Genomic DNA, 277371 nt, shown 5'->3' with positions numbered 1-277371 from the left:
GAACTTCTAGCATATGACAACAAAGCCTTAACTAAAGGACAAGCATTAGAAAATCTACAGTCTGTATACAAAAAAAATCATGCTTTCATATAAACGGACAGCAACTGATAGCAAAAACTGGCAATAAGCCATTAGTAACAATTGCAAAATGAGTGTCAGCAGACTTGAGTTGCCAATGTTAATTCTTTTAGTTGCAGTTGCATCCCTTACAACACACATGTAAATCTGGAAGAGACTCCAGGCTGGAGCTTTGAATAAAACCGAGACAGAGAAAACACCAAAGTATGATGTTGTAACTGAAAATACTTAATTCACTTCAGACAACTTATAGTATGTTAGTGCAGATGCCTTTAAACAAGAAGTAATTTAGGTGGCTTATTTGCTGCATACCTAGTCTTTAAAACAACTCTGAAATAGGATTTCTTATTCATTGTCATTTTTATTCAAAAGTACTAAACAAGTTGTACCTAAAATCTCAAGGATGGCTAAACTAGATACTTTAAAAATATCCACATGTGAAAAAATACACAAGACAAATTAGAATTGCACTGTTTGCCTCAGATGAGTGAAGATACAAAAATAATAAAAATATGAAATATATACCCCACTATTTGTAAACAAATAAAGCCTGTGATTGTAATTAAAGAAACTTTAACTTACAGCTAAAAATTGGCATAGCTTTATCTGTGTGTGCAGAAAAAATAACTTATTGGATTTGAATTATTATCTCTGATATCCAGAAATGATGTTATTTGAAAATACAGCTGCTAGTAACTTATCCCATGTCATCTATATTTGCTAAACTTGGCATATCAAATGTGGGAACGACAGATAATGGACCAAATGAATGTAGTTCTTTTACAAAATACTGTAATTTTATAAATTTTTGTTTGAACATGGCATATCCACTGTGTAATGATGAGCTGAAAATGGTATTGAGCTCTTTTAATGTTTCAGAAAGATGAAGATTCATGTTCAGAATCAAATTCTTCTTCCTTAAGCATCCCTTTAAAAAATTCTTAATGGAAGAGCTGAACCCAGGAAACCAGGGCTAACACCTGCTGAAATGCTGTTCAGTAGGAGGCTTAAGACTACCCAAATTTATAGACACCACAGTGAAAAAGAGTTATATAAACTCTTATGACAGAAAGAAAAAATAAAATATTATCTCCTCAATGAAAAGGCATTTCATGATCCTTTGTAGGTATAAGACTGTGTATATAAATACAATGGCAAAATATGGGTGAAAAAAACCCCAAGTTTCTTAGGAAATTACCTTCTACTAGTGAGGGTACATTTCTAGTGTCTACAAATAAGGACTGACCTACAGGAGACAATTCTTGCTTCTCTTGGAATAAGAGGAAGCAAAACACAGTGGATTCTGAGTTTCCATATTCTGAAAAGAGCAGGCTATGAATGAGCCAATGCATGAAATAGTGGGAAAAACTGAATAGAGCAGTCAAGAAACTATAAACCATAAAATGTTTCAGGTTTCTACCAGACAAAGGTAACCAATTCAGAAATTGATTGCAAACAATTGGTGTGTATGTTGCATTATCAATACTGAAATTTCTTTTCCTTTGGAAGAGGAAGAGGTGACAGCGGGTAACTTTTTATGAGACCTAGGCTGAAATACAATAATGCTTAGAAGATTATATTTCAAATTTGTCATTATTTCTTCATGTGCGCCAGCAAACTGTCTCAGGCTAGATCTAAGCTTGAACTGAGTGTTCTCTTTTATCATAATCTAAAACCATAGAATGTTATACTGGAAATGAGACAATATAGCAATATACTCCAGAGTTTATTACAGTAATGTCTTCTCTATGCCATGAGGCATTATAGACATCAAACAAGGGCATGGCACTTCTGAAGAAGAGGGAGAGGGCTGAAAAAGTGAAGATGCTGGAATCAGTGTGTGTGAGGGAAGAGCTGACCACAGCCTTTTCCTCTGACAAGACTTTTTCTTCATCAGTTAGAAAACTACCCTTCCCTGACCTTCCCTTATAGATTGTACAGATACTTGAATCAACTGTCCATGAAAAAAATCTCTGTTTTGCTTTGTTTGCAGGTGGCATGCCACTTACTTTGAATTTGTGCCATTGACTGTAATCAGACTCCAGGGCTGAAAACAAGTGGAAAGCAATTAGACAGATTTTACAGCCAGGTAGGTGAACAATGGTCATATTCTAAAAATTCTGAATTCTTTATAATCTACTTCATATATTCTATTCATTTTGTCAGGGAAAAATATTATACTGCATCTTGAAATTAAACACGTCCTGAGGTACACTACTGGAATATGGTTAGAGGACACAAAGCTTTCTAGAATTAAACTCTTAAGTGAGTAAAGCATATTTTCACAAATTGATTATGTAATCTGGTGTATTAATATTGCTACAGAATTCTTCATCCTCTAGATTTAATGCTTAAATACTGCAGTCAGATTACTTCTGTGTTGTTTACAAAATCAGGCTTTTTCCACTCTGCTTGTTCCAGTGGGTAGTTCCAGATAAAATGCATTCTAACTGCAACTATGGCTAAGAGAATATTAGTAGATCACTGAGCAAAGGAACAAAGTAATTGGTGACACACAAGATGACTGGTGAAGCAACCTTTCTAAATGTGTCCAAGGAATGTTTCTGCCTTGACACAATGAAGATCCAAAGTGACAGTCCATAAACTCTTTAGAACTTCATTTGATTGACAAGATTTGTGGCTTTTCAAATACCACAGCAGCGTGTTTGGTAATTTATGTAAACAATGTTGGGTATCTTCAGGTGCTTTTTGGGTTCTTGCAGCTAGATGAAGCTTCGACCACATGCCAGTTTCCAATTAGATAAAAAACAGCACAGAGACTTATGTGGAAATCAAAAGGTGGCCTATCACAGTTTTAGTGTGTCCAATCTGCTTCATACAATGTGTTTTTAGCAGCAACTGGCAAATGTGAATTTGGAAATAATTGCTTGCCACTATATCTTTCTCCAGTTACATGAAATCTCTCATCCAAGAATCACAATGTTCCTGAGTCTCCCTGATTTCTTTCTGAGGAAAGTAAATACGGATGATGTTTCTTTCTAGGTTATGGACATTTAGGCAAAGGCAGATTAAATGCAAAACATCACTGAGAAAAAGATCAGAGAGAAAACAGAAGCTGGTAGATTCTAGTCCCAGTCACCTGACTTTAAGTATACTTGCTTACCTAGGGAGATAAACTGGACACTGTAATGATAATTGTGATCCAGATTATTTCTAGAGTTTTCACTGATTAAGAGAAACACATACAATGTTGAATGGACACCCCCTTTTGCTCCCAATGTGACTTAGCCATGTTATCTAACAGAGCTATCCAGTTTATCACAGAATTTCTCTATTGACCTATCATGGACATGCCAGGCTTTGATGATATGATCATGAATGTATGGATGTTTTCTCTCTGCATGCCACCCTCTATTCTGTTCATGGCTGCATAGAATTTCACATAGCATTACATGGCTGTTTTGAAGCCTAAATGGAGAGCCCTGCTTACCTCATCTCTCTCTCATGAGAAGAATCTGAAGCTTGATGAAACAGCCCAGAGCAGCCTGGAGGAATGTTAAAATGGCTGTTAAGGAAAGCCATGAAGATGAGGTACCTCTTAGTCTCCACAGAGACATACTTCAGTGGTCAGTAACAAAAATGCTGTTGTGCATCATGAACAACAAGAAAAGCTGTGGTTAGTTTCAACCCATACATACTGGTACACTTTTAAAGTATTCTTAGTGAATTGTAAACTAAATATGTAAATATTTATAAAATTGTGTGTGAAAGTATAGGTTTTACTTTGGATTTAAAAGTTCTGGTAAATTATTTTACAGTCAATAATTATGTAGTGGGATATTAGCTCTCATGACACTGAAACCTCATGCTGGCAATGCTTTGCTGAATTCATTGCTATAATGAACAATACAGTACTTTATGATCTTTTTCGGTAGATATGAAGCTGGTACAGTACTCAAAACTGCTGTTGGATCATTGGATTTTTGGGATCAATATCAAATTGAATTATGCACATGCATATGCACACACATATATAGTCATATATAGGCCAGAGTGTTTATTGGCCTATTACTGGCTCTAAATACTTTGTGCAGGCTTGAGTTCCCTTTTAATGACATGCAATATCATTGGAGCTCCGATGAGGGTTCATGTTCTTTTTTGTCATCCTTGAAACCAGCATGGCATCCCTGAAAAGCCACACAAAGAGACCAGTTTTGAGAGCACAAGTAATCCCACAGAGAAATGCATCTAACATTAAAACAGGAGTGAGTCTAAAATCCACCCCGCTCCTTTTCCAGTCTGAAGCACTTCACTCAAGACTTCAGGATTCAGGAACCCTCTCTTCAGCATACATCTGCACACACAGGCACATATGTGCACATTCTATAAAATCATCATCTTAAAAGCCATCAACATCTACTAAAAAAGGTTTGAGTAATTAAATATTAATGTCCACTCAATCCTGAAAGTGGGAGGTAGGGAGCAGCAGATACCTACAAGTATCAGGTTTGACCTAACAAAACTGTCATAGGAATGAATGTGCTAGCTCTGCATAAAATAACCATGAAGACTCAAGATGATACAGGATGCAACAATGAAGGTCTGCATGTTTTATGCAGGTAGCCACATATTTTTCTATCCTTTCTACTGAAAAGACATTTCAAGTTCATATTCCCATATTTTTTGCAGTCACTGCAGATAAGCAGATAGCATCCAAGTAAGCAATCTGGAGCTTGATGAAATCTCATGGGAATGACGAGTACAATTTACAAATGAATGATGCATTTCAGGCCTTTCCTTCAATCCAGTGAATGTCCTGAAAAAAATCTTAGTCCATAGTCAGCTGAAAAACTTGAAAACATAAAGAACTGGCAAAAATAATTGTTTTGTTTGGGTTTTGAAAGAAAATATTGTGCTAGGTGCTATGCAAACATGCAAGAAGACACAGACCCTCTAATAATGGTGTTCCTAAGGACAAAAAATGTGTTGTATTTTATACAAAGCTTTTTATTATTTGAGATATTAATTACAGCAAATAAAATATTTTAGGTTCTATATTAAAGACTTTGCCCCAGAAAGAAAGTCCTTTAAATTAAAACTTCTAGGTACAAGACTTATTGAAGATTAACTCGGTAGTTAAATACTTTGACCTGAAGTATCTTCAAGATACTCTCTTAATCTATTTGTACATATATTTATATTATTTTCTAAAGGGATAATACTTTTTCTGTATTTTCCCTGCTTTATTTAATCCATCCTTTTCACTAAATTATTAGCCAGTTTATTAATAGCTGTCAAAATCAAATACTTGAATTAATAGTTTTCTTTTACAGAACTTAAAAGACAGTTTAAATACATGCATTTTCTTTGCATTATATGTATATTTTAAATCCGTCTTCTGTGACCAGTAATTTTCTCAAAACTCTTTTTTCTTCTTGGACCTTCCTGAAATATCACTACTAACATGAAATTCTTATAGTAATTCTCATAATATAGTCCATCAAGAAGTCTACACCCGATATCCATTTTGAGCATCCATCACTTTCTGTTCTGCTTTTTACTTCATTGTTTTCTGTGGTTGGATTTGACAATGTAGTCTGAGAAAATGCACTTTATGCTAAGATGTATGGGTCTTCTCAGTCTTTAAGTTATTTGCTTTTGTTTCTCTATGTGGAGCCAGTGAGATTCAAAAGAAGAAAAGATTGGCTTTTGGCTCTAGAGATCATCACCCTAGCCTTTTCTACTATGAACTTCAATAGAGGAGGGTGTTATTATTAACTGTAGTGGTAGTTTCAGTGAATTACATTATATTAGTCAGTATGTCTCTTTTAGATCTTCCTTGCTGACATGCATATTTCTCCTCTCTCACAAAGCTACACAGACTAGCTCAATTTAATTTTTTCTTGTTAAACCCTTTAGTTCTCTGCTTAGCCTCTGCTGAAATCTATTCCTAGGCTGCATCTCTCCCTCCATATGAAATTCACACTCCTCATCTTAATTTTCTAGACTTTTTGTAGAAGCCCTAGATCCCCACTTTTGTGCACCGCACAATGTCATTTTAATCTATGGAATTTGGGCTAAGATATGAACAAATCAAAATTTGCTTAGCTTGCACTGTGCATAAATGACAATACAGAATGCTGAGTAGTGAAGGACCTAACTCTGTATTTCTGCCCTCATTTTCTGCTACCCTTTTTTACATTGTGATCTCCCTATCTCATAAGATAGATCAGCGAAGGTGAGAAGTAACCAATTGTGTGTTTGGCTATTCATCACTTGCCTAAGGAAGTCACTTAATTTTCCGTGCTTCAGAGTCCTTATTAAAATGGTCATCCCTATAGAGTCCTGCCCCTAACTTGTCTTTTTCTGTGGTAACCCCTATGTTAGGAACAGGCTTTCCTCCACTAGCCAGATAACTTTCCTCCTCTTGTCTCCTTTGCCCTCTTCTTACTGCCCTCTACCAAACCAATTGACTGTTTTTCAATATTTAAGAAAAGACAACAGTGTCTTTTTGAAATTGTCAATACAATTGAACAGTGTCAATATTTAAGAAAAGACACAAAAAAGCAGAATCTATAAGAAGCAGCCCAAACCTACACTATCCTACTGCAAACTGTTCCTTCCCTCTCTGTAAGTTGTCTAATTCTGCATGACCTCAAGATTGTAAACTGTTTGGATAAGGACCATATTCTTTCATTAATTCTTATGCACATTTATCATCCTGTAGCAGTAACAATGGGCTTCATAGTTTTACAGTGATCCTACAAATGCATCTTCAAAAAAACAGAATAACGTAAAGGAAGGATTCTGAGCCATCATCCCTAGCAGCCTTGTGAAATTAGATAGAAGAATAATTTAGGTGATTACTGCATTAGTTTTCCCAAGAGTAGTGCCCTGTCTCCTCTCTCATACACTGGGAAACTCCTTTAAAAGGAGTCTCTGCATATCTCTGGTAATACAAATGACCTGAAAAACAAAGGCACGGTCAGAAGCTAATAGGAAATAGGGCATACTAATGTGCAAACAGATGCTGAGGCAATAGTAGCATCCTAGGCCCCCAAACCTCTTTGTACCTGAGAGATCTATAAACATTTGTGAGAGTATACATTTACCAAGGTGCACAGAGGAGATGGCTTGAGCTAACAGTTTGGTTTTGTTCCGTGCTAGCATCTGTGCTGTAACTATAGGAACGGACTCTATAAATAGCCCAACCTAGTTACCTTTTTCAGAACTTCAGGGATGGCTAATCCCCAAAATAGATTAATTACATAACTCTGTTCTCTAAACATACTAGTTCACTCTGCAAATTGGGTTCTTTGCGCACCACTGTAAAATCAGTGCATCTCTCTACCTTACATTCAATACTCACCGGAGCAGTTGTTCAGTTGACATAGTTGTACAAACTCAAAGGAGCAATGCTAATTTTCATCATCTGAGGATCTGGACTTCGCTGCAGTTATTTGTTAAAGTGCCTTTAAAAGAAGAGCAGATCTGAAATATCAGACTATAATTGATTCTGAAGTTAAATTAGGTAGGTTCAAAAAGGCATATTTTTGACGCACTAGGCTGATGCACATGGCTGAGTTATATGAGGGGGAGCAAATATTCAAACTGAATCATGCACATTTGCAAGACTGTCCTTGAACTTAAGGTTAAACAGAAGCCAGAGAAGTGTTTCTTCCTCTGGAAAACAATAGTATTTAAGAAGCAGCGTATACTAAAGGGAAGATCTCCTTCCTTATGAGATCTCCATTTTCATGTCCTTAAAGGAACAACTGTACACAAATCTGGACCCAGTGGATTATAAGTGGAAATGCCATTCTTGGATCAAATGCTAACTCTCCAAAACTCAAAGGGCCTTTTACAGTGAAGTTTTACAGTGAAGTATTTGCAAAGAGAATACCACAGGAGTCCTTATGCATGCAATTTCATGTCCAATTTTACTGCCTTCTCAAGCTGAGCAATCACATACGTCACTGCTATGGTGGCCTAGCAGCCTAATAATGTAAAGAGAGGACACTGCATTGGAATGGGCAGATCTGAAGACACACACATGTTCAAATATGACCTCATCACATTAAGGATATACTTAGAGGAATAGTGTCCTTCCAGGAAAGAGTGCTCTACAGCTGTGTTATCACTGATGCCTGAACAGGTCTCTTGCTCATGGTAATCTCATGCCATCTTTGAGGGAAGAGTTACTTCGCGTGTTTTACAGATGAGCAAACAGCAATAGGAAAAACTATGTCCACAAATGTCGAAGCTGAAATCTACCTAGAATGATAGGAAGTATCACCAAAAGGCCCCTGCATCACTGCATGTAAGTGAAGATACTTTCTCATAAAAGTGGTCCACACTGTGTAACATTATGGTTGCAGAGACCAAAAGCTGAACTTCTTTGGTATGTGAAGTCCTGCATTCCAGGCAGCAGTGGAGACCACAGGACTGCGAGTCTGTTACTGCTCTATTATGTAATATTGACAGGCTCTTTGCCACAAGTGATCTAACACCTGCAAGAGGCACATATTTCCCACTCTACTAGGGTTGCAATCTCATCTTTTCTTCCCCAGATTGATCTTCACAGAGGAATTATACAAAATCTGCAGACTCTTTTTTTTAAGCTTTACTAGATTTTCACTCTATATGTGTCTCATGTTTTGTGCCCTCCAGACATACTTATTTTCTTTTTATCAGCCTTCACTATTTTATCCACCTCTGTTGTGGTTCTCTCCTGGGTTTTTATTCCTAATTTATAATCAGTCATATGGCATGCTACCTACCATATTTCTGAAGAAATACAAATACATATTGTTCTGCTTAATTATAGCTCTGCTTTTTTGAAGCATGAAGTAAAAGCTCTTTGCAAAAATATGAACACTGAATGGCATGATTGTCATTTTTTGGATTGCTGGGGAGCCTCACACTGACAACTGTTATTGCTGGTGCCAATCCCACCTCCATGTAATAAAACACTTCTCTGTATTATCTCACTGCACAAGTATGATAAATACTTTGTTCCAGGCATTTACTTACATCCTAGTCCTTCTGTGATGGTGAAACACAGGTGTTAACAAGTCACTCAGCTTCTGTGGCTGCATTGTAAATAGCATTAGACTAACCAGGTGATGATATCACATTGATATTTTGCATTTCCAAAGAAATATCTTGCATTTTTATTTTTTGAAACAATTTGAAAAAATACAAAGGGCTTTTCAAATTTCTCAATGTTCAGAAGAGACTGCTGACCATATAACATTTTTAAAAGAAGAGGCTTTCAACTATCTCCTGTTTCACAGAATCATTTAGATTCTCAGAGGTCCTGTAGTCCAACTGCCTGCTCAAAGCAGGGTCAACAATGAATTCAGACCAGGTTGCTCAGGGCTTTATCCAGATGGATCTTCAAAATCGGCAAAGACAAAAATCGCAGAAGCTTTCTGGGCAGCCTGTTTCAGTGTTTAATTACTTTTAAGGGGAAATTTTCTTTCCTTCATCAGAATCTCACATATTTCAATTTGTGGCCATTGTCTCTCATTCTCTCACAATGCATCTTGATAAAAAGCCTGGCTCCGTCTTCTTGGTAACCTCCTCTTAGGGACAGAAAGGCTGCTATTAGGTCCTCCTAAGCCTTTTCCAAGTTGTATAAGCTTTTCTCAGCTTCTCTTCATAGGGCAACTGCTTCAAGTCCCTGACCATCGTGGTGGTCCTCTGCTGGATTTGCTCAACTTACTCATCTTTTCTGTACTGGGGACCCCAAAACTGGACACAGTTTTCCAGGTGCAGCCTCGTGTGTGCTGAATAACAGGGGATAATCACTTCTGTCAGTTTGCTGGCTGTGCTGCTGTTGATAGAGCCCAGTATGCTGTTAGCCTTCATTGCTGCCAGGGCATACTGCTGAATCATGTTTAGCTCACTGTCCACAAGGACCCTGAGGTCGTTTTCAGCAGTGTTCTCTGTAGCCAGTCAGTTCCCAGCCTTTACTATTGCAAGGAATTAGTCCATCCCAGGTGCAGGACTTTTAGCAGTTGTTCCTGCTGAATTTCATGAGGTTTCTGTAAATCCTTTCCTCTGATCTAATGCTAGGTCCTTCTGAATGGCAAGCCTGCTTTTGAGCTATGAACTGCACCCCCCAGGCTGGTGTCACTGACAGGTTTGCAGAAGATACATTCTGTCTAATCCTCTGGGTCATTGATAAAGTTATGAAAAAAGATAGGTCCCAGAGTAGACCCCTGAGGAACTCCACTTGTAATTGTCTGCCAGGTGAAGTACAAACCATTAACCACTGTTCTTTGAGCTTGATGATCCAGACAGTTTTTCATCCATCTAGTAGTCCCTCTGTCTAGATTGAGTCCCATCTTGGTACAAGAATACTGTGGAAGATTGTGTCAAAAGCTTTGCTAAAGTCAAAGTAGACAATATCCACTGTTCTCTCCTCATCCCACAGTCACTTCATTATAGAAGGCAATCAGGTTGGTCAATGCCATGGTGGGTATTCCCTGTCACTTTTCTCCTTATGTGCCCAAAAATGGCTTCCAAGACTCATACTCTGATTGTACAGGAACAAAACTGAGGCTCATTGACCTGTAGTTCCCAGGATCATCCTTACTGAAACAAAGGAAAAAATATGCAAGATATGCAGACAAGTTAGATCACAGTTTCCACCATGTCTCTGCAGCAATTTTTTTTTCTTTAAAAAAAAGGATTCTAGGCTGAGGTATTTACATAGCAGTTTCATATGCAAAATAAAAAGCAAGGAAAAAAAGACAATATGTTACATTTAAAGATACATAACAAGAGGTTGATTGAAAATAATGTCATTTTAGCTGTACAAAAAGGAAGCTGAACTAGGCATTTCAAATGTCATTAATTTACGAGGAAAGTGATATAGTAACTAGAGAAAGAAACAAGTTATGCAAGGTAGTTAAAGGATCTTCAGTATTTAGCTTTGTTTACACTAAGCAAAACATTCAACAGAAATAGCCTCTGTTCCAGAGGACAGTGAACCAGTTGTATCAGTCTTTGAAAAAGGCTCTTGGGGTGATCTAGTGTGTTATACAATAGTAAGCTTTATTTAGGTACATTGGTTGCCTTAATAATTAAAATGGAATAACAAAACATTGCAAGATTAACCATAATGAAGAAAGAAGATCATGCCTCACTTATCTCTCAGAATTATTTGAATATGCTAATAAAGTAGTAGATAAAGAAGACAAAACGGACCTTGAGTATGACCTGATTTAGTAATTTCTGTATTCCTAAGAATATCATGTGTCAAGAAATGTCATCCACTGGAGCATGAGTTTTCCACAAGGATTTTGTCCCCTCACTTTCTGTTTCCATCAGAAAAAGAATCCAGATACTGAAAAAGTATTTATGTGAAAGGAAAGAGTACTTGTGCATTTAATTATTTTTAATCAATGTGTTCTACCTCATTTAGGATTTTTATCATACAATATTTTGGCTACAAGTTAGCTTTGGCATGTTTCATAGAAAATTATTGCCTCTCAAGGGGGTTCAGCAAGGACTGACAAAACATTCAAATACAAAAGCTTTCGAAAATCCGATGCATTTGCAACATCTCAACAATAAGTGCTCCATTATAATTAAAGCTATACCATTAGTCATGAATATTTGTAATCAAGGGTGGATCTGCTGAGATGGATGTATCACAAAGGTCATTCTTTGCCTAGCATGCATTTTCCTTGGTTCACATTATCGTTACATCTGTACAGCTAATTGATTTCTTAAGATATCTTTCTTAGAACCAGAAAAACAAATCAAAGGTACAAAATGTTATGTGGGAGGAGGTGTCATTTGAACTAATCATACTGTCTAAATCACACATGCAACAAGGAGAAGCAGTGCTTTATAATGGTTTTCTGTTCGCTTAGTGTATGCACACAGAGTATAATATATTTGATATTTTTGTTTTCTGACCCAAAAGAACTCTGACAACACTTTCAGGAGTTCAGTGGCAGGGGCTTCCTTCAGTGTAAATTAGATGGACCAAATTTTCTTAAGTGGCCCTTGAAACCAGACTGCCAGGATATTTCTTTTTTTTGTTGGTACAGTTTCACAAACACAGAATGTATGTTCCCTCAGAGAGCACTGCTCTTAACAAGCCTAACATTTTCACTGGGAAAACTCCCTTCACTTGTGCCTGCGATCCTAAAAGGAGAATTTGGCCTACAGATCAAATTCTCTAGCTCCCACCTTTCCGTTCTGAAAGGCAACTGGGCATTCATTAACAAAGACAGTTCTTTTACCATCGTAAAGGTAGGGATGCACAGCAGGAGGCCTAGTCCCAGAGAAGTCATTAATTTTGTATGAAATTCTGATATATGTCAGTTTATTGATGTCATCAATGGACTCACCTTTTATTGAAAAACATGCAAGTTTAAATTAAAAAAAGGTCTGTAAATTGTGCGCCTGCAGAGCTGGTGAAATTTTAGGGAGGCCATGGGTTTCTAAGAGACTCCCTCCAACTCCTAACATAGGGATAAGTTCTGGAACTTAGAGTGTAACTGATGTTTGACCTGGGGACCTTCTTTCCTATGGCAGTTTCCTTTGATGACATCCACAGTAGAAGATTCAAGTGTCCCATGTACCACCAGCAAGGACAGGAGTTTACTTGCTGGAGAAATGAGTAAAAATGGCAAAAAGCTTAGGAGGAAAATTGCTTATCATCTTTACATGAATATTCTTCAATTCCTGCATATATTACAAAGCTGAACAAGGTCACTTTGTATATCAGGGCCTAATTAGTATGCTATCAAACATGTCTTTTTCCAGATTTTAGTGCTAGAGGGGACATGGTAGGTTGTAAAATGCCTATAGAGAGAAAGCATTTTCCCCTGTATTTTAGTTTAAAGTTGTTTCTCTATTACACCCACAAAAGTTCCAGAACAAATAGTTATGTGAAATCTAAAACAGCATCCGAGCGCAGGCACAGGGCTGCGGCTGAGCATGGCGTTAGCAACGCTGCCCTCTCCTGGAGAGAAGGGAAAGGGTTTCTTTAACTGAACTGTGTGGCCATTCAATTATCAGCAAGAACACAGCAAATGGGTCTGCTTTTGCTACTGAAACTAAAAATATGGGATGCCTTATTTGTATTACTAAGGAACAAATCTCTCACGTATGTGAGAAGAAAACAGATAGCCAAAAGGCCTACTCCTAAGAAAAAATATCTGAACAATTTGCTGTGCAAATAATACAGAATATGACAGAACTTTTCCATGGTCACTCCTGTATTAACAAAGGTTGGATATTAGGAAAAATTTCTTCACCAAAAGGGTTGTCAAGCATTGGAACAGGCTGACCAGGGAAGTGGTAGAGTCACCATCCCTGGAGGTATTTAAAATACGTGTAGATATGGTGCTCAGGGACATGGTTTAGTGGTGGACTTGGCAGTGCTAGGTTAACGGTTGGACTTGATGATCTTAAAGGTCTTTTCCAACCAAAATGATCCTATGGTTCTATGATTCTGTGATTCTAAGTTAACCCTGCAGTAATTATGATGAAGTCAATGAACTGTGGTTGTGCAGAGGTTGAATTTGGACTGTGATGTAGCTAGGTTCTGTGTTCAATGTAGGTGTTGACAAATGAACCCTTACAGCTTTAGAACAATGCTTTAGGACGTTACCACCTTACCTGTTGACTCCTCCCAGCTAGATGTCACTGCCACAAATAATGAGCTGCATGAATTAGGCGTATGAGCATTTCTAATCAGCTGCAGAGCAAAGACTGTCAGATTTCTAGCTAGAATAAACCAAGAGAAACCAGGTCTATATGAACAAAATTTGTAGATATTTGAGATAAATCAGGTATAAGTAACAAGTAGATGTAGTAATAGTGATTCACACAATATCTTATTCACACAATTGCACTTACATCAGTATTCTGATGCAGTAATACAATCTTAACCTCCAAAATTATGTATCTTCAAAGATCTGTTCATTATGAAAACAGACTGTGTTAAACTGTTCCTTATTCATAACTATCACATGTTTTTCATGGAAATAGAACTTCAAATACTTTAAAAACATGTAATTAAGAAGCTTTTGAAAATATTTTTCTTTCACTTTTTTAGGACTTGGGCTATATCATGTGATCCAACAAATAAGAATTGAGAACCACTGATCTATGTTAAATTAATTTTCCTACTCTCTACCTAGTTCCTCCAGTACAAAAAAAAACACACCAAAACCCAGAACATACAGAAATCAAATACCCTGACAGTTTCTTATTTTCCAGTGAGAATAAAATTTCACTTGTATATCTTTTATGTTGATTTTCCTATGGAGATTCACCTATATCCTCAAGGATATCACACAGAATCACAGAATGGTTAAGGGTTGGAAGGGACCTCAGGAGATATAATTTGATCCTTAGAATATCCTTGGTTTCGTTTATCTTCTGATATCATTACACTTGGAATTATCCTTCAAGTAGATTTCAACTGCGATCCCAGAAAATTCTTAACTCTCCTCCAACTTTCAAAGCCAGCTTTGTCCTCTGCTAGACTTACAAGGAACGGACACAACTGCATTTTGTGACATTTTGTCAAGCGACGTTTGTTCCTAGCACTGTGCTGCTAGACTGACAGTTCAGGTGCTCACCCTAACAAAGAAGGGAATGGCATTACAAATCAATACTGTAAAAGCTGATTCCTAGTGCCTCTCCCATCTTTGAAGGTGAAATTGCAAAGAAGTCACATCTCTGTGGAAAGGGTGTTCAGATCAGTGTCTTCCATTTTGAGTGGGCTCATGTAATTTAACAGAAAGCTAAATCCCATCAAGATGCAGAGGATGCTGTGTGTGCTGTGTGTAACATACGCTACATTTTCAGCCCCCTGCAGGTCCTGTGTGCAGGCCCATGATTTCGATCGAGACATACACCTAAAAGAAAAAAAGTAATCTCTGACCTCTCAGATTTTATTCTTTTTAGCAAACACTAAGGAAGCACTAAATGTGCAAAGTGTAAGAAGTATTTTAATAATAAAATGAAGACTTTATCTACCCTAGGAAACTTCATGTGACAGGAAAGGAGATAGTGACATCCCAGAGAAAGAAAGAAAAAGGCTGAATATTTGAAAGAATTTTTTCACTAAAAGGTCATTAATTTTTTTTTAGCTCCTGTTTAACCACTGCAACCAGTGAATCAACTGGAGAAGGAAATAGTTGTTTGAGATTTGTCATCTCACTGCCCATGTGTACAGTGCATGATCAAGAAAAGGGGACACGCCTGTTTCCAGGAGGAGATTGAGCAAGACCTGACAAGGTTGGTAAAATTAAGTGAGGGGAGAGGGAGGAACGTGGGAGGAGAAAGAAACTCTTTCACTTGAAAAAAAAAAAAGGCCTTTTGTTTTTCCTTTAGCCAATGTAAAGAAATAAAAAAGAACAATTGCATTTTTTAGGAAGTCCTTTGCTGGACTTACCCCTTATTATGTATGGAGAGATATAGGAGGGAATAGAGTTAGAAGTGGAAAGTAAAAGGGCTCCAGAGTCAGGGGGCTGCATTACCCTGGTTTGGAGGAATCCTCATAACCAGTGAGTATTGCTGTGGTATCAAGTGGGACTACATCATTGAATTTATGAAGTAGAATGCAATGCTGTAATATCTCTATCATCTAGAACACATCTGCATAGCTAGGTGAAGTTGCAAAAGCAATGTGGATAGGCACATTCAGGCTACTTATAATCCAGCTTCTTAAATAGCAAGCATAATGAAGGCCTGGTGGCACAAGCTTCACCACGGTGTGGCAACCCAAAACCAAGCTCTCTGAAAATGTTATCATTGATGTTAGTGTGGCTTGAGCTAACTACAATATAGCTGATGTGGATGTACCTGTCAGGCTAAAATGACACTTCCTCTGGGCTGGATAGGCATAGGTAATTGGTTCACTGCAAATCTCATACAATAATGTGATTTTCTGAGCGTGTGTGTTAATTTGGGAATGTTTATTAAAAGCATATTGAACATGACTCTGGAAGCACCTAGAATAGAATTCTGAAAGAAAAAAATAATTACCTAAGGAATTGGTACGTAGTTATACTTAAGCAAACTATGTATTATTAACCAACAGCTATTTTCTGAGGATTTTTTCAGGTGTTTTAATGATATCTGAGCTTTATGCATTTTCTCCACACCTAAAGAACAGTAGCTTTGTGAAAATACAGGTCTAGAATGCAGAACTGAATTCAAACATGGTTTTCCATGACAGAGATGTAGTTATACTTTGTGATACTACACAGCCCATAGTAACTTAGGAATCTGGTCATCCTTCTGATGCATTCAGAAACCACATAGTTAGTATTACTGCCCATGTCTAATCGGTCTTTCCATACTGTGCATACTTTGAATTACTTCAGAATCTTATGGATTCGTCCGACAGTTGTTAAGACAGTAGGCTCATTGTCTATCACATAAAACAAAAGCATATAGACACAATTTTCCACTCATACGTATTGTAGTGTCTTGTGTTTCTTTTCACAAGGTGCAGATTACCCAAGATGTCTCACAGTGAAAAATCAAAATCCTCTAAGGGGTCATAAACATGTCCAGTCTTCCTAAACACAAAGTTCTGGACACAGGGGGTTTGCTCTATTTCTCATTCATTGCAGTTTATACCCAAGGTACTCTACAATTTCAGTGGGATTACAACTCGTTTGCCTATGCAAAAGAGCTGTCAAGCCATGTAATACCTAGCAACTCAAATAATCTTCTGTCAGATATTAACCATATAAAGCACAACTTCACAACTGATCAAATAGAAGCAAGTGGTTTTTACTGCATGTGAAAGGATGTTTAAATGCACTCAGGTGGATGCTATTGGTGGAGTACTCTACTATGGACTGTAGCTTGAAGAAATCTTTGTGTTAACACCTGTCTCAGACTGGGACACACAAATATCATATGTTTTCAGCATACAGAGCAACTGTAATCAGGCTTTCAGAAAACTGGAATAAAGACTGCATCATTTTTCAACTATGGGTGTCAATGTTTATACTTTTTTGTTGATTTCTCACATATTTTCTGGAGATTTCACACCAGTTTATTCCATTTCATAACAACAAACAGTGTAGGAGAAAAAAATAGCCCTTAATACAAAGTTTGAGATTTTCTCAAAGCATTCTCAAATTACATTCAAAAGCAATTTGTCAGTTTATTGTGATCTTGGGCACACTTAGCCTGGTACAGGACATGCTATTTGCCTCTAGATGGTGCTCTCATGTTGAGATCAAAGGCTTCCATTCTCTTTTTCATTAAAATTTTCATAATTCTCTCAAAATCAAAATAAACCATCTCAAAAGAGCAAGAAAAAACCTTGCTAGAATGCATATGAGTGGATCATACGTTGGTTTCAGATCCCCAGATTGTATAAGGGAATTGATTTGAATTCTAGGAAAATCAGCACTGAAACCACGTAATACTCTAATATAAAGGTGCAAATTTTATAAAACGTTAGTCCATGTAATGAGCATTAGTTAAATAATACCTTCATGGTTAAATCATATCAGTTCCAGACAGGTAATAGTCCTGCATTACAAACTGGAAAACAAAGACAAAGGGATTATTTGTTTTGCTCAAAGCCTTGAAAATTGTGCTCGAGAGTTTGTGTATGTAGGTGATTTAACACTTACTCTTTTGAATAGAGACCACAGCTGTTGATTTCCATGTTGCTAAAGTGTCCTTGATGTCCTTCTAGGGAGGAAGTATGAGTAGGCTCTGCTTTGGAGTGTAAGAGCACAGACAAGGGCCTTCCAGTTGAGAAGCTGTATTTTTCCTGGGGAAGTAGAAGAGCTAAATATTGTCACAGCAATACCAGCTTGTAGAGCTGTGCAACATGTTCACATTTCACTCTCTTTGTGTCTACAACTGCTCTGGTACTGGAATTGCTCTCTTGCAATTACCACCACTACTGGCTGCACAAGTGTGATCTTTGAGTGTCTCAAACTACTGCAAGACTCAGGTCATAACTTTGGAATTTTAGCAATGAAGCTCAATACTTTCTTCTAAGAATGAATTCCACTGTTGGCTGTGTGGTTTGTGTGGATCTATACTTGCATATTTCTACTCAGCATTCTCCTTCACATTGGTGCAGATATTATGGCAGAAAGTAGGTGTGATTCATGTGTCTCGGAGATTTCTGAGAATGTCCGTTGTCTTTAAGCAGAAGGCAAGTTTTTACATAACTTATAAATGCTGTGCATTCTTTTGGGTTGTTTTTGATTTTCAACACGAACTCATCTTACTCTTGCATGTTCCTTCCCAGAGAGAGCTCTAACTGAGGTGGCATTCATCAGTAAGAGGCTCTCTTGGTCCCACCATTCTCTTTGTATTTCTTCTGCTACATGCAGCTGTGATACACAGGAACATTTTGTTTAAAAATGAAACAAAAGAAGATTTTGGAGGCCAGCACTATCTTGCTGATAAGTCTGAAGTTTAGGTTTACTCTTAGGGAATGAATAGCTTTGCCTACTTTTTATTGTAACTTAATATCCATCCTAAACTTTTTTCTGCCCTCTCTCCTATGTAGTGACAACTATGCAGGGTCCATCTTGTTCCTTTCATTGTAGGCTCAAATTAGAGTAAGCCCTATTGTGACATGTCATTCTTTATCCTTTCCCTTCCTTTCCTTGAGGCTAAGTCTGTTCATACAAGCTGTTCCAGTTCTAGGTAAAGTGGAACACCCACTTCATGATGAAGATCAGGATGTCAAATTCTTTTTTGGCAGAGTCAGTGTTCCCACACATAAACAGTCTATTTATTTTCAGATAGCACAAGATCAGAGCTGTAAGTTATCTGAAACTGGCATTTAGTGTGCCCTTTACCTTCAACATAAAAATGCATTGAACAAAACCAACCAAGACTCTAGTTTGTGCTAACCCCAGTTAACAAAGAAAAGAAAGCTGAAACTTGGAGATTGCAACATGAGACATTCTATAAAATCATTGAGAGAATCTATAAAAGCATTGTTTCATGACAGGAGTGACTCAACAGCTGCTTTTCTAACCTTAAGGTGACACTGTTAGTGAATAAAGCTATACAGAGAGAATTCTCAAGTATATTTATTCACCGTGATTCTAGTATTGAATTTTTTTTTTTCCTGTAAGACCTGATATTGGGAGTAACTTAGCTTCTGTTCTCTAGGATCTGCTCCATTAGCCACTTTTAAAACAGATCACATTTGCTCTAAGTTTTTCTGCCTGTACTAACTTAAAATACTAAATTATTTAAACACAGTAAAATTGTAAAAGCATTCCCAGCAAAGTCCCAGACAAAGTTACTGGTGCATTATAAAGTGTATGCTTCTTATGAGCATGATAGACATCTCCTTAACTCAACATAAACAAATCTTTTTCATCTTTCAGGATTCAAACACATCAGGAAATCAGTGCACACAGAATTGTGAAAGTCTATGCTCCAATACTAATATTTCCTCCAGCAGTGACTTTGATGTCAGAGGAGCTATTACCCTGAATTCTTTGTTTGAAAAGAAAAATCAAATGGAAGGTACAAATCTACTGAAGTATTTCCACCTCTCATAGTTTTATCTGTAGAATTACAGATTTAATTAACCAATAAGGTTTTTTTAGAAGACTTCATTAAGAATAAGGAGTACAGATTAAATTATTTTTAACAGTAATGTCTTTAGCATGACATCAGTCTCTTGCGGTATCCTCCATAACAGTAATGATATTAATCATCTTCCAGAAATGCTTTCATAGTTTTCTCTACATGAAAAACTAAGATGGCAGATACCACTTATATGACTGAAATGCTGATGCCACTTCCTTACCTTGCTGCTTCACAGATTTGCTTCTAAATTGCTCCTCAGAGTATTATCCCAGGGTATACACTGGCATAGCTGTTCTTGCGTTCCAGGGTGGCGTTTGTCCAACATTATGGCTTCTCTAATGGTGGTTTCTGTTTTATTAACTCCACTATTTTCTCTGTCCTCATGTGCTCTCTGTCCTCTCTGTCCTAGCTGCAGCAGAGAATCACACAGATGTCATGGGGTGAAAGGGTTAAATGTCAGTCACATATTCCTAATCTAGCAAGTAGACTGTGAGCAGAGGGAGCAAGTAGGAAGAAATGGAGTAGAGGTGAGAGTGAAATGACACTAGAAGACTGACTGTACAGCTGCACTTGCATTCACCATCAGAATTGGTAGGCCAGAGCCCATCATACAGCAGCTGTAATCTATTTCCCCAGCTGGGAAAGAGCACAGGCCTGAAGGCTGATAAAGCCTAGTATAGGCTTTATATGTAAAGTATAAAGCTTATATAAGTATAAAGCTTATATAAGCCAGATGGACAGAAGCAAATTAATGACTTAAAGGTTTAAATTACAGTAAACACAGACTCCTTGCGTTTCTCTGCCTACGTATGGACATAACTCATTGATATGTAGACTTCACGCTAGAGTTGCTCGTCTAGCTTCTTGCCTTAAGGTATCACATTGTGCAAAATATATACACTTATCTAGGTAAAGGCAGCGTGGTTCATGTTGTCAGTGGCAGTTTCTTGCAGTTAACTGCTGTTAGGCTAACAAGGTGATTTAAAGTCAGTGGGAAAGAAGGTGCTGAGGCCTATAAACCATGTTAAGGGTTGTATGAACATGCTTTATGATATGCATAGCCATTTTCTGAGTCATCTTTGTGAATGGAAAGATGTTTCTTTTCTCCCTTCTAAGAATGAGGTTCATAATTTCCTTGAGAAAGATAACATTAGTACTCAGTATTTAGCATGACTCATACAGATATTCAGGTAACTATTTCATTGGATTCTATTTTCCTATGATCCATACATAGTACAGAGCATCTTTTATTGTCGTTAGTATTGAGTTTTTTCATCAGTAACAATCCACAATATACACTTTGCTCTACTTGTGACTAGCCCATTCTTGAATGTGACTTACAGTATTCCTTTATGTGGATGGCTTTATCAGGTATACAGCTTCTTATCAATGATAAATTGGACAGAGCAAAGTGAATTAAAGAAAACTGACATTCCAGGTACTTTTCCGCTCTCTGGACAAAACCTGCCCAGCACTCTCACTGTTTGCTGGGAGAAAGCAAATGTTTTCAAAAAGAATCACCTTTCATACTAGAGTATGGAGTCTCACTGAAACTACAGTCACTGCATGCAGAATTTACTTTCATGCAGAATGGATGAGTTAATAGAATACAATTTATAGCCCTGTTTACGTGTCATTCTTTTCGTAACACCAAATTCCCCAAGTTCCTTTTTTTCGTAATGCCTAGAAGAAATATTTCATCCTTGTATAAACATTCACAATGAAATTGGTTTGTTTAGATATCCACAATGAAACCAATGTTTGCAATGTGTGCATACCAACACACTCTAAAAAGGAATCTCATGCTGTTTCCCATAGGTACTATTTAATGAGTAGAGATTGCAAGTGTGATTATACATGGACACAAACACACACATATATCTGTGACTGTGGCCTTGTTTGTATTAGCAAGTGCCCTGTCTCAGCAGGAATGGATCTGTCAGGTGTAACAGTTGATTCTGTGGGCCTGATTTCACTCTGTATGTGTCTTGGGAGGGGGTTACTCCAGACTAACTCTAGTGCGGTCAACTGAATTAGTTGTTGAGGCACATTAGGAGGGCTCCCAGGGTAAATTTCTAGTTTCGGGTTGCTCCACTGCATGAATCAAAGCATGATAACTGGAGAGGATCAGGAGATTTACTTTGGAAGTGCATGCCTACTCTGAAGTAAAATGCTAATGTAGCTGCACCCTACATCATCACAACTCTTACTGCTTCTAAATGAACATCTGAAGGCTGAGCTGAACAAGATTTGTTTTGATCTACACTCCCCAGAGGAAACCTAAATGTCACATGTCATTGTCCTTTGAGTTATGACATTATGCCCCCAGCTCTTAATAAGAAAATAACTTTTCAGATATCAGAAAGGTAAGTAAGTGCTGAGTTCTAGCATACAATAAGCAAATCTTACTCAGTAGAGTTCCAAATATGCAGTTGGCTTTCTCTGTTATCTTCAGTTTGGACCCTGGAACATGGCTTTGGATATGGCATATAGGATCCTTTCTGAATGAGTTTGGATATTTATTTTTTTTCCTCCTGGCAGAAGTAGTCAGCTTACTCTTATTTTCTTACATTTTGAGCCTGTCAGGAAATACAAAAATCTGAGTCCTCCCTAACTTTGTCACTTCTTCCATCACAGAAAACTTTAAACAACTTTAGCTAAAGAGGAAACATTCTAGGAACCAAAAACCTCCTTATGCTCATGCAACAACTTGAATACTTAAGAAAATAACAAGTTTCAGCAACTTTCTAGGCTCTTTTATTGTTTGGAGCTTCCTGTATCAATTGTTCTCCCCAGGGTACTCTGTGCCAAAGTTACATGTGTATAACTTCCTTTTGGACCTGGCAACACTGAGAATTTCTCTGTGAGGGGGGAAGTTTTCTTCCTTTCACCTAGAATCAGCCTTAACTTCTTTATAGTTCGCTCAGTGTGGACTATGCCAATTCCATCACAGCCATGAGCAAGAAAATATATACTGACCCATGACATTTTTCTGACTTTCCTTAATGAAAAGCTCCATAGATTTTACCAAAAAAATCAGATCAAATGTTTTATTGAGCCATTTTTGATCCTTCTAGAGAACTCCGTTCAGCAGCGATGAATCTTTTTTCTGTTTTATGATATATTTCTATAAGCAATTACTGGTTTCACCCAAGATGATGTCTTTAATATTTACCAAAAGTGTGGCAAGGAACGGCTTTCTGAGAGATCTGTCACACTCAAAGGACAATATCCTCTGTTTCAAGGGAGAAGTGCTTTATTTAAAATGAACAGCCATCTGAAGGATTTCAACAATACTCATATATTTTCAAATCAAATTATCATTATCACAATCATTTTCAAAACACAGCATTTTCTGTTGTCATGTTCATTTCACACAAGTGAGCCATCACTGTGAAAGTTGTAAAAGCCATCAGATTAAATATGATCCAGATACGAGTTTTCTAAGCACAAGCTTTAACAAATGGGAAGTCAGTATAAATGCTTCTTTACTGTGTTTTAAAATGTCAGTGGGAACAAATTAATATTTTATTAATTGAAAGATGAACTATTCAGCATTCAACTGGGATTATATAACTTTAAATTGCATCTGAGCACGTGTCTTCCACCACTGTTTAGGCAGCAGAAATAGCCTAACTTGGGAATAAAAAAGACAGGCCCTGAATCCCAGAAGCACTGTATTGCCTGTCACAAGGAAACCACAATCAAAAAGGGTTCTGGAGCTGCAAATGAAGTGGCTTTATAAACAATGAAGTATTCTGGAGAAAGCTCCAGGATATGGTAAATATGTCTGAAGAACTAGAGGAGTATGTCTGGAATAATCAGCATGTGGCACTTATTAAAAGAAAGTATGTAAGAAACTATGAAATTCAGACAGAAAGACACAACTCCTAAATAATATAACATCGCAGAGAAACTGAAGATAGCAGCTCAGGAAAGGACAGAGGGTGCTAATGCATATGGCAAGATTCCTCCAGAAACTGGAGTAAATGAAGGTGTAAGGGTTGGTAATTTGGGTAATCTGGTAAATTTTGCAAAGTGAGGCTGACCCTCTACTAAAGGATAAGGCTGAACAAATCAAATACGGTAGCCTTGACTACACTGAGAACTGCAGTATAAAAAGCTAGCCACTAATGCAGCAGGGGCTAACAAAAAGGGTTATTGCAGCTAGGACAAGCAAAGCAGTCCTTGTAAAATGAATGCCCTGCTATAGGATAAATCCTTGCAGAACACCAAAACCAGATGCATTTGATGAAGAATTAGGATATGGCCTCAGACATAAATTATAAGCAAGATTAGCCTGCCAAAAAGGAACATAAAAACAAGCAGTAGCACCTTTGACTGGAGGGAGACAACACTCATGCTGTGATGACTGGGACAAAGAGTAACTGTGAGTTGCCCCAGAAGATTACAGATGTAGATGAAAGAGAAGGTGGGTGAAACTGTATGTTGCATCTGACATGTGAAAGCCAAACTGAAAAAAAAAATCCATTTCTCAGCCTGGAAAAGCTGAATCCTTGTAACAGAAACTCGGAGTCTTTTGTGTTAGAGTAGGGCTAAAAATAAGTTCTTTCATATTGAAAAGATGGTCCCATATGTATAAACAAGGGAAGAAGAATAAAAGCAGATTTTCCCGTTACATCTTTGGACAATTGTGGGGGCATGAAGACTGGAAATAGGCTTTCATAACTATTCTGGAAAACTGGAAATTAGTGAAAAAATCTAGAAAGGAGCTTCTCTATAGGAAGAAAAACTTTACCAGAAATGTGAGGGGAAAGCCATGGAGACTGTTTTGGAAGTCTATATTGAAGATGTGCACTGTGGTGGACCTCAGAGTCTCTGTCCCCTGACTGCACAGATACAGAAGGTAACAAGTGCTGCAGCCTCTTTCTAATGCACAGCCCCTGATTTTATTCCCATGTAAACCAAGGCATAAGAGAAAAGGACAGAAATGATGGTGTATAGTCAAGTCACATCCTGATGTGGAATCAGGATAGAGCTAGAGCTCATCTGTATTTGTGAGGCCAAAGGCATTGCCAGACCATCAATCTACACATAGAAAGACTGAGAATGAGTCAAACCTTCTGTATGTCCAGAAGGCAGCAAGTTTGATCAGTGGGGAAAACCTAGCACCGTTCCTTAGTTCCAGTATGACTAAATGGCTAACTCTGTCACCTAGTTTTTTTCTAGATCCTGTCATATTGAAGAGAATATGTGACTTTATCCAGAGCATAGGCTTTTGGGAGTACAACTCTTGATTACTTCTGCTGCAGCATTTACATTTAAAAGATGGCCAAAAGTGTTAAGCTTTTTTCAGACTTTCAGATAAAAGGTACTCCTTTGACTGAGTAAAAAATTGTGAAGGGAGATAATTAGGCCAGTGTCCCTTATAAGGTAACTATATGTGTGTCTATTCCAGACTACTGAGGTATCAGATAGCCCAGCTGGCTGTGCTAACCTCAGAACTGGAATCAGTATCACTGCATCCTCATGGCACTGCACTCAAACTAATTAGCTGGGCAATGAGAGATAGGGCTTTTTCAGCTGGCCATGTGGTTTATATTATAGCTTAAGCTAAATGTCTCCACTCTGCTTGCTTCTGGGCCATGTGTTTCTGTTAGCCTGCTGGGAGTTTGCTTAGGGGTCTTTGCACGCTGCCTCCTGCGAGGTGCAGTCAGGCCCTGAGCAGACAATCCTAGATGATTGGATAGGGCCTTAGAATGGGAAAAGGCCTCTAAGAGGGAGTGCAAGAAGAGCACAAGGTTGCCTGTGCCTTCAACTGGAGACACAGCTCCATTTATTGACATTTTTAAGGGGAAGAAGTAGTTATTGATCTGCTGGTAGCTCTCAGCACAGCTGACTACTAGTCTCCTAACTCACTGACAAGCATCTGATCCTGGTAAAAAAGCCACCAGGTCAGTGCTGTTGCTATGCTTTAGGAACTGCCTGCATCCTTATCTTCCCCCCATCAGGGATGTAACAGAAAGGCAGCAGCATTTCATGCTACTACATGAAATTTAACAGACATCACAAACCCTAAAATGTCTTTACCTGCCACTCCCATAATTTCTGCCTGGTATCACCACTGAGTGCTAGAGCTGCAATGCTCTATCCTGACATAGTTTGATTTTCTTTTCAAGGTAACCTTTGTTCTGAACTTTCTTGTTTTGTAACACTTGGATTGAGTATTAATTTCAAGATCCCTGTAGTGTATTTTGTCCTAAATTACTGCTGAGTGCACATACCTGCATTGTAATTTAGGGTTTGGAAATTACAGACCGCTACAGTGGTGTGGTTGTATGTGATCATTTGTACACAGACTCACAGCAGAACTACCACCTACATACTACAAAGAACAAAATGGAACACCCAAGCACTATGCTTATAGTGTGTCTACGTTAATTCCAAAACAACTACAGCTCCTTTATCATGAATAAGCATTTATAGAAACAATAAAGATAAGAAGAGTATAAATTAGAGTAACAGAAGGAGGGGGGTTGCAGCCAGAGCAGGCAGATTTATCTTTGAAGTTGGTCAAGCCTTGGAGTTGGCTCTGTTTTGAGTAGGGGGTCGGACCAGATGAGGTCCCTTCCAACTAAAATTTTTCTGTGATTCTGTGATTCTAAGAGATTCCAAGAGATTGTAGCACCCAGTCTAGTAAGGCGAGGAGGAGGTAAGGGAGTGAGGAAGTAAGAATGCGAAATGGAGGAAATGAAATAAAACATTAGCCTTTTTACGATAATATGGAGGCTTGATTTAGTTCAAACTCTATCTGCCAAATGGATTGCTATACTTCAGGCAAAATTAATGGAAGCAAGTGCTAAAGTTTTCATTCCCATGAAATACCAAGGAACGTGAAGGTGTTTAGCTAACAGAAACAGTTAAGCTAAATGCAGTTGATATAATATCTGGGAAACCAGGATTCGACAGAACAAACTCACAGTACAAAATAATATTTTATGCCATCATAGTTGTGGCAAAAACCTGTCCTGCATTAAGCAGGAGGAAAAAAAAGAAAAAAATACTTGAATTCCATCTGTGCCCCGAATGTCAGATCCCGAGTATGGCCAAAGACCGGAGACCCTGACCCATTGTTGAATAAGAGCAGCTCTTAAAATGTCTCACAGAAGAAAAATACTCAGTTTGACGACTTCTACTTTTGACCCTCAAAGATCACCAAATCAATCTGAATAAGGTTTGCAAAGGTGTTTGACTTTTAGGCATCTGACTGCTTCAGCTCCTGATTGGAAACCCTGGAAACCATGGTCTAAGCAATGCATTCAAGTCTAATCCCCTTCGTTGGTCCTGCCAAGAACAGAGATAAATGTAATTTACACCCCAAATGACAGAAAGCTGCTTCTCTCCTTAGGAGAGTGGGATGAGTTTTCCCCCTTAGGAAGATCCTAGTTGGGAGGAGGGGTGTATTTTCTAATCCACATCCTGTCTCTCATCCACATCTGTGTTCTGAAGAATTTATTGTATAAAGCGATACAGTGCAAGTAAGAGATTCCAGAAGACTGACACCCAGAGTGTAGGCAGCGTGCTGTCAAGGTCACTCTCATGGACCATGGGAGAAAGAATTAACACTAAAGTTGCTAATCAAGTAGAGCAAGGACTGAAATCAGTTCTGTCAACACCAGTGTAGGTGCCTTAGTCATCAGATATCTGGATCTTTAGACTTCTCTGAAATGAGATCAGCTTAGAATTACTTCTGAGTCCTTAGGTGGGAGTAAGGACTATTGCATTTAGACTGATACTCTTAGGTTGGGGCTCTTTTGCCTCTGCCTGGATAGAAGTATATATCCATCTATTTAGTGCTTACACAGTGAGCCTGACACATTCAGGCTGCAGTAGACCACCTCTACATATTCTTCATGGGCAAACAAGGCATTTTCTCTTAACTCTAACACACATGGAGTTTGCTGGATTTGTTGTGCATTTGCAAACCATTGCTACAGTACATGCACATTAGATCTGAATCTTCTGGGAAGTGCCATAACTACTGTGTGTTTGTTACAGTGTTTGGGATTTCTGAACATCCCACTGTCTGCTTAGGGCTGAACGGTGGGACAACCAGAAACCCTTGACAAATGTCCAATATCCTTAAATTCTACCCAGTCAAAATATCTGTAGAATCTGAAAAAAAAAGGCTGTATGCTTGGGAACCTGAAGACCTGATTACTCTGCTTTAAGAATCAAGACCTGTTGGAGATTGCAGCAATATTATAGCAATATTACAGCTGCAATTAAAACTTAAAGCATAGACTATAAACTAAAGTGTCTTTAAAAGAAATTACTTCATGACAACAGTGCATTTAGTGGAGTTCATGTTTACTGTGTTGCCAAGATTATAATCTAATGGCCTAATATGGCTAATGTTAAGGTGAAGATTAAGCAGTTCTCTAGTATGTGGCTCAACTGACTGTAACTTATCTGAACCAAGCATTTTTCAGTGTTACAATTCATATAGTTCATTGCTTGATGAGAAATTAATCTTAACAGAGTTGTCCCAGCATCAGTGTCATCTTGCAACCATGCATCATAAACTTAAATTACATTCCTCAATGGCTGTAAATCTGCTCAGTGAATATGAGTGAAGATAATGACTGCCAAACTGAGCCGATATTGTCTTTTCTCAATGTTACCCTAAGTATGGCCAGTAGCAGACACCTAAGGCAACAGAGTGTAAGAAACAAAGGTAGGGTGTTGCTTTCCTTGATATGCAACTTCTGTCTTCCAGTGCTACTTAAATGTCATAAATAAATTATCAGAAAACTGCATGTGGCATTGTGGTGATGGCTTTAAATCAGTGTCAAGTATTATATTAGAATCACAGTAGCATCTTAAACCATATATGGTCCCTGGTCTCTACAACTGATAACGTGAAGTAAAATTCAGACAAAAGAATATGCCACAGATGAGTTAATTGCAAACACTAGTCTTGCACTCACTGTTCATGGGCCCTCACTATCTTTTTTTGCTATTGCTGACTTGTCGCTCTATATAAATAAATTAGTTCATTACAGGAAGTTCCACAGTTTCTGAATGTGATATCTCTCCTACTGCTACCACTATTTTTCTAATTTTTAATTTCTAATCACTTTCCAGGTCATATCACTCAATGACTCACATTCTAGAGTCAGACTTAGGCAGGTGGAAATAAAGTAAAAGTCTCAGAATGGGTACTGGGACTGTGCCTAAGAGCCAGAAGATGAGCACATACCAGATTGAGCCTTTCTTCTTTGTGCTGCAGTATCATTTAGGGACAGTTTGCAGGCTCTGGCCAGAGATGCTGGCAGAGTAACCATTTGTGCTGGTTTTGGCTGGGGTAGAGTTAATTTTCTTCATAGTAGCTAGTACAGGGCTGTGTTTTGGATTTGTGCTGGAAACAGTGTTGATAATACAGAGATGTTTTCGTTATTGCTGAGCAGCGCTCACACAGAGCCAAGGCCTTTTCTGCTTCTCACGCCACCCCACCAGTGAGCAGGCTGAAGGTGCACAAGACGTTGGGAGGGGAAACAGCTGGGACAGCTGACCCCAACAGACCAAAGGGATATTCCAGACTGTATGGTGTCATGCTCAGCATATAAAGCTGGGGGAAGAAGAAGGAAGGGGAGGACATTTGGAGTGATGGCGTTTGTCTTCCCAAGTAGCTGTTACGCATGACGGAGCCCTGCTTTCCTGGAGATGGTTGGACACCTGCTGCCGGTAGGAAGTAGTGAATGAATCCCTTGGTTTGCTTTGCTTGTGTGCATGGCTTTTGCTTTACCTATTAAACTGTCTTATCTCAGCCCATGAGTTTTCTCACTTTTACTCTTCCGATTCTCTGCACTGCGGGGAAGCGAGTGAGCGGCTGTGTGGTCCTTAGTTGCTGGCTGGGGTTAAACCACGACACCATTTCACAATAACAATAGGAATCATGTCAACATAACATTTGCTTCATCACGATGCAGTCTCCTAAGGTAGGATTTGCATTTGTCCATACTTTAATGTGTGTTACAACCTGGTATCTTCAGTAGGGTTCTTGTTCTCATTCATCTGTTGAAGCTGTAATTTCCCATGAGTCTGAGTCTGTTCTTATGGGCTATTTGTGTTATGCCAGCCTGAAAACCTTGATGAAGAATAACAAAACTTTGCTTAATAGCATGCCTACATCACATGAATGCTGACAGTGCAGCTGTGAGATAAGACTTTTTTTCCTCATCTCATTCAAGAATTCACAAAGTTTCCATGATTCTTCATTTCTATGTCTGGTGGCTTTTCTGGACACCTTTCCGTACCTTCACTGTCTGAAAAGTCAATGGCACATCACAAATCCATTCAAGATTCAAGTGTCATGTCAACAACTCCATTTGCTGTTGATGGCCAGTCTTCAGCTCTTCCTCATCCATCTACACGTCTTCATGTTTGAAATCCTTTTTCCTGCCCTACTTTCTGTTGCCATTCCCCTCCTTGCTGATGCCTTTCTTTCTTTTATTACTTTTCCTTTTTTTGCTCTTTATCTACTTGCTTCTGCCATGTCAACAGCTATCTTTCCAAGTTTAGAGGCATTTCAGAGAGGTGCAACCAGGACCTTTAAGAAAATGACATTTCTTGTGAATCTGTGTCAAGAGAAAGCTACAAATTTCTTGGGTAGCAGCATTACCTCATGGCAGTATCAGAGGCACACACCCCATGTGTGCTAACCTCACAACAACTGCTGGGTTTGAGAGGACTGTTGCCTGAATAAATTTGAATGAACAAAGGCAGTGTTCTTAAAGACCAAGAATGATAACTACACTTTGGGGCCACACAACAGATGCAGCAATGACAGAGCTTGAGGGTGGTGAGACACTGGAACAGGTTGCCCAAAGAAGCTGTGGATGCCCCCTCCCTGTTCAAGGCCAGGTTGGATGGGACTTTGAGCAACCTGGTCTAGTGGAAGGTGTCCCTGCCCATTGCAGGGGGGGGTGGAACTAGATGATCTTTAAGGTCCCTTCCAACCCAAACCATTCTATGATTCTGTGATCCTCTGGTGGGAACACCCTACTGAGCTGGCAGGTCATCTGGGCTTCTGCACCCTCAGTCCCATGGTCACTGCACAGGAAAATGTGGAAGAGTGTGTACCTTCCAGCATTGCTCTGGGTATCCAGTTCCTAATCCCACAGAAAACTCTGCAAGGGACATGTCTTTAACTTTCTCCTCACCACAACCAGCATCAGCAGCTACTTTTATCAGCACACCTGATTAAAACCAAAATAATCTTAATACTTTTTTAACACGTCTCTAGGGTGGAAAGCATGGGGCTTCTGGTGGAATGACGGCAATTAGCTCAGAGCTGTGGAGAAGTAATATACGTTGCTGATCTCATCACAAGACCATAGTTCTCTGTGCTATCCCAGCAGCACAAAGTTTGCACAGGCAGTAGCATTGTATGAGCAAACTGATGGCCAGCAGTCACAATATACCTTGTCTGTACTCGAAGGCCTCACCTGGTAACTACCCCTGGGGTCAACTGAACAAGCAGGAGGTTTTTGACTCACTGTTCATTCAGTGCAGGCTACAAAAAAAACCCCAAGAGATCCCAATTCTCTGCTCTCTTTCTCCTTCTTTGCAGATGCCTTTTACCATTCTGCATTGCCCTGCTACAGGCATCCACAGGAGACTTCACAGGAGACAGTCTCTTAGGTCACCATGCTGGAAATGGCATCGAGGTAACATCACTACTAGATGGATCATCACCTTCAGAACTTGACTTCACCCATCGCTCTCATCAGATAGTCAAGGCAGAAATAGCTCCATTCCATTTCTTCCAATACTGAAACCTGTTCTTGAGAACCTGGGCGCTGTGGGGACAGAGACCATAGGCAACAGAACAGTGCCCTGTATTCGACAGGCTTGCTTTTCTCACCTCTGCATATTCCTTTGATGGAGAGAGGCCTCAGCACCAATTGCTTGAATCTTCTGTTCTGCCCGTCACGCCAAGTTGCAATGAATATAATGCAACATTATCAATCAAAGGATAAAAGATCCAATAAACACCAACAAACTGCAAACTTTTGAAACAGTGATTATGTGACTGAGGAAGATAAACTATTTCACAGCTGAAAGCATAAAATGGCTTATTTTGGACAGAGTAAATGTTCCCAGAGTAAACATGGGAAATACGTTAATTATTTTGAACCTACAAAATCAGAAACAGTAAGCTAAAAATTGGAGAAAATACCAGTAAGGCAGGATCTTCTGCTTGTATTAAAGGATATTATTAAACTGCTTAATAGAACAACAGAAAAAATGATGAAGTAATCATTGAGAGCAATAAGGCAAGAGCTTGTGTAGTTTACATAATTGCACAGATAGATAGAGAAATGAGTGTTCTTGTTTATGTGAGCTACGTGTTGATTTGTGTGTAATCAGTCCTTGAGGACGAATTATGAAGCTTATGCAAGAAAAGGGTAACTAGAACAGAAATAGAAGGGAGAACTGACCATGAATTCAAAGGTATAAAATCTCAGGGTATGTTATGTAATTACTAAGCAAAAGAAGTAAGCAGATTTCAACATTTTGATAAGGAAAACTAATAAATAAGATAAAGAGGAAAAGTGAAGCATGAAATGACCTGACACAAAGGGAAATGGCTACAAGTAATGCTGACGTGTGGATACATGCTAAATAAATCCACTGATAAAGTGAAGAAACATCATAAACACAAATAATTAATAATTACCAATTAGAATTAATATTAAAAGAGCCTAGAGCCTAGATGTATAGAAATGAGAAGATATTTCATTCATATAGAAACATGTAGTTTTGTGCTTGGGAACAAATAACAACACTATGTGCTAGAACCTCAACAGTTTGACGTGACAGAAGAGGAAACCAAAATATACTTATCAAAGTCACACTTTTTATGAATTGCTGACATGAGGTACTTATGAGAAAGACAAATATAAGCCTAAGCGGCCATCAAGAGATCTGTTTTCAGTAGAGGCATGAAAATATTTTTGCTTTGTAAGATCTCAGTGAAACTTCATCTGGAATATTGTATAAAATTATGAATTGAATCTGAAAAAGATGTGAAGATGGGCTCCTGGAATGATTAAGAGATTCTCTACACAAGAAAAAGCTTACAGAACATGGCTATTCTAGCCCAATAAAATGAAAGCTGAAATGGGATAATATTGCTCTCTACAAATGTATCATTCTGGGAATGGATTATTGGATGAAAAGGCAAGTGCTGGCAGAGAAACAAAGTTGTATATTGGTAAATGCATTTAGACTGCAAATTAAAGGACAATTAAAAGAAGGTTAGAAGAAGCAAAGTACAACTGTGTTAAAAATGGAACATAATTTTACGAAGGGACTTCTGTGACCCAGTGGCTGTCTGCTGGGCACCAGAACCATGAGCCCACTAGACTCCCTTTAATCCTATGTTTGTAACTGGGCTACCTGTTGTATAAACTTTTTTCAGCCAGTCTGCTGTTCCTAATTGCGCTACAACTTTCACACCTTTAATATCTGGTTCCTTTCAACAAGTCTATCCTGTACAACATTTGTTCTTCATTGAGCTGTTGTATTTTAGTCATATGATCCAGATAGCCACATTTCTTATGTGGTGTGATGACCTAAGCCCCACATGATCAAGTTGTAACTAAGCCTCCATCCTTCCTCTTAAAGGATCAGTTCACCCTACAGCACTCCTCACAGATGGGAGCCATTCCTAGTCACTGTTCCTACCACCCACAGGTTTATCGGTATACTCAATGTACTAAAATGCAATTAAATTTATTGATATGCCACAATGCAATTACATCAGAAAATTTCAATAACAAAGAAGAGAGAAAATATCAAACACAAATATCACTAATACTAAGCTGACAGGAGTCAGCACAGTAGCCAGTACAGTTAAGAGGTGTTTTAATCATTTTTTTCAAAATAAAGAACATGAAATTAAGTTTCATACTTTGGATCCCATGACAAGTATTTCTGCTGCTTTTAAGTGATGCAGCAACAATGCAAAAGGAGAAACTATGTTTGTGTGTAGTCATGCAGCAAAAGGTAGGAATCACCTGACAGGAACCTTATAAAGTTCAACAAAGGGAAATGCAAAGCCCTGCACCTGGGGAGGAGTAAGCCAATGCACCAGTACGGACTGGGGACCAACCAGGTGGAAAGCAGCTTTGCAGAAAAGGCCCTGGGGTTCTGGGTGGACAGCACATTGACCATGAGCCAGCAATGTGCCCTTGTGGCAAAGACCAACAGCCTCCTGGACTGCATCAGGAAGAGCATAGCCAGCAGGTCAAGGGAGTTGATCCTTCCCCTCACCACTGATGAGATTTCTGGGGTCCCAGTACAGGAGAGACCAGGACACACTGGAGTGAGTCCGGCGAAGAGTCATGAAGGTGATCAAGTCACTGGAGTATCTGTTGTGCAAGGACAGGCTGAGAGAGCTGGGACTGTTCACCCTGGAGAAGAGAAGGCTCAGGGGGATCTTGTCCATGTGTGTAAGTACCTGGTCAGGGGAGTGAAGAAGACGGAGCCAGACTCTTCTCAGTGGTGTCCAGTGACAGGCAAAGAGGCTACAAACAGAAATACTGGAAATTCCATCTAAACAAAGGAAAAAACTTTTTTTTTATTTTAATTGGGAAGGTGGTCAAACACTGGCACAGGTTGCCCAGAAAGGCTGTGGAGTCTCTGTCCTTCGACACTCAAAACCCAACTGGACACGGCCCTTATGAACCTGCTCTAAGTGGGCCTGCTTTGAGCAGGGGAGGTGGACTAGACAATCTCCGGAGGTCCCTTCCATTCTGTGTTCTGGTGATTCAGCAACCTTTGCTGAATATATATTGTAATCCTAACAGTTGCTACCAAAACCAAGAGAATTAGCGCATTAGTACAGAAAACATACAGAAGGTAGCAGAGTGCATTCAATTGCAAATAATATATTCGTTACCCATCCAGTTTGTACACTGATACCTAATATGTGTTAAATATATTGAGGATTAAATTTTAAAAACACCTGGAACACTAAATAAGCATGCTCAATCTGTTAATTCATTAGTAAAAGACAAAAGCAGCACTTGACCAAAAACTGTGTTACTTCTTTGGAGAGTACAATTGTAAGTTTCCTCTCATGAGGTGCTGCTCTGTTTTGAATCCAAAGATATCTTTATTCTGACTAGCTTTAACACACAGATGAAAATAAGTTCCTAGGCTTTTCCTAAACTGGTTTAACTAGTTTTGATCAGACCCTTATCTTTGAACCATGGTACCTCAAATTAGAAAACAAATAGTTTTAACTGTATTAGTTACTTCTCATAGAAAGCCCTGATTTTGACCTCCTCTAGAACTGTATCTTCCGTACCACATCACATACAGAAGTAAGTTTGCAAATTCCAGCCTATATTACTATGACTGGAATGCACTGTAGCTCAAGGATAAGAGCTGTTAATGCTCCTAATATCGTAAATACACCCTTTATAAACACCTTCTATAGGCATGGCTGTTAACTCCTATCAGTGTGAGCACAAATGAAACATTACAAAAGTGTAAGTTTGCTGAACAGAAACTGCCTGTGCACATACTTTTGGCAGCACACAAAATAGTTTTTTGTTGACTAATCCTTTCACTAAATGGGTTGCATTTACCAAGAAAGAGAAGTGAACATCCATACAGCCCTCACAAGTAGCTAGCTTGTGGTAAATACATGCCTTAGTTTATGCAAAAAAACCCCACTCTTCGTATGTCCACAGCCTACTGAAATAGATACATGACTATTTGCATAAAAATGGTTCTGTTCCTGAGGTATATAGTGACAAAAGTTATGCACAGTGAAAAGAAGTTTCTATATGAACACTGTGCTCCTGTAGCATGGCTGTCATTTCTAGTGGTACTTCATGCTTTTGGTCTGGCACTTGTCCTCTCTCACTTCTGACAGTGACACGTTTTTCAGTTTCCAAAGCAGGGAGACTGGGGAACCTAGTCCAGGCAGTGGATGCAAAATTAAAGATCTCTATAAGTTGGTCAACAAATGGCACAAAGTTTTTCCAACCGTTGGCCTTGCTTAAAATTGGAGAGACGCAATGAAATAATCTCTGGAAGATTCTTGTGAATGAAATAACTTGCTAGTATTGCTTAAAAACATATACTGCTTTAAAGACATGAACTGGATCTTTTTTTTTTTTTTTTGTCTTTTTTTCTGACTGTGAGTATGTTTCATACGCTCACGGATAACAAACCAAGATTTGGCCTTGCAGGCACTTGCCGTTATTTACCTATAGATTTCTATAACCTTGTGTCACACTACCTCTTTGTGTTGGGTAACAGAGTTTCAAATACTTTTTTTTTAATGTTAGCTAATGCAAGTCTATGTTGTTTTTTTTTTTTTATAATTTATTCAGTATTCCCAGACTAGAGCACGTTTGTGTTGATATCTTCTCAGCTTTTCCTCTGATGAAGAATTCACAATGCTACTTTGAATAACCTGTTTGGTAGAAGCAATTGAGAAGCAATCGTATGTTACTACATCAAAATGCAAACGCATCGTGATACTATGTCACCATGCTGTTTTCTTGCCAATAAATAATTTAGGAGGGATAAATTAGTTGTGACTTTGAAAGAGTAATCTGGTAAAAAATCAGACTATTATGCCTCACAGTATCCCCACAATTTCTGAGGCTCTTGAGATCCTGAAGAAGTTTTACAGCATTGTGAACTCACGCTGTATCATTGCGATACTCTGCTTTATCACAATATTTTGTCCTAGTGCAGTATAAGACTGATTCAGACAGATAATAATACGTTGCAACAAGTTACTATTTTGAGTTCACTGAAGAGAACTGTATACTGCACCAGTGATCAACACAAAGTGACAACAGTGTGGTCTGAATACTCTGTATTTATTTTATGTTCTGATGGCATCTGAAATAATTTTGTCATACTGTGCTCTGCTGTGTTGCAGCTTGTGGTAATGCACGTATTTGATGTATGATGACGGCACGGTGATTTTGTCATCAGAGGTATGGAGGTCATAGAACCCACAAAAATGAAGAAAATGTGACTTTCATGCTGTACTTTGCCACTCAGTTAGAGACCACACTGATTAGGTATTTTCAGCCTACAGAATACATGCTTGATAACTTTTACATGCATTTTTCTGGTTTTCCCCTATTCTTCCAAGAAATTGGGTTAAAATTCTGATACCAAAATTGCTTAATTATTATTATAAATGACAGTTTATATTGAGTGCATCAGTTAATGCACTGTCACTGCATTATAACTTATCATTAATGAGCTATGACAATCATCAGATGATACAGTATTTATTATAGAAAAAGTTTAAAGCCCCACCATTTTTTGCTGTTTTCAAAAATGAGACTGGACAAAATAATACTGCTGTGCTCACATTGAGATATTACTAGTATCTTCCCCATTACTTCCATTTGGTGTCACAAACACATTTTACAAAGTGACTTCTGAGAACTGCACCCAAATTTAACTTCTGTAGTAATCTGAGAAACTTTAAGTTGCATATACCAAATAGAGATGTTTGAAAAATAAATTTTCTGAAGAGTTCATGTGCACTGACTGCAGTTCTGCGTCTGCATCTCTCTGCTGCAATGGACTCTTCCATACTGGGGAATCTGAAATGAACGAGCTTCACACCTATACTTGGTAAGGCTGCCTACCATACCTCAGGATTTCACAAGAACAAAAAAAGGAAACATTGGTACCATAATAGCATACAACAAAGTAGCAAAATCTTTCAGCGGGAATGTGGGAGATTTGAACTCAAATCTTTGCACTGCCTGAGTTGGTTTTCCTATATGGCAGGTGATCAGATAACGCTTCAGCTTCCATGAGCAGGTATTTTCTGAGGAATAGTCTTTGAAAAACTGCCCACTAACAGTTACGATAAAGAGTTTAGAGTTATGTGATTCTATATACTCTGTCAAGAAATACTTAGGTACTAGGTTTAACTAGTATGGAGTAGATAAATCATGAGAGCACACATCTAACAAGAAGGATCAAATTGTTATTGAATCGCTGCAGATTATGTGAGCACAGCTCACATTCTCATGGCCTGGATCAGGCAGAAGCCATTCTGAAAAAGCAACGTGTAGTTGCATAAGCAAAGACTCTGTTTACAACAATTCTCATAGAATACTTTATATGCAATGTAATATGAATTAATATGGGTTGTGCAAGCTTATATAGGGTGTTTCCCATCTTTTGAATGCTTGATTTTTTTAATCCGATGCATGTCCATCTGTGCAATATTTAGTTGTGAAACAAATGGCATATGATGACAGGGCACGGCATAATACCATGTATTTTGTAGCTTAGCGGTGTTTGGTAACAAATGGTGAGATGAGTGCAATGTAGCACAGATACAATGTGTATCAATGATACCCTGATAATATTGCCATTGTGCATGCACTGGGTCCTCGGGCCTTTGGCTTGCAGGTGCAAGCTGCTACGAATTTCTCCATCGCTGCTGCTGTGGAAATGGCAGCTTAGTGGGAACGGTCCACCTCTGCCCATGGTGTTGTCCAACCCCCCTAACAACTGGGTTCACTCTTGTGGAGGCCGTGGTTGCTTTGTAAACCCTCAGTCAGTTTTGGACTCAGTTGTTTTTTGATTTCAACCAGAATTGACTTGGTATCTCAGTATTCGAAGTTTTAGAAATTTAACAGAAACGAGTGCAATCACTGTGGCAAGTGATGAGTCGTTGGGTGTCTCTCTCAGGTGTCAGCACAAAGCAGCCATAGCCACACACCCTCGCGGCAGCGCGACGGGCCCGCGTTGCGCTCGCGTGCGGCGCGAAGCGCGGCCTCGAGCAGCCAGGGCGGGCTCCTCCGGCGGTGGCCTGCGGCGGGACAGCGACCGGCCACCGCGCTGCCACGGTGCCGCGGCGCAGGCCTGGGGACCGCGGGGGAGCGGTTTCACAGCGCGGCGGGGACGGAGGCCGCCGCAGGACGGTTTGGCGCCTCCTGCGCCGCCCCCACAGCGGCCTGGCGGCGGCGGCGGCCGTCACCGGGGAGCGCCCCCGACACTCCACGCGGCGCGCAGGGGGGCGAGCGGGTCGCGCGCGTGTTTGAGGCGGCGGCAGCGCAACTCCCCGCCGCTCCCCCCGCCCTTCCCGCGCCTGGAGCCCCCGCACGCGACCAGCCGCCCCACCCGCCGGGCCGCGGCACTGGGTGGGGCTCCTGGAAGCCGCCAACCCCCGGCGTCCTCGTCCCTCCGAGCGGCGGAGCGAGGAGCCAATCGGCGGGCGGGTAGCGATTGTGCAGCGGCCAACGAGAGCGCCTCTTCTAGGACCGCTGTCCGAGCCCCTCAGAGCAGTGGGGGATAGCGCGGGCTGTGGGGTAGCGGCGTGCGGCGGGGGACGCCGCTCGGAGCAGGTAGCGGCCGCCCGAGCTGCGGTGGGAAGTCGGGGCGAGCCGGCGCGGCTGGGGGCCGCGGGCTGAGCCGCTCCATCTTCTCCTGCGGTCCGTGAGGGGGGCGCGGAGGGAGCCGGCCTCCACAGCGCGTTTCCGGGAGGGCTCTGAGGAGGGAGGGCGGGCAGGCGGGGGGGAGCGGGAGGAAGGCAGGCGGGCGCTGGGGACAGGGAGCTCTGAGGGGCGTCGTGGTGGCGGGCAGGCGGCCAGGCCGGAGGCGCGTTACAGGCGGGGAGCTCCGTTGCCGGAATCGATGCTTAGAAAAGGGAGCCCCAAACGCCTCTCCGGGCGGCCGTCTCGGCACGGCCGGGCTGCGCTCTCGCGTGGGCGAGGCCGAAAGCCCTGCAGTCCGTGGCGGCCCGCTCCACCTGCCGCTGGGCCCGCAGCCGGAGGGTACCACGCATCTCCCCGCTCCCTTCTTCGCCCGCCCGCCTCTCCATCTGCCCTGTCCTCCCGTCGCTGGATGGGCCTCTCGCGGGCAGCGGCGCGCCGGCTCTTCCTGCGAAGCAGCTCCGGCTTCCCCCAGCTCGCTCGTACTGTCACGGTAGTTCCCCTTTCTCAGAGCCCACGTAGTTGCGGCGAGTGCAAAGAATAGACTTACAGGAAAAGGCCACGAGTTTATCTCCGGCTTAGAAGAATGTACGGGGAAGGGAACCGAAATGGTCCGTTTCTTCAAATAGGAGTCCCGGTTCGACGGGTCCGTGCGTCAGGAAACAGTAGATTGAGAGCTGTGATAGCTCGTAGTTTGTGCAGCACCCCCTCACTCTGGGTAGGGGCTTGGAGTCCTTGGGGAGCAGGAGCTGTGTGGGTCTACAGAAAGACTTTATTGAGTGAAGTTTAAAATGTGGCTAATTGCAGAGATAATACTGATTGGTAGCAAACTTGTAATTGAAACCAGCTTGAGTCCCATGGAAACAGAAACCTTTAATTTTATTTAACCTATTTCACAGCTTTAGCAACTGAAAGTTTGTGATGTTAATAACTGTTTCAATAGTAATTAAATCAGGAGTGGAGCATGTAGGAGTTTTACTATCTGTGGCATCCCTCTATACTGTAGCAGGCTACAACTTCTTGATCTCCAATTTGTGTATCATGTCTGTGCTTTGTAACTGAGATACCATTATTTCAGCAATTTGGAGCTTATGTATGAGGTATATATTTCTAGGGTCTCTGTTCAGCTTTTCTACCCTATTTTTGTACCCTTCCCTTAAATATAAATGGTTTAAAAATCACACCTGACTACTAAAAATGTCCTCCTGTTAACTATAAACCAAAGGGTCCTTTCTCATCTTCCTGAGTTCTAGCTCTTGTAGGAATCACAGAATCAATCAGGTTGGAAGAGACCTCAGGGATCATCGAGTCCAACCATTGCCGTGACACCACCATGTCAACTAGACCATGGCACTAAGTGCCATGTTCAGTCTTTTCTTAAACACATCCAGAGATGGTGACTCCACCACCTCCCTGGGCAGCCCGTTCCAATGTCTAATGACCCTTTCCGAGAAGAAATGCTTCCTAATGTCCAACCTGAACCTCCCCTGGCGAAACTTGAGGCTATGTCCTCTTGTCCTATCGCTAGTTGCCTGGGAGAAGAGGCCGACTCCCACTCCACTACAACCTCCCTTCAGGTAGTTGTAGACTGCAATAAGGTCACCTCTGAGCCCCCTCTTCTCCAGGCTAAACAACCCCAGCTCCCTCAGCCGTTCCTCATAGGTCAGACCCTCCAGACCCTTCACCAGCTTGGTCGCCCTCCTCTGGACTCGCTCCAACATCTCAACATCTTTCTTGAAGTGCGGGGCCCAGAACTGGACACAGTATTCAAGGTGCAGCCTCACCAGTGCCAAGTACAGAGGGACAATCACTTTCCTAGACTGGCTTGCTACACTATTCTTAATAGAGGCCAGGATGCCATTGGCATCCTTACTTTCTACCCTCCCTTTAAAAGCAGTCCTAAACCCTGTGAAGAATAACTAATGCGTCTCAAGAACAAAGCTGCCTAGAAAAGCACCATCTCACAAAAACTCACTAGTGGTTACCCATGTTCCTATTTTTTATATGTTCACCTAGGCATTCTCTAGTTTTCAGCAGCATAAAAAAAGATTTATCCATTAAGAACAGAAGGTAAAGCATATATACATATATGAGGGAGAGTGGGGCAGAAAGTCAGGCACAGCCCTGACTTCAAAGTATCTTACTTTTCACAAGGGTGTCTTCAACTGGCAAATGGAATAGTTTGTGGGTTGGGCTGAATTCTCCTAATAAATTATTGGGTCATCATGGGTTAGTTAGTCCAAATTCACTGTCTTCCTAAATCAATTTACTAATGCTCCTTACCTTGAATGTGTGTACTGCCAGAGGTAGTATTATATCCAAGAGGAACGTAACTTGAGGAACATACAGTCCAGGAAAAACTTTCAGTATCTAGTATATTTCTGTGGTTAGGAATAGTGAGGAGAATTTTTTTTTTTTTTTAAACCAAGTCTACTTTATTTGTGGACGTAAGGCTGTATGCTTAGTTATGTAAACTTTGACCTAACTGTGTTAGTTACTATAAGTGGTATAGTGTAGCAATAGATAAATGATTTAACGTAGACAAATATCTTCATTGGTAGTAGGTTAGTCTCTTTGAACATCTTCAAGATTGAAGACTATAACTAGTTTGAAACATCAATATTGTTTTTCAGAAGTTCTCTAATATACTGAGTGTCAGCCACAAGTTTGCTGTATTCCACATACAGCTTTGGGTCTTCTGGTGGCATTTATAATGCAGTTATGATGACTTGGATATAATGTTTCAGATTGATTTAGTTTTGTTTTTCGCTTGTTTGTAGAGATCATCAATAAAGGTGCATTGGTATACATGAGAGAACTTAGTACTGCACTGACAGCACTCCAGTTACTTGTCTAGAAAGTGCAGTGAGACACTTACCATCTGGCATACTACCAGGCATAAGGCAAAGACTGGCTAGCTAATGTTGAATTAATGGACCCATTTTGACAGTTCTTCAAAACTTTGTTGATCTAATTAGCCTCCAAACCTGGCAATGTGTTTCCCAGCTCCTGGAGATGTGTTAAATTTTCTTGGCAGGTTTATTCTGCAGGGGACTGTGGCTTACAGCTAGTAAAGAAAATGACCTTGCAGAGAGTAGATAAGAATGTTGATGAAGTCTAAAACATGTATAAGCTTGTCTTTCTGCTAGCTGTGTGAAGAATCACACATTTTCTACGTGATTGTGACGTTTGGAATAGGTATGCTTTAAGGTTAACTTACACCAAAAGCAGTTTATAGCAGGAAATACTCTCTTCCGTCATTTCAGTCTCTACTCATCTTCTAAAACAGTATCTTTCATAGATAAGGTTTCTCAATGGGTATAACCTTGGACCGTGAAGACAAACAAACTGTCATCCTTTGGTGATACGCTAGATAGGTATTGTCCAAATAGGGCAGATCATTGACCCTTGTGGTTGTTGAAAATGTGGACATTCTGCTGATAGCATTCATTGATGTACTTTTGTGGAAACAAGGCACCAACTGAAATGACACATGATATCATGATATGACCCAGACTTGTCTTTCTGGCAGTAACCTTGTTTAGATGAGTTAAATATTACTTCCTTTTGTTGTCTGAATCTCTCTAGTTCTTAATTTTTTTTTTTTTTTTTGGCTTGTTATGGTCTCCTTGCAATGTGGCAGCTGAAGCTCTAAATGAGGGACTTCTGTAATGATTTTTGTCTGATGTGGATGCATGTGTGTGTGGTGGTTAAAAATATTTGGTGCATTCAGATTTGATGTCTAGATGGACTTTATCTCCTGAATATACATAAATAAAATGTTTCTTCCACCTTACTTCTAGACCTTTTTTCTCTTGTACTGCTGCTAGTACTAGGTTCAAGCTGTTGGAGGAAAAGGGGGAAATTAGTTTGTCAGGCTGTATTTTTGCAGAACTTTGTAGCTTGCTGCTGATGCTTGAGAGGTTGGGAAATACATGTTTTCTGTTTCCTGTGAGTGATAATCTCAATACAATTGAATTTGGAGGGAGCATGTTGTTGACCTAATGGTCTGTTTTCTAGTTTATCGGTGACAAACATTTAATCTCTGACAAGGATTTAACATGCACACTCTTTCCAGTTGCTGGATTTAGCATTTAAACATTCAGTGGAACTGCAGCTGACATTCCTGGCACTTGGAAAGCAGATCTTTAAGCATCTTGATCTGTGTTTGGACAAATCTGCGAACTGATCTTTTTCCTGTTAAAAACAGAATTGTCTTTTTTTTTAAAGTCATAGAGACCTCTGAAGCAATGAGTTAAATATTGCTGCAGTAGCTCTGAAGACAAACAGAGCTGCTGTTGTTTGCTCCATAATAGCACTTGCTCAGCCTTGGACACTAGAATTTTTTACAAGATGGGGAATGTTGGCGAGGATCCTGGAGTGTGGGCTTTTTTTGCTGAAGTGCTTAGAAGCTCTTGATTTATCGAAGGCCAGCACCCTTCAAATAAGCAGTATTTTCAAAGTGTCACTGTTGGTTTAGCCCTGAACCTGTAAATTTAGAAGTATCCTAGCATCAGTTTCTCTGTAGCAGCTTAACAGAAGCTGCTTCTACCAAAGGCTGTTTATCCCTACAAGTCATCTGGTAATTTTGATCATCCCTGTTCTATAGCAAGAATTCTTTACAGAACTCACATTAATCCTTTCAACAGTCATATTTCTTTTTTCTAGACTGTTATTACTTATTAGCTCAAAAAAGTAGCTGTGATACAGGGATTCAGATATTCCAAAGTGTGCATTAGACCATTTTGTGTTTGATAGGAGTTATCTGTCTGCATGTTTGAAGAGGTAGCTATTAACAAGTCATTGGACAACTGGAAAATATGTATTGCTGGTTAATAGGTACAATTCAGCTATTGCAACCATGCAAGTTGCGCTCTAAAACTATATAAAATGATTGCTGACACTTAAATATCAACCTTAAAATGCTAAATTTGGCTTTGCTATGTTGTCTTGCAAGGTAGGTATCCTTTTCTGGACCTGCTCCAGCCTGTTATGTGTTAGAGGTCAAACTGAATTTCCACTGGGAACTACATCTACTTCTTAACTTTTTTTTTTTTTTTAAACACAATTATGATGTAGTTCTTCAGTAATTTGCTGCCATAAATAACTTTAAAAGGTAACACAGGTAATACATTATACCTGTGAGGTAAGTCCCTGCTGAGCTTGAAATTAGGAGTTGTCAGCAATGCTGTGCTAATTGGCATGTGGAGGTGCATTCTCAGGGAAGGCAGGGCAAGGTAGGTGGACAATGGGAACATTCTTTCCCTGTCCTGCAGTTGATAAACCTTTCTTTCTAGTAGGGCAAAAAATAGGTTGTTTATTTCGGTCTTTCTTCATTCACATGTAGATTCCATGCGTGGTTTTCACCCGTAATTCAGATTTGGTGCTTATAGGCAGTTCCCTCACAATCCCAGTTTTTATTGCTGTAACTTTGGCAGCAATGTATACTTCTGAAAAGGTCACCAATTCTGTTTTCTAGCTGGAATCTTCTAGAGGAATGTAAGTAGAAGACAAACTTAGTGTGGAAAACTGCTATGAATAAAGTCTACCAGAGGCTAGCTGTTGGAGAGCAGGGTAAAAGGCAACTGTGTTGAGAGTTTCTCAAAGGAAACAATTCTGTCAATACGTAAGAAAAAAAAAATTAGCTTGCAAACAGAGGTGTTGCTGCCTCAGAAGTGTGAATGTGAGTCTTTAGGTATGTTTTTTTTGGGGTTTTTTTTTTTTTTAGGTGAACCCATTTTATCATTGTACTTAATCATAGCTTTGGATCTGGGTGTTTTGTAGGTCTGGTATTCTGTAAGAGTTTCAAGAGAAAAATATAATTATTTTTGATCTGATATCGACCTCGTACTCAAAGGAGTATGGTCAGAAATAACCGAGGCAGGAAACTTTCAGATCTATTCTGGGTTCTAGTTTTCTTTACATCTTATCACCCTAAATATTGTCAGATTTTTCCAGTTAGCTAAAAAGCTGGACCATAGCAACACTGACATTTCTACTGGCAGCAGAACTTTTTTTGTTGTTTCAGCTTTTAGAAACAGATGTTGGACCATAGCCCATGTGCTGGGTGTTGTAGCAAGGTTCCTATGTTTGCGTAGCCAAAGACTGTCTCTGCCCGTGTGTGCAGGTTTGCAGACTGAGGATATGGCATTATGTCAGAAGTCGTATTAAGCCTTCCTTTGAGGAAGGGCTAGTGAACTGATAGTATTACAGTACTGTCATAGAGTCTTAAGGGGTAAAAGATACGAATTATGGCTGAGCAGGTAAATTAGTAACAAGATTATGTAGGAACCATAACAAAACTGAATCTTGGTGACAGAATTGGTATGGTATGACTGCATGATTCCTCTTCCTTCTTTGAGAGAACAGCAGTCTTACCCTGTATATGGGAGCAAGCATGCAGATTTTTAGGAGGAAGTGGAGTTGAATGGTGTATGCAAAGACCAGGAAAATGAAAGCTATGGGGAGGACATACTTGAATAGCAGGAGCCACAGTGAAGACAACAGGACAGTATCTTATATCGAACAGGAAAAAATGACTCATAAGCATGCTGTGTCTTGCTCTCCATGCTTTACTGCAGGAGGTGTGCTTTGAAATTTGCACTGAAGTCTCTTAAGTATGTGGCAAAAGTGCTTTAATGTAAATAGCTTTTTCCTTCCATCCACCTCTTCCAGTCTCATCAGCCTTTAAAGAAACAATTTTGGATGATGTACTGTGGCCAATGGAAATAGTAGTGCTTCTTCTGTTCTAAGCTTGCTACTGTATCCCACCATCAGTTCTTTAGATGTTTCACTAATAAGTGCAGCAGCTAACCTTGTCAAAGAAGGGAGTCAAAATAAGATTTGGAGTGCTGGATGATAAGACATAAGACTTTGTATCCAGACTGCTGAAACTGGGGCTTGTGCAGGCGTAACTCATTTCTGGCAAGTAATTGTTTGGAGCTTGTTCAGAGGCTTTGTCGTGATACGAACACATGAAAAGCACTGCACAGTTGCTTTAACAGGACAGGTACCTGAGATGTTGATGAGTGTTCCAAAAATATGTACTTAGTTTTCAGGCACAAAGTGCAAATTAAGTCTGTAGTTGTTCACTCCTAACGTACAGGAAGTTCCTGCTCGCAGTAGCCTGGTGTTTCAAAAGAACTAAGCACGTTTAGAAGTCGCATTCCTTTATTTTTGGGTGGTAGGTGAAGAAAGGCTGTCATCCTGTTTAGGTATTCAGTGTTGTAATTCTTGCTTAAGAAACGCTGTTCACCTGTGTTTGAGGAGACTCATTTTTGTTGGGTTTTTTTAGTTCTATGGTTTTATGGAACCTGTCCCTTTTGGTAGTGTTTTGGTTGTAATGGTTTGTGTGTGGATCTGCTATAGGAGGCTACAACTAGTCTTTCACTACATCAGCTTTGTTATTTTTATAAGTCTTATTAAAAAGATTGGTACAACATAGTGGAAGTGTATCCATATGCTGCTTTCTTCTACAGTAAAAGTAAGCTGTTTAAGGGTTACAGTAAAGGTCTTGGTGTATCAGACTTAACAGAATGGCTTGAAGTTAGTCTGAGGCAGAGGTTGAGTTCTAAAGGTCACAAAGGTCATGGTCCAAAGACCACATTAGTGTAAAATTAGCAGTATATTTGTCCTTAGAAAGTCTTTCAGTTTCCGGTATGTAGAATTAGACATAATCTCCAAGTGGTTGGTGAAGGGAAGGGAAAGAAATTATAATTTTCATAGTTAACTTCCTAACTGAAGCAAAACCTTTTGAGCTTTGTGCTGGATTTGAGTAACAATCCCTTGCCCTTTGTTTCATTAGGAGGTGTATTTGTGGCTAACTCAAATCTTTAGTTTGTCTGAGAATTCTAATCACTTATTTAGGAAAAAAAATACTTAATTGATTAAAAGGTTGGAAACCTGTATCATCTGTGAAACTGTATGGGGTTTTTTTTGTGATCAATGTAAAACCAGCAGGTCTCATACCCAGAAACTAACTATATCTTCTCTCTGGCCTAGCAGCATTTGTAGGAAGGCTCAGCCTAACACTGTCAGGGGACTTTGCTGACACAGGCAAAATACCAGTGCCAGCAATTGGCAGATGCCTGGCTCCCTGTCTTCTGTCAACGTATTTGAAGTATCTACTTGTGATTATATTTTAATGATATGACCTTTAATTTACATGGAACAGCCACTTAAGAGTGGTAAAGGACCATGCACGTAGAGGTAAAAATAGACTGAAGTTGAGCTATTTTCCTAGACTGAGTGTCTAATTCCTTAAGACACTGTTAACAGGGGCAGTTTAGAGGAAGATCTGGGACGACTATAGTGACCCTCTGGGACTCTTTTGGAATGTGGTGGAAGAAAGACATCTTTAAGTACTGGTTATAGGTAAAAAAAAAAGGGCTGTTAAGCATTTCTTTCAGGTATGAGGTTGAATGTTTGCATCTGTGCCATTTATTTATATCTTCTGTACATCTGAGCTCCTAGAAGTTCTTTAATATACTTTCGTCTTTAACTTTTGTTAAGGTCATAATGGTTTCCATCCCTGAGTACTATGAAGGAAAGAACGTCCTCCTGACAGGAGCTACAGGCTTCATGGGAAAAGTGCTTCTGGAAAAGCTGCTCAGATCTTGTCCTAAAGTGAAAGCAGTGTATGTACTGGTAAGACACAAAGCAGGGCAAACACCTGAAGCACGGATAGAAGAAATTACCAGTTGTAAGGTATGTGTCATATCTTCACAAAGTACATTTTCGTCCTTCTTTATAATACTCCCATTTCATTTTCAGAACAACTTTGGTTTGTCTAAAGCAAAACAGTGTCATTAAATGTTTTTTGTTGCAACAGAAATACAAAATCCAAGACCTGGCAGTGCTTCTATGGCTGGTTTTCAAGCTGTTAGTCCCTAGCAAAGCCAGTAGTGGAAAATTATCCTGTATTTAATTCAGGAGGAGGATATTCAGCTGTAATGCAGAATTTAGAAGTAAACCACCTGAGTTAAAACTTGTTAAGAGAATGTATAATCAAGTGCAAGAGATGATGTGGACTGGGAGTTGTAAGATGGGATTGAGTCTCTTCTTTAAATCTCAAGCAAGTCAAGTCACCCTTTTTCTTGTGCCTTGTGTGTTCTTATTTTCTTTTCTGTAAGATGAGTCTTGGTACTTCCTTTTTCTTGAACGTGCTGTTGGATCTACCAGTAAGCAAGAATATGTGATCTAATGGATTGTTTCAATAGTTTGTTTGTAAACAGGACAGAAATGTTTGGCTTAATAGATTCTATTGCAGATTTCTGTTAGTCGTACGGATTACTATAAACCTGTGACGGCAAAGGAAAGGCACTGAAATTCTGTGCTGTGGAAGTATCAAAGTGGTTATCTAAAAGACTTTCTGTGCATGCTGGATGGGATACTTTCCTCCTGAAAAGACTCATTACCTTAGTATTCTGGTTAGCTAGGCTGGGCATTCTTACTATATGCAGAACCATCCATCAGTGTTGCCCATCTCTCTAATACAGAGTACCCCATTTATGATGAGAAGGACGAACAGAAAAGGGAGAGATTTCTAGCATGAACTTTACTAAAGCAGAGTGTATTTCTATGCAGGTCTTTCTCTTATTGGACATGGGAGTTGGCAGTTTAATTTTTCAGGCTTAGGAAATACGTTGAGATGCACTGTAGTCTCTATGACACGTGTGCTTAGAAAGTACTTAAAGGGAATCAATAAGAAAGTACGAATGCATTTAGGCTAGAAGGGGTAAGTTGTTTAAAGTAGAAATTCATTGCCTTATGACTGACTAGTTAAGATTACAGCAGGCATGAGGATGGCTGTGTCCCTAGTAAATTATTTTTTGTAACCATGTCAAAACTCTATCTCATTGCTCAAAAGCATCTGCTTGTAGTCCTGTGCAATGTCGCAGAATACGACAGAATGAGTTACAGAGAGGTTCTGTCTTAAAATGGAGTCACAAATTCTCTCTACATAAACCCCTCAGTTTGTCACTTCTTGAAACAAGGAAGAGATCTCCAGACTAAGCTCTGAGATGAGAAAGGAAAAGTTTCTCAATCCCCTTTTTGTATACGCTATTACCCAAATAAAAAGTGCGGAATACTCTGGCGGGGGGAGAGTAGGAGTAATGTGGGATGACTTAAACTGCAGTAAGAGTTGAGCATCAGTATAGCTTTTGGGAAATTCACATGTTGTAAAAGGCTTTTAAATTTGAATCCAAATCTTCTGCTTGTAGCCTGTTAGTAGGATTGGTAGAATCTGATGTGTTTTATGAGTCTCGGTGAGTACTTATTGCTGGAACGGGTTCACAACAGAAGTCCTGGTAAGCAGGACTACTTCTTGAGGTAGTCCTACATCTTAGTCCCTAGAGTGAGAGCATAAAGGGATGGTGTTGCACATCTATGGAGAGATGTAGATAGGGCCAGATAGTTGTTTTGTCTTCATCACATGGTGAGGCAAATTAGATTGAAACCATATTGTTTAACTGGCATTAATGTAATCAAGATTCCTCCAAAAGACTATGAAAATTTTTAATAGGATATGTTGTCTTAAGTTGTCTGTTTGTAAGGGCCCTACCAGTAATTTTTCACACTTTGGATGGACTCATTAAGTGTTCTACAGATGCTTGGACATTCTATTTCTTGAAGAGTTTAAAATCTAAATGAGTGAATGTGATAATTAAACTGAGCTGCAAATAGCCAAAAATGTTGAGGCTTCTGCTTCCTTTGGACTTCAAATGTTTGATTCCTCTATTAATTTGCCCTGCGTATTGCATGTGCTCTAGGTGTTTGCTCTTGTTCCTCTTTGTACTGGTGTCAGTGCTAGTATGAGGTATGTAAGAATAATGTATGGCTGTGGATGTGAAAAGGGGCAGAACAGATATAACGTACAAACTAAAAGTACCAAACCAGTTCATTAAGTGCTTATCCATGGGACTGCTTTTCTTATAATGCACACCACACATTAATATGATTAAAAGGTAGTTGCTTCAGTTCCCCGGAGGCAGGCACCATAGTTCTGACTAAAAAGATAGCCGGTTAATTTTCAAAATGACAAGACTTCCTGCCTTTAGGTAAGCAGTGTTTGCTGTGCTGTGTGAACTAAGAATTACAGAGCCTTTAAATGCTGTCTTGACAGCTTTGTCCTTTAGGGTAAAGCTTCATGTTTGGGAAGTCAGCTCAAGACCTCTATTGATGGAGATGTCCCATATTCTCACTATAGCGTTACCACTACTACTTTAGGTGGCCACACAGTGAGCTGCATTAGCTCACAGTTGAGCTGAAAAAATATCTACAAAAAACCTATTTTTTCAGCTGGACCAGCAAGCTAGTATGCTGACACAGCCATCGTGTTGCTTGCTATTGCCAGTGCAGGAGAAGCAACATGGAAATGAAGAACTTAAGAGAAGGACCAATCTGTTTGGTAGCAGTACAAACTTGTATTGCATTGAGAGTCACGAAGCTGCACCTTTAGGTGACTTCATTTATAGTTGAAAATGAGTTGACTTCATTCGCTTCATTCTGTAAGGAAATGTCTTTTAACTATTTGCATTCAGTATAATTGTATGCTTGGAGGGGGGGAAAAATACTGATGTGGTTTTAATACATTTTAATTGACTTGTGTTGAAGCAGTTGCTGATATTTGCCCCTGTACAACTAAGAGGAGGGGTCTGCTGTGGTGAAACTTCCAAGTGTGTTTTATTCCCACAGTACTATTTTGCTCGGGAAAACTTGCGTGTTAATGAGTATAAATAAGATGAGGCAAGAATTTTTATCTGTGTGCATTAAGCTGCATGGTTAGAACCCAGTTAATCATGAGGAGAATATATGATGGAATATGGATGAGATTTTTTTTCAGTGGGAGTAGCTGAATACCAATTTGATAATATTTGATTACGGTACACAGCCTTTAACCCTACCTTTTTCTTTTAACTAGCCAGAGAAACAATTTTTTTTTAATCTGGAAGTTCCCCAAAACTGGCATCATTCCAGGATAACAGTTCTTGAATCACTGGAAATTTTTAAAGCTTGATGAAAGCTTTCTAAACCTAAAAAACAGCACAACTTACACAAGTCTACAAGAATTTGAATAGTTGTTATTAAGCTTGGGAAGTGGACATACTTTTCCCTTTCCTTCTGGTGAAAGAAAAGAGATTTCAGTATTTAGACTGTTACTTAAAATTTCTTTGAGTCCTGGTGTATAATAGAGACTATTCTTTCTTTCTTCTGATATTGGTAGAGATTTGGTTAGGGATAGGGATGAGTATTAAAAAAAAAAATGCAATTTGAAGTCTTACTACCTTCAATACAACACATGCAATACTGCTTTCACTTTCTGGGATAAAGTGTGCACAACTTTATCGCTGAATATGTTCATGGGAAGTCAGTAACCTGTTGTAATCCTAACACACTTTTCTAACTTACTGATGATCTTGAGAGGTAAGGACGTATAACTCTGTATAGGCAGAAGATGTGAGGCTTTTCTTCATGTAAATGAAACATGTATTTCTTGTCTTCACTGGCTATTAGTGTGAATTTTTAGTCCTTTTTTTTTTTTTTTTGACAGCTCTTTGACAGATTGAGAGATGAGCAGCCAGACTTCAGAGCAAAAATAATAGTAATTACGAGTGAACTTACACAGCCTGAGCTGGACCTTAGTGAACCAATCAAGCAAAAACTTATAGGATGCATTAATATTATATTTCATTGTGCTGCTACAGTCAGATTCAATGAAACACTAAGGTAAGTCTAAAATTCTGTACACTGTGGTCTGGTAAACCAATTACTCGAAGGGAGGGGGTAAATCAGGTGTCTGCACGATTTTGCAAATATTCAGCCTGTCACGCTAGGAATGTTCTCTGACATTTGTGTGCTTGGTCAATTTCATGATGCCCCTTAAGGTAATAATCCTTTACCCCAAACTTATCTTAAGCTGTTGGGTTTTCACTTGCTCTTCTTACAAAGATGGAGGTATATTATTTAAACCTGCTTTGCCAGAGGTTAGAATTACACTATTCAACATGGAAAAGTTTGTATCTTTTTAAAGCTTTAGGCAAAGAGACAAATCCATTATTAACACTTAGAAACTAAATAAATTGGTTTTGTACTTTTGTTATAGGCCCCTCAGGTTTTGTGTGTTTTGTTTGTCTTTTTTTTTTTTTTTTTTTTAAAGTAAATCCCCTGAATATCAAAGTCTTTTTGAAGGGAAGCTGTTGAAGAGACTAGAGAACATGTTGCTATTCCAAGTCTTCCTAACACCATGTGTTGCTCTGATCTCTGGGATGGGTAGAAAGGATACAAATAAGCTGTAGCTATATGTACTGTGCTCACTAGTAATGTTAGAGCTTTTTTTCCTAGTGTGCAGAAGGGAACATAAACTATTCCTTTAGCCTTCCTTGTTAGAAGGGGAATGCACAGGATAACTTTCTGGCAAAACTGTATGTGGAGGAAGTTCTAGCACTTGGTCTTTGCCTGATGAGCAAACAGGAGATTAAATACTCCTCAGCTTTCTCCATGTCTTCAGAAAGTCCTTCATTAAGAAGAATAGAGGTTTGCATTGGAGGGGATAGGGAGAAACAGATGCATAGGGAAAAAGGTGAAAACTAAAAGTTGAAAACTTCCATGTTGTTGTACACAAAAATCTACTAAGGAAATACTAGAGAAAGGAGTACCAGAAGCAAGAAAAGATTATATTTGCCTTTTGGCAAACAATTACTTGATTTAGTGTTGAAACACTTGAATAAATATCCAATTTGGGTAAATGACTTTGAGGAATAGCTCCCTTTTTTTTGGGGGGTGCAGGGGGGTGGGGGGGTGGGTGTGTGCGAAGTAAAGCAACTTTGAGATAGAACACTTCTCAACTCAGGTTTTCTTTGAGTTGTTACAAAGTTTAGCATTCTCTAAGTATGCTATACTGTATGATGAAATGTCATAGGGTAGACCATGTTTATCACTGTTTCATGGTCTTGAAATGTTAAAGAACTGCCAACCTGACGGAAGCCCAGAGGGACTTTAAAACAATTTGAAAGACTGTTGGAATGGAGTCTTGGTACAAAAACCCTCTGGCAGTTTCTGCTTTCTTGACAGGCCCAGCATGTTGTTTAGCAAAATAGAAAATGGAAGCATTTCTTAGGTGCTCTGGCCTCAACTCTTTCTTAACAGATGTGCTGGAATGGTTGGAGAACCTTACTTAGAGCAGCCTTCATCAGATGTTTAACAGTAATAACTAATGTAAAGTTCAAAATACTTGGCTTGGGGACAGTGGTAGGAGTAAAGTCAAGAAAACAAAATACTTGGGCTTATTGTGGAACTTTTCCTAATTTGTATTTGCTGTACACTTCTATATCTTAAAATGATGCATACAGCTCTGATTATGAACTCCTTCCTTTGACTTCTGGAAAGAGGCAGTGAAGACTGAGAATAATACTTTTATCTAAAAAAAAAAAATAATTTATTGAGAAGTAACATTTTCCATTGATGTTAATTGCTTTGGGATAGTGGTCTTCCCTCTTGTCCCCCCAACACTTAAGACTGCTTTATCACACATTATTACTTAAACTTAGTGCTTATTTGGAGGGGACCAAGATTTTTTTTTGTTAATGTAACACTTCATTGTAAAGACTGATAAAACTTTATTCATCTGTATTCTTGCAACTTAATTGATTAGTACACTGTGTACAAGAAAACTAGTGCCCGTAGTAAGTTTTATAGGCTGGAGAGAATATCTGAATTGTATAAAATAATCATAGTAGTTGGTCAGTCAGCTGTGTTCTGGTGGGAATTGTAGAGATATACCTACTCTCCTACAGTGTCCTTAAGGACTCTATTTTAATAAGAAGCAGTGAAGCTGGAAGATGAAAGTGTGGTTCTTGGTGGTTTTCCTTTTTCCCCCCCCCCCCCTTCTTTCCTTTCTGTAAGCCTGTTATGCTATTGAGCCATGTGCTGTCCTACAAGAAGATGCCAGTGTCCAGCTTACTAGCTCTCTGAGCCTTCAGTCTTGAGTTGTTGACCTAACTCAACTTGAACTAGGAAGTTCGGAGATGCTGTTAACTGTCATGCATCTCATGTGGCAGCTAGATGTTGTGTTATTTCCTTCACATTTTATTAAAAATGTAGGATTGGGATTTAGCTTGAGGAGATCAAAGGTATGCTGACTTTCCCACTCTAGTAATGGAGCATGAGGATGACAATAAGAACAGAGTAAAACTTAGGAAAATGATCCTGAACATTCAGAGATGTTCTAGATTAAAACTGCAGCATATTGTCCTAAGCAGAAAGTTAGGACACTGTCAATGATGCTGTTTTGGGGAGAGTGGGGTATTTAGTATTACTTTATATACCCATCACTGAGGCATTTAGGAGTGAGTTGACTAGTTATTTCCTTTTGCTTGTTTTTGTCTTGCTTTCTGCTAATCAAATTTCTGTTTAATCAACAGAGATGCTGTTCAGTTAAACGTGACTGCCACGCAACAGCTCCTCTTCTTGGCACAGAGAATGAAGAATCTGGAAGTGTTCATGCACGTTTCAACTGCCTATGCATATTGTAATCGAAAACAGATTGAGGAAATAGTTTATCCACCTCCTGTTGATCCCAGGAAACTGATAGATTCTCTTGAGTATGTGTTCTGTTTTATGAAGCTACTTCAGTAATCTGTAACCACCTCGTTTCCTAGTAATGAAGTACCAAAAAATAGTTATGAACTTGAAAGATGGAGAAATTAGCTTATGCTGTCCTGTAGGTCTGACAGCATGGCTGACACTTCTCTTTTCTGTAAAGGAGATGGACTATGGCTTTATGGTCACTTTCAGCTGAGGTAGGTGTGGAGTGGTACTGAAGGAGGGGGATGCTCATATCTGTTCATGTTCCTCCTGTACGCTGAGTGGCAGTTTTTCAGCTGTATGATGAGCTGAATCAGGAGCTATTAAAACCAAAAACGCTGTGCTGTTACAAGTATGCTAGCGCTGGCATCGTGAAGGGATAAAAACAAGACAGTCCCCTTTAACAGCACCCTCCACTATGTCTACCTAAACGCTATCGCAAGATCAGTCTGAGATACTGAAATAATGTTACTTAACTGCTCAGAAACACAACTGTAGAAGTAGTTCTGTTAGGTATTTGGTGAGCACAAACATTAAAAATCTGTTTCTGTAGCTTTTTAGTCTTGAATTGGGCATTACTGGCGGGGAGGAATTACTCATTCTATGTTTTCTTTTCTGTGTGTATCAGCTGTCCTGAGGTCTTACTTAGTAGCTGTCAAACCCTAACTGAAACAGGTGGCAAATACAGGATAAGTCCAGTGTAATGTAATAAATAATTATCTCATCTCTAAATCAGTCTCTTCCTTCTTGCCAGTCATACAAAATACCACCCCTTATAAGAGAAGGATGAAACTTTTAACAACAAAAGAAAAAAGAATTTGGTATTTAATGAAGTTCATAAATGTACTTACTTTCTACAGTACACACCATATGAAATAGTTCCAAAACACTTTCGGAACTGGGCACATGTTCTAGCGAAAGATTTTTTTGTTGTTGTTGTTCTTGGCATTTACTCTCAAATGTTTAGGTTTTATGGTTTAATGAACATGAAGTGAGTAAGTTGGTAGTAACGTCGTTAAACAAACCAGCCTAACTATACTGCTGCTGTAGGATGTCAAATATAACATTCTTCCTTAAGATCCTTTTCAGAAGGGTTCTACATATGCAGTTGCCTCCTTAATTTAAATAGTAGTGTGTAATCAAAATGAGTAATAGACAGGCTCTATTAAACCTGATTTTTCTGGCCTCTGGGATTGGCCTTCAGTTTAAATAAGCAAAAAACCCTAACTCTTATATTTTGATGAATGGTATTTTAGGAGACTACGTGGTTTTAAAGTTAAGTGCAGTATAAGCTGTCAGCAGATGCTTATTGTTTGATATGCAAATGCTTATGGAAATGCTTTACAACTACCAGCTGTTTAAAGTAGAAAGAAGTATGTGACACGCTAACTTCAGTGGGAACTGGTGTTAAATTCTGAAAATCAAGCTGAAATTTAAAGTGTACTAGTTTAGTGTTAGATACTGGGGTTGTTGCAAAAACATGAAATACAGAACTGAGTTTTTAATTATTGCCTAAATTTCCTCATAGAATTTCTTGTTCCTCTGTGCTTATGCAGCTTCTAGGGGAATGCTAATGCTTTGGTGGTTTTGGTGTGGGTTTTTTGTTGAGTGGTTTTTTTGCCTTGGGTGGTGTTTTGAAGAAGAAATTGGATTTTAATTTTACTTTTCCAAAGTATTTTTGATTTACCTGGTTATCCTTTTTACATATTGCTTTTGCCTCTGTGCGTTCTTACCGGGTGAAGCAGCATGCAGTAATTTACACTTGCCTCTTATTTTGTTTCTTTAGGTGGATGGACGATGGCCTAGTGAATGATATTACTCCTAAACTGATAGGCGACAGACCTAATACTTACACGTATACAAAAGCCTTAGCCGAATATGTAGTACAACAAGAAGGTGCAAAATTAAACACAGCCATTATAAGGCCATCTATTGTTGGTGCTAGCTGGAAGGAGCCCTTTCCTGTAAGTCACTGAGTTTTTACCTGACCATCTTGCCTGTAAACTGTAGTACATACCGACAGCCTGTTTATCTAGTGACCCTTGTAGAGGAAAACCTTTTAGACTATGAAGTTGTGGCTTAGTTGCTTCTGGATAACAGTTCTGAGACAAAAGCTGCCAAAAACAGTGTTCTTATGTGGAAAATTTAGGGGTAAATTACTTCTGATCATAGAACAATACACTTCCATCACAATGGGAGACACTGTTTCACACATGAAATAAATTGTCAGCTTTTTACTTCATGATTCTGTGTATATTCATCTGTTTTTCCCTCTGTAAGATGCTTTGATATGTCAGTAGCTGCAAAGGATGACTAAGAAAACTGGGGGCTGTAGTACATAAAGATGTTTTGGCTCCACTGCTTTTAGTCAAACCATGTAAGCTTTGCAGGGGATGGCATAAGTTCCATGTACTGCATGCTATATTGATATATAGCATATATGCTATATACTTCCTCCTATATGGCAGACTGGTGTTGGAAGAGCTTCTCCAGTTCAAGACTGAGTGTCTCTCAAGCCCTTAAAATCCATATAATTGATATTGCATACCTTTTTGAGTATGTACAATATACATATCAAACCAATAAATATATAGTAGCTAAGTGCTGTCATTAAAGATAAGCAAGAATGTCTTCTGTTTGAAAAATTAAAAAAACCTAATAATCAATAGCAAAACTGCTTATCTGTTTTCTCTGGGTTGCTAGAAGCTTGTCTAAAAATACTTGTAAACTTGAATACTTACAACATAAACCTATTTATACAGACAGTGCCCTGCAGTTTATTGACTAAGAAATAAACAAGCTGGCATCTCACTTTGGAGGACCAGTGAATCTACAGGTAGATCTTTTGTCTGAGTCACAGCAACTTGTTGCATCACCAGATTTTGCTATGGAAGAACTTCATTTAGGGACATAGGAATTAAAAACTTTCTCCTCTCTATTATTTCCCTCCACCCCTTACACTTGTAGAAACTTCCCAAATTTTTACTTGAAACTGCTGGCTTCACTATACTCTAACTAAATCCTTTCCTTCCCCCTCTGTTCATAATAGGGATGGATTGATAACTTCAATGGACCTAGTGGTCTCTTCATTGCTGTAAGTAATGAATGTACTTATTTTCCTCCTTTTGGAAAGCAACAAAGCTTCATATGTTTCACTGGTGGGTCTTCTGTCTCTCTTTTTTGTTGTTTTGTTCTTTAAGGCAGGAAAAGGAATTCTGCGAACAATGAGAGCTTCCAACAGTGCAGTAGCAGATCTTGTTCCAGTAGATGTTGTTGTCAATACGACACTGGCTGCAGCCTGGTATTCTGGAGTTAATAGGTATAACAGGTGACAATAGAGAGTACTAAGTATTCTGAGATTGCAGTGTGTATTTTAATAAATCAGTCTTCTATTGAACTTGTAATAGATGTCCTGCTATTCCCTGAGGACAAAGGAATCTAAGGTTCTAACAGCATTAATCCCTCGAAGTGTAACTTCCTTATGCCAAAGAGGAAGACATTACCTGCTGATACTGTTGTACAAGCTATGCCTGAAAATTATTTCCTGGGCCTTGTTGTAATCAATACAATCTACAGTAATGTAGGTGATGCCTTCTTTGAAAGAAAAGAAATGTGATAGTTAAAGGAGGAGAAAAATACTGGAAGACAATATAGGAAGCAAAAAATCGAATGTAGGACTGATGCTTTCTGCTTTATGTAAATGATGCTGTTGAGGGAAAGGATAACTTTGAGTAAGTCATTTGTCTGTGTTTTTAAAAGGTTGTTTGTCTTCTAACTTGCTCTCTTGTCTTTTTTCCCCCCAGACCAAGAAATGTCATGGTATATAACTGTACAACAGGTGGCACCAATCCTTTCCACTGGGGTGAAGTTGGTATGCCATGTTTCTCTTTTTTCATAAGCTTTATTAGAAAAATAAGGTCAAATAGTAAAAGCACAGGCTTTAATCAGTAGGCCATATTGCATTTTTATTGTTGAAACTAGTATAATAGCCATACCTCTCAATTTTGCAGTGTATTGTGCTTTTTCATTATCTTCCATTGTTAATTCTCTCCCCTTGTGGTATTATCAGTGTTTCATTTTGTTCTTGTTCTTGTTTTGTGGTTTTTTTTTTTTATTCCGTTATAACTTAAACTATGGGAAAAATGATTTTTCTCTTTGCTGCCATGCCCTAATCTTCAGAGTGTGGGTAATATGCAGAGAAAGGAATTGCTCAGAGGAGCAGTAGTGATGTTGGGTTTAATGCCAGCTTTACTAAATACATAGGGATAAACAGCCCACAATTAGATGATTTGTACATCTGCATTATTGAGAGGTATAATAATAGTTTTACACTTGTGTAGCTGTTTTGTTTGGCTGAAGTTAATTGTTGGTTGAAGTGGCTTTTTTAATCTTCAGATAGCTACATGTGCAGGGAAAAGTAACCTTTAAGAAAGTATGGCCACCTATTTTCTACTCTTAGATATCCTGACTAGAATGTGGCTGACATGCCAAAAGCTTTGTAATAGTTTTTGTTATAAATAGCAACACAAGCCGACTGGCATGGTGAAGCTGTTCATTAGCTTTCAATTTTTAGAAATAGAGTTCTTAAGCTCAGATTATTTTTTTTTTCTTTTCAGTTAATTTACTTAAATCTATTTTATTTCTCTTGACTACTTTCTTCATGCTTTTTACTTGCTTTTCCCCATTTTATATGTATCTGTATTTATAAACCTTACTGCTTCAGCCAAACTTGGAAAATTGCTGACTTCATTTATATCCCAATTTGAATTGGAGTATTTAAACACTGTCTATAACAACAGTATAAAGTTAGAAGAGGTAATTACAAAGATTAAGTGAATTTCAACATAACTTCTTAAGACACTCACTGATCCTGCATATCTGTCATGTACAGAATTTTCAGGTGTCAGCAGGAGTTTCTCATGGAGTCCCCTCCTAATTGCTTTTTTCTTAATTCTTAAATATGGATAAGTTGTGTAAAAACATCATTTGAAATGCACTTCAGATGCTTGCAAAGTCCTCCGTCTGTTTTTAAGTTATTCTTCACACAGGAGATTAGAGTAGTCTTCTTCATGAAATATAGATGACTATTTAAATAGCTTTACAATGCTGTGTAAACTGAAATTGCTGTGAATTTCTGAAATCAACAACTTTTAAGGTATGGAAGAGGAACAGAAAGAGAGAAGCTACAATAAAATGATGCTGGAGATATGAAGGCATAAAAGACCTTGATTATAATAAGAACCAGTTTAACAGTAATTTAGGTTAAAAGCTTATGACTTTGTTGTGATGTTTTTAGTTTCTGTGGATTGTGGAAGAGTTAGGGTGGCTATTTAAATAACATATTGAAGTAAATATTGTACACTGTAATGTACTTTGAAAACCATTAAATTTACATGGTTATTACCAAAGCTGTTACGCAACTTTTCTTTCTCAGAATACCATGTAATTTCTACTTTCAAGAGGAATCCTCTCGAACAGGCCTTCAGACGGCCCAATGTAAATCTAACTTCCAATCACCTTTTGTATCATTACTGGATTGCTGTAAGCCATAAGGCCCCAGCATTCCTGTATGATATCTACCTCAGGATTACTGGAAGAAGCCCAAGGTAATGGTGACTAGCTCTGTCTTGTCTGTTCCTCTGACTTTTAAACAAAGCTATGCTTACACTATGATGTATATTGAGTATTTTTTAATTTTTTTTTTTCCCGTGAATGCTTTATGACTAAAACTCAGCCTTTTTTTCCTGAGAACAGGTCCTTGAATTCAAAGTGGCTTTGAACTTTCTAGCAAAAATGCAGATGTTTTTGTTGGATAGTTTGTGGGTTTGAGTAGTGAAGGTAAACAGAATTACAAGATACAGCAAGTGATGTTTGTTCTTGAATAATAAATATTCAAAATATGTTGATCCTTATTTTTTCCTACAGGATACCACATTAATTTGAATTTCAAGATAAATCCATTAGAAAATGCAGTAAGGCACCCTAACCTTAGTTTACAATCCAACCCCCTCTTGTGTCAATATTGGACTGCAGTCAGCCATACAGTGCCTGCATTTTTGCACGATCTTTTGCTCAGATTGAGAGGTCATAAACCATGGTAAGAAGGACAGGGCTAAAAATATCTTTCTGGTAAGGTGGTGAAGACTTGTGAAGAAGACATGGCATGGGCACTATCTAGATTTACTAACTATAAGCAATAACAGTCCGGTGGTGCCGTTTCTAAGAGATTAATGACTGGCTCAACAATGTTGTCCAAAATATCTCTCAGATCAGAATCCTAGTCAGTCATTAAACTCTAGGAAGTGGCTTGCATTAAGATTGTTGTTGCTGTTATAAACTGAAAATGGAACGGGAGACGGAGTTAATAATTGCGGGTTATTCCTGTAGATGATACAACTTGATCTGGTATGTTGGTTTGTATCATCTCAACATTCCATTCAGTTTATAATATTTGCACCGGTATCTGGCTAACTTCTTAAGTGGTGAAAATTGGCATAGCTCTGCTAAATAGGCTAAACTAAATTATGTAGAAGGAATATAAGATGTCACTTCAATTTGTTTCAGATTTGCCAAGCCATATGATCTTAACTCATTGCATATATTATGTTTTCAAAAGTATTTGTCTTCAGACTCTATAAAGTCTCCACTGGTGACAGTGTGTTAACACACGTGAGTATTTGTTCATTGTCCTGTAGTCTAGATCTGTCTTGCAAGGTAACAGGCTTGGCAATGGATCAGTAGAAGGAAGCCATGTAAGTGGTTTGTAGGAGAGAACTTCTAAACTGCCTTGGGTTCTGTTGTTCCAAGCCTACTCAACAGTGTAATAATCAGAGCAACAGTAGTGGAGGAGGCTGTATCTGTATAGGAATCTTCCCACAGTAAAAAGATGTAAGCCCTTCAGATCAAAAGAAGGTATTGAACGTGCAAGTTCCTAGCTTTTAGGTTCTTTTGCAATTTTAAGTTATTCTTAAATTCCTGACAGATGTGAAAACTTCATCACTCACTAAAAATAGCTACGCTATAAATACCACCCTACCGTGTTTCAAATGGTTAGGAATTATTACTGCCAGAATCTTGTCAGTCTTCAAAAGGCATCTAGTCTTCTAAGTATTTGACCAGTGGGAGTAAAACAAGGCTGTGAGTACTCATGTTATTTCGAACACTCTTAGCAGTTTTATCTTATAACACTTGGAATATTTACTCATTTTTGCTTTTCCTGGGGTTCTTACTTGATGTCCAAAGATGAAATTTAGAACTTAATCAGTACTAGTACAATTGGTGACATTAAGTAGTATTTTCTAGCCTGTGAAGTATTACTGATACAAGTATTCCTAATTGGTTTAATATAACAGTGGGTGGGTGAGTTTCCTGTCATGCACAAGATTTCCAGTTTGCAGGGAAGATGGGAGATTCAACTAAAACAAGGTATTGTTCAGTCACTAAGGTTACTCAAATGCACTTGAAAGAAAAGCTTTTAAATTTGATACCCAGCCCACATACAGGAATATAGCTTTCATTATATAGTGCTCCTTTGGGTTTTTTTAAGCATTTAAAAAATGGGAGCCTGCAATGGGAGCAGTAGAAGCAAATAAATATATATATGCAAGCAAGACATGCAGTGTTAAATCCTAATGGGCTTCATGTATTGTTTTAAAATAGAAAAAAATTTGAGGCAGATCTTTACTCTTCGACTTTTTTCTAGTCTTCTGGCTCAAAGTACTTTGAAAGCTGCTTTAACTGATGGGCTGGAGACAGTCGTGGTATAGGGGATGTACTACTGTTGTTGTGGTCATTCTGTCCAGTTGACAAAATGGTTTTAATTACCAGGTAGCATGTACTAGGAAACTTCTAAAGCCTTGGAAATGTTATGGAGATTCTTAAACTCAATATAATGCTGTTTTGAGTGAAGAAGGGCTGTCTTAATCTAAAATGTGACCTTTTCGATCATGGTTTAGCAGAAAAACTTGAGCAGTATAGTAAAAATGTAGTAAAATCGCCACAAGAAAATTCAAATACTGTGCTAACTTGACTTCACATGGTCAATAGCCTTCCCTCTGTGCAGAGTCTGAATACGCTTCTGACGTATTTATTGCGTACAATGTAGGAAAAATTCTAAGCAATGCAGTTACTGTGTAGGTTTAACTGCACTGTCATACTGTCAGGATATTGTACTGCAACTGAATGAGAAATTTTTAAGAAGTGGAAGAAATAGATCAGGCCTATGACCCTTCAGAACTAAAGGATTATGTTCATAATAATGATTAAAAAAAACTCTTCCTGTTCAGGGTTTTTTGAAGACTTTTCTGTTAAAATCTTTCTGCAATATGAAAAAATTTTTTTGCACCTCACTTGTGGAAGCAGTGCTTTCAGTGAGATGGAAATCTTTACTGTTTTTGCATCTAGTTGAAGGTTCTTGAATTTAACAATTTCCTGATAATATTAACAGTTAAGGAAAGGGAAGGAAGAAATATAACATTTAGAAGAAATGTTATAGAAAGAACTTGTGCAATAAGGATTGGCATAATGACGATTTAATATTTTACTAAATATTAAATTTACTAAATATTTAAGACTTAATTATTAATTAAACACTTAATTAAAGATTACTAAATACTTATAGCATTGTGCAATTACATAAATAGTGGTGATAATCCTTAGCATCCAAGTTCAAGGATAGTGTTGTCAGTAGCTTGCCATATATACTTAGTTGCATAGCAAAGCTTATTAATTGTCTAATTTAATATAAGGCATTGTTCTCTCTTGTAACTTTGCATAGTGCTTAGCACAACAGAACCATATGTTATTGAAAAACAATTCAGTATATTTGAAATCTTAAAGCCTTTAAAAATATACACCCAGCAGATCTGTCCAATTACTCTGGAAGAACAGAATGTGGCATGAAATATTTAAAGTTTTAATTCAGGGATTTCTTCAGCAGTTCATTTTCTGCTACTGCTTCTTAGAAAGCTGATGGGAAGATGTGGTTGATGTATGTAGGGAGCTGTAAAGGACATTAATTTCATACCTATCATTTCAATTTAAAGCTTCTTAAAACTTAACATGAAGCACCTTTCACATAGTTATTGTCTTACAAACCAGAAATGACTAAAGACTACACTCTTATTGAATAGATTAATATGGTTTTTCCTCTTGGAAGCACTTTTGTTGTGTGCTTAGAGGAACCATAGAGCTGCTGGAAAGGTAAGAATTCCAGTAGTATGTCTCACACTTCAAAATTTACAGCCAAATGAAAATCTGAACAAAGACTAATGTGAAAGCTTGTTTTATGTATTTTAGAGGAATTTTTTTTTTTTTTAAATACAATTAACTCTGTCATGCTTATGCAGAGACTCGCAGGTTGGCATCCTGTAGATCCACTGAAGTATCAGTCTGTATTTAGCATCAGAACTTTTTTTTAGCCTGGAGTCAGTAGGTTGTGTGCAAGACTTTAAAATGCAGTCGTAGCCTTAAACCAGGTTGCTTCCGATTGTCTGGTCTAGAAACATGCCCACCTAACTTATGGGTAATTGAATTAACTATTGCTTAAAACTTAATTCCTGCAATGTGCTTCTCAAACTGTTGTAATGTATTTTGTGTTAATGTTAGTAGGGACTGCCTAGTAGAGGCAAAATTCTACTTAGTATCTAGGTGAAGGTCTTACATGCTGTCACACTGACTCGCTGACTGCCACCAATGTTCAGTTCTTTATGATGGTCAGCAGGTCTGACTTTTTCCTGTCTTCAGCTTATGAAGGTGTGATTCAATGCTTGATATTATGCTGGCTATATATATGGCTCTGATGTTTATGACTTGTATCCAATGGCTGTCTCTGGAACAACCTGTGAAGTGTATATTTCAAAACTTCAGGTTGAGAGATAAAGTTCCATGATGTGTATTCATGCTCTTTTTTGAGTCATGTGTGTATTCCCATTTGCAGGAGGAATATGGTGCCATTGAAGTTATAAAACTTAGTCTGTCAGAGCTACACAAATGTCCACTAAATGACACTCATTGCCGACATCTCTGAATTTGAGAGGCTGTTGCTATACTACTTTTTCTTCTCAAAAAAAAAAGTGTACTTTCATGTTGATTTTAATGCAAACTAATAAGCTCGCACCAAGAAAGTTGGTCCTCTTCTGCCAGCTTTATCTAGCAGATAGATCTAATAGATCTAGCAGTTGAGAGACTAACACTACAAAGAAAAAAATAGTTTTCCACTGATGAATTGAATCAGCTGGTTCTATGGCTGGTCACTAAATCCAATTTGAGTTGGAGGGAGGGGAAAAAATCTGCAGCTGAGGTAGAACAACTCTTTTTAGCCACTTTTTTTTTTTTAAATCAGCTTAGTTGTGCTCTAAAACCATATCCATAAGCACAGACTGCAGGATTCCCAGCAGAGGTTAGTCTTTACCGTAGTTTAAATTTAGGTTTTGGGGGTTTTTTGGTTTTGTTTTGGTTTTTTTTGTTTTGTTTTGTTTTTGTTTTTTCTAACAGAAAAGAGTGAAAACCAATGTCAGTAGCCAGTAACAAGCTCAAAATCTACACTTGTCTAATCAGATATTCATTTGTACTATTTAATATTTTGCAGGGGCACAAGTTCTCTTAAACTCTAGCAGTCTAAGCACTCTAACTAAAAACTCAGCTGCTCTTCCAGCTTAGCATAAGAACACAAATTGGGGAGGCACAAAAGGGCAAGTTGACTAAGTTAAATAAGACTGTCATTGGACAGACCTCTGGAAAAAGTCTAAGCACTTAGCCACTGTGTCCTGTTTGCCACTATTTTTAGCCAGGCCATTTTGCTATGAGGTATTTCTGGCTTATCTGACCAGTGAGATCTTTTCTTTCCAAGTTTCGAGTTCTTTTCTGAATTTTTTGACTTAATAATCATGCTTTTTTTATGTTCAGTTCAGTCTTGTTAGCACAGGATATGTTTTGGATGCACAGTCTATATTCCTAATTATTTTTGTGTCAGAGGAACTCTGGTTCAGCTCATCTCCCACTGTTGCCACATTGCCCAGCTGGTGAAACTAGAAACAGGTGTTTCAAAGCATCTAGAAATGTCTATTAATAAAGTTAGCTGGTAGTCTAAAATTTGAATACAACTCTGAATTTGTGCCCTGTAGATAGGTTCCTGCGGGTTTAAGGAAAAATATTTGTGTTTTTTGTGCTTCAGAGATACTCTACTTTTTTCAGTGGTCTCTGCAATTTGTATTACTTTCATGAGAAGAAAAAGAGGCGATTTTGATATTCCCTTAGATACTGAGATGCCAGCCATTAGTGACAGTAGGGGACACTAATGTGATGCAAAATACTTTCTTTGGAAGAGTTTCCGGGACAATGTGCTGTATCCCTTCTACAAGTATGAATGCATCAAGGCAGCTTTCAGAGATGAATCAGTGTTTTTTATTGCTTCTATGAACTTTGAACAAAACTTACCTTCAGAAAGGCATTCCCTGTTAGTGCTGGGTTGTTCTGCTTTCTTCACCTCCCACTGTCCCCACTCCGTGCTTAAAATGACCAGCGTGTCCTGCTATAAGGATCAAATTGGAAGCAGTTCTGCAAAATGGAAATACCTCAAGCACCAAAAGCAGGAATTTAGTAGCATTAGGTTATCTGGTACTAGTTAGTACTTATTAAAATTGAGTGACCATCTCTAGCACTGTAACACTTGAAACAATTTTGTTGTCGTAAATGTGGGAACTTTGCATCTGAGAGACTGGATGACTCACATTTTTAGGGTTCACTTCAGATAGTCTGATCAAAGAGAAACTTTGCCCAAATTGATCCTTATAACATAATTTCTCTGTACTCCAAATGATGGTTTGTAGAGTTGCTTCCTCTGTATAATAAGGGATGATGGAAGGTATTTCTGCATATTTTGAAGTAGCATAGAACTGATCACCTAACTAGCAGAATCTACTATTGTCTGTCTGTGCCCTTAAATAGTTTCCTGCCCTTTGCTGTAGAAGCAGTAGAGTTAAGGGGCTAAGCCATATTTCTGGTGGTTTTAAGCCTTGATCTATTAGTGGCTATAATAAAACAATTTTGTTTTGTTACACAGATCTGGTCTTGCACAGTGTGCAGGAAGATCAGGGAAACATACTCCCTTGCTTGAAGTCGTCACATACACATGTTTTGCACTGTGCTATTTCACTTCTCCATCAAGTCAAATTGTTCAGTACAGCTAGATATTCCAGTATGCTAAAGTGAAAAGTGTTCTGTGTCTGTGTCCTAAAATCAGAGTTGCCAACAGAAGACAACATTTTACCATTTCTTCTCTTTTTAGGGAAGAAACTTACTTTTGCACTGGGAAGTAGGATTAGGAAAAAAGGACTGTCCTATAATTTCTGATTCTATATAAAGATTGGACAGCCAAAGTCCACTTCAATAATATGCAGAAATATCCTGTTGATCTAATAGAACATGCTTTGGGTACAGAGCAAGATGGGATGTGTTAACATAGGGGTGTGGGGTTGGAAGGTAAAAAGTTTACAATCTTACTGTCTGTTTTTCTTGTTTGAACTTACCTTTACTACTGTAACATGTACATTCCATGCCTTGGACTGTAGGATGATGAAAACAATAACACGTCTTCATAAGGCCATGATGCTATTAGAATACTTTACAAGTAATTCTTGGATCTGGAATACTGAAAATATGACTATGCTAATGAACCAGCTAAACCCCCAAGACAAAAAGGCAAGTAGCTGTGTGATGTGGGCGTGGGGACTGAAAGTGAAATATAAGCTCATTGATTTAAAGATTGAATAAGGACATGAACTGGTGATGCTGCTTACTGTAATGTAGAGCTAACCCTAGTACTAACTTGGTGCTAGAGATTCCTGTCACATCCTTTCAGTTGTGCCAGGGCTGTGTTATGAGGTAGATCAGAGATGAGGAAGGGCAGGACCCTTTTGAAGAAGGCCTGATATAAAAGATGGTGGTCTTTGGAGTGGCCTGGTCATGTGATCTGGTGTTGCCCGTATATCAACCAAGTGGCCAAGCTGTTAAGGTTTTACCTACATCATGAATAAAGTAAGGCTTTATTTCTTGACCACTTTCTCTTTTCTGAGGAAGGAGGTGGGTTTTGAGGGACTTTTTTGCTTGTTTTTAAACTAGTAACAACTTTTATATACCCTTTTCATGCTTTGGCAAGAGAGCCCATGTATTCAAAGAAATGTAAGTGTAAATTCTCTCACTTCTTTCTGAAGCACACTCTTGCTGTGTGACTAAAACTGCCCCATGCAGGGGGAAAAAGTGTAACAGAAGAGTCCTGAAGGTTGTTGAGGAAGAAATAAAACTGTTGTTGAGTGCAGGATCTGAGTAAAAGGGAATGAAAGAGCTCAAAGGAAAAGTCTTAGTCTTCCCACTGTGTGTGGTGATTGACCCTCTATGCGAGTCTCTCTTTGTGCTATGTTTACCAATCTCAAACTAACAGAAACGCCTGGATGTGGCTAGCTGGTTCATCCTGGTGACTAGTATTGACCAAAGCTACCTTCCTTTTCTGCATGCGTGCCTGTGCTGCCAGATTCACACCTCTGTGCCCCTCATATGGCCGGGAAAAGTTATGCAAATCTTACTGGATTCATTCTACGTTATTCAAAATAATTTGTGCAATAGTGAAGCTGTAATGGAATGGAGTTGTTGTTCCCTTCCCTTCTCCCTCCCAATATGTCTCAGAGGAAGATACATGTATGTGTTAAAATTAAGTAGTATTGCGGCTGAGATCAATTTCTGCTCCCCCTCCCACTTAACTGAGTTTGAACTTCCTTTCTGATATCATTTTGTTGGTTAATATTCAGCAGGATAAAAATAATCAGTTACAGTTTTAAAGGCTCGATTTCCCTTATGTGTTTGGGAAACAGTTTGGTCATCTTTAAGATGTCTTTCCTATTCAAGTGTTTTCCAAAATCTAGTTCTATAGCTAAGTTGAAGAAAACCTGCCAAACTTCTAAATTAACTGTCTAAAAGTAGGAAATAGAATAGCTTTTGGTGATTCTTGTGTGGAGAGGATTTCCACTGCTTCCCCCCTCTCACCTCCCCCCAGCAACCTGAGTTCAGGAAAAGTTTAAAAAACAAAACCAAAATAACCCCAGAGCTTTTGACTGTTAGTATTTTCAGTTAGCTGAATCTTCAATAAGCTGTGCATACAGCAATAAAGAACTAGTTGAAATAACAGTTGAAACTTTACTTTCTTTACTTTTACATTCTTGCTATGATGATATATTATATATTATGGAAAACAGAGTTTAATTGAGAGATTGTGATAACTTACCAGTACTAGAAGGCTGTTTAGCATGTATATATTATATCATGACTAGAACTACGTGCTGACCTTTAACTTACAAACAATGCTAAATTACAAAGACTCCCTGTGAGGGATTGTCTTCAGAACTGTAATGGGTTTATTTTTCATCATACCTTATAACACACCTGCCATGCTGTTAAGCAGCTTATTTGGAAGCATGGACTTGGGGATTTAGTGTATGTATAACAACTTCTAAAGCTGAATACAGTTTCGCTGCACAAAACTGTTTAGTTGTCTCTTGTTCGTATAATGATCTTGCTTGTTCTTTTACCTGAAACAAAATTGGCAGAGTTAAAAACCTGCTAGGAAGATCTTGGTATTTATTTGGACTTAAATGGCTGTTATTGTAGAACCATGAGATGAGGAAATCAATACATCAGTGAAAAACTAGAGTTGCGAATTTACTGTAGTAAATACTATAGTATCTTCCTCTCCTGAGGAAGATACTCACATGGTTCTTTTTGAAATATAGCTGTACAACTATAAGCACAGCTAAAAGAACTCTGCGTTTATCAAACAGTGAACTTGGGACAGAGCCGTGCTTATTCTATAGCATATTAGAATTCTTTTGTTGCTTAAGAGGAAACAACATAATAGGAAATAGTTATTTCTGGAGTGGAGTTCCTTACAGACAGATGAAAACGGAAGGCAGTGCACTTGGAAGTGGAGGGAAGAATGTTACTGCTGAGGAGGAAAAATAAGGCATGAAATGGTTGAAATCTGGAAAAGATGATATAAGAAGCTGGTGGTTGGGTCAGAAATGGGATCTAAATCTGTATCTTGTATTAAGGACAAGATAACTTTCTTGCATGAAAGACAAATTCGAATTATCTGGTATAAAGGCATTTATTCTTTTCCATTAAATTATTGTATATAGCAAGTGAATTTTTAGGCAACTAACAGTGAAAGCTTTCATTTTATGCAGACGTTTAATTTTGATGTTCGACAACTACATTGGGCAGAATACATGGAAAATTACTGCATGGGAACGAAGAAGTATGTGTTGAACGAAGAAATGTCTGGCCTCCCTGCAGCTAGGAAACACTTGAATAAGTAAGTATAACTTTTTATTTTCCTCTGTTTATATTTTCTGTGTTTTCCTGCCCTTGTCAAGTTTTGCTTTTCCATGTTATGACTTAATTGGTGTATTAGAAGGGGTGTGGTTAGCAGGTCAAGAGAGGTTTTCCTCCCCCTCTACTCTGCCCTGGTGAGGCCGCATCTGGAATATTGTGTCCAGTTCTGGGCCCCTCAGTTCAAGAAGGACAGGGAACTGCTAGAGAGAGTCCAGCGCAGAGCCACGAAGATGATGAAGGGGGTGGAACATCTCCCTTATGAGGAGAGGCTGAGGGAGCTGGGTCTCTTTAGCTTAGAGAAGAGGAGACTGAGGGGTGACCTCATTAATGTTTATAAATATGTAAAGGGCAAGTGTCATGAGGATGGAGCCAAGCTCTTCTCAGTGACATCCCTTGACAGGACAAGGGGCAATGGGTGCAAACTGGAACACGGGAGGTTCCGCATAAATATGAGGAAAAACTTCTTTACGGTGAGGGTGACCGAACACTGGAACAGGCTGCCCAGAGAGGTTGTGGAGTCTCCTTCTCTGGAGACATTCAAAACCCGCCTGGACGCGTTCCTGTGTGATATGATCTAGGTAATCCTGCTCCGGCAGGGGGATTGGACTAGATGATCTTTCGAGGTCCCTTCCAATCCCTATCATTCTGTGATTCTGTGAATTGTTCTTTATAGCACCTGTTTAGGTCCTCCAGAATTATTGTGTTTCGATCCAGTGGTCTGAAGTGTTTTCTAAACAAGTCAGATGTTGTCTTTCTTGTTCTATTTGTTGCTCCTCAGTTGCTCTCAGTATTAATAGTTACAGTATTAGTCTGGGATTATGGTAGTAGCTCTGATCACTAGTGTATACTGTAATCCAGATTTCTGATTTTACCCAGGTATCTTTTGGAAGGTAAAAGGTACACAGTAACACAAGGTCAGAATGGCTTGTTCAGTTAGGGAGGTTTAATAGAACAATAGTTGTCTCTTCTGGGAGTGTGATCTTCTGAAGCAGGCGAGTAAACAGGCATGGACTTCCACCTCAGAGCAGGAAACTTTGGTGCTTTAAGATGACTTCTCTTATCCTTTCATCTGTGGCTTAACTCCTCCAATTTGAATTCATTGTTACTGCAGAATTTTACTGGCACAGTTGCTCTTGTGTTGTTCTTGGCTGATTCATAATGACAGCTGTAGACATTTTGATTTGTCTCTTTAATCACTTTTATTTCATTCTTTAATCTTGTTCTGTGATACTATTTCACATCTGCTATCCTGATAGCACATAGAGAGGTGGTCTAGGTCATTACTTGTGTCGTTCATCTAAAGACAAGGATTTGCAGTTGTGGAGTGGATTGGCATGATATGTTACAATGAAATATACTTTTGAAAGGTGGTAATCTTTGATAATGGCAATCTTATCAAAGATGAGGAGGTGTCCCCTTCTGACTTTTTTTGGTTTAGATGCTGTTTAAAAAATGCGTAGGAGTTATCATACGGTTGCCATTCTTTGTACGAAATATTGTACCAAAAATAACATGAGAAGTAGTCTTGTATTGGAACAGCATCTGGTTGCCCGCAGATCTCTCTTTATAAGGGGATTATTTTGCAAGAGGTTTAGATTCTAATATATATTTACTCTGAGCTATTAAGTTAGTCTCTTCTGTTACCATCTAGCTCTTGACTCTTAACTAATCTGAACTTGGAGTCCATTGCTTCAATATTAACCAGATGTGGCAGCCTAGGGTACCTGGCTTCTCTAGAAAACTACTGAGTAGAATTTTTCTTCAAATAGAAAAATGTGCTTTACTTTTGTAATATAGGAATTTAGACTGTTTTTTTTCTACAAATAAGGTATGTAGAGGAAGGTTTCGCTATAGTAGCACCTAGCATACCTGTAAAACAAGATAAGAGCAGTGAGTATTTCCTTAAGAAGAGCTGCCTTTAAAATACAAATTGTCCTGATCTACTGAACCAAAGAGATTGCTCTGTTTCTAAGAAATCTGAGCAAATTCTGGTTGCTGTTTGACTTGAAGCTTCTATCTTTACATGCAAGAAGATTGCTAAAAGTCACAAGTGTCCTTTTAGAGCAAATAAGTTTCTCCTAATCTTTAAATATAGTTCCTTGAGAAGGAATGAGTTTAAAATTGCAGTGAAGACTCCAGGCTCTGTGGGTCGAAAATCCTATGATGTAGGTTGTTTTTTTTGTCAGTGGAAGTTGGAGTTACTTCTACATATATATGAAGTTTTAAATACATGGAGGGGAGGAGGGGAGTTCAGTGTTAAATATTTCCTTGCTTTGCGGGTGGATGGCAGCCTTCTTATAGGTAGGTTACTGTGTGTGTGACCTTGGCTTTAAGAGGTTTTTATAAAAAAAAAACAACTCTTTTTTTCTATAGCTATAGCATTGTCTCTGTTCCTTAGTTTTCATGTGTTCTGCTTTTCAGCAGTGAACCATGGAAAGACCTTCTCTATTTGGTCCTTCACTTATCAGCTTACTTCTGTCATTCACTTAATACCACTCGTAATGTGTCTTGAGATGAATAGATGAACAAACTAAATTCTACATTAGAAATTAATTTTTAGAGTGTTTTTTTTTCCTGTAAGGCTTGGTACCTTGGCTTTTAATTATTTCTTTTGTTTTCCCTTAGGTTAAGGAATATACGCTATGGCTTCAATACAGTTCTTGTGATCCTGATCTGGCGTATCTTTATTGCAAGATCACAAATGGCAAGAAATATCTGGTACTTTGTGGTTAGTCTGTGTTACAAGTTCCTCTCCTACTTCAGAGCCTCCAGTACTATGAGATACTGAAGAAGAGAGTTTAGCATTAGGACATCTATGCATATGGTGGTCTAACTGCACAAAGCCTGTAACATGTAGTCATCTCACATTTTGTAAAAGCATAATTTCATCTTAAATTGGAGTGCGAAATATACGGTATGGTATTTGTAATGTTAGTTGTGTATCTTCCTGGAAACAGAGAAAATAAAATGGTCAAGTGCCAGGTTGAATTGGCATTAGACAAGCATTTAAATAACTTTAACTCTTTAACCTGGGGAAAACATTTTAGACCACTGACCAACGTAACTGTGCAATTTGGAACGTGCTTGATAGAAATCTGCCTTAACATGAATTTTTTCTTTTTACTCCACGTTGAGCAAGATAAATATTGACTTAGTAGTTGCTAGTTGCTGTAGACCTATTTATTTGAAATTCATCTGAATTACAAAGGGTTTTACAAGTTGCAGAAGTGTATAAATGATGGCGGATCTCCTGAAAAAAAACTATTTGAGGACTTTAGTAATTTGTCTTTACTGTTTGCCACTTCTTCCCTTCTCAAAGTAGGGATGCAACAATGGTGCCTACTTTGCTTTAAAAGGAGGAAAGAAAAAACAAACCAAAAACCCCCAGCCTTCCTTAATTACTGAAAGGCCTTTTGTCTAATCTGGTCTTCAGAATGCACTTAGTGATTCAGTTCTGTGCTTGAAACTGGCTGCATCCAACTTGCATTTATATCAGCATCAACAGCTTGCTTCTCTGAAAGCAGAATTGATCCCATCATTGAGTGGATAAAAGGAAATGTAACCCTGAGGGGGACAAAAAAAAGTCATTGACCGTCCTCTTTTTTTAATGATTTTTATTGAGAACACAGAGCCAGCACTTGATTGTTACACTTCTGACTTCAAAAGGTAAATGTATTTGAAAGGAATTTATTATGCTTAGTTGCTATTTATATTACTGGTAATAGAGGTTGGACAAACTATAGGCTTTCATTAAGAGATATACCTGTTTTTAAATTCTAAGCAATGTTAGCAAATACTTCATGATTAATTTTTTAAATCTCTGAGCTATGAATATTGATGCATGGCCCACACCAATGCATAAGCACACTTTCTCATCCCTGCCCCAATAAAACCTCTCATTTCACTGGGCAAGCAGGGCAAGCATTTTGAAGCCTTGCTTCAAAATGAAAGTATGTTAACAATTCTTCCATCTGTCTTTTAACTTATATTATTAGGTGTAAATCTGGAGAAATCTGTTTTTTCTGCATGTTACTTTGTTTCAGTAGGGAAAACATTTGTAAAAATAGCAAGTTGTAAGAAAAGATTGAATCCTTGTTTAAGGCAATACATGAAGATCTCTTTAAATTTTGGTTGCACAGAATTCTGTCCAAGAACACTGTAATGTTTGTCTAATTGATGCACTGATCAGCACCCTTGCCTGGTGTTTGTTCATTAAAATAAGTTTATACTGGTGCATATGTTCTTGAATCTGCTTGGAAAGGCAAATAATGACTTAATCACACAAGAGCTACATTATACTTGCCCTTGGTACTTTTTTGTCCTATTTGAATTAAATATGTAAAGAACTTATTTTGCTATTCTTGTGAAAACTCTTTATTTTAAAGAGAACACCTTTCGTGCAGGTGTATATCTCATTTTGAAAAGATAATGGCTTCCTTGCTGAAGCTACATATTCTGTAGTAAGTAAAGTAGTTAAGCTGTAATTCCTTTTTAAAATTACCTGTGTATATATAAAGCTAGTGATGAAAAGCCTAGATGGTCTAGGACCACACCTTGTGTGAGAGACCTCTGACTGTGGCTGAAAATAAGTTTGGCTTCTGTGATTGAAGATGTTACACTTTAACAATACATTAGGTGTATTACATTTTTAGTTGCCTCCCAAAGTGTCTTACTAGACCTGAAAGTATGCTTAAGCATTCCTGCATTGTAGACTTTTTTCAAAGGTGCCTACTATCCAGTGACGCCCCTTGTTCCATGTTGGCATGTGGCTGAAGTTTGCAAAAGACAAATACATCATATTCTGAAAATGATTCTGTGAAGCAATTCACTTAGGAATTTTGCTTGTTTATTATACAGTATACTTTTAATGTTGATTTGTTAATACTGAGAACTATGAAGCCAATAACTGATTATTTCTGGTTCAAAACACTGCTTAGAAATCTATTCTTTTGAATAAATAACGAAGAAAAGGATTACTTTAAACACAAGGATATTTAACCTCTACTCTTTAAAAACTTGCCAATTTAGAAACCCAAATTTTTTCCCTCTGTGGAGACTGTGGTTCTGTGCACTATTGGTATCCTAGACAAATTCATCAGTCGTCCTATTTAACTGACAATAGAGTCAGTGTCACATTTATCACATTTGTTTTGTCACTTCCTGTGGTCAGTCTGTGAAATTCTATCTGAAACTACTGGGGTTTCTTCCATATCAGAACCCTGTTCTCTTGCAGTTCTTCATACTAGTGTTTGCACATAACAGATGTTGATCAGAAGTACACCGGAACTATATTTTGATGCAGTAAGCTAGACTCACTGTATTGACTAGCAAGTTACAACAGGTATTCCAGTTGGTTAAACAGGAAGAAGAGCAGTCTGAAACAACATGATCACTTAATAGTTACTGGTATTTAAATTTGGGACCAGGAAAAAAACCTTAGATTTTCCTGTAATGTTTCTCTCTGCTGTAGGAACAGATGTTTGGAAACAAATGCTAAATCCGTGAGCTTTTATAAGACATAAACAGAAATATTGGGTGCCTTTGTTTGTAAACCAAAAATAAACAAATCCCTTGAAAGTGTTGTTACAGTGTTTATTGTATTTTTGGATGGTTTTAGTCTAACTCATGGAAAATAACTGGATAGTGTAAATGCCATCTTAATATACATGTACATGCTTTTTCCTTTGTGAGGAACTTTGAAAACCAAGTTAGTGACTAATACTGCATTTTAGAAAAACAAAATGGAAGAACCTTCACAATCGCAAAACAAAAAAAAAAACAACAAACAAACCCCCCACAATCTTGAACCTTCATGGTGTGATATCAGAACAAATGGTGAGGAACGGTTGGTCATGGTGACTCTTGTATGTCAGCTAGTTTTCTCCTCACTGTCATTGCTTGTTCATTTCTAGTATTAATTTCAAATTTACTTAAATAGATGGGTGCTTTTTCATATGGTTTAAAAGGGTACTGAGGTTTTGCAGTAGCTTTTGGATTAACATTTCAAGGAATTGCAAACAACTACAGCTATTTTGTAGCATCTACATTTTGTGGTGAGAGAGGAAAGGGTAGCATTAAGCTAGTGCATCACCAAAATGGCTTGTTTTTTTTGTCTTTTAACCTTAATTTCTGGAATCTTCAGATTTCATGGATTCCTCCTCCTTTTATCAAGAGCACAGTTCTAGAGATCATGCACGATCTGTAAGCTGTGGTTTGGGGTCTATGAGCTTTAAAGCATAACCTTTCTTCTACTTGACTTTAAGATTTAAACTACCAAGTATAGATGGTTTTTGTTGGTCTCTTTATTTGGTTCAAAATTGGAAGCAAGGAACATAAAGTTTTAAGATGTTATCGCTTATGTATCTTGTGCTGTTAAACATTTTGCCCTTTCTTCGTAGTACAGTATTACATCGTACGTCGCTCAGAAACAAAGAACAGGTTTATAGAGGTAACTTAGATCTGAGAAGTACCCTGCACAGAGCTGGGAAGTATAACTTTTCATAATATTTTTACATATTTCATAATCTGAGCAGACTTTAAAGCAGAAATGAAGTCACCAAAGAATGGCTGCTCTGGAGAAATGTAAGTGAATTGCTTTAAAGTGTATTCTTGCTGTTTGTCAATCTTTTTGTGCTGAAGTATGTACAATTTATTTTGTCTAGCCTGGTGACGTTCACTGTGTGTTTGAGTAAATCTCCAGAAACTGAAAAACGGTTCCAGTGGAGCTGATATGAATTGTCTGCTCTTATTTTTAATCTGTGCTGTACCATCATAAATTTAGAAGTCAAGCTTGACAGGCTATCACCACTGTAAATTGTAGCTTTTCTTGCTCTCTATTCTAGAGTATTCTTCAGAGCTTCTTCTGACAACTCTGTTCTCCTTTCTGTCTGCAGATGACTGCAAGTTAAAGGTTACTTAATCAAACTGTGAGCTGCTTCTCTGCCATCTCGAACTAAATTTAACCCTGCTTCCACTTTCAAGATATTTATAAATGCTTTCCTCCTTAATTTTATCTTCGTACTTTTCTTCAGTGCAGAGTTGACATTCACTTTGGCTTTCCCTGCTCTGCAACAAATATGACTCACTGATAGATAATTAGTAATTATGCAGCTGTCTTTTCTGGAATCTGGAACAATGACAGTTTTGAGCAGCTTTTATTCTTACTATGAGAAGCAGGAGAAACCGTGACTAATTGGTGAAAGCAGAAGTTCCAACACATTAATGCACTGAATAAAACTGGAATGCTTAGAGCCATGGGCTCTAGGTAGGGTGAATGGGACTTTTTTACTCTTGATTCAGTTATATCCATTAACTGCAAGTGTAGTGATTATTACCAGAAGCCTTTAATTTCATTTTAATTAAATTGCTGTACCTTTCAGAATGGTAATTCTGGAGCCACTATCACTTCTGAAAAAGTAGTATCCTGACATACAGAAGCAAGGCCTCTTTTGCTTTTTTATGAGCATATGAAAAAAATAAAGTATGAACTTACCATAAGACTCTTCAAAATGAAAAAAAATTAAACCACCACTTGGTTAAAATTTTCTGGGATGTAGAGTGAACATTAAATCTTAAATTGCCCTTGCCTCATATGGTAGGAGTTTCTGCTACATCCTCTGTGTATGCCCCGTCGCTACTGCAGAAACAGTGATTCAGTCTACCACCAGGAGTGTCAGAAAGTAGTTGTGTTATTCTTGTTTTAACAAACCTCTGATTTACCACTTAAGTGAAAATGATTCAGTACTTAGCCAGTATTAACTTTTATGTATCATGTCAGCCTTAATCCAGATTCAAGACAGCATAATTTAGTTGAGTATTTTTATCCTTATCAAACTTTATCTCATCTTTTCCTTCATTCCTGATGAAATTATCCCAGCACTGGATGTCTAGGGATGCAAATAGTTACACTTGCTGTTTTAGGCACCTAACTTGGATAGAATTCAAGAATATAAAATTAGGAGGCTTCATTTCTTCTGTTATACAGTTTTCTCAGTATGATTCAGAATCATAAGGCAAATGCTTAAAATAAGCAGAGACTTCTCAAAAGCAGTCACGTTGTGGGGTGGGGAGAGAAAGACCTGTGGAAATGAAAGGAAATGGTTAAATTATGGGAGCAGGCTGAATATTGTTAATATTTGTTATTATGTTAGTATGTATTGAGACTGTATTGTGTCATGTGGCTCATGATCTGCCTGTATATAAAGCTTGCGGTTCAAACACAAATCAGGGAGGTTAACTCTGAGCCTAAGTGAGCAAATCTGTCATCTGGCACTTCTCAATTAAGGTACTCTTCTAGGACAGTGCTTATTCTACTTAAAGATTCAGATTCAGTTTGGAGAGCGACAGGAGCTAAAGAGGTGTTTGGAATATTGCTGACAGTGTGTGAAAGTTTGTAGAGTTTGTGGAAGACGAGGTTTTCTTTGCAATTTACAGGATAGAAGTCTTGCAAGTTAAGTTGTTTACATGGCATAAAGCACAGCAGTATGTCCCACAAATACAAGTTAATTACTCCCATGATTAGACTCCCATGAACAGATGCCCAGTCTGTTCAAATAGGCGTTAAAAAAATTTCTTGTACTTCAAGGAGGTAATTAATTCTGAACAAATTGCATAGGCTAGAACAAGAGGGACTTAATAGCTACTGTAAGTCCTCAGCAGAAAGAATGGAAACTTCCTGATCCACTTGCTGTGCTGTACAATTTCTTGCTTCGTGTTCCTTCAAGGACTTTTTATTTAATATGCTTATTTTTTAAGTTGTACTTAATAGTTAAGTATAATTCTCCAATTGTGTGAAGTTACTTATACTTTGAGAGAGACTAGTTGTTTTTTGGTTGCGTGTATCTTTCAAATCCATCTTACCTTTCCTGTTTCATAAAGACTCTTCCAGTTTGGGTCAGAGACCTGCGATTTGTTGCATAAAGCACACAGCACATATTTTCACAATCTTGTGCCTAGTAACTAGGGTAAGGATTCAAGTGTACTTCAGGCCGGAACAGCACAATCCCCCTGAAGCTGTTGAGCTTTCACTGAGTAACTGTGAATTAACAGCATATGCTATTCTGACTGTTAATGCAAGCTTCTCCAAGCCTGCAAGTGAAAGAGCTCTCTGCCAAATACAACAGTGGAGGACCCATAAACTGATTTCCCCCAGCATTCAGTTTCTTTGCTGACAGAGCACTTGTCTATAATCAGCTACTTAATGTGATCTAATGTAGGACTCATAATAATCACCTTTCTCCTCTGTATCATGTTGCCAGTGTGACAATCTAGTAGGCGGCTTCCATGTTTGGGTCTTGGGTTTAATCTCTCCTTGCTGAAGGGGCTTTTTAAAAGGAAGACCAGAGCTCTGGATTTAACTGTGCTTCACTAAGATCAAGTATGTTTGGAGTATTTTATGGTGGGTTAGTTTGCACTGAGCAAACTCTTAAAAAACTGTTGGCTCCTCTGTTTTCCTCCCTGACCCAGATGCTACCATTGGTTCCTCTGCTCTTGCCACCCGCTCAGCTGACTGTAGTTGTAGTGCTAGGCCTCTGGAGATGAAAAGATTGTATGCTTTTGGTTGTAAACACTTTATTAATGCCAGGCACTGTAATATTCTTAAAAAACAAAGTGGCCATTTCCCTGATACCTAAATTCAGACTCTTGTAAACAAAGGAAAGGCTTCTAATTCTTCCGTGACAAGTATCAGTCTAAATTATGCACTTGTAAGGTTACTTAGTGAGCGGAGTATGTCTCACTACTTTTTCAATCTATGTGTGTGGTTTTAAGCCACAACTAATCTTTCCTTGTCAGTGACACCTGTGGTTTTCCTCTGTTAAATATTTGATTTGGAAAGAAAAACATGCAAGGTAGCTTCTGCTCTTTGTGACTCTAATTTAAAACCAAGTTTATCCATTTTTAATAGGAATGTGCTGCACTTAGCCTAGTAAGTCACCTTCTGGATGAATTAGCTACTTCTGTGCTGGTTTCTGCATTCCATGTGGTTTCTGCATTTCAGAGCCAGTTGGTGCTTAGCACCTATATAGGAGTTCAGAGAGCATGAAATGTGACTTGAAATTCTACAGAACATTAGGTGGCTGAAGGTATTTTAGGGACTTACACTCCAATAGTATTCTGTGAAGGCTTTCCTTGTAGTGATCCTCTCTTGTCAGAGCGAGGCAGAAAACAGTTCCATTTTTGTAAATGTTCAGTGATCTCACTGTTATATCAGTCTCCACTGTTACTGTAGAGAAAGAGGAAATTACTGATATGAGTTAAACCACTGGTAGGAAATACTAGCTATGTCTGAATTAATGAGCTAAAATATTTTTAGTCAGACTTGATAGAAAAGTATTGGAAAGACTCAGAGCTACAGAATATAGAAGCAGTTGGTGCTTTTCTCTTTAAAGGTTGTGCTAATACCTATCAAATAACCTTGCTTCTAATCAGAACTTTACTGTAACTTTTGTAAGCAAAAAATGTGAAGACCAGAAAGCAAATGCAAAAAAAAAAAAAAGCAGCCAGTTCTTCTTGGCACTTCTTTCTTTCTTTCTTTGTTTTAGCATTAAATGCAATCTTGTCGCTGTAGTCATTCTGTTGGAAACTATGGGGTTTTGTGCTTCTTGTTTGGCTTTTGTTGAAATGTCAGGAGTTACTACCCTGGGTGCCAGCAGTGATCAGTGTAGCTGGCATAGAAGCTGAACGAGGAATCTGGAAACAGACGCTCCCTTCACTCATGCTAGCTTTACAGGTGCTTGGTGTGCAGGTTTAGTAATTAACCTTTTTGTGTCAGGCATCTTTTAGGGTAAGTTGGATATGTGGTGGCATGGTAAGATAGCTTGCCTGAAAGGACTGTCTCTTTGGGCACTTAAAAAAAAAACCCACAAAAACAAACAAACAAAAAACCCCCCAAAACACAAAAAACCCCACACAACAACAAAAACCAAAAAAGAAACCAACCCCAAAAACAACAAGAAAAAAATCCAGAAAAACCATGCTAAGTGGAAAGCCAATGTCACCTGCATACTTCGAGTAATACCCTTTCTAAATCCTGAGGCGTTGTCACCACATCAGAATGGGTTTTGCATTTTTTGTTAGAAAGCTACTAAAACATGACAAGTAAAGATGATGACTTGCATCTTGATGAATGATTATAATCTTTAAAGCATGAAATCTGCTTACAGGTTATCTTTGTCTTAGCTCCTCTTCCCACCTGTGAAACATTGGGTGGCTCCTATTTTAAGATCAGGTTCTTAGAGACCCAGGTGGGAGAGTTTAGAACAGGTAGTGTTTTGCAGCACTATTAACACATAGTGCTGCAAAAAGGCACAGGTGCTGCACGTTTACTGCTTGGGGCTTTGAAACAGGAGAACAACAAGCTCACGCGGGCCTCAAGTGATGGTGAAAGAATGGGCTGCCACCAATTTAAACTTGAGAGCAGCGGCTGTTAGTCTTCCTGCCCAGTTTGCCTCCTGTTCCTTTCCTGGGATCTTCAGAGTTGGTTGCTGCATCTTCTTGATCACTCTTCTGGAAGCTTTTGCTTGCTCTCTTCATCAGCAGCAGTTTCACTGGATTCCTTAGGAAGTTGGTCAGGAGATGGACACAGGCTTCAGGTTAAGAGAGAAGCACAAATGAGCAGTTTCCATAAGGAGAGAACAAAGAGGCTCAGAGGTTCCTCTGAATAGCGGCTTGTTTGAACTGACCCACAGTGAACTTGCTGCTCTACTTGTTCATCTTTTCTGCATCATCCATGTGCCCCTCTATGCTGACTTCTAAATGCTTGCTTCCAGAGGGACTCCTTGCTTCCTCCGCTTCACTGCATTTAATTAAAGCATTTGTCCTCAACTGCAAGTTTTTTGCAGCTGTGGTTCTTTTGATCTCGGGCAGCAATTTTTCTTTTATGTCTTGAAGCATATATAGTGTGTTAGCAGGTGTTCAATGTTTCACCTGGGTTTTGTAGAACTTCTTGAATGTCCTCCTAAATACAGTGCAAATGGCTTCCTTTGTGTTATGCTTTATGTCTTCTCAGTACCTCAGTATCCTTAGCCTGGGTAGCTTGGGGGGCTAGTGCAGATTCCTAGACATAGCTCACCAGGAAAGCACTGATGTGATTTCATGTGCACACAGTCAGCACTCTAACTTGTAAGGTAAAAAAGTAATTTTTTTAATGTAATGTGTGAAGTGAAAGAAACTACTGGTGTTTTTACCTTTTTTTTTCCTTCCAGCTATCTGTAGTACTATGCTGTCTGTTAATTGTTGGATTTTATAGGACTTCTCAAACTATATATACAATGCACATGGCTTCTGTGGTCCAGCCTTCTGGTTTATTGCTTGTTTTGTGTTCCCTGGAACTAGTGTTTGTTGACAGAATTCTATTTAGAGCAGGTATATCCACAGCAGATTTGAGTCCTCATGTTTCTTTGAAGTATTACTCAGCGTTAATCACATTGTGAACATACATAGTAATTTGCAAGCATTGTGTAATAATTTGAAAAATTTCTGAAATGTTTAATGTGTCTCATAATCTCCATAAGCATGTACATATGTATAAAGAGCAATATATATTGCCAGTTTTTCCTCTTTGGTTTTTGTTCATGACTTCTGATTTGCTGTTCTATTTGTGGCTCCTGTTGGAACTAGGGAGGAAACACTTAACCATTACTATTTTCAAAGTATAACTACGTTACAAGAAGGCTAAATATAGAATGCCTGTACTGACTTGTGTCATCTGTTGGGTGCTTGGCTTGTGTCAAAACTGCACTAGTCCACTGCCGCCTTAAGTCCTTTTGCTGTGTTAATGCCATTGTCTTCATGCTGGCTGTATGAAAGAACACAGTTTGGTCTGAGGAGAAGACATGAAGCTAGTATGGATATGGTGTTATTTGAAATTCTTTGGGGCTGCTGACTGATGCTATGCTATAGAATTAAATACTCTTGTGTCCACTGGTGAGCTTCTAAAGGAGGCTTTTGAAGGATACACCAGTGACAGATGCTAAAATGTTGATAGATTTAACAAGCTTATGATTTATCAGGGGCACAAGAACTGAAGTGGGGAAGCATGGGTTGTCACCAGTATCTCAACATGGATGTGGAAGACGGGAAGAAACATTTCATCCTTATTGCAGAAATTACTTCTTGAGACTTGTCTAAAGCCTTCTGCCTTGCTGCCTTTTGAAAGCAAGAAGTATGTGTACATAAACAAAATGGAAAAGTGGTAAAAAAAGTGTCAAATTTTATACAACTGGATTAAATAAAACTTGCATAGCTTGTGGTAGTATTTGCAATTGTCTGAAAGAGAAGTGGAAAATGAGAGTTAAAATGGAAGGTGGATGATGAATCACTGCTCTTAAATTATTTCTACTGTTGTCCTTTTCTTTAGGGTGGAAAATACAACGGCGTTAGAGATTGTGTTATGAAAGTAAACACTCTTACTAAGATTGCAAACACTGATTTTTGCTCCTGCAGGAATTGGTTATAGTTTATTAATAAAATTGCTGTAGGATGATGTCTCTCAGGCTGTTGAATTCTGTTCTGCCAAAATGAAGTATCTGAGGAAATGAAAAGGTACAAAGGCTGTAATTGAACTGTTGATTGTATTGCAGGTTTTGAACAACAGACTCCTGGCCACTGGTTGGGATGTCTTGGAGCTAAAGTAATTTGAATACATGTGATGTTAATTGGTAACCTCTGCTTAGATTTAACTGCAGTTATTACTTTGAACTGTGTGCATTAGTAAGCTTACTAGAAAAGCAATATTCAGTGTTCTGAAGCAGTGACAGTTACTCTCTGTGTACTCTGTGTAACGTTATTGTAGCAGATTTTCTGACACTCCTTTCACCTCTTTTTTTCTTTAGAAAAGAATGACTGAAGATTAGTTGTTTGTTGGAAACTAAGAAACTCAGAGCCCAGATCTCTCTTACTTGGTAATTAACTTATTTAGGAAAGAGGCTTGACTCGGGAGACTGTAAGTGGTGCATGTCTACCAATATAGCATTTTAAAAAAGTACCGAAGTAAATAATCTATACAGTCAATACTCTTCAAATCAATTGAAGTTTAATGCTGTACAGACAATACCTGCTATATTGTGATATGTAGGCAGACGGTTCTAATTGTAATAGAATTAAACTTATTTTCCATGTCATTATTGACTAGAAGATTAAAATCCTAGCCTCAGTTATTTTCAAATAAAAATAATCCTCTCTAAATTACAATTTGCATATTTTTTGTGTAAACTCTACAGGCATATATGTGTGTGTACACACATATATATGTATGGCTTATAAATGAATGGCTTTTCAATTTCAATCTTTGTAGCAAAAGCTGAAATGCTTGCAGTGCAAGGTGTGCGAGAGGATTTTCACCACTTTACAGAACTAAAAGGTTTATCATCTCCATTTCATCATTATAGGTATATTAAATGCAGTATGCAGTTTGGAGCCTTACAGTTCTATTTTTGTTAAGTTAGTTACTGCACATAGAGAAGCTGGTGCATGTGTTGTTGATAAGTTCTGCTCCAGAACAGCTGAGTTTTGAATAGAAAGGATTCATAAAGAGACTGAAAAATTAAAAACTGTCATAAGAATTATTTTTGTGACTGTATTAAGATTTGTAGGCTCTAGTTTTATTGGTGGGTTTGAAAGCTTCACGACTGGTAAATGAACTTGCAGAGAGATGGTATCGGAGTCTTAAAAACACTCCATACGTGCTTGAGCAGGTAGCAATAAATGGAAGGGTGAGAGAAGAGGAGCGAGTTCAGTTGCATTCCATGAAGGGCACTTTCTTCCTGCCAGTTGATGAAAGTAATCTGGGAGCTTGTAACTGCATACACTGGGGGGGAAAAAAAATCATGTTAAGTTTACTTTTTCTCCGGCTCTGTAGGAGCTGTATTCTAGAGTTAATTTTTAGAGCAAACTTGAATGCACAGCTAAGCAGTGGTTGAGTGAAAGTGTTGATACACCATTAATAACGATATTGCAGATGCTGTTGCTTCAGTGAGTTTATGGACTGGCAATTCATTTGAACAGAGAGTGCAAGCCAAAAGATGAGGCTTTAAAACAGGGATCATACAATGGACTATTGTTGCATGTAGACTGTTAGGTAAGCATTGATAAATAAATGAGTGCATGTTGATGGCAATTATTGTGTGCTCTGTTTTGAAAACTTAATTGTGCCTTCTGACAAATACAGCGTTACTGTTGCAGGAGCTGCTGTTAGCCTGTTGTCTAACTTCACTTGTGTAATATAATTGCGGTTAGATGCCTTGAGACAGATACCTAATCTTTTGTTTCGCACACCTATTTATCTTTCTTGTTACTCCATAATACTGCACACTGTCACTGTTGGCGCTGCTCGGAATGCTCTGCCTGCACGGATAGGAAATAAAGGAAATTCTGATGACCAGCTCCAGGTTGCTCGCATTCCTGCAGCATCGCTCAGAGCCCCTGTTGTCTGCAGCCTGAACCCCTTCAGGGTGGAACTTGGCAAACAGGCCAGGTCTCATTTTGCTGCCTTGATCTCAACTGCAGGTTTGCAAACTGAAAGAGTGAAGTGAGTCTTCTGCGGGGTTTGAAACAGATATCGCATCAAAGATACTTTGCATGGCAAAACCAACTCTTCCCAAGGATTCTTGCATGTGCATGCACGCGCGTGCGCATACACACACTTTTTGTTGGAGAAGAGGATCGTGCTGATGAAAAGGAATTTTCCTGAGAGGAAAAAATGACTAAACAGGCAAACAACCCAACTCAGATGCTGTTTGACATTGGCCAATTAAAACTACACTGCAGCAGATGATTTGATACCCAGCAAAGTTTAATTCTAAAAGCAGTGGTTTTTTACTTCCAAGAATTGTAAGCTCTCTTATAGTAGAGAGCTTTACACTAGCGAAGAATGCAATGCTTGCTGGGAAGTTTGGGTGCCAATAGGAATCTAGCTATGGCAAAATGGAGCTTCCTCTGAGCTCAGTTGTTCTGCCAAGAAGTCGAGTTCCACTGAGGCTAATAAACTTAAGGAGTTTCAGATAGTGAAGTTTCTGGGTGTCTGAATGGTGTAAAATACGCAACAGAGCAGTGGCACTACAGAGGTTCTGAATTGATTTTGTTTTTTTCTTCTGTTTTTAAGTTAATTTAGCCATTCTGCTATTCTGACTTTTGCAGTGGCCACTCATGCAATGTTAACTGAGATATGAAATTCTGGTTTGGTTTATTGTATCACTTAATAATAGACTCTTGTACAGCAAACTAGGTATTTCAGAGTGAGGAATGAATGAGGGTAACTAAAAAAAAAAGATAATTTTAAGAAGTTTTAAGCCAAAGTGTGCCCAAATTTTGTTGCAAGGTTTTTCCACATTTATGAAGTCTAGACAGTTGCTTTGGTGTGTCAACTTAATCTAGGAAGTAGGAGAAACTTGGCTAAACACAGCTCACAAGTGATAAAGGCTGTGAAAGCACAGGAAATCTGAATGTGACCAGAAGCTTATTGTGCTCTGTGTGTTGAATCCAGGTCCACAGGATAGGCTTTATGGTAGTGCAGTGTTAAACTCTAATTTTTCAGGTGTTTGAACATGACTCACCCTCAACACACCTACTAAGTAACCAATAGTTTCTTGCATGATTCTTTCCTGCCTGTAACAATGAAATATTGGAGACTACTTGAATTATTAACTCTTAGTAGTCCTAAATCTGGCATCCTAACTGCAAGGTGAGAGAGGGTCTGAAGCTGCAGAAACCTTTTGGTTTGCTTTTTTGCTATCTGGGAACAGTTCTGGATTCCAAAGACTATACTAGGCCCATGAAGGACCTCTAACATTACAGGTAGAAATACAGTGCAGAGAGAAAATGGCTCTGTTCATCTTGGTGGAGAAAAGCAGTGTAGAAAAGCATGTGAAAGATGCAGAAGCTGCCAAACTGAAGGAGTTGCCTGTTTGTAAGGTCTTCTTGAATGTCAGTGACAGTGTTTCCATTGCCTGGCTTGTGATGTTAGTCCACAGCCCTGTTATGTGTCCTGTCTCAGCACCACACATGACTTCAGCCTCCAGAAGCTTTTTTTTTTTTTTTTGTTGTTGTTGCTGTTCCCATAGGTTACTCTGCAGGTTAAGATGTGCCTCGCTGAAGTTTGCTGTACTTGGTTTGCAGACTTATCTATCCTACCCCATTTCCTTTCATCCGCCTGTCCATACACACATGTACTATTCAAGCTTTGTATGTTGAGGCTTTTTTTTTTTTTTGCATTAAAAGACATCAAAAACTACAATTTACCCCTGATCTCTGCTCTAGAGAAGGTAGAGAGTTCCTAAACCATGAATTAGTGATGCAACCCCATGCATATTGCATTAGGGCAAGGAACAGTGCAGCAAGTGATGTGTAGTAATTCAATATAAACTAGCACAGAGTGGCACAAAACTACAGTATTCTGCAGTATTTCTGAGCTGCAGTGTCCAGAGGGCTTGACATGGCACTTTCCTACATAAAAAGGGTTGCATTGTGCACAAAGTTGTGATAGAAACACTGCTATTCAGTGTATTTCAGTTGTTTATCTGTAGGGAGTTAGTATTTGCTGTCTCATTTTTGTTTTGTTTGTTGTGTGTTTTTCTTTTTTTTTTTTTTTTTTAAACTGGCTGGAGTTGTTGCATGATCAGCACAGTGCTGCTCACAAATATGCAGCCTGACCCCCATGGCAATGCAGACTTAAGTCAAGCATGTACAGAATTTGTATGTGGTTTAGTTCTATCTCCCATTCACATCAACTTAAAAATACAGCTTGTTTGTTTTAATTTAACACTGTCTGTATTGGTTGAATTCATTTGTCTTTTTGAGCCACAAATAAACGTACTGACCAGTCTCCTAGTGCCACGTACCACTATGTTAGAAATAACTGCGTCTTGAAGAAAGAGAGCTGATGTTAAAACTCGCCTGCTTGGCTTCGGTGGACTGTATTGCAGTTGTTCTGAGTGGAAGGAATTGAGCAGCTTCAACTAATGCTGAGTGTGCAGAATATCGTGCATCTGCTGCGGGAAGGCAAATGTAGTGTTGTATGACGTTCATTAAAGGCCTCCAATTTTTTACTGTATTGCTGCAAGAGAATTAACCAGTGGCATAGTTCAGTTTTCTACCTACTGAAGTTTCACATTGGCCCTGGAACTCCTCCTAATTAATTTTTTTAAGCTATTAAGACTTCCGTGATCATTTTGTTGCAATGTGCTGCTTGGAGCTTGCTCTGGACTGTTATTGCAGAGGTGATAGTAGTAACCTAAACCCTCAAACTCTGGCAACTTTGCCAAATCTTCCCGAGGCAGTTGAAATTTATCCCTTCCAAAGCAGACGTGTGACAGAAGGGCTGTACATCTGTATCTCTTCTTCACAGTATGCGTGATCATGTTACTTATGTACAATAATGTTGGGGTTTTTAGTAGCTCCATTATTTAGCTGTTTTGCTTTGGCTCTTTTGGCCTCTTCGCCACAATTACTTTTGCAAAGACTTAAGTTATGTTTGCACTTTCAAAGTGCAGAATATTTTTGTAAGGCAACTTCTCATTTCCTACTCAGTATTTAGAGCTTCCCTTCTTTCATCCTACTGTGTGGTATTTACTGTAGCACAATGTGTGTTGCATCTTTCCCTAAAGGAGAGAATGAATAGTTTCATTGTTGGCTGGTAATAGCTAAGCAGCGAGTCCCCTGTGGCAGCAGATATTGCAGGTGGTTGCATTGATACAAGCTGCTTGCTAAGCCTTCACTGCTTGGAAGCAGGAGGCTAGTTATGGAAGTGAGAAAATAGGCATATTAATTCAACTTGAGAATTCTAACCTAGCTAATGATTTTGTATCAGTGCATATACCTGTACTAGGATGAATCCTACTTAGGTTTGCTGTGGGGCAGAAAGGGTTTGCAGATTACTGTCCTTGTACACTCAACACTGAGAATGTGATACAACCCTGGAAAAGCCATACAAAAGTCATGCAGCAAGATCTGTGCTGACTGTATGTCACCATTACTCGTAATGTTCCTTATTCTGATAACATTTCAGATTTCTTGGTTTTCCCTTAAGCTTTCTCTGCAATCATAAAAACAGTTTAAAATTTGTTTCTGCAAAGTCTGTTAAGAGGGTTATGAACTAGACTTTCTGATATGACTTTAGATATCTCACTGGATTTGAATAAGGCTTGTCTTGCAGTACAGAGGGGAAACAACTACATTTCTACAGCTACTTCCGTGGCTGCATGTTTACTATACCAGGCAATATCAAACTGTCAGGTGTAGATCAGCTACCTCCATGACAGAAATGGTGTTGCTCTGCCATCTTATGGCAGAGCTGAAAACAGAACGCACCACTTCCTACTTCAGTTGCAATGAAGATTACTGTATGCATGTTAATGTGGGGCAGCTGGAAGAATGAATATGAATGCAGTTGATTCTGCTATTGGCTGTTATTTTAGTTATAAATAAAGGAAATATCCCATCATTGTTCAGTAATCCTGTTTGGCTTAGCTTTCCCTGTCTCTCTGAAATTGCTTTCTCTTTGGGCTTGGCCTTTGTGCTTTCTGCACTCTTACATTACTCTGGTAGGATAATATAGTAGACAGAACACTAAGTTCTGGTTTTAACTTGGTTGCAAACTTATTCTCTGGCTCTCTTTTTCTCTGTGTCTCCTTTTCCATATTTAAAGGTGGGGACCATGAATCTTGCAATTTTTCACAAAGAAACCCAAAACCTACTACCCAGATTTCAGCCTGGAAAGTACCCCCAAAGATTTTCAAATCCACCTTTCTGCAGTTCTGGCACAATATAAATAGCTCTCTGAGCAAGCGACTTTGTCACTGCTCTCCTCTTTTCTGGCTTGACCTCTCAGTCTAAACCAGTAGTTGAGGGCTGTGAACCTGCTCTCTGGTTCTCCCTCTGCTGACTGCATTTTCCCCTGGATCCTGAAAATAAGTTACCTAGCCATGGAGACCAACCCTGGCCAAGAGCAAACAGACCATGGTTCTGTGCCAGTTTTCTGCAAGAGTGGAAGCTGGTCTCTGTTGACTGATCAAGAAGCAAATACATGGATTATTTTTGGACTTCCTTCTCCTGGACTTTTAAGCTAGTTTGACAAATCATTCATCTCTGATTGCCTACCATTTGGACTCAGTTCTGTCTCCTTGTAAGGCAGAGGTGCCCTCTGTGAAATAGGCTGTGCAATGATACCAGGAGTTCTGGACTTCCAGTGCTGAACTTAGTAGGCACCTGGAGTGCTGTGCTTTTATGTCCTGTTCTTGATGTGATGTACAGACACTGCACTGGCAGCATAGCCATGCTAATGTAATACATTATCTTCAGTATGTTTCTGAAAAAGCGTGCAAGGATTCATCTCACCATTGTTTGCCTGAGATGGCATATTTATGTATTTTGAGCGTATTCTTTAAGCACTGTAATACTGTAAATGTTTTTCCCACGTTGAAATCAGACACTGAAATGTATTCACTGTGCTCTCCAAAAATGAAGTAATTTGTTATATTTATTTTGGACCATGTGTCATGCATCAATTTAATAAGAGAGGTGCAGTTGATTCAATGTAATTATTATGAATGTCTTCTACGTAGCAGACAAATTCTCCTTTTATACCTTGCTCTGCTATGATGCTTTGAACCTTGTTGGAAGATAGTATATTAGAGCTTGCTGGCAAATGTGTATCTGTCCCTAAAGTTGAGGAGGGGAGACAGGCTGGGACTGTAGTCTCACTCATACTTGTTTCACACCAATGACAGGGAAGAGGTTGTATGGCCCCTTCTCCTACCTGAGGTTACTGTTGCATGTCACTTATCAGTATATGCCTCATGTATAGTGTCAGGTATAAAAAAATAATGCAGTTGTCAAAAGGCTATACGAGAAGTGGTTCTTTATGTCCAGGAGTTGTTTCTGTTTCATGATAAAATGCTGAAGCCATTGTAGAAATACTTAATCAGAATGGACGTTCAGATGCTGAAAACCTAGCATGCCCAGTAACAATTTCCTAGTGTCAGGCCCAAAGATGAGAAAAGCAGTAAGCAAAGCACGAGCTGATACTCGTGTAGGTGAGCTGGAGATTTATTCCTACGAGATGGTCAATATAAATATATCAGTATGATTCCTGTCAAGAGGATGGTGAAGGGGACAAATGATAAATTTTAGTAGGTGTATATATTTTTTTTAAGTGGCTTAAATAGTTACACTGGAAAGCATTCTGTTCTTTGTCATTGGTCAGGCTGAGAGAAGAAATTACATTCTTGGGAAAAAAAAATTCTCTCTCTTAATCTACAAAGCCTGCTGGATGAACATTTGTTCAGCCGAATCATGCCAGATTGCACTAGCATCATTTCAGCTGTCCTTGTCCAAGTGTGGTATGATATAAAAATGTTCTTGTTGGTTGGCGTACTTGTCTTGCAGCAGTTAGCTGTATGAGGCATCCTTAGGGCTCTTCTCTGTGCACGCAGTGCTGACAGTGGAGGGAGATTGAGGAGGGATGGATAGACTCTGTTGTCTGTGCACAAAGCAGAGCAGAACAGCTGGGACAGCTGGCAGCAATGGAGGGCCTATTTCTCCAGTGCCTTACATCTCACATCGTCGAGGTGCCTGCTGAGTGAGGAGAGCCAGGAGCTCACACCCTTTGTGCTCGTAGTAACTTCTCTGTGGTACAATGGCTCGTGAGCTCAGGTTTGTTGCATTTCAGGCTTTATTCTTCTGTATGCGAGAGAGTGCTAAAGATAGGGTCTAGATACCCACAGAACAAAACCAGTAATTGCTAGTATGTTAGCATAAAATAGTACAGTTACATGAAATTAATGCTTTAGTGTTCCTCTATTTTTTATTTATGTTTACACTGCGGAGCTGTCGTTGTGCTAAAGACTGTGCATTTCATTAGCAACAAAACATTCCTGAGGAGATGCTATATGTTTGGGAGCTAAGCCACCAGCGTACTTCTGGCTGTCATTGATTTGCTTAATCTGTATGCCAGATTTTCCTTAGATGAAAAGCATTAGTATCGATCTTTCCTTACAAAGCATTTTGAGATATTCACACCAAATACTTGAGCTAAGCACAGTTTTGTTCCCTTTCTCTTCCTTCATTTGTCCTTTCCCAATTAATCAGTTATGCCGTAGATGTAAGGCTGGACTCTATCCAGGGGAAGCTTTGGTCTGTATCTTAACACGTTATGCTTTTCACAGCCTGCAGTATTTTTGCATTTGTTGGTGTTGTTCATCTTGTTTGGTTTTGGTCTTTTTTAGTTTGCAAGGTAAAATCTCTGTCCATGAGAAGACTTAGGTACAAAAGGAATATGTATGTCATAGCATTACTCATCGCAGATCCAAGTAACTGAGCCTGTATCTACAGTTCTCATATATTGGTGAGCTCTGAAAGCAGGAAAAATGGAGCTGTTGTGAAAAGTGGGAAAAGGCCAGCAGGTGTTGTTTCTTTTAGTTCTTGGTTACCAGTTACTTTTGGCTAATATAGCAACTATTGCGCTTTGCTTTGCGTAATGAAAAAGAGCTTAGTGCATTTTCCTCTAAAGTTGTGCTCCTTTTTTTGCACAGGAGACTCAAATAGATCTTGATGCGTATCCAAAAGCCTGAATTAAAGACCAAATATTCTGGGAAACAGTGTCTTGGGGGGTTTCTGTGGGTTCTTATTCCACCCAGTACTCTCTTGAACATTCTTGCTATTGTATACTTTGTTCTGTGCCCTGACAGGTCAACTGAAGAATTTAGGAGGATGTAGCAAGTTGAAGTAAAAACATTATCGAAAGCCAACCTTTCTTGTTTTACTGCTCCCTCTGAGTCCTTACTTTAGTTAATTAGAAGCAATAAAACATAACTAAATGTCTCTCTGTGGGGCAAGAACACTGGCCCTTTCAGTTATGCGGAGGGCTGTAATGGGAACACAGTGGTAGCAGGGAGGGGAAATGTTAAAAGCACAAAGTCTCAGAAAGTAGTCTGCATACAAGGGAATCTAATATAATAGGCTGACTAATACTTGGGAGGATGTGGAGTGGACGTAAATTGTGCCGGGGTGATAGCAACTTTCCTATTTGAACTACAGAGTTACTAGGTGACTGCATCTTTTAACTTCTGCTATGCTGCTAAAAGTCTATAAAGATACTTTACTCTTTCAGGGATCTTCACACCATAAGAAAAGGGACTTCATAATCCCCAGAGTGTGATAGTTGATACTTAAATATTGCAGAACATTCAGCTGAGACACGTTTACTAACCAGAACCAGGCAGGAGGTCGTAACAAAGCTTGGAACCGAACTGAAAACTCGGGGTCTGTTTTTAGGACAATACTGTGTCTAAAACCCAGTCTGGCCGAAGTTTCATGATTGCTTTAGATATTTTAAATTGTAAGTGGGGGCTGCAATCAAAAGGAACGGACTGATCTGTTTAGTGCATGCATTCATTCCTCCTCCTTCGCATTGGCACTAGCATTCAATTTTTGAGTAACAGCTTTGATCAAGAAACCAATCCAGCTATAAAAGCAAGTCCAGCTACATAAAAAAGAAGAGCATTCAGCTCTCCACACAGCCTGACCAGAGCTGAGGCTAGCACAAGGGGAATGGCTGCAATAGGCGCTTTCATGGAAGATGGGGCACAACTGCCTTCTTGGTAGCAGCCTAAACTTGCCTTGGTTTAAAGCTACTGTGAACCTACAAGCACTGTGGGAACATACATCAGTTTTTTTGATCACTTGTGAAGCACTTGTCTTCTGTGTTTTGAACAGTTACTGTTTGTCCTTGGTATAGTAGCAATCAATCGTCAGCACTGTTTTTATTAATAGATGGAAATCAAACAGGTTCAAAATCATAATGACTTAAAACTTTTGTCTCTGACCTTTTTATAAATATTTATTAGCTTAATTTTCAGGCAAACATTTTGCTTCCCAAAAAATGTCCCAGCAACTGAAAAATCATGGATATGAATCTTTCTGGAAAATGAATTGATAGCATTGTGAGCATTATTACTGCAAAATTTTAGTTTGCAGATCTTTTTTGCAGTGTTTACCCAAACCTAGCTATAATCCTAAACTATAAAACTAGCTTAAGCAGGATTCATGTGGGAATGTTGAGGTGAAATTCTGTGGTTTGTCTTTTGCAGGAGGTCAAGCAAATTTATCAATGATCTCTGCTGGTCTAAAAAAGTACACGAATCCCGATCACATGAATCCTAACTGAAGGCATAACATGGCAGAATGGCATGGTTCTGCTCTGAAATGAGACTGTATTTGTAGAGAGGGAGAGGAAGAAACATGTTTGTGAGTTGAAGAGTTATTTCATGTTTTAATTCTAGGAACTGAGAATTTCAAGGATGTAATTCCCTCAGCTTTTCAATACATTGATCTTTGAAGTAACATGAAGGGTTTGGCTGAAAACAGTGAATGAAAGGTTAACTTCTCTCAATATGTGGGGGGTGGTGGTGGGTTTTTAAGCATATTAAAATCGAAGTGAGTTTTGTGCTGGTGCTATTCAGGGTCTTTTATATGCCTCTTAATGTCTTCATTTTGGGGAAATGGTAGGCAATAATGGGCATATCTTGAGAATTCAACTTGATTTTCTTGTTACATCAAACTTGGGCATAATTTGAATCAAGTAATTGGAATTACAATACGCTAAAACTGGTGAAAAAAAGTTTGTTGGAAAACCAAAATTCATGCATAACCATCAAAACATAAATACATTTAATCCGTATTAAAACTAAATCTGTTTTCAGTTAAGAACTACTGGATTCGTAAGTGTAATACATGAATGATAAGATTTATGAAGTTTAATATTTCAAGACATTATATTTTGTTTAAAATATGAAACTGTTAATTTTATTGAGCTAATAGGTTTTCCGGACCTTGCAAACTGTTTCAATGTCATCAGGGACCCTTGAAAACACAGCTCATTGTGCTTAAAAAAACAAAACAAAACAAACAAAAAAAACCCCAAAAAACAAACCCACAACCAAACCCAAAAAAAAACAGTCCCATTTAAATGTGTCTTTTCTACTGATCTTCTAACAGGTTAATTACTAACCAGCATTTGCTGCTTGTTTTACCCTCCCCACCTTCTGTCCTTCACTCCTCGTTCCCTCTTCTCTTAAACTTCACATTGTCACTAGGTGAATAAATTTTCCACCTTTCTTCCTTCTCGGACAGGAGGAGCAACATGAAGCAAGTTTTCTAGCGAGAACAGAAAGTGGGTTTTTATGTCTTGCAGTCTGGCCATCTCAGTGGTCCACTCACCTTCACTGAAAAGCAGCCTGCCTTCCCTTCCACCAGCCCTTGACCCCCTTTAAAAACTCCTCAAACCCAGAAGAATAGAGCAACCATCCTGGAAGGTTCTGATGTTTATTATTGTCTGTATTCTTTGCTTTCTCTTGGTCTTAAACTTATTTTTATGTGTGCGTGTTTATTTTTTTAATAACCTCATAGGAAGGAGCAGATATATACATTTCTGCAGCATCAAGCATACTTTGATTTACAACCATTTTATTCTCCAAGTGCACAGCAAATGGAGGGACAGGCCAGACTGACGAGTATCAATTAGCATCATTATTTTGGGGCTAGGGACTGGCTCTACCTGCTAAAACATGGATCAGGCCTTTTTGGACAGTTAGTGATTTAATGGTTTTGTTTTTCTTACTACAAAGGTGCAGGACACTAACAGGATACAAAGCCAGCTCTGCACTGAGATTCAGAGCACATGCGTGGATGGAGATCAAGTTGTAGGACGTGACCTTTGCCTGCCTTTGAGGAATGATGCTGGCTGCGCTGCCTGCCAAAGCTGCGAGTTTTGGGAGCAATAGCAGCTATCCAGTGAGGGAAGCAGGGAAAGTCATTAGTGCCTCTGGCTGCACAGAAGATAAAGATAACGGCTTTAGGAGAAAGATAAATAGGTAGCAAAAGAGGAGAACAAAGTATAGCAGGAGAAGAAAGCTGCACTTCTGTTTTGCCATCCCAGATAAGGAGCAGGTTGTACAGAACGTGCCCCTCTGTGCTTTTTCTTTCTGACCTCTTTGGCTGCTGCACAGTAAGTGTTGCCTCTCTCATAAATTTGAAATGAGCTGATTTTTTTCTGCATTTGCCAGTGGGCCGGGTGTGTCTGTTTCTCATCAGTAATGTGACAGATGTAGTTTGCACAGCATCACTTGTAACTGCAGAGATTGTTTATTCTTGTTTTTATATCATCCTGTTGGATGGCATCATTCCAAAGGATGTCAGTGTGGTGGCTGATCAGAGAGCTCTACCGTACGTGGAACTGATTTTGGGAGTTTGGAGCTTTTGTTTTGTCTCTGCAAAATACAGATTAATCAATGAAGGAGTCTTCAAAGTTTTTGATTAGAGCTGGAATGATATTGGTGATGCAGGTTTCAGAAGTTGCAGAATTAGGGATTTCCACAGGACCGGTAGGAAAACTGCAGTCTTAAGAAGTTCTGTAGTTTTATAACAGCAAAAACAACTGCAACTCAGACTTTCTAGGACAGGGTTTGTATTCAGTTGTTTGTTACAAAATTGCATATTCAGGGTAAAAGCTGTTTTTTTAATCCTCTGACTGGCAAAGGAAAAGAACAACAAAAACCTAGACTTGAATAAATATATAAATGATTGTTGGGATGTTGACTGGTGGTGGATTGGGGGGGTATTGTGAAATCCTTGGCCAAAGAATAGAACATACTCAATGGACTGGGGCTAATGAATCAAGTGTAAGATTGTTTTCTTTGGGAGCCTGAGCAGAATTAAAAGCCATGAGTCTTGTCCATTGTGATGGTAACTACAAAAAGAGAAGCTGTTTAATTACTGTTGCAACTTATTTTAAAATAATAATATCTATTTTGCATTTACCTGTTGGCATCTTGAAAAATGTAATTTTGGTAAGTTAGGACTATGAAGGTGTTCAAGACTGAAATTTTTATTAACAAGCGTGTATTGTTTACCCCATGTTTCTGTCTTCAAAGTTTGATACATTTCCCAGGTGAAAATTATGGGGTTTGTGGGAATATTGAAGGTGGAAATACTGAATTATTTTTTACAAAGAAAGGGGAAGCTGAGGATCTCAACCACTTAAAAAAACACAAACAAACTTTTTCCCTGTCTTGTGTAAATATTTCTTTGTTCCCAGGTATAAATATCTGTTGCCCTTCCTGGTACAAATGAGACTCGTGGCTTCTGTCATCCAGAGTAAATCTATTGCTTCTCTTGATGATGTAAGATGTTAGCATCTTACTTGGTGCTTATATATTTCATATCAATTTAAGATAGGTCAGATAGTATTTTAATTGTATTTACCACTTTATTCAGTCATTTCCAAGTCAGGCAATACTTGCTAAAACCGATTGAGATGAAAGTTTTAAGTGGCGAATTTGCAGGGTAATTTAACTTAATGCTTTCTGTTTTGTGAAATCTTTTAGTTTAGCTGCTGTTGTGTTCCTTATGTAGGATTTGAATAGCCTTCTAAGAGACTTGCACTTAAATTGCTATTAAAAGTGGAGCTTAGCCATCAAAGTGACTCGCAACTGGTGCTGCTGATTGCAGCAATACTGAAATATTTTTATAAAGCTGAGCCCTGTCCTCCTTAGTTGCCTTTCAAAAATGGAATGTAAACACTGCTCTTTGGAAAAAATGACACTGATGCAGAGAGCTGTCTTTGTCTTGTACTACAGTGAGCATGGTGCCAACAAAATGATGAACTTTTGGTATGTTGCTCAGGTCTGTAAAATTGGCTAAATATAAAGTGTGCAGGAAATATAAAGTATTACCTTTTCAAAAGCTGTAGATATTGTAGGGGCAAATAGCAACTGACACTTCTGTTCATGTGTGTTCTACTTCGATGTGTAGATCAGCCTGGGTAAGTGTTGCTAGCAAAGCAAGCAATGGTAACTTTATTTTGTCATTTTGGCTGAAAAAAATAGCTTTAGGGAGGATTTTAGGTAGTATTTTACAGCAAAGACTTCAGTAACGGCGTATAAAAGAATCATGGTCCGTTAAATTTGGAAAACTTCTTTGTGCAGGTAAGTGCTTTATGGCTGGATTAATGAGTAACTTCTGCTTCAATTAGTTGCTGTTCTCCTGCAGTGTAGTATTTGGGTTTCTTTTTCCTTATAAAAACTCCTCTTCTTTTCACTCAGTCATTTAGCACCCCAAGATGCGCATTGCCCCCAATAAGCTGCAGTTACTTCTGACGGGTCTGGTTTGTATTACAGAGTTTCATGCTGTACCATCCGCTCTTCAGAAAGGTAGGATGAAAACTTCACGTCTAGCTTTTACAGTTTTCTGAGTACTAACAGTTTTGTTCTTAGGCAGTGAGAAGCGTGGGAGTCAGTGCTGAAATAAAGAAGCTGCACTAGTTTCACCCCTTAAGTCTTTATCTCTGAGAGCTCGCAGACGTAGACACAAGGTAGCATTAGAATAATTGGTCTAGTTTTCATTCTTCACTTTTGTTCCAATCCAAGTCTGTAACTGAAAGTGATCTTTTAATAAGTAATTCTTACGAAACTTTTGTCCGATTCCTTGATGATTCAGAATTAATAACATTAAATAACTCTCAAGATTTGCAGCGAGTTAATGAGGGTGATGGTTTAGCATGTACCCATGGGCTGCAAAGAAAATACAGTGAGTTCTCTCTTCCATTGTCTTACATCTTAAAATCCAGAGTATTCATTTTTTGGAACAAATAATGACTGCAATTGTTCCTATTTCCTTCATGAAAATTTACCGATTTATAGCAAACTGGAATGGAAATCACATCTTGGCTGTTAGCGTAACCATTTTGCTTCTGTTTTAAATTTGCAGTGGTAAAAAAAGGGAAATTTACAGCTTGATTTCCTAAATTCTGCAAATCACTTGTTTTCATTGTAGAAACTCTATTTTGGCTGTCAAAACAGGTGTAGCATCTAAATCATCATCATAAGTTGCTCACTTAAGCAGTCCAAAGCATAGTATTCTGTAGAATGGTCTTGTCTTGTTTCAGCATCCTGCCATGCAGACAGATGTGATGCAGCTTACATAGAAATCTCTCATCTGACCAGTGAACAACATTGGTCCTGAAGCAGTCTGTAAAGCAGTCAGGAATCTCTTGGGCTTACAAATGTCACGGTGCCGAAGGTTAATTTAGAGTTTTTTGAAATCTAGATAACATAAGTTTAGGATAATATTAATATAAATATTAACTTGTAACTTTTAAGCTAATCTTGCATATATTAGGAGAAGAGACTTATTCAATGCTGAAAGAAAAAAAGGAAAGTTTTAGTTTGTGAATCTGATTTTTAAAATTTTATTTATTTTGCCCATTTCCCCAGTACCAAATCCCTTTTGGTGAAACCTAAATCCTATTTTTAAAAATTTTGTCTGTTTCCTCTTTCCTCTTCCCTCACTGTATCTTTGCACATGGGGAAAAGGTGGGTGCAGTGAGAATTAGGAAAGGATGACAAAAAATCAGATAAACGAACTGGATCATTTCTATATCAAGCTTTTTTTTATTTAAAAGCTACGGTAAGTAGCATTGTGTCAGTATTACTGTGACACTGTAATCACTTGCATCAGCCATGGTTATCCTGAGGGTGATTGCAAACCCCCTTTTATAGGTGTTGTAAGCTGCATTTTATGGTTTGGAGGATTCCAAGTTTTCCAGACAGTGTATACAAGTATTGGTCCTCCATCCTTTGAATACAGCCACCTATCTGCCAGAACAACAACAAATTATTCCAAGTTTATGGACGTTAAATTTTTCCCAGTGTAGTGTTTAACAGGATTTGTCGTAAAATGTATTAGGGATGTGTTTGGCTTCATTGAATTTTCATACAGCTTTAAGAAAAAAATAATTATGCTGGATTTGGGAAGCGCACTACAAAGAATTCCTTTGTAATGATGTGCTGCTTGGCAGAATTGGTTGCTTTGCTTCTGTCTTTCTTAAAATGCTACCAAATCGGTAGTTATCACCACAAATATTTGTTTCTATAAATATACTCCTTTACAAATACATAGATATTATCAGCTTTACTTAACTATAGTAGATGATAGCAATAGTGAGTTAAGAAGAAATAAAGTTGGCCCAGCAGTAGATTTTCTGGAGAAATTCGGCCACTGTTGTTGGTCATCAAGGTCTGTATGTTGTGCATTTTGACCCCATTTGTCCAAAATATTTTAAGTACAAATGCTGGGTGTAAAGAGATTGCTGAAAGCAATAATGAAACAGTGATTTAGTCCCAAAATAATTCCAAAACTTGCTTGAAAGAGAATGTTGATATTCAGAAAGTTCAAGTAAGCATGGACCTAATGAGAACATTAATATGTATGTATCCACACACACACACACACGCACACTTGCTCATGGAAGGCAAAATTTAATATTTGTGATAAAACTAAACCAAAAAGTGCTCACTTGGAGAAATTCTGCAAAATAAGGTACATTGCCTTTTTCTTAGCCCAATTTAGCCTTAGCCTGGGCAGTTTGTATTGGGAATAATAAGAAGGTTCCTGTCATGGCAGAGAGATTGCACTGGCCTCTGTGCCAGGCCAAGCCTTCCAATTCTATGTTACTAAAAAGTAGAAAAATTAAAATCCAGTCTAAATCTTTCCCCCTTTTACTCCTCAGATCCTAAGTGTGGGCAGAAAGTTCAAGAGACAAAACCATGGAGTTACCTTAACCTTTTCACTCGGATCGTTGGGGGAAACCAGGTGAAACAAGGCTCGCATCCATGGCAGGTTTGCACCAGCAAATGTGGGTTTATCTTCAAAAAAAAAGTCCTGACTTTTCATAGAAATGACAAAAGAAGAAAACAGGTATCTTTTGTGCTTACAGACACTTACAGTGTATTGTTGAGCTCCACTCTGCTTTTAAGAAAAGCAGTGAAGCAGGCGGAGAGGACGTGGAACCTGTCCTGCTCTCTGCGAAACCTTTGCTTATCATTTATTATTTTGTTTGTCATTCTTTCTGAAAGAGATTAGTCTATGGTAAAGAGGCATGGATGAAACTGCTCAAAAATAGGACACCATCCCCAGCCTACAACTATTGTCAGGCATCATGGATTTGCAGTGATCCCAGTGAGCTGCAAAGGAAAAATTCTCAACTAACTAATAACCTTTACAGTGTGCCGTGTATGTCAGTGTCTTGGCATTTATTACATGTATGTTGCTTTTATCCAGGTACCAAGACACAGCTGAGGGGAACAGCAAGGTTTAGGTTCTCTTAGATTCAAGGACCATAAGAATGCCATGAAAATGTGTTTGCTTGAAATGCAGCATGTACTTTAGCGATGTGAATCTTCAGAGTGTACCTGCATGTACTCTCTCCTTCCTTCCTCAAATGCAATCAGAGCAGATATAAAGACTTTCTTTAGTTGACATGCCTTTTTTTTTTTTTTTTTTTTTTTAAATGTGGTGCAGGTTTCCTTGAAACGAAGACAAAAGCATTTTTGTGGAGGCACCATTGTTTCTGCTCAGTGGGTGGTCACAGCAGCTCACTGCATCTTAGACAGGTATGGATGTGATATTTCAGGAGCAGGCTGCAGGTGCAGAAGAACATTGATTGTAAAAGTGTGTGTGTGCTGTAGCTTCTTTTTGTGGCAATTACTTACAGGTGCTACCCTTTCATTTGTAACCAGTATTTTCCATGTTTTAACAGAAAGAGACAAAAAACAAAACCTTTGAATGTCTCAAAAATAATAAGAATAAAATAAACTTACAGGGATTGGTGGAGACTGATTTTGGCAGTGTAGGTAAAAATCTGTACATAACTACAATTACCAGGTGACTGCAACTTTTTTTTTTCCCAGAGCTAGCAACGGGCAGAGTATATGCAATGAAATGGTGAATGGGTATAGTACTGACCTCTTGCATGCTGATGATTTATAGCCTTAGTGCTTAAAAAAAAAAAAAAGGTTTGTGAATGTTGTATGGAAGGTTTCAGTCCTGATTCTGTGGTGGCTTCACTAAGATTCTATTTCACTTATAGTTAATATTGAATCTTTGTACTAATGAGTCACCTGGAATTATAAATTTGATCTGTATCTGGCATTGTATGTGATCAGATCTTGGTCAAATTAGCCAATAACTGCAGAGTTATATATATATTAACTACAGAAGGACAGGCAATAGCTAAATCAGCATAAAGCCTCCTGACGCAAAAGTAATGCTTCAAGTCTGGTGAATAAATTTGAAGCAGAATAAAAAGTTTATAGTGATTGCTTTTGCATTTCCTTGCTGCACATCTGATCTGCTACTTGGAGCCCTAAAGCAGGATTCACTATGTTCTTAAGGTATAAACTGAGAATGCTAGAGAAGGGGGTCTTATTTTTTCTGCACTTTCCTATGTCCAAATCTTCCCTCCTTCTTCAAAAAGCAGTGTGACTGAACAGTTTTAAACAAACACAGTAAGAGGACTTGGTTCTATAGTGGACCACCAAACCACAGTGGGAGTGTAGCTAAATCATCTTTCTTCCCAGTCATTTTCATCGCCCAGTTTCTACCGTGGGGCATACTCAGCTCTTGCTGACTGTACGTATTAAGTGCTCTAAAATCTGAGGATGAAAGGCGTTTAGCTATCAGTAGTAGTAACTTTTTTCTGTTTAAGAAAACCCTTTATTTTTTCCCTTCATTTTGAAGATTCTGTAGCTGAACTTTTATTTTTCTATTCTACAGGAACCTGCTCCAGTACTTGAACGTCACTGCAGGAGAGCATGATTTGAGGATCAGGGAGAATGGCGAGCAGACACTCTCTGTTAAATATGCCATTAAGCATCCAAACTTTGACCCCAGAAGGCCGATGAACTATGACATTGCCCTTCTGAAGCTGGATGGAGCCTTCAACTTCAGTAAGGCCATAGTTATCTGTGACCTTTTTCAGTGGGGATGGTAAGGCCTTTTTCTCCCACATGCTGTGAAAAGTCTTGAAACTCAGCTTAATCCCATTTCACAGCTGTCAGATTATACCACTAAAAATCTCCAGAGTATTTTGCAACTGAAGTATTTAAAATACCCGAAGTAAGTCAGAAAAATGTATCAGTTGAATTAAATAGTCTTCTTCAGACTTAATACTCCTTTAAAGAAAAAGGTATCGTTCTTTGTATGCAGGAGATTAAAATTTGACCAAATATGTGTTTTTATTTTTTATCCAAGGTGTAGGTGGAGATTTCTGCCGCTGGTGAACAGTAAAACTAGTCAAAGGCAGACCAGAGCTCAGAGCATACCGCAGTACTGTCTGTACCTTACTTGCACCCCCTCTGCTATTTGCCCTCTTTTTCCTTCCTGCAGATTGCAGAAAGGAGCAAGGGATTATCTTTAGTAGTGGCAGCATGGTCCGTCTGGGGGCTATAAGGGAACGGCAAAGGTGAGGGGAGGACAGCTGTTAAGCTTGTGGTGCTTCTGGCTTTCTTTTTCCATTCCAAAACACTGCAAAGTGGAGAGGCACAGATAAATTGTCAAATGCCACATTAATTTTTCAGATGCCACATAAATAACAATACTTCTTAGTTTTAAAAAAACTGAGAAAGGAAGCTTTTTGTTGTTATTCTTTCAAGTACTTATCAATAAAATTCATGTCCATGTGTGGCAGGTTCATCAGTTTTGCCAGCGTGTCTTCCTGATCCAGGTGAAAAGTTTGAACCAGGATATATTTGCACTGCTTGTGGTTGGGGCCGTTTAAATGAGAGTAAGCCACTTGAATTGTTCTTTGACATTCAGGTTTCTCAGTGTCTTATTGCTGAAGCTAAGAGCTTGATTGCATAGGTCATCAACTGGTCATAAGATTGGTAATCTCAAAATGGGATCTTTGCTAGCTTCTGTGCCTACCTGTGAATTATCTCAAAATGGGTCGCTACAATATATAGACCTGTATTTCAGTTTTGAAACATTTATTCAAGTAAAGCTGCTTATGTACATAAAACTAGATGTTTATGTAACCATAATATGGCTTGGAGCAAGTTTACAATTCTTTTTCTTTTATTATTTTTTTTTTTATAGAATCATAGAATGGTTTGAGTTGGAAGGGACCTTAAAGATCATCTAGTTCCAACCCCCCTGCCACAGGCAGGGACATCTTTTCTCTAGACCAGGTTGCTCAAAGCCTCATCCAACCTGGCCTTAAACACTGCCAGGGAGGGGGGAGCCACAACTTCTCTGGGCAACCTGTTCCAGTGTCTCACCACCCTCACAGTAAAGAATTTCTTCCTAATATCTAATCTAAATCTACCCCCTTTCAGTTTAAAACCGTTACCCCTCATCCTATCACTACATGCCCTTGTGAAAAGTCCCTCTCCCGCTTTCCTGTAGGCCCCCTTCAGGTACTGGAAGGCTGCTAAAAGGTCTCCCCGGAGCCTTCTCTTCTCCAGGCTGAAGAGCCCCAACTCTCTCAGCCTGTCTTCATAGGAGAGGTGCTCCAGCCCTCTGATCATCTTCATGGCCCTCCTCTGGACTTGCTCCAACAGCTCTATGTCCTTCTTATGTTGGGGGCCCCAGAGCTGAACGCAGCACTCCAGGTGGGGTCTCATGAGAGCAGAGTGAAGGGGCAGAATCACCTCCCTCGACCCGCTGGCCACACTGCTTTTGATGCAGCCCAGGATGCGGTTGGCCTTCTGGGCTGCAAGCACGCACTGCTGGCTCTTGTTGAGCTTCTCATCAACCATCACCCCCAAGTCCTTCTCCTCAAGGCTGCTCTCAATCCATTCTCCACCCAGCCTGTATTTGTGCTTGGGATTGCTCTGACCCACATGCAGGACCTTGCACTTGGCCGTGTTGAACTTCATGCGGTTTGCACAGGCCCAGCTCACAAGCCTGTCAAGGTCCCTCTGGGTGGCATCCCTTCCCTCCAGCGTGTCGACCACACCGCACAGCTTGGTGTCATTGGCAAACTTTCTGAGGGCGCACTCAATCCCACTGTCCATGTCACCGACAAAGATGTTAAACAGCACTGGTCCCAATATTGACCGCTGAAGGAACGCCACTCGTCACTGGTGTCCACTTGGACATTGAGCCTTTGACCGTAACTCTTTGAGTGCAACCATCCAGCCAATTCTTTATCCACCATTCTTTATCCAATTCTTTATTTTTTTGTATTAGTAGTGATGTTAAGTTCACCTTTCAGCATTTCTTATGAACAGATTTTTTTGTATTTCAGATGGAGTACTCCCTCAGGTCTTATATGAAGTCAATCTGCCAATCCTAAACAGTAAGGAGTGTTCAAGAGCATTATCAACTTTAAAGAAACCCATCCAAGATGACACTATAATGTGTGCTGGATTTCCAGATGGAGGAAAAGATGCCTGCCAGGTCAGCTGAACAGAGAGCCTTGTGTGCCTACGAGTGGTTCTCGGAAGCTCAAGGCTCTGTGTGCCTAAGTGAATACATACACTGTAAAATGCAATATTTAGAGTGTATTTATTTTGATATGTGAATTCTTTCAAAGGTTCTGTATGGGGCAATGCACTTAATTACATGACTCCACTTTAATTATCATTATGAGTTGTATGACAGGTTCCTGAAAGCAATTTTGCAATTGTGCTTATAGTTAATACTGAATCTTTGTACTAATGAGTCACCTGGAATTATAAATTAGATCTGTATCTGGCATTGCTTGCCGGAATGGCAGGTTCCTGAGAGCAATAAGCAATAATGCTTAGGGCTTTCTAGCTTCAGAACACTTGATAAATTAATTAGTTAATGTTGCTAAGAGCATAAGGAGGAAAGTAGAAACTATTGCCTTAGATTACAGGAAGGAAAGGAAATGAGGTAAAGGTTAAGTGATTGTTCCTTGTCATGAGGGTAAAAAAAAATCTCGCTCCTTTTTACATGCTAAAACACAACAGAGGTGCACCCATGAGGGAATTAGTCTCTCTCTCACTCTTGACAATCCTGACTAAACACAATAAAAAATAAAGTGTCTTTTGTCACAGTTTTTAAAAAAATTACTATTCCCTGTGTTGCAGGTTTGTTAGTGTGGCACAAAAGAGAACTCAATAAACTCTTTAAGGCTTGCTCAGGGGTATGTACACACTTCTGTAAGCTATGGGTTGTGGGCTTTTACTTGTTTTTTACAGGGAGACTCTGGAGGCCCTCTTTTGTGCCGACGTAAGCATGGTGCCTGGACTCTCGCTGGTGTCATCTCCTGGGGGATGGGATGTGCTCGTGGCTGGATCAGTAATGAGAAGAAGAAACATTACAACAGAGGATCTCCGGGAATATTCACAGACCTCAGTGCGGTGCTTTCCTGGATTCAAGAGAACATGAGTGCTGGTATTAAGTCTCCACAGTAATGTGTCCCTCACTTCTGACGACTCTTCTGTCTCATAGTAATATTTAATTGAATTTTATCTTTTTCAAGATATAGCACTTATATTTTCCACATTTTCCTGGCAAAGCACTATAGCATTTCACAATGCCTTTAAGTATATGATACGGATTGGAAGTTGCCAAAAACAAATGGAGAGCATTGTAAACGTTTGCTTCTCTTCTACTTTGACTACTACTTGGACTATATGTGTGTGTGTATACATATATATATTTATTTTTAAGAATGGTCCTTTTATCCAGCTAGCCAGTTAGCATGGTATTTTTGTTTTTAAGTGGAAATTCACCAGTTGAAAGTGTCTGAAATTCCATACGCACCTCTTTGAAGTCACTTTTCATTTTTCTCAGCTAAAATGTGTTGGATCAGACATTTGAGTACGTAGGGAAAAGTCATGCTCTCAGAAGTGTTTTTGCTTACTCTGCCCAAAAGGCTACGTATGCCCTCTGTGCAGGGGAACAGCATGAAAATTATCCATCACTTTCAAAGTCATGGAACTGGAGATATAAATGACAGTCTGTCCAGGGGTGAACTTCACGCAGAGCATTAAGAAACTGAATTAATATTTTCTTCCACTTTGGGCTATTTTCATTAAAAGGTATTGGAGATTGTGTTAAAATTTACACAGAGAACTGAAAAACTGAGGAGTGGTGTTTAAGAGGTTTTGCTAGTCAATGATAAGAAAAAAAATCGTAAGAGAAAAAAAAAAAGCTTTCCCATTAGAAACCAGTTTCAACTGGTGATTGAAAAAAGAAACCCTCATAACGTCGGAGAAAAACAAAAAAGATTTAGCTTCTGAAAAAAATTTTGGTTTTCATTAAAAAAAAAAAAAAAGAAAAGAGAGAGGCAGGGTCTTTTTATTAAAAATTTACTAGTTGGCCCATTTTATTATCAGGAAAAAAAAATATGATTAGTTATTGTGGTAGTTAAAGTGTGTTGGCTCCAGTGAACAGAAAAAGCGATTTGGTAGGTAAAGTGAAAACCCAGTTCTCAATTGCATTGCACTAGGTTTTCATTCCTCGCTCTTTTATACTTTCACATTGGTGCAAAAGGTCTTAACTGTACTTGCCGTCAGGCGTAATGTCTCTGTGTCCCTGATGTGATGCTAGCAGTTGGATTCTGCTACCCTTACCTGAAATGTATAGTATTTACTAAATAAGTACGTAGAAAGAGAGTACTGTGCTGCTCAGACCGAGCAGTGGCCTATCAATGTATGATTAATTCTAGAAATGGCTACTCCAGAATTGTTTATTCAGCAGTGCCTGAACTTGCAATTTTGTTTTAATTGTAAGCCTAGTTTATTGTAGGCACTGTGTCCCCAAGAAGCATTTGCATTTGCCTCAGTGCTAGCTGTATAAAATTACCATTTCACAGAGATAAAAATAAAGCCTACATTGTGAATGTGAAATTACAGTAATTTATTCTTTTTCCACCCCCTTCCCTATCTCTCCTTTATTAGATCTGAAAATGAAAAGCTCCCCAGGTGAGTACAGTGTATTTTTCAGTATCTTCTATCTGTGTAAGAGCATAAAAAGACCCCCAAAATAGTCTGATATATAATCTACGAAGGAAGAAATGTGAAGAAGCTTGACTCATCAAAGCACTTTTAAATGTATACTTTAAATATATATTTTTTTTACTCCTGGTTCTGTAAAAAAAAATTACTTATGTAGGGTTATATTTATGTACTGGTGCCTTCAAAAAAGAATTTTCCTTAAGACAGCTACATATATAAAGCCATTTTTTTACTGAAGTGCAAATAAAATGAATGGGAAAAATGTAGAACAGAACCTCAAGCAATGCATGAAATCTAGTTAGTGAAGTTGATTCTGTATAAGAATAAAGATTCTAAATAGAAAGTATGAGGGAAATTAGTAGTATTTTTGCGCATTCTATGATGAATCTATCTACTTGTCTGGTGTCTATTTCTATGAATAAAATGCAAAAAAAAACCAAAACCTGAATGTAACATGTTTTAAAATTGAAGTTTTACTTTGATTCTGCCATGTTTATGTTCTTGTTGGACACTTTGTTCATCTAGGTGCAAGTTCACGTAAAGATACCAGAAACAATTCTTGTGAACTAGATCTTAAAATTTTAATTTTAGTAATCTAGAGTGAAATTTTTCAGACGATAAATGAGCTTGGGCACACAGTCAGTTTGCATAGACTTGCTGTCGCCAATGAGAGTTGGGTATTTAAGTGCTGTTTGTGTCTTTTTGAAATCTTTTACTGGTCTTCCTAGGACGCTTCAGGTAAGATAATCATACAAGTACGTGACTCCTTAAATTTGTTTTCATATACGTAGTTGTTGATAAATGTCTTGCTGGCTTACCTTGCAAGGAGAAGGAAAGGCAAGCGGAGATAATTTTTGTGAGTAATTGTGTTTCTAGTGACGCTTATCTGGAGAGGAAAGCTTCTGCTTCTTCTATTAAAGTGTCTTTAATACCATATTGTACTGTTGCAAAAGTCTCCTGCTGTAATGTAGCTAAGAATGTTATTACAAATGGGCTGCAATGAACACTTTTCTTATGCCGAGGTATGCGTTTTTCCTCCCTGAAAAATATTTGTACTGAAATCCTCATTTAACAAATAATTTCTTTAGGGTAAAAAGCAAGCATTGCCATTTTTACAATAAAATAGGATAGCGCATTGGCAGTGCTTCATTTTTGCTTCCAAGTTATGTGTTTTAAAACTGACTTACCATAATTCCAAATAAAAGAGAGAAGACCCAGCATCAGTGTGCCAGCGGAAACAAGGTACAGTTGAGCAATCTTGAGGTCTCACAGTGTTCTCTAGGTGTTTGAGCTTTTTGATGGAACAGATGATTGCATATGTGTCAAACCTGATTCCTTCTATTTTGTTTTAACTCTACAATGCAGCATTTTGTAGCATTCAAGATGGCAAACTCCCTGACAGTGAAGGAGAATTAAATTTTCCTGGAAGTCCTAAACAGTTCTATCAAAACCACCAGTAAGTGACAAAACACAGTCTTTCCCCAGAAACTATTCCCCTTACCGGTGTAGTCGTTTTTTTTGTTGCAGTTTTGTGAATGGGAACTAATTTGTTGTTCCAGATTGTGTGTATGGACTCTGTTTGTACCAGAAGGGAATTATATATTGCTTCGTTTTTCCCACTTTGATATAGAGCCAGAAACATTTTGTGACTATGATTCTTTATCAGTCTATTCAAAAGACGACAGACTTGTTGGTGAGTTGCCATCCCCTTATTCTTTGAAATAATCTGTCAGTGTACTCTCATTCTAACAGCAAGTACACCCAATGAGGACATTGCAGTTGATTATGGTTTACTTATGTTTTCATGACGAATACATTGTGATATATGATCTAAAATAAAAGACAGAGTGTGGGAGGAGAAAGGAATGGAAAATGCCTGGTAGGGAACTGTGTCAGCATATGACTTTCTCGTGTCAAGGATTTTCAGTTTTTAATAGTGTGCATCTATTTGGGCTTATGGATTAATAGGGAATGTAGAGGAATGAATAGGCAATTTCCTTTTCATCCTAAAATTTTTATAGCTAAGTACTAAAAATGGTACATGCAAGTTTTCTCAAGTGACTAAACAGTGATTATTCTCTAATATTATATTTCAGGGAAATTCTGTGGAGGAGATCTTCCATTACCTATTTTGATTGGCTCCAATAGTGTAAGGCTGAAATTTGTTTCTGACAACAAGGATTATGGAACTGGTTTTTCCATGACCTACAAAGTGGTCATACCAGATATTCTTCCTAGTAAGTCTAAGACAAGTAATATACCTATCTGCACTCTTGGGTGGTGGCCTGAAAAAAAAATTTCAGGAGAGAATAAATTAGAGGAAGCTTCTATGATATTTCTACGTGGATGATGTTATGAACCAAAAGTGTGGTTAGGCTGCTGTGTGACATTATGGAGAAACTGGGATGCCTGAAAGAGATAGAATAGGTGCTGTTGAGAGAAGCCCTCCTTTAACTTTGCCTCCTCTCCATCCACTTTATACAAGATCTCATTTCCCTCCCTACTTCCAGAATGTTTTAAAACTCAATTAAAAGGATTAGTCAAATGAGCAGAATTTCCAGATGAAAGCTGCTTTGCTAGTCCCAAGCATGCTTTCACGGAGCGGCCCTGAGGGAGGCAGCTGATGCTAATATATATGTCGTGGAGAATGGCTTTCGGTTTTGCTGAGCAGAGTGGTTCACCATCACTAAGGAGCAGGCCCAAGGGCCATCTGCTGAGTCTAGACAATCCAGTTACAGACAGACAGACACCTGTTGTTCCTGTTTCTGCTGCTTTTCCAGCTAGTTTCTTTCCTTTGCAGAGTGTAAGGGCAGAGTGTAGGGAGGAATGCCCTCTGAGAGGCCTTGCCACTGCTTAGCCCATCAGGAAGACATGTCCTCTGGTTGTGTTTTATGTCTCCACTTTTCTCTCCAAAGCAAGCTGGCAAATGTTCTTCTGACATGCCCATGTCCTGCTCTTCTGTCACCCCACACAGGTACCTGTGCCTGCAGTGCCCTGCCTGGGGCCAAAGGGGAATGCTACAGTCATGGGTTGAAGTGCTCTTCTGCCTGGGAACAGATTAAAAATTTTCTTTGCATCTTTTTCAAACAGAAGGATTTGGATTGCTGCTCTTGTCCTGTTCTCTTTTTCAGCTGTGTGAAAGCACCATATGAATTTTTCTGGATTTATTTTTTTTTTGGTGAATGATTTAATAGGAAATCGCAGTGCCTCCATTTTTGTTTTCCTGGATTTCCAGATTCTGGCTGTGAGTCCTTAGCTGTCCTTTTTGAAGAAGGAGTGTTACAAAGTATGCACTATCCAGAGAACTACAGCAACATGGCAGACTGTCAATGGATTATTTGTGCACCAGAGGACCATGTAGTCAAGGTACAATGTGAGCCCTTTTTGTGTCTACAGAATGAAAGTGGGCACCGTTGAGTTAAAAAGAAATTATGCAGCTAAGGACAAGCAAGATCAAGCAACACAAGCTTGAATAATGCTGCTGGATGCAGTTAAGAGAAATCACTTTCCATCCTAAAAGCCAGATAGGTTTTGACTTTTCTGTTAGGTTATAGTAAAACAGGATTCCTGGTTTAAATTTTATCATGACAGATTCTTCTAGCGAATGTAATACGCTAGGTATCACCTGTGAGAGGTCTGAATGTCACAGAAACCAAACCCTAAAGGAATCAATGAGAATCCTAAAGATTGTGTTATAGATCTTTGAATTTTTTCTGTGTGAATTTAACAACGTTCACTTTTTCATTCTTTATTTAAAGCTTACGTACCAGTCTTTTGAAGTAGAAGAGAGTGAAGATTGCTCTTATGATGCTGTGACTGTGTATGAAGATGTGGGAAAAGAGGAGGAAATTGGTTTGACTTTTGATTTTTGACATGTTTTGGGGATGACCTATTTCTTTTATGACTTTCACTAGCCCTGTTCTACAGTCTAAAATCAACTTCGCCTCTAGAATCTCAGGTGATGTTATAGGTACTAGTTTCAGTACCTTGAAAAATACTTGCAGGTATTGCTACTTCTGTTCCACTTACAGAGGCAAAACCACATTGAACAGAACAGTTTTGTGTATTTAAATTCTATACAAAATGCGGTTCCACATTCATGTAAATAAAGAAAAGGGCATAACACAATAATTTGTTTTTATACTAACGATCAGACACAGAAAGCACTCAAGAGGTCTCCTTTTCAGAGTCCAGTTGTTCTTCACTCCAGATGAGCATTCATGTCATTCTTGCCATCTTGCTGGAGATTCCCCTGGCTTACACTGAACGAGAGGAAGACCTGTCCCAATCAACTGATTTCAGCACTTGCTTGATGCTAGTCTGAAACACTAACAAGGGGAAATCGAGTTTCCAGTGTGTTCTCTATGTAATGACAACCTGTGAGTGTGAGTGCTGCAATAGACTCTTGTGAAATAATGCAAGAATCTCCTTGTTCTTATGAGATAAATACTGAACAAGGACAGACTGTCAGGAATAATAGAACAGTCTTTCAGCCTCAGTCCGCTTATCTGTACTCCTCTCTTGTGCATAGTTACCTTTTTACCCTCCTGTGTGAGAGCTGGAATACACTGAATATTGGGTACCCACTGTTGAAAGAGAGAAGGATGAAAAAGTACATGTTAACCTGCAGTGAACCTTTGCTTTCTCGTCTTTAGCTAAATCGTGTGGATTTGCCCTACCAGCACCTCTTCTAAGCTCCTCTGCCATCATGTTGGTTGTCTTTCACTCTGATGAAACAGAGACCTTTGGAGGATTCAGAGCTACAATCTCTTTTGTTCATGTAACAGGTAATAGGGGTAACTTGGGAAACTGCCTCTTTGGGGCAGCACAAAGAGCTCTTCAGTGAATCTGACTATTCAGAATCATGTTGATCTAGGAGATTGTCATCTAACGAATTGTTTCAGTGAAAAAAATGGTATTGTGAACCTATTGAGGCATTAAAAAAAGGGCTTATTGAGTGGGTGAAGAGAAACAATAAATCTACCCAAAACTTCAGAGTTTTGTTTTGTGTAAGAGTATTTTGGTGCATTTTAAATGGCACTTTACTACCATGTGAAGATGTAATAGCACAGATCCCTACTGTAGAAATCTATTCTTCCTACAAAAATTATAAAAAAGGAAATAAAAGTGATTGTGTAGTAAAAGTATCACTCAAGGCAGTCTGCTAACACATTTGCTGTTTTCATTTGCTAGATTTGGATACTCTGGATTCAACTAGTGAAGAAGAATTTGAAGATATGGATATGACTGAAGAAGAAATACAGGTTACAACAGGTAAGCCAACCCGAGTTATATTCTCTTCATGGAAACAGGGAATACCTTCTGGACTATAATTTAAATGGTGTTTTCTCCAAATATTTAATGGATGCAGTTGTCCCAGAATTTTTCATTAAGAGATTTTGAGGAAATAGAGATTAATAGTAACACTTCTATGCTTCGGCTTTAGAATAGCAGAACATAATTTTTGTTGTTTCCTTCATCTTGTTATTTACAGCAATGCAATGACATTATTTCCACTTGTATGTCAGTTTTTACACCTACATTCTTTGGTGAAAATAATTGCAAAGAGTACAGGGTAGTTGAAAATAATAACCGGCATTTTAGAACTTCCCTTTTTCCCCTCCAGTACTTTATGGAGAATGGGATGAATCCATATTCATTGTAGGTTTGAGGCTAAAACTTTTGAAGGTAAGCAGTTGCTTTCATCTTGGTGAAGCTCTGCTTTTGCTAAGATCATCTCCTCATGCTATCTCTAAACACTTGGATCCTTTAAAATGAGGGAAGCTGAAAGATTTAGCAAAAAAGGGAAGGGGGGGGGGAAGCTTGAGCAGCTGTGGGGTAGCTCTTAAATGGACTGTTCTTTGCTTCTCCAAATCTTAACCTCTAAAAACTTCTTGAGACATCAGTGCTTTCTGTTTCAGGTGATATTTGTGGAATGCCTTCAAATCAGCCCAGGTTCATCTTCAGTAGGATAATTGGAGGTGAAGAAGCTGTACCATACTCATGGCCTTGGCAGGTCAGTGTACAAATTTCAGATGAGCATATCTGTGGAGGAGCAGTTCTTGCCAAAGAATGGGTTGTCACAGCTGCTCACTGCTTTAATTCTAAGTAAGTACACTGGGATAAACCTTTCCCTGGGAAAGTCTGTAATTGCACAGTGCGTCTCTGCAGCACGGTGGTTCTGCCCAGAGTGGCTGGCACAGTTTCAATTACCACCTACTTACAGCTCACACTGGCGCTGGATTCTTTTGTTCCACACACATGTTCTAGGATCATAGTGGCTACTAAGGAAGTAAGTAGCCTGCTTCTGCAGGCTTGGTTTTCATTCAAATCAGTTTTCAGAAGAGACGACAAGATACTAAGTCCCTTGTCATCCATCACTTACTCTTAGGTAACTTGTTTGTGGTTGGGTCATTTACAGAGCATGTTTTCATCCAGGTAGAATCAACCTATCCACAAATTTTAAAATTACTGAATTTGTGTAGGTTTTGGAGGACATACAGGAGGCTTTTGTGCACAGGGTTGATGCCATTCCCTTAAGAACCTATCAATCTGTTAAATCATATTACACAGAAATCTTTCTGTCTTTATTGAGAGGAGACAAAAGGATAGTCTGGCGACTTTCAGACTCTTTAAAATACTTTCTAAACTGCAGTTTGTTTATTCATCTCTTAGGCTGAACACTGCCTGTTTTGAAGTTCAAATTAATCACGAGTACATTAATTTAAAATTCACATACATTGGATCATTAAAATATTTTTTAAAAATCCTCCCAGTATTACTGATATTTAGGCATTCTAGCCTGTTTACAAATAAAGTTGCCATTACGTGAAAATGAGGATAAGCTTTCAAAAGCCCCGAATGCCAAAGATGCTCAGACATCTATATTCTCCATTTCTTTGATTCTCTTCCCCACTCCCACAAAACTGAGGATCTGAAATGCAAGTGCTGTTTTGAATTTTGGACTTTGGCTTTTAAGTTTCTAAATAATTAGTTTGCAAAATTTTCTGTCAGCAGCATTGCCGCACTGTGTTGAAGGTACTGCTTTAAGAGCTGTATTAAGGAGGAATTCTCTATTGCACGTTGCCATCAAATCAGAATTTGCATATGTGGCTTAACGATTTTACACTCCCTAATTTTATCAGGGAGTTATGATGGGTTTTCAGACAGTGAGAGGGTTTGGTTAAGAAACCAAAGGGCGAAATGTTTCTGTTGTGTTTCTTTATATCATTTGATAGGTAGTAATGTTTTAGGGGTCATCCATTTTTTCATTAAGAAGGTAGGGACCAGCACTGTGCCTGGATGTTGTGGACCACGGATGCAGGCCTTGTGTTCTGCATCAGACACCCCCAGTCCTTATAAAAGTGACCTTTCTCTCAGTTTGCTGTGTGTTTGAGAGATCCTACTGCCTCATCATGAGAATATTTCCTGCTCCCTAGAAGTCAGTGGGACGATTTCCATAGATTTGTCTGGGAGTATGGGCCTTAGGGGTTGTTGGCCCAGGATTATGTAGTGCTCTAGTATCTATTTTGGGTGGGGAAAGTTTTAAGATTCACAGGTTTCAAGAATGCTGTCATACCAGCCTGAGAATGTACTTAGGCTTTTTTTTTTTTTTTTTTAGGGATCTATACAGAGACTTATGGATGGTGGTAACAGGACTTCATGATCTTACAGAGCAAGAACACAGACAGGTACTATAAGTTCTGCTTAATAATAAAATAGAAATCAATCTTGCAAAATAGTTTTTACTGTAAATGCATCTCCAAAATTGTTCATGGTGCAGCAATCTAACAGCCTGCATGCTGACCTTAATCTGCATTTACACAACAGCTTTTGTGTCAAAGAAATTGTATCAACACAGATCTGTGCCTTCACCAGTAATGAACTCCGAAGCTCAGTGTCCTGGAGGATGTGTGAGTGAGGAGTGTATTGTCTCTAAATTCCCTGGTGACTATTACCAAGACAGAAATAATTGGGGCACAACTTCCCACTTTGCTCGGATTGGACAAACAGTTTTCCAAGACCCTCTTCCTACACTTGCTGGATGGAGTTTCCTGCATGTTCCCCAATCCATGTCCAAGAGGCATATTCTTGACTTGTTAAGATAAGAAAGCTGGTGGCTTCAGCAGCTGCTTTTAAATGTTTCCTCCTCTTAAGGCATCTTGTATATGGCCTGAAAATTTATAAAACCAAAGCTACTTAAAGACTCAAATTCGCAAGTCATTCAGCAAATGTCAATGTCCTTGCTTTCCTAGAAAAGGTCAGTAAAGCAGTATATTATACATCCAAGTTTTAACAAGACCACTATGGACTCTGATATCGCCTTACTGCAACTGGCTGAGCCCTTAGAATTCAACCACTACGTGCGCCCAGTGTGCCTCCCTGCCAAGGAGGAGGCGGTTCAGCCCTCGAGGGTGTGCGTTGTCACAGGATGGGGTGCACATGAAGAAGGTATGCAGTCTTTGCCATTTCGAAGGTTGAGCATGCTGTAGCTGTGTTTAAAATACTAATTCATGCCTCTGCTGGTTTCTGAGATGTCTTTTACTTCAAGACAGAGAAAAGGGGAAAAAACTGCATCAGCTGGAAGTCCCCATCCTGGTGCTTGACACATGCCAGAGCTATTATGTGAATCTTCCCAGTAAAGTGACCCAGAGGATGATCTGTGCTGGATTCCCTCTGGAAGAAGGCAAGGACTCATGCACAGTAAGTCGACCACATCACCTTTGCCTTCTGACACTTGGGTATGGCCAGATGGGTTCTGAAAAGAGGAGTGTTAACACCTCATGGAGAGCTATTTTCTTGCAAACAGACTGTAGGTGATTTACAGTGAAAGACTCCTTAATAGTAGGATTTTAATTACTCATATTGCAAAAAGAGGTACGTCCCTTGAACAAAGGTTATTTCTTTCTCTGTCTTTTAAAAACAGAAACCCCCAAACACATGAGCAGGTGGGACCTCTCATAGCTGAACTGGTGTTTTAAAAACATAAGGAGTGATGTTAGCTCATAACGAGATTCCTTTATCCTTGTGCAGGGTGATTCTGGTGGCCCATTAGTTTGTCCTTCAGAAGATAACTCAGGATTTTACACCCTTCATGGAATCACTAGCTGGGGCTTCGGATGTGGAAGGAAGAGCTACCCAGGAGTATACACAAATGTTGGTGTTTTTGTTGACTGGATAAAGGAGAGTGTTAATAGTAGTGGTACGTATGAAAAAAACAATTGAATGAATCCTTTTGCTATTGCTAGATGCTTAATTTGAGGTCTTTTCCAGGATGCCATTTTTATATTTGGGTGTCCAGCACTTCCCGAAATCTTGGCTGTTTAAAATACCCCTCGCTGAATGCCCAGAAACAGACGAATCTAAATCAGTAGACACTTCTGAAAATCTTATTTCTTCTGGATGTTTTATTATTCCCCTCTCTGTTGCATTTCTCATGTTGATGAATAGGTTTTCCTTACTGCTGCTTTGCTGCTCTGTTTCTTAGGGTTGGGAGGAGGTAGGGAGGCATGAACTGACACATGATGACAGCGGAGTCCACTCAGACAAGTTTACAGCCTGCCTTTGTTGATGATCTTTGCAAAGTTTACCCTGTTTTATTTTTTTCCTTTTTGTAGATCTCCCCATTTTCATGGTGTGACTGTCAAAAGAGCAGTTCTGATGGAGCACATCGTAAAACACTTCCAAAGCACAAACGTCTTTGAAAGCAAAATTTGGTGAGAATGTGTTAGTTCACAATTGGTGAACAGATTCCAAAGTAGCTGATACCTACCCTGGTGAATTTACTACTGGTTTACCTGAATTGAGACTGGCTTTACACGCGTGTGCTTGGAGCAGACACAAGTTACTTGCAGGCTTCTGACACTCTTGTTAATCTACCTTAGAAGGAAAGAGAGGGAAAATAAGCTACCATATGCCAAGCATGTCCTTGAATGTAGGACTGGAGAGCATAAAAATACTTCAGAAATGAGATTAAATAAGTGCCTGTGTAAAACAACTGAAGGAGCAGTCAGTCATCCTTCCAATGAGAGTGTTACCTCTGGCTCCGAGAAGACCTAGGCAGTGGCAGTAGTCGTGCATCACTGAGGAGCAGAACAACATTGTCTAGTCATTAGTGATATGAATCAATCCAGTTGCTGGGAAAATATATTTTTAATTCAGTTCCTTTTTTAACAAATATTGTGCTGTTTAAACAGATACAAGTGTTTGAAAAGACAGGTGTTACAGGCCAAGGGCCTTCGGCACGATGCAAGAACTGACAGCTATCCTAATTAATTTGTACATGTAATTAAAGAGGTACTGTGTAATCCACACACTGCAAACTGAGCACATTTACTTGTAAATAGCAGTTTAATGCCCAAATGGCTGCTTACACGAGAAATTGTGGTGACAGGCTCCAGTTAGCTTTGCAGGCTGTTCTGTGCACACTCTTGGTGTTTAGATCGGTATGACAGTAAATTAGGTAACACAAGTATAATCTTCCTTTGACTCAATGGTCCAGAAAATAACTAGAAAGTAAGAAAGATATTTTGTTTCTGTTGATACTAATGGCAAAAATCTTTAGAGATGTGATCTTTAGAAAGAGATCTAGAGAAAGATGTTTAGATCTTTCCCATACATGCATTTGATGCCAGTAACCCTACTTTTTTTGATGACATTAGTTTAGAACTTCTGATTTTTTTGAAGATCTAGTTTTATTCTGTAGCTGGGGAAAAAAAATAATCTCTCTACCTTTATTCCCAAATGAATATGGTAAACATTTTTTTACCAGTTTCTTCTCTTCACTGTAAAGTTTTAGGCAAAAGCCCACAAAATAATGTGGAGTGTGAGCTTTCTGTGAAACTATGAAAATACTTCATGGTGGAAGGACTATGGACAAATTCAGATTAAGTGTAAGGCAGAGCTGTATTACATTATTGATAGAATATGCTTGTTCTATCTTTGATAAACTCTTTGAAGAGGTCTTTGGAGAGCAATGGAGGGAAAATATCCTTTGTCATTTTTCATTAGAGAAGTCAGTTAATGTTCAGTTATGGTGGAAGTTGCTATTAGCTGACTATCTCAGTTTATGCTGGGAGCAGATGTGTCTAATCACTTGGTTGCTATTCTGTTTTGCTTAACAGGAGCAAGATGACTTAAAATACCTGTAAAGTTTTTATCGTCTTATTAATCTAAGACAAGGATATCAAGTGGGAGTGTTCAGAAAAATAAAAAGGTGGGGGGAGAGCTACAGGTGGTACCAGCTGTGGTAGCCCTATTGAATGCAGCGGTTATATGCTGATAAATTGATATCTCTTAAAAAAAATCCTTTCATATATTTGGAATGCGATCTTAAATTATTTATATTTTATTTGATTGTTAGGGTACTTTTTGCCTGACTGCATGATGTTGACCTTTTGTGTTTCTCCTAGTATGGTTTTACAAGTAGTCTAGTTTTGCTTTTGTTTGTTGTACCTTTTTAGTCTGTTGTAAGCTGCCAGTATCTTTTAGCAAAAATGTGAACTGTTTTGTGATGCAAATGAAATCTGATTTTAAAAAAATAAAAAAATTTACTTTCAATGGAGTTCACGTAATGGAATTGTATTTTAGTTTTTACAAAATTTATATGAAGTCCACTTTAATTCTTGACACTTATACGAGGCTTTCCTGAACCCTAGAGTTGAAAGGTAGGATACTAGTAGCCTACCTGAGTACTGAGGTAGGCTCGGGTTCCCTGCGCGCTTAAAATCTGGAGATAAACCTTCTTCTGTTGGCATGTAAGTAAAAATATCTTCTTTGTAACGTTATATGGAAGCAAGTGAAGGCTCATTGCATTGTTCATTGGCACTGTGCTAAATATTTAGAATAAAAGTATGTCCAAAAATATCTCGTTCTGACCTTTGGTTAACATGAGCATCTTTGACCTTAAGTCTTCGTGCTTGGCTCTGAGATGGTAGTTCTGCTCTGTACGTGTGCGTGGGCACGCATGCTGGGAGCCCATCCATCTTGCCAGTGATGCACCAGGTAGCCTTCGCAGAGTGGGTATTGAGCATTTTTGTAATGTTTGTTGGAAAGGGGGAATCTTAATCAGAATATAGAAAGTATATGTCCGTTGTTAAAGCATGTCTGGCAGTAGTACAGAACAGGAAGCAATTGTCTGAAATCTGGATTCTGGCTACATAGCCTGACAAAGGATGTTAAAAACATTGTCGATCTCTGGCTCTATAGCATTACCTCTGTGAATTCTTGGTTCATAATTCTTTTGCTTTGCCGTCTCCTCCTTTTCCAGCGTAGGACAGTGTAGTGGCTTACTGCACCCTACTGTTCTAGGTTGCTTGCACTCCTGTGACCTCCCTGATGATGAAGCCAGAGGACTTGATAGCACAGCAGCGTCAGATCCTTCCTTAGATGTACTCTGCCTGGAGGTATGCATGCCATGTATTTCCTGACTCTTTCCAGAATGAGTCTGCCCAAAAGGATCTGACAGTCATAGTGTTTAGATGGTACTGTAGAACTACATTCTCATGTGGTCTTCCCAGTTTTCTCCTCTTTTTCCCTAGCCTTTTTTCCATTGTACTTTTTGAGGACAAGTGGCACAAGGGCAGTTTTTTCTCATTTAGGAATCTGTTTACTGTCATGTCTTGGATGCACAGAAAGACTGTTGTTTCTTCAGCTGAAGTGACTAGACTTGGTTCTTTGCATGCTTTCAAAAGAGTGAACTGAGCAGTAACACCAGAGGAACTGTAGATGTTATGTCTGTGTAAGACACGTTAACAAGAGGAAAGAATTAGGCTTGGTACTTTGAAGAAAAAAGAGTTTTATATAGACCAAACCCCTGCCTTTGACTCAAAAGAAAGGAAAAGAATCAGCAAAAACTGAAGGGAGCATTAGGAATAGTTAACACAGAAAATAAGAAATATCTCTAAATGTTTCTCAAGCTCTGCAAAACCCCTTGCTTGCCTTTGTCTTACTAAAGGCAAGGAAAGAGTCCTGTTCTTGAGGGAAGATTAATGCTTCCTATCAATAGTGCAATTCAGAGAACCACTGGTAATTGCATAGCTGTGCAATTATTAGTCATAGTAAAGTAGACAGAAAGTCCTGTCTGGAAAATAAAAAAAAAAAAAAGGATAAATTCCTTTTTATCCTTCCCTTATTCCTATTTATCCTTCAGGATAAATTCTGACTGAGATCTCTGAATGTTTCTTGTCTCTGTTATTTTTGTTCTGCTTTGTTTTCCTTGAGTTTCAGAGCCTTTTGCCACATGGATAATATGGTAGATCATTGATGAAAGCAAAATATGTAAAAGTTACAAGCTGTACCGTAACCACTTTGTCAGAAAATACGAAGTCACAGCACCTCAGTGGGAGAATCTAGCTTCTTCAGTCATGGAGAATGGGTCATTCAGCCTGGAGGTCCTGGGCTTGGTTACGATGCTCTTGAGGACAGTGGCTCTGTGTGACACTGACCCAAGGAGTTAATTTACTGCAGAAACGGAGCTGTAATATGTAGCTCTGAGCCTCTCTCTGTTTTTAGCAGCCTGTGTAATAGAGTGTTGAGTTATATTTTAGTAGTGGTTCCCCTGCTGTTGAAGTCAGAGGAGGAAAGCTAATGTTAACAAAAAATTTAAAGAGAGTGTGTGGGGGGTATTAATGCTCTGGTCTTTCATAGTCAGTACTTCAGTAGCACAGGACACTGAATGTATTTTTCTTTCAGTCTTTTTATAAGTCACATAAAATACAAGCGTTACAAAACCTAATAAATCAGATTTATTATCTTCTCCTTATATCACCAGCTACAGCTTGGCACACTGTGACATTATTCCTGACATTCCTTCCTTCCCCTTAGGTTTGATCAGTTCGTTTTCTTTCTCCTGACAAAGACACGTCTGTGTGATATGGGCATGCTTTATTTTAAATAAACTATTTTGAACCTTGTGGCATGGGCTTGGACTTCAAAGTCTTGTATTTTCTTTTAACTGACTTTTGTGTCTGTCACTAACTTGTGTGCTCCAGTCCTACGCTCTTTAAAGGAAATAACGATATTTAGTCTCTTGGGTTTTTTTTAAAGGAATTTGTAGGCCATGAATACTAAATACTTTGTTAGTGCTGCTTGTCACAAAGTCAAATTTTGGCCCATGGGTTAGGGAAGAAAGTAGGAAATCCATTTCTACTCCCCCAGTCACACTAGCTGAACCCCGGCTTTCTTGCCCCCCCCTTTCCCTGATTGATTAATTGGTTGTTTGCCAGTAGTTTGCAACACAGACTGTGGCTGTACATGCCGTCTGCAGACAAGGTCCCAAATGCAAAGCCAAGCAATCGGCAGTGCCTCTTGCTGGGTGTGCTGGCACTATAATGCAGTCATAGAATCACAGAATCGCTTTGGTTGGAAAAGGACCTTTAAGATCATTGAGTCCAACCGATAACCTAACACTGCCAAGTCCACTACTAAAACATATCCCTAAGCTCCACATCTACTCCTCTTTTAAATACCTCCAGGGATGGTGATGTTGGTGCAGCCTTCATGGCCTTTCAGTAGGATTGTACCTGTTGCAGACTTGAAGGAGGATGCATATGAAAATGAAAGATGCTGTGGATGCATATGAAAATGAAAGATGCTGTCTGTACCTGTGAACCTGGTATTGTTAGATTATAAGGTTGCGTGCTATTTCTGCCTGGAGGACTGGAACTTCCTTGTTTTACAGGACAGACTGAGGCAAACTGTGACTGGACCAGAACTCCTGCACCACTGTTTGCTGTTGCTGAACATGAAGGCGATGAGAATTGAGGTAGGAAAATGCAGGGGATGGAAAAAGGACTATAGCCAGTGAGTGCCCATGTTGGGTAACTGGATTTTGTGGCTGGTTTTGTCCCACTGTTTCGTGCAAAGTGGGTCTGGTTGCTTGCAGAGGCCCGTGGTGTAAGTGGTGGGCTCCCACCCTGGGGAGCGGGCCATGCTGTCCAAAATGGCCCCGCAGGATGCTTTGCCAGCAAGATCTGCGCGCAGGACACGTGAAATGCTGGTAAACCACTACGGGTTCCTAAATATGCCTTAGCTCTACAAAATACACACTTCAAAGGGGGGACTTCGTCTCCGAGGGTGACCTGTTTGAGCCCGGGTTGTGCGAGGAGCGGGGTTTCGAGCAGGCGTTACACGCATTGTGCACGGATGCCCCGCACCCCGCCGCCGCCCCGGCCCACGCCAGCGGCCCCCCACGCGTCCCCGCCGGCTGCGCACCGGGAGGCGGAACCCCGCGGGAGGAGCTGAGCTCCGGGGGCGGGCAGAGGGCGCGGGCGGAGGCTGCCTGCTCGCCGGGGAGCTGTGGAGGCCGCCATGGAGGTGCTCACGGTAAGGGGCCGGGAGGGAGGCGACGCGGGGCAGCCCCGGCGCGGGGCCGGGTGCGAGTGCGGCGGGCTGTTCCTCTGACCGCCTGCCCTTCTCCTCGCAGGGTGCCCCTGTGGCCGTCGCCGTGGCCGTGGTAGCTGCATCTGCCCTGCTGCTGCTGCTGCTCAGAGGGACGCGACGGAGGGCGAGCGGCCCCGTCACCTTGCAGGACCCCCTCGCCAAGTACCCGCTGCGGCTGGTGGACAAAGAGGTGACCGAGCGCCCGGGGCGGCCTCTCCCGGCTCGGCGGGGGCCGTGCCGGCCCCTTTGCTGCCCCTCGGCCGGGCGGGTCTGGGGGGGCGGTCGGTTCTCTGGTCCCCCGGCTTCGGGGCAGAGAGGTGCTCAGAGCCCTGAAGGGGCGGCTGTGATTCCCGCAGCTAGGCTGCAATATTTCCCGAGGGTAGAGCAGGACTCTTAGAAGTATTAATGCCTGCACTGTGGTTTTACGGTTGTTCCATGAAGAGGATAGATTCATTTCTTTGCATGTTTAAATCCTAGTTTAGAGCTGTGTTTCCCCCTGGATTTCTGCCCCATGTGCATCAGTAGAGAAGTAACCCCAACAGCCAGTGCTTCTGCATGTCGTGTCTTGCCTGATCTTTGGCCACAGTTTATGAAATGAGCTCCCGGGCCTTGGGCAATAGAGCTTTCCAGATTTTCTTTACGTAAAGGTGCTGCAGGGATTGCGCAGACGGGCAAAAGTCACTCCTTGTGGAATTAAAGAGGAAAAGATTTTGGTGCTAAAACTTCTGGTATGTTTCAACTTTATTTTTCAAAGCAATTTATGCTTCCCTTCCTAGTATTTGGCTTGCAGGCTGACAAAGAACAGGCTTAATAAAGCATATAGTGTTGAGTAGAGTTTGACATTCAAAGCAGTGGGGATGTTGACCTCATTCGCGTTTTGGGTTTTTTTAGGAAATCAGTCATGATACCAAGAAATTCCGGTTTGGGCTACCTTCACCAGATCATATATTAGGATTACCTGTAGGTGAGTACTGATAACACTTCGTTACATGTATTTCTGTTTTTGGGATTTATAATTGTACTCACAGTTTTTGGGCTTCTGACTGTTTGGGAATTTAATGCTCAGCAAAGCATGGAGTTAAAAGCTGCATCTGAATGCTGCTATGTCAGAGAGAGATGTCAGCTTTCCCAAAGGGTTGTATTTCTGATCTTTTGTGCGTGCTTTGTTCTGCTTGTGTTAAATTGTGTGGTGTAGTTTAGAACAAGAACAGTGAAACTGAATGGAGTCTGATGAAATTCACCACCAGTCAGGATATAAGCAGGAATGGTATCTGTCAAAGCTTTTTCATATTTCTTATTTGCATTCTACTTCCATCTGGTGCCCTCAGTTTACTGTCAATTTACCTCATGCTTGTGACAAATACAGTCACACTCATAGATGAAAAAGAGAACAACTCTTCTGCCTGGGAAGCTTGTAACTATTCTGTGCAGAACAAAGGGGAAAATACAACTACTGTATATAGAAGATGCTGCAATATTCAGAGCATTTTCTGTGCATGCACTTACCTTTCATTTACATACATATGTATACAACTTTGTCTTGCTTTCTGTAGCATGAAGTTCAGTTCAGACTAGGATTGGCAGTATCTTCTTTCCTGTACCCTGCAAAACTGATGGCATTGAACCTTGGACCTTGAATTAATGGTAATCTATGCAGGGGAAAGTCTCCCTCTCTGATCTGCAGATGTGGCAGATGTAGCCCTGTTTGTGCTGTACTGTGTTTTGCAGTTTCCCTTGCTGTATGGCAAGTGTCAGGGCCTTTCCGATTCCATGCTGTGAGCACGTCCTTCTTGCATGCTGCTTGTCAAGGGCAGCAGTCTTTCTCCAAATTCTCTTCTGGCTTGTATGGGAAAGTGTAATTGAACTGCCCACATTAACTGGACAAATGATAAAAGAACTGGGATGCGCCCTGCGGTGCTTGTGTTTATGCAGACTTTATTCTTAAGAATTCAGGAGTAAGATCCTGAAACTGCATGGGCCACATTACTTCCTGGGAGATTCCTGCCTTCCGCTTTTCACCAGGATCATTTTGCTAAAAGTGTTTTCTGCCAGCACTCTTCCTGCTTTTTGTTTTTCCATACAGCTCTCTAGATTAGTGCTGTCTGGGTGAGGAAACTACTCTTAGCAAGGAGTTCCAGTTCTTCTAACCAAAAAGAAAGAGGTGCCTTTTAGAGTCTGCCTCTTGGAGCATTAGGTTGGGCAAAGAGCTCTCTGTGGACAGCAGTGTCCAATGCTGTGGAAGCCGCAGTGTTATAGAGGCAGGAGTTACGGAGAAGGAATATGGCCCAAGGCTTTGTTGTTGATGTCTTGGTGCAGAATCTCTGGGAAGTTTGCTCTGAGAGATTGCTGCTATTAAACCATGATACTTACTTACTTATTTCTTTCTTTGCCTATGTGAACTGGTGTATCCTTACTTTCACTTCATTAATGAATATGAGAACAGTAGAACCCAAAATATAGAGAGCACTTGAGAATGAGCAACAAACTTTCTATATCACTACCTTACTATAAATTTCCTACTTTCCTAGTATCTTATCCTTGATTCCATAACGTACCGGCTTACCCTGCGCTCCAGAAGCTCTAGCTGAAAAAAAAAAAGGGACTAGATGTTTTATACAGCATTTATATGGTTAAGATTTTCTCCATCATTGCTTGTCTTTAAGGGGTTACAATACCTGCTTATTTTCTCTTGTCTTGTCCTCCAGGCCTGAGAAAAGTTTGAAACCAGGGATGAAAAAGTAAATAATCAGATTGTCATTCTTTGTCCCTAGGCCAACATGTTTATCTTTCTGCAAAAATTGATGGTAATCTGGTGATTCGAGCCTATACCCCAGTTTCCAGTGATGAGACAAAAGGTTATGTTGATTTAATTATAAAGGTAAATTTTTGTTTCCTTTAATATAGATAAATTGCTAACTGGAAGGAAGGGGAAAGTACTTCATTTTAGTGAAATACAGAGTTTATTTTGATTGATCTTCTTTCAAATAGGATGACTGCATGGCAAACAACTCATTTCACGTTATCCTTAAATAGTAAGTTGTATCCTGTGTATATCTGCTGTATGTCACTGCGAGACAGCAGAGGTAGGGAAGATGGGGAAGGGACTCACTGCCTTGGCAGCACTGCAGGAACTTCCCTAGTATCTTTTATTTGGCAACGCATGAATAGCGATCACTCTCCCTTAAGCTGCCTATGCTGCTACTAGTACTTACTGCTAATAGCTGGAAGTAGGAGACAAGTCAGTAAGAACTGCTATCCTTGGTGACGGTACAGAGATTGCAATTATACGTCTGTAAGCATCAGAAGTTGTGCTAATGTCTTTATTGATTAAGAAAATGGAGTACAGAAACAAGGGAATTCCCTTAAGCTAGAGAATGCAGGATGATTTGATCCCAGGACTTTGGATTTTCTAATCCTTTTCTACGATACACTTTGTCCTTAGGAAAAAATCTGGGCTTTTTTTTGTATGCTCTGTTTTTCATGTTACAAGCATGGTGAATTGTTATTAACTACTTATTATGTGCATTGAAAGGTGAAAAAGCTGTCATGTGGCTGAAGTCTCTGGGAAAGGCTTAAAAAGAAAAGATGCAGCAATGCTATTTTCCAAAGGGGTGATTACAAAAATGGGGTAACGTAAGGTTCTTGCTGGAGCGATAGTGAAACGAGGGCACCAGTACATCATCTGCCTGCTACCAAGTCCCATTAGCCTGGCTGTTGCAGAGAGCGTAGGAACATGTCCATGAGAGAGCATGTTACTTATTTTGCTTCCTGTTGCAAGGCACAACAGATAACTGAGAGCACAGTTGTCTCCATTTCTTTTTCAGATGCTGTATTTCAGACCTGCAGTATTGTGTTCTACGGTTTGTGATATTGTCTGCAGGAAAGCTAGTGGTTGATATCATACAAATTACTGTTTTTACAGGTCTACCACAAAAATGTGAATCCCAAGTTTCCAGAAGGTGGGAAGATGTCCCAGTACCTAGATGACATGAAGATTGGAGATATTATTGACTTCAGAGGGCCAAATGGGCTCCTTGTCTATAAGGGGGCAGGTATGGTGACATGAAGGTGGGAGAACAAAAGGGAGGAACTTGCACTGGTTATTTTCAGAGGTGTTTTATAAAATTTGACAACTTCATAGAGAATCTTTTTTTAAAAAGTGAAAAAGAGAAAATCCTCTTTCCCTGGTCCTGACCAAGAGCCCATCAGAGTTGAAGTGATGAGAAAGAGTACTTTGTGTTTCCTTTGTGTGAGGAATAGCTGGTTGTTGTCTCAGTCCTGGGACCATATAATTAAATGTGAAAAAATCGGTATCACATTATATTACTGAGAAGGCTGCACTGGAAATAGTACCTCAGCTGTACATATGGAGAGAGAGATTTCAGATATTTCTTGAACAAGGGAGGCTGTGGCCTAAAATGCCCTCTGAGGATTTCGGTGTTGTTACTGAATAACCTGCTGCCAGAGAGCCAGGTGCATTTATGATTAAACCAGGTCTGAGTTGACTGGGAGGAAATAAGCTCAGAGGAGTAATCCTCTTTCAAGAGGTAAGTGAAAGATCTTGCATTGATCTTGACTGAGAGGGACCGTGTGCTTGTACTTCAGGGGGATAAGAGCTCAGCACTTCTCTGGATCATGACCTTTTTGTGATGAGCAATATGCTGATGAATCCGTTATATCTCAGAGGAAATGAGTGATGCATGTTTTACAAACGTTCCTTTCTGCTCTGCTTTGGCTGCTATAAAGAGTAGTAGCTGGGAAAGTGTGTTACTAGTTACAGATCTCTTAAAAGATGATTGGAGTATGTCAAGTGCTTTTCATATAAGATACTTTTCGTGGGCTTTTCATCTGGCTTGGACCTTGGAGATTAATTCAGTTACAGACTGTCTGGTTTTGTGCAAGTTTTGAAGCAATGGTATACCCAGGTGTAGAGCAGAAATCAGCAAGGTCTTCTCATTGCAGGATACTAGAAGGCAGTCACTTAGCTGACTTAGAAGTGTCATGGGCATCTCATTAGCTGGAAACTAATTACAATAATGAAGTGCTTGATGATAAAATTATGCAAGGCTCCAACATTCCTGATTCTAACCTGTGCAGGGTTTTTTTGCTTGATGCTGGTTTACTACAACTCAATTGAACATGGACACACACACACACATGGCTAGATCCATGGTGCAAGTGAGGATGATGAAGATGGCCTAAGAAACCTGCTTCTCTGTAGTAGGAGCTGTGGTTACCTTTAGGTACCACTAACATTCACAGTTGCCAAGTTGTGTTCTAGGCAGTGATGTGGGAATCCTTGAGTTTATTATAAACTATGTTGGGTAGTAGGGAAGGAGTAAATCAGTTGTTCAAAGCTAGGACTGGAGTTTAGAGAAACAAAGAGGTTTCTACTCTTCATACTCAATGCTGTGCTGAGTCCATTTAACATTTCCAGAAGATCTGTCCCGATTAATTGGTAGGCTGTACTAATTTATTGCCATGGAAGTTGTATCCCTGTTTGTTTAGGAGTTAATGTACCTGTAGGTTTTGAATGTTTCTTCTAGGTACCTTTCTTATCAAGCCTCATAAGAAGTCTGAAGCAGAGAAGAAGTTTGCAAAGCATCTTGGGATGATAGCTGGAGGAACAGGTAAAACTACTGTCATCATATGGAATGTCTAGAGAACAAAGAAGTCTATGGATGCGTGTGAGGAGTATCAAACACTGTACTTCAGTAGCAGAGCACTTGCACCTGCATTTCTTTTCATGAGTGTTTGGTGACGCTGAGGCTTTCTGGTGGCTTGAGCTCAGTCCTGGGAGGTAGCAGCTTCAGAGTTTTACTCTTGATTTACTGTGTGACCTCAGAGGAGTCACTGCATCTCTCTGAGCTTCAGTCTCCATGACAAAAAATACTTCAGGAGAATGTCTCGGGGCTGAAATTGCTTTATGTGATGGAGAATGCTGAAGAGGAGGGCCCCCAGATACAAGTATTGTGATTTTGTTTTTGTTTTGAAACGATTTGTAATAATAGAAACCCCCAGCCTCTGCATTTGTCATGGATTAGAAATTCAGAGGTATGCAGCCATCTGCAAACTAAGCTCCTACTGAAGGCTGAAGGAGGCAGCATTAATATTGAAACTGCAGCCTTATGTGGGTTGGAAGAAATACCCATTTTTTAACTGCTTTGTTTTTTTTTATCAGGAATAACTCCTATGTTGCAGCTGATCCGTCATATCACAAACGATCCTAAGGACTCCACAAAATGTTACCTTCTTTTTGCTAATCAGGTGAGTATAATGACTCATCTGTTTTCTGTCTTTAATGGCCTAGTTTGTTGCTGGCCTCTGAGCTTTTTAAACTGATGGGACATTGACCCCTGGAGAAAATACTGCTCTGCATGTTTCATACTCTGCCAGTGTCTTTGGATTTGTTTTTTTCACCCAACAATTTATGAGGAAGTATTATCTGAGATAGCACATTTAAAAATAATCAGTATAGGGAGGAGCAGGAAATGGTTATTATGTAAGTTCTTAATCTATTGTCTTGGGTTAAAATGACTTAAGAAGGAGAAACTGAATAAAAAGCCTTGGCTATAAGGCCCTTTATAAGTACTGTGTGGTGCTGTCATAGTTCCCATGATCTTTTATTTGTTTTGAAGATGGCTCCTCGTAGTTTCATTTACACTCCCTGATTCCTGTATTAGGGAATAAATAGTATGAACAGATCCTTATCACTGTACTTATTTTACTCCTTCACTGATTTCAAGGAAATGGGATTTTGTTCTGTTAATCTGTTTCTACAGTTAGTTAACCTTCACCATGCTGCTACAGGGCTGTATTTGCTGGGGTCAGAGACAAATCCAGCTAATTGTGATTTTATCCTAGATTAAAAAGTTGTTCGAATTGCCATCTTTAAGGTAGTGTTTAGGTGGTTATTAAGTCTCATAGTTTGTTGTTCTTAATGTGAATTTACAGAAGCCTGTAATGATAATAGCCTATCGTTTAAGGGGGGAAAAAAATAACTTCCTTGGTTTGAATGAGTTATCATTGCATTTGTCTTGTTGAATGCCAGATGAGCTCACATAAGAGGGCATCTTGAGATGGTCTGGAGCTAAACAGGGGTCTCATTTTGCAGACAGAAAAAGATATATTACTGAGAGCTGAGCTAGAAGACATTGCTAAGAGGCATCCTGAGCAGTTCACACTCTGGTATACACTGGACAGACCTCCACAAGGTAGGCTACTGGTCCACACTGGAAATGCCTTTGCTTGTCGTACAACAGTCAGAGTTTCATTCTTGTTCAAGAGGCCATTAGTATAGTATCAAGTCGTCTTGTCTTCCACTTCTAAATAACAAAGACACTCCCCAGCCCCTCAGAAACAAGCCTTACTACAACACCTGTTTTGAAAAGTGATCTAAACTAGGTGGGCCTTAGAAAGTGTGAACTAATAATTAACTCCTGTTGGGCCAGACACGTTAGTCAGTGGATCTTTTGATGTATTTCAGGATGTGCCAGTTTTTGGGACTTTTCAGCAGAAGTTGCACCTCTGTTTTGGCCTGTCTCCCAAAGCAGGTTATGGTAGAATTTTGTTGGCTTTAAATTGCTTAATAACTGTAAATAGTACATGCACGTGTTTGTTTTGCAGCAGATCTAGATTAGATTCTGGTAAAACAGGGCTGCCATGTGTATAGATTAAGGCATTAACTGTAGGCTGGTGTAGCAGTGAATTAGAAATGGAGGGAGAGGTTGAACTCTACTGAATCTCCTTTGAAACTTGGGTATTTGTGTTTGCTGATGTTGTAAGTGATCTGAGCTTTTATATAACAGACATAAGAGCCAGACTGAGTCAGATCAAAGTTCTGTACCTGTTGTCAGCAGTAGCCAGGAGTAGATGGCCAGAGAAGAGTAATCGGCAGGCCTTGAGACTGTTCCAGTCTTTAATATTATTTCTCAGTTCTGAGCCAAATGTGTCTCTACACTAACCTTCAGTGGATTACTTTTGTATGAACTTACTATGTCTCCTTTAGAGCCCGTGTGAGCTTTTTGGCAGTATGTTAGTGGTTCTACAGGATTTAACCCTCTCTTGGCTTGCAGCGATCGTGGCAAACTTTGCTGATTTGTGAGTACAACATATGCAGTTTAAAAAGGCTTCAGACTGTAGGGAGATTCAAATTAAGAGTTTAATTTCTTTTGTTTCAGATTGGAAGTACAGTTCTGGCTTCGTCACTGCAGACATGATTAAAGCCCACCTCCCTTCCCCTGGCAGTGACACACTCATTCTCATGTGTGGGCCACCACCTATGATTCAGTTTGCGTGTCAGCCCAACCTGGACAAACTCGGCTATCCCAAGAGCAGTACATTTTCTTATTAACACTGATGGCATCCGATACCTTTTTGTAAGTACTGCATATTTTCCTACAGGAACAACTGGTATGTAACTGTGCAGTATTTCTTCTTTTGTTTTGTATGTGTGTGTTTTAAATGCTTAATGCAATTTCTGTGGTTTATAACTTCATAATTACCTTTGCACGTTTTAATACTAAGAAGTTGGGAGATCTTGAATTGTGTGGAAGTAACTTAGTCTAACCTTGTAAGTTAGTATGAAATGTTAATTCTGAGAAAAAAAAAAAAGTGTAATTGGAGAGGAAATCCACTTGTCTGTTAACATGGGTATGGAATTTGGGAGAGGGCTGTAAAACTGGACTAGGATTACCTATAGCATACAGTCAAAGAATTTAGTGTATCCGGGGGAAGGAGAGTATAAAGAACAGTCTGTTTTTTTTTTAAATGCTATTTTACAGCCCTTTACCAGGGACTAAGCAAGAAGTCATAGCATGCTATTGAAAAGTGTCTGAATGACATTTGGGTAACATGCAAATTGCATATTACTGTAACAGAAATTCTCATTAGTGTGCAATTTATTCAGGAGGATTACATAACTTCATGCTGTCTTCTAACAGCCTTCACTAAACAATCACTGCCAACTGTATATGGAAGCTCTGGGCTGCATATACAGACAGAACTATCCAGTGACGTTACATCATTTGATGTCATTCTCTAAGCATAGTGCTTGCTTTTTTGGCAGTTTCAGAAATTTCCTTTGCTTAAGAGAAACCATGGCTCCTTACTTCCTAGTGTAAGCTATGCTGAGTCAATCTTAAACTCAGCTAATGCATCATCTTGCTGTTTTCACCACATAGCATTTAATTCTTAGTCTTCAGTGCCTGAAGTACTGCATGTTCGGCACTGGTGAGGCCGCACCTTGAATACTGTGTCCAGTTCTGGGCCCCGCACTTCAAGAAAGATGTTGAGGTGTTGGAGCGAGTCCAGAGGAGGGCGACCAAGCTGGTGAAGGGTCTGGAGGGTCTGACCTATGAGGAATGGCTGAGGGAGCTGGGGTTGTTTAGCCTGGAGAAGAGGGGGCTCAGAGGTGACCTTATTGCAGTCTACAACTACCTGAAGGGAGGTTGTAGTGGAGTGGGAGTCGGCCTCTTCTCCCAGGCAACTAGTGATAGGACAATAGGACATAGCCTCAAGCTTCACGAGGGGAGGTTCAGGTTGGACATTAGGAAGAATTTCTTCACAGAAAGGGTTATTATACACTGGAACGGGCTGCCCAGGGAGGTGATGGAGTCATCATCTCTGGATGTGTTTAAGAAAAGACTGGACATGGCACTTATTGCCATGGTCTAGTTGACAGGGTGGTGTCAGGGCAATGGTTGGACTCTATGATCCCAGAGGTCTCTTCCAACCTGATTGATTCTGCGATTCTGAATTTCCAATTAGGCATTGGAACAGGCTGCCCAGGGAGGTGGTGGAGTTCACCATCCCTGGAGGTATTTAAAAGATGAGTAGAGGTGGGTATTTAAAAGATGAGTAGAGGTGGTGCTTAGGGACATGGTTGAGTGGTGGACTGGGTAGTGTTAGGTTACTGGTTGGACTCGATGATCGTAAAGGTCCTTTCCAACCAAAATGATACATTAAGTTCTAGGGTCTGACAAATCCCTGAGCCAGAGGACTTATTTCTTCAGATGCTAATGAATATGTTTACTAACTATTTTTATTCATCTAAAGCAAAACAAAACGAATCTACTAGTTTAAAATTGACATGGGGGTTTTGTACTTCATCAGTTACGTTTGTAGCAATAATGCAAAGACAGACACAGGGCTTCAGACTGTGATTCCATCCCTGATGAGAGATCAACCACGCGTATTTGTGTTAGAATCATTCCACAGTCAGCAAGAGATGGAGGAACATTCCAAATTTATTCTTAACAGTCAAAAAAATAAGCATTTATGCCTATGTTATGCTAATTAGGATTTCTTACTCTCTCTATAAAAAAAAAACTATTACTTTGTAGATTGACTCTTCACAGCCAATTTAGCACAACACCACACTGAGTTATAAATACATCATCAAAAAGAAATCTGAAAATCAGCTTGGAATATCCCAGTGATATTAAGGCTGCCTCTGTTGGAGCAGCTTATCCTATTTGTGGTGCTGTAATAAGTCTGCTGGCTAATTAACCTGACAAAGTATTTCAAATGCTTGTAGTACATGATCTGGTCACTAGTGTTGGTTGCGCTGCCAAATTAGAGATGTACTCGACCGGTATGTTTAATACCTTTTATTAAGCATTTTTAGTTTGCTGATGTGTAGACTGACTTCTCGGTCCTTTGGATTTTCCATTATTTCATTGTTCAGTGACTGAAAAAAATTTGCCTTGGTTTTACCATTTTGGACAATAAAAAGATGTGTTTAGCTTCTAAAATCTGACCCTACAGTGCTGGGTCTGTCACGGAGTGAGGACTAGAGTAGGTCACCTTTAAGAAGTGCCACTGATGGCTCTCGGAAGAGCCCTTGCTGCATACTCTGGACATTACCTGAGATTTCCCCTGGATTTGGGGGGGTTGTGGCTGCAAGTGACCTGCCCTCAGGCTATTATTAATATGTAAACTAACACCCTGCAGCCAGCAAGGAGAGACTAATGCAAACCATCTATAGACATACTGAGTCTTTTCTTTACAGTTGAGCAGATTTTTTTCCTGGCATTTCCCCATTTACTGAGATATCTTCTTAATACCTTATTTATACAAGAGGCATGTCAACAGATGCCACAAGTAATTGCTGCTGTAAATGAGACACTTTTACCCTTGAATAGCCCCTCAAGTAGTAAGAGGCTGTATTTCCCTCTGTTACAGTGCTGCAGTCCTGCCTAGCTCAGTAGAATAGCAACAGATCTGTTTTGTCAGGTGTTTTGAAGAAACAAAAATTTGTTTTATTATGGTATTTGCCTGATGCTCCTTAGTCCCATTTTACACATCACGGAGCAGTAATGTTTGTCTCCTATCGCTAAAGTACTCTAGGAAAATCTATCTGTAGCTGGAATGAAAAGAGAACTGGAAGTGAACAGCAATATTGTTTACAACATCACCAGTTCTCATGCAAACATTACGAAAATGTTTCTACAGCAATCTCCAGTCCTCAGGGCTGGTTGCAGCCATATGTTTAATTATGGAAAGAAAATAGGCTTATTACCATCCCTGTCGTCCCAAGAGCCTGTACTATGTTTCAGACCATCCAGGTACAGGGCTCAGAAATCTTTGTCTGAACCATTTTGACTGTTCAGAAGGCTTGTGAGCATCCTGATGCTTGCACATGTGTGTCAGTAGTAGCCATTTTAGACAAAATGTCAATGTACAGAAAGAGCCCATTCAGTTGTTCTAGTTAAATAACTGTCATTTAAAACCTCTGGCAAGACTGCAGTAGTAGTGAGCCATTAGCACTGCACTCACCAGCATCCATGTGAATTTCTAGGTGGCTCTGATTAGTCCACATGGTACTATAGAATATTAATGTTTCCTACATTACAAATTAATTACAAAAATAAAAAATTACAAAAGATCTTTCATATAACAGTACATAAACACACCATGTAAAAGAGGACTGAATAAAAGGGTAAAACATGTTGCCAGTCTTGGCTTTCCAGACTCTGGATATGAGTCCCACTTCTCTCTCAACACCTATTTCACATTACAAAATGTGGAAATCAGCACGGAGGAGAGTTACCTGTAACACGTTGCTACATTGACAATATTAAATGCTATGTGGCAAGAGGTAAAGCTTTTCTGCACCACAGCATCAAGCTTCTCCTGGCCACCCCTCTGGACAGGCATGAGGTATTAGTGTTCTTGGTCATGTTGAACCATCATCTCCAGTCTTCAAAGGCAGGTGTTAAAAACCTGCTGTCATTCAGCATTTCATCTTGGCTTAACATTGTCTGAAAAAAACAAGATGTGAACAAGTGAGCGTGTTCAGTTAGAGGCCTATAGTTAAAGAAATCCAACTGTAATGAGATCAGATTCACAACAGAGGGGGTTAGAGCCACATAAAATTACAAGGAATTTCTTGAATGCAGCTTTAAATAAACTATTATTTGCTTGAGAAAATTCTCACAGATTTTTGTGTGGCGTGTGACTCAAGTGTGTTATGTAATTCTTCATTGTACATTTCAGTCAACTTTTTTTTTTTAATTAGCTGCTGTGGAGTCAGGAATTAAAACAGTGATTTTTTTTTTTTTCCTGTGGAGTTTTAGCTCATGTAAATTTTCAAGTCTGCACTTCTTTGCTAGACTTTGCTGTGACTGAGGCATTTGATGGTGGTTACTTGCAAAATCTTTGAAGAATTGTTTTCATTTAAGGGAATGAATGTCTGTCATTGGGTCAAAGAGATAGCAGAGTTCAAACGTAAAACAGGCCTAAATGAAACTTAATTTCTAGTGCGATTTTTAAAGCAGGGTTTTTTTGGACTATGAATGTGCAACCAGGCTGCAAGGAAGTATTTAACAAGAATAGTGACCCAGTTACTCTTAAATACCACCAGCAATGACCAACTTTCACCAAAGTCTAGCAGAATATATTTGTGACTTTAAAACAGGAGCGAAATCAGTGCTTACCGTAAGACGGCTTATGCCTTGAGAAAGAGCCCCTATTTGCATTACTGTTCCTTCTGAATGTTCCATCTGTAAAAGTATTCAGGAACTAGTTCAAATCAGACAGTATGTGCAATTCTATTCCCTCTGCATGCATCTTTGGGAGGTATCTGGGCCTGGACAAACAAAGTTGTGGCACGTTTACAAGCTCCGATTTCTGCACATTAACAAAAATGCCTCCTTGCTGTAAGGTATCTGAAAACGCATTTAATGATAAGAGGAGTGAATCCTGATTAAGAAAGATTGATTCCATGAAACTTGAGCTGTAATTCACACAAGAAAAGAAAAAGCTTTTCACTTATAATATCAATGAAGAGTAATATTTTCCTGATGGTATAGCACTTATTATGCTTCTGGTAGCCTTCTTCCATAGGCAAGCAGTAAGAGTCCTTCATGATAAGGTCCTACCTATTCGTATATAAAGAGGTTATCCGTTGTAGGACATTGAGAGTTCACGGCATGACCACAGGCTCAGAAGTCATGTTTAATTGAAGGACCATGCTCCTAGAGAAAAATGCATTATTTTTGTAATGTTTGAACAACTGCATAGTGTAAGCCGTTGGCTCCACAATTCATGCATTCACTTGCAACTCTTAACTGTGCAAGTGACATCCATACTAAATTATAGTCAGGATTTGGTGCTGTCCCTATGTAGGAACGGTACTTTTTTTGCTAAGGTATACATTGAAAAAGACAACGGTTAGAGAATGAACACAAATGAGATGTTAGATGCAGTAAACCATGCAAATGAAAAAATTACTGTCACAGTTAGTCTTTTCAATTTTGTGACCATTCTCTTATTAGGCTTAAAATGTTTTATCTCACTTAAGGTCACTGGACGATAGGACAGTTTACCCCAGCTGCCTCTGTCTGGCTCTTGTGTGTTGCCACAGTTCACACAAGCCTCCAGGAGCTCCATTTTTCAGGGTTTACATCCCTTTACACAACAGCAAAGTTGAATAAAATTTGATGATTTTTGGTCTTCATCATCTGTATGATGTCTAGACACGGTTTCATTCACAAGTAAGTTCACTACTACATAACAAAAGTGAATTATTTAAGTATTGGTTTATTAATAATCTTGTTCATTACTGATGCATTGTTTTCACATATACTGTCTAAGTGTGACTATTCCCCACTGTACATAATGAAAGAAAAATTCAGTTGGATTCTTTGATTAATGTCTGTTAAAAATATACAATCCAGTTGTACTTTAATATATAACTTGATGGCTTTTTACAAATTAGTCCAAATAAATTTATTACACTAAAAACCACCCATAAAGATAATGAAAAAAGTAGTGTGCCATACTGAGATTATGAAAGCTAGAAGTAGAAAAGTCTTGCGTTTACTGCAACCTCCACCTTAATTGTCAAAATACATCAATCTTCGTAGTGTAAAGGTGTTATATTCCTGAAAAAGGGCTTGAAGATGGATGAGTTTATTATGATGTTGACTGATTAAAAAAAATTAACCTGACATTCTTAGTATAGAACTCTTTCCAGTGTCCACAGCCAATACCTTCTCAATGAGTTCATGCGGATGTAGCAAATGCTGTGTTATACGCTAACGTTTGGTTATTTGCGAGCTTTGGAATGCATGGAGAGGGTGAGATGAGAATGGCATCAGTCTGTCTGTCCCACCTGATCCAGTTCCTTATCAGTGAATGGACTAAGTCCTTTGCAGCCACCGTAGTTTTTCTGAGTACCGTTTGTAGCGGGGTTTGTATCCATAGGACAAATGTAGTCTGTTGATTCATCAAATTTCTTTTTTCTTAAGTTTCCAAAGTGTGAAAATCCAAGTTTCTTTGGCTAAAATAAGAAGACAACAAGTTTTAAATAAGAAAAATAAGGTTGTCCTTTACCTCTCCTTTTTGATTTACTGCTCTACCCTAGTCCTTGAAGTACATAGATTCTGAACTAAATAAATTTAATTGTTTTCAAATTGGGAGTTACAGTTGATATTAAATACATTTAGATAGTATTCCTTCTAAGAAAAGACAGGTGGGATTGGATGCTTATTTCACAAGCTGATTTAAACAGATACAAATTAAATGCTTTGGTATCCAGAATTATGGAAAATGCAACACTCTTCCTAGAACTGAACTCTCCCTGCCCACATTTGTTCCTTGTTTTCTTTATACCACAGGGGAGAGGAAGTCTGAAATTCTGAACTATCTCCTCTTTGAAAGCAGTACATACCCGCACTTTGGCAGTGGTGGTCAGAGGCGTGTACGCTGTTGACTCCGTTATTTCTCTCTTTTCTTGTTGTGCCTCTGGTCCAATTAATACGTTAAAATTGGTTGTGAGGTGGCGTCGCAGCAGGGTCTTTTGAGGTGGAATATTCAGCAGCATTGCCAGTGTGTCACCATTGAAGCGAGGTTCAAGAATCTATTAAAAATGGCAGAATATTTATTTATACAGTTAAATATTTACAATAGTAAAGCATTACAGTGCTTTTCAGAGGGGTTTCTCATTCTTACGAAGCTATCTACATCAGACCTTTTATAACTCATATGATATGATACTCACTGGGGTTTTGAAGGGAAAATACATGAAAGTAGGCACTAAGAAATGCAGAGCGTGATCAGGCAAATACCTAATTATCATCAAACCTTACATTTGTCTGGACTGAACAAATATGTTTTCAGAATTTTCTGCTCTGCTTTTACTGCTGTAACTGAAAGTATAAACTTAATCTTAGCACAATTTTTTCTATGTCCTGTTTTGCAAAAACATTCTATGGCACTAGAATCCCAGTATTTCAGAACTCTGACCTTACTAAGCTGCAAATAGTTCTGAATGTTTCATATTAAAAAAATGTCATTCCTGATTGCTGGCAGGACTGCTGTGAGTTCAGGATGGTTATTTACCTGGGGCTCAGAATTCTCTTAAAACCACTCAAAGAAACACTCAATGCACCTTATCAATAAGTAACTTTCCCATGGTACAGGGTGTTTTTGTTTTTCAATGTACTGCTGTTAAACACTCGTGCACAGCTCAGCTTTGATTATAAAAATGTTTTAGCAGTTTCTTTTTTATTTTAATTTTCCTTTTTAAAATTAAGATGCATGGATCAGATAAAGAGGCTCTTTAGAAGGCCTGATCGTGCTGTCATATTGCAGATGTCAGTATTTTTTTCCTCCTGCTTGACAAACACCAGATAGGAGATGTTTTATATTAGTCTGTCAATTTGTAGTAGATACGTAGTAAAGTGTTAAAAAGAATTCTTACAATCAGACCACCATGTACTCCGCTTCCTCGAAGGTTTGGTGCATATTCTGCCAGATCGACTGATCTGAGCCATTCCATCACTCTGTGATTGGACCACTGAACTACTTCAGAAGGCGAAACGTTATTCTGTTAAAGTAACCAGAAAAGATGACGACAATAGAGCCTGCGTTGTCACTGCATGTTAGCAATATGTATCCTCAGTTCAGTTAAAAACATGGTTCCTCCTCTTCCTCAAAGAGCAGTATTTTTTCCCTGATTCTAAGGGATTGTTTCTGTTCAAACGCCCTCTGATGAGATGGCAGGCATCGTCTAGTACAGATGAAACCCCAGATATTGCATCAAGTAGTGTAACAATAGAGATTACAGACGCTGGGTGTATAAAAAGGAGCGTTTTGAGAACAGCATTATTGTCAGGCTTTAATACTAAGAGAATAAGCTATGCTAACCAGGTAAGGCAAAAACCTTACAGTCTTTCAGAGATAAAAATTAGGACAGGCAAAGAAAAAACATTCCACATTATTCTCTAGGAAGTTGAATTAACTTGTTTAAACTAAGCAAAATATTTCTAAAGGGAAGTGCATGAGATTTAACTAGTAAGTGGCTCAAGCGCTTAAGGACTGAGTAGATTTTATCAGTGAGTACAGTGTTACATTCCAGAGCTGGAAAGCAGCATAACTACTGCTTTAGATGCAATTCCCAAGTGGCAGTGATTCTATTGTGTCGTACACTGCTAACTTTCCATCCCCTTTGGCTGGATTCAGGTCATTACTGCTTGTTTAAATTAATTTACTTAAACATTCTTTTACCTCCTCAGCTGGTCTCCTGCGTAGACAGTTGGGGTTAAAACTGTTGACATGCAGCACATGAATGGCACATTTAATACTCAGATGATGCAGCTGACTGGTGACTTTCAGAAAGAGAAGGTCATTCTGTAAAGAAGAGAACCTTTGAAGTGGCACAGAATACATACCAAAACAGGTACTTTCTCTAAGGAGAAAGATTTTAAGCTTACTATGTAGTTTTATATAAACCACAGTAACTCATGGTTTAGGTAAAATAAAAGTTTATATTTTAGAGATGGTTTTTTTAGGGTGGGGGTTTGGGGGGTTTGTTGTTGGTTTTGTTTGTTGTTTGTTGTGTTTTGTTTTGTTTTGTTTTTAAAACATTGCACCATAGCAAGATCTGGCTAAAAAATGAAGGAGAGCATGGAGCCTATTAAGTAAAATCCTGGCTCATGGATAGTTTTAAAAAAATCTCTGGACTGTTTCTGATCCGGCTAAGATTGTGTGGTGGGCAGGATCACTGCAGCTAGCAACACACACCGAACCATGGAACAGTAGGGACTGTGCTCCTATAACAAAGGCTCCTTAAGCAGCATAGACAAGGCTGTACTTTTGATAACAGCTAAATGAGGCATTTTTTTTTTTCATAGCAGTTAACAAAATAAATGCTTAATTATCCAAACCTGGGCAGGGAAACTGTAAGAAAACACAGTGGCTACGTGTAGTGTGTGGTTTGCTGCTAATGTGGTCAGAGCTGTACAAATTACTGGACTTGATGCTTATCTTTAGTTTACTGAATATTGTTGCTAACTTGGTGTGGAGGACACCACACTCCAGAAGCTGCATGCAAAATCGGTCATTTACCTTTAATCATAGTGTGCTATATGATCTTGAAAGAAAGACTTTGCAGAAGTTAGCTATAACATATGCTATTACTTATTTCATGTACCTTAGGAATAGTAACCATGCACTAGACAACACAAATGAGTTACTACTGGCACTATTTCCATCTTGCAAAAAATTCTTTAACTGCTCACATTCAAAGGAAAATTATAAAATTCTTTGCTCGTTCTGAAGTTAAATTTGGTTAAACTGAGGAAAAAGGATTTTAGCTTACCACAGTTAAGTACTGCAACATTCTCCCATCAACTCTGGATTCATGAAACTGGTCTTTGTACTGAGGTAAACCAATATCATCAAGCCATCCTGCACATACAAGAACAGTGGTGTACCCAAATCCAGATCTGTGAGAATGAAGCCCTTCTCCCCTCTTGTCTCGGCTGGCTGCTTCTGAGGCATTCAGGCAGCTCCTTCTACCTATTCACCTTTCCAAATGACAGCCTCTTACCAGAAGCCTAAAAGCAATTCCCACCAAACAGCTTTTTCCATAACACCCCTGTGATATTTTCCATACAGTGTGTGACTGAGCACATGCCTTCTGCAGCATAATGTAGCTCTTGCTAGATTGAGCCCCCCCCTCCTTTACTTCCCTACAATCTGAATGACAGAGTTCCCCTTGGAAGATCATACTGTAGAGCTGTAATTTGGATGTTAAGAACAACACAAAAATCCTCATTCTATGGAAAATTTTACTATACTGAAAGAGTCCTCTTAAAAATATGTTTGGTAACTGCTTAAACATGTATCAGGCAGTCTATCCACAGGGGTGGGGGAAACACCTTTCAAAACAATTCCATGACAGTTCAAACACTTACGTGTCACCCAGATATGATCGAGTTGTGCAGACTTCTCGTCTTGTTTTGTATTTATTGATTTAATGGCCAAAACTAATTTCTTCCTGTGCAGTGGATGCTTTATTCCCATTTCCTGCAACAATAATCGTTAACAAATAGTATGCCTTGCCCCTGGCTCTTTTCCTCTCCTTAGGTATCTACAAAAATGGACACTACATATTTCAGAAGGGTAGACCTGCCAGTTGTTTGAAGGGGCCTGGTTATACAGAATCAACATGTACGCTTGAGAGAAGCATTTACAGGTTATTACCTTTTCCATGTCCTGAGGCGTTGCAGTTAACAGGGTATGGCCTGAAGTCACCCACTGCCGTGCAAAAATGACGTACTGACCGAGACCAAAGTCCTCAAGCCAGTTACAAACTCTTTCAGTGCTCCACTGAGCAAACGGAGCGTTGTAGTCACTGAAAAGTACAAGAAATGTTTGAAAAAATCTTAAAGGAAAGAATTACGGTTATTATCAGAAAGCTCAGCGTGTGCCAGAGGCAGTACTAGAGCGTTCATGTTAGTGTGCTTTGTTTTGTGCAGTAATGAAAGCCAACAGCCATTCTCGCAGTATATGCTGTGGTCCTGGTGTGCTGTTAATTTGGCTGCACACCCTCAACTTGTGAACAGTTGTGGGGGGCAGGGGGGTGAATAAGAATTTCCCATTTTCTATTTGAAAAGAGGAAAAAGGGAACTGCTGAATCCTCATCACTTTGCAGATATTCCCATGGGAGATGATAATAAGTTTTCTTGTTCTTTAACAAGGTGACATTTTTGACACTCCACCAAACAGCTAGTGCTGCAACCTGCAGTTGAAGGAGTACAGACAGGGGAGCTACTCAGGACACATTTTCTATTTCAGAAATTCTTTCCAATTGTTGTGGAATTCCATGTGTAATGAAATATGTTGGGAAAAATGTATTTTACAAGAGGAGGGGTTTGCTGTTGAGCACATTTAACACCACCACATAATATGCTGTGCAAGGTAAAGAAGGAACCATTACCTTTTCTGGCCTTTGGTTTCCTTTGATCTGGATAACCGAGGTCCAGCTGTTGCACGGAGACCACCTCTGCGAAACTCTGTCAAACCCAGATCGTCTGCAGGGAAGTTACCTGACTGAGTTCTTCTTATTCTTTCAAGACAAAAGGGCCAAGATAGTACTATTAGCTTGCAACAGAGAACATTTGTTTCGTATGGGAACTATAATGACAACTAGAAGCTGTATTAATCTTCCTGTAAACCACAACCATCTAATTCAAGTGGCAGCTGAAGAAGTTCCAGGCAAACAGTGTCTAGACCTAACTCTGAGGAAAGAAAAAAGCTCTGCAGAGCAGGCGTAGCCCTTCAACCCAAGTAATAATCCACACCGGAGGCCAGACTCTTAAATCTCTGCTGTACTGAAGCATAAAGCAAACGATAAAACTCAGTCCTGCTCCTTTTTGTTCTGTTTTCTCTCATTTTTTACCTGGTGGCTTCTGTAATGAACAATTTGCTATCATTTAAAATTTTCATAGCTAATAAAACTGGTGGCATTCTAAATTATGAGCATTATAATAAGACAGCAGAGTGTATTATTTCTTAGAAGTGACGCTGTGAACACTACCATCCATTCTTCTACTCCCGTGTATCGATACAGACACACCCATATGATCACAGAGCTGCTTTCTCTCCTTTTCCTGAATTTGACTTTATTCTTGCTGTAGATGTTGTAGCTTTTGCTGAAAACTGGATTCATTCGCAGCCAAAATGCTTTGACAGGGAACTAAAAAAAAAATGACCTTACTTTCCCCAGATTTTCTTGATCCCTTTTGGACTCTTTCTGTTCTCTGGAGACAATGGAGATTGTGGACCTGAATCCGTTCCCGAAGAAAGAGGTGAAAGATCATCTGAGACTACTGTGCCATCCCCACTCTCTGTTTCTCCTGCATCAAGAACAAGCAATATAGTCACATTTTATACTAATTATTAACGAGGATGTTATTGGGAAGACTAATGTTTAAATGCAGAACATAATAAAAAGGTAAAGATATCTATAAAATTCTTCTTGTATTAAAAAAAACACGCTCAGAAGGTGAAAAAAATAGTAGCTGTACATTTGATACAAAAAAAAAAATAATAAAACATTGGGTAAAATAGTATTGTTACTTCAGTCAGTTGTATTTAAATACATTATCTTAACTAAAGGTCTTCAGACTGAAGCAGACTCTTCAGACTCTTGCATTGCCTATTCTTAATACCATAACACCTCTGTCAAAATCAGTGCGAATTCTTCTGTTGACTTGTGAAAACATAATGAAACCGGGCATAAATATCTTAAAGAAATCCCCTCTGAAAGCCATACAGCAAAAGCTGTTCCTTCATTTCAGTAGAGCCCTTAAGGAATTCAATCTGGATGGCCCACTTGGTATTAGTAGTTCATAGAGAAGAGAAACAGAGGGAAAAAGGAAAAGAAAAAAGTAAGCAGCAAAATTTGTGTTAAAGTTGTGTCTTGTTTGGATACAGTACCTAGCACTGGTGCACTGACACTCCTGATGCGATCTTCAGTCATCCCAAGAAGCAGAAAGCCAGATGAAGAAGCAAAGGAGATACAAAACACCAGCAAAATAAAGTTACAGAAGAGCAAAGTAGTAAGCTAAGCATTAAAAGCAGAAACAAAAAGAAAAGCAGCAGTTATGTTTGACATGAAAGTGAATATGCATTGGTGTGCACAAGCCCCAAGAATTCTGTACAAGTCATCTAAAATAAATAGATAAGGATGAGCATTTATCTGGGTTGGGGTTTTTTTTTTGAACTATTCTTAGACAATTTTAACACATTAAGCATATACTACAGAGCTCCATAAAGCCCGCAGAACATCTGAAATGAAGCGATGTCTAAGATTACATCAAATTCTGCTGAAATATATAATTGGAGGTGTAATGAGTTTATTGCACATGCAAGAAACAAACCAACCTGCATGAAAAATTCTGTTAATTCAGTGTATTTAAGGAGTCATTGCATGTTTCTAGAAAAATAACATTTTCCTTTACAAGATCACCCATCCTTGGATAATCCTGCAGTTAAAGACATAATAGCAGGGCTGGTGCATTGCCTACAATGTTGCAATTGCAGAAAAACTCTTTTAAAAAAAAAACCTGAACAACCCACAACCTACTGAAATCTTGAAACTACAGCACCCTACCAGCTTTTAGGACAATAAGGCCTTCAAACCAAGAAAACCCAAAAAAACCTCAACAACAAAAAAAAACCAAACAACTAAACAACAACCACCTCACTACAACTTTTAAAGCGTAGGAGCACTTCAAAATCACAAGGGATACTCTTGTGCCTGAGCTCCCAAGCTCTTCAGTCCTTGGCAAATACCTGCTTCTGTGCCTCACTGTTAATATTTTCTGTCAATAAATCTATGCTTAAGATGTCACCAAAAAGAAATTAATAGAGGCTTCCACACATGGCTGTGGTTATGGAATAATGACATACTTGTATTTTCCAAATCCACTGATCTTTTCCTGCACCTAGGAAGTTAATTTTTTCACTCATGGGTCCCCACAAGCCACAGCAACCCATAGTGCTGATACTAGGATTTTTGCCTGAAATGCACAAGTTAGTGCTAGTTATATTGTAAAGTTTCACACACTAAAATGCAGAGGGATGGCAAGGGATGGGTTGGTTTGTTTTAATACACCAATCTAGTGTACATTTTTAAAAAGTATTGATGATGTACTTGGCTGTCCATTTTTGTTTGCTTGCTTGTTTTTTAAAGAAACAGATCAGCAAGCTCAGGGGAGCACTGGAAGCGTATCTGGAAAAAACATTGCTTATTCATATTGTCAATATGTCTGCATCTCTTAAAAGTTCCAATTTTTAGTTACAGATTTGTTGACTTTCAGAATACTCTCCCCACAATCAGCATCTCCCCACAAACAGCATCTCTTCATTACTTACACTGTCAATGATGTCAGCAAATTACATCATCAAGTGCAACAGAAAAGAACGCTCTAACTTAAAACCTTTACTCTCCAGTGAGCTAATGTGGAATATTTTTGGTATGCTGTTAAAAAAAGAAGTAGAACTTTCCCTAACTGAATGGTGTGAATGTCGCAGTCCGTTGTTCTGGCACAGCAGATTACACACCGTGTATGTCCCAACCTCTCCAACAGTTTGCTTTTTTCCCTTCTACGTAACCCTCACAGGGAGGTGTGGATACATACTGAGGCTCGGGATGCTGCTGTCCTCGTCGTTCATGCCACAGCCATCTGGTGAATTATATGTTCCCTGCTCTCCATTCTGTAAGGGTCGAGGCAGCTTGCCTGGCAAGGTTTGATACTTGCTGCCTTTCACAACTGGCTTACTCTGTTTTTTTTTAAAGAGAGGAAAAATAAAATACATAAATAATCAAATCACTGGTAGTATTTGCAATCCAGTACACAACATTTTATAAGTTGAGAAAAAGTATTTGAAGGTCACGGTTCAAAATGACACCACCCCCTCCACATTCCTGCTTACAGATAATTCAATTTAAATCCAACAGTCAGCTCACAAAGTTTTCTCGCTAAGACACAGCCTTCTCTTCCCTCATATGCCCCTTCCACTTCAGCCAGACTGTATATTTCATTAAAGTATAATGTATGCTGAATATTACCTGGTTTTGTCATAAGAATTTTTCTAGCTGTCTCCCTTTCCTCCAGGACCCTGGCACTATATAATAATTTGGTCCTTCCAAGGTCAACTTTGATAGTGCCAGAAATGCATTTAGTTACTTCTCAGCCCATTCTTTGCTCTGTCAGTTTTTTCCCCTGTATTTCACCAGGCTGTCTATGTTTCTGCCTTGCAGTTGTATCTCGTGGGAATTTAAGCCAAAAGTATTTGTATAACTCAAAGTTCATCAAACATATTTGCCCACCGCCATTAATAACAGTAAAAGAATCAACGATAAAGTTAGGCTACAGAAATTTCACTTTTGTAAGAATTAAGATCTCTTTGTATAGATAACATTTAAAAAATGAGGTTTTAAAAAAATAATTATAGCTAAGTATACAGTTGCCAAATACATAGCTAAATATATAACTGCCAATTCTATTATAGAACCTAAGCACAGGGTATATGCTTTTGATATGCTGGGGAAAAAAAAATGCCTAGACTGAGCTGTATTTTAGGGCTAGTCTGAATGGCTGCTGACTACAGTTTTTGTCCACGTCAGGCTAAAACAGAGTCTAATGGATGCTTGCTTGCAGCTATGGCACACGTACACAGTGTCACTAGCATCAGTGAGATTACGGATGCTGGGAGGACTGTCCTGCAGCAACAGAGCTCACAAGAGGTGGTCCTCAAAGTCTCAGTATATTGTACTGAAATGGTATGTAGCGTTTGCTAAAAATAAGAGTATCTCTTAATTTTCCTTGCATTAAATTTTTCAGTGATCAACTATTTGGGGATCTTGCTCCTTGTGCAAGGGTAAATTAGAACTTGCATTTAAATCTGATAGTTTTGAGCCTATGGGTTTCACAAAGGTACTTGTCTACAGTTTTGGAAACTGACTGTTGAGCCTTCTTCAATACTGAATCCAAAGGAAAAGATGAAGGAGCCGTCACTGGACAAAAATGTATGTCCCACAACCGTCAGAACTATAGGAATGTAGAGGCTTTTCCAGACAAGCAATGAACCTGCAGCTCAATTTCACGTTAGTGGGAGTGGTGTACATTCAATGTGTGTTTTTGAGTAAGCTCATATTGGTAAAGGTTTCAGTATCAGAAAGGAGATTACATAGGAAAACTTTGGACTGAAAATACACAAAGTATATTTAGTATACAGAAACATATAGTATGCTCCTATTTATTAACCCCGTTTCAACAAAATTGTTTCAAAACATTTATAACACATTGTCTGTGACAGGATGATACATGAAGTATTTCATGAGATAACTACTGGTTTATCTATTCTTATTTCAAGGCCTAAAGGGATCTTTGTGATACTATAACTGCAAGTCCGTATTCCTTAATTCCTCAACCCCTGCTCCTGTTTTGGCAACTGCAGGAGTACATCCTGACTTGTACCAAAAATTGCACAAGTAGAGAAATTACATTAGCACTGTATTTGCTGAAATTGACTGACGTCAGCTTCTAACCTCACATAAAAGCTTTTAGATAAAAAAAACAATTTCCCTCTCAAATCCTTACCCCTGGTCTCAAAGTTTGTCAGTACTTGAACTATGCAAGTATTTTAAAAAGAAAATGAATATAAAATCAAAACACAGCCAGACTATCACAGCACATCACAACAGATAAATGTTAAGAGAGTTTACAGTTAATATACCTCTTGTTCTACAACAGGCTGTACTGGTTTTCCGTCTACACACTATGGAGTTGCAGGGAGAGTAATTTCAAAGTTTTATGAAAAAAAGCAACAGACAAATGTTAGTATTAACATACAGACACAGAACATCAATTGTAGTCTTATTACTATAGTGATGCTACTTAATGCATTGACAATATATTACAAGGTCTGTTGTCTCTTCATTTTATTTCAATAAAATAATTAATACTAAGTGTGTTTGTTGAAACCACTCTACAAAATTCAGGCCCTGTTTAGGTTCTGTTGTGATCAAAGGAATTTTTCTACTTTTAGGCTTCTGGGTGGTCCCTGTAGACTTACTTTAAGCTGGGAACATATTAGTTCTTTAAACAGTTAAAATAATATGAAAATGACTGCCATAACAAGAGAACATACACAATACTGTATGTATCCAGCTGAAACCATAAAAAGCAGCTGTGATAGAAATTAAGTGATAAAAATATCAGCATGGCTAGGTCAGAGATAACAATGTGTTTTATTATTGCTGGACGTAATTGGAATTTGAGTTTTGTGCAAAGTAGAAGAGCTCCAGTGAACAGTGCCGCTAGCACAGGTTCTCTTGGACTTAGTGCAAGCAGCAGAGTCTTGTCATGCTAAGTCAGCAAAACAAGGTGTCTTGGCCTTAGTTTTAGTTGTAACTAATTCACATTTAGCCACTCACTCATATGCGTAGGGAGGGTCTCACTTATTTCACTAGGAAGCCTCACACATAGATTAGGGCATACAATTTAAATGCCTTGCTGAACGTGGGGCTGGCTTGCTACAATTCTCTTATATCCTTGGGTGGTTGTGTGTTCCTCTATGGACTCCTATTTAACAGATGGAGCAGATTTACAGCCTAAATGTGTAGGTACAGCCTTATCACATCATATCACAGAGACAAATTAAGTTTTTGAATTTAAGATGAGAAAATAATTTAAAAGTTATGAAAAGAAAACAGACCTTCATAAATTCCACATGGAATAAAATGTTAGTTCTGAACTGATTTGTCACATGTACGACCACAATCAAATGAGTGCAACACAGATTTCAAACATTGTATTTGGTCACTGTCATCTTCAGAGATTTAAGAAAAATTTAAGAAAATCTGAAGAACTGGAACAATCATATTACTAGTATCCATTTTAAATGGCATTACTGTCTGTGGCTAATATAGTATTACGCCTGTTTTGAGTATAGAAAGTGTCCATAACAATCTCACAAAGCACAATTACAAGTGCAGAAAAATCTCAATGTACATAATGACAAAACAAGCCTCTGGAGCATAATGTAATGAGAATTTGTAAATCGGAAAGTCTTTATTCTGGAATGGAATTAAGCTTTTGAATTAATAACAGTGCTCCTGCTGTTTTAGCTAAGGCAGCATCACTACTGTCTTCAGGAATGCCATTTGTACCTGAAGTCTACGTCAGGGAGCGACACTCATTTACATGCAAACACTGAAAAAGGAATCCTATGTGGAAATACCCAGTCCCATTATTTAATTACTTTCAGGATTTGCTGCCTTAACATTTTTTAGTGATTTGGAAGTCAAAATTGTTTTAAAAACACGTACCTATCAACAAAATAACACTGCAGTTCAAGAAAATGACTCATTGACATGATTTTTTGTATTTCTCTTAAATGTTTTTCTTCTCTTTCAGCTGAAAAGCTGAATTTAAGGATGTGTACATATGGATGTGTCAACTAGTTTGTTTATTCTAAGCTTGGCAATGGGGTAAAAAAAGAACGTGAACTGTTTTATCATTAGGATTTTTTCCCCACAGACAATGTTAGTGGCAGTTAGGGTTACTGTGTACGAAACAAAAAGAATATTTATACTTGACCTTTATCTTTTAGTCGTGATATTAAACACCAGAAATTGTGATTACAAATAAACCAACCTTTTCCAGGGATTCACTCTGCAAGTCTTCTAAACTACTTGACTTTTTTTTCTGTGGAACCCTTAAAATAACGACAGGCAAACAAGCAACAGTTAATACAACACAGTATGTCTGCATATGCCACAGCTGTATCATATGACAGCTGTATGTATCACATAATGTCTGCATATAACAGATAATTCAGAATTAGGAGATTCATTTATTTTGTTATATTTTTAGCCTAAAACTCATAGTATCGGGAACTGCAAGAGATGAAGTCAGAAACAGCAACAAGACATCCTTTGATCAACAATGAAAGGCAATAAGGCACAATGTGCAATTTTAAACCTTATATTTATAGGTGACTTTTTAGAAGCACTTAACAAGCAAGAGTAGACAGTAATAACTCTCTGTGAACCCTGTGCAACATTAACGGATTTTAAAATAAGATTTTTAAAATGGAAAAAGGCAGAATTACAAAAAAATGTCTGGCTATATACTCATTCTTACCTATTTATGGCTTCCAAAGATTCTTCTTGTGGAGACGTTAAATTAGTTGAAGATACTGGAATGCTTCCACTTTAAATCAGAATAAAATATACTGTTTTAAGTACTACAATACATATACTTCTGATATATAAAAGTGCTAATTTATTCCTGTAATTCAAACCTTATACAACTACATATTGCAAACTCCTATGGCAAACACTGCTTTCGCAACTACCCAAAGGTTCTTGCAAAGCCAAGAACAGGCCAGACAAGATGCCAACAGTTAAACATCAAATAATACAGACTTAGGACAATCCACAGGAAAAACAAGAAACAAAGGTCTTGCCTGATTTCCATAGCTTTGTGTGGCACTGGAGAGAGCGTAGCTGGTGACAATTCTCCTGAAGAGGCCTATGTAAAATAGAAGAGTTTCAAGCCTGTAACTCTACTGCCTGATTCTGAATCTATAGTGCCCATACCAAGAGGCACAAAAATTCAGCAAGGGCAAACCCTCACCTACATTACCTTAGTTACTACAGAGAAAACAATACATATAAATCATATACACAGCAGAACTTGCTTCTAAAACATCTTTACTAAGTACCTCTGTTTTAAGTAATTCTCCTTGAGGATTACTCAAAAGATTCCACTTCCTTAAAGTTGTCTCGAGTTCCTCTTCACTGCCACCAGAGACAGAAGAGCCTGTGAGCATTAAAGATTAGAAGCAAAAAGGGAGAGAAACAGGCCCAAAAAATAACATTTAGGACCATATCAGACAGTCTAATACTTTAGTCTCTAAATTCCCCTTCAGTCTTCACCTGATGCATGTAGTTTACCAGCCTCTCTGCTCCCCACCCCTCCTTTGGGCTCTGACTTACAAGCAAGCTGATTTATAGCAGAGCAACAAATATACCACTTCTAGTTATATGCTGTGCTCTGCTGTGAGTAGCTGAGCTGCTTATGAGGCAGCTTCTGAACCACTCTAATTCACAGTTTGATGTTCTGAGGCAAGTTCAAGTTGGTACCATTTTCTTACCCACAGTGTATCGATTTATAGGCAGTATGTGGGTTTGACATCATCTGTATCGTAATACAGTGCCCCATGCTCAGTTCAAGGATGAACACGGTAAACACACTCAAGGTTTTTCTGGATATCCCAGATCTAAACAAATACTGAAATACTCCAAATACATTATTTAGTAGGATTTTTATTCCTAAAATGTCAAAGCTGCAATACTAAATCAGGGTCTGAATATTTAGTGCTCAGCAAACTTCTGGAGTATTTTGGGTAAGAATTTTTTTCTGGAGATCTCCTATGCATAGGGTTGCATACAGGACATGGAAGGGCTGCTATGCCATGATGAAGAAATTCAGACTGACCTTTAAGCACATTAATAATTCCTAATTTATGTGATAGAGGTGCAGCAGCTCAAGGCAGTTATGGAAAAAACACCAAATCTTATGGTTAAGCCTTGGCACTGTTAGAAGAGAGACCACTTGAAAACTCAGAGAGTCTTTTCTCAACATGAACTGTAGCTTGCCTTAAGCAGAAATAAGAAACGCTTACAATAGATTGTGTGTCTGTCAAATAATTATTTGTAGCAGTTATCAGAGACAGAAGATTTCAACCCATGAATTCTACCAAAAGTTTTTAAGCTGGGATTACACTTCAAAGGGAACCCTCAAAACACATCTCTAGAAATAAAAAAAATAAACAATCAGCGAGATATTTTGTGCCAACCTAAATGTGAGACTCCCACAAACACACATAAGGTAACAAGCTCATTTGGGCTGTGATAATAATATTGTAGCCATAACAGTATGCACCTCAGTGTGGACAATCTCAGTACACACTCTAGTTCTCACACAGGTTTTGGGTTTTATTATGCTGAGCACCACTGTTTTTTTATTTACACTGTACTGATGTCTCTACTAGCATACATTAACACCATCACACTCCCTGCAGCACCAGCTCAATAATCCAGAGCATCATGGCTTGCTCCTTGCTCATGTACACAAGTGTCCTCCAAAAACCATGTCCCACAGGGGATGGTGCACTCAAATATGTACAGCCTGGATGTGGCCAAGGAGAGTGGAACTGCAGGGGTTACTGTTGAGAGCACCTACTCTCAGGGTAACAGTGGTGTAGTAACTTGGCAGTTAACATGTCTCCAAAAGCTACAATCACGCCTTTGGATTTACTTTAACAACACTTTCAAGTGAGAGAACTTACTTTTTTATTCTTTAAATGAATGTTCAGAGAGAGATTTACCTGGCTCTTGTTCCCTGTTCTTCTGTGTTAAATACAAGTTTCCATTCTGCCGTACAAGACCTGAAAATATTGCATTTGTTAATGCGATGAAGTACGTTGAACAAAACTGTCCTTTCAGAAGGTCAAGTTTCCCCAGACTGAATTTAGTACTGAAAACTAAGGTGGCAGCTTAAAATGAGATTGTCCTAAAACCCACTCCACTTCCTGCAGCGTAACTGATAAATGGGACAAGGATTTTTTCCCCAGATTTTGAAGTTAAATATATTACATTGTGTGTACCAAAGCAACCATGGGTTTTCAGTTGTTCCCTCCAAACCAGAACTTGCCTGGTCAGCTGTCAGGATTTTTCTTAGTGGAAGGGAAGGGCAACAGAACTTACTATATTAATTGCAAAACTTTTTAGCAAAAAAGAAGAAAAGTCCTCCTAACTGTATGAAATGACCCCCTTTCAGAAAGGGTCATTAGACATTGGAACGGGCTGCCCAGGGAGGTGGTGGAGTCACCATCTCTGGATGTGTTTAAGAAAAGACTGAACATGGCACTTAGTGCCATGGTCTAGTTGACAGGGTGGTGTCAGGGCAACGGTTGGACTCAATGATCCTAGAGGTCTCTTCCAACCTGACTGATTCTGTGAAATTGCACCTGAGATCAGCTTCCCTTTTATGAATGCCATATAAAAAGCCATGATGTAGAAGGAAAACATTGTGTCACTGACACTAGCTGGCTGGCAGCTGTTCATTACTGCCATTCCTGAATTGAACTGTGGTGTAGGAAATTTGAATATAGGATGCATTTAATTAATTAATGTTCATCATCCACTAAGGTCTCCTGATACCATTTTACACTGTAAAAAACAGTTACTTATAACACAATGGTCACAGGAAACACCATACAAACTTAATACCTATCTGTATACTTTATTTATCTCCTACAGATGATTTAATTTAAATCAAACAATGTAATTTTAATTTTGAATAATAGATTCTTGAGAGGGATATAATCCAATTTAATAAAAATACTGTAAACTCATGCCTTTAGCTAATCTGAATGAACTTTCCTAATTGCCCCTGTGCTGACAAATTCTATGTCTGCGCAACTGTCCTGCTGTTTGTTCCCTCCTTTTCACCGTTTTTGCTGTAATTCCTTTTGGTCTGGCCTCTATAGCCCATGTACAGCTGAGGGGATGGCAGCCAGCAGCAGTAGAAAAGGAAGTATGAAGCTTTAGCCATGAAGGACATATGTCATAGGCCTGCACTGTGGAAGAGACTTCCAGGAGTCCCATCAGTGAGGGGGTATAGGACTGCATGAAGTAGCTAGTAACACCATGGCCCCAGCTGTCCATGCAGCCATCACTACATGCATGTAGGAGTTCTGCAACCAAAGCTCCATATATAGCAAGTGTTTTAAGGAGAGCAGTTGCTGACTTCAGATTGCCTTGGCACGTAAGGAGGTAAACCACAGTGCTTCAGACCCAACTGATGAGCAGTTCACACAGCTCTATAACCAGAGCAGTGATCTCATCAGTCGTCCTTCCTTATCAATCAGTATCCTTAACGACACCATCTAAGACAACATATAGCACCAAAATTAGGCTCCAAGGAGGGATTTACTATTAACTGATGTAGAACAAATTTTAGGTTATGACTTAGGAGTTGAGCATAAGATTCAGTCACAGAAGTCTTGCTGAATAGTGATGTTGTAACTACATCTCCAGACAGATTTGACCCTATTTTCTTGTACTGACTACAGCATAGGAAACAAAAATGAAATCTCCACAAACTACAGGCAATAACACACAAGCCTGCTCAAGACATACTGTGGTTCTCTCTGTGTCTGAGAGTGTATACTTGCTCTCATAGCAATCCAACATGATACAAATATATGCATAATGGAATATATATTACTATATGCATATATTTCGAAGGACAACAAATAGCAGTCGTAGTGCATGCAGTTTTTAAAAGACCGGATATCAGGAAATTATTCACAAGACATTTTACCATGAGCTGCAATCATTATCTCTTTGACTCTCCTGTACTGGCTTAGCAACAGTGTTAACTCCTCTATTCGACGGTCCTGTGAAAAGCATTAAATGAAACAGTATTTAAAATCCTACATTTTTAACCTGTAGAAACACTATTACACATTCATTTCTGTGAGTTTGGCCTGGTCTTTTTCCAGAAAGCAGGATCAGGTCCTACTCACATACCTTGTAAAGAACATTTCTTGGCTTTTGTTTGCCATCATACATAATATCTGCTGGACAGTGTGAAATTATGAATAGAAGGAAACCAGTGGAGTTTGACATTACTAGTAAATTAGTTATTTACAGAAGCATAATTTGGAAATCTGCTTTTGCTTCTAAGAGTCAAGGGAATATTCTGGAGTTGAACCTCAATTGCCTGAAGTGGGCAGTGTTTGTTTTTTGCTACCATCATACCTGTAATCGTAAAGTAAATCACATTTATGTTTTGTATAGTTTAACAACCTAGTTATGTTCTTTAATCCTCTCTTGTAGGATATGTTCTGCATTCCCACATCTACACTTACTCCAGTTTTGAACACACCTTTTTGAACTTAGGCAGTCAAACCTGTACAGAACCAAAGAAACGAGGCCTCATGAATGTCTGATGCATTATCCAGCTCCACTCTTTCTCCAATACCTAACGCTTTCCTATTATGTACAGAAAGCATCTTGATTCACGTACTCAGGGAGCGCACTTGCCTTTTGCACAGACACAACATAGCAATGGGTAGTAATCATTATGTAATTGGTTGGATCTGTCATTTCTCTTATCTCTATATGTGACACTGTGTCCCCGATGACAATAAATTCTTGCTATCGCTCACTAAGTGTGCAACCTTGCAATCTGACCCCAGTTCTAAACCACCATTCCTGTGCAATAATCTTGCCCAATGCTGTGACTACAGAGCACTGAACACAAACCCAAGCAAGTAATAAAGAACTAGTTTTCACAAGCAGGTGTCAGGAAAGCCACAGAAGCACAGAAGTGGGCACTGGAAGAAAAAAAAACACCTTCCAGAGAAGGTGGCAAGTATTTAAGTGATTAGCTGATACTGAGCTGCTGCACTGCTGTAGCTACGTCAGTGTCAGAGATATTTCAATTAAAATCTGCTCCAGTACACGTGTGCTACATTACAGTCACAGCAGAGATCAACTGAGTTGTAGGAATAACTGCACAGAAACCAGACCTTTACCACATTACAGAATGGTCGATGATGCTGATCCTCCCTTCACGCCTCAGCAAGTATACGCAAGACAAAAGAGGCCTAAAATAGATGCCCAGTTATCCCAACTATGGATAGAAGCAACAGGTTCTTCTTCATAGCAAAGAACTGAGACTAACATACCCATTTTTTTAAAAAAAAGAAATATGTGCACCACTTAACTAGCAACTTAGTTGAGCACGTTCTGTCCTAAATGACACAAGGAATATTTAGTTATCACAAAAGCTAATTAGAGCTGTTTTCCCTCAGGAATAATATTTTATTTTACAGTATTATTGAAGGTAACAGCTCTACATTAAACATATAAGAAACTGTGGGTCACCCATCAGCCCACTAGTTTAAAGACTACAGTTTCCAAGGAAATAACTCTCCTTTCCTTGTGAGTATATCCAGATATTAGGACATTAAGCAACAATATTTTGTGTTCCCTTCAACTGCAAAAATCTTATGCAGACTTGGAATAACTTTAGCAAGAGATATGCCATGCCTTTTATTGTGCAGATGTAAATTTTGGCTTTTTGAGTTTTTAAGACGTAAAGGTTGTTATGAGTCACATCAATGTTCTCCAGAATTGACACTGTCCTGCCCAGATTCCCCTCGTACTAAAGGAACTTTTTAGGGATGTATATTATTGTCTATTTGATGATACACGAATGTGTCACCATAAAGGAAAGTCCTGTGGCCTGGTTTACTATCCTAAAACAAGAATTACAATTTCCTCAAGAATTAATCCCACTCAGTCCCCCACCCCCCCCCTCCAAAAATAAGGAACAATTTATGTAGTAAGTCAGTGGCATCTGAAGGTAGAGATTCAACATCCTCCAAGACTGAGCCCTAAACCCTGCACTTGAATTGTCCAATTGACAGGCAAACAGCATGCAGGCGGTAAGAGACGAAAATCATATTTACCATTTAAATGGGTTTAATTTCACTCCTCCTCTCCTTTAGTACTCTTTTTCTTACCCTTGTCTCTTTAAATTCTGGTCCTTTTCTCCCAAAATCTGAGTCTGATTTAAAGGCCACTTTGACTTCCTTTTAATATCATAATCTAAACTGGGGATATCAATGCACTTCAGATTAGGTTGGAAGATGAAGAGCTGCCACAGATGACCAAACCGTAGTGATCTTTTCAACAGCAGAAAACAGGAGATTCTGCTCATTACAGTCTTGGCTTTCTACTCCCCTCTGGAATCTCATGAGCCTCCCAAGCTCTGCAGCCAGGTTAGCAAGGTCAGCCACACTTTCTATTAAAAATCACCTTCTGTCACAATCTCATGGGATAATCCAAAAATCAGGGCAATACCACGCTTACAGAAAGCAGGTTCTTCAGATCATTACAGAGATTCAAAAGCATAATTTCATTCTTATTATGTAGAACAAGGATTATTTTCTCACCTTTTCTTCATTTGCAGCCAATAACGATTCCATTCCTATCTTCAACCGTTGAACTTCTTGATCTAGAAATGTTTTTAAAATATTATAAGGAAAATACACTTGCTATATTTAGTGTAAACAATGTATATTTTGTGATACTCTCCCTATGTTCTTATGAGTAACCAAAACCATGTCAGTGGCATGGCAAATGCACTGTTAAACTACATTTAACTTAGAGCTTTTCAAAAGCAGAACTATTAAAAGCCTCGTACAACGCAAACATGCTGATTTTGCTTATAGAAGGCTACATAATATTATTTTATACTCTAAAAGTCAAGTAGTAAAAAAAGGAAATACTGAAGCTTATTTTGCAAAAGATGAGAGTGCGTTTTCTGTTACACATTTAAGGAAATAATTTTCAGTATGATTGAAAATTCATTATATTCCATCTAGGAAAAATATTTGCCAGCTTATGAGAAGTAGTTCAAGGACATTCATGAAACTTGGAAATGAAAAATAACAAAAACTAGTTTGATATGAGGAAAATTTGTAAATTTGTTTTTTTTTTTTCTTAAAACATTTCAGTATGAATAACCGAGTCAAAATCTACATCAAGAGCTAATACAGAATTTAGTGTTACAAGATGGAGGTTATTCAGGAATGTTATAGTCAAAAACAATTAAAATACACTCTTTGAAAATTTATGAAGTTGTTAATCACATCATCCTAACTTTGCTGAACCAAATCTTTCGGTTCTTCTCTATAGACTATTCCTAGCAAGTCCTCCAGTACCAACCTATACTAAATAAAGTCTAGACAATGGAGACAGAACCTGAAATACTTTATCTGCTGTAGCTGCCACTCAAGGAATTCATGCTTTGCCATTAAACCAGACCCACTTGTTTCACAAAAGACTATGAAAACCAGATGTGGGGCAGGCATGAAGTGAGAGAGAAGAAAGAAAATACTGCTAAAGAGCATCTTTAAACAAAATGTTTTACAACTAAATGTTGAACATAAAATGTCATAGCTAGACTACTGGCAAACACTGTAATTAGTTTTTCTTCTAGTGATTCTGAAAAATACACACCTTGTAATGACTAAATTTTAAAACAGGCAAATGAACTTTGCAAGCACTACTCTTGCAAAAGAGAACAGTTAGTAACACAAGACATGCACAGACCCAGCCAAATCAAAAACTAAAGCCAGCAGCTAGTGGGCAAGCAATTGGAAGATTTTCAAAAAGCCATTAAAAAAATCACAGTCCTACTAATTTCTCTTTATAAATATGAGACTTCAAAAAGAACTGGTGTCAAGGTATTTTTAAGCACGTTAAAGCAAACTTTACTTACAGTGTTTATACCAACATCAAGTACGTAAACATTTTTATTGAGACTTCTTTTTTAATTTAGTGCACTGATTAAAAAAAAAAAGCCCAAATCCTTCCCCTCCAAAGAAGGAGGCTTTCAATTAAAACCATCTTTCCAGATATTGTATGGGTTCTACATATGTACAAATAAAGAGAGGTAAAGGTTAAAAGTTTTGGCTCTGTTAACCTTGACAATGTCCCTTTGAAGTCCAACTATCTGATTTGTGAGCCTCTGATTTTTTTTCTGAAGTGGAATCCTACCAAACAGGGCAAGTAGCTGTCTGCTTGCTGCAAGCAATGAAAGCAATGGTCTCATGTATATTACAATTAGACAGCCAAATCTAAACAAACATTGAATTATTCCTGCAGAATGCATTTGAGTTTTAATTTTTGTGAAAGGAACAGTGAGGTAAAGCCAAAAGTGAATTGCAAGGCTTACGTTTTTCTTTTAGCCTTCTCCTATAAACTTCCTCTACGATGGTAAATGGTGAGAGTCAAATAAAGTATGTGGAAAAAGCACATATTAGATAAATTTTGCAATTCAATTAGAATATGCATTCTAGCATACAAGTATAGTGACATTATTTTCCAACTTTGAGAAGACCACCTAAAAATATGACAAATCAGTAATATTTTTTTCAGAAGAATTATTACTGCTGCATACTGCTTCCATTCAAATATAGTCTAAGTGGTTCCTTAAAGGTAGCCTAAAGTATCTGTACAGAGTTTGATTTTTCTCCCTCTGGAATCAAGGACAGTTTCACCCATCTTCAGCATGAACAGGAACAGACACACTACTAGAAGCTGAAAGTTGATGAGCTCTTGATTTATTGCCATACCACTATCTTTCCCTTGAAATATCATACATTATTTGGGAATCTCATAGAAAATACAAAATTCTATTAGTAGAACAGTTCCTCTACAAAACACTGCTGTTAGACAAACTAATTTTCTAGTTAGACATGCAGTTCTCTACATGCACAGGCTCTGCAGCTGAGTGACATCAGCACCAAGTATATGTTAAGTCACTTATTTGGAATAAACAGCAGTCAAAATACAGTGTCTTCTAGAAAAGACACATCTACATTACTTTCTGTAAGGAGATTCTTGGTAAGGCCTGAGAATGAAGTAGCACAGCACCTGAAAGGTCACATCTCAACAAGGGCACTCTGGAAGCGTTAGTTAACACCCACAAAAGAAGTTAGTGCAGCTAAGCTGATGCACTGTGGTAAACTACACACAAATGAGTCACTGGAACAGGTTGCTCAGAAAAGTTGTGGCTGCCCCCTCCCTGGAGGTGTTCAAGGACAGGTCGGATGGGGTTTTGAGCAACCTGGTCTAGTGGAAAGGTGTCCCTGTCTGTGGCAGGGGGGTTGGAACTAGATGATCTTTATGGTCCCTTCCAACCCAAACCATTCTATGATTCTATGAAATATTCCTGTATGGATAAGTGTCGGTATTATAGAAGAAGGAGGTCACTAATACCATACTGCTCACAGCCCAGAAACCAACAGAAGCTCCAGGGAGTCAGTATTTCAGAGAACCGTGGCGTGACTGGTTGAGACTAAATGCTAAACAAACTGGTTTATTTCCCATTGACCTCTATTAACAGTGCAGATTTAAAACAGAAACCTGCAATATCATAGAATCATAGAACAGCCCAGGCTGGAAGGGACCTTGAAAGACCATCTGGTCCAACCTTTTATGGGAGAGGGAGCCTAAATGAGACACGGTCCTGAAGAAGGAAAGACACGAATCAATGACTGTGTTTTAGAATGCTTGGACATTTAAACATTATGCTTAGCTACTACTGTGACTAATTTTTTTTCTTAAAAAGTGGAAACTGTAAAGATTTTTCAAAGAAATTTTGAAGGTATAAACAAAAAAATATATTCCCACTGAACTACAATGACTCTCTCAAATTATAAATAAAATTCCAGTAGAAAAAGTTTCAGTGCCCTTAGGATACTTACTGCAATTTGTGCTGCCTCTAGACTGGGATAGAATTTCACACATTAAAGGCCTCTACTCCATCAGAAGACAAAATAAATTTGTACCGTTTTTCCTCCCAAAATAAATTCTGTAAGTCCATTCTTCTATCTCCTTATATTGCTTTGAAATACTGAGCCAAGCTGCTATGAAAGTGAAGTTAAAGTAGAGTTTTGGATTTTTAAGATTAATTCCTCTCCTCTTACCTCTTTCTGCCACTTCACTATGTGATGAGGTCCTAGATAGCTGACTTTGCAAGCGTTCTATTTCTGCATCTTTGAGAGCTAACTCCTCTTGAAGCTGAGCTATCTCAGCCTGAAAGAGAGTACAACAAATTCAGAACAACATTGTCACCAATTCTCTGTGATTCTTTCCCATGAACTAGGAGACTAAGCGTAACATTTGACTTTGATAGATGTCCTGTTCCCCATTCAGGACGCTTCATAAACACTATAACAATCGTACGTATTTCATGGTGTTACTATCCTATTCCTTTTACAAAAGCTCACTTCTTCCAACACAATTATCTCTCAGAGAAGAGAGACTTAGAGAAAGGTAAAATTTTCAAGGATTCACGTAGGTAAAGAAACTCTGGGAAGCTCTCAATGCTACAATACTGGTCATATAATAATGACTATTATAGGGCAACTCCTGAGTTTTGCTAAAAGATAACAAAGCATTTTTTAAGAGAGACTGTTTTTTTATCCTTGTTACTACTTATTAATATAACTGAGAATCTATTAATGCTGAGGCCTCTTCTCAGCAGCATAACAAAACTGTTCTTCCTCACATCAGGTACTACAGCAAATAGGCTAGAAGCAAAGCATGGCTTGGAAAATAACCACATATATGCAACGAAATACCAGTGGTTCATTTACACTTACTGCAATTTGTGCTGCTGCTAGACTGGGATAGAATATCAAACATTGAAGGCCTCGGCAATACAGAGGGAAAAACATTCTGTGATTGTTCAGTCTGAAATACAGTGACTCTCATCTCTTTTTCCTATTTATGAGAAAAACTGTCAACAGCGTACTTTACTAAGTCAGTAGCTTCATTAAGATTTTCTTCAGCGTCCTTAAAGCCTTTATATATCAATATTCTGCATTTTCCCCAGCAAAGGCATACCAAACCTCCTTGCAGTTAAAGAAAAACAAAAGAAAAAAGGAAACATAAAAAATCACTAATGTGACCAGTTTCTCAAAATACTAAAATAAAGCAGGAAAAAAATGCAAAACACCAAACAACATTATCCAAACAGGGAAAAACACAGACTAATTTACTCTAATACACAAATTTATTTTCACCAGGAAGCAAGCGGCTGGATGGCAGCAAAAGATCACCACTCTGCCTGCAATTCCATATGGAATAGAAGAATCTGCCTTGTTGCATCTCTGAAGGGCTCCTACACTTCCCAGTGACTAATGTGCTTTTTATATCAAGCCATGGAAGTATTCCAATTTCTCATCTAAGACGACAGAGCAACAGGAAGACAAAAGCTGCAGACCTCTTAATACCAGATTTGGATTTGCCTCCTCTGGTCTATTTGATCTCATAGCTCTTTTAAATGCCCTCTTTTCTTTTAATGTTTCGTTCCTGTCATCTTCCTCTCTCTTTCCCTGTACTTTTCTTCCTTTCTGATGCTGTATATTCTCTTACTCAATGGGTTTTACGAAGATTCTTTCTTATTTTCATTCTGCTCCTACACTTTCCATAATCTTTATCTGTTTTGGCAGCTGGCTGCACACTGCTTGAGAAAATATTTTCCCAAAGACTTTTCATTTCCACCACGTCAGAGAAAACATTTTCATGGACACAAAAGCTATTATCTTAACAGGAAAAAAGACACGATAGCAACATTTCAATATTCATCTAAGAATCCTCAAAAGAAAGAAATGCTAATACAAATAATAGCTATCTGTCATTTCTGGATCAAGCTATCAAGTATTAAAAAGAAAACTCAGTAATAATTTGAAATGTTTTTCCAAGATCCAACCACAACTCAAAAAAGTCAGTCATTAGTATGAACAGGGATTACAGTACTACACAAATGAAAGGAGATGCGACTATAGCACAAAAGTGTACCTCAACAGGGAAAAATAATAAGGTGCTTTTTAATCTAGTGGGAAAAGGGCTAAAAATTCAAGCTAGAAATAAAATGCAACTGTGTTTAACAATGAGAATATTCAACTAGAAAAAGTAATGACTGGGGAAAATGATGAAATGTTTCAAATGTCTCTCCAGATTACGATCCAACATCTTTCCAGGATTTAAGGTCAACAGAAGGGTAAGGCAGCTACGCACTTTGATATACACAAAGTCAAAGCAGATGATCTAATGGAGTATTTTGGGCTTAATGTCTATTAAAGTAAATTCCATAGTAAGTGAACACCCAAGCAACTTTGCATGTCTCTTCAGTCTGGAAAGCATATTCCACAGAGGCTTGTCACCATTACACAAATGAAAGACAGAACACCTTCAAAGAGGTCTTTCCTCAGAACAGGTCTTTCGTAAGTCAAAATGCCCTTTTTTAAAAAAAAGAAAAAAAAAAGAATTACAAAAAGATAGGAGACTGGAAACTGCAGGCACGGAGCAAAAGGCACAAAAAGAACTTTAAACCAAAATACTTATTCCAAAGATTGTTGAAGAAAACTCGATTTTATAGTGGGCCCTGACACAAGGCAATTGTAAGGAAAGTAAATATTGATGAGAACTGGAGCATATCCCTTTCCAGATGAAATAAGTCTGTCATTAGTAAATGCTAAGTATTCTGCTTACTTTAGTTGCTTTTAATTTCCACTCGTACTGATTTCTTTCATTTTCCAGTTCATCCACTTTAATTTTGAGGTGTCTAAGTTCCTGTAGCAAACCCTGCAAAGAAAGAACAGCAGCTAAACGTAAGATTACTCTGGTAGATATTAATTTTCCATAGTCCTAAATTAAAGATCATGCATGAGCCACACAGTAATGAACACTGAGCCACCACATTAAAAACTGCAACCTAGACTAAGTCGACAAAAACTATTTTGAATTGAGATATAAGGAATACTTTCTTAAAATCTCCACCTGAAATTATGAGCAAATTTCTTAGTCATATTAAGGAATGTAGCTAAGCCTGGTGAAGTTATGTGTGTCTCACTGAAAATGAGCTGAAAAATCCACAACTGCAGTCTCATATAACATTGACTACTAGTTTTTTGGGGGGAGTTGGGGTTCTTTTGTTGTTTTGTTTTTCAGCCACATCAAAGTAAGCAGAAACATGCACTGCTAAAAGATTACTAACTTTCATTAAAGTAACAATCTTCTCCCCAAACAGGTGTTTCAGCTACTTACCAAGAAAAATAACACTCAGACTAAACAGTATCTAGCAAGCTATAGGCATTTAATACCATACGCATACAGTCAAATATGCCTACAAATATGCTGCTTTCAGCATTCGTGTTTGCCGCTTTGCAAACTGAGTTGATGCAGCCAACCAGGGTTCCTAACATTCTCCATCTATTCCTCTGACAAAGCTGACTTTTAAATGTCCCTTCTCCCTTTCCTTGATAGAACCGTATCTTATCGTTCATTCTCAAGGACAACATTATTAAATCCTTGATGGAACTCTGATGAGACCAAATGTCTTAAAATGAACTGAGGAAAGGAAAAATTTGGAAGTGTAACCCAATTTTGGAATCCTGTATAGTATATACATTAAGCAACCATACTAATATCTTGGATTAAATTAATGTTTATTTTGAATGACTCCCAGATTTGACTCTCAGATCATTTCTCCAATATGCAGCTTGTACTGTAGTCTAATAGTTCACTAATTAGTTCTGGACAGAGGCAAGCTCAGAAACAATAGTGCTGTTTTCAAAATAGGTATCATAGCCAAAGGTTTATTTTACAAAAATAATGCATATGAGAAAAATTACTGAAAAACTCGTCACAATATAAGCAGATTATTTATGAATTGAGTTCTGGGGATCCAAATTTTAACCAAAGAGATGTGGCAACTAAAGCAAACTGATTTAAAAGCAAATATTAAAATGGGCTTTTTCGGGCATACCAATATCATTCCATGTCAGTAAATTTAAGCACTTTATGCAAAGTAGCTTTTGTTTTGTTGTGTGACAGTTTTGATCAAATACAATGAGGATCTGTAATGTAAATTCAAAAATTTACTGTCAGAGAATAAACAAAAATGTGTTGGATTTGCTATTTTAAAGGTACAAGCAGATTATTTTTATTATGGCTCTTCTCATTCACTTTAACATTATCATTAGAAAAAGAAAGGATACATTTCAGAGAGTCTTACCTGAAACTGTATTTTTGTACTTGTGTTAAGCTTTTAAGATATTGAGGAATTAATAACCTGCATTCATAGGACTGGTTAGGGTGCACCATCATGCACAGCTAGGGCGACATTATTGTGAGAAAAATCAGCAAACTACCAAACCATGCTAGCATGCTGTGTATCAAACAGACAAATCCCAATTAAGGGGAAAAAAAAAAAAAAAAACAAACCCCAAATTAAAAAAAAAAAAAAAGCAAAAAAGAAACCAAAACAACAAACCATACCAGCGCTACAGACCTACAAGTAAAATGAAAATCATAAAAAACCTGAAAGAGGTGACTGGGTCTGACAGATATCTGTGCTTTAGTAGACAGGTATCAATGGTAACCAAATTTGTCCCAATGATCAGGGGTGGAGGTGGGGTGTCTAGGGTGGGGGTTTTTTGGTAATTTTTATGACCTGCTCACTCTTTGCTAATGAAAGCCACAAAGATTAGTGCCAATAATTCACAACATAGCTCTGGTTAGAGGAATTTAGTTTCTGCAAGAGAAGAGGCAATACACAAGCTTCTGCTAAGGTGTACTTCTCGTACATCACACCGAGAGCAATTCTTCTCGCTGAGAGTCTCTACCACTGATCTTGGACTAGATTGAGGCCCATTAGGTGTCAAGTCTGGTTTCCTATCTTGAAACTTTCTTTCTTGGATTCTACTATTAATTTCCAGCTGCAGTTTACACATCTGCTCCTGTAGCTCACTGATCAGGTTCACTACTGACTGAAAAGATGGGAAGAAAGGAAAAAAAAAAAGAAAAAAAAAAGAAAAGACAGGTGAGAAAGAAAACGATGCAAAGAAGACATTTCTACAGTTGCAGCAGATTAAGCACATCAAAGGCAAACTAAAAAAAAAAGATAGATGATGTGTTCCCCTTCTGATAAAGTATATGTGAATGGGTATAAACCTGGAATATTGCACAAAGCTACAGTTTAAAAAAGAACAGAATCTATATTCCAGACTAATTCAGTATTCTGATCCTAATGTGAAGATCGGAATTTGGCCCCTCATTTTTGGAAACTTATCCAGTCACATGAAGTCAGATATCAGGAAAAATTGGAACATATTTTAATATGCTGGCTCAGAGGCACAATTTTGCTGAAATGGACTTGATTACATTCATTTACACAGCCAAATCACCCACTAGGAAGAAATTGCTAAGTGCTCAGTTGGGGCCATAACCTACTTTTTCACAATTTTTACACAGATTTTACTAATAAAGTAATTCTGTTTCCAGGTCTAGCATGGATCACAAAAATAACTCCACTACCTAGCTTGCTAGCTAGGCAGATCTTGAGATGGAAAAGAGTTAAGCAACATACATAGGAGAAATCAAAGGATACCACACAAGAAAAAGTAATGACTTCAAAGTACACTGATTTGCTGGCCAGCTTCTTGGATTTGTGTGCATCAGTGATACACACAAAAAAATCCAGCTAAAGAAAGTAAACCAAGTATTAAAACCTATGTAACGTTTCACTTAAATTCCCTAACTCAATAGCAAATAGTGCTGGGTATTTTCTCAGGTATTACAAGTTCGGAGTGCCTTTCTCTTAATTTTCATGTACATTAACATGTTTTGTGATTTCTCAGTCTTCTCAATCGGAATAAATTTCATCAGATTAATCCATCTCCCAAAGGAGTGAAAAAGTTTTCAGTGGACAGACCAACAGATGACATGGCATAATTTTTTTAATTTTCTTCATTACCATGCACAACAGTCCCCCTGTAATCCCAACTCTCTGGTGAACCAATAATCTCAAAGCTAGGGAACAGCTCCTGCAAGGACAAGACACTACTCCGACCAGGTAAGTATTTAACACAACCAATTTCAAACTGTATCAGCATCCACAGACAACTCTGAACATTCACAAAGATTCCCTTTCAAAAGCTTATGTATCAGGTAAAAGAGTTTCACATCAGCTAAGTATTTTTATAGGGCACTGTGCTTAAGATGAAATTCAGAAAAGCAGCTGCATATATTTCACTTTATACATATTATTCTCAATCAGGATCACAACGTCTGATGCTCATCCTCTTTCATCCAACAAACCTTTTACGCATGTAAATGGGGATTAGTTCTGTAAACAATTAAAAAAGGTAGAGAAAGTACTGAGCCCCAGCGTACCAACTCTGCAATATCCAGTTTTTTATAGGCTGACATGTTTTGCCAGGGCCGCACAGGTAAGCAAAGATAGCCTCCTTCAGCATCAGCTCCCCTAGGTGAAACCATATCCTTCGTATGTTCAGTGGCCACATTAGCCACTCTGCAGCAATACAGTAGGACAATGGTGAGGAGAACGTCCCTCTAGCTAACTCCTCCTCTTATCAGAGTGCTGCAAAGCAGAACACCCATAGGACTAGCTGCATGTGCAATTTAGGTACCATCCACAATCCCTCCATCTTCCATGCTTTGATTTTTTTTTTCTTTTTTACCATCATCTCCACAATCAGACACCTCACTGAGCAGTACCAACCGGAGATTGGAATCATCAGGACACACATCCATCTCCCTTGCTTTCTGTGAAGCATCAAGGCTTTAGTCTGTGCTCGTCTTTGACAGAGATCACTGTTAACCTATACGAGGTTCTGAAGAACCACTGCTCAAACAAGATGCACAGACTTTTGAGCACAAACTGACAGCTGCTCCAGTTGTGGCAATGCGGGAGAGTTCCGCCTTGTAATTCTTTTCTCTTTTGCCTCACATTAAAAACAGGAACGGAAAACACTTCACGTCCACACAGACTTCCCTCAGGGCAAACCTGACAGCACAGAAATGGCAGAAATCCTTATCCCCGTGAAGGATAAGAGGTCTATGGAGGAGAAGCACATTAACTCCAGCTGCAATATATGCCTTTACAGTTGTTTCTAGGTTCAAGGTATAAAAGGCTTCTCATGTTTGAGATTCTTTCACAGCATGAAAATTTATTAACACTAACATACTGTATCTTGAATTTGATTCAGGTGAGACAACACACCCAACTCTCCAGTGGGAGTCACTGGCTCACTGACTCAAGTTTCTTTGAAATTGCAAGTAACTATGCACTAGATATTTAATTCAGAAGTCTCCACACAAGAGCCACAAAACACTTCCCAACAGCTCATAGCAAACTTCAGATCCTCAGTACAAAAAAGCAAAAATCACAAAACTTATCCCATGCTACAAAAGAAAAAGTAGGAGACAAGAAGGGCTGTTAGGCAAGCTGAAATGGACAATTCTTCCTGCAGTCTCCCAACAGTGATAGAAGGTCTCTTTTGTCTACGTTCAGGTAGAGCAGGCATCTGGGCTGCCATTAATCACTTCATAATGCTGCTCTTTCATACCTTGCTACATTAAGAAAATACATTTCCAAAATTTCTAAGGCTTCTAAGGTAAGAGAAAAGCTACACAAACTCCCTCAGGTGGGATTTCAGAAACCTTCACTGCATCACTGTGGCAAAAGTGGAACATTATTCCACAAAGGAGGAATTAAAATAACATAGCCAAGAGTGAGATTGTCCATTTACAAGCAGCTATCCCCCCAGGCCCATGTTATATATATAAATAAACGGCACTTTAAATTTAGCATGTGCTTTTGAAGAGCCAGAGACAAGTGGCATTCAGTGTGAAACTAATACCTTTGAGAGGAGGTTAGAGATGCTTGATAAACTCTTTGCTGCTAACTAAAACCAAAACTAAACTACAGCTGCACAAGATAAAGTGAAACTCATCTGACACATTAAAACTTGCTCATATTTAGAAGGATATCTTAATTTTGTTTCCCCCCAACCCAACCAGAGAAATAATTCTACAGATAAATTCTATGTGACTGGAAACAGCTGCTGTGAAATAAGCCGACACAAAATTAAGAGTACAGAGCAAATATGTTTTAGCTGAATTATTCTGCAATGTCACATTTAATTTTAAACTTTTTAAACCCTGTTATTATATTTAGAAATTGCAGGGTCAGTTATGAAGTATAATTAACAGGCTGTATAAAATGGTTTAACTACTGGATGCCTCTGTAACAGACCCACTAGGGTGAAAACTGAGGACTATTACTTCTGATAGTAGCAAATCTATAAAACCACTGTTCTGCTCACCTCTGTCAATCCTAAACTCAATCTTGAAATTACCAATTGGCCAGACGCAGACTACAAGAAAGGCTCTACCTCTGTCACCCACAGCTTTGTTCCACTTAGGGAAAAATACTAATTGCAATTTCATTTGAGGCATTAAACACTGTAAGAGCATGTTGTAGTAGCCATGACATGCAGAGATACAATTACAGCAAGATTAATTTCGTTCAGTCACGGTCAGTTTGGAGAACTGTCTCACTCTGAAACAATTAGGTTACCACAACACAACTGTGTATGCATAAAGAAGAGCAAACTGAAGGTAGGCTGTTTGCATACATAAGAGTGGTTTATTCACTAGAAAAATGTAGTCGGGCAGTGGAGGCAATGAGCTCAGGAAGACACCCAAAGCTATTACTGAATTTAAGCAGCAGTTATAGTCTAATACTATAAAGAAAATACATCAATAAATTTCATTCTGATGTTTGAAATTGTGTTTGCATTGAAAATTAGTAAAATTTACAGTGAAAGGAACAGAAACAGGGTTAAAGCATTAGAATTCAAGTAAGCATCCAATTTGATTGAAAGCAACTCCTGTTTGTCTTGACAAATTGGATTAACGCTTATTCAGGACAATCTGAACTAATTTAAAAAATGGCTGAACGAGCAAACCAAAAACACTGTTTAATTCCCACAGCTTTACTGACAACACCCATTTTCCTTGCTTTGTATACACAGGTTTGTAACTTTCAACAGGCTAGAAATCTAATCACATCTTGGGCTAGTTAATAATTCAGGGCATACTTAACACAATGATTCTCAACTTTTCCATCAGATTAGAATCCTTTCCCATCTCAGCAGGAATGGTTTCCTATCACTTAGTAATACAACAAAGGCTTCCAGGCCAATAAACCTCAACTTTTCCATCCAGGGGGGCCGCACACCTTGTTGCAGTGGCAGACGAATTTCACAGGTCATTGCCTCACCCTCACCACATGCCCAGACCTACTGGGTACTTAAAAAGTCCTGTCAATGCAAATGCACTCCAAAGCTTTGTTGCCTTCCAGGAGTCAGGCTGACTGTGCACGTCCTGCAATAATTTAGGCAGCCTCATCCTGGTATTGGACATGTAATGGGTAGTGCTGAAGGCCCCTTAGGAAGGTGGCTGCTGGGAGCAGGCTGCCATCTGTAGCAATCAGGCACTGCACAGACCTGTTTAGATTTTCAGGTAGTACAAGATGGCTTAGGCCATCTGACAATTACGGGCGAAAGAGCATGAGAAGGCCACAGATGGTTAAAACAGCAGCTGGTGCCTCTCTGGTTTGCAACCTTTGCCAGAAATTGCTCTCTTTAAGCTATCTTTTAATCTATAAAGAAAACTTCAGAGGATAAATAAGTCAAAACCAAACACATTCCAAACCTATTACGTCACCGCAGGCAAATTACTTATGCATAGTTATCAAATATTCCACTAGCAATGTTACAGAGAGCAAACAGTTTTCTAGTGCTGCCTGGATTTCAAATTCTCCTAAGCCAACATGGAACATAAAAGTCAGCAACGTATAAATCTTGGACCTAGTAATGCCCTCTTGCCAGGTAATCCTCCCCTGCTAGTTGGTCCCCTCACAGGACCACTGAGTAGGGCAACAAATGGCAATTCGTATGAATTACTGTCTTCCATAATGACTTTCCTTCCCAACTTCCACCTGCTGCTCACTACCATGAAATGAATGTTGTTCATATGATTCCCTGTTTCACACTCTCTTTCTTAACCAATACTGTAAAAAGCAAAGCTTCTTTATCGTCCAGAACTCTCCACATCTGAAGGGGAGTAAGGATTAGATTTTCCTCCAATGCATGTAATTTTTTTGCAGGTGAAAGGCTCATTTGAGGAAAATGCCCTGGCCCTTGCCTTTCCCTCCCAAGTGCCATGAAGGCATTAATAGCACCAAGGATCTCTGCATCTCAGTGTTTATAGCATCCCTGAAACTACTGAGCTGACAGTCTTGTCTGCCACAGAAATGAGGAAACAGAAGAGCTCTGGTAGGCCTCAAATGGCCGTGCCAGTCCAGCTCCTGTGGAAAGGAAAAGGTTAAGTGAACACCAGTTGTAATGTATGCTTCTGGAAGGGACTTTGTGTCTTGATTAAAGCCAAACAGCAACCTTTGAAGTATAATGAGAGAGGGGAAAAGAAACCACATCCAAAAACGCATAATCATATTCCTCACTGAATTCACAGGACCAATGATACGGACTGCGCTGTAAGCACGGAAAATCCCATTGCATGTTGATTTCAGCTTAAAAGCTCAGGTGTATGACAGCATACCACAGACACACGATAGAAAAAAAAAGAAAACAAGCTAATGAAAGAAACTCACCTCAGCTTTGTTCTGTTTCTCTTCATATTCACTCTGTTCCTTTTCCATACCAACCAGCTTAATCTTCAGGTCTGAAACTTCAGCCATGAGATCTAATTTCTGAGTCTCTAGTGATGTTCGACTTAGCAACTCCTGAAAGCAAAGCAGAACATTTTCTCCACTTATTTATTTGAACACTGACAGAATGCTATATTATTTACGGACAGACCCATAAAAAAAGTCTCTACCCCAGTGTTTAATGCTTTCAATATGAAAGCAAAATTATTCTCTCTTCAAAAGTCACACTTATTACTGCTTTACAATGCAAAAAAAAGCAGCAAGATAGATTTGATGTGAGCATTTACTGCAGGCAGCAAAAGTAACTAAAAAAAAAAATAATGCAGTGATTGGCAAAGTCATATGAAAGTGAACTTCTCTACCTGTCTTCAGTGTGTACTTTGAGCTGTTTGAACTGTGTGTTTCTCGAGTTCTGAAGCTATTTTCACCTAAATATTCTGTGTTAATCACTAAACCACTATGTCCCCTCCTCATTTCAAGAAAACATGTGGCAGAGTTAATCCCCGGGGCAAGACATGAAATCAGAAAACAATACTAAGGCTGAACAAACACAAACCTCCATAATGCCACAGAGACCTTCACATGACACATTACAAAACAGCTGACTACTTCCTAAAATACTTACCAGACAGAGCTACGTTTTAGTATTACAATGAAACATTTTAGAACTTCTTATCATGTGTTACTGAATAAAGGATGTATTACAGAATGAGCACCCTAACCAAAATAGAGTACCAAAGACAAGCAACGTTTCTGCAGTCATGCTAATAGTACTTGAAAGTTTACACGATGTAGTACTTGTTACTTCTGAAGGCTCCACACTCTGGAGGGAACAGCACTGAATGAAAAGTGGTATGCCCTAACCAGAATCTGAAAGGTAATGTTTAAACCCAGTAACAGTGTAAAGGAGAAACAACTGGCCATGACTTTTGCTTGTGTGCCCTGAGCTTGTTTTTCAGATTGCAGGGAAAGGCATATCTTGGGCAGAGTGATATCACTGTATTTGAAAAACATTCAATATTCACACCTTCATTGCATCTTTCAGTTTTCAAGAAAGCCAAAGCAAAAAATCTTCTTAACAGAGTGATTATATATATAAAATGCTTCTGTTGGCCTCCATTTGCAAAGAGAAAAAAAATCCACTCAGGAGTTTAAGCCTTACTGAAAAATCAATACCTAACTTTCCACATGCCTAATTAATTTTTGCAAAAGAACATGGGTTTCCAAATGGTTAAAAAATTTCATGGTAATTTGTAGTTCACATTGGTGTTTTGATCATAGGAAATGCACTGAGGAATCACAGCAGATTCTGCTTTGAATTACATGGAAGTTGGCATAGTTATTCTGGGTCTGCGCTGATGTTACTGAGTGATCAGAAACTGCCCTGTCCGTCACCCTTTTCTCATCTCTTCCTCTTCCACAAACTGTACAGTATGTTGTAGACCTTGCCTTGGAGCCAAGGAAGCCACAATGGCTATTTTAAAAATTATACATTTAAAGTTTATTTGGAACCCAAATCTGCTCTACATGTAAATTGGTTTAGTCTGGTGGGGAATACTGCCCAAATTAAAAATAGCACTAAACTTGCATCTGCATTGCAACACCAATTATCTAAACCACCCACTATTCCCAGTGCCATGCTCATTCCTGCTGACATTGACAATGATATTTGTGTATGGATGGGAAAATAAACAGAAATGTAGCCTCATGGTTTGTTTTTTTTCCTCTGAATGAAATCAATCAAGCACTAAGCAGGAAAAGATAGTGCACTGACTTTTATTGTTGAGAAACTCTAAGAGGCAGTCACCTAATGGAATCCCAGTAGTAGCTGCTTTCTACAAAGGTGATTACAAATTACAGTTATAATTACAAATAACTCCTCTATCTTTCAGAAAAACACTAACTTGCACAGGTTCCAGAGGCACATTCCAGTCCAGACTGGAACAGGCGCTGTACAGCTGCTAACATAGCAGACTTCTGCAAAGTAAGACATAGCTATAAATGAGGACTTTGATACGAAATAAGGCCACTGAACATCAAAAAGGCTAGCAGGATGAGGTGACTTTGGCCCCGTGGACAGACTCTATTCACTGTTGAACTGAAACAACATTTAGAATTTGACACTGACACGGTGTTCCATGATACCACAGGAAGTTTTCTTAATAAGGCAAAGAGACATGGCATCCTTCTAGAGATTTTTAACAAAAGATCTATCCTTTGAGTGCACCGTCTGGCATTGCTTCTTACTTGTTCTATAGACTCCCAAATTACACTTAGTTATGCAATGGAGAGTAATAACCTCACCCCACTCATTCTGAGTTCAGTAGCTCCACGTGAACACTAAGGTGCTACCTCGTGTAAGTGAGCATGAAGGCAGATGACTACTTTTTTTCATCAACTCAAACAAAATTTTACAGTTTTCTCTGAAGCTGGAGAATCAGATCCTTAGCTAGTGTAAACTGGCATAAAGCTCTTGCCTTAAAATAGACAAAACAGCTAACTATCCCTAGTTTGTTTTCAATGGAGCTACACTGATTTAAAACAGCTGACAATTTCTCTTGCATCTAGCGAGTCTAACTTTTGCTTTGAAAGAAAGTGCCGTTTAAAGTAAATGTCCCCTCTTGAAATGGTAACATCTGGAAGCAATTATTTTCATCTTCAAGCAGATGCTCACAGTGAACAGCTCATTAAGAATGTGACCCATTTTGTTACAGAGAAATTATAGTGTATTTCAGTGGTATGATGCAACTTGAATTCAGCCAGAATAAATATGCAATTGTAAGAAAAGAAAATACAAATTTATGTTATTGGTTTTAAAGCAAAAAAGATAATGTAAGACAGGCAAAATGGTAATTTGGGCTGTAGCAGCTTTAGGAGGATCTTAAAGAGCTGAAATACAGAACAGAAATAGAACATATTCCAGGGAATCTTATTTATAAACAAGATAATTGTTTTTCATTTTAAAATGTACTGTGAGGATAATTTAATTTATCAAAGTTGTTCTTTTCGAAAATCAACTTTTAACTTTAAAAATTAAGGAACAAAGCTATTTTAGAGTAGAATGATTACAAAGATGAGTCATGCAGAAGCTGCAGTATGCATGTACCAGACAGATCAGTGAACAGCAAACTATTTCCAAACAACTGTATTTTTAAAATTCACACTGTATACTTTTAAAATATTTAATCATGCTTTTCAATATTCCCAATGAAAGTGAAGCACATGCTGTATATCTCACTTTCACATTTTGTTGTCTTGGAAATACATAATTCTTATAAAGGTGCTTATAAATTTTAACCTGACAGAAAATAGCTTAGAGAGAGGGCACTACACTATTTTAGGCTGTCAGCTGCAAGCACAGAAAATTCCAGGATATTCAGCTCTCCACAAAGCAGAAAAAACAATCATGCCATACACTGATTGAGAAACCATCAGTGAGATTTTAGTGAAGTGGTAGGAAAAAACCCCCAAAGATCCCATTTTGCACTTGTGCGCTGTACAAAATACAACACTCAAAAAACTTCATACTTTTCACCCTTATTAAAACAGTGGAGAGAGAAACAGACCGACCGACCAAGCTACCTACCTGGTAAGTAAAATTCAGGAAGAACCACTGCTAATGAGGACTGCACTTTTCAAGTGCTGTGTGTCAGCTGTGGTAGAAACAAGATATTTGCTTAGCTGAAAACACAGCTGAGAGCAATGTACATGTGTAATCACCATGAAATAGTGCAAGTCAGTAGCAGAGAGTGAATTACAGCCCTCCAATTCATCATTTGCCCATTATATAGTTAAGCAATGGAAAGGACAGAACTTCCCAATGCACTGCCAATTTGAACAGCCCTTTGCATACGCCTGACGAGCAGATTCGTGCCTATGTAATGCTCACCTGTATAGATGAGCTGCACAACCTGAGAGCACGCTCTGAAAACCTTACACCTCACAACCAGAGCAGCACAGAGCATGCTTCAAAATCTTAAACACTAAGCCAGCTGCTGGCAAGAAGTTACTGCATGCTATAAACAAGTGCTGAAATTCATCTAAGATCAGATAACTCAGGCAATTGAAAGTTGAAGGAATGATCCTTGCCAGCCAGCAAAGTTCCTGAGAAGCAAACAGACACATACCAGATTTACACTCTGCAACCACGATAGGATTCTGTCTCCCTTGAGTATAAGACAAGTGTAAAACCAGAACAGGTACACACTAAACTGCACTGGATTCAAGTCCCTACTCTCATACAGCTCCTCCCTGCATTCTTTTAATCCACTGGTTTTTAAAAAAGTCTCCACTGTGCCTCACTAAGGGCACTGTCTGGCACCCTTTCCCCTGCTCCTTGCACCCAGGCAGAAGTTGGCCATAAACTGACATGAGAAACAGAAATTCACTCCTGTTTGCATTCAAGCATTTCAGTTTCTATGTGTATCTTTAAGGCAGAAAGAATCCTAAAGCCAAGTGCTTTGTACTTTGCAAGAGAATTTACTTGATAGAAGACACAATCACATTTATGCAATGCAACCAGCTGCTAAGAGTCCCCTGGATTGCTTCTTGCAATCATGTGTCAGAAGTAAGATGGAAAGCGGAAACACATAGTCAAACCACATCTAGGATTTGGTCCAGGTCAGGTACAGGAAAGACACTGCCACACAGACCAGCATTTGGACTGGCAAAGCAAACTGTACGCTGTTATACTTTATGCCACAGAGCTTCAATGGGAACTAGCATCTGTTAAATAAATGCACCACTGGAATAGCAGAGAGGTAACTAACTATTCCTACTCACGACAATTACCATTAACAAACGCACTTAAAAGAACTGTGGAGGTGAAATCTGTATGTGCAGAAAATTCACTTTTCAAACTGACTTAACACAGCTGTCAAGATCGACAGCGTAGATTCGATAGCACCAGTGTTTACATTATGCATGGCTGATACTTTCTGTTATGGGACAATTTAGGCTACTTTATAGAGCAAAAATTACTTTGCTTTCCCATTCTGGTCTACATTTATTAGCCCCAAGGCTAACACAGCAGATGTTCAAGACCCTCTCTTCTCTTAAAAAAAAATTTCTTTCTTAAAATTGACTGGAAGAAAGTACTTAGAACAAGACACATACACATCATTCTTCTCTAAAATTTGCTGTAATTTTACATTTTAAAGCAGCTGATATACTGGAAATGGACTGTCACAGCATAAATTGTTTTCATAGGATAATTCTAGGAGGTTTTTTTTTTTATTTCAAGACATTCATTACAATGTGCTAAGGAGCAAGGCAGGTAACTGTTCACACAGGCTGGCATTTCCATATTCTTTACACATTTGATGGCAAGACAGAGGTACCACTGGAAGGCAATTCAGCGAGACCAAACTGGTGTCTTGCTCCCAAGTCACACTCCAGAAAATATTCTCTTAACATTTACTATGAAGGATGACCAGGGAAATGTGTTTCTTGGCCCAAACCGGAACCTAAGGACTAACCTATGGAACCTAACTATACTTAAGGACTGATTTAAAGTTTTGCTATTGACTTTCATGAGTTTTCAGAAGACCTACTTTGTTTTAAAGAAAGAAAATGCAAACACCTTCAAGGTGAAAAATGCTTTTTCTTGATTAGAGTCTGTAGTGAAACAAGTATCCTTACAAAAGCAAAATGTTGAGTTTGACACCATAAGCCTCACATCTCATGAAAACATACATGCATTATTTGTAACTGCACAGCAGGGCATCTCTGCATCCATTACACAGGATTCTCTTGTTTCTCAAATGCTGCTGAGCCATATTTTCTTTGGCCGTGGCTTCAGAAACAGCTAGGTCAACTGCACGTCTCACCATTGCCCTTATGCCATGCCTTGACCTTCCTGTGAGCTGTTTCAACTCACTAACCCAGCAGAAAAACATCCCCTTCTTTTTAAACCCTAAGTTAGTTTTCTCCCAGTCACTGAGGAAAAAGTCTGATGAGTGTTAAGAGTCAGTATAAAACAAGTTGCAGAAGCACATGGTCAGGAACAGGTAGAAGGATGAAAGGAGAATGAGGCCTTCTCTTTTTTGTAGCAGTAACCTCTAAATTGGCTCAACTCATGTCTTGAAAGTTCACATTTTGACTAGGGGATATTGCACCGTCCTCTCAGAGTGATGAAGAATCACTATTTTCTGCAAAGACGCAGCAGCGTCTGTTGCTACTGTTCCACGTTCAAGATGTCTACCCTAAATGCTGAACAGCCATTTTATGTAATTTGTTTGATGTTTATTTTAGCTGTTGTTTCAGAAGTGTTTCCATGATCACTTTGTAGCAGGGTTCAAAACAACTGTGCATAAATCATAAGCCAGACGGACTTTAGCCAGTAACCCCACCCTGACAAAGTGGACAAGTCTCTGCTAGCATAGATTCAGCAAAAGCTATTTTGCAGGGTAGCATTACGTACCCTTTCTGTTGTGGAACTACCAGATATCGTCATTAAATTATCTTAACAAAGTGTATGATTTTTGTTTTTATTGTAGCATTTGGGCACGGAATTAATTAAGAGTCACTTTTCTTATAGTCCCCAAAATAAAAAGTCATGGCTTGTCCTGGACTCAGGTAGATGGTTTCCCAGATAAGTAAATAATACGCTTATCCATACTGCAGTTAGCTTAGTTCTACTAATATACATTAAAGATTTTTCAAGCTAGGGCAATTATCTTTATAGTTCCATTTTCCATTTAGAGGAAGCAGTCAACTTAAATTCCCAAAGGTAAAAATCAGTGGAGTTCAATGTATTGTAAATAAGCAAGCAGGACCATGAAATAAAATTGGATTTACATGCACCTCAGGAAGATAATAGAAGTCTTTCTGAAAAGGAAGAATATTTATATAGGTACATAGATGATTTTTTCTTATTAGAAATAAGTTTACTGTAACAATAAATAAATACTGTCTTGAAAGACCCACTAAATAGTTTTGACTGGAAAAACTCAGTGACAACACTAGTATCTTTCATCTCTTTGCTAAGCATCACGAGCACTTGTACAGGACACTTGTACAGGTCACAGGCAGCTGCTGGCTGAGAAGATCTGAACCCAACTCTCCCCAAAACCTGACTGATCCATCAGTCTACTGAAGTCCCTGAGGCCAGATACTCACTCTACTTTTGACAAATTAACTGCGACGAGGCCTATTGGCCACATATCTTACATGAACGTCCTAATCATCACATTATCAGGTCATTTTCTTCTCTCCAAATCTCAACTCATTCCCTGGAGAGGGTAATCTTTTCAACAAGATGAACTGAGAAAAGAACCTTCAAAATAAAGTATAAACAAATAGGGCTCTCTGCGGAGCCATAATAAATGTATAATTTCTCCGACTGTTGAGATTGAGAGATCTAACTTGAGTTTCTCATATCTCACTATCTACAGTGGGGATGTAATCCATGTGAGAAAGACACAACTACCATTCCCTCATCATCCTCTAGTATTTCACTTCATTTGCTCTTCTTACTGTTCACAAAACTAAAACATTAATTAACTCAACATATTTTTTCTCATTCCAGTGAGAAAATAAATTTTAAATATCTCAGTTCCACACTGAATTTATTATTTAATTTTGGTTCAGCTAGTGAAAGCACATCACTCACACTAAAATTCAAGTACTAAGCTTACGTGTTTGTGTACGTGTCTGTCTCTGTGCAAAGTTCAAATGGCCAAACTCATAGGATTAAAATGAAGCACAAATCTTTACCAAGCTGTGGCCTAAACAATTCTTCCTCTTTAAAAAAAAAAAAACCCAAACTCAAGCTATCATATATGCTGTAAGCATGAGAAATCAGTCACTTAGAAATTTAGCAATCAACAAGCAAGCTTGTCAGTATTTCTGTAAGTTATGTTCAAATGCAAGATCTCAAAATGATGATACAACACAATCAACAAATTTGAGCTTATTGCTATTTAACATGTGTACAGGAAAGAAAATAAATTTGAAATTACTCCCATTTGGCAACAATTACAGCTGCTCAAAGTGACCTCAACATTTAGGTTTAAGGTTTATATTAAACACATTTTGAGATTCTCTGAGTTCCTTAGCTTTAGTAAAGACTTTTGTAGTTTATCACTCTAGGATCAGCTTTGTAAGCAATTTGTGCATGTGCCTAATGCCAGATGGGTAGATTCAAATGTTTTCACTGAAATAGCAATGTACATACATTATTATGTTCTATTTCAGATGCCTCAGTGTTCTGTTAAATCATGCTTTAAATTCAGTTTCCTCAGAAGACTATCAGAAAATTTTAAGTCAGAGAAACAATAAACAGTTTTAGCAAAAGTCACAGAACAACTATCTAGTTTTAGATTGAAACAGGAAGCTTCCACACTCTATTGTGAATGCCTTCTTGAAGTTTGAAAGCAGATTTTCATAACTTAAACAGTTACTGTTCTTTGAATTTCACTTCAGATCTCACTGGAAAACTAAATGCACTCGCTATTTGCGTTTTTTTTTTAAAAAGTCCCCTCATTTAAGTATGAGAATAAAACTTTTCCTAGCTAGAAGCATTTTGGGCTGCAAAAGTTGTGCGAGATCAAGTTTTTTTTAGAGAAGCTTGGAGAATTTTAGCTTTAAAAGGCTTAGGATACAAGTTTATCTTATAGAAACTGCTACTGTTTACATACATATGTACATGGATCCTTATAACAGTAAAATACATTTATATAGATTAACACAACTATAATTTAAGGTTATGTATAGTTCATAGAAAGGCTTGTATAATTCATATAGACTAAAATAGTAAATTTATAACACAACAGTTTGGGTGGAGACACGAAGTAAGTTCATCAAGAACAGTATCTATCCTGCAAATTTCTGGCACGTAGATTTTGAGGGTTATTTACAGTTGCAAATCTATTTTTGATATCTGTGTACTGTATTACCAGTGGATGATCTGCATTAGTAATAACAGAAAATTGCACTGGGAAAGTTGTTTCGCATCAACAGACCTGCCAGCTCTGCAGTAACACATGAAATGTAAGGTATTTAATTCATCATTTGTTCTGCTCCCTCAACATAGAACATGAAAGAGCAAAAATTAAATCACATAGCCTGAAACTGTCAACTGAAATAAAGAAAAATATGTCTTGATATACTAATTTTTTTTCAAAAATAAGGGAATGTTCCGAAATTAAGCAAAAATGGTTACAGAACCAAACTTGGTACAGTAATTCATTTCAATTTACTACCTGTTCAGCTTCAAAGCCATACAAAACCAGAAGACAAGTTAAATAAAACTTCTTAATTCTGTAACTTCTACATATATTAGATACATTTAACCTGTCTAACCAGTTACTCAACCATGTCCAAATTTAGTTAGTCAGCACAGTACAAATAAGAAACAATAGTTTCATTTTACATGCTGCCACGTACAGTATTATGCAACCAGCCAGTAAAACGTTTCTGCAACAGGAAAACAAAGAAACATTTATGGAGGGGGGGAAGAAAAGTACAAAGCAGCAAGAGAACAATAAAAGAGGCTTTTTTTCCCCCCATTTTATCTTGTTGCCAAATGCACTCACACATGCAGACAAGCTGACCATGTATGTTTACCCCTCTGTTAGAGAAGATTATGCAAGAAGCTTTCCAATACAGATTTTTACCTGTTGAAGCATTTCTTCTGTAGCATTCAGTTTCAACTGATGCCCCTCAAGACAAATTTCTAAGTCCCGTATTTTCTCTCCTTGAGCTTCCACCTGGTCTGTAAGAACACTCACCTGTAATTGGAGAAGAGAAGCACAATGCTACTGAACTGACTGTAAATAAGTTTCAATTACCTTATACAATTAACATCCAAATGCACATTTTAACAGCAAGTTCTCTTTTAAAGACCTCAGTGTTTTAATATTCTTGTGCACTGCAACAACCTGCTCTGTCAAGACAGACAATTTTTCAGTCTTACCTATATTTTGCTTCAACCCCGCCCTCTGTTCCCCCCTCCCCCTCCTGATTATTTTGTTTTAATATAAAAAAGAAAGAGCATTTCTAAAAGAGATGGAAGACTACCTATAGGTAGCCTGAGTCAGTTCATGCAAAAGTCTGAAAAATTAGAAAGCACCAAACAAGAACACAGGGTACTAAAAATATTTGAAGTGGTTTTGGAGCATGCACTGCCATTTCAGGTTCTGTTGGCATTTCACTGCCTAGAACAGATAAACAATAAAACTGTTCATTCGGAAACCAACCAATTACTTTACTTCTTACAAGAACAGAAAAACAGCTTACCTATCAATAAAGCGTTCTGAAGTTATAAAGAATGCAATGAGTAAAAGGCATGTTTTAGCAGCAGCAAAGTTCTATTCCAAGAAAAATTCCCAGGCTTTGCAAGCCAAAACATGAAAGCAAAAGAAGTGAGATACAGACAATGAATCCCAGGAAAAGAAACAATAAGCAATACTGGTAAAGAACTGTGGGAATGGTGGTGCAGACCAGTGAGTGTGTCATAAGAAAAGCCCAGCAGCCTAACTCAAAGCTTGCAAAGCTGAAAAAACTACGCTCAGGATAACATTAGAAAGACGTGAAAAACCCCCCAAGTGTTAATTCCTATGTTAAGCAGCATATACACTCTGTATATTCGTTTTTACTACTTATTTATGCAAAAGTCTTGATTATACTAGAAAAATATTATCTCAAACAAAAAAACAACCTTAGGTGCTTGAACTTCAGTTTGAATGAAATGCGTTAACAGCAACTTATCTATGTTCTCACATCCAACCCTGCAACACCTTTATTTAAAGGGGGAAACAAAGAAAAAGAAGAACAGCATGTGGAAGGGAAACCTTTTAAGATGTCCCACTATGCAGCATTTCTAAAACCCAATCAATGAACAACTGACTTCACTTCAGGGAAGCTGCAGAGGGAGTGACTGGGTGATGTGGTTTTGTTTTACCTGCAAACATGCCTGGGAAAGGAACATAGAAAAATTAAAAAAAAAAAAAAAAGAGGACTTTTATTTTTATGCCTTTAAAGTAGTTGGCTGTAGGGTTGAGTACGGATGAATGCAGGATGAGAGATGATAGGAAGGAGTGGGTGGAGGCAGATGGCAGTGGGACACATCCAAGCTGGGGCAGGGGGAGAACTCCCCGCAAGGAAGTCTGTTGCTTATCTACTTTTTTGTTTTGCTCCTATTAAATAAGTGGTGGCACACAAAAAAACCTCTGTGAGGTCAAAAAGCAAGAAGAAACAAACTGAATCCTCTCCTTCAGGCTGATGCAGGTTCCAGAGAAAGAAAACAAGCTCTGCTTGACGGGTTGGGTTTGGTTTTAACTAGCATTGTATCCTGTAAGGAAAACTCTGTACGTTAGATGTGACCTGCAAAGGAATTTAGTAAAACCTTAGCAGCTTTAGAAGCATGCGTTGGATGTTCCAGTAGTTAGGCTGAGAGGCACATTAGACACTTTGAGCTCATATTTTCCTCTCTGTTCAGGATCACATCTGCCAGACTCTTCAGGGAATCAGTAGGCTGCTCACAGAACATAACCCCAGCCTATGCTACGCTGCCAAGTCCATCTTGCCTTAGCAATGCAATACCCACAAGAGTCAGTGAGGCATATTGAACAATTAGTTAAAAATCAAGTGGTATAAGGGTTTAAAACATCTCTGTGGAAAAAAAAAGAAACAAGCACCCAAACACCAAAACAAACACCTAAAGAAGTACATTAGCTCCTATACACAGACACTGAGCTATAAGTTATCCCAGGTGCTGCAGGATTTCCAGCCTCCACTACAGACTGAACAGTGGAAGCAGGTTTCAAGGTGCAGTATTTGACACAGTCTTGGGGGACAGAGATAGTGGGCACTACCTGCACCCGCTACAAGGCGCCTTGTACTGCTTCTTCTGCAGCAAGTCTGATGTAAAACTGGAGTGCTCCCAGGCTCATATTCCCTACAGATTACAGCTACAGACCACAGTCACTGGCACAATGCAACATGAGCTGCAGAACAGAGGTGCTGTGTTTCCCATCGCTTTCTCATCCTTCATGCCAATGGCCACACCCAGGAGGCAGGTTTGTACCAGCAGACTCCCTCAGGCCAGTGTAACCTCAGCATGGGGCTCGCCTGTGTTCCTCATACTCAACTGCCTATATAGAATATGCAGAACTGGTGTAAAACAGGTTCTAACCCCAGCTCCATCTTGGCACCTTTTTGTTGTTGTTGATGTTCATCTACCAGACTGAGGTTTTCATCTATCTTATTTGCCTGTGGTTTTTAGAGTTCTACTGCAATACTGGGATAGGAAAATGCATAAGTATTGACTAAGCCTCTTGATTTGATGGGGGTGTGATGGGGGTAAAAGGCAAGAGAGACAATTTCTACATCTGTTTTTACTACACTTCTTTTGAGAAGAACTCTAGGCAGGTCCCCAATCATGTCATGAAACCCCTTCTTTGCGAGTCTGTCTGGCTGTGTTCTATGGGTGCCTATTATGGTGGATGAAGAAATAGTTACTAAAAATCAGCAGGAGAAAGACAGGAAAAGTACATACTGAGCAGTAGCCTGGAACAGTCTTCAGGGACTTACAAGCGCTGGAGACTAGTGGTCCTGTTAAATCCACAAAACCTTTGAACACCAAAATTCTGCCAAATCTGTACAAGCCCACCAGCATGCATGACCATCAACAACAGCTTGTATAGTGTGAACCACATCCAAGATGACAATGGCTGCTACAGGCAGACAAAGATTACAGGACTATACACACATGTGATGAAACAAAGGAGGCCCTCAGGGCCAAAGCCACAGGTGCATCAATACAACCCTCTGCTTCTGAGTAAAAAGCTGGGTTTGGCCTCCTAATTGTTGCTCCAATTATGAATTGCTCATGTGTGCAAGTGAACTGTGTGAGAAGTAAGTGTACTGTGTGAAAAGTTGTTTGCTATTATTAGTAGAATCAAGATGTTACAGTTAATAACCACTTGATTAATAAAAGGTGTTCTAATAAATATCAGTTGTGATGTTGTTTCCCCTGACCTGACTCCCTCTCAGAAAAAAAAGGGATTTTGCAGCACACACTTAAATTCCAACTAGAAGTTTCTTTTTCATTCAGGATTTTTTTTCCCTAAATATGGTAATAGCAATTTTAGTTTAACAGTAATGAAAAAATCCAACCAAGCCTAAGCTTATGTCTCACAAACCATTTATTGTTTATTTAACAACTGCAGCGAGAATTCGGCTCAGTAAATTAACACAAGGGTGAACAGAACATACAAGCTAAAACATGCTTACAGAAACTAGTAACTGAAAGTAGGGAGAACACCTACCCAGTGTAGTTAAGTTTTGTTTGATATAAATATATATGCTTATAATATGCTTTTGTAAGCGTAAAGAGAAAGGATATGCGAAGAACATTTAAAAAATCTCCGGCTTCAGTTTTAAAGTAATGTACAGTTTAGTAATAGTGAAAATATCTAGAAAGAATAATTAAGTTTTTTTATTTGAAGTTGTACAACATGTGTTTTTTCTCCAGGAAGAAAAATTACATGGGACAGGGGATCTGTTTGAATAAGGCTTGGTAAACTGAGAAAGAGGAAACCTGGAAGGGCTGAGGCATGCATTTTACTGTGAAATTTTCTTTTCCCCCCCTTTACCTCCCCCTTAAGCAGTTCTATGTACCTGCCAGTCTTCCAGTTACTTAAAAATGGTGGCATGCAGAACCTAGAAAAATCATCTGGTACAACCTAGCAAACCTAGAATGAGAGCCACTACCACAGCATTGTCTTAGGACTCCACAGCATTATTTTTAAGTAGTTTTTTTTTCCTTTGTCATTCTTCTCCCTCTTACTGCTGTTACTCCTCTCTCCTTTAGTAAGTTACTCCACTATGAAACCAGATGGATAATACAAATTATAAATTAATTCCTGATTAAATATCAGTTACATTTGGTGACTGCTAACATTTGTTTAACAGAAAATACTCTGTCACTTCAGCTTTTACTCACTGAATATTGACCACATAGACAATGTTCTCTTTAAGACATACCTGCAGTATGAGCGACTCTTTATCACCTTCTAATCGTGCCAATCTTTCTTGGTAAGTTTCATTATTAGATGAATGATGATTCACCTGTGACTGGGGGGAAAAAGTGCTATGAGAATTTTTGCAGTTAATATTAAAATTTCAAGCAACAGTTAAAAAAATTATATATATTGAGTGGTTGTTGTAATACAAAAACAATGCAAAATATGTCTACAGACCAAAACTGTTTATTTCATATGTATTAAACCTTTTATATATAGCTTTTTTTTAGCTGGATATTGAATACTTTATAATTTCCAGCAATCAAGAATGGTACAGGAATAGATTTGATATTTTCTAACAAATTATCATTTCATTGGGAAATGCCATCTTATCAGGACAAAAAACATTTATTTGAAATATCTGGTCTCAACAGTCTTTTGCCAAAGTCAAGGAATCTTGGCGTTTATTTTTAAATGGCAAAAACTGACATATATATTATACTATTCCTAGAAATTACTGAAAGAAAAGTATGAATTTTTTGTTAGCAATTAACAAATTATTTAAATTACCAAATTCTTATCAGGAACTACTCTAGCTACATAATCACTTATGGATTTCTAAATGGCTCTAAGGAGCAAGACCTTCTAAAACATGGCCTGTTCCTAACTATTATGTCCCATTTCCCATGAATGTTAATATTCCAGAGAGCAACACCATAATAAAAAAAAAAAAATCTGCAGATCTATTTTAAAAAGTTTAGAAGAGTCCCATAGCTTCATCCTGCACACTACAACATTGTGTAACTGTGGGAATAGAGCTGTTTGCTTAAAACATTGAAAGTTAACATGAGCCCTTAGTGGTTCATTTTCCAGCTCCATTGCAGGCAATGCATTTCTGCCAAGGAATAAAACACTTCAGCTGGCTTTTCAGCTAACACAAGAATCCAACTTCACTAAGTTCCCTTCAACTACACGAGTCTGCAGCTGACTACTCATTTATAGTTACTTGTACAATGGCACCAATATAATTATAATCCTCACCCACAACTGTCCTTTCTTTTTCAACTGGGATTTTTTTTTTTTTTAATATTAAATATATTCACTGCTTCTTTATCTCCACTGAGGTCTACAGGCCCAAATGTAAAACAGATAATGAAAATAAACATGGTGCTAATTAATGCAAATCAAGAAATCAAATACTTATCCAACCAAAAGACACTTTTCAAGCCATAAAGTAAGGAACTAGATGTAAGTGTGGCATGTGTATAAGCTGAGCTGTGAGGAACTGAGCACCCTTGTTTCTGATAATTTTGAAAGGAATTGAGAGAATCACAGACACCAAACAAACAGGACTGAACAAACTGTGTTTACTCATTTTTTCTGCTTAAATGTATAACCTTGCACTAGTCTATACTGAATTGCATCCTATTATTTATACTGTTTTCCTGTGTGTCAGGCTCTTCTTATCTTTTAATCACGCCCTTTGCATGGCTGCAAGGCTCCTAACTAGAATAACCTATAAATTCACTAAGCTTGGTCCTTATTCCCTGGTTTAGAGAGTCAACAAGAACATGGAAGAACAGAATGTGCAGAACCGTACTCCACACCTCACTTACCAGCATTCCTTGTCAAAAGAATATGTTAACTCTACTCAGAATATACTTTTCTCAGTAACTTTTGACTAGTTTATAGCAGGTACAACTAAGACTGAAGATCTCACAGCAGTGGCTCTAAACACGCACATGTGAGTGCATAACGTATACACAAACTGAAGTCTCAGACAAATTAACAAGTTTTACAGTGGCACCAGTAGGGAGCTGGCCCACTGTGTGCTTACATAATGCCCTTAAAGGAATGGTGACTTCACTCCCTATTCTTCTCCTAACTAGCTTTAATTTTTTAGAATTTCTGTGTCCTAACATCTCTCTCCATCTTTTCTAACATCTCAATATAATTTTTTCAAGGCTCTCCTTTTATTAACAAATACCACTCGCCCCCCCCCCCAAAACCCCCCACTGTGTTTATAAAACATACATCTTCAGTTTGACTTAGGCCCTTTGTATTAAAAGTTGGTCAGTCAATCAGTCCGTATGGTCTTAAAAGTTCATTCCTTATTAACTTTTGTAGTATTATAATGAACATAAGGAATCCCCGTAAGTAAACAACATTCATTTCTGTATGTCTGCCTAGATAACCCTCAGTCATACTGCCAGCCATTCTGCCTGGGTTGTTACTCCACTTAGAGAGCAAAGGCTGATACTGTACTTTAGAATCCTAAATCTTTAGCCTTGGCAGCTATGTTTACATGAGGGTTAAAACTCCATTACATACCATTAAATGAGTTTTTCTCAATAGGGAGCCCACAGGCCTTCCCCAGTACGTCTCTGGCGGCTCACACAGAGTGGGAGGGGAGACTTCCCTGCACCTAGGACATCACGTATTCAGGGAAGAACAGCACACTACTAGGCAGGAAAAGATTCTCTTAATGACAAAACTTAGTGAGGAAGACTGCCTAGTCAAGCAGATTTTGCACCCTTTCTCCGGCTGTCATTTGCTATTTTCCTAGGCTAGATTTAAGAAATACACCTGTAACCACTTGTGTAACCACTCCGCCCTGGCCTTACAGGCACAGGGAGTTAAATCACTGCCAACACACTTTTACATAACCGATCTGTCATGAATGCAAAAGAGTTCAATATTTTACATAATCAGCAATTAAAGATTAGTTCAACATCACATCACAAATAAGATATTTTAATACACTCACATTTAGAAAATGTATAGTCTCCGATGATGTCTGCTGCACTGAGTGACTATGAAATATCCTCTGCTGGAAGTCCAATACTCAATACCCATGTAAAACCTACTGAATCACACCCACAGGAATAGAAAATGGGGAAGAAAAAAAATCAACCCTGCCAACAGGTCAGCCAGAGAGTGCTCAGATAAATACAGGCAAGTACAGTAGACAGAAAATGACCTGCTAAATAAAAGTGGCTGATTGACACATGGCAGTTGTTTAAGACTTGTGAGATCTTTGTGGCATGCATAAAGACAAGATAAAACAATGTAACATGAACCAAGGCCATCTGTGGTGATGGCTGGAGTGCATTCTGCAGTTGTGCAAATCAGTACTCAGAGGAAACTGAGCAAGTATAGTTAGATACCACACGTACCAGCAGCAACTGAACATAGGACCTGTAACACTTGAGTCATAAGACTACAGACCACTGAAGCTGGTGTAAGAGCTCACAAACAATAAACACTAGACTTGTGTAACCACATGACCAAAAGGCTGAATCACCAAGGTATTCGACAAAGATGTTATTTCAGAAGATGTAGCCTTAAAGATCAAAAATCATTACCTGGGCTCCACAAATTACAAGCTAAATATTTTAATTATATTTCTTGTAATAAAAGAATGAGAGAAATTGAATAAAACATGTTAAAAAGTTTATGATAACACACGATAACAAAGCAGAAGAAAAGATATGCCAAGGCAAGGTGGTTGAAACTACCTTGATGGTAGTACCACTGCAGATGGAAGTCAAGTGTATACCATAAATACTTTGCCTAAGTGAGCTGCAAAGCAATTTCTTGAAGCATCTGTATTATAGCCTCGATAGAGATTTTGGATATAGTTCAATGCCCATCACATTGCATCAGATATTAACATAAAATATTTCCTTAAACAATTAAAAAACAACTGTTTTTCCCGGTTCTAGGGCGGAAAAAAAAAAAAAAGGCTTTTGCATTCCATCACTGGCTTCAGCTGCTTCTTCATCTTTATTTTCCAAATCTCTCTCTGGAATATGCTCTTTACTCTAACTCAGACATTATATTGGTAGCTGCAGGAAAATTTACTATCTTAAGTATCACTTACATGATCAAGTCATTACAGAGTCCTTTTCCAAGAAAAAGGCTTAAATATTCCTCCAGAATATATGACACAAAAAAATCAGACTTCAGAGTATGACTCAACAGCTTTAATTTAAAATGGGGATAATCAGCAAAAATATAAAAGGGTATGGTAAGAAAGGGAAGAAATGTTTGATTGTCTCAGCTACCTTCATTTTCAGCAGCCTTCTCAGAGCCTGGTGAGCATGGAACGTTATGTTTTCTTGCGTGTTATTTTAATAGGAAACAATACTGAACACAGAACACAGCTTATTGTCAGAACAGAATGACAACCATTGTACAGCACTTCTGTATAGGTGTTCTGTTCCGAAGCTTCTGTAACAGAACTTCTAGCTGAATCTTGACAGGCTGTGAGAGCAGACCCCTTAAAGCAAGCAGATATGCAAAATAATGAACTTAAATACAGGACAATTCTCCTAATGGTTGCTCTTAGAACTTAGAACTAGCTTAAAGAATCTCCAACACAGCTAATTTTAAAACAAAAAATACCAACTTCTGAAGCTGATCAGCAAACTGTTGCACAGAAATTTGTCACTAATACCATGGGTCTCATATTGAGCTGTGGAGGGGGGAGGAGCTGGGAAAAGAAACCTGGCAGTCAGTCAGAGTGGTGATTTGTAAGCTTTTTCAACAAGTCACTCGCCTCTTTTAGAAGACAGTTTATGTCATAACCCTCCTCTCTTCTTGTTCAGTCACATGAATCATCTTCAGTTCCACTGATAATTGAATAAGATGCCTGTGGCAACTATAATACTTGCATTAATGGGGAAGATTAGGGACATGCTTGACGTATTGTCTTTTGTTGCAGTGTAGAAGCTGAAAACAAGTATAGCCAGCAGAGTTCAACCAGTCAGTTTTCCCACGAACTACTAGCAGCACAGAGACCGTAGTACTATATTTCAATACAAAAAATTGTAAACTATAGACTTTTCCCAGCCTATCTGGAGTTGATAATATTTAGAAGAGTACAGACTTTCCACCTCTTTATTACTCCTTTGGATCAGCAGAACTGATGTTATGAGTCACAGTAGTTGCTATTGCACAGTGATGAGTGAGTAGCCTACCCAGTAAATATTTTTATTTTGGCATCTGACTATGTATGTAACACAAATTTAATCTCTTGGCATGTTAGCACTACCTCAGATACACACCCATCTGAATATATGTACATTCACTCAGTGTACTTGAGGAGGAGAAGGCTGGAACATGATTTCTGGATCTGTAATTCTTGCCTTTCATGTGAAGGCAATTAATAAAGCAACAACAGGATCTTCTATTTGCTGTTGTTCCTTGTTGGTTAAGTGAAAGTGGCAGACACTTTGAAAAAGCTAACAGTATACAGTCCAAAATTAAGTAAAGACAGAGCTAGGAAAATTTCTGTAGTCCTTAAAATAGAATTTTGACCAAATATTTATATTTTGTTTGGATAATTTTTCCTAATACTAATACCTATTTTCTCCTCCAGACAGTTACATTACTTAAAGGAAGACATCCTTACAGAAGCCCTAAGATTCACCTTCAATATCATGAACTTAATGGCTACAGCATGGGTTTGATGGCTCCACCTCTTGCTAGTACAGGTTACGAATAGCATCCAGAAGAACGGAAACAAAAGCGTAAGACTAATGTATACCTATCTCAGGTCAGCCATCAGCTCTGTGCTGCAGGCACTTCAAAACATAAGTCTAAAGCAAGCTACAAGAGTCATCACACGCCTCCGCTTCACATGAAGGCATCTCTCTTTCAAATAAGACATCTTACCACTGTACAAAGTTTTCCAGAGGCAAGAGACTTTCCATTTTGCTATACTCCATCCACTGCAGTTCAAATAGCTGAGTTACTTTACAACGCCTTTAGAGAGCCCATAATACTGTTTGTAGTAAACATTAGCATTTATGTTTGTGATGCTTGTTAATGATTTGTGGTTATGGCTACGTGCCAAAATATAGGTTGTGCCATTTTTATCGGAATGGTGTGTTCCAGTTAAGGCCAGATGGAAAGATAAGAATAAAGCAACAGAACAACAGATGAAGTCGTATGTGAATGCTCTAACCCAAATCCCTTGGGAAACCCAAAGAAAGTTTGCTAAAGATGAGACACTTTCAGCTTCAGGTAGTGGGGAGTGTCTCAGGTTCCTTAGCTTGCAACAGAAACTTTTAACAGTGCCAGATTTATGCTTAGGCCCTGTAAAAGAACCCAACATCAGTTATCTGCAAAATGCTTCCCACAAACTGCCCACCAACTACTTTATGAGAACGATGCTGCTGCCTTAGCTGTAATGTTAAAAGTGCACTGTATATACACAAGAACTTTTCCACATCCTTCTAGAAACAGACTGCCGAGAGACACACCTCCCTTAATTCCTGTGACCTCCTTAGCCGGGCTTTGTGTCTTACTAACAAGGCATCCTTGCCTATCTGCATTGTTGCAAACCCTTAATAACACTGCATGAAATTGGGGCAGTACTATGTGCCTATGTCAGATATCAGTCAGCTTCTCAGCCAGAATAAGCTAACTGGGACAGTTCTGAAATCAAAGTATGCCATGCCATGAAGTATAGTACAGCTGCATCCATTGCAGAGTTTTGTCCTTCTGATATTAGGTAAGATATTATCAGAGCAATTTCCTTCTCTTGTGAGAAATACTACTGCAGACTAATATTTTTTTATCACTAGCAAAAGGCAGAAAAAAGTAAAATGAAGAAAAAACAGTAAACAAAGGAAAATACATGAACTGTGCCTCATATTCGACTAAGACAAGGCTAACTGGTTTTTGGCTCTGTCCATCTGCTCTTACATTTTGCTGCCCACTCTGTCCATACCTATGGCTGTTCTTGGCACGGCACTTTTCACTGGTCATTTTAACATCAAGAAAGTCCAATGGAAAGAGCTGAAGCATGGTGACACTTTATTTCAATTTCATCTAAACATTGCTTTGTCCCTGTTGCATGATGCCACTATACACGTTCTGTTACAAGACTACTGCTTAAAACCAGATCCTTTATTCTAAGCATCTGAAAAATAGCAGTTGTATCACTCATTTTGCCTGCCTGGATCTCGTGATTTTTGTATTTGTTTGCTGCTCTAACCCAGTCCAAGCCGCAGATACCACGCAAATCTAGCTTAGCCAATCCACTGCAACATCAAAACTGATCCTGGTCTCTGAAGTGATTTCTGCTAATGATGAAATTGGAGCCAGCTTTGGCATACTTCACCAAGGGTTTATGGAAGTCTGTTGCAGTAACTCTCTGTTAAGTGCCATTTGCTGCTTTGGAGGGTGCTCTCATACTTTCATTATCAGCCAAAGAGCAACACTTTATGATTGCAGGGCCTGAAATCTTTATATGCTATCACAATCAGTGCCAGACATGTGACATTAGGATTCTCGAACATGAGAATTAAATAAGCAACTTAGACTGTTTCAACTTTTTTAAAAAATCACTTGTGAAAGGAATTTGGGAGCAGTCTGCTTAAGTTCTCCTGGGAACACTGCAAGATCATTTTCAGTTCTCTTCTCTTCCCCCACATGTGCTCACCCCCTTAAAGAGCTTGCAAGGAAAAGCAGCAGTATTGATATTCTCCTGTGTGTACCCTACATAAAAGGAATTACATGCAACCACAGCAATAGCATTATTAATCTCTGTAAAAGCCTGTGCTACATTGGAACACAGTCTTCTTTCTGAACATACTACTTGAAAATCACCCTGAAGACACCCTGTGTTAACCCCTCCAAATCTGTGAACATTTCGGTGTGAGACTTTCTTCACTGAAGAAAGTGATCCCTTTCTTGATCTCCTTCTCATTATGTTATTGTCCTCAGTGTATCCTGAATGCCACATGACCTGAAAACAGCGCACCTCAGCCTTTTGTTAGCAAACCTATCTTTTTAGAAATGAAATTTAAACCAGGAAGCAGGGGTGGCAGACATACCGTATTCAAAACGTAATTTAAATAACAAATACGTGATCCCAAAAAACTCTAGAGAGTTATTTAGCTTTAACTGCACAGAGCACAGGTTAAACTAATAGTATAATGTTACCAGCTGCTACTTCCTGTTGTCTCCTTCACTACTCCACTCGCTCTCCATTTAATCTCCTCCCCATCCACACTCCAGAAATGTAAGTTTCCAGAACCTGACATAAATATTTTGTAAATTAACTTCAAGATTCTCATGCTTTTAGTAAAGACTGACATTATATGATGAATATTTTATATTCATTCAAGAAACTACCCAACTTAAAAGTTCCTAATCACATTTCACGTATTTACCTACATTTTATGTTTACAGCTAGTAAAAAAATAGAGTGCATGTGCACGTGTATGTTTATAATCCAGTGCCATACAGAAGCACTAACATAAATGGCGTGCATAGAATTTGCAAGAAAAGTACACACAGGTTAAAAATAGATTTTAAAAGTATAACAAGAGGATGTTAATTAAATTAATATTGTAATTAAAAACGCAGTATACTGTGAAGGATCTACTCACATTCCATTCATGGATTTTTCAAACACTGAAACATGAATACTTAGAACCTTAAAAAACCTAAGAGCTGACAAAAACAAAGTGATTTTTCCAAGGTGACGAGAAAACTGCACAAACCTACTTTTTTCTTTTATAAGAAGACAAAAACAATCTCATGCAGGTAATTGATGTTCAGACAGTTCATCACAAATTTCAGATTTTAATAGCACTGTCTTTTTAAAAAGCATAATTTTATCAAAATAACATGCACAGGAAAAAAAAAAGTACCACCATTTTTATCCAAAACAAAGGCATCCTAAAAGATCTCATACAGTTACCCCAATGAAGAATTAAGTGAAGAAGTAGTGAAAATAATTTTTTGTTTTAAAGCACAACACGGTAAACAACATTCTCCTTTTTTTGCCATACATTCCCATGCAGGATTTGCTTTGTTGCATTACAATCTCAGGAAAGCACGAGCACTTGCTAGGATCTATTGCCATTTGTTCGAAGTTTGATCCTAGAGTTTCAGTTTTAAAGACAAAGACAGCTGATTCTCTCCCCCCCTCCCTAAGCCTCCTCCTCCTACACGAAGAAACATCTTTAATTCATTTCGCATGAAGAAACTCACAATATTTTATGTCTAAGGCACTCAACACGTTTCCTTTTGCAAAGCTGAGAACTCGGACTAAGATTTGCTAAAGAGTATTTACAAAGAGAAAACAAAGCCCAGGAAATCACTTACCCTCTTTAGCCAGGTGAAGTGCTTGTAAATATCAATCTCACCATCCATGCTTTGGGCCCATCTCAGCAGTCACATTCCCAGGGTTAAAGGAAACTTTTGGAAGCAAGCACACTGCTTTGTTCTACAGGATATAGCTGTGACTTCTTCCCCTTTCAACCCTCAACTTCTAAAATCTTGAATGCGTTTTCACATTTTAAGCTAAATCTCCCGCCTCTTATCCTAAATGCTTCTCACAGATGTATATATAACACACAACTGTATAAACTTCAGACTCTCCCCCAAACATCTGGTTTATTTAAACAGCAGATCGGTTAGCAACAAGAACAATGTAACTCCAAAAACTTCAAAAATAACTTGCTAAATGGTCTTTAAAAAAGGATCTTTCAAGAACAGCATAAATCTGCAGAAACTGTTCCCTTTTAACGTTGAATAACAAGCTAAAAATTATTAAGCTGTCACTGAGAAACTATTTTCAAGTAATGTCTTCTCTGGCTTTCTGTTTCAAGAGTGGCTGGAACTCATTACCAAGGACCCCCTATTTCCTGTCTCTGTTTTACTCCCTGTTTATCGTAACACTACCCAGCTTTCTCAGTTTATTTCAGGCTCAGACTAAACCTAAAAATAAGTTCTGCTCTTTGAATTACTTGTCTGTCTTCTCAAAAAAACATTATAAAAGGGGAGGAATTTGAGGACGATCCTGTGGATAAGTTAATTATCCCATAAATACTGCTATTGCCAAAGAGGCAATTTTCCATCTTAACAACACATGATGATACCCTTCTAAGATGTTTGTCTGCTCCTGCTGAAGCTGAAGTGGCAACTTTTCAAACTTGCAACACCAAGATAAACGCATATGCAAAGCAATGCTCTCGCAAGAAGGGGCATTTAAAAGTGCTGCCTGTTACTGCGGTGTCCTCTAGTGCCTCCACGCAGTAGTTATGATTAAGTTCTAATTTTTCCCAATAAACTCCAGTTTCCAATGTTGTATCTCCCATCAGTTAAAAGTGGTTTTGGCCTTAAACTGGGCAACTGATTCTTCTGCACACAAGGACAACTGCTTGGGCAATGCCTATTAAGGCCAAAACACAGCTGTCTCCATGGGATTATTTTTGTAATTATCTCAGAACATTTACTTATCTCCCCATTTTCTTCAGTTTCTGCAGCCAAACTCACTCCTGCATTTAAGGCGAAGTAAAACAGCAATTTGGAAGAGCCAGTGTCAAAGTTGCCCATCATACTAATGATATAGACAAAGAACTCAAAAGTCTGAAGCTGTACAATGCCCTGAAAAGCAATTCTTACAGGGACCTGCCTTTCTTTGCCACCTATCCACATTCCAAACTGTGGAAGTCAGGTACATGAAGGAGTTTCTGCAAGGGATGTGGGATTTTATTATTTTAACCATTTTTGATCCTTTTGACCTGACAGATCTCTTTTTAGAATTTTCCATGACACAAAGGGGGAAGGATATAAACCTAGACTTCCAGCTTTCTTCACGTATTTACTACCTGTTGGTACTTAGAGTCATGTGACAAGAAAAATATGAAAGGTTTTTAAAAAGTCAGTGCTACAAGCCTTCTAAAGGTACTAGGATACCTAAAATCACCACTAAATGTGACAAGATAAAAGAACTGTCAATTTCCAAAAGTGAACCATGCCACAAGACAGATGAAGAGGACTTGGGTTGCTCTGTACATAGAACATACTTACTTCTACGCTGGTTGTAGAAGTTTTTATGCTATCTTAAAGTTGATGAGAGCAGCTGTTCCTTGAATAGCTCACACCATCTGGCAAAAGCCTTAGTACATCGTCAATGGTCCATTTTTTCTTTTAAAATCATTAAAATTAAGATGCACTTAATATAGTACACTTCTCTATTCATGACAGCCTCCGTCATGGCTGACAAACTGAAGACCGAATAGGGGTTCTCTTGATATTAAAACATGAACTCCCTACAGCTTAAGGCATTTTTTTCCCCAGAAAACTAGTTATCTAATTATGGAGAACAGCAAATACATCAAACTTTATCTCAAAGCACTGCATATCCCATAGCACTACCACCATGGAGCTTCGAGTTCCATATTTCATCAATTTCAAAACACAGGCTCTAAGACTCTCATTTCAGGCTTCCTTAAGGAAGGGGGAAACATACATCTCTTAAAACATTCCACTACACATCATCTCTTAATGATTTTGTTTTTCATTTAAAAAAACTACAGGAAAACTGTATTACTCCACTTATTAGTGCCTCAGTGTAGTGCCTGCAGCTAGCTGAGTATCCATTTCTCCTCTTAAAAGTATTGAAAACATACCTTATTTCTGCCTTGTCATTTGTCCTGGATTTCATGCAAAGGCCTCTTGATTCTGTTACAGTCATTCTTCCTGATTAAAAGGTAAATGTGTCTGAATTTCCTGCATCTTATCTGCCACGAATGTTGACAACGTACATTCCAGACAGTCACATGTTCACTTTTAGCCTGTCACCTGCATGCTGAACTTTATATCCTGCTTGAGCTTTGGCCTGAAAAAGTTTCAGACACCAACTGAATGCAAATCAATTGCCCCAGATTTGCTTAAAATACTTTGCTGCTTCACTGAAAAAGCAGGTTAGTTTCTCTGGGCAGTGTGAAAATAAGGAAAATATGTTGCAATCTGGGGATTGCTTCATCAGGTTACCACTGCTTTGTTGGTTTTTTTTTTTGGTTTTGTTTTTTGTTTGTTTGTTTGTTTTGTGTTTTTTTGTTATTTTTAGGAAATCCATGTCTGTGTGTAGTTCTTCACCGAGCAGTAACTTCTAGTTCAATGGAGAATTAAAAAACAAACAAAAATCCCCCACTATCACTGCAGTACCACCACCTTCAAGTGCTACCCATGGAGAGAAAATGATCTAGCTATTACTCCCTTCCCCCACCAAATTGTTTATTTTCTCCAGTGCCGTCTCCAAAAACAACTGAAAACACACATTACGGCAATATAAATGCAATGTAAGGCACTAAAATGTTTTAAATTAACAAAGTTTATACACCCCACAAGCTGCATGAAACCCATTAGGATTTATTTGCCGATTCTGTACTTTCATAGAACACTGCTGACTACTGCCCCTGTTGACAGAACTAAAAACTCCATTTGCAGAACACCAAAGGTGCTCGCCACACGAACGTCTGCTGATACACATAACCCATAACAACACTCTGCTAAGCAATCCGTTACTTTATTAGTCAGAATGTCAAATATTTCAAACGAGATTTTAAATCTGTTTCAAGTAGTAAACAGACACGCTCTAACAGCTTTGAAGCTGAAAGTAATGGAACGCTCTAAACCATCAGTTACACTTCTCACGTCCCTTCATTCTAGACCTATGAAGAGGCAAGAAAACATCCACAAATCCTCTTAGAACTGTGGGAGAAGGGCAATCTGTCTGTCTGGTGTATTCCCTCTTCTCCTACCAACACCGGAGCTGAGGAAACACAGAGTTGTTTGCTTTTCCACCACTGTCCCTCTTTCTCCCACCCAGCTGAGGCCCTGTGAACATTACAAAATTGTATTTGTTACTGTTATTTTAGCAATTTTACTTTTTATTCAGTTAAATTTGTGGTAAAACAATTTTTTGTGATTTTTCAGAGCAACAGAAATGCAAACTGTCAATAGCTTTCTTGTATTGGCACTGCATTGCCTGGGAGGTTAGACGGCAAAGGGATAGGAAGCAAAGCAGAAGTTCTTCAGCCTCCATCAGGTCCAGGTCCCTGGAGCATATCACCTCTCTTTTTAGCAATAACTTTTAGATCATTTTGGTTTCAAAACCCATCAGCCTCTGAAAACACCAGAAGAACATACCAACTACGTGTCTTCCCAGCGTCATCAGGAGAGTCTGATGTATGCACATGCAACAAAAATTTACTCATTCCCAATAATTAGTATCAACTTTTCCTACATCCATTACTCTGTGCTCTTCCCAGTCCTAGTGTTTGGGCTGCTTTGGAAACAAAGAGATTAGATTTTAAAAGGGAGAAATTTCCTCAGTGTGCCAATTCACACACCTGTCATTCACATGCTGCAGAAAAATGCAAGAGCTTCAGAGGAAAGAAGAAAAAGGAAAGAAGAAAAAGGAAAGAAGAAAAAGGAAAGAAGAAAAAGGAAAGAAGAAAAAGGAAAGAAGAAAAAGGAAAGAAGAAAAAGGAAAGAAGAAAAAGGAAAGAAGAAAAAGGAAAGAAGAAAAAGGAAAGAAGAAAAAGGAAAGAAGAAAAAGGAAAGAAGAAAAAGGAAAGAAGAAAAAGGAAAGAAGAAAAAGGAAAGAAAGAGAGTATGAGAATACGCCTGCACAGGAATACTTACGTAAAAAGAAATTCAGGCCATTTGTGCAAAAGACAATGGAGTAAGAAATCCTTTTTACATGCTGAGGAATGGCTTGAGAAATCTAGATGAAGCATTTCCACCAAGATAATTTGTCTTAGTCTCTTAATCATTACTAACTGGTAATGCCTAAGTGACACAGAAAGATTAAACTCTTGGAACAAAAGGCAAAAAGATACTGCATTCTGTTTATATGAGCACATTTGCTTTACTTGTGATAATAATTATAATACTTGTGATAATAATAACCACAACAAGTATCATGGGGAACAGACTAGAAATAATGTCATGTAGATACGTGAACAAATAATCCTTTCCCAGCATAAAATGCACTCAATCCTAATGTCTTAATTCTTTGATTAAAATCTGTATTTCAGAAATAATCAGACTTAGATGGCCATTAGTTCCAAGCCAGCATGGTTAACCCTCACCCTCATTGCATATTGGGCAGGGAGGTAATACTTCCAACAGGTGCTGACATTTTTGGAGTCATTCCCATCTGCAGGCTGTATGATATCACATATCTCTAGCACTACTATGTGCTTTCTGGTTATTGCTCAAATAATAACTAGCTCTCTTCCCTTGGCTTGCATAAAGGATGTATTACCAATACTTAGATGAAGTTACTGTTTAATTCATCCACAGACATTTGCACATTCTTGGCAGTTCCAAACATTCCTTGCCATATGCTGAAATACTTTTTCCAGCCTAAGTTCTAGAAGAGCTATAACTTTTTGGATGAAACTTATTTAGACAAAAATGCAGATTGTAGGAAACTTGAGTACTATGTTTTTGCATAAAAGCTAAAAAATGTTTTCTGCTTAACAGAACAACAAAATCACTGGGAACACTCCCCCTCAGTTACTACAGGCAAGAAAAGAGTATACTGATATGTAAAGAAAAATATTTAAAGAAATATATTTTACCACACAACATATTACAATAATTCAGGTTTAGTTTTCAGTCTGAAAGGCTTCAAAGCACTGCTGAAATTACTAAATATGCAGTAAATCAGTATAGGAAACATTTGAAATAGGATATTTACCAAATATTTGCACCTACATCAATGACATTATCAGGTAACATTTTGTCTCTCCTCAGTATGACACACATCAGATTTTCTCTTTTAAATTTCAGAATGGAAAAAATTGTAAAAAAAACTCAAAACAGAATAAGCTGCAGATAAACCTCTGCAAGTCCTTATTTCTGATAAGGAATATACAAATATTCATTATTTTCTTCTTAAGCTTTTCATTATTTCAGGAAAATAAAGCACATGTTTATCTACTTATGAAGAAAAGTAGCATGCCAACATGTTGCATAATATGTCTAAAGTAAGTATAAGTTGTTTCCATTTTTGAAAGATCACAAAACCTGAAAATATATTTAGTTGCATTTTAAGTAAATACAGGTCTGTTTACCACTATTATTAGCATACTATTGCAAAAGAGAATGAAATAATTTTGTTGAGAATTATGTTATTGCTATGTTTGTCATAACTGATAACATTTAGCAAATGAGACAGGTCAACCTACCCAAATTCTGTGAAATCTGAATAAAGGTTATAGACAGAAATACTTCAAACTTACGCCCTTCCTCTAACATTCAAGTAATACCTCCAAATCAATACAGAACCTTTAAAAAGAAAATTTTGCCCCCAGAATCTTTACGTTACCATTACCTTTATATCTTATCTGTTAGCACCGTTGTTTAATGAAATAATTCTCTCTTACCAACCAATCCCTCTGTTAATTACTTCATAGAAAACATTTTCTGATGCCACCTCTAGCTATACTTAAAAAAGCAGATACTTCATAGCACTCGCATTTATACTGAATGTTTGTTAAATTAATACAGTGTATCATAGTTAAATCAGTGAAAAGCAATGCAGCTGGAAATTCTAGCGACACCATGCATAACATTAGACACAAAAGAAAGAATGAATTAATGTGATATTCAGCCACTTAGTGCAAAGGAAGGCACTGAAGCCAACAGCTGAAAGTCTTAGATAAATGGAACTGAATAAATCGTATTAATGCTTTTGAAGGCTAACGTGCAATTTCTGTATTCAATCATGGCTTCCTATAGAGTAGTCCTCTACTTCCTCTGACAGTATGAAGGTGTGGATAGCCCATGTAGGTGAGGATTGCCCCCAGGGGCTAAACTTCACAATATGTCAGTAGACTACCTTGAAATCTTGGAAAACTTAACATATAAAAATACAGGCCCTGCTATTATAACAGGAATACCACCTTTCTTCCATAAGTACTCTAAACCTAAGGCCACAATTCTGTTTAATCAATTCTTGTTATTGTAGTTTAAAAGTGGCTCTGTTAAGCATTAGTGACCATTACAAGGGTGGAAGAAAAATGCCAAAAAAATGATCTCACCATGTCATTTTAAGAAAGATCTAAATCAGCCCTCCTCACTGCAAAGCTGTTTTAAGCTTCTATCAGTTCTTCATGAAGAGACGACTTTCCTACCTCTGCTCACAGCTACTACAGTGAGAAGTCACAGTCACAGATGATAGGGTTGACTCCCAGACAAAGCAACCACAGAACATTAAAAAAATTAGGCCTGGTTTAGAAAAATTCCATGCAGGCTGTGTACACCCCTTTCCACTAGCTCCGAGGCACTCTCTAGTATTCATAAACAGCTGCACATATGAAGGACACTTCTCTGCTCCTTCTTCTGTGCTGTGAATTGCTCTAATGTGCTTGGGGAACTCTGAGAGGACCAGATCTTCCAGTTCAGGGCTTCCTTGCATCATCAACTCATTGAAAAGGAGCTGGAGCACAGGAGAGGACTGGGTCATACAATTTTTCAACTCTGACGACTGCTCAGAAAACATCTCCTTCTAATGTTTCAAGTTGGCAAAAATAAACACAAATGCTTATGGAATGACAGCTTTTCTACACTGTCCCAAGCAGGCTCTACTGGTCCACTTTCAATTTAACATGTGTTAATACCACTTGGCAATGGGAAGATTCAGCTATATATAGCTCCATCATCACTCTCAACAGTAGAGTCCCACAGTCAAACCTACCAGCAGATAAATATATTGGCTTTAACTGGCATTGCTCAGAATATATTCTCTTCCCACTCAGCTGTTGCTGAAAAATTCTATTGATACTTTTATAAAAGCATTTTTTTGAAGTAAGTGCCCTGTATTGCAGTCATTTTCTGCCTCTGTTCTGGACAAATAACTCTGTAAAATGAATCTTAGACACAAGTGAAATAAAGAGATCAGTGATTATATTTCAGCAGAGCACTTTAACACATGCTTAAAATAAAACTTTGAAGTAATTTCAAAACTTCACAAACTGCACCAAGTCAGAATTCTGAACTGGGGCTTACTGTTTTAATCCAAGTCCCTGTGAAGACACTGGGGAAAAAAAAAATCCTTGATTTTAACAAACAGTGGAAACAATCTCTTCTGAATGTTAACCATGACCAAATGGCAATCAAGACTCTAAGAAATTTATTGTATTTCTGCTAAAAAGTCTGATTTTACCAATACAAAAATACAGAACATGAAATGAGACAGAGCACAGCATATATCATAAGGCAAATCACATTATTTTAACAAACTGCCTCTACCACACATTCCTCTTACTATTTCTTCTGCTCTTCTCCCCTTCCTGCTTCCTCAAATTTAGAACATTTAGAAGGATTTTCAGAATTAGGCTACCAAGAAAAAACATAATCAGGAAAACACTAATGAGTTTTCAAGAATCAGCATTTTAAGGGCAGTATATAAAGCTACATGGTGAAGTGGCTTGCTTTAAATATAAATGTTCCACTGGAAGGAAGACCATGTTTTGCAATCCTGGAAATAAGGCTTTCACTCATGCTTAAAATTGTTTTAGGACTACTGTAAGGACACTAAGGTTCCTCTACTCAGAAAAGGGTTCCATAAAGATGTATAGAATAAAAAAAAAGAATTAACAGTGTAGAAGTTCATTTAGAGTTATGAAATGAAACTAACTAAATACATTCTCTCATAGCTCACTGAGTCTAACACAGTCAGTTACTGCAGCAGTTAATTTTTAATGCTGAAACTACTACCTGCTTTGTGATATGTCATGTGGTCACTAGCAATACTAAAATATTTAACAAGAAGCATTGAAACTATACACAAATTGTTTTATATGAACACTCCATGATAACCCCCAGGTCTTTTTGTTCCATTTTTAAGGCCAAAGAAGTTACAATTGCAAAGCACGTAAAACACTCCAGACATTCACTCTGAGGCAAAAATTTTTACTACAGTTCTTAGTAGTTAAAAGTCTATAATTAATGATGCCTTATTCCATTTTAGCTTTGTCAAAAGATTTGTGCAGTTACAGCAACTATTAAATCCTCATTCTATGATACACAGTAATAATAGTTCTAAATTCAGAGCTACCTTTGTCAAACCTATTTAATCTATCTCAAAGAAGCAGCAGCACAGTTACTGTGCCCAGTTATACCGTAAACTCAAGAACCTGATATGTTCACAGATCCCAGACCACAGAAACACAAAAAGGAGCCTTTTGAAAAAGCACACCTTTAGTTCCACAAATGGTATGCCTCTTCCTTAGAGGACTGTAGAGAATAAGCACAAAATCCAACTCCACCAAATCACTGAAACACCACATCACCACCAATGGTTCCATAAAAAAGGAATAAAGCAGATGCTTTCAAAAGAGGAAGTAAGCAAGGTAGTATCAGGCATGAAACACGATGGCTAAGGTCTTCATGCTCTAGACATATCTAAATTTTCCCACATCTTTGGTATTCAAACCTATAGGAGACAGACCAAAGAATGTAACATTTACAATTGTTTAAAATAAACAAACAAAAAACCTCAAACAAATCCCAAAGCACAACTTGGTGACATTTCATGTCTGATAAATTCCATAGTTTGGTACTATGGAACTGAAGGAAGGTAAGACTCTACTGACACCACCTACAGTATCTATAATAATCACAGAAGCTTCCTGACTGATCGGTAATAAGCCAATGTGCCTGAAAGCTGACCAAAAGGCTAAACTAGAGAGTCTTGTTTATTTAAACACTAGGTGTAGTTCAGCACACTAAGTAGCAAGTACCAAAGCTGCAAGGCTACTTGAATTATAAGGCCAAGGGGCAATTTTCTGCAGAAGTTATTTTCCCTTTCTAGTACAGTTGAGCTCTAGTTTCTAGATTATCCTCCAATACAAACAAACAATACAAAAAAGGTTCAGTCACTTTCTGTCCTCTAACCTGCAATTCCAAACTGTGTGGCACAAATAGAACTAGGAGGGATAGCCATACTCTGCCTCAGAGAGCTTTCAGGGCTGCATTAGGTTATGATGATTGCTAATGCAGAGGGAGCACACAAGAAAATAATTGGGACTTCTATTCTGTACTTCTGCTTAAGCCAAAATGCTAGCTGTTAAATGCTGCTATTGGATACTATCCAGCAGGAACTAGTCTTGGGCCATCTTTCTCACTCCCCTTTCTGCAGTTTCCCATAAAAGCCAAAATAGGGCAGTAGCAAAACACAACTTCAAATTATTTCCATAAGGCACATTGTATTAAAAATCATTGCAGCTGCCATCCTTAATCAAGGATATAAACAATTTTCAAGTTTGCATTTAAGTGAAGAAGAATCATAAAATAACACTTACTCTTTTCTTGAAAGGAACATGCTTATCTACTTTTAAAATAGATGTCAGATTGCTTTTTGTATCTTTAGTTTCTAACGTATTCCTAGTCAGGATAAACTGGGAATATTTTTGACCTCACCTATTCCTATATAATATTAGAAACAAAGCAGTTGCTGTATTCTCTAAAACCAGTGGCTTATTCAGTACGTGCTAGAGCAGCCCCCAGCTTCAAAGGAAGGTGCATAGACCCCAAAAATAAACAGATGTGGAATTAATAGTCTACAAAAGAAAATCCCCCTCCAATCCAACCTAAACTCTAAAAACAAAGCTCAAAAGCATCAGTTCACCATCCATTCCAATGTTTGTTACAATTCAACTATTGCTACTGATATCAAACATTGTTTTATGTAACATTTCAGTTGAATACAACAATTAAAAAATATTCCACATCTCTGTACTGAATTATTAGCCTACACTTTAAAGAGCGTGCTTAGAAGAGACCCTTTGTAGCAAATTCCACTTGAGAGCATTTGGCATTTTCTGTGTAATGATGTTTTACCCAATAGTTACCAGCTGCAACAACTGGGGACCCACACCTCAGGGGTGCCTATGTGAACTCATGGGGTGCATGCTCACCAGCGTCTGGGTTAGCAGATCGTAGAGAGCTCCACGGGTGCACACAAAAGCTAAAGCACCCACATGTCCATTAGGAGATGTGTGTAAACAGGGGAACCCACATCCACAGAAGAGGCTGTTCGTGCTTGTAACCAACACCAGCTGCGAGAGAGGAAATGTGTGAGCGTAACTGTGAACGTGTCTGTGTGCATGTCTGCGTGATTTAACTTCTTGGAATTAGTTCTAGAACTGCATTCAGAAATTTGTAGGTGTTCCTTAACATTTCTTAGGCATCTAGTATTCTGGTTTATCTGTTGTATTGCTGATGGTGATCCTAAATATATAGTTCACTGATTTCTGCTTAACTGTCTTTAATAAATCAGCAAACTCCTTCAACCTTGATGTGTTTAAACCATGGGAACTGAACAGGGGGTTTTTATGACACTTCAACGTTTCATAAGCTAATGATTACCAAACTTTGAGGCTTCCAATGTGAAAGGATTCATTGAGCTACAGAGTTCTCATTCTCTATAACTTACTACCTTGACTATCCTTTTTCACATATCAAGTATCATGTTTCACAGCTCTGGGCTGGAATTAAGGAATTTTCAGTATGGGACATAACTATACATATTCCATTTAACTGAACTGAGCTCAATTTTATCAGATTTCTTCTCAATTTCCAAGTGAAACTGCTGCTTGTCAGTGGAGAAAGCTCTTCCAAATTTGAAGTCCATGGAAGTTGTGTGCATGCTTACAAATTATTTGCATTTTTTAAAGATATAAAAAAGGTCTACAAATACATACATTACTATCCATTTTCAAATAACAGTCACAGCAACTATGCACTACCCTCCCTGTGCATGTCTTTAAAAGAAGTGCAGAATTCATCAATACAGAACAGTGCAGAATATTTTAAAACCAGTGATCTCAACATACTGCACTAGAGATACTCTATGCCACCTGTTTCCCTGTTCTGTTGGTTCTGAGTCCTGACTGCCCAATTGCTTTATAAAATGATAAACTACTTTTGATGCACTAGACAAGGCTTTTAGGACATCAGTAAACTGCAACTCTAAGAGGGAACTGTGGCTTCTGTTTTGGCTGGTTTCCCATGAAAAAGAAGAGATACACATATATAGATTAACATGAGGAGTTAAAACATCAAGTGTTACCTACCTTGCAGAGCTGAAAAACTAGCTTAATTAATATTTCTGCAGAGGGGCCAAAAGCCAGACCACCAGACTCAAACTCTTCACCTTGGTGGTTAAGGGCCAACTTTACTGTGAACAACTCTGAAAATTTATGTCTTTTATGCATTAAAAATATCTTTTAGCTATTGCAAAGCTTTGAAAAGCATTAAAACTTCGCCTAAGGCAGGAATTCAGTAAGAGCTGGCCTAAGGATACAGACTCAAAATCTAATACTATAAATCCAAATTAAACATTTCCTCCACCTTTTGCTTTCAAAACTGGTACCAAGTTCTCATTCCTTTCTCTCATATGGTCCCAAACAGGACTTGCCAGCCACAGACCAGCACTCTGTGGAGAATGCCAACAAACCAGCAGCTGACAAGTTCAAACAAAAGCAGCTACCTTTCCAACAACATTAAGTTACAACAGGCACAAGGCAGCTATAGCAGATGATGAACACTGAACCAGAAGCTACAGACACAGTTACAGAAAAGTAACACACATTGACAAAGCCAGAAGAAAATCCCAGCTGTCTGAAGCTGAGAAAGTAGTAGGTAGCTTTTACTTATTTGGAAACGATCATTCACTTGCAGTGACAGGTTTGGGGAAGGGGAGTGTTCTGGCAGGACCTGCTGTTTCTCTTCCTTTACATCCAACGGGTCTCTCAAGGTCTGTCTGAAGATCTGCTCCTCATCTGCTAAGCCTCAGTCTTTTCCAATATAGTCAAATGTTTATTCCCCATCTATCCCCATATGAATGTCTCACATTCAGAAGCTAGAGCTTTCTTGCATTTACCACCACTGCCTGGTGTACAAGATACTTTGGAGATTTACAACACCGATAGTTAAGGTAAAGGAAATGTAGCGAGGAAAAGGACAGGAGAATCATTCAATTTGAATTTGTCCCTTCAACAGACAATTCCACCATATTCCAAATAGGTGGTTCAGAAATGAAAAGTTTTATAACTAGTTATAAACTTGTTTGTTATCTCCAGCAAAGGATCAACAAAACTAAACCAAACCAACCCACAGAAAAGGTGACATTTTTGGTAGTTCATTTTTACTATTTTTTTCTCTCACTAATGACAAAATAAGGTATTTTACCAACATCTTATACTCCTATATCTGCATTGCTTTAGTAATCAGCACATAAAGTGGTAATATCATCAGCTATCTATGATTGCTCACCATCCCCTGCAGTTCTCTAAGTATGCAGATTTCAGTTATTATAAAAATAACAGAAGTATCAAAATACTTGAACCAATGCTGTTTGCAAACAAAATGGAAAAGCTATAAATAACTACTCACCAGATTCTCTTCAAACCACTCCCGTATACACACTGCCGTGGCCCCTGGAATTTGATTTCGCAATGCTTCTTTCTCTTGAGGATCCTCTAGCATTTCCAATGCCATCTTTAGATCTTCCAGGAGATGCAAAATTTGAAATGTGCCCAAGTATACTGAGGGAGCAGGTGACACAATATCATAACCACCATTAGCATACTCTGTAGCTGACTTTGTACCTAAAACAAGTAAAACCAGGAGAGACAATAATGTTATGTAATTGTTTTGTGACAAATATATCAGTACTACACACTACAACATTTGGACTCCAGATGCTAATTGACAAGTATCAGTATTTCATGCTTAGAAATACTCGAGTTAGTCTCTAGATAAATAACGAATACTGGAGAATTAAATGTGAGAGGTATGTACAAGCATATTAAAAAAGAATTTTGACCTAGAAAACATTTGCAATGTCTGTTATATTACAAACGCTAAAACCTTACCACAAATCACCTGTAATTTTCCATGGTTACCATGAGATGTCACTAACTTCTCAGCTACATAGTGAGAAGTCCCCACACAGAACACTGTTAAGCTACATAAGAAAGACTGATGAAGTCCTTTGACAAGAAACTTAGATGAAAACAGATCGTGTCACCCAAACTAAAAAAATATGTGACCTTGAGCAGGTTTAAAATCATCCCAGAGAGAGCAAAACCCAAAAAGTTCGCAATAAAAATGGCTACTGAAACTTGCTAGCTCTCCAAATTATACCACCTCCCTCCTGCCAGCCCTCCAGCACCAGTATTATTTTCTCAAGAATAATCAGCACAGCAAGGACCATATCTTGCTTGATGGAAGAATTATAAGTAATACAAATTCTAATATCTCCGAATCTTTTTGTCTTAATACCTCGTGTTTCAATGAGATGCACACTAAAATGAGCTATCTTTTCTCAGTCCTGAATTTCAGACCTTGACTTCACTTTATATCCCTTTGTTTCTTTAACAGATGGAAAACTTCTATTTGCTCTACTTTTTACAGTTTCTATTTACAATTCATTGCCTCATGTACATAATAGATTGTACTCATGTCTTCATTCCTGTTCTCTCTGGCATAAGCAATCACATTTTCCCCCTTTATTTGACTTCACAGGAGATTTTTTTTTTGGCTTTGATCATTCATATTGCACTCCTCTCCATCCTTTCATTTTGTAACATACTTTACAGGTGTATGTTGGATCCACATAGCATATAGTATTCCTTAGAAGACTATATCATTGATCTACACAAGGGGGTTATAATAATCTCCATACCATTCTTCATTTTACTTCTGTGTTTAACATAATTTACATCTTAGTTATGAAAGGAACAGAAATCTTCACTGGGCCTTTGAAAATAATTTGCCAAGTTTTTTTCCTGAGCAGATGTATCTAATTTGAAACCCAGATGTATAAGTAATTAAATTTTCTTCTTCAATGCACACTACCTTGCATTAATCAATGTAAGTTTGCCTGCTATGGTTATTTACCTGCCATGATTTGGACATTACAAACTATGTTTGGACCCAGTGGTTTATTCTATGTATTGACTGATACACAACTAATACCTAAATATAGCTCATGAATACACTGACGCTCTAGGTCCTAGTACACAGAAATGCCCTCTGCACCTAGATTAGCTTTTAACCAAAATGCTAACTGATCATTTAATCCTAATATTGTTTCCCATCTCAATCAGTTTTTGATCCAAGACAATATTTTGTCTCTCATTTTGTGAATGCTTAACTTTATTCAAAGCTTTTGGGCAAATTAATAATGTTAACCAGGTTTTCTTCAGCCACTGCTTTAATGACAAAGAATTCTGTCACATCAATTATCTTTGCAAAAAATTGTGTGGTTTGAATTTTACTGTACGATGCAAATGGTTTTTTGGTTGACTGTTTTAAACAATGCAAAACCATCCCCAGAAATTTCTAAAGTTTTGCAAGGCTCAGTAGCAGGGATTTTATTTTTTTTAAAGCAACACTCTTTATTTTCACTACTAGAGTATTTCATACAGTCTTAACCTCTTTTCAAACTCAGAATATTTCCTGTTTGGTCCTGTTGACTTCCGCTGCTTATGAGTTTATTTTAATACCTCAGTGTGAGATCTCATCTTAATATCCGGCTAAGACCATGTCCAAGATAAAGTTTCTTCAATATCTGGTGCTACAAAGACTGCTACACAAGACAACTTCACCTCGTAAATCAACCTTGTCTTTCTAATTTATTTCCTTTTGAGGATAGGATCAACTAACTCTTTTGCTGGATTTGAGTATTCTAACCATTAAAAGATATTTTCTTGTGTATTTCTATACTCTCAGATACTTAGGCCAGCTTAGTTGTTTCTGTTTATGTACTTCCTAAAGCAGATTAATGTTAAACTCTAGCAACTAAAAATAGCAGAGTCTCAAATTGTGTAAGGGCCATTTGGATCATATAACCTCTCCAATCTTTTCATTCAGCCAGTGGCTCACTACTTACTTTCCAAAACAGATACACATACAAACTGAAATCTGGCATTGTCTTCTTAAGTAGCATTGATGCCACTTTTAAAGATGTGGCTTCCTTGGTTACTGTGACATTAGGACTTTTAAACTCATCTTCTCACTCTCTTTTGGAAAACTCCATGCTAAATTTATCTTTTTTTTGCTTAGCAAGTACTTTTCACACCAGAAAAGCAGACAGGATCCCAAGTTATTTCACAATCAGCTTTGGTAGCTACCCCTTCAATGAAATGACAATTTAAAATAGATATGGAATGGGAAAAACGTAATAGAGCATTCTGCTATAGCATTCTTCATGTTATTTATATGAATACTTTTTACATACAGACAAGAGAGAAACAAACAAACAAAAATCCACACAATCCAAACAAAACCACACAAACATTCAGGCCCACAACCAGTACTTCAGGTATGAAATAAAAGCCATAAGCTTTAAGCTAAATGCAGATTTAAATCAATTGTTCAGGAGTTCAGTTAATTATACTAGGTAGTTAGTTTATACAGCCAAATATACAGCCATACTATACACACCACTGTAACTTTCTTGAAGACAGTATTGGTGGTGTCTTCCCTCACCAGTCTAAATGCCTCACTACATATCACATCTTGCCTCCATCCTGAGATTATCATGGCTACAACATTACTGGTAACATCTACCTTCTACAGAAAATAATTTTAAATTCTGTAGTAAAATTCACTGACAGTGACATTCACACATTTTGGTACGCCTTTATTTGATTTGCCTCTATCAAAACACTAGGAAAAAATATATACACACACACTTTAATCTTGGCAAGAAAAAGAACTGTCACTGTTAAGAAACTCAGTTCTATAAAGGCAAAAATTCTCAAGTGCTGAAGCACAGGCAGGGCCAGACAGGAATTATGTGTTATATGATTTCCTGAGACTGGGCATACTCCATATGCATGCTTCATTTATCCCAAGCTCTTCAATTGACTGTTCAGACTGGCAGAATTCTAAGCATCCTCAAAGTCTCACATTTTACACAGCAGTGGAAGGTCATGATTTCTCAGAACTCTCAAGAACTGGGTCCATGTGTAAGGCACACATGCCAAGTTTCCATAGTTGTAATCTAAGGTGGGTCTTGAGGACAGTCCTGTCCTGTGTAGGGACACTTGGAAGGTGGCAATGTGTTTTTGCTGGGAAAGAACATCAGCTTGACGTCTAATAATTGAGACAAAGTAAATTTAAGTATTTTCAGGTTTTTTTCTCACTGTTCCCTTTCCTGCCTCAAGTTTTCCTCCATTTAAGTTTGCATGAAGTAAGAAATAAAAAAGAAGCCAGAAGAAGGAAATATTTTTCCACTCATTGCTAACAAAAAGAGATGCAACAAATGAAAATTGTCAAAGATATCCTTATGGCAAACTCATGTTCCCTGAACAACCTAACAACACACAAAAGCTGGTACATCTTATGCCTTACCCCATACTTATGGCTGGGAATTCATGTTGAGCATAAATAGTACAGGATTTTAAACTGCAGAAGACAATAAATATACTTCAAAATTTTCTTAGCTAATAATAGTAAATAGACAGCATAGTATTTGCTTGCTTACATGACTAAAGATGTAATGATCTTACAAGTGAACTATCTGTAAATTCTTATATGCATTCGTTCCATTAAACCTTGAAAGGAAAAACATCTCTTTGATTCACACCAACTGAAGTTAAATGAAGGAAGCAGAGACTGAAAGGCTCGATTTCATTCATGATTTTAAATCTTTCAACTGAGGTTATCATCCATGAAAGAAATGATTAAAAATATATATATCAGTACTATTCAAGATTTGTATTTGAACTTCAAGAAGCAGGTGAGAGAAGAATGTACCCGTGTCTGATACCATCAGAAAGACAACCAAACAAAAACCCAAACTGCATCTGTACCCTTACCATGCCGAGAATACAGGGCATAATTCTGAGATGTGCTGAAGATTCTAGCTTTCAGCATTCAAAATTTCACTAGTGTCAAGTCACTGGGATCACAAATATTAAAGTAAGGACTTCAAAGTGCTTTGCTTTGCTGGATAGGGGCCATGGTACTCAACAAAAGTTAGAAAGCCCTCCCATGAATAACTCTCCTTGCCTGTAACAGGAGATCTCAGTGCATCATTAAGAGAACAAGACCCTTCACACCTCCCCATCAAATACACACATACACTCCTCCTCTGTGAAATTATTTTTAAACTGGTTTGCTATGAGTTGCTACTGTAGTACCTTTTATTCTCCTGGCTGACATAGAAAATGAAGAATTCTTCTGAATTCCACAACTAATGCACTTTATACTAGGTAAAGAAATGCAGAAATGCAGAGTTCAACTCAGCATTTTAATTCAGAAAGCTTCCTGTTTTACTGCTTAAATTCAAATGAATCACAGGCTTCCTTCTCTTATTTGCTTTCCATGTAGTTTCACATAAAGTAGGATATCTATTGCTCACAAGAAGGACAAGAACACACCCTGAGAAACAGAAGTATAAGTGCGTAGGAGTAAATAATTATATTTCTTTGCATTAGTTTAAAACTTTACATCATCATGCTGCAAAGCACATTAAGTTTTAGCACTGGACAGTAAGAATTTGGATCTCTTCACAGATTGATGCAAAAAAAGAGATGCCACAGTGCAAACAGAACACTATGTGTTACCAGTATACTCTACCATTAACAGCAATTAATTTGCGTGTAGCTTTATTATAGATAGCTGAAGTGGGGAAGAACATGGTTCAAGCACGAGAATTTTATAGATACTCAGGAAAAATGAGTGCAGTTTTGAACTCTTGCAAAAAGACTCATTTTGTATAGCCTTAAGCAAGTCACATTCTTCCTGTGCCTCATTTTTTCCAAGGGTAAACAGGACACCGGGGAATATTTTGTCATTATGTTTATATAATACTCAACACCATGGTTTCCTAGTGTACTACTGGAACACAATTGATCATCATAAATGTCCACCTAGGAGAGGCAGGAGAGAAAGAAAGAGAAAAAAAGTATTGGAACTAAGACATTCCAAGCAGCTCAGTTCTGGCTTCCACATACCATGGATGAAGGAGGTGAAACGTTGCTGCACCGTATATGTATGGCAGAAAGAATAACAAAAGTAAGAAAAAAAGGAAAACTACTTTTAAGTTACACATTTCCTACACCCTGATCATGCAAGCACATTTTTAGTTCAAAGTTCCTTGCAATTAGCTGAACGGCTTCAAGGAAACATTCTTTTTGGGCAAATATGTAACCTATTCAGAAAACAGCACTACTGGTGGCTTGCAAAAATAAGTTACTGAGCAGAAGTAAAGAAAGAAGCAGAAAGCCTTGCCAGTTTGAAAATCCAGTCTCCTCAGCTTGTATCATATACATTCATCCATCACCCAACCTTCATCGCTCTTAGCAGTAGATACTGTTTCTGATCTCTCACTTTTCCTTGAATCTTAACTTATCCCCTGCATTCATCCTTGTTATCTCAGTCTTTTTGCTCTAAAACTGGCCGAGTTTTAGAAAAAAAATCCTGGTAATACACAACTCGACCATCAGTGGTTAAAAAGAGATTTTCCTAAAACTGCAGACTCCTTTAGTCCAGAAAGCAGCAAAAACCCAACAAAAGCCCCACAACAAAACCCAAAAGCTACTTCCATGCTGGGGTAAGGATGACTTAAGCTGAAATACTCAAGGGTAACAGTTCTGATATCTGATCAACAGCACTTATAATAAAATTATAAACATATATTTTCTCTGGCCTTTCAGTCTATCATTACACTGCTAGAGAACTCTTTTTTTTTTTTTTTTTTTTTACCTGAGCTTTTACTCAACGAGCATATAGGTTGTCCAAGTTCTTCCTCTCTCCTTCCAGACTACCAAGTGTAATTTTCCTTGAAGCACAAGTCTGTTTCTCATGAGGACAGCCTTGAAAATGTGAATTTATGTAAACTAACAGTAAGGTCTGGATAGGACACAATTCAGCCTCCTTGTTCCTAAGCCTTCTGTCAAAGGAGTGCAGAGGTAGCTCACACAATCCTTCCTTCTAATACTGTAATGCAAAATACATCACAAATGGTGTTTTGAATCATAGCTCATTCGCTTCTCCTCAAATCTCTGCTTTTAGAACCTTAACAACAGGGAACAGTAACTGTTAAACTGGATTATCAGGAAGCCCTATGAAAAAATTTCCAAGCGTAGAAACGTTAATGACCACATTCATATGCAAGTTTCATGCAGCTCAGATGATTTTCAACTGAGCTTTATTTACAACCACATGTGGAATCCTTGAGATAATTTTCAAGAACTGTCTATAATTTCTTATGCAAATTACCTCTGTAATTACTCAACTTTTTCCTTTTACACGCCTATAGACTCTAAGCTGTGATGTACAGCACATTAGGTACTGTATACACAACTACGACAAAAAGATTTCTCCTATCCAGAAACACAAGCTAAGCAGCCTTACGGCTGGTGAAAAAAGGAAGATGGATTATGCAGCTATGATAGCAATTTGAGGCTGTCTCCATCACACAGGAAAAACAGGATCAACACATTTTATTAAAGACAAAGCAGAACAAATACTTGCATCAATTTTCTCTCTTCTTTTTTTTGTATTTACACACACAAAAAAAGTGTATTTAGGGCCAGAGAAACCAGTTGTCCAATTAAAACAGTGTTGTGAGACAACAAATACATCTTTTTAGGACAAAATCCATAGTTGTTTGTAGTAAGCAGTAGTAAGCTACTGGTAACATGAATACTGTTCCATGAAAGAAATGAATCTGAAAGCACAGGGAAAATAAGAGCATTCAGTTTGTGAGGAAATAAAGGCATGCTGTTTTACAAAAATTACACTATTTTGATTTTTAAAAAGACTTTCAAATCAATTCCATTGCTTTAAAGTAGGAAGTTGAGAAGCTATGATTTTGAATTTAAAGAAATCCCATGTTTGATAAAACTTGTTTAAATTTAAACGTTAGAAATCTGTTCACTAGCCTGTTAAACAACTGAGTGACTCATGTACTGAAAAACAGATCACATCATATAAACCACAAAAGAACCTTTGTGTCTCAGATTTTCAGTCCTATGGGGTTATGGCCTTCATGGTTTAACTGCCTTTCTTTGCTACATACTGTATCTGCAGCTATTTACATTTCTGTTTCTTTTCCATCCTTTTACAAAACTTAATACAAATACTTATGATGTATGGATTTTGTTTTGCATAAACACAATGAAGTAATGCAGTACTGCATTTTTGGTAAGCTGATGTAGGTGTCTAGGTCATGACTGCTATTTTTGTTGTTTTATACTGACAGAACTGTTTATCTATAGTCAGAGATAGGAATTTAAAGTAGCATACTTCAATTGCAAAGATTTCTCCATTTTGAATTAGTTTTAACTCTTATTTTCAAGGAAACTTATTTTGTTGTTTCGCTGGAAAGGCAGGAACACGTGCAAGGGAAGTCAAAGACCAACTTGATCAGTAAATCACTGACTTGGACCTTCAAAGGACAATTGTGTCTTATACAAAACAATTTTAAATATCTATTTTTGTAAAAGAGCATTAAGTGCTTATAGGAAACAAGTTCTCGATGCTTTCAGCTCGATGAGATTCTGTAGTACTGGCCTGTTTACAGAGGGAATCCATCAGTACTACAAACAAAATTCAGAGAGTCTTCACTCTCTATCTTGTGCTCAGACCCCCACTATCTGTGAGAAAATATGCCTAGGATAGTGAAAGTATGGGAAGCATGTTTTGGGACAGTAGCCCAAATAGCTATAATGACCTCTTGCAAGGTTAAGCACTCAAAATTGAGGAAATTCCAAACTTCAGGTTGCTCTGGCAACCCTGGGTAAGGAATGAGTAAAAGCTGTGCGCACAATCAACATGCAAGTTGCCATGAGTTTAATATACTTTTAAAATAGATCAAAACTGCACCTGAACAGTTATGCAAGTAACTTAACTTTAAGGCTACAGCATGTGTAAAGCCCCTACAAAATATAGTATCAAATGGCTGTAATGGTTATTCAAGTGTGCACCCAGTTTGTGAGGCCATGTCTTAGATGTTAACAAACCTAAAAGAAAGACCACAGATAGCTGCTGTGAAAAATTATGGATTAAATAAATAGAAAGACAGTGAACTGCTATATTTTTTAAGTTTTAAAAAGACTGTAAATTGTTATAAATCTATTATTGTTGACAACATTAAGGAATTAACTAATGAGCTTTTTGGAAGTCAAGTACCTGAAGCTGAATGTCAGCACCTAACAAGCTACAAGAAGTGTTATAAAATAAAGATAAATGTTGAACTACAAATTATAAACCCTAAATATTTGGTTTAAGTTTTTGTATTTTCCCCTTTAATATCCAGGCTAGTTAAAGGTCACCATTTTTATCTTTTTTCCCCTCACAATATTCTTGATACATGATTTTCTGGAACTGTTATGACAGGTAGTTATATATTTCTCTATCAAAGACCTGATTTCAAGTAATTTATTAATTAATTTCTTTTTTCATATCCTATTGTTATAAGATCAATGCATAAATATGCTCTAGCTAATGGCTTCAAAAACCCACTATAGTATCTTGTATAGTACAACTTCACAAATGGTCATCTTAATTAATGCACAGCAGTAACAAGATAAACAAAAAGCGCTGTAAACATTATCTCTTTTGTTCAGAAAAAAGCCTACATTATTGATTGAAAAAGAACAGAAAATAAAAAGAAAATACACTAATCGTAACTGAAGCAATTAACACAATTACATTTTATTTAGAAAATACAAGAAAACCACTGCAGCTGTTGCTGTTCAGTTACTCTGATCTGTAACACATGAAACTGCCCATTATTTAAATTATTCTTTATCTCACTATTTCAACTATCGTCTGTGTCAGTTCAATGCTCTAAAATGAAATTCTACAAAGATCTCTGTATTAAAATTATAAAAAGTTATATATCTTTACTATAAAAACTAAATTTTTAATTAATAAATACTGTGAACCTTGAATGGGACATAAGTGATAAAAATATAAAGTCATGTGGAGGTATACAAACTGAGAAGAAAAATCAGAAGCTATTCTCTAGTCATTCTACACGAGCACAAGAGGCTCGTACTGCCCATCAGCTGCGTGTATTTCAAGCAAGACCCACCCACCCACCCCGCCCCAACACACACCACAAAAAATAGGATTAAGTGCTCTCTGTGTTGTCTGGACAATTTCAATCCCTTATGAAGCAGAACAGAGTTGTCTATCTTCTTCACTTAAAGTGCTGTGAGCCTAGTCCTTGCATTCTGAACGAATCCTGTGATGACATATATGACTATTCAGGGGTAAAGATGAGGTCACTAGGAAATACTTTGATTTCCTATTATTTATGTAGGAACTCAGCGAAAAGCTTATTCTACAAAACCTAAAATTCATCCAAAAGGGTTCAAAAATGAGATTATATTTTTTGTCCACTCCTGCATTTTTAATCCAAGTTCTAATCCCTTAACTAGAAATTACTTAGTAATCTAACACATTCAGGAACATAGCGTAGCTCTGGAACTTGAGCTCTATTGTTTTAATAGTAAAATTATGATGGGGCAGAACAATAAAAGAAAAAAAGAATAAAAAACCAAACAGTTCCTCCTTAAAATTCTGGTAAATACATCCCATGAGGAAAATATGTTAAACTTGAATTAAAATCTTGTTCATCTCTTAAGTATAATTTCCTCTAAAGGCCCCTTTTCCAGAAAGGGTGTGGGAAGTGGTTGGATTTGTAGCACAAAGCCAAAGCAATGAACTGAAAACAAGCGTTCTGACACCTCAGGAGAGCGGAATTTAAACATGCATACTTCTGGGACAACTTCTTGACAAACTTCTAAATTATTTATATTTTTTAATCTTTCAGTACTAATACTGAAATACCAGTACACACCCATGTGATAACACATTTGACATTCTCATTAATTTTCAGTAAACAATAATTGCAGGAGCTCTGGTTAAAAGCAAACTCAATAATTACACTGATTACTTGATGAGTTTGAAGAGACTTTGGAGCTGCAGCAGAATATAATATTGTGACAGGAGTTTTTAGATCTTACAATTATGGTCATTATTCACAAAAGTAAAAAATGGATTTCCAGATTTTTGACAGAGTGGAGCAGTTTGACATAAAAGTAAAATAAAAATTATTTTAATTCATTAGGATACACTGCAAAGAAAAAAAATAATCAAAATCTATAGTCCTATAAAGAAACACGTTTTCATAAATCGGTACAAGATGAATAAAAGAGAAAGCAATGACTTGGTCAAACCTCAGAGGGAAGCAATGCCAAAGTCATGCACCTCAAATAAAGAATGCGTAGACAGATCTGACATATGGGCACTTTCTGTAGAGAAAGCCTCTGTTTGGACTGCAAGTCATTCTAGCTAATGGATAAGTCATGTTCATTGACAATCACATTAGCCCTTTTTGCTATTTCAGTCAAATAAGGCTAATCATTTAGCATGCCTAATTTATATAGCTATGAGGGTGGGTTATCAGTACAGATGTACTGAAGCATAAAAGACTTGGGAACACTGACCTATCTGTCAAATTTGATCAAGCCCAATGAAATTCAATTTGTTAATCTTGCTTCACAATCCTACCCTCATGCACTCTAAACACTAGTACATTTTGTATTGCACTGAGATGCACAGTCTACAGTGAGACTTTTTATTTGGATTAATCAGAATCACGTATGAGCGATGTTAACATTTGGAGTAAGGGTCGTTACTTTTAAAATCAGAAGGTTAAAAGTAGGACTGCAAATCTGTATATAGTTGTAATATGTATTTGCATGCCCAATTCTTAAAGGACAAGACCACAATTTAATATTTTAATAATAACTACAGCTAATGAAATAAATCAGGACTGTCTTCTAAAAGAGAGAATGCTCGTTTTGCATGTGTATATATGCACATCTACTCAAGCTTCAAAAATTAACCAATGCAAGTTACACATCTTTATACTTCTCACTTCTCTAAAATAGTGATTAATGCTCTTTTTGAGCCTAAAGCAAAGGTTTCTGAGGCCAAGAGAAGAGCACAGCTCTCCTAGTACCCACTCAGGCCTCATTGCAAAAGAAATATCTTTTTCATCAGCTATGTAAGTTTCCAACAGTCATGAAGTTTAGCCTTAGCCTTTGAATCCAGTGCTGCCTCGAGATATCCACGGAATCTGGATACAGTTAACTGAAATAGCATAAGCTCTGAACAGTTGGGGTTTTTTGCTGTTTCCAGTCTACTCCAAGAGCAGCTACCTTTGCACAGAGAATTTGTCCAATATTTGCATAATACGGTACATATAAATCTGCAGTTAGAAGACTCTCAGTCCTGGTTTGTTTCACGACAGTCCTCCAGTCCTCTTTCTGAAGGAGTTTCCTCCCTTATTTGTTCTCTCACTATACAGGACAAGAGAACATTCCTGTTTTCCAGTCCCTGCCCAAATTACATACAGAAGCTTACTGGATTGAATTAGAGAGAATCAAACTTGAGTAATTACTATGTTCCTCAATTTGAGACAAATTGGGATAATAACTGTATCCAAGTATAGGCTCCAGCAGATATATTTGGTCCTTCAATCATATCAGAATATCCAAGAAACAGTTCTGGATCACATAGAACATCAGCTAGAGGAGAACAACCAGAAGAGATTTGACTTAACGTGTCTTAAAATGTCTCATCTATTTCTAGTAATAGAAAATAATAAATAAATAAGGTGAACAACCTTCCCACTCAATTGAGCTTTTACTTTATGTCATAACTAAAAATAAGTAAAGGAGTAAAGCAATATGATTTTTGATTGGAACAAGTAGATGTAATTCTGAAATCATATGGGAAGTATTCAATTAACATTGATGAGACTTGACAGATGCATTGTCTGAAAAATATCTTGGTTCTTTTCCCATTAGATACCTTTATATAAGCCTGTTTTCCATATTATACTGAACATCAGTGGACATTAGACTAAAAGTGTAAGTAATGTGAAGTCATAAAGTCAACTCTCTTGAAGAGGTTGCCAATTTGCTCATAACCCATCCATACACTGTGGAAACAAACTGCATACCACTAGCATGCCTGAATCTTTGTTTTAGAGCTTGGGCACCAACACCACTACAAAACAGCTGTGAATGGGACGTGCAATCTGCCGATTCACACAGAATATTTCCACCATCATTTGTTTTGCTTCTCTATATCACTGTCTCCACCATCACAGCAACTAAGTGAGAGGGGTAAAAGTAATGTTGTTTGGAAGCCTGGAACAATTTCATTCTATTCCTTATTTATCAAGATTAAACTCTGAAATGTTATGTGCACAAAAGATCTGAAAAAGGAGTGAGAAAAAGAATATTAAAAACAAACAACAACAACAACAACAACAAAAATCAAACCTGGCTTCTATCCTCAGTTATTTTTCTAGCATGAAACTAGAATAAATATGTGATTTTCTTAGGCAGTCATATATTGTCATTTAATCAGTTATGCCACATATTACAAGGCTGTCTTTCCATACCATGGAAAAAATACCCAACACTAAACACCCATTGTCTCACCCACAACTAGCCTCACAACAACCATTTTTCAGAACTTCCATTCATGGGAACGCTTCTGAATAGCAATGTTATCCTCTCAGTGGAAAAACCATGAAGTCTAAGTCTGCAAAACTTTTTTGAAGGGAATATGAAACGGCTTCTTCAAGTAAAACTAAATTTTTTTCTGAACAAAACATAACACTGCTCAGACAAGCAAGGCAATAGACCTGTTTGTTGAATACATCGTCTTTTATTACTCATAAGAGAAGATACTGGACAATTTGAGATATGTTGGAAGCATGATCTATAAACAGAAAAGACTGAAGGAGATGAAATCCTATGGAATGACAAACCTGAAAATCCTCAAAATCATGACAAGTTTTCTAACCCTTTAAATGAAAACATACCACAAAGCTCTGACAACTCCTGGAAGAACATAGGTGTCTCATCTGAAAATCAATTTAAATAGAATATGTCTATTTTTCTTTCTCTTGATTTTTCTGAAGAATGGAATCATCAGTGCATCTGTGGTATCACCAATGTGTGCTGGGATATGTATAAATCATCACAGAAGAGAGATATTAAATTAAAATTTTCAGATGTGTGCAGGTGATTTATGAGCACAGGTTCCATAGCATAACTAAAGGGACATGAGCTTCTATGTTACTTTGGCTCTTATATAGCACTAGCCAGGATGATAACCCAAGGTTTGCAATGGCTAAGAAATTATTTCATTTCCCTAGTTTATGTATTATGGTTTGGGACTTGCTTTTCTTGTTCTCTCTTTACATATCTGAGGGAAGTCCAATGCTGCCCTGACTATCTGTTTACCTGTTTTGTAAGAGGTGAAAAAATAAATTCCCAATTAACTTCTGTTGGTTAAAATCTTGTTTGAATAAGGTTTTGCATTCAGAAAAAGAAGGGAGAAGGAAATACATATCTAAATTTTCCTATTTGCCTAGAACTTGTCCCATTGGTGTGAAAAGTTATTTGTGGAGTTATATCTATCACATATGCACATTTACACTTCTGTTAAAGCTTTCACATCTAGAATAAAGTGAAAACTCATATGTGGATGAGAAAAAAAACCTAGATATTTTTTAAACTAAAAATCCTGGATAACGACTTCCTGCCTAATCATGGCTAGTCTGATGGTAATATTTGAAGCTCCATATTAGTCTCTCGATAGAAAGTTTTAGAAGAGGAGGAAGAAGAGCAGGAAGAAGCACAACTGCAGCAACAAGAGGCTGATGTCATCTCCTTGATCATTAGGGGGAAAAAAAAACTGAAGGCACAGCATGTATGTCACTATTTAAATTTATAAAGCTTTAGTGAATGCTTTCCCATTGTGCACAAGTGAGATCATGCCCCTAACCAGATACTGCTTTCAGGAGTTCACTCTGAATGGTGTGTGAGCACAAACCCCAAGGCTACAGAGTCCTAACCACAGAAATGGACTTCATTTCTTGGATGCTGTAATGTTGAGAGAAACTTTTTTAATTGCCTGACCACGAGAGCACCAAAAGACAGCAAATTCTGTCTTGCATCATATGCCTTTCTAATGGACAGTTTCGTAAAAAGAAATTCATAGCTCCACTCCTGGATATAAATGTCAACAAAAAGATATGCATTCTAACTCATGGGGCCGTGAAGGTAATTAACTAAGCTATTTTAAATATATATATCATAAATAAAGAAAATTTTGTGTATTTTTATATATATACATATTTATGTGTATCTATGTGTGTGTGTGTGTAAAATACAGATATATACTATCCAGCTAACTGGAAGCCTTGGTGAAAACTTTTTTTCGAAGACACACTGAAATAAAAAAGTAACACATACAATATGTAATGTTACCCCATGAATTAGGATGTGCTTAAGTTACCATACAGCATTAGAGCAAAGTAAATATCTCTTACTTCAATATTCACATGTCTGAAGTAGCATTGCAGGTTTTCTTTCTTTATTTTACTTTAAATTTTCTTCACATAACTGTTGAACCAGAGAAATCTGTGTGTCATAGAGAACTTGACAAATTGAGAATAGTAATTAAAAAGTAAAAAAACAAACAGGAAAATTGCAGGAGGGAAAAAGACAGACATAGTTAAATCTCAAAACAGTTTGGTGTAAAATAAAGCATTATTATACCTGCAATGATGTCATCCATCTGCTCCAAAGCTGCTTCCAACACATGACTAGCGTCAGAAGCCATCATCTGTGATTTCTTCAGACCTTTACTCGTTCTACTGAAACGACAGATGAAACCATGTGTATTACACTAAACCACACCCAGCAGAAAAATATATGTCACTGTTACATTATAAATTAAGCCACATAAGCAGAAGTCCACGCTAGCAAAAATACAGCCTAGTAATATGGAAACTAACAAAACTGTTCCTATTCTTGATAGATGATTTGGGATTTCTGAAGTTTGCATTCATCATTGATTTTTTTTTTTTTTTTTAAAAGAGATTTTACCAAAACAAGGAAATGCAGATGGAAACAAAACCAAACAATCTCAAATACTGGAAGCTTGAGATTCCCCTATCCCTCATCCTTAACAATGGTTTCCTAGATTCAAAGTTCAGTGCATTTCAACCTTTTGCACTGTGGGGACAAAGACGATTGACTAGGTTTCAGTAAAGGAATGAACACAAGGTGAAAAACGTGCTTAACCTATAAGCAGAACTCTGAAGGAGCTCTGCTTTTTGATTGCTGCCTTAAGAGTAAAGACAATTATGAAACCATTTTTACTACTCCTTTCTACACCCCCATTCAATCTTTCTACCACTTCTTTTATAACACTGAAAATATAGTTCTTCCTATTCCACTAACCAAAATGCCCCAAGTATAAAGTCTCTGAAGTTACTGGTGCCTCTTTAAAACAGGATTAAAGACATTCACGTTACCATCTGACATTAAGGATAACAAACAAAATGTTCCAAACTTAGTCTCTACTTGTGAGTTGGTGTTGCTGGACTCTTAGTCAAGTAGCAGTCACTATTGTCAACAGATGACATTTCAAAGGGGAGAAGAATTTACGCTGTCCACTTCACCATCAGTGAGAAAATTCTCTCTGAAATAAGGCCCTTTGCACATCACTTCATCGCTGAAGTATGAAACCAGTGCCCACACAGCGATGAACAGGCATCATACTTATGCATAATTTTTGCAGTGCTCTAACACACAACTCAAAATACTGACAAAGCCTTTAAAGGGTCATAGAATTTTGATTTCTTTTCCATGAAGGGTGCAATTCAGTCTTTTGACATTCAGTCTTCTAATACAGCAAGACTTTAAATCTGTGATTCAAAACTGTTCAATTTTGACAGCTTTCTAAGCACCACAAAAGACACCTGTCTGACAATGGCTAGAGATACCCTTCAAATGACGCAGATCGTAGATAAGTGTACAGGCAATGGTCATATGTTTTTGGGGCTAATTATTCCAATGCCACTGAAATGTCACTGATCTGTATTTAGCATGCAATTACCTATGCTAAGAATTCAATTCTTTTTAATTTAAATAAATATTACAATAATATCTAATGGCAATTCACTTAGATGAAAATATTTTTGTGCTTTGTTCATCCAGTGACAGTTCAGACACCGGCCACCATGGCCAGTTGCATGACCGGTAACTAAACCACCCATATTTACTCTCTCAGCTGGAGCCTGCCTAAACACAAGGATGTAGAATCAGCAGCCAGAGGATAAAGTCAGGTTTAAAATAAAAGCTTACCCGTTTTTTGTTTCAGAGGGACCATCTGAAAAAAACAAAAATCCCTAAAAGTACACTTAAAGCTGAGTCCAAGTTACTTCATCATGAGACATGTTCAATCTCAGTAATAAGCCTAGCACAATGGAAAATTTTTACTAACAAGTCAAAATTATTTGCTTCTCTTGCAAACTAAGAATCCCGAGACACAGTCTTTTCTCCATAGTGCTGGTGAAATATACACAAAGAAAGCTAATTTATTAATAACCTCTGTGTTATCAGTAAGATGTGTGTCCTATGTCCATTCTCATCAATGTATACACCACCACTATCTAGAGGGACGGATGCAAGAATAAAAGTCAGAAACTACTATGTTCTAATTTGAGCTCTGCCATTTATAGCTTGTCGTAATGGGTAAGCCATTATTTAACTTCAGATCAAATTCCTCTGAAGAGAAATATGAGAATGCCTTACCAGAAAACGGAAGAAAAATCTTTAGTGTCACCCAAGGCAAAGATTAATGTAAATGAATGGTTGGTTTTGGTCTCTCCATTTTTGTCAAAATAATAATTTAAGTGTGAACAATGCTAAACATAACTGAATTTCACCAAAATGCATCTGACCCAAACATTTCGTTTAATGGTATTGGAAATAACACAAATTATGCTCAGAATAATCTGGAAAGTCATTAAGTCAGCTGATATAAACTTAAAATTTCCCAATGCTTACACATGTGAACTTTACAGACACTCCCTCTGAATCTGTTGCTTCATTTTGTTGGGTTTGGTAGATTTCCATCTTCTGTTGTCACATTTACCTGCCAGTAGCTTAGTAGCTTCACTAAATACTTTAGAGATACCTGATTCTCAACTACAATGAGCCCCCTTCCTTGCAATACTTCCCCTAGTTCAAAGCAACCATAACATTGGTAATAATCACTGGAGTGTAAGGAAATCCACCCACAATAAGCAGCTGCCAAAGAGGCACCTGGGCTACCTTGCTCCTTTGGTGGATGTGGCCACCAGCCACTCCCCCAGAAATCTATGGCCACCAGCTGTGTTGGTAAATCAGGACAGTAGACTGGCTCAAAATTAGAGGGGAGAAGAGGAGTGAAAAATACTAAGAATAGCATAGAGTATCTATTGCTAGGTTGCACTGCATGCTCTTATTTGTGCTGTAACATACTGCTCTGCGTGCTTGAAGCAGCTAGAGCAATACACAGTTGTTATTAACAAGAAATGTAGCACTAACATTTCTTCTAAACATCAAATGTAGTATTTGACCATCCGTAGTGAAAAAGGTACAGAAAATGCTGATACATTACAAACTTGACATTTTACTTCTAGAAAAACCTTCAATGAAGACCTCAGCACAAAACAGAAGTTTTGCTGACAAATACCACCAGAACTAAGTCTATCTCCTCCCAGCCTCCACACTCTGCCTGTTTTCTCACCTGTATCCACAGCATATTTGCTGCTTAACTGCATTAAGCCAGAGTACAACCTGCTGATCAAACAACGATTTATTAATAAAAGCAATGTTCTTTGCTCCAGAGCGATAATGTAATATTACTTGCTTGACATCTTTTTCTAGACAGACCTGTTGCTTGTGCTTCAGGCAAGTCTCACTTTCCCAGACACTCCCTTCTCAAGAGTTTGACTGTTCTGAGCAATATTATGAAGATAGCTTGTTAGATCTCATAAGCTTTCAGTTACCGTTTCTGATCTAGTTCTACAGAAATATCTGCAATTGTGGATTCTTCTTTTTTATTACTATTAAATAACAAGACACCTGTATCAATCCCGAGGCATGTTGAGTGCCTCAAACAGGATCCATCTATTTGCTGGTATTTTAATTGCAATTCCCATTACGGTTTTCATTCCTGAATGACAACAACAGATGCAGAACACCATGACTTATCTACCTATATAAAAATATACACATATTTTTTGAAAAATATGTTTTTTCAGCTTTGGTAAGGACAAAAACTATCTCTAACATTACAGTACAAGCTTTAATATTAGCAAATTCTAACCTCCAGGATTTATTTGATTAATTTATATATCTGCAAAATACAAGAACCAATCTACTCACCTTTTCAGGTCCCTAAGAAGAAAAGAATTTACTTTTTTTCCTGATCAGTAAAAACTGCTCAGTATTAATAGCCAAAGTTTTACTGTTAAGCAAACGTAAGTCTAAATTATTATCATCCCTTCTAAGCTCATGCTCATACTAATTTAGAGCCCAGCCCACAGCTAAAGATATTGCAATCCTGTTTGTTATAATTACCTAAGTAACAGGATCTTCCAGGAAGTGCAGACAGAGCAAACTGGTCTGAATGCCCTGAATTTATTTTGCTCAGCTAGCTTTACCCTATAAATCCCAATCTGAGATTTGCATTTCAAATAAAATGAAAAATCTCTGGTAGAACTATTGTGCTTAGAGCCAATATCGCTTGCAAATTTCTTAGCCTGCTTTCTGTATGTAAAACTATAGCTTACTGTGTCCAAAAAGAACATATTTAACAGACGTATTTATTCACTATGAGCAAGATGTTCTTCAGAATTATGAAAAGCCTTAATTAAATTTCTTTCATGGCTGCCTTGAACCAGCAGCTGTCCAGAGATAAGAACGTGAACATTTAGGCAACTCGTAAGTCAGATGTTTTTCCAAGGTTGCTCCTAATAATGAGGTTGCCAACTTTATCAGTTATGGAGAGGGGTATGGTTTTTGACAAGAACTCTCAAAAGCCAGTTCTTGTCTTAATATCAATGCTTTGCGTAGCCTACAAATACCTCTTACATTTAGAAGATACAGCTAATAATTAACTACCACCACCTTTTTTTTTTCTGGGATGAATAAATACATGTTCGTAAACTGTTTAAAGATTCAAATTCAAGTATCACATTGCTTTGTACTTAACGGTATAAGGAAATACCAAGTGGCTTGGGTAAGCTTCAGAAGTCCTCCACGCTTTTTTCAGCTGCAAGACAACTCCTGAGGTGGAATGAACAAATGTGCACAATTTCCACCCCTGCCATTTTCCACCTTGCTTCTCCCCCAGCCACATGCTGTGTTGTATCCAGTCACCCCACAGGAAAACAATGGCTGATTCATCTCTCCAGCCTGGCTCAGAAGTCCTAATTACACCATCCAACACAAAAGTTATAAATACATATTTGGATCCTGGCCTTTTAGAACCTGGCATACCTCCCTAATTGAGTTAATCCTTAGTCCTAAAATAACCATCCACAGCTGCTGGGATCAGAAGAATTTCTGGTGATCACTAGTATGACCGCTTAAGGAACACTACTTACACAGCATCCTCTAGGACTATCCAGCCAGAAATTCTATTCATCTGATTATAGTTTAAATTTAATTCATTTGTTAATACAGACACTACTTGCTCTATTTCCCCTTCATACGCTTCATTGGAATAGGCAGAAGGGTAAATAGAACCCTTCCTTCATTGATTACCCTTTATGTAATAAATAAAAACAAGACTATAGAGGTTTTTTGAAGAAGGACTAGAATGAGAATTAAAAATAAAATATTTATTTTCAACTAGAGAGTGTAAAGTGTCCACACTAAGGGGAGGGGGAAGCTCTAGAGAGAAATACACATTAGCCAAAGTCAAATGAAGACCGCATACTGAACTATTTATTTCAGGTAGATGGTAGCAGAACTGGTAAAGTCTCTAGTCAACATATTGCTGGGAGTCCTTATGAGAAGGGACATCCTTAGGTGAAGCACAGTAGTAGTACAATACCTCCATGATGAAAATGAGCTAACTAAGCTCATTAACTAAGTAAGCTAAACTACTTATGCAGGCAGCTGCATATTAGCCTGGCACTGTACAACCACCACATTTGTGTGCTGCTGATAAAAGAGTGACAAGCAGTAAGAACTACGCTTCTTTTAAACATATTACACTAAATAATTTGATTTAAAATATGAAGGGAACTGAATGTAGTTAAATTTACTGCATTATGAAGTAGCAAAGTCAAAGCCAAACATCTGTTTTCAAAAATAAGCCCATTAAGTTTGCTAATACAAGTTTGAATTTCAATTTTGGGGGAAGGAAAAGAGAAAGCCCCCTTAAAAATATGATCTGACTGATATTTTATGATGCTTTAAGAACACAAATCACCTCACAGTAACTCCTCCACAGGACCCATGGATATTAAGTTACAGTTGCTATTGGTACCGTAACCAAATTTCCTGACTCATGTTTGTACAAAGTCTCATCCTTACATATAAAAGCTGACGCTGAGAGAATGGCATGTGCAAAGTGAGGTTTCTTCAGCTCCTCTCTATAGCAATTCTATCAACTGTAGAAAGCCCTTCATTCCTTCAGTGTTGTTTTAAACATTGTGCATAAAAGCTTAAAAAAGCATTTCATTATTTAAATTGTCATCAGATATTTTACGTTTTCTCTCTGTTATACATAGCATAAAGGGAAATGATGTAGCTTCCGACTTTGCAAATCTTAAAACTAAAATTGCATTCATTATCAATTATTGTATTAAGTGAAAAAAACCTCCTAATTATTTTAGTTCAGTTGTCATCTAACCAGTTCCAATTTCTAGCTAGTTAACATTTTTAAAACCCCACAATAAATGCTCTGGATTTAAACTTCAAGTGAATAAATCATAACCTGGTAAAATACACAAAAGGAAAGTTTCTGAACCAAAACATGAACATTTCTGGTCTTAAAATAAATGCAAAGATGAATGGCCTACAAAAGTCAGATTTGGTACTACAGTTCACATTTAGTTATAATAGTATTACAGTTGAGGAAAGTTAGACCCCCAAAATTCTAACATCTTAAAATAAACTATGTTATTTTTCTTTCCCTTCTAATCTCAGGTATTCACTGGCCTCAAGGTCACAGCTTCAGATTTTCTTCCATGAAGGTCAACATTTCAACTAGGTCTTCTAAGTTACTTAACTCCAGATCTGATGCCTGGGAAACTGCATCCCTTCCTGCCTCCTCCCCGCCCCCCAAAAAAAAACCCAAACAAACCACCCAACAAAAACACACAAGATTTGAAAAACGTAAGCTGAGAAGTGATATAATGAACGATCCTGTGAAAGTAAATTCATGCTCTAGTAAATTGAAATGGTAAGAAAAGTAAACACAGAATTCATGCATGAATGAACTCTTTGCCCTAGAGTAAAACAGAAGACAAGACCTTGACAGAAATGGAGAGAGAATAGGAATATATGATTAACAGAAGTATTCAAAGCCATCCTCTATAAAAATCCTAAAAATCTAGACAAACTATACTGCTGGAAAAAAAATTCTTTAAAACTTGAAAATTCGCAGTAACATTTCTTACGATTCATAAATTGTTCTCAAGCTTTTTCAGATCTCTGAAACAAAGGCTTCTCAGCCTGGCCAGGACAACCTACTGGATCAGACCAGTCCCTTATGGAAAATCCTAGTGTTCCATTTTTGTTTGCCTTTCTGCATTTCAGTAAGTTTTGTAAATGGAAATCATTCTTCTTGCCCGTTAAGCTGTTATAGAACCAACTCAGCAGAACAAGCACTACTAATACCTTACTTTACTAATCTATTAAGTACATGCATATAAATCCCACTAGGGATACAGAAGTCTCTATGAGCACCGTGAGAGAGATTTTGCATTAACTTATGCAGGTACCATTTGGAATATCAGTCTGAAAACACAGGTGTTTCATTGAAGGAGGACAGTGGTAACACAGGGCCAGAAGATCCGATATCTCAAAGAAATGTAAGGAGGCCCCGTTTTCAAATCTGCTCACAGTGTTCATTTTCTTCAGTTCCTTGATGTATACAGAGGACCGTTGTAAAAATCAGCTGCTCTGCCAACAAAGAGCAAACACTCCTCAGCCAACTGGCTTAGTTTTTAGAACCCATACAGTCCTTGGTCCTAGTGCCTCGACTTCTATTTGTTATTGCCTGTAGTGTAATCAAGACAGGTATCCATCAAATTCGTATGACTCGGAGGCAGAAAACAGCTATGTATTTTTGGAACTTTTATGACACCATCAGAACAGTCACGCTCATTCAGACTAAAAGTTTGTCCGGCCCAGTGCTCTAATGATATTCAGTGCAACACAGGTGCATAGTGATCAGTGTCCTGCTCTATCTTCCCAAATAATCAGCAAGCATGAGATTTTATGAAACACAGACTGGATAGGAACCATCATGTCTCACAGATGTTGAAGGACCTACCCTCTGTAGATTTATCTGATTTCTTTTCAAAACCATCTTGTACAATTTTTCAGTGAATGCTCTGACATTACAGAAAAAAAAAAAACAGTAGTTAATCACTGCTGACTTTTTCATGCCACTATCTTACAGTCTCTTTACAGCCCTATTCCTCTTTCTCCCCTACAACATCCCTGTTTAACTGAAGAGTCGTTATCCTGCAAGTCTCTCCTCAGAGTAAACCAAATTCATACATTTCAACACACTTGCTGCTTCTCGGTATACTTTTATTGTACCGTTGTTGAGATGAGATGATCAAGGCTACATGTAGTATTCAAGTCACAGGGTATTTCTGACCTTTAGAAAAATGCCACAAAAGAAATACATGACGACATAGGTGAATATGTGAACGTTCCCATGCAGAGTAAAAGCTATGAATCTTTACAGAAATAACTCACATTGGAGGATTAGAAGAGTGAAGAACACTAAGCATTCCTTAATACGGACAGACACCAAAGTAGGTGAGGACGGGTAGAGGAATGGGCACCACTGGACACGGATACCCAAGATCTGTTTTTCTGCAACAGAACCTCAGAACAAAGAGGAGGGTTAACAAGCTAGAAAACTGATTTCCTGCAATCAAAAGAGACAATTTTCACCCCCAAGATTTCTAAGGTAAAAAGCTGAGGTCTGGGTTAGACTACACTGAGAAACAGTCCAACACAGATGCAACTAAGAGAGATATTTCTTATGATTATTTCTCATTACAAAATTATCTACTCTTGGGTTACTCAGGTTATAAAGACCTGTCCTGAATTTGCCTCAACTTTATTATTGTGATATGAAGACTTTTGTGAAGTCTGAACTCAGCTTAGACGTAAGGCTTAAAAATGAATACTAAAAAGACAGCTTTTTTGACTTTGTAAAATTTAATTTCATATTAGTATTTTTCCCCTCTTTGAAACATTTTGTGCAGCAATTTATAAATAACTGGAAACATCACTAGGCTGGTTTAATATGACCCACCCTGCATCTGTGAACATAAATATGCTGAATTCACACTAACAGGAACCGACAGTATCAAGTACTTCTGTATAAATTTAAGTTTCACTAGCTATTTTGAGGAAAGTGTCTGTGGGAAACTAAGGAAAAACATACTTCTGCTAGAAACAGCAAATTCAACATAAGTGAATCAGCTTGGATTAAAAGCATTAAACTAGGAACAACAAACGGATCACTATGAAAAGCACCATATCCCACATTACTCATCACATCAATGAAAATATAAATTTTAACAGCTGTGTCAGTTTAATGCCTATGCTTATAAACAAAACATTCTTACATCGATTGCTTCCTGAAGATTAATGAAAATATCTTTGGAAAAAGCTGTCTTCAAGTTTTTCTGTTTCTCTGCTTAAAGAACAGGCATAACCAAGAGGCAAAAATTCTCCATGGCAAGTTAAATCCTGATCTAAAATGACACATTTTGTTGATTTTGCTTCTCCATTATCCAGAGTATGGGACATCCTACTCCTTGCAGAACTGGCCAACAAGTAAGGAAGTAGCCGTATCAAGCATTGTGCCACAGCTGATTTCTGGATCAGAGAATGATATATCCTCCTATCATATTTACTTTCCACACTTAATGGATTAACAAAATTTTCTAATTACGAGAAAAAGCATTATACAGAGAGGCAATGTTGCAAGACAGACACAACAGTAACTTGACATCCAAAAGCAATATTTAATATTTTTAAGATTCACATAGGCAAGAGAAACTTATAATATCTCCCAGCTGAATAAACATTATTACAGGTGGCAAGAAAAATGTGATATCCTTTATTCTTGTTTTTCCAGTGGATCTCAGAAGAAAAACGAATACCAAGATGACCAGAGACAGATTAAGCACCCACTGAAATCAGAAGCTGACTTTAGAGCAAACACAAAAGAGCCCACAATGAATGTGTGACTAGATAAATAGGTCTCCTCAATGACCTATTCTATGGAGGAGCTGTATTTGCTCACAGAAAAACACGTCTACCTAGCAAAAGATCTTAACAGAATCACCACACAGAAAACCCACTCAAGAGCTCAGCTTTTATATTTCACATTCATCTATGCATGCAGTTACAGTTTTCCACTCTATCACCACAACTGAAACAAGTAAGTTTCAGGTAAGTGTATATCCAGTTGAAGTATTTGGTGCAAACTTTTTATAGGCTTACAAAAGAGTTCTGAAGTGCCCAGCATGCTGATTCCATAAAGTAGATACACCCAATGGCACAGGATACCAAAGAGATCCTGGAAGTCTACTGTTACATCTAGCACCTTTTATTATCAACCATGCTAGGCGTTCTCAAGTTCTTACAACCACAAAACCCATCATGCCATGTCTGCCAACCACTTCAAGGCATTTATTCTCAGTTCTATACAAATGTAAAATGAACACGTTTCCGTGTCAAATCACGTTATCAAGGGTAAGCCAAATCAAATTAAATTTCTCCTTGTAAAATATACATGATACGTATATATGGAGGACTAAGAAAGAGATAAGAACATGCACAGCCACAGTTCCACGCATCAGAATGCCTATTTGAATTTGCAAAACTTAAAAAGCATCTCCAGAAAGAGATTAATTGCTCAGTAAAACTGGTTCCATGTATGAGCCTCCAAAGCTATGATACTCCAGTTCAGTCATTTTGGCTTACAGGTTTGCTAGGACACTTAATTCAGAAAGTTTTTGGAAGTTTTGCAAATTAAAAAATACCTTTCGCAACACAAACTGAATGCAAGAACTGGACCTAGAAACAGACCCATTCGTAAGCTCAGTATTCCTCTGGTTTTTGTGTACATATTTACATCTGAAGTTCAGGATGCTGTCAGCATAATTCATCAGTGGGGTATGTAGAAAGGATCACTTTTGTTCCCTTTTAATAGTGAATTCCCACAACTTTTAGGACATGAAGAAAAACAGAAGTTAAATCGTTATAATGAACATACACAGAATTTCCTCTAGACTCATTTCCAGATAAGTATTTTAATTAACTACTTGAACGTGAACAATGACCCAAAAGTATTTGTCAAAAAATAAAACTTGTGCCCCAAGATTTGCGCAACTATGTGCTACTTTCAGTCTGAAGAAAAACTCTTTCATGTGATTGAAATAAATAGAAAAATTGCAGTTGTTACCGCAAACGCCAGAGCATAACAGTACCTGAAGCAATATGTTATTATAAAGGTAGTCAAATTTTACTGGCTCTGAAATAAATGGATTAGACACCTTTGTACTGACACAGAACACAAATGAAACAGAATTCTTGTATTACTTTAAAGGGCCTGAGTGTCATTATAGCAAGGCCAGAAGTCCTAAAGCACACTGTCACAGTCCCAAACATCAATGACACCTGAGGAGATACCGAGTGTCAGGCTTTTACACATCCTGTCTTACGTCAGAGTATTTCATGTTAAGACTCAGAGCAGCTTTTCAGAACTGTTTGAAAGGCTTACTACTCATATTTGGTCTGATTGTGAATAAACCTATTGAATTTCCTGAGGTAATAACTTAATCATGTATTTTACTGTTTGATAACAATGCCTTTATTGGACCTGCTTATTAAAACAATCACAAAATGAAATTATTTCAGGCTAAGGACTTGCAAAGATGTTTAATCCCTAACAGCTACCAGTTGATTTGTCTTTATAAAAAATATCTCAGAAGTTCCTCGCATCTGGGGCCAAGTGACAGTGCTTAAAAATCAAAATAAAAAAAATAGAATGAAATTGGATGAAATTAATTAAGATTTTCTTCTATTTCAGCAGAGAAAAGGAAATCAGAGTTCACTGTCAGTTTCTTCAGTTTATTTTGTTTTCCTGAAATGGGTCAAAGTCTGCTCCCATATCAGTGATCATGATATCTTTATACTTTCATACTGAACTTGTAAGTAAAATTTGATTTGCTGTTATATATAACAGAGATTCAATCCCCTGTGTTTCAGTGCTCTTCAAAAGCTCCAAGTGGAAATATTCACAGCAGTTTTATTAATTCAGAAAAAAAATACACATCCAGTCTTTTCCTGCTTGGAAAGAAAAACACTGAAATACTGCTCTGTCATGAGGCAATTTTTTCTTCTCTATTACTCCTTATTGATAAGGGATAGTTTTGCTCCATGACAGGAACAGTACTGTTTACTTTGTTAGTTATGAAAAGCAAATAAAATACATTCACTGTAAAATGATATTTACAGGCATACTACCTGGCAAAGTAGGCAAGCTGCCTAGCATGGCAGTTTTATCAATCTCAACTAATTTGGAACCTCTGCTTCTGAGTATCCAAATCTGAGTTTCCAAAGGAAGTGAGCAGCTGCTAGTCTCGTTCTTTGCAATTAGTCCCTGGATAATCAGAAGCTTTGATTAAATAAAAAACTACAAATGACCGGTGAATCCAAACTAAACTCATTCTAGAGCATCAATTTCCTTTGTATCAAATAATTTACTCTGAACACAAACTCCTCTCCCCATGTTAAAAAAAAAATGCACTCTTCTACAGTCCATCCTTTTGCAAGTAGTTTATGTGAAACGAGAAGCAGCTGGGCTTCACAATCTACAAACAAAACTGAGGATGCTACCAAATTTCTTAATTAAAATGGAGAATACAACCAAAGCAAGACAGATTTGGATCACATATCTTGCAACAGTTTTCTAATCCTTAGCCTAATCTAATAGCCTAACTATTATGAAATGTTACATGCACTGCACAAAGTACAGGAGAGTAACTATTGTGGACTATTAAGTATTCTTCACAACACTACAGTATGTTCTGCAAAGCAGGTCAGAACAGATCTTCTTGCACAAAAGCTTGTTACAAAAACTCTCCTTTCTTCTTGTAACAAAAGGTTCTAATATGATTTTCTAATTTTTTTCTAATATGAACTTTGCCAGATCAGAGCATAAATTGCTCTTTTTAGCTTCAGGTAAAATTACTACTTTTGATACATTCAGCTTCCTACACTGAAGAACATTTTAATTCAAGAAATATTTAACTAATCATTTATAATGTTTATGACTGAGATTTACATGTTTAATATAATCTGTACTAAGACTAAATACTTTGTATATATACTTTTCATTACAGAAGACTACTTTCAAGAAAAGAAAACTATTCACTTGACTTATTTTGATTTTTTTTCAGATGCAATGAACACATTCTTTAAGAGAATTACCTATCCTACTTTCGTTGATATTTTACAACCAGTCTGTTTCTGGTCCATATAAGTAGCTCTAAATTTTAACATTTGTTTTTCTTCCCTTCTTGAAACAATTACTAAAGTATGTGTTACAAGAGAACTTACAACAAATGCTTTACTTATATATGTACATATGCTTACACAGCACTTGCATAAATGTACCTTAAGTTCAGCTAGAGGAGGTTTTTTTGTTTGGTTGGGGGGGGTGGTTTTTTGTTTTGTTGTTCAGGTTTTTTTCAGTAGTAAGGACATTTAATGCACAGTTAACAAGGGTAGCTGGGGTCCATGTCTGAGTATCTGGGTTGAAGCTATTACCTACAGTCTCACAGTTTCTGAAATTGTTAATGAACATCCTGAACACATCTCGAGATCCAGTGACTTCTTTTGCCATTTTTTCTCCTGGTCTGCTGGGTGACCAGAAATCTGCCAGTGAAACTGTTTAGCGAGTGATGGTAAGGCCACTGGAAGAAGACCAATGCATATGTGATTTCTCACTTGTACCCTCACTGAAAGGTATATAGAGGTTACACAATCATAAATAAACCAAAGCGCAACTTCATACCTTAGGTTGGGCATAAAAACTTGAAAAAAAGGTTTTCTGCATGAAAGAAACGAATGGAATTAATACTAAATTTCAGGTAAGAGCTTACGTTAACTGCATAGTGAAGACCTGCGCTTAAACCTAATGAGAACAGTTTTATGAAGCATATGGGAGTGTTATCACAGAATAATCGAGTTCACAGAAGAGTTGAGGTTGGAAGGCACCTCTTCAGATCACCTACTTCAATTCCTAAGAGCTTGGTTTTATTATTATATAGGTTAACATTGGCTGGAATGACACCACAACCCTGAATGTATAGGATAAAGATGATTTAACAGAAATTTCATTATGAACTACAGAATGACAGAACATTTTAAGTAAAAGATGGAGAAGTCTTAAGCAAGAAGATCTTAATACATCCCCAGTCTAATACTGCACACAGCAAATACCATCCAGGTGAAATGCAAATACTTTGCTTCCCAGGATGGTTTGTGCTGGTCCTATCTATTTAAAATATTGGATTTACCTCCCCAAGTTCTTTGCTAGAGAAATTTTTTTCTCTACAGTGAAACATCAAAATACTTCTGTTTAGGAGCTGACTGGATTACACGCATTAGTTTATCATCATAACAGAAACACATTCATAAATCTTACTGCAATGCTATTAGAATAAAATGTTCTGATTATGCCTTATTAAAGCAGATGCCACCATCTGCACTGTATTGTAGTGAAATAAAAATATGATTCAATATATTCAAGAGACACTTGGCAAATATTTTCCCCTATCAAACTAAGACTTCTGAAATAAACTTTGGGTTGAAAGTAGCGCAAATTGGAAACAGAAGGACTTCTTTGCATGAGCAGTACCAACAGAAACAAGAAGGCATCCCCAGATAAGTCACCTCTGAATGCAGAGACCAACCAGATTTGTTTTCAGAAGATAAAGTAAAACAGCAATTCCCATACTGTCAGTGCTTGAAATCCAGATTAGAATTCAGCAGCTTAGATTTATCTTTAGTAATTACTTTAACTGGCATACAGTCTGTTGGTCTTAAAAGAGTATGAAGACATACCCAACAAGTGAATCATTCTCTATGAATATTCATATCCGTTACATCCTTGCTCTAATGAAAACAAGACTCACAGTCAGCATTTGATAAGCAACACTTGCAAGAGAGCCAGGCTTTGGACCTGTGTTTTTCTTGCACTCAGCATGTCTTGACTTTGAGCGGTTTCAGTCTTATTTCACCCCTCCAGCCTAATTCAGGATTTTGGTGAAGGAGAATCAGGCCTGCTGATTTGTTTTCTCCAATTTCACATCTGCTTCAGGAGACCAGCATCAACTTAGCACCACATCCTTGGGTGATATGCAAAAGACCTCTCACACAATCAGCAGTTCACGCTCTGTCATTGCAACTTTTTGTAAGTCAGATCCATCATTTACCGTTCCACATACTATCTGGTCTGCCACATACTATCTGGTCACCATCAGGTTTCTTATCTTTTCCCACCTCTTAAACCACAAAGTGCCCTATTTTTCCCTGTATTAAATTTTCAACTTTTATCTTCAGTTACTTCAGGTTCTACCTGGAAAATTCAGCTGAACAGATGAACACACATTTTTATGTGGATATAAAATACATATAAGAATATATTTTATATACCATGTACACAGAGTTGAGAAACACACTAAGGGCTCCCCATTAGTCTGTTGATCATCTAGCAGAGAAATAATGTCCTGTCTTATGCACGTCAAGATAACAAGTTTTCCCCTTTGATCAGTAGGAAAATATACAGCTCTTTCCCCTCAGCAGATTTAGGTTACAGGTCTTCCAGAAATACTAGTAAGCTACACTATATTCATAACAATCTTGCTTTACAGGTTATCAAATTAGAGTTTAAAATCCAGGTCATGCTTACAGTCCTTCAAACCACTACACTAACTTGGCAGACACACAGCGTAAACATAAAATCCACAAACTGACTTAGACTGGCAAAAGTGCCATTAGGATTTACTTGTTTCTTTCAGAAAGGAATTATCTTTGTAATTTAACTTCTTTGTTCTCTGCATCAATGATTTGCCAAATAAGAGCAAAGTGCTACTGGGAAATGGCTTTATAGCAAATAAACACATGAAGATGCAGGGAAACAAAAGAGGTAACTGTAATGTTACAAGGTCATGAGAGAATTCAAATAAAAATGTTGTGCTAAAACATATAGGCAGAGGCATCTAGCTACAAAAAAAAGTATCTTTATTTTGTTGCTTAATATGCATCTATTTAGAAGAAGAACTATAAAATACTGTAAAGGGGTGGCAGGAAGAAATTCAAGCTGTCACAGTTTATCAAAGACATGTTATCACCTCAGAGCTGGTGCTTAGACAAAGTTAAAGAACAGATTGTCCAAAGGTGGGAGTCTCAGTTTCCTCAGCTCTTCAAAGTAACAGGTGAGTTGACAGCACAGAATAGACAAGAGCAAACCGAGGAAAATTTAAAGAACTTAAAATAGTTCACGGCTTAAACTTTCCAATTTTCGAGGGATCAAGTTACTGAAGCGAAATGATTTCATACGCATCTGCCGAACGCTGATGACTGATCAAGAGTGCCTCCAAGGGCAGCCATTTCTGGCTAAACTTTATTCGGTAGCTTATGAGAATTTCAAGATAATACCTGAAGAAGTTGAATTCACCAAACTCTGAGGATGAGATGGCAAACCTAGATGATAAACATCTCTAAAGATTTGAATGATGCAACTTCGCTAACAGAAAAGTGACTTCTGAAGGTGCTCATCTACTGCCCTAAACAACGTCGTCTTCTGTTGCATTACTATTTCTACACTATTAGGTATTTCTGGAAAATGCAGAAAAGCCTTGCCTGGTACAGTACGTTAAATGATAACACGTTTGCATTTATGCTGAGTAATCATTATCACAAAGCACATTTCCTTATGCATAATTTCTCTGCTTTGATAAACACAAAATCCTCTGAATTGTACTACGGACATCTAAAGCAAGAATATGATTTCATCCTATTTCTGTAAATACCTTTTTTGGGGGGAGGGGGGAAGGTGGACTTTTTGCTAGCAAAGTCCCACTGAGGCTCTGCATTACCTGTATGAGCATAGTCCTTTGCTAATCTTACCAGGTCAAGGCCCTCATTTGTTTGAGCTAAAAGGCTCAAACAAAACCCTAGCTGTGGGGAAAGTGAACTACGTTTCTGGTCTGTCTCTGAATAGTCTAATAAGAGTGAAAGTAGCGTCTAGGGATAAGTGCTTTATTTATAGGTTTTTGTGGGAGTTTGTTTGTTTTGAAGAGAAAGAGACCGGAAAGAGGCAAACAGGAAACAAGTTAGGTAAATAAGGGCTAGAAGCAGAGGTGCACATAGAAAAGAAAAGGTGGGTCACTATCTTCTGTTCTTTTTCACTGTGCCATGTTTTGCACTCGTAGCACATTCTCCTTCTGCCTTTCCCCCTTGTTTGCTGACCCTATCAAAGTGTCAGGAAAGGTCATTCTTAAAGTCTTCACTTACTCTTCTCCATCTGTTCTCTTCCCATCCTCGGTTCAAACACGCTCTACCACATTGTGTCACATCATGCTACCTTAGAGCCTGCACAGTCTAGAGTAACAGAGAGACTCAGTGTAACAGAAGCATGACAGAGGAAACACGGAGAATTGATTCAAGAACCCAGAAAGCACTTCTCTAGTCTATGCCCACACTGATGCATTCTTTGTTTACATACACACACACCCCTACCACTTTTCTACATTGCTGGTACCACGTTAACAAAGACAAAGCGAGATCAGATACAGTAGGAGTGAGGGGAGGATAGTGCTTATTACCCCATCTCTACTTATTCCTTTCTGTCCTCCCTGCTTCTAGCATAGTCCTCATATGGATGGGGCTGCTGGAGTGAAATCAAGATGGCAGCAGCAGTGCCCTCTGCCACCATTCCTCTAATTCCTCAGCTACTGGGACAGGAGATGAAAGCATCAAGGGAACAAGGAACCAGGGAACAGTGCTCCCAGCCCAATTCCTACCATGCTTCAGCCACCCAGATTAATCAGTTTCTGCCCCCTCCCTTTAATTTGGCTCTTCCCAGAGTCCCAGATGTACGATAGATAAACTGCTATATATTTTGCCAAGACACTTGATTATTACCTGGCTTAGGTAAATAAAGCATTTAGGTTTTCAAAAGTGATGCCAGCATTAGTTCGGAACAGTTACAGGCACATCTTGTGTGTCTACACCAGATATAAACATCAGCAGTCACTGGCAAGATTAGTCTCGAGCTATCCCTCAGCTTAAGTCTTGTTACTGGGAACTTGAAATTATTTTATATATTAGAAATTATATTACAATTTACATATTTTTTTCTCATATTCTGGTACCAAGCTATACTTGTCCTGAAGCACTTAAGGCGCTTTTGAGTTCTCCCTCTACTCTTAACTTACACTGGGTTTCCTTTAGGTTCAAGAGGCCCTTATTACAGCTTCCAGCTGGAACTATCAGCAAATGGAGGGTAAATCCATATCATTTAAAAACAACCCATCTTTGCTCAGGTTTGTCCCAATTTGTCCTTTCACTCTCCTGGTATACCGAGTTCTACTCCAAGCATTTCTCCATTAGGAAGATACAGGGAAGTGTAAAGATTTATTGGTTTTAGTTAAGTTCATACAGCATATCCAAGTCAAAGTCAGGAACACAAGCAAAGTAAATCAATTAACCTGGAAAGCTGAAATTCAGCCACCTTTGCTCTCTCATCTGCTCTTTCCACATTTCCATACAAGTTTCAGAATCAAGCCCTTCATGCACCTGTTCACATATTCCTGTTTAAAAAAATCTCAAAAAACCCACAGAAAAGTGCCCCTCACTGTTTCCCCTCCTGCCAAAACCCTGCAATTAAAAATCTGAAATTTTAGAAGACCTTTATGACTATGGAAATACAACGTGTTGTACATGCAAATCTTCAAAGGCACATACTGAGTTTCACCTATATACAGTCAGATCTGCAGTTACTGACCTACCAAATTAGCACTTAACATCTTATTTTGCCCCATGCAAAACTGAACAAATGATCATACACAAAGGGGTGCGATTCCTTATCCTTCTTGCAAGTGTTAAGCGGGAGGTATTTTTATCACAGGAGCAGGATAACAGGAGTGCTGAATAGTGAAACCAGAGATCACTTGACATCTCCTCATACTCTTACCTCCTTCATCTCTGTACTGGTAAAACAGCCCGTAAGAGCCACTTTCATCTTCCAGCTGTTCTTTTCTGAACACCCTTTTAACTATCTTATCCCCCCCTCCCCTTTTCCTGAATTAATTTTCAATTACAGACTGGGGTGGGGGGGGGGAGATCACCTCACTGCCACTTTAGAGAACTTGGCTGCAACTGGATGTCATCATTACTGACAGCAGAATTCCTGAATCGACTGTTCTGTGTCAATAAAACGGTTTATTTACTGAACTGCTGGCTGAACTCAAGTTTCAAAGCTTTGCTCGCTGTGAGAATAAATATTTAACTTACAGGAGCCGCGTCTATTTCAAAGTCTTCTCACCAGTCTGGAGTCCTTCCCTCTCCCAGGCAAAGTCGTTAAGAAGGTGCAGCGACAGGCACTGCAGCCACAGCCGCAGCAGGATTCCCGAGGAATCCCCTTCTCAGCAGCGGCCGAAGCGCCCCAACCGCCGCCCGGAGCCTGCGTGCCCCGCAGACCCGCCTCCCGCCCGGCCGTGCCCTCGACCCCACCGCCGCGGCGCCTCAGCGCGCCTTGGGCCGGCGCTCCGCCGCCTCAGAGCCGAGCCCGCCCCGAGGGGACACCCGAAAGGCCCCGGTTAGCGGCGCAAACCCTCCCGGCGGAGGCAGGACCCTTCCGCCGGGCGCCCTCCCGCGCAGCCCGCCCCCGGCTCGCCCCGCCCGCCGGGACCCACCTGCGCGGCGGCAGCGCCTCCCGCGCTCCGCTCCCGCCCGCCCTCGCCCCTCCTGGGGCGACACAGGGCGGCGACCGCCGCGCGCCCCTCCCGCTCCCCTCAGGCCGGGACCGGCGGCGGCTGCCCCCACGTGACAGCGAGGGCGGGGGGAGAGGGCGCGGGCAGGTGCGAAGGGGCCGCGGCGGCGGCGGGCGTGAGCTCGGCCCCGCGGCGGGGAGAGGGGCAGGAGCCGCTCCGGAGCCGCCTCGGCCCCTTCGGGCCACCCGCAGCAGGTCTGGCCCGCGCGAAGACGTGCCCCGGGGAGCCCGGTCAGGGAGCAGCGAGGCCGGCAGGCGGGTGGGTGCCCTCCGTTTCCTCACGGCACCGTCGGGGATCACGCAGCAGCGCCTCAGCGCAGGCGCGAGCACCTGTAGCAGCATAAAAGTGCCGGACACCCACCACCACCCCTTCATATCAGCGTAAAGTCAAAGCTGTGCCAGGGCTCCGGGCTGCAGAGCGTGGCCTGGGCTCCGACAGGACGGACAGTGGAGTCAAGCCCTGTTTGAAGGGTTCTGGGGGGTTCCTGGCTGGTGCCTCATGGCCTCCCTTGCCTTGCAGCCCCTCAGTCTCTGCAGCTGCCTTGTGCCCTGCAGGCACTGGGGCGGCCTGGCTGTCCCAGCTGCAGCCTTCCACACCTTGGCTCCACAGGAGCCTTTCCCATCCCCTGACTGCAGAGATAAAAACTGGGTATTGCCAGCCCTTCAGTGAATTTAAGTGGGAAGGGAAGGGTTTGCACAACTTGCCCCCTCCCCCTATCCCCAATTTCTGAGTATTATTCTTTGTAGCATTATTACTGGAAGTAGAACAACTGATGAAAACTGTGTGATTTTCTAGGTTAACAAAACCATTGTTATTAACTGAGAAAAGCAATACTCTCTTTCTCCAAAGATTTAAAAATCAGGTATTTTTATACTTAAAGCACTTCTTACCTACTTTAATTGTTAGTAAAATACCAATATAAATGGCCCATGCTATTGTAAGTGTTTTATGTCCTATTTCTGTTGACTCCTATTTTTAAAATTCTCTAATGCTATGTTTATGATTGCAAAAATCTCTAGTACAGGAAGCCTCCAAGGAAGCAAACAGATAAAACAAAGACTCCCCCTGAAAAGGTGGAGGTTTTTCCTCTGTCTGTAGAGATTCCAGGATTACTTCTAGAAGTATGAAAAGTCCTGCAAGTTTTGGTCACTGGGAATTTACTGGTCCCTTTGAGTGCCTTGCTGATCCCAAATCAGATCAGGGTTTCTGTTGTCTTGCTTTTACCCAAACAGGTCATCCCAAGTGTGCTATACTGACACAGCTCTTTCAGAGCATACATGTGCTGAGTACTTCGGATGATGTGGGTTTCCTAGGGAGTTGGCTAAACAACAGCAAGCATTTAGCAGAAAGCCAGATAAAGAGTTTCGAGTAATTAACACACACTTTTCACTGTTTGTGGAGTGGTTGTATTTCAACCACCGCTGTTTGCTGTCTTCCCTCTGAAATGGTGTTGACTTCCATCTAAGTAGTCTAAGCATGTTTAATATGCATGATGGTTTAATGTAATCCTATTACTTATAATAATAATTGTCCTTGATTTTATAATTTCCTTTTGCCTAGCGTAAGCTTGTACTCTATTTGGAATGTTGAAACATTTTGCTCCCTGTTACCAACTGATGCACTCTCTGACCTTGTGAAGAGTTACGTATGATTTCGGTATCCTTTCAAGCTTATGCATGAGACCAGGACTATGAATCAGATACCAGATATTCCAGGTGAAGAATTGGACCTCACTTACAGAGCAAACATGCCTAAGGTGGGAAAGGGAGAAAATGGGAAGTGAAGTAGAATACCTTTGAAACATCTCTGAACACGCCAAAGAATAATTAAAACTGGCAAGAATCCACAGGCTGTGTATTATTTGGGCTTGCAAGTTTTTCCTGTCTTTCGTCTCAGCTTTGAGGTAGTCATCTTAAATAGGTCACATAGAGGAGTGTTCAAAATTGTAATGGTTGATAACATTTGCATCTGTTGTAATACTGATAGCAAAAAGTATTATTATAGCACTGCTTGTTGCAGTATTGTTAAGCCATTGGGAAAGGGGCAGTGGAATTTAGAACAGTCTGGGCAAAGCTGAGAGTCTTTCTCAATGCCAGACTCATTTTCTCTCCTTTTCCCCAATTAGCCTCACAGGTGGTCTAGGAGAGGTGTCTGGGTGCCTTTCCACATGATGGAAGCAGCATGTGGGACCTCATTTACTCCTTTATGGCCATATAGGGTTATTACCCCCTTTCTTGTTCATTCCTGACCTGGAATAGTCAAGACCCTGCTGGTACATGCCGTACTCCAGCATTTTGTTGGGAAAAGCTGTGTCAGCCAGTGCACGGGAAGGCGAGCACAGCCTTGCCCTAGTGCTGTGAAGGGAGAGGACCTGGAACAGAGAGGCTGTGCAATTAGTGCCACTCCCTTGGGAAGCACAGGCAGAAGCAGAGGGAGGTTGGGTAGCACAGAATAAGCATAGAATACAAACCACTGTACTGCTGCTGCTGCAGTGTTCATGTGTAATCATTTTACTGTTCTGTTTCTGTATTGTTTGATATATGGAGTGCTGACACCACTATAATATTATTGTACCACCAGAAAGCAGAGAGAATCCCAATTTTGGGCTACCTTTAGCTTGTTGATCCTGTCTATCCTGTTTAATATCATTTTAACTGAAGTGGGTTAATTCTGCATGTCTTTCCATGTAGCAGGTTTCAGAAGCACTCCCTCAGCTGTCCTGGCCTCTTGGCTAATTACCATGCCAGAAGTCCCCCCTTCAGTAAGAGTGGTTTGTTTCTTTTCTGCAGTAGTGCAGACACATTACTGTCACAAAGCTGGCATTGTGCTAAAAGTCTTTGCCTCTTATATGACAATGAAGCTTATTCAGGGAGAGCAGAACCATCCTTCTCAGAAAAGACCTATAAAGAAACAAGTTAGGAACCCCAAAAGAGAACACTGCTGGACACTGCTTTACTGACCATTTCTTCCATCTTGAAGATCAGTGGAAAGTTATCTGTGAGATCCCAGATTTTGCTCTAGAACTGTTTATCTCAACTAGATAGAATGACCAGGGTATATTTTTATTTTGTTAAAAATTATTGAGCAGAACTATCCAAGTTTCTCTTCCTCTGTGTCACAGTCACATTATGGGTCATGCTGACAATGCTGAGAGGCCCTGTATTTGAGTTCAGGCCATGTTCCTCATCCTGCAAGTATGCCTAAATGGTGCTTAGGCTTGTGCATGTTAGTGGTTCTTTCATAGCGCACTGCTCAGTCTGTTACTGCATTGTACAGAGAAGTGGCAAAATGGTTCACAGTCATTGAAGAGTAAGGACCAAACCAGACACTTAGATCAGGGCTCTAAATGGCAATGCTCCCTAGATAGAAGCTCATGGCTACAAGGCAGGAAAAAAACATTCATGTTTTGATACATCAATTTGCAGTATGCTGTTTTATTTGCTGAAAAGTTTTTATAAAGCTTTAATTTTACTGTTGATAAAGGAGAGTAAATTAGCTGCAACTAATGTAGTCTAAATTCAGTGCCAACCATTCTGATTTTTTATTATCAATTTACTCAGGAATTCTCACAAGAGATACCGAAGACCTCACGTCCTTCTTTATCAAAAGCTTTACTCCCAGAAGTCTACAGCAAAGGTTAGTCCCCGTGTGATTTCACTGTTTTCCCCAAATCACAGTACTCGTATTCATAGACTGTACAGCTTATGAAACACCAGCATTAAAACAGTGAATAAACATTGTGATGCAGGACTGTGAAAGCTGCAAGTACTGTGTAATCACTTGTTTGTGAAAAAATGGTCCATTTAAATACCCGGAGATTTCCTTTCCTGTACATTTGGTTAAATCAGCTGTAGACAGGAAATAATGGATTGGAGAATCCTTCCCCGTTGACTCCATACAGCTAATCCGTTATATCTCATCAGAAAGTGTAGCCTGCCTTACCTTTAACAGAGATTTGTGGCCAGTCATGTGACCACTTTTATCTGGTGAGGTGGACGACCTTCTCTTACCCTCTAAAACCTTTTGTTTTAATGTATGTGGTATGTTCTTTTTTAACGGGTAAGATATGGTTGTGTGGTTTTTTCCCTGTCCTTATTTGGTGGAGTTAAAGTGCAATATTCAAGATGAGACTTTAAACAAAGATATTTTGTCTCTACATAAAATTACACTTGAAGTTTTCTTAGACTCTTGCAGAACAGCTACAGCTACTTGATGCTAAACCAGAACTTACTATTTTTTTCTCTCTCACAATTTAGAGCATAACTGTTCTGTTGCAGTACATGTGATAGAAAAGTCTTCTTTTCAGATACCTCTTGCTATGACAGATGAAATACACTTTAAAAAAACACCCTTAATGTAGAGATAGTTTTCTTAGAGAGTACTATACTTGTTGAGCTTTTTTGCCCCCAGTCTTCTGTTTAAACTCCAGAAGTTTTTATGGACACGTTCAGTTCTTCAAAAAGGCTTTCAGGAACATACTGTTACTTTTGTTCAGCATTTTTAAAGCTATTTAAACAAGCCATTGGTCTGACTGCTTGCATGTAACAAATTGGAATTATAGCTGAGCCAGCTGTAACTATCTAAATTTAGCTAGTGGTGCTACAAGGACATAGCTCCATCTAATGTTCAGCGGTTAAATCAGGCACGAGTGATTCTGAGAGTTTTTTGAATGAACGTTCTTGGCTCCCAGGTAAATACTAGCTCCATCTGTTGAGGCATTTTATAAAGTTTTGGGTTGGCAAGCCTATCATAGTAAAACAAAAGCTAGTGGAGGGCAGGTGCAGTCTTTTCAGGCAGACACAGCTGCTTAAAACATCTGCATCTGCGTTTGCTCTAACCATCAGGCAAAGGCCTTCTTATTGCAGCTTGGAAAACAGAGTTTATACTGTAAGTTACTGCATGCTTATGTGTAGAGAATATAGTACCATATAAGCTGTTATTCTGTCTCCTTTACTAAGGCAATTTTGAGCCATGGGACTTGTTTCAGTCAGACTGAACCCATAACATTGCGGGATTTGGAATTTGTCTAAATTTGTTGCATTAAGAAATGGTAAAAAAAAAATACATAAGACATTATTAAGCTGTTTCTTGACTCAAAATATATCCATTGTTCTATTATCTTTTCATGAAATCTTCTAGTCAGCGTTTAGGTTTGGTTCAAGTCAGATATATCTTTTTTGTAAGACCTTTCTTATTTAAAAAATACACACAAAGTCCTGTACCTTCAAACATAGGAGAGACCATAACAGCAGAAAAACTCCAAGTTCATCTTACCTGCAAGTTTTGAGCCAGGAGACAAGGGTCTCTGTCCGCTCTTTTTCCCTGATAACTCTCTTGATGGCTTCTGTCTTTGTTACAGTTGATATCACACAATTCTTTTTCTCATAATCATACATACAAATGCAATAAGTCATGCCTCCACCTTTGTTTTAGAGACCTTAGGCAGCTCCAGCCGATGCTCTTTGGTATCATGATCCATTTAGTGTGATATAACAAAATACTCTGCCCTTGATTTGCTGCAGAAATGAGCCGTGGTGTGTGACTTGTTGCAATGCTCAGGCAGGAGAGATTAGTTTAAGCCACTTGCATCTAACCTCTCCATTAGCAAGAGCAGGCAAGGGCAGTTACTGTGGCTCAGCTGATACACAGGAACTCGGTCACATGCCTGAGCTCTTCATTTGTTTACTGATAAGCTTTCTTTTGTTATTTCCTGATGTTTGCTAAAATGTGACTTCCTAGAGAGTGGATGATACCTTCTGTAGAGATTAAAGAAGAGCGGGCAACATAACTGAGTCTTTGCTGCTACACATCTTAAAATTATCTTAAGGGTCAGCCTGCAAGCAGCCACTAAGATCTACTGAAAAAAACCCTACAACAACCCAATCCCAAAACCAAGCCAACAACAGAAAAAAGCAGCAGGTCCCTGTCTCTAATGATTGTCTTGCATCCAGTAGCTGATAACCTGTGTGTGTACCATCGCATGCATAGCTTGGAAATGAGGAGTAATTGACGGTGATTGAGATATGCAACAGGAACTCCTAGATTTACGGATTCTCTGGGGGCATGCAGCCTGTTTCTAAACAATACAGGTTTCCTGTCAAAGAGTCCTTCTTGAGTCTTTCTGTAGTCTGACTTTTATCCATTTCCCTGTTGCCAGTTCCAGACTGCAGGTTTTCAGGAATTCTTCACTCTTAGTATTTTTTTTTTTTAGGCTAATGTGTCTCTCTGCTCTGGCTTTGAGCTGTAAGCCTAATTTGTAGATGACTGCCTGGTCCTGGTCACTATACTTTCATTAGATTTTAGAAATAACCAGCAAAATGTCTCCTGCTATGTTTTTATTTTTTTAAATTGACTAGCACAGGGATCTAAAGTCTCCTATCATAAAACCTGACTACAGCCATGTTAATTAATTTTCCACGGTATAGCCTATAAATTTAAAGCTAATTAACAAGAAGAAAAGTCAATATAAGATGATGAATATGTGAATTCATGGCAGATTTTATGTAAATATGGAAGTATTACTGGGGGATGATAAATAGTAGCAAGCCATTTTAAAATTCTCCTTTCTCTTGTATGGCCAAAACAGATCCTGCCATCTTCACTCACATGGAGATACATGTCTAGTGTACTTCATGGTCTCTGTATAGATGCATGGATCTTACCACAAACTGAAGTCTCAGGGTACATCTCCATGGTTGCAGGTAAACAAATCCAAACCAAAGTCTTCAATGTGAGCTGCCTGTATGTACATTTCCAGTTAGGAAATCAGAGAGACTTTCTTTGAGTCAGGCTTTTCCTGCCTCACCCGTACTTGTACCGTTCCGGGAGAAGAACTAGACTACAACTTGAGGGTAGAAGCTGTACAGCCTTCATGCACCTTTACACCACATTGGGACAGGAGCTGGTAGGGAAGCAAGTTAAGTGCCAGCAGGAGCCCTCTCAAAAGGGTTGTTTTTAGCTTGATCACAGTGCTACAGCTGCAGGAGTTCTGGTTGATTCTGAGAAAACCTGTGTTTCACTGCAAATGACCTCTAAATCCTGTTGTGATTTTGCACTGATTGCACTATATAAGCCTCCAGATAAGCTAATCTATGTTTAAAACCTAAAACCATTTCTTCTGTGCTTTACAATAATTTCCATTAGTCCAAATAGAAAGAGAACTTACAATGGAAGAAGTTATTTATGAGCACTGTGAATTTTGACGCTTGGGCAGTTAGTGAGCCTTTTCAGGTAATTTGCAGTTTAATTTTACTCTACACATTGAAACTTAGCTAAAATGTACATGTTACTGTGTGTTAGCATAACAGATTATTTTATTCTCTGCAGCTGCTTAATGTGAACTGTCTTTGACTTGTTAAGAAATAGTTAGGAGTTTCTGTCTCCCAAAAAGTCCTCTCTGAACAGGAAATCATTATGGTCAGGCATCTTTATTGTGGCTCTGATATTTGCTGTAGCAGAAGTGCTCTGCTTTTGTTATGGAGCTAGATTTCTTTGCATATTTATAACTATCATGATCCCTAGTTTTTTCCTAAATATGAGTTTATATGAAACCAAAAGAAGTACCTCAGTATCAAAAACTTGCTGGTATGGTAATGACTGTATTCCTGTCATTACTGTAGCTTAAGACAGTGGCTTTCTGCATCCAGACCTGAATTGTGACTCACAGGTTCAGCCTGAGAAATGTTTCACTTTTTGCTATTGTAAACGATTTTTTCCTGCTGCTAAGATCTGTTGTGTGCTCTTTAGCTGATATATTCAGGAAAAGGTTTACTTCTTTTAGGCTCCTTTAAAAAACAGAGCTGTATTGTTTGGTCTTAAAGCCTAGTTCAGCATTGATAGAGAACCTAAAATGCTGACCTTATTCGGTACAATTGTACACAGATGAAATATTTGTTTCCCTGAAGTAATGGAATGAATAAGGATATGAATTTAGCTTCTCCTTTGTCTTGCTTGTGCATTGTCAATATCAGGATTTTATTTCTGGGAACACACAACATTCCTTTTTAAAAAGTATTTGTATCTTGTTTATGAACATTCCGTATTATTTTTCTCGGATAGTCAGGCGAATTGTGATGTTGTATTTGCTCACTACACAGTCAAATGAATTCTTTTAGCATAGACACAAACAAGGGTGAAATGAAAATGGGATTTTTATGAACACTAATCTTACAGCGTTGAAGTTAATTTAATGTTGTGAGTAATATCAGACAAATATCATGACAGCAAATGTTAATATAAATATTTCACCAAAAAGTTTGCTTTAGCTGGAAGGACAGGATAAGCAGCACCTTCGTTGCCTCGTAGCTCCATTAGAGGGAGTCACTAAAATCAGAGCTAGTAAATCAACTGCAACTTTATTGTGCCACCTGGATTTCAGTGCTGTGCTATGTCTGATAAACCTGTGGAGGTTTATGTTGCAGGAGCAGCTGGATGATTGTGGGTGAGTAGAACTCAAAGTTTTCATTTGAAAAAATCAGATTTCTTCTGCTCTTTGAGAAAAAGGAGGTGCTTTGTTTCAGGTTAAGAAATAAGCTTAAGATATATGGGTTTATAGTTCTGATTTCGCCTGGAAAACTACAATGGCATATATGAATTGTTTTGTGTTTGTAGAGTTGTGTGCCCTTATTTTTTTCCTGTTTATGTATGTGCACTTGTACATTTCAAAACATAAGTATACAAGTGTATGACCATTGCCAATGTATTTTAAATTGCTTAGATAGAAAAAATGTACATCCTTTATATATATATTGGTTAGTAAAACAAAACATGGTTTTCAGTACAAATTTGATAAGAAAAAGATTTATTCAAAGTATGTATCCTATAAGTTATGGCATTAGTTAACTTGGGGAATGAATGATATTTATTTGAAATTTAATAAGAAATTATTTGTTGACAAGTCCGACCAGGAATATAGTTGTTTCAAATGTGCAACATGGATGGGAATATGTTCTTTTTCTTATGATACTAATGCCATGAAAATAAAAGGATGCAGGGTAGCCTGGAGGCTGTTTCAGTTTGTCTACGTGCAAGTAGAGCGATACATTTTGACTTTACTGCTGTTGTTAATCCTGCAAGTTTATGTCTGCCTTTTGTGGCCAAAAAATTGAGTAGGAAATGCATTTTTTCTGGATGTATTCACTAGCTTCCAAAATAATGGCAAAAACAAGCAGTTCGTAGCATTCAGCAAAATTGCGTCTGCTAAAAAGATTACTGAATTAGAATTTTCTTGAGATCCTGATCGGAGATAACATTTTCCACAGTGATATGAGTTCTGCACACACTTCAGAGCTGATTGCCTCTGGGACTGAAATACCTGATTTACACGGAGAGCATTTAAGAAATTTTTCTTTTAACCTTTTCCACATAAAGATTTTACTTGTTCAAAATTATTTTAAAAGGGGTTTCAAATCAGAGAGTCGTCTAGAGCTATTTTGCAATAATTAACTCCTTGGATTGTATATTCCTTTTTCTGGGCTTAGGGCTTAATATAGTGCAAGGATAACAAAAAAAGTGTTATCTTATGCAATGCAAAGACATGAAAAGTTGAAATAACTTAAAAGAGCCACAGGTGCCAGTTTTTTCCTTCATGAGGAGCTATTTCCTCAGTATTATGGGAGCTGTATCTTAATGGTTTCGATGCTGCAGGTTCTTTTCTAAGCTTCCATGCATGTCTTTGCAGCAGTGTCCTCTGACTGGTGACAAGCACACAGGGTGGGAAACAGTGCACGGGTCAAAACATGCACTGTTACATAGCAGGATGCCAGTAAGCGTGTAATAGTTGCATCGCTTAGTGATAAACCCATCCATAATAAACGTTTCATGTGTTTTTCTTAGATGGTGCCTGCTTGCATGAATGCTAAATGGGGCTCTCATCCTCCAGATCCAGGCAGATATAAATGAAGAAGGAAAAGAGAAAGGAAGATTATTTTCTGGGAAACAAGCATATCTCTGATGGGCACTGTAAAAATAAACCTAGTTATACTGGCATCATTTCCACGATGCTCCTAGCATCGAGCTCCGCTATAGTAGTAAAGCAGTTGATTTTAGCATCCAGACCACAGATCCTTGGCATCCACAAAATCCAACCAAGAAAGCACACTGTTGTCAGGGAGCTTAAATTCATCATACAGGTCATGATTTAATGCAGAAAAAGGACGATGTAACTGGCATCAGTGAAGAAGCGCAGCCAAAGCATTGAGGACTGCTGTTGTTATGAGGATGACAATCCTGCTGTCATAGAGGAGAAGACTGGATCCCACTCTGAGAGTTGCAGCGATGCAGAGGAGCCAATGCAAGAGGACCTCTCTGTAGAGTCTGAAGAAGAAAATGCAGCACAGGAAAAGCAAAAAGCCAGTGAATCAGATGAAACAGGCACACGGAGAAAGCGCAACACGAAAGGACTTGAGAGGAGACTGAGGGGTGACCTCATTAATGTTTATAAATATGTAAAGGGCAAGTGTCATGAGGATGGAGCCAGGCTCTTCTCAGTGACATCCCTTGACAGGACAAGGGGCAATGGGTGCAAGCTGGAACACAGGAGGTTCCGCATAAATATGAGAAAAAACTTCTTTACGGTGAGGGTGACCGAACACTGGAACAGGCTGCTCAGAGAGGTTGTGGAGTCTCCTTCTCTGGAGACATTCAAAACCCACCTGGACGCGTTCCTGTGTGATATGGTTTAGGCAATCCTGCTCTGGCAGGGGGATTGGACTAGATGATCTTTCAAGGTCCCCTCCAATCCCTAACATTCTGTGATTCTGTGATTCTGTAATAGTCTCATTGAGGGGCTCTTGCTCTGTTTTCCTTTGCAACAGGAGGGAGCAGCAGCAGCAGGAGGAACCCTGTGAAGAGCAATGCTGTTGAGCACCAGAAGGCAGGACCGTGCACAGGACAAGGAAAGGGGAAGAGTTGCCGTGTTCTGTTCCCCATGGCGACAAGAACTCATCCTACGGTCACATCTCAGGACCAATTTTGCCCCCTCTTCAAACTCTCCTGGCCTTCACGAGGCAATGGCAGTACTTCAGGCAGGTCTAGGTTCTGCCAATCCTCCTGGGGTGTGATGGTCTGAGGAAGCCCAGCCTTCAGACATGCCAGGCCCTGGAGCCCTGGGGGAAAGGCTGGAGCAAAGTAGAGGTACCCTTAGTGCAAGAGGATGTGGTAGGATCAGGTGAGAACAGTAAAGCACAGTGGAGATGCACAAGTCCCTGATGGGCTGCGGTGGGGTGCACCATCAAGCACTGAGGGAGCTGGCAGATGGGCTTGTGAAGTGTCCTGGTTTTGTGGGGATAAAATTACAGAATCAATTTCTGTTCTATTTTGTTTCAGTTTGTGGCCAGCTGTGGTATGGTGATCAAGGCCATTAGCTGTGAAAGCCAGGGCAGCTGACCAGGCTGGCCCACAGGTGTATTCTAGAAGAAAAACTTCATGTTCACTCTAAATGGGAAAGCTTGTTGGGGATGGCTGGGGCTCTGCCCTTGCCCTTGCCCTTGCCCTTGCCCTTGCCCTTGCCCTTGCCCTTGCCCTTGCCCTTGCCCTTGCCCTTGCCCTTGCCCTTCTTTCCCTTTGCCTTATCCCTGGAGGGACTTGCCACCACTCTATTGGCGAAGTGTAACTTTGTGTCTTTTGTATTAATATCGACATTGGTTTTCTTATTTTATTAAATCTGTTGTTTCAACATATGAGTCTCCCTCCTTTTCCCAATCCCCTTTATCAGCTCGGGAGGGGACAGTGGGTGATAGAACAACTGGTTCTTGTTTAGCCCTGGGTGCGGGCTAAAGGGAGACACGAGGCCACTGCAAGAGGGAGATGATGTGCCTGGGGACTGCAAGAAATGAAGCAGCACGTGGGCTGATGAGCCGTGCAGAGGATGGCAAAGTGGCTGAGCGGGTGGCCCCAGCGGGTGGTGAGCAGTGGCCCCAGGCCCAGCTGGAGGCCAGGAGGCAGCAGCGAAGCCCAAGGCGAGGGGCAGTGGCAGCAGGTGGAGGGAGGTGGTCCTTCCCCTGCGCCGTGTCCTGCTCTGGGCTCCCCAGGGCCAGCCGGCCATGGCCCTGCTGGAGAGAACCCCCGTGCCAGGGACCCTGCAGGCCCCGCCCACTTTCCATTGGGCTCGGACCGTTGGCCACTTGGAGCCACCAGCCCGCAGAGGCAGCAGCGAGGGAGCTGTGCTGGCACCGAGCAGCGCTGGGAGGAGCAGCGTCTGGCCGAGCAGCGCTGCCCCGGCACCAGCACCCCGCTTTGCCACCCTCGTTGTCACCGCCTGGGCCGTGTCCTTGGTCCCCGGTGAGGGCCCTCCTGTCCCGGGTGGGATGGGCCAGGCCAACAGCTGCTGCTGTGGCTCCAGGTGGGCTCTCCCTGCGGCTCGGGGACACGTGGGCACGGCCAGGCCCCGCAGCAGCAGCGTTGCTCATGCCCGCCGCTCTCTGCTCTGCAGGGAGGCTCTCAGTGAGGCCGAGGCAGTGCTGAGCGCGGACGTGTGTCTGGGCCGGGGCCGCAGGAGGAGCAAGAGGCACCTTCTCCTCCTCCAGCAGGAACTGGTGGTCGCCAAGTTGCAGTAAGACCCTCGGAGCCCAGCTGCCTTTCCCCCATCGCTGGCCCTGGGAGCAGGGCTGGGACAGCCTGGCCCCAGCCCCAGGCCCCGGCAGCTCGGTGCTGGATGCACCAATGTCCGTGCCAAGGGCGGGTGGGGGACAGGGCTCTGCGCGGGGGACCCCAAGGAGGCCACGTCCAGCTCACTGCCTGCCTCCCTCCTCTGCAGCCGTGGCACCACCCTGCGCCCACAGCTGCGCCTGACCCTGGGCCAGCTGTGGGTGCTGAGTGCCCGGAGGGAGGCGGCGGGGGAGAAAGAGGAGGAGGAGGAGGCAGAGGGCAGTGCTGAGGACAGGACTGCCCTCATCTTCGTGTGGCCCAGCGGCTCCTGCATTGTCAGTTTTGGGTGAGTGGTGGTGCCCCGTCCCATGCAGGGCAGGAGGGGTTCCCAGCCATGGCCCCACCATGCTGTGAATGGCCTGTGCCCTCCGTGCAGAGCCTGGGCAGGGAGTGGGCAGCACGGCGGCAGGGAGGGATGGAGGCATTTGCCCGTCGTGCATCCCCTGGTGCCCTTTTGGTGCCCAGAAGGGAAGAGCAAAAGCAGCTGCTGCAGCAGGACAGAGGGAGCCAGGGCTTGGGCAGTGCCTGTGTCCTGCCCCGCAGGGCTTCGTCCTGCCCCTGTCCTTCCCCAGAGGGCAGGGCTGTGCAGGCGCTCGCCCCTGCCTCGGGCTGGGGGGCAGCAGGGCCTGACGCTGCTTCTCCTCTCTTTCTGCAGCTCCCAGGCACTGAAGGAGCTGTGGCTGGGCACGCTGCTGGGGTAAGCCGGGGGGATGCTCCAGGCGCAGGCGTGTGGGGGAACACAGCTCCCTGGCTCGGGAGAGGTGCCCCCGCGGCTGCGGGCAGCTGTCGGGCAGAGCTGCCTGACAAGAGAGAAGAGGCAGCTTGGGGCTCAGCCAGCTCTCTCCCCGTCCCTTCCTGCCGCACAGGACACCAGAAGGAGCCAGCAGAGCCCGAGTGACCCAGCTGCCGTTGCTCCAAGCTGTGGAGAAGGAGCTGAGCCGCCAGCATGCCATGAGTGTCTCTCTGCCGTGGGCTCTGTCCCCGAGCACTGGTCCTGCAGCCACCAGCACAGGCATGGCTGCTCACCTTCTTCCACTCCTTCTCTCCTGCCCAGTGGAGGACGTTCAGCACCAGAAGGATGGAGAGGCTGCTGGAGGGCCAGGCAAAGGTGAGAATGGCTGCCTTTCAGCCGGCTCTGGCTGTGCCGGGGTGCCAGGGATGTGCGGCGAGTGGGGTGAGCTTGTGCGGGAGGGATGGATGGGGGGTCCTGCAGTGCCACTCGGGCAGCAGAGAGGGTTGGGGAGGCACCAGAAACGCCGCCACGTCCTCAGTGGCGATGATGGCAGGAAACATGCGGCGCGGGGCAGAGAGCCTGGGAGGGCTGAGGGTCCCAGCAGTGCCGCACTCAGGCTGCTGGTGCCGGGCGGCTGCTCGCCCATGGCCCTTTGTGCTGCGGGGCTGCTCTCTAAGCGCAGCCTGGTTCTTACAGGCTGATCCCAAGCAAGGGCCTGTGGCGGCCCCATCGGGCAATGGAGGGGGACTTTGCAGCTCTGCAGGTGAGTTTTGGAAAGAAAGGCAAGCTCCTGCAAGCGCTTGAGCTGTGCTCACTTGTCCCCTGAGTGTCGCCATGCAGGTTGGGCAGCCCAAGGGAGGCCGTCAGCTGGAGGAGCAAGGCCACCCGCTGGGCAGCGGCCGCTGGACGTGGTTCTGCGGGGACACGGAGCCTGTTCTGCTGCCCACGGCTTGGAGGAGGGCAGCGCCAGGTCTGGGACAGGCTGTCGGGGCGGCACGCCGGCTCTCAGTAGCCCCTGAGCCGCAGCTGCTGAGCCGGAGCCACGGTTCCAGCTGCCGGCTCCCTGCCCGTCCTGCCGCACTGCTCAGCACCGTGCTGCAGGCGGGGCAGGGCAGGACAGGGCAGGCTCTGGGGGCAGTGGCCTGGCAGTGTCCATTGAGGGGCTCTTGCTGTGTTTTCCTTTGCAGCAGGAGGGAGCAGCAGCAGGAGGAGGAGGGGGCTGCCCTGGCCCTTTGCTCTGTGGCGGAGCCCGGCCGCTGCCCAGGCACCGGGGCAGGCGGGCTCCGGCTGCAGCAGGGTGCTCTTTGGGCAGCCCCTGTCAGCCGTCTGCGAGGAGGAGGGCACGCTGCCCCAGCCCATCCAGGTAAGGCAGCGTGGCCAGGGGGTGCCCAGCCCTGCGCCTGCTCCGGGGGCTCTGGGGATGGGGGATTGGGCTCTTCCCCCGTGGCTCATGCTTCTGGTCCCCGTCACTTTGCGGGAGGAGGGAGCCAAGTCTGGGGCAGAGCTCGGGCCCCAGACGCTGCTGTTGGAAGGCAGCTCCTCAGCCACGTCACTGTCCTCCTGCCTTTCCTGCAGGAGCTACTGGCTGTCCTGCAGCAGCAAGGACCGATGACGGAGGGGATATTCCGGACAGCCGTCAGCAGGACAAAGCAACGGGAGCTGCAGGAGGCCCTGGACCTCGATCGCTGCAGGAGGCGAGGACGTCGATCTGCAGAGCCAACCTGCCATCCTGCTGGCCGGCATCTTGAAGGTGAGCACTTCTGGCCTGCAGCTTGAGGAAGCCCTGTTTGGGCTGGAGCGTTCAAAGGCTCACCTGTAGCCCTTGGCATTGCGGGAATTCCTCCAAAGCATCCCCGGAAAGCTCCTCGTCACCCACCTCTATGAGGACTGGATGGCAGCTATGGATGGGACAAGCAAGGAGGCAAAAGTGGAAGACCTGAAAGCGTAAGTGTGGCCAGCAGCCTGCGTGTTGAGCAGGGACTGGTAGAGGCCTGGGACTTGCCCGCAAAGAGACGGTCTCCTGAACAAGCTGTGTTTTGTGGCAGCTTGCTGTTGCTGGGGCAGGGTTAGATTTGAGGGGACAGGGCACAGACAGGGAGCCTTCCCTTGCGTGGGCTTGGGTGAAATGAGGAGCTGGCAAGCAACGCCGTGCTTCCTTCCTGAAGCGCAGGAGCACTGAGCGCTTCCTGAGAGCACCTGGAAAGCAGCACAGCATGGCCGCTGGTTCCCACCTGCCCTGGGCAAGCTTCGGGGATGGCTGTGGGCAATGTCTGCTTGATTAACGTTGTGCTCCTGTTTCCGTTCCTTCAGGGTGGCCGAGAAGATGCCAGCACCAAACATCCTCCTCCTCAAGTGGCTGCTCTCCCTGCTCCACCATATCGGCCGCAGCGTTTCCACCAGCAGAATGACCTCCAGGAATCTGGCCATCTGCCTTGCGCCGAGCCTCCTCAGCTCACCCAACGAGGAGCTGCTCCCTCTCGAGGCCATGCTGGAGGTGACCGAGAAGGTAATGGTGTGTCGAGCAGCCAGCTGCAGTCTTCCTGGACCATCAGAGGTCTTGGCTGTTGAGAGGTCCCTGACGGTCCCCTCTCTCCAACAAATGCTGGTGTGGCAGAGCAGTCCCACAGCAACAGCCTTCTGTGCAGAGCCCAGCTGAGGAGCAGGAAAGGCTGCTCGATCCATTTTCAGGCCCCTGGGTTGAGAGCAAGGCTTTGGTGTGTGCAGGTGAACGTGCTGGTGGAGTTTATGATCGAAGAGTACCGTGACATCTTTGAGGAGGAGACGGCTGGCGTCTCCTGTCCATCAGCCGACGAGTCAGTGGCAGCCGTGGAGAGAGGAATAGGTACGAGGAGGAACTGAGGCTTGTCACAGACTGGGGCTTGGGGTAGCAGAAACCTCAGCATCCAGAAGACAAGTGGTGTAGGGCTTTGGGTGGGTTTGGCTTTAGGTGTTTTTCACTTCCAAGGAGTCACTTTGCTGCACATGCTTTTGCTTTCTAGATGTGGATTTGGAAGAGCAGAGTGGCCCTGCAGGCAGAGCAGAGAAGGAGCACCAGGAAAAACCTCCCAGGACGCATCCCCCTCTCTGCCGGACACCCTCAAAGTCTGTTGGGGGGGGGTGGGGGGACTGTGCGAAATGTGGATGGTGCAAAGCAGCACCTTCTCTGTGGAGCCAAGGTGGCAATGTGGCAGTCAGTCACTTACCACTGCAGGCTGTCTCTTGCCACTTGTTAACTCCAAACTTTCTGGTTTAGGCACCTCCAGCTTTGCCTGCAACCACCTTCGAGGGTGCGGCAGAGACCCCGGGACGCCCGGAACAACTGAGGAGCCTTTTGGAGGACAGAGGGTAAAACGAGCTCGGTTTGGTTAGAATAAGGACTGAGTGCAGTGGAGCATGGCTTTCCCTCTCTAATCCCACTGTGGGATGGAAAGGTTTGCAGGCTCTCCTGGGAAGAACGTGGAAGGAAGAAAGCAGAAGAGAAAACTGGCCTGGAGAGAGGGGAGGGAAAGCCAGCCAGAAAGGAAGAGGAGGAAGAGAGAAACTGCTTTGGGGGATCGAAAACTGAAGAGGAAAGTCCAGCATGTCAAGGAGCCCAGGTGTGTCCCAGGTCCATCTTTCCCCACTCTAAACTCTGCTCTATGTCAGTCGAAGTGGCTGGCAAGGGACGGTGAGGGATGGTGCTGGGCAGGGCTTGGAAATACCTGCCTGGCAGCTGCCCGGGGGCTCCCCATGGAGCCCTGCTGCGTGCCACAGGGCCACTCTGCGTCTCTGCACACGCACAGGTCTCTGAGGGCATGAGCCATGGGCATAAGGTGCCAGAGCCATGCCGTAGTCAATGCCAGCAATAGCTCTCTCTTCTGGGCTAGAAAGAATTCCTTGTGACCTGTGTTCCCCAGAGAAAGGGGAACCAAGTCATGCCTGTTCCTGCCTTTGTGGGTTTCTCAGTGTTCTCTGACTCTCTTGTTGTAGGTGCCGTGTTACTGTTACTGCCTGAACCCCTGTGACACCTGGGCCGCCCCACACCCCCACAGTTGTTGTCGTCAGTAAAATGTTCTTTTCTTTCTACTGACTGTGTCTGTCATACGACATTGTGGGGTGGGGAGATGTTCTTTGGTGCTGAATGCTAGGGGAGGAGTGTGGGATCATCCCTTGTCCCAGCATCCTTGTCAGTGGGTACCAGGGCTGAGTTCAGGTGCTTTAGGAGTCACAGCGCAGCACAGTCACACGGGGCAGTGGATGCCGGACGGGAGCTCTGGAGGGGTGGCTGTTCCCTCAGCTCCTGCTCGGGCTTTGGCCTGCATGCAGCTCATGCCAAGGGCTGATGTGTGCTGGGAGCAGCATCACGAGCTCAGAGCCAGGGCAACATGTAGGCAGAGACGGTGGCCAGGAAGGGCTGAAGGTCCTTCTGCAGCCACCACCACCTGCAACTTGCTGTCCCATGCGGCCATCATCCTCGCATACTGATTGTCGGGCAGTTTGGGAGAGACCAAATGTGGAAGACCATCAGCCTGCAGACAGCTGTGCTTTCCTTGAAGAGCAGAGGATTCCCTTGGGAACGCTGCATTGAGAATAGTTCTTGCTTGCTTTTAAGATAAAGGAGCCGAGAGCAGTTCACAGGGCCCTTTGGGGCATGAGAGAAATAAAGGTGTGTTGAAGGTCAGTTCTGAACACAGAACTGAAAACAATGAATGATTGTTGATGTTTTGAGCCCAGAACACTGTGGCTCTTCCCGGAATGAGTGATGAGTGCTTATCGTGTGAATGCTGATGTCAGCGTGAACTGCATAGTCCGGCTCCTGCATTGTAGCATTTCAATAGGGTAGTAGAATAAGAATAAAGGAGCCTTAGGCCTTTCGGCTTTTGGCCCTTGCATCCTCGATCGCAGAGTCCGTGCCTTCTTTTCCGCCTGCCGCAACCGAACCTCCACGCTGGGCAGTACAAACACTTCGGCTCATCCAAAAAGCTTTTGAAGCAGCTCCAAGAGCAGCCGGAGTGTTGAGGCTTTCATGCATCCCGGTGTGATGGAGGGGATGCCCGGACCCTGACAGAGGAGGCAGGATGAGCACTCTCACCATTGACTGGCTAATGCTTTTACTCACAGGTTGTCGTGGTTTAACCCTGGCTGGCGACTGAGCCCCACACAGCCGCTCACTCGCTCCCTCCTCCCGCAGGGGGATGGCAGGGAGTGTGGGGAGGGTAGAAGTGAGAAAACTCATGGGTTGAGATAAAGACAGTTTAATAATTAAATGAAAAATTGTAAATCAAAACAAACCCAACCAAAAAAGTGATAGGAAACTAATGCCCAAGAAAAACAAGTGCTGCTAAGGAAAGCAATTGCTCACCACCAACCGACCAATGCCCAGCCAGGCCCTGAGCAAGGGCAGCCCCCACCAACCTCCTTCCTCCCAGTTTTATCGCTGAGCACGATGTCGTATGCAGTGCGATGTCCCTCTGGTCAGCCCAGCTGTCCCAGCTGTGTCCCCTCCCAGCAGCTTGTGCCCCCCCAGGCTGCTGGCTGGCGGGGCAGTCAGAGGAGCAGAAAAGCCCTTGATGCTGTGTAAGCTGTGTTCAGCAATCACTAGCGCATCCCTGCCTTAGCAACCCTGTTCTCAGCACAAACACAAAGCGAAGCCCCATACCAGCTCCTAGGAAGTAACTTAAGTCTATCCCAGCCCAAAGCAGTACAGAGGGGCAGGAGTTCCGAGTTGTGAGTCAGGAAGGAGAGACCTTGTTGGTCGGAAACCTCGGGAACTGAGAGGAGAATGAGTGAAATCAAGTGTTAGAGCGCTCTGTGCAAAGGGGGTCGAGCCCTTGTTTGCCATGGTGGTTTGCTTTCTTTTGTCCAACTGGCCTTTGGTTCGACTGGGCCAGTTATTAAACCTGTGGCAGATGCCCTCTGTTATCCCCCCCCCCCTCCCCCCAAAGGGAAAGGGAAAGGGAAAAGGGAGAGAGGCTTCTGGGTTGGAAAGTTAAAACAGTTTTAATAAACTATAATAATGAAAAAAAAAATATAATAATAATAATAGAAATAATCAAATATATACAAATATATATACAAAACCAAGATTGAGCTCCCCTGAAGTCAGCCACGTCACCACCGGCACTGCAGGGCAGGCTCCGGGAAGGCCCAGGCTGGGCCTAGCAACGGTCGAGAGCTGTATTCAGGGATGCACGGATCGGGATCGGGGGCAGCAGGAAAACAGACGGAGTCCTCCTTGGACACCGGCCATAGCAGAAAAGGGGCGAGACCCTCGTGATCCCCCCCCCCCTTTATACCGAGAATGACGTGTGTGGGATGGAACACCCTCGTTGGTCAATTTTGGGTCACCTGCCCTGTCTGCTCCCCACTGCAGCTGCAACCCCCCTTCGGCTCTTCACTCGTAAGCAGTGAGGAATTCAGCAGTGACCTTGGTTTCTCTAAGAATAAGTACAGCAAGAGCCTTACTGCACAACATCCCTACCGGTGCCTCAGCGATAACTACAAACTTCGGGCGTTATCAGTCTTGGAGGCAGACACTGTCTGCAAACATGCAGTTAGTTTCAGAAAGTGCAGTTACTTAGAGGAGACTTAGCTGAAAGCAAAAATCACTGAAAGGAAAATCGGCCTGGTTTAGGCCAAACCAGGACACTGACTTAGAGCAGTGTTCAGAGTTCCATCCCACGGTGTGATTAGATAGTTAAAGCCATGGTCCGCTGCAGTCAGTTCTTGTTCTAACCAAAGCGAGTTCATTCTGCCTTCCTGTGCTCAACAGTGCTGCTCTTCGCTTTTCGGTCAGCGCTTTCATGGGGAACCACTCGCTGCCTGAGTTCCCAATCAGCACAAATGCAACATTGCCACCTGCTCAGCAAGGAGGTCCCTAAGCCACTGTGCCTCGCTCAGGGCTGTGTGGGGCTTTCCCCGTGCCTGGGGCATCCACAGTCAGTCCCTCCGCTGCCTGCAGCTCTCCCTGGGCCACTGCCATGAGGGTGACAAGTGCCTCTTACCTCTCTCCAAAATGGGAGGGCTACCTCTTGTTAGGGGACAGGGAGAAAGAGGATGAACCTTGCTTTATCCAGAGTCCAGAGACGGACTTTCCCCACAGCTCCATCTTTCTTACTTAACTCCAACGTTTTCACACCAGCCCCGTGCTTTGCGCTTTCTGCGTTGCTCAGGTGCATCCCATATTTACTGCATCCCACCACATCACAGAGCAGCTCTCCTCTGCCCATCCCAGCCACATCTCTCCCATTTACAGGACAACGTACTTTGTAAAGTCAATGGGATTTTAGGAGGGATAGTCCTCTTTGAGATTCGCTGGTGGGTTGGATAGCTCTGTGATTGATTAAGGCTACTCTTATGTTCTTATCCTGGACAGGACAAAAATCAATCAGGTTGCATTGTAGCAAGGAGAACTGAGTTGTGCTTTAAGAAAAATGTGACAGCAGCTGGCTTGTGAATTGATGGAGTAAATGCCCTGGGAAAGTTGTGGAGTCCCTATCATTAAAGACATTAAAGAATAGTTGAGACAGGCTAATTCAGTGATGCCTCCTTCTGTCCTTGTTCTCTTATGATTGTAGATAAATGTCTGGCCAACAAATCCATGTTGGGATTAACATTCCAGCTCTTCAAGTTGTTAGATTGTTCATATACATTTTTGAAACTAGAAGGCTTAAAAATGTCCTGGTTTCATGGGGATGAAATATATAGAATTAAGTTTCTGTTAGATTTTGTTTCAGTTTGTGGCCAGTCATGGTGATTAATGCCATTGGCATTGAAAGCCAGGGCAGCTGACCCAGGCTGGCCCACAGGTGTGTTCTATAACATTAATGTCACATTCCCTATAAAAGGGAAAGCTTGGCAGGGAGGTAGGTTTTTGCTGTTTTGCTCTGATCTCTTTTTCTCCCTCTCAGAAATTGCTGCCCTTGGAGCAACTTGCCACAACTCTGTAGCTAAGTATAATTCTTGTGTGTTTTGTCTTACCATTGATATTGGTTCCTTTATTTTATTAAATCTGTTTAAATTTAACCCATGAGTCTCCCTCCTTCTCCCAGTTCCCTTCCTTGCTTGGGGAAGGGACATTGGGTGAGACAAAAACTGGTTATTGTTTAGTCCTGGGTGTGAGATAAACAGAGACAGAAAACTTGCACCTCCTTGGAGCTGAACCTCAATTTTGAGATTTGTGAAAACTTTTTCTATTTTATTTGTTTTCTTTTTTTTTTGCAATATTCTGTACAATATGAAATAATCTAGTGAAGCTCATCCATACAAAACTTTCTCCTTTTATCAAAACTAGGCGGTACCTTTAATTCATTGTGAAGCTTGGATTTACAGGGCAGCGATGTTCAGAGAGGACCCTGGCTGAACATTTGAGAATTGCTCACTGAAATCTCTGTACAGAATAATAATGTAGGCTCTCTCTGTTGTGTAATAGTGGCGCACAGCATATTCCAAGTATGCCTTTTCTAAAGAGCAAACTCAATCCATATTTATATCAGAAACCTTTATTTGTTAAGTAAATTACACATCCTTTTGCAAGTAAAAGATCTCAAAGCATTCCAAAGGTGGCTAATACCATTTTCTGTTTCTGTGTTTGTAATTTTACAGATAAGGAATAAAAGGCCAAATACTTGAATCCGCTTTTGACCCGCGGTCACACAGGAAATCAATGCCAGCCCACGGTACTTTCAGCCTGAGGATGTCTTTAACTGTGCTTCCTATGGCTTCTGTAGTGCCATAGTCGTTAAGGCTGCTTAGAATGATAGAGTTTCTTTTGCTAAAAGCAGAGTAGCACTGTTGTAACTCAGCAGTCCATATGCTCTGAGTTGTATTCTGGAACTCCTTTTCAAAAGCACTGCCTGATATTTGGCTGTTCTGTTGAAGCTATTTTTAAACAGAACAGCAGCTCTTCCAGTGTAAAGAACAAAATGGGCTTTCTGTAGAAACAGCTGTGAATTGCTTTTCCAGCACCATTTTTTGTTTGTTTTTTTTTTTTCTTTGTTGTTATTAAACAGAAAAGCAGCTGTCACTAAAATTCAAAAACTACAGCCAGTACCTGTATTTCACAAGTAAAAGTCTAGGGGTTTGGTTTTGTGCAGTGTTTTCTTTTTTAATATTATTCTTGAAACAAAAATGTGTTTGTATTTACACGGAGTTTATCTGTTACTCACAAAACCAGGACTGACCAGTGGCATGCCCTCCCTTGCACTATTATGCTCATCAGAGCCACCTTTTCTGTACAGGTATTTTGCTGGAGTGAGAGGATGGGATGAGAAAGATTCTGCTATGAGCAATGGAAGTGACCTGAAGTATTGAGAAAATGCCTCACAACTAGATGCTGAAAGAGTGCTAATAAGAATGGAAACAGAGACTGACGTGTAAAACATTTAAAAATAGTGTATGTTACAGAACAGATCATCCTGGGAACATTCCTTCTGGCACAGAAGCAGTGATACACTGAAAAAAATGAAAGGTGACAAATTGAAGCTGATACTCTTATGCTTTGTGATATAATAAACTTCTGTTAAAACTGTATAGATAATTTCTCTGGAAGCGTGTGATTTTATAGTGCTTACAAGAAGGCTTCCTATCGTGAGCTTCAGGGTAGTGAAGATTGTCAGATAACGTGTGCTGGACAGGAAGGACTTCTGATTTGATTTCTAGGGCACTGAAGCAGAACATGTAGTTTTGATAGGAAGAGAACATGTCAGAGATGGATTTTTTTATTTTTTTTTTAAATTAACCGTAGTCTTTAAGACTAAGTTGTGTGTGTGTGGGGTGTACATGTGTGGTATTTAGTCATCATGTAATTCGTATTAATAGAGTCTTTAAATATTCTTAATTGGACATTAGTTTAAGATCACTGGGGTATGTAAGCCTGGATTTATGTAAAATAAATGAAAGTCGTTAACAGATGGGAATAATGTCATTTTAATACACTTTAATGACCACGTTGACATGAGGCCGCTGGCTTTTAAGCATGTTTGAAAAGTTGCTAAAGATTCTAAACTTTTTGCTTTGTGTGAAGCTTGTAAATGATCTGGGATCCATCACCCCAGGCAAAGAGTTGCTTTTCTTTAGGATTGTAATGTATAGTGGAATGGCTACCCTGACGCTTTGGAAAATGCAATACTGGGATTTCGTAAGTATTTACAGCATCCAACACATCATAAACACATTGTACGCGAGAGGTGCCTCCGCTAGGGAAGTTGTACACAACGTAGAGCGTGTTGCATGCCATGAAAGCTGCTTCAGCGTTTTTGCTGTTGCATGGTGTGTCCCAAGTGTGCTCCACTGCCATGGTCATGTGATTGATTTTAGTAATTACAATGTTCCCTCCAGTCTCTGGTTCTGCATGGATTGCCCAGAGCCCTTGCTCGTCAATGGCAAGATCTATTTTTGTAAATGGAGAAAGCTGATAGGCAGGAATCCTTCCAGCCCCTGGCAGCAGCATTTGGTCAGTTATGTTTCTTTTCTGGATACTGAATTTAATTATCTCATTTAAGGAGCCATATCTGTGACAGAACAGGAAACCCTGATATATAACGTGGCCAGTTCCTTCCCAGGGAAATGGCAAGGTGACTCTGCGAGCTTTTAGTGTATGATTGCTTTCCATGAATGTCAAGATATTTGCAAATTCCAAAATAACATTATTTACAGAACCGTTTAATAAATAAACCTTTGTATGCTTTTTGCCAGGATCTTTCATCCAAGAGCCATGCTTATCTCCAGTCTTCTTCACTATCTTTAGGGACTTAATACCTGCAAGCATGTGGTCACAACCTGCAAGAAAACACCCGAAGAGAAAAAAAAAATTAGAATAGCTGTGAATTTTCTGGTTTCCTTTCTTTGAATTACTCAGTTTCCTTTTAACCCAACTATAAGGCCAGGGTCAATATACCAGTAAAGGGGTAAGCAGTGTGGCTATGATTAGTAGTGTTGAAGCTAATTTTGTACCATATAGTTAGCTTCTCCTGCTAAGGAAACTGCATATCTTCAGCTACGCATAGTGTGTTGTTTTCTACTCTATTAGAGCAGTGTTATCCAAAAGGCATTCTATTTGTGTACCTGAGAGGAGACCAAGAGCACAGTTAGGGATTATTCTTCTAGTTCCTTTACAGGGCTGTAATTTTTGCTTCAGAGAAGTGACCTCTGGTTTAGATCAACACAGTAAAATAATCAAACTTATTTCTTATTGTTGACATGCAAATTAAAATCCATTTTCCTGATATGCCATGTGTATAGTACTTTTGTTTCAGGAGTTCTCTTATCCTCTGTCAGCCTCTGGTTTTGCATTTAGAATATGAAGACAAACAAAAATCATCATAGCAAAGTTAAAACACTGGGTTATCCTCCCATTTCTCTTCCCAACACCTGCAGCACAAAGGAACTAGAACAAATACATGGATCACAAGATCAGGAATGCCCATACATTAAGGTGGTCTTTGGTCTTTAAATGGACTGGTAGGATGTCTGTTATCAGTTCTTATGCTAGAAGCACGGCTGGTGGAATTGCATAGTTGTTTGCCTCACTCTAGGGATAAAATTGCCACCAGCAGAGAGCGAGTCATAGTTTTGGCTTCAATAAATTTGGTATGCACTTTGCCAGATATTTAAGACCAAAAAGCACCAAGCTTGTGAAGACTCAAGCATTTAGACTCTAAGACCTTTATCAAGGTCCATGCCTTCCAGGAAAAACTACTGCAAAGAGTATTAACAAGCTTGGTTACCAAAGGCACTCATAAATTACAGGAGACACTATTTGAAGTTTAAAGAATTGCCTTTAATGAAGTGCAGCCATTTTAGCAAACAAAACAAACAAAGCCCTGAGGCAGGAAGTTCTGGCAGTAGATGAAATGGAGAAAGCAAAACCAGCCTCCGTATTTGGCCTGATAGGAACTTGTTGAAGTCAGTGGCAAGATTCCAGTTGCCTGTAGAAAGCAACCTTTGTGTCATTTGTGAGTACTGATACTCTCTAAACTCTAAAGCATTTGGATATTGCTGCTACAGCATGGATTTTTTTTGTTGGAAGTCCTCAATCTGGGTGCACCTTCCCTGAGCAAGCCACAAGAGCTTTCCCAAAAGTAATGTTTATTGATTAGACAGAATCAGAAACTTAAAACCGTTGAGTCAAAATACCTAGCTGGCCTTAGCAACATCTTCCTCTGTAGGAGAAATAACCAGATTACTACCTGAAATCTATGAATAGTATCTCTCTTCTTGAGAGAAGCTTTTAAACTCTCCTTGGCTTTCATAACAGCTTGCAGGAAGACTGAGAAACTGAGACATTCACAGTGAGCAAAACATTTACCAAAATTTTTCCACGTTCTCCACAATGATGCCTTCAAAGCCCACTGTTTCTCATCATACTCCAAAATGTGCAGAAGATTATTTCCCATTTCCCATGTAAAGCAGGATGAGGAATCAACTACTGCATGTAAAAACAGTGATTCTACCTGATTGTTTTTTTTTTCAAGTCTGTGTGAACTTAAACCAGAAACAAAATAGGACTTAAAAAAAAATTTTTTTCTTAGAGTTTTGGAGTGACTCAGCAAAAATAATTGTAACTTCCAGTTAATATGTGATAGCATAGAAGCAGAGCTGCTATTTGCTAGAGTGCCTTACTGCTTTTTCTAAGTGCTGTAAAATCTACACAGGGACTAGTTTTGCCATCAGCTTCAATGGGACAAGCATCTCACTCATGTTGACAAAAGTAAAGTTGCTATGAAATGCTGCAATAAAATTAAAAGTAATAATTTCCAACAAGGGAAAATGGAAAGTAATTTTTTCCCCTTTTAGACTCCCAGAAAGATATAATTTTCAGTGTCCTTAACACAGGCAGTTTAAAAATCCCTAAATTTTTCTGCCTCTCAAAAACAAATGCCTAATGTTCACAAAATCTATCTATGGAAAAAAGAAATCTTGATATTCAGAGCACTCAACTGTGATGTAGGATTAGAGCTTAGAAGCAGAATAGGTGATTGCTTCTATTACTATCTGCCTTAATGCTCTGTTGCTGGAAAAGTTTAAGGAACAAATTATAAACTTATTTGTAAAAACAAATCAGTCTAATTCTGTTGATATCAGTGGAATTTTATAAAGATCTTTCACCTGGCTTTTATAAAAAATGACAGTTTATATTTCTTATTATTTTTAATTTCTTAGTACTTTTGAATGAAACTAAAAGAGACTACAAATATGTCTACAACATGTAATTTACATCTATAACTCAACTTTCTTAACATAAAGATACTCTCAACTTTCTTAAGGTAAAGATACTTATAATTAGGAAACTAAATTTGTTTAAAAAAATATATAGATTGTGTATATATTCTTCATACCTTAACACTTAATTTTCAAATCAGAACTAAGCTTTGCTTGCAGCTAAGCCAGTGTGCTCTCTTGATAAATTACATGGAATGGGGGAGAGAGAGAGAGAAAGAATAACAGAGGAGGACTGTAAGAGAGATGCAAATTGTAGAAGTTAATTAAGTCTTTTTATTAACTCATGAGTTCACTTTTGAGTTGAGGTTTTGACCCGTGCCCATTCCATAAAACAAAGACCACCATTAGTTCCTTGGCATGGGTGCAATACTCTGAAATGCACTGGCATTTTTTCTGGGACTTTGCAAGAGCATACTTTCAGAGGCTTTTTACATCATTTCATAATAAAAAGCAGCTTCCAAAGAATCAATCTGATATGCAGTAGAGCATCTGCAAAATAAATGTTTGAATTGTACTTCCTTCCCTCCCTGTCCCATACCTTTTTTTGTAGGTTTGGGGTTTTTTTTGTGTGTTTTTTTTTTTTTTTTTGTAGTGACGAGTATTTACACAGCCAAAACCCCGTGCAATGATCTGTGGTATTCACGTAACTTGTGAAAATCTGTTCTCCCTATATCAGCATACATGCATTGGCTAGGGGACTGGCTTGTTCAGATCAAAGTTCTGAAAAGTAAACTGTTCTTACTTGCATTAAGCATGAGTTTAAGTTTCTTTTTTTCTTCTGCTTCTTCAAATAGCTGCTGTTTCACCAGGTCTTCGTGTACTTCTATACATGGTTTAGAATCTGTGACAGATCCAAAATAGTCAATGTCCCTCTGTGCTCGTTCAATTCTTGTTAGCAAATTGTCTACTTCAGTTTTAACCTCAGCCTTATAATTTCTCAGTCCTGCCAGGCGTGACAGTACCATCTTTGAAAAGTCTCGGAATTCTTCCACATAATCCAGTATGTCTTGGTTGCATTTTTCCAGCCTTTTCTTGAGTTAGAACACAGGAAGAAAATACATGGATATACATGTATATTTTGTAAAGATTACAGCCTCATTCATGATTACTTTTAAAAAAGTCCTATTCTCTCCTTTCCAGTCCCCCTGCCCCCCATCTGTTTCAAACCGATGGTCTGTTGCTGTATGTCTACGTGAAGAGGACATGTTAGACTGGCACCAGCATTCAGAGTGCTGGACAAAAATACAGATAGTTTGTTTTGCTGCCTAAAGAGAGAAAAGGGCTCTGGTGTAAACAGCTGGCAATACTTAAGGGCACATGATCTCTGATTACTTGCTTTCCAGAACCTTTTCAGAACTCCTCCTGAAGGACCACTGGTGAAGCAGTTTCTGCAGTTTTCCGCAGGAAATCTACAAACATGAACATTTCACATAAATACACCTCTTCTGATCAAGACAGTATCTGGTGTGGCTATTTTTCATCCATTTAAAATGGAAAATGGAAATACTGATACCTCTATGTTTGAGAAGATTTTGTTTTTATCTTTTGTCAAATTGTTGGCTGTATTTAAAAAAAAATACAGATGTTTCTTTATACCTAGATTCAGATTATCAACATTTTTAAAGGTGAGAAAGTGATTTCTCTGTTGTAATGCAGCCACTTCCGTAAAGATCATAGGTGGCCTTAAAATAGAAGCCCAGCTGCCACTTTGGGAAGATGAGAAAATTGAGCCAATATTTAAGCCCAAACACACAATCATAGTAGATCTCACTGCTAGGTTGGGTGTTCTGGTTTGGTGCTTTATGCACAGATTTCAGGTGTTTTGTTTCAAGGTGGTGTTTGAATAGGGAATGTCTGAGTTTACTGAGTGATCAGTGCAGTACGCATGTGGTCCACGTAAACCTGGTGGTGGTGGTTGGTTTGTTTGTTTTGTGAGGTGCAGTTTTTGCGTCTGCCCCCCCCGCCCATTTATACATGATCATAAGTCCCCAGGAAGCTGTTTCATTACTTTCTATGAGAAATTTATTTTAAATGTTTTCAAGTGTTCTCTTCAATATCTGCCTCATCCTTTTTCCTGTTCTTTCTTTGGTGCCCCTTGCACCAAAAGCCACACATGGAATTGCATTATTTTTAATGTGTGCCAAGTAAATGGAAATTACCATGTGAAGCTATTCCTATAGTGGTTAATAAAATTCAAATCTCTGTCTACACAATGGGAAAAGAATACCAGGCTAATCCTTGAGTTCTTTCTGCATTGTGAAGTTAAGACTAGTGAGAGCTTTATACAAAAATAGAGTGCAAGATCAAGTAAGTTAAAGCTTCTGTAAAAATCTTCCAATGCAAGTCAGGAGCCAAGGGCATGTTAATGATTTAAGGCAAACTACGTATGATTACAGCATGCCAATACTGATAAAGTATTTTGCTGTACTGGTAGTTTTTTACTGCAGAAAAATAAGCAGGTACTGGTACTTTTATGTAATTAATAGAAAGAAAATACTTATTTCAGTCTCCCAGCTGTAAGGGGATTATATCAACTCATAGTTGAAGTGCAGATACACTGTTAGTTTACACAAATGTGTCTGAAACTACTCTTCCAGGTAGGTTCATCTGTACACAGAAAAAATACCTGATCAGTTTCTATCTCCTTGTTAATACTTGACAGCACTTTACTGGTGACGATATGGTTATACAGTTCCCTAGGATGGACTGTGACAGTACTATAAACATTTGCATATCTAGCTAAATTCACTGATGTCATAAAAAAATACAAGTGATAACAGTATAAAAATATAACACTATGAAATTATATCCTGCAATAAATAGTGATGTGGTAATTAAGAATCATTATAGTTAAAGGTTTAGCTACAATTTTAGTTATTTATTTGAAAAAGCTGGAAATTTATCTTCCTGATATTGTTTATCATACAAACTGTTCTGTGTTCACACACACAGAAGGACATTCATACCCTTTCAAACCTCTCTGCAGTTAGGCAGTATTACAGAACAATACAGCCAACACATACCTCTAAAGATAGGAAACGCCGGTCAATGTAGTTCATCAGTGCTGCATCTTGCATCGTATATTGTGCCGCTCCCATGATGCTTGTGAGGAATGGAACTAATAAAAATCGGAGTTGTAAGACTACCATTGTTGCATAAAATTTTGAAGCAAAATAGTAGTGAATTAATTGTGCATGTGTGTGGAGGGCAATCCCAAACACTGCTGCCAGTCCAGAATTAAATGAATTTTAACAGTTGTCTGATGCCACGATGTGAAAAAGTAATGCTAAAATAACTAAAAAGTTAAAAATACTGTGGCTGCAAGTATTAAAAAATCTTAAAATGGCTGTTGCAGTTTATCATTAAAAAAATAAAGCTGTGGAAGAGGAACTGAATGTGTTTATTTCTAGAAGCCAGATGACTGTTTTCCAGTTTGTGATCCTATGATCAATCCCAGATGTTCAGTACTGAGTCACATAAAGCCTGTAGGCCAATTTTTATTATACAAATAAAAATAATTTATTTTCCCTCCTTTCCCCTCCCATCTGCTTTCCCATGTGACCAACACCATGCAGTATGTAGTTGGTATAAGTCAGTATAGATTCAAAGTCAGTGGAGCGCTGGTCATGCTTTCACAGGAAGATCTGATGCATAGTGTCTGTAGCTATTTCAACAACCGTAGCTGTTACTGTAAAACAACCTACAGCAATTGTTTTCACTTCCAGGATTCAGCCTATTTACAGTAGGACTGATAACCATACATAAAATGATTTTTTAAAAAGTCTTTTTCCTTCCCCTCTTCTCTTGCCAGTACTTTTCCACCTAAAAATCAATATCCTTAACACAGTTGTGTCAATTTAATGAAGCCCTTAATGGGTCTCTCCTTTCAGAATAATAATTCTACTTAGGATGACTTAAAAATTAATTATAGTTAACTTACATGAGTCTATTGCATTTGAGGTGATTTTTATTTATTCTATTCCATGACTGAATGCCTTGTCTGGTAATACATGTGGCTATGCTAACTTTGTATTTGCTAGGAAACCATGTGTTAGGATGTTAGAAAGCTCTCTTTGTATCCGAAGCCAAACTGGATGTTTCTGTTTGTCTTTCTCAGAATTCTCCACCTCTTCACTTTTCTTTTTTTTCCATTTTTCTTTCTCTGCAGATCTTTTTTCTCACATTTACACAGCTTTCATTTTCTTTCTGACTGCCTTGTGTGTAAGCACATGACTTGTGACAGAATTCATGAAAATATGTCACAGTGAGCAGATTTTTACCTCCATTTGCTTGATTGTTGCGAGGTAGGGTTATGCATTGTCCTGGTTTGGTGAGGATAAAATTTATAGGATCACTTTTGTGTTACATTTTGTTTCAGTTTGTGGCCAGCTGTGGTATGGTGATCAAGGCCATTAGCAGTGAAAGCCAGGGCAGCTGACCAGGCTGGCCCACAGGTGTATTCTATAACATCAGGATCTTTATAAAGCTTGCTGGGGACAGGGGGGTTTTTGCTCTGGTCGCACTCCTTCTCCTCAAGGGATGTGATCCCTGGAGGGACTTGCTACCACTCTATGGGCTGAGTATAATTTTGTATTAGTATTAATATTGGTTTTCTTATTTCATTAAATCTGTTTAAATTTCAACCCAGGAGTCTCCCTCCTTTTCCCCAATCCCCTTTCTCCGCTGGAGAGGAGACATTGGGTGACAGAACAACTGGTTATTGTTTACCCCTGGGTGTGGGCTAAAGGGAGACATGCATGTTTTACAGACAAATTTCACAGAAGTGCACAGGTAAGTATTTTATCTTTTAATATTGCTTTATCCTAAGAGGTGTAAACTATTTGCTAGTTCCTATTTACAGGCGAAGTCAGTGATGTATAGAGAGGCTAATACTTGGTTTTCCACTCCAGTGTCATTACACTTTACTCCAGAACTCCAGCCTGGATGGATGGAAAGCTTGCCTGCTTGGATCCTTGAAGGACGGTGCACTGAGAATAGACGCTCTAGGAAGTGTATAGTCTTCCTTGATTATGTCCTATGGAACACCCTGACAAAGTGTGCTGCCTTCTTTTCCACAAAATAATCAGCTTCAACATTGGGGAAAAACACAGATAAAATGATCCTTTTTAACCTCCTAGGTGAACCTGGAATCCTTCAGAGTTGTTCTCTGAATTTAGTATGTCTATCGCAACAATCTATGGTAAGGATCAGGAGATGAAGGCTATGGGATTTAATAGGTTAATTTCTTCATTTAGTAGAGGGAGAAATCATACATCTGTGTAAAACAATCTGTCATGGTTTGCCTGCAGTTTGGAACGTGCTTGACTTAAGTTATGACTTTAAGTCCTTTCTTAAGGTAGTATGAATTAGCAACTTAATTTTATGACTTCTAATATTCTTGTTCATTGCAGTTGGTAGTCTGGGTTACCATCTAAAATAAGGCAGTAGTCTATCAAGACTACTATCAAGAAAGTGTACTTAAAGGTCGGGATGTAGGTATATAATTTGTTTCCTTCAGCTTAAAATAGGGATAAATTATCTACAAAGCAAAATATCTTGAACTGCTAAACATCCTGTATAAGCTTAAGCATGCTGTATAGGAAACTGGATTTTGTTATGTTGCTCCATCATTTCTTAGAATTACCAGCAGCTGAAAGACCAGAAGTTTCCAAGGATTTCTCTTAATGAGACATTCCTGTGCTAATTAAACTGTAAGCTCATGATAAATGGCAATGATGGTTCATGTCAGATGCAGTATTCTGGGAGGGCTTGCTAGAGCATCTGGCTAAGAACTGAGCTTTGTTTTTTCTTTCTTTAGTTGTTATATATCTTCCAGTTCTGTTCTGCCTAGATGTATACATATACATGCTTTTTTTCCCCAGCTACATACTGTCTGTATATGTTATAAATATATATATATTATATTTTTTTTATGATAGTGATTTAAAGCAGGATTGCTTGGCATGCCTGGGAAGACATTGGTCTCAGCGCACAGGGTGTTACACACTAATGGAGCAGAAAGATTGTTCTTATCTCAAGGAGTACTTTTTCTCTTATGAACTACTCCTGGAATAGGTTTGCTATTACTGTCTTGATTTGACAGACAAACCTCTAAAAGGAAACAAGTATGTTGATGTAAGTATATATGCTTTTTCACTGTTCTTGTCCTTCTCTCTCTGAGTAAGATGGTATTCTTTTCTTGTCAATGCTGCTGCTTTGCACTTATTCCACGTTTTTACCATTTGGCGTGTCTGTTTTGACAGCTGTTTGAGGTTTCCAAATGAAAAATAGGCATTTTCAGCTCCTCATGGGTGTTTGTGGTTTTGATTTCAGATGCTGGATGGAGTTTCCTGTGTTTTAAAAGTGATGTTGAGATCAGCTCAGAGCAGATACTAGATCTGGGGAAAAAATTATATTTCTTTAAGATATTATTTCACTCTTATACCATTGCATGCTATGGTTCATTGTTTTCTTTTTTAAAGTTAGTTTCTTTCTGGCATTTCAGTTGGTAAAACTAGAGCAGTGCCACAATAAGTCAGGCTCTTTGCAGCAATTTGCTGTGCTCTGTGGTACCTGCAAATCCTATTACAGTCAAGGAGAACATGTGTAAAGTGTAAGTTAACGTCTTCACAGAAACTCATTTCTCCATCACACTCATGATGGAGAAATCTCATCTATTGTGAGATAGGACCTCAGCTGTGGAGACCTTGAGATTACTGTTCAAGGCGCTTCCTTGCCTTGTCTGAGATGAGTCTCTCTGATTTGTTGCAGATCTCCAACTCTCCCACAGCGCTGCTGTAGCTGCCTGTTCCAGGTCTTCCTCGGTTCTTTGACTTGCCTCCAGTCCCACTGTGGCTCCTCGTAGGCATGCCTTTGTTCCCCACAGGAATCATGAGACATGTTTTTTGTCCCACCAGAGCCATAACACATAAAGCATGTTGTGTCATTGCTGGGTCTGTCCATTCCTGTGCCTCTTAAGACTCCCAGTGTGCTCTGTAAACCCAGCCAGAGATGTTTCCTTCTGAGCTTTGGAAACATCCCTGACTCCCAAGCTCCCTCACCCTTCTTCCTTTGCTTTTCCTGAGCGATGGATGCTATCCTAATGCTGTGCCCTACCTTATTACACCCTGAAAAGGGTGGGAAGCCCACACTTGTGTCACTTAGATCTAAGTAATACACATATACATGTAATCAGATTTTACTCCTGAAGTCCAGACTGGCTTAAAACAGGGTTGATTGTTTTTCATCTTTAGTTAACTGCTACATGTAAAGCAATGATAGATAAATTAAAAGAAAACATCAGAGACATAGTCTGATTTACAGCTTTCTACATTGCTGACTTTATACACACATCATTAGAATAACTGCTACTCAGCCTGATATGTCAGCGATACATCAGTGCATGTGTGCCTTGTAGTTTTGCATCTCATGATCATTAATCAAATGTGTTATAGGCAGAACAAGAGGAAAAGAGATAACTATGTGAAATAATGGGATTTTGTTTGTGATTACAATTTTGTTTTGTTTACAGTTGCCTAATTTGGTGGGTTTTGGTGCTGATGAATCATAATGATGTTTTATATTAATAATATATAGTGTATCATTGTCGTCTTGCATATTTTCTAATTTTGTTCAGTCTTGGTTCTGCAGAATTAAGTTCCTGATGAGGTTGTCTAATGCTGAGATCTGTGAGGTTAGAAAAGATTTTTGTCCTAGTGGGAAATCAACACTTAATTCCAATTCTGCCTTCTGTTTTTTTAAACCACTTTCAGTTTTAATATCTTAGGCAGCGAGTCACATTTCTGTAAAAAAGACAAACTGAAATCCGTATGTGGTGTTCAGCTGTAAGAACAGTGTCGGAGTGATACCAGTAAGGGATGTAATACACTGTGATAAAAAGGAGCCTTTGGTGAATTTGAGGATTCGGAGAGAGGCCTCCACTAGGCGGCCCTCTAGTCCTTAGGATGGAAAGGCAAACTTCACTGAAACACACCATTTCCACACTCTCTGAATGAGATAAAACATACAGAAGGAAGCATGGTTCAGATGGTTCAAAATCAGAGAGAGACACGTGAATGGAAAGCTGTTAGTAAGCCAGGTGCTAGTGGGCTTTAGCGATCTGCTGC

The 277371-nt window shown here is 39.1% G+C and overlaps 5 protein-coding genes across 21 annotated transcripts; 3 read left to right on the top strand and 2 right to left on the bottom strand.

Moving 5' to 3' along the window:
* The first annotated feature begins 38895 nt into the window (after window positions 1–38895).
* FAR1 (fatty acyl-CoA reductase 1) lies at window positions 38896–75629 on the top strand. 3 transcript variants are annotated; one of them, XM_068398684.1, is made up of 12 exons: window positions 38896–38999; window positions 47598–47792; window positions 51640–51815; window positions 54509–54688; window positions 56458–56635; window positions 57721–57765; window positions 57872–57990; window positions 58475–58542; window positions 60106–60277; window positions 67241–67370; window positions 69905–70032; window positions 72678–75629. In XM_068398684.1, exons 2-12 carry the CDS (start codon window positions 47604–47606, stop codon window positions 72838–72840), a joined length of 1548 nt encoding a protein of 515 aa, XP_068254785.1. In that variant the 5' UTR covers window positions 38896–38999; window positions 47598–47603; the 3' UTR covers window positions 72841–75629. The 3 variants fall into 3 exon arrangements, with proteins under 3 accessions (XP_068254785.1, XP_068254783.1, XP_068254784.1); XM_068398682.1 differs by having other exon boundaries at window positions 57872–57999; XM_068398683.1 differs by lacking the exon at window positions 38896–38999 and adding an exon at window positions 47292–47494 and having other exon boundaries at window positions 57872–57999.
* Window positions 75630–80627: 4998 nt separating this feature from the next.
* Window positions 80628–119368, top strand: OVCH2 (ovochymase 2). Of its 6 annotated transcripts, none has more exons than XM_068397892.1 (25): window positions 80628–82894; window positions 83063–83214; window positions 83885–83953; window positions 85009–85128; window positions 98144–98251; window positions 100609–100718; window positions 101400–101491; window positions 102654–102826; window positions 103567–103662; window positions 105127–105278; window positions 106046–106241; window positions 107753–107776; window positions 109175–109265; window positions 109369–109502; window positions 109906–110046; window positions 111045–111175; window positions 111568–111661; window positions 112465–112596; window positions 113003–113083; window positions 113731–113917; window positions 115431–115500; window positions 116065–116260; window positions 116361–116512; window positions 116843–117011; window positions 117427–119368. In XM_068397892.1, exons 5-25 carry the CDS (start codon window positions 98161–98163, stop codon window positions 117447–117449), a joined length of 2535 nt encoding a protein of 844 aa, XP_068253993.1. In that variant the 5' UTR covers window positions 80628–82894; window positions 83063–83214; window positions 83885–83953; window positions 85009–85128; window positions 98144–98160; the 3' UTR covers window positions 117450–119368. The 6 variants fall into 6 exon arrangements, 5 of the variants coding, with proteins under 5 accessions (XP_068253993.1, XP_068253992.1, XP_068253994.1 ...); XM_068397891.1 differs by having other exon boundaries at window positions 80628–82976; XM_068397893.1 differs by having other exon boundaries at window positions 80628–83214; window positions 100609–100691.
* A 664-nt stretch (window positions 119369–120032) lies between these two features.
* CYB5R2 (cytochrome b5 reductase 2) lies at window positions 120033–162200 on the top strand. 5 transcript variants are annotated; one of them, XR_011048106.1, is made up of 12 exons: window positions 120033–120213; window positions 122490–122573; window positions 123234–123380; window positions 124082–124154; window positions 125962–126068; window positions 127113–127242; window positions 128737–128820; window positions 129372–129457; window positions 130305–130404; window positions 131371–131568; window positions 143709–143936; window positions 162182–162200. XR_011048106.1 is itself a non-coding variant. In XM_068399908.1 (11 exons), the coding sequence occupies exons 2-10, from the start codon at window positions 122553–122555 to the stop codon at window positions 131541–131543; spliced, it is 921 nt and encodes a 306-aa protein (XP_068256009.1). In that variant the 5' UTR covers window positions 120033–120213; window positions 122490–122552; the 3' UTR covers window positions 131544–131568; window positions 143709–144406. The 5 variants fall into 5 exon arrangements, 2 of the variants coding, with proteins under 2 accessions (XP_068256009.1, XP_068256010.1); XR_011048105.1 differs by lacking the exon at window positions 162182–162200 and adding an exon at window positions 144419–144671; XR_011048104.1 differs by lacking the exon at window positions 162182–162200 and adding an exon at window positions 140212–140375 and having other exon boundaries at window positions 143709–144406.
* PPFIBP2 (PPFIA binding protein 2) lies at window positions 133451–242675 on the bottom strand. Of its 6 annotated transcripts, none has more exons than XM_068399902.1 (29): window positions 242590–242675; window positions 223112–223206; window positions 207888–208102; window positions 185686–185775; window positions 181314–181427; window positions 171640–171771; window positions 165746–165928; window positions 163650–163742; window positions 161078–161186; window positions 157535–157596; window positions 154891–154966; window positions 152891–152950; window positions 151223–151320; window positions 150965–151029; window positions 150640–150708; window positions 150151–150211; window positions 146128–146269; window positions 144422–144454; window positions 143700–143838; window positions 142920–143048; window positions 142184–142334; window positions 141895–142006; window positions 141297–141385; window positions 140204–140326; window positions 139398–139523; window positions 138366–138554; window positions 137808–137975; window positions 136129–136194; window positions 133451–135453 (listed from the first exon to the last, which is right to left on the bottom strand). In XM_068399902.1, the coding sequence occupies exons 2-29, from the start codon at window positions 223176–223178 to the stop codon at window positions 135382–135384; spliced, it is 3033 nt and encodes a 1010-aa protein (XP_068256003.1). In that variant the 5' UTR covers window positions 223179–223206; window positions 242590–242675; the 3' UTR covers window positions 133451–135381. The 6 variants fall into 6 exon arrangements, 5 of the variants coding, with proteins under 5 accessions (XP_068256003.1, XP_068256004.1, XP_068256006.1 ...); XM_068399903.1 differs by having other exon boundaries at window positions 223112–223209; window positions 242590–242669; XR_011048103.1 differs by having other exon boundaries at window positions 135423–135453; window positions 136129–136280.
* A 23216-nt stretch (window positions 242676–265891) lies between these two features.
* OLFML1 (olfactomedin like 1) lies at window positions 265892–272394 on the bottom strand. Its single transcript, XM_068399882.1, has 3 exons — window positions 272269–272394; window positions 269988–270276; window positions 265892–266803 (listed from the first exon to the last, which is right to left on the bottom strand). The coding sequence occupies exons 1-3, from the start codon at window positions 272392–272394 to the stop codon at window positions 266025–266027; spliced, it is 1194 nt and encodes a 397-aa protein (XP_068255983.1). The 3' UTR covers window positions 265892–266024.
* Between the last annotated feature and the right edge of the window lie 4977 nt (window positions 272395–277371).

This window comes from Nyctibius grandis, chromosome 4, assembly GCF_013368605.1.
Source record: "Nyctibius grandis isolate bNycGra1 chromosome 4, bNycGra1.pri, whole genome shotgun sequence".
NCBI lineage: Eukaryota > Metazoa > Chordata > Aves > Nyctibiiformes > Nyctibiidae > Nyctibius > Nyctibius grandis.
This window is presented reverse-complemented; position numbering and strand designations above follow the sequence as displayed.

Coding starts and splice junctions, on each gene's coding strand:
- FAR1 (XM_068398682.1), top strand. CDS start 47,604: ATGGTTTCCATCCCTGAGTACTATGAAGGAAAGAACGTCCTCCTGACA. Junction 56,636..57,720: donor GCTGGAAGGAGCCCTTTCCT/GTAAGTCACTGA, acceptor TGTTCATAATAG/GGATGGATTGATAACTTCAA. Junction 67,371..69,904: donor TAAACCCCCAAGACAAAAAG/GCAAGTAGCTGT, acceptor CATTTTATGCAG/ACGTTTAATTTTGATGTTCG.
- OVCH2 (XM_068397892.1), top strand. CDS start 98,161: ATGCGCATTGCCCCCAATAAGCTGCAGTTACTTCTGACGGGTCTGGTT. Junction 100,719..101,399: donor AAGGCTCGCATCCATGGCAG/GTTTGCACCAGC, acceptor AATGTGGTGCAG/GTTTCCTTGAAACGAAGACA. Junction 109,503..109,905: donor AAAAGACGACAGACTTGTTG/GTGAGTTGCCAT, acceptor ATTATATTTCAG/GGAAATTCTGTGGAGGAGAT.
- CYB5R2 (XM_068399908.1), top strand. CDS start 122,553: ATGAAGGCGATGAGAATTGAG. Junction 123,381..124,081: donor TGCGGCTGGTGGACAAAGAG/GTGACCGAGCGC, acceptor GGGTTTTTTTAG/GAAATCAGTCATGATACCAA. Junction 124,155..125,961: donor TATATTAGGATTACCTGTAG/GTGAGTACTGAT, acceptor CTTTGTCCCTAG/GCCAACATGTTTATCTTTCT.
- PPFIBP2 (XM_068399902.1), bottom strand. CDS start 223,178: ATGATGGCTTCTGACGCTAGTCATGTGTTGGAAGCAGCTTTGGAGCAG. Junction 185,776..207,887: donor AGTGGTTTGAAGAGAATCTG/GTGAGTAGTTAT, acceptor TTTTCCCCCCAG/TCACAGGTGAATCATCATTC. Junction 151,321..152,890: donor GAACAGGGAACAAGAGCCAG/GTAAATCTCTCT, acceptor TAATGCTCACAG/GCTCTTCTGTCTCTGGTGGC.
- OLFML1 (XM_068399882.1), bottom strand. CDS start 272,394: ATGGTAGTCTTACAACTCCGATTTTTATTAGTTCCATTCCTCACAAGC. Junction 270,277..272,268: donor GGCGTTTCCTATCTTTAGAG/GTATGTGTTGGC, acceptor TTCTAACTCAAG/AAAAGGCTGGAAAAATGCAA. Junction 266,804..269,987: donor TAAACTCATGCTTAATGCAA/GTAAGAACAGTT, acceptor GTTTTCTTGCAG/GTTGTGACCACATGCTTGCA.